The sequence below is a fragment of the Podarcis tiliguerta genome, assembly GCF_965153285.1.
Source record: "Podarcis tiliguerta genome assembly, chromosome: 6".
NCBI classification, from domain to species: Eukaryota; Metazoa; Chordata; class Lepidosauria; order Squamata; family Lacertidae; genus Podarcis; species Podarcis tiliguerta.
Genome location: NC_139539.1, coordinates 22443783 through 22712360, shown reverse-complemented (window position 1 = coordinate 22712360; position 268578 = coordinate 22443783). Strand labels below are relative to the sequence as shown.

Sequence of the window (268578 nt, the reverse complement as noted above, 5' to 3'; positions counted from 1 at the left end):
CATATTTGGTTCCTGCCAGCACCATGAAGACACTGAGTGCTTTATTGCTTGTGGGTCTCCTAGTCCTTTGGTCAGGGATGTCCGTATCGGGTACAATATTCTTCAGAGGTAAGTTCCAAAGGCACCTTCTGGAGCAAGTGGTAGCCAGAGATACAGGTGAGAAAGATGCTTTTGCTTCTGCTAAGGATGGGTATTGTCATAAGTGGGGGACCTGTGGCCCTCCATATACCGTATTTTTCACTCCATAAGACACACTTTTTTCTTCCTAAAAAGTAAGAGGAAATGTCTGTGCGTCTTATGGAGTGAATGCATGGTTCCTGGAGCCGAATTGCCCAGGGGCAAAAAGCAGATCATGCTTTTTTAAAAAAAAGAGGGAAGTGAGTGTTGAAACAAAGCCATCGTTTGCTGATCGGGGAAGAAGAAGAAGAAGAAGAAGAAGAAGAAGAAGAAGAAGAAGAAGAAGAAGAAGAGTTTGGATTTGATATCCCGCCTTTCACTCCCTTTAAGGAGTCTCAAAGCGGCTAACATTCTCCTTTCCCTTCCTCCCCCACAACAAACACTCTGTGAGGTGAGTGGGGCCGAGAGATTTCAGAGAACTGTGACTGGCCCAAGGTCACCCAGCAGCTGCATGTGGAGGAGCGGAAACTCGAACCCGGTTTCCCAGATTACGAGACTACCGCTCTTAACCACTACACCACACTGGCTCTCACACTGGGGCTCTCACACTGGGGAGAGAGCTAAAGGAGGCTGCCTAGGAGGGGGAGGTAAAGACAGCAAACTTGCAAAGGGGGAGAAACAGGAAAATTAAAGCAATAAGGAAATTAGAAGAAAAGGAGAAGCAAAGAAATTAGAAGCAAAAAAACTGCTCCAGCTAATGAAAAGACTCTAGGGCAAACAAAAGGGAAGGGAGTGTTGAAAGGAAGCAGCTGATCGGTGGGATCAGAAGAGAGATAAGGGAGCTAGTGGAGGCTGCCTGGGAGGGGGGAGGTAAAAGCCCATGGATCCTCAGGATTTTTGCACTGGGTCACCCCAAATTCACCATCAGATCACATAGGATGTCCATGGCTACAGCCTGCACCCAAAAAATCACACACCCACTGTTCCGTGGGGCCTCAATGGTGCAAAAACGTGGTTACAAAGCACAGATCCACATGGATCCTCAAAATTTTTGCATTGGGTCACCCAATGAGCTCCATCTTCCCTGACCATGAACCATAAAGACTGTGCCAGATGAACCCCTTTCTGAAGGCTTTTCCATAACTGGGGTGCTACTATTGAAAAGGCCCATTTCCTAGTGGTTATCTGCCTCCTTTCATTTGGTCAGGGTGCCCCGTCTGAAATGATGATTAAGGTTGGGATAGACATAAGGAAGGCACTCTTGCAGGTAACCTGGTTCCAAGACAGAGGGGGCTTTAAAATTGGGCCCAAAAGTGGAGAGCGTGTGACAAGCAAATGCATATGGACAAAATACCCAGTCCAAGCTAATCATTTTGCAACCCTGCTCTGGACCTGCTCCCACTTCTGAACTGTTTGCCACACAATATTTTCTTTATGCGTTTGTTTTTATGTGAAACATTTCTAGCCTGCTGTTCATAAAAACGATTGCCAGGGTGTTAAATCTATAAAAACCACAAAACATAAAAATGCAATAATAAAACTTTTAAGGATGCAGTGAGATCACTAAAACGTATTTAAGAGGACAATCTCTGCATCAGCGGAACAAGCAACAATTTGTTGTTGTTGTTTAGTTGTTTAGTCGTGTCCGACTCTTCTTGACCGCATGGACCAGAGCACGCCAGGCACGCCTGTCTTCCACTAAGTGAATAGAATTAAAGAATTTGAAAGGGCTCAAAAAGAGTGCCAAAAAGAGTCAAGTGTTGGCACCTATCACACACCTGAAGGAAGGGTGCTCTAGAGATGGAGTGTAACCCCAACTCTAGTTGCCATGTAAGATAGCTTTCCACATTGGCCAGCTCAGTTGTGCTTTCTCTTAGTTCTTGCAGGGCTTTTAAAATTCTCACTAATAACTTGAATTTGACTCAGAACCACTCATTATGTTACTGTCTCTGTTTCAGGAAAACCTGGTTTCTGTCCAGTGTTTCTCACAAGATGCTTCATGCTGAATCCTCCTAACAAATGCCTTTATGACAATGACTGCCCTAGCAATTTGAAGTGCTGTGTAGGGCGTTGCGGGAGAGACTGCTTCCAACCACTTTTCGGTACAATAAATAGCAAGTTTTGTATTATGTTGTATTCATTTATTTCATTTGTTATATTTCCTCCAAGGAGGTGAAGGCTGTGCACATTGTTCTCCCATTTGATCCTCATGACAACCCTGTGGGGTAGGTCACGTTGAGAGACAGGGACTGGCCAGGGTGGACCAGTTAAGCTCAGACCACAGAGGGCAAAGCCTTTTACTAAAGCACCTACCCAAGAGGGCAAAGTTCAAGGTGCACCATGCTCTCAACAAACAAGCTAAATACAAAGCATGATCTAGAAACAAGGTCAGGAAGCAATCCAAGGTCCAGAGTAGAAGCACCCAACTGCCATTGCTTTAATACAGCTGAGTTGGTAGAACATGAGATTCTCACTCTCAGGGTAATGGGTTTGAGCCAAAAGATTCCTGCATTGCAGGGGGTGAGCTAGATGACCTTAGTGGTCCCTTTCAGCTCCATGAACTTGGGCCCAAATTTTTAGTTGCTGGTGCTCTGGAGGACTGGAGGATTGCCCAACCTTCTCTTCTGACAGCTCCAGGAGTTAGTCAGCAGGTGTCATCCCAGATGGCTCCTCAATAAGATCTCAGCATTGGATTCAGGGTCCCCTGCCTATTCCACACTGTATGATTGGTACTCAATAATTTGACTACATTTCACACAATGCTGCAATATCTGGGAATATTCTTTAGGGACGTTTTCAGGCTAGAAGAGAATAAAGAACGTGGTGAGCTGCAATCAGAGATGGAAACATTGCTTTTCTGAGTTTATCTTTCATACTACACTTTATTTCTCTGTAGGAGAGAAGCCTGGAAGCTGTCCAGTCGTAACTGCTTCAGGCTGAACCCCCCTAATAAATGTGATGTTGACTATGAGTGCCCTAAAAATAAGAAGTGTTGTGAGGGGATATGTAGCAGAGACTGCTACCCAGCAATTTTTGGTACTGTAAACAACACTGATAGGAGGCGGGTCAGCTGGGAAGTGATAGGGACTATTCCTCCAAGGAAAGTGATTTCAGAAACAGGAAACATTGTTGCTTGTGTTCTGGGATGCCCCCGAAAATTCTGAAGGTTGGGTTAACCTTCCAAGAAGAAGCATAGCATTGTACTTGAAGGACACAACTTAGAGGGCATTTCCAATAGTTGTGTTGCACTCCTGACAAATGACATTAGGTGATGGACAGGTGGACGATGCTTGACCAAAGTAGTCCCTTTTAGCATTGGAGCATGGCCGGTGGAGGGTTTGCCACGTTCTAATCCAGCCCTTTGTTAATGAAGTGGTTCCTTACTGCTGCCCTACCATGATGGGAAATGACCTGGAATGAGAACAATACCAGCAGCTGTGCCCAGGCAATTAACAATGACAATCCAAGCATTTTAGTACTTTAGCATATTGCTAGGTCTCCTTACTTTATGCATATGCAGCTATACTTAGATTTGGAACCTGATCTTATTTTGACATTTCAGTGCTGGTAAAAGCAATCCCATATTAAAGAAAGAACCAGGACAATCCTTGTAGGGACTGGGCCAAAATCTACATGTGAGAGAAAATGGGGTTGGCTAAGCAGAAGAGGCAAATGAAAGCAAGTAAACACATTAGATATGCTAGATATGCAAAGTAAATGCTGATGTTTAGGAGAAGAATCAAGTCTTACTGTAAATAATACCAGACATGATAGGGTCACCTTCTTCTTACAGGCAATCCATTATTATTCATGGTACATAACAAGTTGTATTGCAGTTGTATATTACTGTAAATCCAATCATGAATAACCGCAACCTAGTTCTATATCTGGGACGCGGGTGGCGCTGTGGGTTAAAGCCTCAGTGCCTAGGGCTTGCCGATCAAAAGGTCGGCGGTTCGAATCCCCGCGGCGGGGTGCGCTCCCGCTGTTCGGTCCCAGCGCCTGCCAACCTAGCAGTTCGAAAGCACCCCCGGGTGCAAGTAGATAAATAGGGCCCGCTTACTAGCGGGAAGGTAAACGGTGTTTCCTTGTGCGGCTCTGGCTCGCCAGAGCAGCGATGTCACGCTGGCCACGTGACCCGGAAGTGTCTTCGGACAGCGCTGGCCCTTGGCCTCTTTGAGTGAGATGGGCGCACAACCCTAGAGTCTGTCAAGACTGGCCCGTACGGGCAGGGGTACCTTTACCTTTTTAGTTCTATATCTAGAACCTATTGAATTATTGCCGTGCTTTCAATGTCCTTTAGGTCCTGAGTCTTCCATCAGAGCTATAACATGTCAGAAGAATTAGAGTTATCATGTGCACTAGGGCAGCCAAGGCCAACAATTATTCTTCTATAGCCTTCAGATGTGGCATCAGAATTGTTAATCAACATTGAACCATTCAGAATGTGAATAACATTTATGCTATAGCTATAGTTTGTGATGGGTGTACTTAATTCAGTAGATCTTTCTTTCTCTTTCTCAGAACCCAGCACCAGCGTGAATTAAGCTGCTTCACCCATAGTCATTCCTGAGGTTAAAAGTCAGCAGTCAAGTATAGAAGGAAAATCCAGCTGAACGATTCATCAGTTTTTTCTTTGGAAGTAGTAAATCAGGGAGAAGTGCTCAGTGTTTGAAGACGTGGTCTCTTAAGTATGTGATGGTTGTGATTTGGAAAGGAAAATAATAAATTCTCCATTCATGTCTTCAGCTTCACATCCCCTGTCAAGCTAACTCTTCAGATAAACTGCTGCTGATGTCCCATATAGAACAGCACTTGTCAACTCATTACCAATGATGAGACTAAAGCTTCACCAGAGTCTCAAACATTTGAGGGGAACCAGGTTGGGGGAGGCTGATTTGGATAAGCAACACAAGTCAAATACCCTGGATAGGGCTGAGTGAAAGCTACTGCAGCTTCTATTTTTTTTGCCTTTTGCTAGGGATGCCTTTGAAATGCTTCACCATTTTGGTTTTGGATTGAAATCCAGCAGTTTTGAAATGGCAAAATATTTAATTGAGTAATGTAAGGGAAGCAAATGTGGTATCTTCTAGATCAGGGGTAGGCAACCTAAGGCCTGTGGGCCGGATGCGGCCCAATCGCCTTCTCAATCTGGCCCGCAGACGGTCTGGGAATCAGTGTGTTTTTACATGAGTAGAATGTGTCCTTTTATTTAAAATACATCTCTGGGTTATTTGTGGGGCCTGCCTGTTGTTTTTACATGAGTAGAATGTGTGCTTTTATTTAAAATGCATCTCTGGGTTATTTGCGGGGCATAGGAATTTGTTCATTATTTTTTTCAAAATATAGTCCAGCCCACCACATGGTCTGAGGAACGGTGGACCGGCCCACAGCTGAAAAAGGTTGCTGACCCCTGTTCTAGATGTTGCTGAACCACAACTCCCATCATCCCTGTCCATTAGCTATACTATTAGCTGGGGCCATTGAGAGCTGGAGTCCAGCAACAGATGGAAGGTACCACAACTACTTTTGGTATCATGGGATCTGAATGAGGGGAGCACCTTCAAAGGGCAGGTGCAGCATTCTTTCCTTTCCCCCCAAATCAAACTTTAATTTAATACAATTTCGATAAAAAACAGGTTTCCCACCCCTGTTGCAAACATACGTCAATCATTTCCTCCTGTAGCCACATCATATCTTATTTAATGTCCACTTGATCCTTCACTTGTTGTTAGTCCATTCTTGCAGCTGACCCCCCCCCCCCAGTCCTTACAAACAGCACCTCTGTTACATCTTATAAATATAAAATCCATATACATTGTTGTTTCAGACCTGGTGTGCTGGGAGAATTAATTACTATCTTCCATTGTTCAGTTCTTTGTAGTGTTTATCTGGCTGCCACAAGGTCACATTCCATTCCTTCTGCTGTTCACCAACTAGCATACAGGCTGTGTCCATAAAGAACTCACAGAGCACATGTGCAATCTCTGACATTAAAATTCCACTCTGGAGTTCTTGATCAGCACACAGTTAAAGACAAAATCTTTTTTTCAAATTCGGCCTCTTGCCAGATCTATTCAGCAGCCGTGCATTCTTCTTGCTCTGCATTGCTCCGTCACAGTCCTGGTCCAATCCAAAGATAATTTTAAATAAAGTCCATTCAACCTCAGTCGAGGGGGGAGGGCACAATAAAACCTTGTTAAATTCCTTGTTTACCTGGCGAGACTGGCTGGTTCTGAAAAGCCACCTGAAGGGATGTTACATCAGACATCCCGAGGCATTGTGGGAAATTTGAAATGGTGGGCAGCTTCCCAGACCTAGCTGCAGACACCAAATTAGCCCACAGCTAGGGATCAGGCAAGTGGGAAGGCCAAAGTTTGGACCGTGGCAGGTGCCTGAGAACACCAGGTGCTCCTGTCTGGATGCAGGCTGGATAATAATAATAATAATAATAATAATAATAATAATAATAATAAATAATATATTATTTATACCCCAGCCACTCTGGGCGGCTTCCAACTGAATATTAAAAACAAGACAGCGTCAGACATTAAAAAACTTCCCTAAACAGGGCCGCCTTCAGTTGTCTTGTAAAAGTAAAATAGTTGATTATTGCTGGGAGGGCTTTCCACAGGGCAGGTGCCACTACTGAGAAGGCCCTCTGCCTGGTTCCCTGTAACCTCGCTTCTTGCAGCGAGGGAACCGCCAGAAGGCCCTCAGCACTGGACTGCAGTGTCCGGGCTGAACGATGGGGGTGGAGACGCACCTTCAGGTATACAGGACAGAGGCCATTTAGGGCTTTAAAGGTCAGCACCAACACTTTGAATTGTGATCGGAAACGTACTGGGAGCCAATGAAGATCTTTCAGGACCGGTGTTATATGGTCTTGGTGGTAAAAGTCTTCTTCCTGATACTCTGGAAAATCGTTGTCAGTGAGGTCAGTAATACTAGGTCAGGTGGAGTAATGAGAAGACTAATTATAAGGCAGCTTCTTAATGTTCCTGGATGAATATCCAAAGTAGGGAGGTGTCACCACCTTTCTGCAAGTGCTCTGAGAAACAGTTTTTTGAGTTTTGATAGCAGCAGGTGTTGGGAAGTAGCTCTTCTTTGCAAGAGAATACCAAGGCTATGTCACTCAAGAGTAGACCATATCAAATTTTGAGGCAGTAGTGTGGGCGCCAGTCACAAAATGACTACCATCTGAGGCATGACATAACATAAAATTAAAGAGAACACAGTCCTTGCTGCTCCCCAACCCCCAGACTATCTCATGGTTACCATGGAAAGTCAACTATGTCCTGTTAATTCTAATAGTGGAGGTACAGTTGTTAAAGACACAAGAATCCTGATTTCCCCGGTCCTAATCTCAAAACCAAAGACTAAGCTACTATCCTGTACCCACTTGTTGTGTAGCGTTCATTGCAGAAAATAACTTCTTGAGGGTACCTGATCTCAGGCCAATCCACCACATGAAAGATCCATCCTGGTGCTAGGGGAAAAGGAGTGGAAAACTACACAGATTGCAGGTACTACTATAAAATGAGGTGGAAGCAGGGAAATTGAACTAGTTTGGTTCATAACTTTAAAGGTAAAGGACCCCTGACCATTAGGTCCAGTCATGACTGACTCTGGGGTTGCGGCGCTCATCTCGCTTTATTGACCGAGGGAGCCGGCGTACAGCTTCCGGGTCATGTGGCCAGCATGACTAAGCCTCTTCTGGCGAACCAGAGCAGCGCATGGAAACACTGTTTACCTTCCCGCCGGAGCAGTACCTATTTATCTACTTGCACTTTTACGTGCTTTCGAACTGCTAGGTTGGCAGGAGCTGGGACAGAGCAATGGGAGCTCACCCCGTCGTGGGGATTTGAACAGTCAACCTTCTGATCGGCAAGTCCTAGGCTCTGTGGTGGCAAACTACACAGATTGCAGGTACTACTACAAAATGAGGGGGAAGCAGGGAAAGTGAACTAAAGGGGAAGGGAGAACAGATGCGCTTTAGGACATCCACTTGTCATAGCTCTGCATTCACTCATTGGCTAAAAACATAGGCAGGAGGAAACATCTAGGCTAAGTCACTTCACAGAAAGCTTAGAAGGGTGCCAGGACATTTTGGTTCATAACTTTACTCCCCATTAAAAATGGGAGCTCAGAGTCTGTGAGTGCCAATGAAGGTCTTCATAGGCAGCAGGCTGGCACGCACACACCCACACCCATTTTAAGTGATGACTATACATCCAAAAATATTTCTCAATTAAAAGCTTATAGTTTCTGGCTTAGGGTTGCCTGGTTTCTGTCCCCCAAATTTAGGTAGCCTAATTTGCACGTTATGCAAACCACGCAGAAGGTTGAATGAGGTTTCAGATGACTTCTCAATCCATATTACCCCCCATGAAAACTGTTTACAGGAAGAAAGGCTGTGCTGACATTGGCCTCCATTGCCTGAGTGAATCATTCTGACCATGACCAGGAAGATCTGGAAGGTAGCACACCCAGAAAGCAGCCAATTCCTGCTCCAAGAAGCACGTAGGATTTCCCCTTTCCTGAGCCTGTACTCATTGCACTCAGTAATAACCGCCAAGTTCCAGATTGAACTACTGTAGGTCAGAGGCTCATAGTTACCAAATGCAAGAGTAGACTATAGGTGAAATAAGGATTGGGTAATGGATTGACATCTGCAAGGCATGTTTGGGTGACAAACAAGGGTCAGGGCTCCTCCCACTTGTGATCCAGTGCCACCCTTTTAGCAAGCTTAAATCTCACCAGCCTGACCCAGTGATGAACATTCGGAACCAGATTCTGAAGGCACCATGAAGGCCAGGAGCATCTTAGCCTTGGTGGGACTGCTGGCCCTCTGGACACAGCTCTCACCTGCATCTTGCATGCCACCACTAGGTAGGTTTTGAATGAAGCTGCTTCTCCTTCTGTCTGATACCAGAGTTGTATATAAAATATATTTGGCTGACCAAGCCATCTATGGCCTTTTGTGGGAGGTGGGTTATTGGTTGGTTTGTCTTTGCTATGTATTTATGTGAGCCAGTGTGATGTAGTGGTTAAGAGCGGTAGTCTCGTAATCTGGTGAACCGGATTCGCATCCCCGCTCCTCCACATGCAGCTGCTGGGTGACCTTGGGCCAGTCACACTGCTCTGAAGTCTCTCAGCCCCACTCACCTCACAGAGTGTTTGTTGTGGGGGAGGAAGCGAAAGGAGAATGTTAGCCGCTTTGAGACTCCTTTAGAGTAGTGATAAAGCGGGATATCAAATCCAAACTCTTCTTGTTTTCTCATTTTGTATTTTTATATTGCACACTGCTCTGTGATCTTTGGATGAAGGGAGGTACATAAATTTAATTTTCAAAAAATGAAATGAAATGGTACTGTTTACCAGTTTCTGAGGCCCTTGCTTCAAGTTTCACTGCTCTCAGTGCAAAAGACTTGTGGTAGGACAACATGAACAATTTTCTGGCAAAGGACCTGATGGACCTTTTGGATCGTTTACTGGCAAACAGTACTTAGCTTTGCTAATACTGAGAGTTAAATGGATTCTTTTTTAGTTTCTTATGCAAAAAAATGCAGATTCATTCTAATGCTGTTGAGTAAACAATAGAATGCCATCCTGCCAAAACTGGTTAAAATCAGTATCAGTGCAGTTTTGAAAGGTTCGATCTACAATCTTACTGCAAATGGTGACCAATTGTAATCAAAAATTCTCCTCAATATCAGAAACTGTCATGGAAAATTTGCTTCCTCTTGTGCTTCAGATGAAATCCTGTAGTTCCACTTACAAGGGCTGCATTCAGAGGAAATCACAAACAAGTTAACAGTATTCTCCCTTGTGAGAAAGAATGTCAATATGCTTTTTAAAAATAAATGTTTCTATAAACTAAAACATAAAAATATATTTGCATGTCCTGCAGGTGGCTAAGTTAGAACCTTTCTCTGTTGCATTGAATTTTCAGTGTGTAGCAGCTTCTCTCTCTGTTTTTAATCAAGGAGCAGTGCACTATATACACCTTTAGGCGCCAGGCAAAAATGTTCCTTTTTAATCTGCCCTTTGCCTCACCTGATCTACATCCTATGCCCTTTTTAAAATGCTGGCTCTTTTTAGGGGTTTTTTATTGGGTTGCTGTTTGTATTTTGATTCTATGTATGTGATCCTTTATGTCAGTGATGGCCATACTTGGCCCTCCAGATGTTTGGGGACTACAGTTCCCATCATCCCTGACCACTGGTCCTGTTAGCTAGGGATGATGGGAGTTGTAGTCCAAAAGCAGCTGGAGAGCCAAGTTTGGCCATCACTGCTTTATGTGAACCACTCTGAGACCTTTGGGTATAGGGTGGTATAGAAATTATATAAATAATAATAATAATCCCGTATCACCCTTCCGGCTGTGTGAAGTGGTATACATGTACCACTTCTCAAACAGGTCTTCTTATACTTCCACCAAACCATTTACTGAAGAATTGTATTCTTCCCATACATTCCCATCTTCATTCAACTCCTGCTCATTCAGCTTTCGATTCCCATGGGCTGATTTTGTGATGCAACCCGCAATCACCCAAAGTCTAGTAACCATTAACTCAATGGCTGGTTGTGTATAATTCACATAGGACTTTCCTGTGCACATAATGTTTTGCTATCCTTGTTTCATTTACCTTCACAACAATGCTTTTAGGCATAGTATATTTCGGTATTTGTTAACCCTGCTATTTTCTACTTCCAGAAAAAATTGGAACTTGCCCCCCAAATCCATTCAAATGCAGTGTAAAGAGACAGGATGCTTGCAACCATGACTATGACTGCGAGGGGATTCAAAAGTGCTGCTACTTCAATTGTGGCAAGATTTGCAGAGACCCACAAGGTATGGTGTATGGCTAAACCTGGTTCTTCTGTGTTGGCTTTTTGTGGCTGATTTCCTACGATACGTTGTCATTTAGTGCTTTAGGTTAGCCTGAGGCACAGTAATCTGCTGAAGGCAATCAAATGAACTGTATGTTTAAATAAGGATCTGTAGTTAGGATTCCCCAGACCAAAACCAATACTCTATCCATTCCCCATGAGTAGAAACCGCAGGTAGGAAAAAGCTATGTAAGGATCTGTGAGGCTCTAAAGTATATAAAGAACCATTGCGGATGCTGATTGCAATTACATAGCTGCCAGAATTCATAATAACTGACCCACTCTGGTAGATATATAAGATGAAATAGACAATGGGCTACCTTTTTAATCATTGCTCCATCCCCCAAAATGGGAAGATAAACACAAAATGTCACTTTGTACAAAGCATAGCTTTGATACAAAGTATTATCTTCCATAACTGTAACATAGAAACAAAGTGCTACTCTCAATGGAAGAGCAAAGGCAGCCTCTCTCTATCAACAGCTGGTTCTTTGGAATTCAATTTGGGCGCCACCCACATCCCCAAATTCTCCCTCTCTTAAGCACACAACACCCGTCCTCATTGGAGAAGAGCTTCTTCTATCAGCAATTACTGTGGACACTCGGGTTGCGAACGTGATCCATGTGGGATGCACATTCACAACCCGCAGCGGTGCATCTACACACACGCGGGTTGCGACTCGTCTCTTCTGCGCATGCGCAAAGTGCAATTTGGTGCTTCTGTGCATGCGCAACCGCTGAAACCCGGAAGCAACCCATTCCGGTACTTCCAGGTTTTGGCAGTGGATGGCGCTGTGGGTTAAATCACAGAGCCTAGGACTTGCCGATTAGAAGGTTGGCGGTTTGAATCCCGGCGACTGGGTGAGCTCCTGTTGCTCGGTCCCTGCTCCTGCCAACCTAGCAGTTTGAAAGTATGTCAAAGTGCAAGTAGATAAATAGGTACCGCTCTGGCCGGAAGGTAAACAGCGTTTCCGTGTGCTGCTCTGGTTTCGGTGTTCCGTTGCGCCAGAAGCGGCTTAGTCATGCTGGCCACATGACCCGGAAGCTGTCTGCGGACAAACACCGGCTCCCTCGGCCTATAGAGTGAGATGAACACGCAACCCCAGAGTCGTCTGCAACTGGACCTAATGGTCAGGGGTCCTTTTACCCTTTACCTTTAACGCAAAAAAACGCAACCTGAAGCATCTGTAACCCAAAGTATGACTGTCGTTACATCAGGTTACATGTGAATCTCGAGGTCATTGATGTTACCTTTCTCAAGATTCACATGTAATGTGATGTTACCAAACAGTGGCCACAAGGAAGAAAGACTTGCAATTTAGTAACACAAATTGTTACCTAACAACATAGGTGATGAATAATCGAGCAAGGAGTCTCTGACCCATGCAATTAGTTTCAGGCAAAGATCCGTGAAACTTCGCCAAGGTGTTTGTACCCTGAAACTCTGTTAAATGGGGACTCCTCTTGGAGATTGCGGCCTAAGGTATCATTCACGAACTTGGCTTGAGGGGCTGCCCCTGTCTATGCCCATCTGTGGGGCTGCACTACATGGGTTTTATTTGTTTATTTTTCGTTTTTTGCATTTCTACCCCTCATTTTTTTAAAAATCCCTACAACAACCCGGAGAAGTAGGTTAGGCTAAGAGACAGTGACTGGCCCAAGGCCACCAGTGAGCCCCATAGCCAGTTGGGGATTTGAACCCAGGTCTCCCAAGTCCTAGTCTGACACTCTAACCATAAGGCCACGCTGGATCTTGATGCGCTCTTGATGAAATGTGGGGCTTTGGACATGCATAGGTGAGCTAGTTATCTGAAGCATTTGTCTGGCTCTGGAAACACAAAACGAACAGTCATGTGGTGGGTTTTCTCTGTTACAGAAAAAGCTGGCAGCTGCCCCATCCTTCCATATTTCTGCTCCGTCCCAGAAGGAGATCTTTGCGGCAGTGATTACGATTGTCCAGAAAAGAAAAAGTGCTGTTATTTAAATTGTGGAAGAAGTTGTGTAGACCCATGAGAAAATAAAGGCATTGCCTGTGTCTCTCTTCTTGTCCTTCCCTAGTATCTCACTTAAAATCAGAGGGTTTTCTAATCCAACTCCCTGCAATGTAGAAATCACAACTAAGGAATCCTTTTATTCATTTGATATGAAAATTCTCCTGACAAGGGAACGTTTGTCAGCAACTCCTGACTGGAACAAAGAAAACACAAAAGTGTTTCTAAGTTTTTCTGATGGAACACAGTCTGATGGAATATATGAATAATTTCCAAATCAGGGATGTTCTGCAACAAATATCATTCTTTTGCATATATATATATATATATATATATATATATATATATATATATATTTAAAATCATTTAACTGTTTGGTATCTCTTGCTCTGTGGAGTTAATGTGACAACAGTGACTTAATTCCGCTTTGCTAGGAAGGATAAATTGATAATATTTCCTTCAGAAGAGCATTTTCTGGGCATTGGAAAATTGTATTATTTGCCACAAGCAGAAAGCACTTAAATGCCTTCACATTTAAAGCACAGCACATGGGTTGGTACCTGAATGCAAAATAAATCTCAAAACAAGAGTTTCAGGAAGTTTGACTGAGGAAGGTTCATAAATAAACTGAACCAAATTTCTTCTCCATTCCCAATATCTGCCCCCCAATATCCCAGTATTTGTTATATTTACATTGTAATTCTTGGCCTACTGTATATCCTTCCAGATATAAATTGCCAGCAGCTGTCATTGTCCTGTCATCTTGGGATGAAAGCTGCTTGCAGGGAGCAAATTCTGAATCATCCATCCATTATTCAATTGTCTCTTTGAGCTCAGAGAAACTATGGAATGGGTGGTAATTCTAATTGCCATTCCAAAAATATTGTAGCTGTAGTGTTTGTGGTCTGTCCAGACATGCCCGATCAGTAATTGAAACTCCCTGCCTAGGGGGCAGTTCCTGCCATAGCTTGATGGAGTCTTAGCTTTGTCTGTGCAGCAAGTGGTAGCTGCTATATGGAGTTGTTATCAGAAATCAATACTACTGACACTTTCCTGCTGCTTCCTAGCATTTGGGGAAACCTGCTGGTTTCCTCACACAGTGAGTACCCTTCCCAAGCCCGCAAAAGTGTTTTGAGGGGGGGGAACATAGTTCCTGCAAAATGTGAGTAATGGGGGGGGGAGGGGGTAAAGGTAAAGGACCCATAAGGGATGCAGGTGGCGCTGTGGGTTAAACCACAGAGCCTAGGACTTGCTGATCAGAAGGTCGGTGGTTCGAATCCCCGCGATGGGGTGAGCTCCCATTGCTCGGTCCCTGCTCCTGCCAACCTAGCAGTTCAAAAGCACGTCAAAGTGCAAGTAGATAAATAGGTACCGCTCCAGCGGGAAGGTAAACGGCGTTTCCATGCACTGCTCTGGTTCGCCAGAAGCGGCTTAGTCATGCTGGCCACATGACCTGGAAGCTGTACGCCAGCTCCCTTGGCCAATAAAGCGAGATGAGCGCCAACAACCCCAGAGTCGGTCACGACTGGACCTAACGGTCAGGGATCCCTTTACCTTTACTAAAGGACCCAAGGATGGTTAAGTCCAATCAAAGGCAACTATGGGGTTGCAGCACTCATCTCACTTTCAGGCTGAGGAAGCCATCGTTTGTCCACAGACAGCTTTCTGGGTCATGTGGCCAGCACGACTAAACCGCTTCTGGTGCAACAGAACACCATGACAGAAACCAGAGCACACAGAAACGGCGTTTACCTTCCCGCTGCAGCTGTGCCTATTTATCTACTTGCACTGGTATACTTTCGAACTGCTAGGTTGGCAGGAGCTGGGACAGAGCAACAGGAGCTCACTCTGTTGTAGGGATTCAAACTGCCAACCTTTCAGTCAGCAAGCCCAAGAGGCTCGGTGGTTTAGACCACAGAACCACCCACGCCTCTGAGAATGTGAGTAACTAAGCATTTATTGCATGAAAAAATAATTGCCTAGAAAAGAGCTCATCACTCATGTATTGTGGGGGCTGAAGCCCCCATGGTCCCTAAGGGTTGGGTCCTGTGTTATGGGTGGAATTCAGCACCATGCTCTTCCAATCGTTCCATCTATTGAAGAATTTGAGCTCCGCTTGGACGCTTTTCTGAGGGCTCTCCCCAACTGTCCTCAAAACACTTTGTGGGGATGGCTAGGTCAAGGAAGGGGGAAAGCCCTGTTGTGCAAGCAGAACTCCTTTCACTGGGCTTTCGCTGACAGGACTCAGGATGCCAATCCTGCCCTTAATTTATTCCCACCCCCCAAATGTCAGTGGCAGGTGGGGGGAAATCATGATCAGGGGTGCAGTGAGACAGGACTATTCAAGCCATTCTCCACACACTGAAGTCCAAATGCAAACCATCCCACAAACACAACATTCAGCGCTGGGGAATCGGAGACTGCCTGCCCACCTACAGATTGTTTTTTGGATCACAGACACCTGGAAGCAGAGTTGAAGTTTCCTCTTGAGGTTTGGAATGAAAGGAAAAGCTGATATCAGCACATTTCCTGTGAAATCTCAGGTGTTGGACCACTGCAATTTCCACGCTTCTCCCAGATATCTCATTGTCAGTGTCTGGTTTTTTTTACACTCCATGATGATTGAATTGCTCCATGGAATACACCAGATAAGCTATCCATGTTTGCTGCTCTTTTTGACACTGGGAGGTTTTGTAAGGCTTTCCAGTGTTGCAGGAGAGTGTCCAGAGAGATCTTTTGCAATGCTGATTAAGACAGAAATGACCACATCTTCTGCTGTTTTATAGCAGCCATAAGTCAAGGGGTTCAACAGACAAATATATAAGCCTAGGGGGGAAGTGACGTTTCTGCACTGGAAGAAGACAGCATGGTCTTCAAGGAGAAAAGAACATACCTCCCACTTTGGAGAGCTGACAAGATATTTGGGAAAGTTTAAACCCAGGCTTCAGCCTTAGTCATCTTTTTTTTTTTCATTTAATATTTATTAAGTTTTCCCTCCTTTACTTTCATCTCAATTTTTATCTTAATATTTTGGCTTTACCCTTCCCTCTCTTTTACCACTATTTTTCCATAAACTTCATAGCTTTTTTACTATAAGCCACTTAGCTTAAATCCAGCATCGTTCTAACATTCATTAATTTTACAATATTTCTGTAAATAGTCTTTAAATTTCTTCCAATCTTCTTCCACCTGATCTTCTCCCTGGTCTCAGATTCTGCCGGTCATTTCTGCTAGTTCCATGTAGTCTATCACCTTCATCTGCCATTCTTCCACGGTGGGTAATTCTTGTGTCTTCCAATACTGCGCAATCAGTATTCTTGCTGCTGTTGTGGCATACATAAAAAAAGTTCTATCCTTTCTTGGCACCAATTGGCCGACCATGCCCAGGAGAAAGGCCTCTGGTTTCTTGAGGAAAGTATATTTAAATACCTTTTTCATTTCATTATAGATCATTTCCCAAAAGGTCTTAATCCTTGGGCACGTCCACCAAAGATGAAATAATGTACCTTCAGTTTCTTTACATTTCCAACATTTATTATCGGGCAAATTATAAATTTTTACTAGCTTAACTGGTGTCATGTACCACCTGTATATCATTTTCATAATACAGCCTTAGTCATCTTCAGGGACAATGTCATGAAGACCTTGACCACCTTTCTCATTGCGGAGGTATCAGTCTGGGAGCTACTTCTGTGCGGAGTGTGATCTGACTCTGACTGCAGAGGAATGCGTATGAAATACACAACTGCAAAAAGTATGTTCAGGTAATAAGACCCACACCTAAATAGGAAAGGAATGTAGCTCAGTGGCAGAGCACATGCATTTCAGAAAAAGGTATCGGGTTCAAATCTCAGCAAATCCAGGTGAAGGAGGTAAGGACAGGTGACCCCACCTAGGCCCAAAGTCACCCCCCCCAACCAGGCCTCAAAACTGTCCAAAATTCCCTTTCTCCTAAAAATCCAAAACAGCTTTCTTTGCTCTTCTCTGCTTTTCTCACAAGATGCATAGGAAAAATGTTATTCTTTTATCAGTACGAGAAGGCTTCAAAAGGCTACTGAATAGGCTCTGTTCAAAGCAAGCCTGAGAACTGACTTTTATCTCATTCAGTTGCAACATCTTTGGACATGCTGAACCGTGAGACTCCTCGACCCCCTTGGCTTCTCACCCCCCCCTTCCCAAAGACAGGCGCTTTCTGTACACGCTCAGGAACCTTAACATGGGGCAGGATTCCTGAAGAGGGAGGAGAAAGGGGAGGGAATATATGCTCTGTGCAAATGACTCTGAACTCGTGCTTGTTTGTGAACTATCACACTTGCTCCTTCTACCAGTTCATGGATGGTAGAAACAAAGATTTTCTCCTAAACTATTCCTTGAGTGTCTGTTGACTCCCATCTCCCTTTCCCGGGCGCAATATTTTTCCCAGCCGAGGGCAAAGCCTCATAAGGCTACACAGGTAGAGCTATTATGTTGCACCTCATTTTGGACTTTGGCTGTGGTTCTGGCACTGCCCCTGTTAATTCCTGGCTGCATTGCCTGTGTGCTACCTGAATGAGGACAATGCCGTCTGGTTACCACTGGCTCATGTGAATGAGCCCTGAATCATGCATGCTGATGAAGACTAATACAGAGGGAATGGTAAAGGTAAAGGGACCCCTGACCATTAGGTCCAGTCGTGACCGACTCTGGGGTTGCGGCGCTCATCTCGCTTTACTGGCCGAGGGAGCTGGGGTACAGCTTCCGGGTCATGTGGCCAGCATGACTAAGCCGCTTCTGGCGAACCAGAGCAGTGCACGGAAACACCGTTTACCTTCTCACCGGAGCAGTACCTATTTATCTACTTGCACTTTGACGTGCTTTTGAACTGCTAGGTTGGTAGGAGCAGGGACCGAGCAACGGGAGCTTACCCCATTGCGGGGATTCAAACCGCCGACCTTCTGATCGGCAAGTCCTAGGCTCTGTGGTTTAACCCACAGTGCCACCCGCATCCCCAGAGGGAATGGTACTGCATGAAATTTCTTGCTCTGGAATCGCTCCCAGTTCTTAGAGAACAGTCTGAAACTTATTAGCATGTTCATTAAAGAGGTGGTGAAAGAGAGCAATTGGCCGTTGGCAGAGGCTGGCTTTCAGTAATCAACTTCCCTGTTTCTGCCTTGTGGGGAAACCTCTTTCCCAAGCTTGACAGTTGCGTTTTCCTTGCCAAATCAGCCCAAGAAATGAAGCAAATTCACAGTTGCAGCTAGGACCAGGGACCTATACAAATACAACTAGTCCTTTTTCCAGACCAAAGGTATGAAAATGCTAGCTTCCCATCAAACTTAAAAGCCACATTCTGAGGGTGCCATGAAGACTCTTAGCAGTTTGGGCAGAGAATATGGCAGTATTGGTACATATCTATTCTTTAAATGTGTATTGGCCATTTCATCACACACCTTCAGCTGTCACCATCAATCCCTCTCTTGGGAAATGTTTGCTAAGATTGCTAAGAATTTGAGGTAAGTCTTGTAGACCCCCAGCAAAGTTTCCTCAATTTTCCAGCTATATGAAATGGCAGCTAATGTGCTGTGTGTCCCCTTTTTCCAAAGCTATGCACAAAAAAACATAAATTTCTGCCTGGAACCCTCTGCAAAGTGTGCCAGTTGAGACACAAGTGCTAACCATCCCATGAGGTTGGCTGCCATTTTCTTCTTTGTGTGCAGAGCTGCCTTTGTCCTGTCACACCTTAGAACTGGCAACATTGAGGTGCTGAGAGCAACAGAGTTTTTGTGGCCGAATCCAGATGTAACCAGAAGACCTTCGCTGCTGTCAAACATTGTTGGGTTCAGGCCCAGAAATGAATGTCAAAGGCTCCCTGGGGGGGGGGGGGGGTGTAGAACTGTCTTCTTTTTGTTTCATGCAGTAATATCTCTGCTGAAAGGTAAGTGCTCCAAGCTACAGTTTCTAGCTCAACCCAGACATGATTAGAATACTGTTCCTCGATCTAAAAATAATGGCATGTGGGCACCAAGGGCACAATTACTGGCCTTGAACTGTGCCTGCACTTAATAAAATGAGTCACACCTACACTACTTGGAAAAAGGGACCTCTAAAGTGGCATTTCCCAAACTATAAAACTCTGGAGAATTAAACTTTGTGCAAGATGTTAATAGATTTTAGCACCATACTTCCCTCTGGTGGCAACTTGGTGAGCTGTCCAAACCCTCCTACCTGAAACATTGTACAGTTTTTTGTCAGTGAGTCTTAGAACTTCCTTTTGCTGTATCTATTTGACTTAGCCTTTCAGATGCCCACTTTGAAACAACTGCCTCAGGCAGAGGTAACATATTGTAACATACCACCCCAATCTCCCCAAGTGGTGCAAAGTTTCAGGGGTTGCAGGCATGTTGGCCAGGGTCTGTGCTCCCTTTTGGGACGATGAGGCATAACAGAGACTGTGATGCCCTTATTCCCTTATGGGGGACACAAGAGCCCTTATAGAGTCCTTTGTAGGTTCTCCATCGGTAGGAGAAAATAACAGAGGCCAACCAGAGAATATGGAGCAGCAAAGCAGCTAGTAAGCCTGATCTTTATTGAAACTGCTGCAACAGGGTGCTCCTCTCACATGCAGGAAAGGAGGAGGACCCAGAACAAAAGTGTGCCTGCCCTTATATAGACATTTTAAATTGCCTTCCCTGGAGCTCAAGACCACCCCTCCATACATCATACATACATCACAGAAGGGGTGTAACCCAAGACCACCCCCCACAAACATCAGACCTACATCACAGAAAAGGTTGTCTACAACAGAAAGAAATCTGAGAGCGTTGTTTATCTCCTGTCTGGGAGGTTACCTACTAATGGTCACTTGATTGGATACCCTGGGGAGCCTGGCCAGTCTTTTGTAATGACAAATGCTTAGTTCCTGAGCCAGGTCAGGCTCACACCCTGTTCATATGTTAAATGTGCCGTTAAGACAGGATTTGTGAAGGAAAAGACAATGGGGAGGCTTTTCCCTTCAACCTTGCAGAGTCAATTTGGGAGGGACAAAACGGTTTCAGGACTTTTTCTGTGGGGTTTCAGACATGTGGTTTATATATGCAGTTATGAACACTTATCTTTTATATATATATGTAAGACCTTATTTTTTTTCTTCACCTTTATGATACAGTATATGGTTTATTTGTGCATAAATGCAACCTGTTCATGGATGAAGGGATTGCATAGCCTCTAACATTTCCCCAATATAAATAGGGACATCCTACTCCATAATAATAATTTTACTGTTTACACCCCGCTCATCTTCCAACACATATAAAAACATAATAAAACACTAAACATTATTTTTTTTAAAAAAAAAAAACCTCCCCTATACAGGGCTGCTGTAAGATGGCTTGGGAGTTGCATAACTCCATATCCTCCATTATTTCTCTGATGAAAACAGGGACGTCCTAAGGGAAAGCGGGACATTCAGGGATCAAATCAGAAATGGGGACAGCTTCTGTAAATCCAGGACTGTCCTGGAAAATAGGGACACTTTGAGGGTCTGGGATTGCAGAGGATAAGAAGCAGGAGGCCCAGCCACGAAATTAAAAGATGCCTGCTTCTTGGGAGAAAAGCAATGACAAACCTAGACAGCATCTTAAAAAGCAGAGACATCACCATGCCAACAAAGGTCCGTATAGTTAAAGCTATGGTTTTCCCAGTAGTGATGTATGGAAGTGAGAGCTGGACCATAAAGAAGGCTGATTGCTGAAGAATTGATGCTTTTGAATTATGGTGCTGGAGGAGACTCTTGAGGGTCCCATGGACTGCAAGAAGATCAAACCTATCCATTCTTAAGGAAATCAGCCCTGAGTGCTCACTGGAAGGACAGATCCTGAAGCTGAGACTCCAATACTTTGGTCACCTCATGAGAAGAGAAGACTCCCTGGAAAAGACCCTGATGCTGGGAAAGATGGAGGGCACACGGAGAAGGGGAAGACAGAGGACGAGATGGTTGGGTAGTGTTCTTGAAGCTACCAGCATGAGTTTGACCAAACTGCGGGAGGCAGTGGAAGACAGAAGTGCCTGGCGTGCTCTGGTCCATGGGGTCACGAAGAGTCGGACACGACTAAACAACTAAACAACAACAAGGAACACAAGTGGGCTGCCTGTGACCATCTGCTTATCCACTGTGTGAGCAGAATGCTGAGAAACGTGGACAATGATCCACATTCCTTTGATATGATTTTCACACTCCACCCCCCTGCTATGATCATTGCTAACACTGAACACAGCGATGTCCAACCGGTCGACCATGATCAACAGGTAGATCCCTGGTCGATCATGGCCGATAGTGGGATCCTTATCGATTCGGGATTAAAAGCAATGTACAATGAATGTTTTATAATCTTCTGCCGACGTTAGTTGGCCTTGTTGTTTTTTGCGCTTGTCAGAGTTGTAGTTAATGGATAGCTTTTCCCCCCTACTAAAAGAAGCTCAGTAACTCTGTCCCCCCCCCAAAAAAAAGCTCAACAACTTCTTTTGCCTCTCCCCCCTAAATAAAACTCCTCCTCCTCCAATGACAATGGGTAGATCACTGCCAGTTTTTTTTAATACTGGGAGTAGATCACAGTCTCTTGGGAGTTGGGCATGCCTAATAGAGGCTAACCAACCAAGAACCATGTTGGCCTGTAAACTGGATTGCATAGGTGTTATGTACTGAGTGGAATAGGATCCAAAATGCAGCAGTCTGATCGGTCCACAGGAGCCAACCAATCCAGCTCCAGGTGGAAGTGAATCCGCGACCTGATTGGCCTACAGGAGAATCCCGGAATTAGCCAATCAGGTGGGGCCCATTGTGTAAATAATGTACCGGTATATAAAGCAGACATTCTGGGGGAACTTCCATTCCTCCTCACCATGCTGAATAAAGAGCATGAAATCCATTCTAGACTCCCAGTATATTTCAATAGGCTAAAAGGCCCAACCATTTCTGGGGTGCTCTTCTGCTCCATGCAGCAGACTCAGTTTCTCAGATCATTGCTTAGTATAAATTGCTAAAAAGAAGAAGAATGATGAGATAAAATAATTACAAATGGCAAAGCTCTGATCTAGACAACTTTATTGGAAGATTTGTGTTTCAGCCGGATCACGCCGAGGTTCCATTGGATGACTGTGGGAGCAAGTTGTCTCCTTCTCTGCAGAAGCATCCTGTGTCTCAGGTACTTTATACTGGATCCACACAGCGCAAGGCGCAGTCAGAGAAGCAGCACTTCTTCACCCCTTTGCACTGAGTGTCATGAGTACACTCACCCCTCAATACTTTTGGACATTTGAAAACTTTTTCAGGGCAGTTTTTAGGCTTTTCTGTAGTAAAGATGGGTGACAACACATAAGCATTATACTTTTTCTTTTTAAAAAATGTTCTACCCATAAAATGATCCACCCATAGCCACGTGGCTCATTTTTCAAAGCCCTGAAGATTAGCATTTAGGGATCGACTTGTCTGGGACCTAAGTGAATGAGGGAACTGGAATCGTGCCATTTTTAGGTTCCAAAGGCTCTTAGACATACAAGTTAGTAAGCAGATGTGGAACATCATTTCATGCAATTGGCAAGCCACATGAATAACTATACTAATAATTTATTATTTATACCCCGCCCATCTGGCTAGGTTTCCCCAGCCGCTTTAGGCGGCTCCCAACAGAATATTAAAAACACGATAAAACATCAAACATTAAAAACTTCCCTAAACGGCTGCCTTCAGATGTCTTCCAAAAGTCAGATAGTTGTTTATTTCCTTGACATCTGATGGGAGGGTGTTCCACAGGGCAGGCGCCACTACCGAGAAGGCCCTCTGCCTGGTTCCCTATAACCTCACATCTTGCAGTGAGGGAACCACCAGAAGGCCCTCAGAGATGAACCTCAGTGTCTGGGCCGAATGATGAGGGTGGAGATGCTCCTCCAGGTATATATGAATGCTCTGGACTAGGTTTGCCTGGTAGTTTGCTCTTGCTTTGCCAGCTGTGAAGCACTATCTGACAGCCATGTTTCATGCCCTGAGCTCCGTCTCTGGCTCATGCTGCCTCCTCAAGTTACTGACCTTCTGGACCCCAGACTAGAAAGCATACACTCTTGAAATGGATAGGTTAAGGCTGTCCACAGACCTGGCATGATCCCCAGCCTGCTGGATCATACCGAAGTATGATTGAGTGCAGCCTTCTATCTCTCAGTGGCCAATCAGATGTGCCTATGAGGCCGAGAAGCAGGAAAGCGACACAAAACTCCTTTCCCACTCATGGACTCCAACATCAGCAGCAGAGCAGCCTCCCATGAGACAGTGGTGGACTCTCCTTCCTTGGAGGTTATTAAGAGGGGAAAGGGCGGGGTATAAATATCCTTAGTATTGTTTTATTATTAATCATTAAATTTGCATACCACCCTATAACTGCAGGTTTCAGGGGAGGTTCACAATATAAAAACACAGAATAAAAACAGAAACAACAGAATAACCCCTCCCCCCCAAAAACCCCCCCACCACCACGTTTTAAAACGGCATTGGATGACAATCACCCCAAAGCCTAGTTAAAGAGGAACAATTTTGCCTGGTGCCTAAAGGTGTATAATGAAGGCACCAGACTAACCTCGCTGGGGAGAGCATTCCAGAAATGGGGAACCAATGCAAAAAAGGCCCGTTTTCATGTTGCCACCCTCCGGACCTCTTGTGGATGAGGCACATTAAAAAAGACCTGGCAGAAGATTATAGTATTATTATTATTATTATTATTATTATTGCAGTAATATCATGACCAGTAGCTATCAACCATAGAAAAGCATAGCAAACCTAAGCATTGTACAGTGATACAAAATACCTTACCTTTCTGTGTATCAAGACATTCCGAACCCCAATAAGCAAAGCAGCATTTCTGTTTTCCTTTACAATCAGCATCTTTATTGCATTCATTAAAATTCTTTACATCTTGTTCAGTATCCGGTGGACAGTGATCTGGTTTCACTGCAACAGAGAAAATTCAAGGTATCAGACAAAACAAGGTTGTGCTGCAAAAACGAGACTCCTGCACTGTTGTAAGGATCTGTATTATCCTGGGAGGAATGATCCCTGCTCTCCTCCTCTGATGCTGTCCAGGGGGTTCTCCCGCACCCCAAAAGCCAGTGGGGGAGGGGGAGCTGCATAACCCTGCCTCCTCATCCGCACAAGTTTTCTGAAGCCATTGATTCCCTACACTTGCCACACCCTGTGAAGTACCAGTTGTTGCATCGGGATGGGAAGCTACTCTAATAACAACTTTCAGAGCATCGTAAGCACAGGAAGCTGACAAAAAACTATGCTGGTATAAGTTAAGGGGGCATAAACTACCCCAGTCCTGGAATGCACTCAGGGCACCAGGGAGGGAGTACAGTGGACACTCAGGTTGTGAACGTGATCCATGCGAGAGGCACGTTCACAACCCGCAGCGCCCCATCTGCGCACGTGCAGGTTGCGATTCGGCACTTCTGCACATTTGCAAAGCGCGATTTAACGCTTCTGCGCATGCGTGAGAGTCAAAACCCGGAAGTAACCCGTTTCAGTACTTCCGGGTTTGGCGCAGTGCGCAATCCGAAAACACGCAACCTGAAGCATCTGTAACCCGAGGTATGACTGTAATGCCGACTGAGTCTGCTACTGCCTGGCAAAATGGAAATAGGAACATCATCCCCTTGGGATGATGCCCACCTGTTAACATGCCGGGGATGTTTCCCAAGCACCCTTATTGGGTGTGTATGAACTGCAAGGTTGGACACAGCTCATGAGAAAACAGTGTGTGATCAACTGCACAGGAATGCAATGGACAGGGAATGGTGCACTTAGTGTGGCAGCCAACCAGAATGCCCCAGGCACACCCAGGACGCAGCCCACCAATCATGCAGCTACACGCAGCAACAGGAAGGCCAGATAAACAAAGGCACGCGGAGGATTAGAACACACTCTGCACTCCACATAGCACAACACACAAGCATCCCAGACGTGCACATAGGTTGCCACCCCCCCACCCCCCAACATATGCCCACAATATCCCCCCTAGAGGCAGGAACTGGAACACCATACCATTCACAGGCTGTAGGCAGGTTTTGCCGCAGGGGCCTGGGCAGCATTTCAGTGAACTTGGGCACTGAGTGTCGTTCAAGCACCGGTTCCCAACGGGTTTCCCATGGCAGATGGCATCGTTGTGAGGACAGTCCCCAAGTTTAACTTAAAAATGGGAAAAGGAAGAATTTCAGTGACACCAGTGAGAGTGCAGGAATAGTTATGAGCATTTTTCAGAGAAAACAAAAGAAGGGAGAAGATGCAGAGACAAATGGAGAAAAGACCTTGGCAGTGAAAAGAAAAATAAAATTATATATTTTCCCCATCATGTTTCTGACCTCCTGGTTTTTCTTTGGGGTCAGCTGGTTTCTAGCCAAAGGATAAGAAAGACACACACCTGCAATCTCAAAGTTGCATAGATATTATTTTTGGGGACCCAAATGTACTACTAGGATCCAAATATATTATCAGCAAATACTGTCCATCTTCTCCTCACATTTAATTTGCTAATTTCTTTAAATAGATCCTTCTCCCACTTTTCTGGAGAAAGTCACAAAGCAGTTTGCATAGAAATATTTTTAAAATGGGCATGAATAATGAATAATGTATAATGAAACAGACAAGCACTGCAGGAGAACTGCATTATCTCCAGCTGCTTATGTGTTAGGAAGTAAACCCTCACAAAGCCCATTTGGGAGTCCCAACACAACAAGACCTTTCTGAGCAGTTCCCCTCAAGACTTACTGCCAAAAAAAGGACGTGCCTCGTTTGCGGCACAAGTGGGTGGTGCCACTTGGCACAGGATGAAGAAGCCAAGGAAGATGAAAATGCTGGTCGACATCATGGTGCTGTTAGCAACTGCCCCTCAGTCGGCTGATTAGAGATGGCCAAGGTGGACATTTATATATCCTTTGGCATATAGCTTTGGAATGGAGGGGCTACAAAGCATCCTCTCAGAAACAAGCCAAGACTCTTGTTTTTCTGGCTTTTCATGTTGAGGAACAGGTAGATTGTGTCCAAGGCCCATTTAATTACCAATTTAGCAAACATTCCACCTCCCAGGGGAGTCCGGTAAAGATGAAACAACTGTCTTCAGCAGAGAATTCTTGGCTCATCAGAAAGTTCCCAAGATTCCTCAGGGGAAGCCATGGTGGCAGCTGAACGAATATAAAAGTGGTATCATTTGGCAGTACAGAGATGCTCCAGGTATTCTTCTGATCTGTCTCCTACAGGCTACAAGAGGGGACATTATTCAACTGGACAATGACATCATACAGTGGACACTCGGGTTGCGAACGTGATGCATGCAGGATGCACGTTCGCAACCTGCAGCGTTTGCAACCTGCGTCTGTGCACGCGCAGGTTGCAATTCAGCGCTTCTGCACATGCGCAAAGCACAATTTAGCACTTCTGCGCATGCGCGACTGCCAAAACCCGGAAGTAACCTGTTCTGGTACTTCTGGGTTGCGGCAGTCCGCAACCCGAAAAAACGCAACTTGAAGCTACTGTAACTCGAGGTATGACTGTATATAATCTGTATTTTTTTCTTACGTGACCCTGTTAAAGGTAGAACAGACAGTATTCCCAAATAATTCCACGAAAAGCACAGGATTTTGGACAACGGTAATGTGCTCAATGTGAGTCTTCTCTGTACCTAGACCTGCAAAATTCACCTGTGCGGAGAAATCCACAATGGCTGCCAATCATGTTCTGGACTATGGTCCTGGTCTTGTTATATATAACCTAGAACTTTGGATGCCAATTTTCTGCAAGCTGTGAGGGGAAGAAAAAAGCTGCAAGATAATGAAGCCCCCACAAACAAAAACTACCCTATTTTGCCATTTTGCTAGACGATACTCATCCAGATTCAAGCTGATCATCACCTTGATTGCCAGGAAGGCTTGAAATCTTTTCAGACAGTGAGAAAGATTCTAAAAAGGCTGCATCTTAAAATCAAGGATCCATGGAGGAGGCTCTTACAACCGGTACCAAACAATTGGGTGGCCAATGTGGTGATTTCCAAATGTCATATTATGACTTCCATCATCCCTTGCTGGCTGCCACTGATGACAGCTGTGGTCCAGTGACACCGGGATAAAACCCTACTTTGGCTAATGCTCTCCCTCTAACAGATGTACCAATTGGACTCAGAGGGTGAAGGAAAGGGCAGTAGCAGTACCAGATGTACCTATAAGCTAAACAAGCTATAGCTTAGGGCCGCACACTCTTGGGGCCCCCCAAAAATTTAAAGGAAAAAAACTGGATGTACATTTCCAAAATATACATATTTTGTTATGTGCAAATGGCTTTAGATACCTATGAGGTTCATAAATTACCACATAGCAGATATTCAACAAGAAAAACAGCAACAATTTGTTGTTGACAAAGGACAGCTGGACATTACCTTCAGTAGCTTAGGGTCTCATCAAATCTAAATCCAGCCCTGGGCAGTGGTGCTGGAGGCAAGGGGAAGGTAAAGGGACCCCTGACCATTAGGTCCAGCCGTTACCGACTCTGGGGTTGCGGCACTCATCTCACTTTATTGGCCGAGGGAGCCGGCGTACAGCTTCCGGGTCATGTGGCCAGCATGACTAAGCCGCTTCTGGAGAACCAGAGCAGCGCACGGAAACGCCGTTTACCTTCCCGCCGGAGCAGTACCTATTTATCTACTTGCACTTTGACGTCCTTTCGAACTGCTAGGTTGGCAGGAGCAGGGACCGAGCAACGGGAGCTCACCCAGTCATGGGGATTCGAACCGCCGACCTTCTGATCGGCAAGTCCTAGGCTCTGTGGTTTAACCCGCAGCGCCACCCGCGTCCCAAGGGGAAGGTAGGCTTGCTGAAATACTGGGCCTATGGAGATTGACTTCACCAAGATTATCCCAGCCTCGAGTCTAGAGCTATTACAGGTTGTTCACACATTGGCAAGTTAGAGTTACTCAGAGTGAACTGACTCATTGAGGATCCCTTAAAGGATGTTTAATTGGTGCCTCATCTCTTCACAATGGAGATTTGGGGTATAAACATTTGATCATCTGATTATCCAAAGTTACGAATCATTAATTGAACTAGGGTCCGATAATTGTGTGTGAAAAGAAGAATCCTATGAATTTGTAACGCAATCTGGGATCTTCTCCCCCGTTCCCAGTTTAACAGATTCCATCTCCCTTGTAAAACAATGCAAATGTCACGTTTAATGCTCCATAAAAGAACAGCAAACATTGCTTCCTGAAAGCTATATGTTCTCTTGTGTAATTTTGGCTATATGTTCTCTTGTGTAATTTTGGTGATTTTCTGAGCAAAAATTCCTGATTTGTGGGGGAAGAAAGCAATGCTTCCTCAGCATATTGAAAGAGCCTTTTGCTTGCAATTTGGGCCAACAAAGAAGAAACATTTTTCTGAGAACAACATATTTGTAGACAAATATCAAGAACCATTGTGAGATCATATGGAGCAGACGGAGCAAGAGTTTGCCTTCCAGACCCTCCAAGTGTCCCTATTTTTCAGGGACAGTCTCGGATTTACAGAAGCCGCCCCGGTTTCTGGTTTGATCCCGGAATGTCCTGCTTTTCCTTAGGATGTCCCTATTTTCACTAGAGAAATGTTGGAGGTCTGAAGTCCCTGGGTTTTCTGGAGAAATGTTGGAGGGTATGGAGTTATGGAACCCCGAGACAGGGAGATACAACCTTTCGAAGACGACTGAAGGCAGCCCTATATGGGGAAGGTTTATTGTTTTTAGTTTTAAAAAAGATCAATGTATTATTATGTTTTATATATGTTGGAAGCCACCCAGAGTGGCAACCCAATCAGATGGGTGGGGTATAAAATTTATTAAATAATATTATTAAAATAACAAAACAATAAAAATTATTGTTGTTGTTATCATTATTATGGAATAAAGGTAAAGGTAAAGGGACCCCTGCAGGAATTGTGATGTTCAGTTAGCTATTAGGCTGCTCCGTTTTTATTTCTCAATATTGGACATATTGCTAAGTTATGCAGCTTCCAGTTCTGCCTGGTCTCCTTTTTGGGATTTCAAATAGCTTGAGTCCCTTAAAAATAAAGCTGAACTTTGAAACAATTGCAAAAGAAATTGCTTTTGGTATGTTTGTATGTTCGTTTGTTTTAGCCAACAATCAAACTAGGTAGGAACAAACACTTAAATACCCAACTCTCCCCCTCCACAAACACAGATGAATACCAAGTAAAGGAATACATCAAAAGATTCCCAAGATTCCTCAGGGGAAGCCATTGAATCTAACGCACCCCTCAATTTTCAGAACCTTGAAACCAAACAAAGGATTTGCTGGCGAATGTAAATATGCAATCAAATCTAGTGTGTGCTGTTAATCCTCACAACATTAGTTTGGCCAAAAAAAAGGTGAGCATTAGATTCAAGTACCATATTTTTTGCCCTATAGGATGCACTTTTTCCCCTCCAAAAATGAAGGGGAAATGTGTGTGCGTCCTATGGGGCGAATGCAGGCTTTCGCTGAAGCCTGGAGAGCGAGAGGCGTCGGTGTGCACCAACCCCTCTCGCTCTCCAGGCTTCACGAAGCTATCCGCAAGCCTTGCGAGCCAGGCGGTAGTGCCCGCCAGGCTTGCAAGGCTTGCGGGCAGCAGCCTGCAGCCTGAAGCACGCAGATGTCCGCAAGCGTTGCGAGCTTGGTGGGAGTTCCCGCCAGGCTCGCAAGGCTTGTGGATAGCAGCCTGTTCTGGGGGCTGGGGTCGGGGGAAGCACTGGCTTCCCCCGCCCCAGCCCCACGGCTGGGGGGGGGAATAATTTTTTTTTTATTTCCCCCTCAAAAAAACGAGGTGCGCCCTATGGGCCAGTGCACCCTATAGGGCGAAAAATACGGTAAATACAGTAAATCTGGTCTCATTTGGCAGTACAGATGCTCTGGGTGTTCTTCAAATCCATCTCCTGCAGGCTGCAAGAGGGGACCTTACTCCACTTAAGTGACACAGTTATAGTATTTATAATCTAAAGTCTATCTTATGTGTCTCCAAGTTAAAAATAGAACAGACAGTATTCCCTGATAATTCTATGAAAAGCAAGGAATTTGGGACTACTGTAATATTCTCAGTGTGTGGCTTCCCTGCACCATTCACCTGTGCAATGGCTGCCAATCAAGTTTCTGGACCGCGGTCGTAGTCTTGTTACTGACCTAGAACTTTGCATGCCATTTTTCTGCCAGTTGCAATGGGGAGCAAAAGCCTGCAAGATAATGGAGCCTCCCACGAACATACACTATCGTATTTTGCCATTTTGCTAGATATTGCTCATCCAGAGCCCAGCTGATCCTCACCTTATTGCCATGAAGGCTTAAAATAGTCTTAGAAAGACAGTGACACAAAAAACTCCTGTTTTTCAAAGATTTATGAAAAGGACAGTGGTCTTTCTTCATTCCCCTACTTAAAGAAATGGCCAAAACAGAAAGCAACTTCGTGAATGATAAGTACCCTCCAAGACTGATTTTTGCTTAGAATTTCTCCCTGAGAATATTACTACAAGTGCTGCAAACCTGGGAAGGGATTTGCAAAAGTGGGGCAGTGTTTTGGCTCCGTACAGATCTGCTGCATACCTCAGCCTTCCCCAACCAGGGGATTTTCAGATACTTTGGGTGACCATTCCCACCAGTCCCAGCCAGCATGAAAGGCACAAAGTTGGCAAAGCCTGGTGTCTGATTGATGCTGTGCTTCCAGGTTGCCGCCAGAGGGCAGTATGCTGTTAAGATGGATGCCTAGTTCCAGTTCCCCTTTCAAACTTCAGGTGTTTGTAAGAGCTGGTATCCAATTAAAGATTTTCGGATACCTGGCATTAAACTTACAGCTCCCTCCCTACTTTACTTTTGCCAATCATTCTGGGAGCAGTTCATGGCACCCTTAACAAACCGCAGTTCCCAGGCTTCTTCAGGGAAAGTAAAGGTAAAGGTAAAGGGACCCCTGACCATTAGGTCCAGTCATGGCCGACTCTGGGGTTGCGGCGCTCATCTCACTTTATTGGCTGAGGGAGCCGGCATACAGCTTCCGGGTCATGTGGCCAGCATGACTAAGCCGCTTCTGGCAAACCAGAGCAGCGAACGGAAACGCTGTTTACCTTCCTGCCGGAGTGGTATCTATTTATCTACTTGCTTTGACGTGCTTTCGAACTGCTAGGTGGGAAGGAGCAGGGACCGAGCAACGGGAGCTCACCCCGTTGCGGGGATTCGAATTGCCGACCTTCTGATCGACAAGTCCTAGGCTCTGTGCTTTAACCCACAGCACCAGGGAAAGTAAAATGCTTTACATTTATGATGTGTACACAGCCCATGCAGCTCTCCCTGACCCTGCTAGATTTGAGCACAGCGGTGACTCTCCTCCGGTCTATAGATTTCTACCTTTCTTCTCCATTCTCACAGCACAAAAATAAAATAATAACCATTTCATTTCCCTGTGCGAGGTGTGTGAAATTTCAATTAGAAACGGATCGGATGGGTGAGTGGAAGGTGAATGCAGTCATTCAGGGTCTGGATAGTTCACTTCCTTATCAAGAAGGGTTATTATCAGCAATTAAACTGACATCTTCATATTGCCACTTGATTTGATAATGATGCAATTATCGTGGCTTTTAACAAGATTAAATTGCTAATTGGTTTGATTAAGTGCAAATCTCTGAGCTGAGCGACGCATCTCTTCACCAACAAAGCTTGGCAGCGACTAAAAATGTTCCTGGAGGAGAAGCTTGTCTGGGTGTCAGCCTGTCTAGTGAGCATTTCCTTAGAGAGATCCTGGGGCACAGCGCCATGGTTCAAAATCCCATCTGCCCGCATTCAGCGCCAGTCGTCTTCCTTTCCCTTTATTCCAGATGCTTCTTGCAGCGAATCAGAAGAAGAAGAGGAGGAGGAGGAGGAGGAGGAGGAGGAGGAGGAGGAGGAGGAGTTTGGATTTGTATCCCGCTTTATCACTACCCGAAGGAGTCTCAAAGTGGCTAACATTCTCCTTTCCCTTCCTCCCCCACAACAAACACTCTGTGAGGTGAGTGAGGCTGAGAGACTTCAGAGAAGTGTGACTGGCCCAAGGTCACCCAGCAGCTGCATGTGGAGGAGCAGAGATGCGAACCCGGTTCACCAGATTACGAGTCTACCACTCTTAACCACTACACCACACTGGCTCTCAGAAGCCACACTTTGGTTTCCAAATGTTTTGGAAGTCGAATGGACTTCTGGAACATATTCCGTTCAACTACCAAGTTACTACTGTAAATGCCAGTCATGTAGAACTGCACCCTAAATTAAGGTTACCAGATTTTTTCCAGTGAATCCGGAGACACTTTAAATACATATATACTACACATTCAGGACATTGTTGCTGCAGCGATGGCGGTGGTAGAGGGGTGGCCGCTGCCTTGACCTCAACCACCACATTTCCCCTTCCTCCGAGGCTTATATCTCCTTTCTCCATGAGCCTGGGCAGCTCCTGAGTTGTTGGTTCTTCGGTGGTGGTGGTGGTGGAGGTGGGGAAGTGGCGGGTCAGGCATGGAGGGCGGAGAAGGAGGGCCAAAAGCGGTCGTGGTGGCGAGGCTCGGACTGCGCAATGCCTCCCTTCCCATCGGAGCAGCCCCAATCCCATTCCTACTTGCGTGCAAGCAGGAGGGCGTGGGGATCCCTCAGCTGGGAAGGGAGGCTTCCCATTGCCTAACTGAGAGATCCCTGCCCCCTCCTGCTTGCACCCAAGCTCTGATAGGCAGCATGAAGCCTCCCTTCACAGCTTAGTTGCTGGGTTCAGGGAAGGTGGAGGCAGCCCGGAAGCTGCATCTTAGAACCCCTGCACCACCATCATATGGGGACTTCTGAGCAGCTGCTGAAGCCAGCCAGAGCCAACTGCTCTGGGCTGCTGAGAGACTGCCGCTGCTGCATTTCCCAGGGGCATTAGATGAAATCCAGGGACATTCCGGAGATGGAATTTGTCCGGGGACTTATTCACAAATCCGGGGACTGTCCCCGGAAAACGGGGACATCTGGTAACCCTAGGCCCTAAATGCATATGTTGAAGAACTGTAGTGTAGTGGTGGATCAAATGAGGAGGGGGAGAACCATGGATTCTACCTTGAGCTCCTTGGAAGAAAAGGTGCCATATAAATGCAATAAATAAATAAATTGGGTGGAGTAACACCTGTCAAGCTTCAGGGAATCAGCTTCCTCCCCGCCCCCGCCCCCCGGTTGCAGTAGATAAGCAGAATAAAGGAAAGGGAGTCTGTTCCCCATCTAGTATTTCCCAGCTCCTGCCTTCTGAACTATGCCCCTCTGCAAACCACTGTTCCAAATCTATACTGTCCTCCTGCTCCTGGGAAGATTCAGGATCTGGGTCAGGAGCAGAGGGAGGCTCCCACCATTCCTCCTCAGTGCACCCCTCCTCAGCACGGTCCCTGTAGAGTTGGAAGGGGCTCTGAGGATCACTGCAATGCACTGCAATGCACGAATATGCAGCTGGATTGAACCTGCAACCTTAGCTCTATTTGCACCACGTTCTAACCAAGTGAGCTATCCAAGCCACAGGTGATCTTTCTCATTCGAGCACTGCACACCATTCTGCCTTCCTTTGCTCCAAGCCTCTTCAGGTGTGCTGCTGCCTACATTGCCTGTGTAATTGTGGAGGGTTTCCCCTAGGGCTTGCCCCACCCTGAGCCATGCAAAGCCTGCCATTGAGCTCATCCCCGTCTCCTCTGCTCTGCCTGTGCATGATTCACTCTCGCTCATTGCTATGCATTCCTGGGGCATTGCGAAGGTAGCCGTGCAATCGGCTGGCACAGTGAGACAGAAAGCAGCACAGTCATTGAGAATGGAAATCCCGAGCAGATTCCAAGCTGGCTCCTGAAACTCATTACTTCAGTGGCGCCCACAAATCCGCCTTCAGGTTTCATTATTTTAATGCAAAGTTGCAGAACCCTTTGGAAGAATGGCTTTGATACCGTACAGAAATCTGCCTCGGTTTGCTGCGCGCAGTGGGTCTCTGCTTTCTCTACATTGGCTGCTGCTCGCATGGGATGGGAATGTGCCTGAGTGCAGGGATGTCACATTACACATCTATGCTAACTAAATTTCACAGCTCATGCACCCTCCATCACTTTCGATTTCAGGCGAGGACATTATGAAACAGATGGACGTGCACCAAATCAGACGGAAGGGACAAAAAGGAAATGTTCTTCTCCCTGTTAGCAAGGACTAGCAAATGAGCATCTGTACACATGGTCAGATTGACGGGAAAATAAAAAATGGGTAAAAGGGGGAGGAAAGAGAAGAGGGTGGAAGTTCCTGGGACTGTGAAATGTTCGACCAAGTGGTCACTGGTGGAAAGAAGAGCTGAGGCTGAGCTTCAACAAACCATACATTTACAGCACATGCCACACATGCTTCCAGCACATGACTTCCCTCAAGGAACCCTGGGAGCTGTAGTTTTCCCCTCACAGAGATAAACTTCCCAGCACCCTTCACTGACTACAGTTACCAGGAGCCTGTTTCTGGTCCACAAGTGTCCACCAAACCCCATTTCTCATTCAGCCTGCACAATCTTTAAATGTGTTTTCTCCCAAAATACGCATTTGAACGTGCATTTTGATGCAGTTAAACCATTGAGGAAGGCGGCACTCAGAAAAAAATGTGAAATCAGGCAGAACGTTAAGTTCTGATCCGCACGTTAGTCAGAAAACATAGGAACCCCAGAAGCTGTCTTATACCAAATTAGACAATTGGTCCATCTAGCTCAGCATTGTCTGCACTGATTGGCTCTCCGGGGTTTCAGGCGGGGCCGAGGGAACCTTCCCAGTCCTACCTGAAGATGCCGGGATTTGAACCAGGGATCTTCTCTATGGAAAGTGGTTGCTCTATCACGGAGCTGCAACCTTACCCCAGAGAGGCAAGGATCTGGTCAGATGATATTGGAATTCACAATGATACAATTCATAAAATCACAGAGCTGGAAGGGACCCAAGGGTCATCTAGTCCAACCTAGGGTTACCAGACGTCCCCAGATTTGCAATTCTGTTCCCGGACAAATTCCGTCCCCGGAATGTCCCCAGATTTGCAAATCTGTCCCTGGAAAACATGGCAGTGGCAGCCTCAGCAGCCCGGAGCCAGCCTGGTAGCGCAGTTGGCTCTGGCTGGCTTCAGGAGCTGCTTGCTGCTCGCTGCCATGGCGCCCCCTATTTTTCCTTGCTGGAAGTCCCCATATGATGTGTTGTGCATAATACACATCATATGGGGATTCGTGGGAGGCAAACTGGTGGTCACCACAGCAGCAGGCAGCAAGCAGCTCCTGAAGCCAGCCAGAGCCAACTGCACTACCAGGCTGGCTCCGGGCTGCTGACTGCCGCTGCTGCTGCCACTGCTGAAGGGGAACCAGGGACATCCGGCGGTACAGATCTCCTGCTCCCTTCCCCCTTTGTTTAGACTGATCAGAGGAGGCTCGGGAGTTGTGGGCGTTGCCCAGTTTTTAAAAAACTCTCCGCATTTATGTTTCACAGGGTGCGAAAGAAGAAGAAGAGTTTGGATTTGATATCCCGCTTTATCACTACCTGAAGGAGTCTCAAAGCAGCTAACATTCTCCTTTCCCTTCCTCCCCCACAACAAACACTCTGTGAGGTGAGTGGGGCTGAGAGACTTCAGAGAAGTGTGACTAGCCCAAGGTCACCCAGCAGCTGCATGTGGAGGAGCGGAGACGCAAACCCGGTTCCCCAGATTACGAGTCTACCGCTCTTAACGACTACACCACACTGGCTTTGCACCTTTATACAATATGCATGTGTACTTGGGCCCAGGATCTTTTGCCTCACCATCCCCACTACTGACTCCCTGTTGCTACTCAGCTTCAAAAAAAAAGTGTCCCTGGATTCATTGAAAAAAATCTGGTAACCATAGTCCAACTCTCTGCAATGCAGGAATCTCAGCTAAGGCATCCATAATTCCTCAAAGTTCTCTAGTCCTGTGCCCTTTGGACTATTACCTCTGCCCTTAGTTGTCTTCCCAGCACAGCATCACGCCTGCCTAAAATGTCAGCAAGAACTAGTCTGGTTTGCTTGAATGCCCAAGGTAGGAAACAGATGCTCCTTTTATTGGCAGTGATGTAGGTTAACAACTTTCAGCATAACTCCCCAGGAAACTGGAAGGCACTTTCCATACGGATAGGAGTGGGTTGCTGTTGCCGTTTTAAAGTTACCTTAACGAAAGAGCTGCCAGCCACCTCTATTGAAGGTGCCAAATGCTGCCTGATTTTCTGCTCGTCTCTATGCCCACCCCACCCCCGTGCACAGAGAATAAACCTTAACAACTTACATTTGGAGTTCACATCAGTCAGGAGGAGAGCATCTCAAGCTGCTGCTCCCAGATGCTCATTGTCTGAGACAGTTATCTTAAACAGGAACCTGGGGAATGATACATTAGACTGAATTTAACATCAATTGGCAAAGCTGCAGTCAAAGGCAACCAATGTTGACTATCAGCATGGTATGTGTGAATGAGCATCAGCAAATGGTTTTTTGTTTTTGTTTTTAATACCGTAAATCTTCAGTCAGGCAATCCAATTTCAGCACCAACCCAATACCTGTAGGTTATACAGAAAAACCTGTATAAATTATGCAAATTGGGTAAAATCGAATATTATCCAATCACTCAGCCATGCTCTCCATCAGGATACTCTAAACACGTAACAAAAATAGATGGTATCGGTGATCACTTTTTGATGCTGTGTTGCAAACTGTGTATGGGAAGAAGTCCTTACACTAAAGAGATGGTTTCACTGGATACAACCCCCTGGCTTCCAAGTCTGGATTTGGCCAACTCCATCTGCATCTCTAGACTTGACATGGCAATTACTCTTCAGAAAAAGGAAGGGGGGTGCAGAACAAAAGGACGCCTGAGTGGTGCTTAATCATTTGAAAGCTCCGACCTGCTGAGTGTTAACTATTAAGGGGAGAGGTTAATTGGAGGCGTAATTAGGAGGTTTTTAGTCGTCGTCATCATCATAATTTTTTTTTACATCTCACATTCTTATGAGGAGCTTAAAAGGACACTATTGGTGCAATCCTCACCATCTCTACTCAGGTGTAAATCCTGTTGAATTCCATGGGGCTTATTCCCAGGTGAGAGGCATTAGGATTAAATCTGTAGGAAGGCATACAGATACAGAAAAGCAGCAGTCGGAGCCAGACTGATTCAGCCCTGCATGGGGCATACTCCATCATCCAAATGTCTTTTCAATTTGATAGCACCAGTGACTCAAAGCCATTACCATTAATAAAGAATGGGCAGCTTGTGTCATCCTAATGAATCAACTCGGAGATATATTATTGCTTATCGCACTATCCCTGTAGTCAGGAAGCTCTTTGGATTAATGCAGTGGGGCTAAACCATCTGTTTTGCAAACTTCCGTGTAAGATACAGCTGAAAATCTCTACGCGCACAAGAAAGGAAGGGGCATCTGTGTCTCTGGGGATGAGCCCAGGAAAGTTCATTTTACCTTCAAGGGAGGGAAAGTCAGTGGGGTGTGTGGGTGGGTGTATGGGTGGGTGTGTTAACCAACTGCCCACCATTGTGCCACACAGCTTCACCCTTCCACTGGAGTGGATGGTCATGCAGATCTACTGTCTTTTTTTAAAAAAAAAAAAAATATTGATACAGCAAGAAAAAAGAAAAAACACAAATACCAAATTACACACAGGAACCATAGACACATAATTTTCTTAACAAGCAATAAAACATAAATTGGTCTTGACACTAAAGACCCAACCTCCCGTCTATTCCATATTTCGATTTCATATTACTTATTGCTAATACACTTTTATCATAATTTTCTTAATATATCTAATTTCTTATATCTACCTTGAAACTATTACTGAAGTTCCTTGCACGAGAATTTAAACTACTATATTTATTTTTCAAATATTCTTAGGAAACCTCCCATTTTGAGACAAATTCTTGGTTTGATTTATTCTTTATTTTTTATGATAGAGCGTCTAGTTCGGCATATTCTGTCAGCTTTTGGATCCAATCTTGTATAGAGGGGATTTCATTACTCTTCCACTTTGCCGCAATCAGAACTCTTGATGCAGATCTATTGTCAGTCGCTGGGAGGATGCTGTGATGTCAGGTCTTGGATATGAGCAATGCATTGTGGGTCTGACCTCCCCACAGCTACCAGGGTCTGACTCCCAACCAAACGTTACCTCCATGCCCTTTTCTTTCAGCTGTCAAACTTTATATTGTTATGAAACTGGGATTGGGCCAAGTGATCCCTTGGGTTTTCTCCCACCCCCAACCCTGTGTTTCTGCGTTTGTAAAAAGAAACTGCAAAGATAATTAAATGTCTTGAACAAGTTTAGCCTCTTAGATTCCCTCTTGTAATGGAGATTAGCTGGTGGATGTCCTTAACAGTGACCTGTAACCTGTTCTGAAAGAGGGCATGTGTCTTTCTTCTGAAGTGTGACGCGGTGTGACGCGGCAGCTAAAAAAGCCAATGCAATTCTGTGCTGCATCAATAGGAGTATAGCATCTAGATCAAGGGAAGTAATAGTGCCACTGTATTCTGCTCTGGTCAGACCTCACCTGGAGTACTGTGTCCAGTTCTGGGCACCACAGTTCAAGAAGGACACTGACAAACTGGAGCGTGTCCAGAGGAGGGCAACCAAAATGGTCAAAGGCCTGGAAACGATGCCTTATGAGGAACGGCTAAGGGAGCTGGGCATGTTTAGCCTGGGGAAGAGGAGGTTAAGGGGTGATATGATAGCCATGTTCAAATATATAAAAGGATGTCACATAGAGGAGGGAGAAAGGTTGTTTTCTGCTGCTCCAGAGAAGCGGACCCGGAGCAATGGATCCAAACTACAAGAAAGAAGATTCCACCTAAACATTAGGAAGAACTTCCTGACAGTAAGAGCTGTTCGACAGTGGAATTTGCTGCCAAGGAGTGTGGTGGAGTCTCCTTCTTTGGAGGTCTTTAAGCAGAGGCTTGACAACCATATGTCAGGAGTGCTCTGATGGTGTTTCCTGCTTGGCAGGGGGTTGGACTCGATGGCCCTTGTGGTCTCTTCCAACTCTATGATTCTATGATTCTAAGTGGGTTTTCAAATGCATGTCTGTGCATAGCTGAAAAGGATTATGACTGCCTGCACTGACTATGCAGCATCTCTCCAGGATTTCACAGAATCAGAGTTGGGACCCCAAGAGTCATCTAGTCCAACCCCCTGCAATGCAGGAATCTCAACTAAAGCATCCAAGATAAGATGGCATTCCAACCTCTGCTTAAAAACCTCCAAGGAAGGAGAGTCCACAACCTCCCTAGAGAGTCTTTTCCACTAACTGCTGTTACTATCAGAAAGTTCTTTCTGATGCGTAGGACAAGACCTGCCAAGGAAAATAAAGAATTTATTTATCTATGCAGCAACAGCAGCAAGAGTCTTGATAGCACAAGGATGGAAGAATGAGGAAATCCCGACAAAAGAACAGTGGCAAGAAAAACTGATGTACAATGCAGAACTGGCTAAATTGACATAGAAACAGCAAAGATAGGGACCACTGTGACTTTAAACAAGAATGGGAACTTTTCACAAATTACTTAAAAAGACAACAAAATGAATTGGACTCCTTGGCAGGTTTTGAATAAACATACACAAATTTACTGATTGATAACATGGCAGACAGATAATGTAAGGATTTGTATAATCTTATAACATGCAGAGAATAATATGGGTTAAGAGAGGAGCTGAGGGACGTCCCTGGGGGAGGGTTTATGGGGGGGCGAGGAAAAAAGGGAGGAAATAATGAATATGATATGTTTTGATATGTTGTTAATTGCTAATAATTTTTTTAAAAAAGGAAGTTCTTTCTGATGCATTTCAAATAGGAGTGTTTTCCCTTCCTACCTTGAGATGTCAGGAATTGAACCCGGAAACATCTGCCTTCAAGACATTTGTTCTTCTGCCCCTGAACTATGGCCTTATCTTCAACTATGGAGCAGCCACCAGGACTGCCTAAAGCAAGAATGGCATCTTCCTGCACACCTTCAGCAACGTAGCACCTAGTGGAGCACAAGATCAGGCTGAAAACAAAATTGTCTGACAGTTGGGAAGCTCAGCCTGTTAAATATTATCAATATGCACTAATGAACATGGCGTAAGGCATGCAACATTCAAAAACAACTAGATAACTTGCACAAATTGAAGGTATATACATTCAAAGCAACTCGTTAGCTCACCCAGAGGGAAAAAGGACATGGCTTGAAGCACACAGAGCTGAATGCATGAAAAAACAAAATGCAATTAGTGGTGTTTTCAGGTTAGCTTTCCCCCTCACAAATAAATGCTGTTTGGACTGCATAGCTGACACAATCAATGCAAATATAGTGTTCAGATTTGGAGCTACACTCAGGAGCAAATGTTCCCATTCCCTTCTTGGGCTTTTCCCCTTCTTGCTCGTCTACATTAGACCCTTCTCTCTTAGGCCTTGGGTTCCCAGGTCATAAGCAACCCTGATCCTTAGGTTTCAGGAGCCAAGCTTGAGACCTATCAGTATGCCCTGGTAATGTCTTGGGGGTTCTTCCTATGTGCTCCCTCCCGCCACTGAGCCCTGGAGACGGAGAACAGAGACTTCAGGTCAGCCCTGGCTGTCTGGCAACCCTACTTAGACCTCATCTGCATTATACATTTAAAGCAGTCTGAAGGTCTCCTACCCAACTTGAGAGCATCAGGGCACTCTTCCTCAAGCACCTCCCCGAGCTCATTTCAGTAAGAGTGGGATGACAGCTACATCTCTAAATCTTATCAGCAAGATCAGAAAGAGCAGAAATGTGAAGTTTTTAAATTTCAGGTGTCGGCACAATGAAGGAAGAAGTCTTAGGGTCAACTTTACAGAATTAGACTTTTTGTCCATAAGAACACTACAGTGGTACCTCGGGTTACATACGCTTCAGGTTACATACGCTTCAGGTTACAGACTCTGCTAACCCAGAAATAGTGCTTCAGGTTAAGAACTTTGCTTCAGGATGAGAACAGAAATTGTGCTCCGGCAGCACAGCAGCAGTAGGAAGCCCCATTAGCTAAAGTGGTGCTTCAGGTTAAGAACAGTTTCAGGTTAAGTACAGACCTCCGAAACGAATTAAGTACTTAACCCGAGGTACCACTGTACACCGTACTGCTTATTCACCAGGTTCACCGAGTGGGATGGGAGGAAAGGGGAAGCAGACACATGAACAGGCAGTGCAATTCCTATCACAGCATCAGCCCCCAAAGCAATAGCTCATCCTTGCTGATTCTTCTGCCTTGTACACACACACACACACACACACAGACACAGACACTCTCCATGCTTCTTTCCAGCCAGCTCTAAAAATTCAAATTGTTTCTTTTTCCCCAATTACATTTAAAAATTATGTTTCAGTTTCTGCCCAGGAACCAGTTGCACTAAGTCTACTGCTTGCACTGTGATTGCTGGCTGTGAGTTTCTGGGTGCTGATAAAGACCTTTAAAGCGCTAAGCAGTAAGGGACCCAACTATGCCTTCACCAATATCAGCAGGCCTGTACTCAGAGTTCAGCCTCTGGGCTCTACTTGTGTGCCTGTGAGGTGGGCACAAGGAAAGGGGCCATTTTGGCAGTGGCTTCATGCTGGTGATACTCTTTTCCAACTGAAATATGCAAGGCCCATTCACGTCAATCCTTTAAGAAGGCCCTAAAGCAGAGAGGGGGATGCGGGTGGCACTGTAGGTTAAACCACAGAGCCTAGGACTTGCCAATCAGAAGGTCGGTGGTTCGAATCCCCGCGACGGGGTGAGCTCCCGTTGCTTGGTCCCTGCTCCTGCCAACCTAGCAGTTCGAAAGCACGTCAAAGTGCAAGTAGATAAATAGGTACCGCTCCGGCGGGAAGGTAAACAGCATTTCCGTGTGCTGCTCTGGTTCACCCGAAGTGGCTTAGTCATGCTGGCCACATGACCCAGAAGCTGTACGCCGGCTCCCTCGGCCAATAAAGCGAGATGAGCGCCGCAACCCCAGAGTCGGTCATGACTGGACCTAATGGTCAGGGGTCCCCTTTACCTTTACCTTTAAAGCAGAGAGGAGAGAACTTCAGGCCCTGTGCTTAAATACATTCCCCTCAGGCCTCTCTACCCAGCCCTTGGTGTGCTCCTCAGGCAACACCTTTCAGGGGTCCTGCTCCATGCCCACTTCAAGTGCTTTTGCCTAGCAAAAGTTGTAAATAAATAGGTGCATGTTGCATCCCTGCCTGTCCTTCACTGGTCATTAATTAGCATTCATTATTAGTTGCCACTGGCAAAGTGAAAGCGAGGCACTGAGCAGCAGAGCCATAACAAAATAGGTCTCCTCTTGGGACTTCTTTTCTCCTTTGCAGACCTACTTTGCGGAGGCATAAACACTCAGACCATAATTGATTCAGTATTCGAAACATATAGGCAAGCGCTAAGTTAATTGAAGGCAAACTCGGAAGTCTGGGCTAGAGCTTATTGAAAAATGTAAAAACCACTGAGGCGTTTTACACTCTCCAAATATCAAGATCAGAGAGAGTTAATTAGCAGTTATTCCTTTGGGCTGATCTTTATAGCTTTATACCCTTGGGCTTCTCAGAGGAGTCAACCCCTTGTTAATATTTCCTCTAGTAATATCCCAGAGGGGGCGACAGAAAAATGAGAACCATTTTTTGGGTGTCTGGGTAAGAGCAGACTTTCTTCTGCTGTGCTGATCTAGGAATCTAAGTCGCCAAAACATGAATACATTGTGAGGGGGAAACCCCACCAAAATTGCAAGAAGACAGGCCTACTGGCTCCAGTTTCAAACCCACTGACATGTAAAGAAGCAATAGATTAGTGTAGGCTCAACCTGGGGTACTTGTGACTTGCAAATATCAGCATGGTCCCTCATAAAGATCCCCTGCAGGCATGTCCGCAGTGTCTATACTTTATTTTTATTTATTAATTCCTACGACATGTTCAAGAAATCCAGGGCAATATATATGGTTCTCTCCCCAACCCATTTTGTCTTCCTAACAACCCTGTGTGGTAGGTTAGGTTGAAAGCTGGTGACTGGCTCAAGGTAGCCTGGCAAGCTCCATGGAGGAGCAGGAATATGAACTTGGGTTTCGCCAAGCCCTGTGCTTTCACTACTATACTCTGGTGGGCTCTAATGATGGGGAAACAATTGCTTTGTTCATATTCCAACCTGGGATGTCATGGTCCCAGAACAGGAATACTCAGATATAGAGTCTTCCAACAGCAGGTGCCATGAGGAGAAGACAGATCCATTCCCTTGTCCTGCCTCTGTGGATACGCTGACCCTGAAGACTGTATCTTGTACCCTGAACCTTGTGGAAACACTTCTCCAAGGATTGGACCACATGCTCCTTGGATCAGGGGCGTTAATCTTGATGACCGAGCCTGAATTATAAAGCTCTGTCAACTGCTCCAGGACAGCGCTGTGACAACATGCTCTCTCTGCCTCATCTGCAGAACTGCTAACCATGGTCCTTGTCCAAGGTCCTGACCTTTATCTTTACCTACCATCCTATTCCAGAGTCTGGTGTCTACTGGTCTTTACCTTGCTTAGGCCAGTGCCTTAGCTTGGTGGACATCAAATTGATTAGAACAGAGGACTTACAACTGCGCCTTGCACCTGTCTACTTATATAGTCTGTCGTTTATATGTTCCCTACAGGTCATAGAATGTATGGAGTGTCAATGGCAGAGTAAATCCAGAAGCCCACAAGAACCTAAGCACAACAGTGCTCTCACCACTTGTGATTCCCAGCAAGTGGTATTTAGAAGGATACTGCCTCCAACTTTGGAGGTAGAACATAGCCATGGAGGCAGGTAGCCACTGAGAGCCTTCCCCCTTCATGAATTTATCTAATTCTCTTTCAAAGCCATCCCAATTGGTGGCCATCACTGCATCTTGTGGGAACAAAAATCCCATGCCTTGTGTGAAAAAGTACTTCGTTTTGTCCATCCTGAATCTTGTTTTTAATTTCTCTGTGCTTTTAACTTCTTTTTCACTTTTTTTGGTGACTTTATTGTTGTGAACCTATTTGATATATGTTTATGATGCAGCAGTATATAAACGTTTTTTATAGAGAAAGAAAGAAAATTAAAATAAATCTTCTAGCATTCTGCTTCATTGGTTGCCTTCGAGTTCTGGTGTTAAATAAACGGTTTCCTTTCAACAGTATAAAATCAATATTAATTTATATCGATAATATAGATTTATATCAAGTATTTAAAAGGAGAGTGATAAAATAATAGTTTCCTTTTTGGAAATGTATGGATGACTGCGAGACAAAATGAGAGCCTTTCTCTAACATCATTATCCTTATCATCATCATCACCGTCATCATCATCACCTTGGTGGTTCCTGACAGCTTTTCCTGCAGCCCAAGGGTTTTATCAGCCCAGAAAAGAGCCAGGAAAGGCCCAAGGGTCCTGGTCCTTACTATTAATACCTTCCATTGGTCCATCATTTGTTTCCTGTCTCCTTACACTTGTGGGGCTGTAAAAAATAAATATAAATCATTTTTACAATAATTGCTTGCTGCCAGTTCCAAGTCTCAAAGTCACTTTGGAGTCCTTGCGCTTTTCCAGGTGATTTGCAAAAGTGCCTAATTTCCTTTAATGCTTTTATTCCTGTTTACTTGTTGCAGAGGCCCATTACATGCATGCCTTCAAGGTGAGGGTGAGGAGTCCCCCCCCCCCAATGAAGGACCATTGAGCCATGAATAAAGTCAAGGGCTGCATCTCATAAGAGGTGGAATAGAGCCAGATTCAATGGTGGGGGTTGAGCAGGAGCCAATAAATAGCCTGATTCGGAGCCAAAAGAGGATGGATGTTTGCAACACTGCAGGACTGCAGAATGCTCTCTTGCTTTCTGTCTCACCCCATCCCTCTGTGTGTATCATCCCACCTCTAACTCTATAATTATTATTATCATTTAAACTTATATACAGTGGAAGCTTGGTTCTTGAACACCTTGGTACTCAAACATTTCGGCTCCCGAGTGTCGAAAACCCGGAAAGAAGTGTTCCGGTTTTTGAACGTTTTTTGGAAGCCGAATGTGTCCGATGTGGCTGTTGGCTATTGTTTCTGGGGCGCTTGCACCAATCGGAAGCCATGCCTTGGTTTTCGAACGCTTTGGAAGTCAAACGGACTTCTGGAACAGATTACGTTCGAGAACCAAGGTACCACTGTACTGCCCTTCATCTAAAGATTGCAGGGCAGTTCTCAACATTAGAATACCGAAAAACCCCCACCATGAAATACATAATAAAACAAAAGCCAAACCAAACCAAACCGCTACTTCCCCCTCACCGCATTTTCACTTCCATCTCCATCTCTATGGTTGGCATAATTTTTCTCCCTTGTGTGGAGTATACAGTAACAGTGGCGTAGCGTGGGGGGTGCAGGGGGGCTGGCCGTACTGGGCGCAACATCTGGAGGGCGCTTGCACTCGCAGCTCTCTGCCCCTACTAAAATCCATGGGTTAGGGGGCGCAAATTACTTGCCTTGCCCCGGGTGCTGACAACCCAGGCTACGCCACTGTACAGTAACATGGAATTGGGAGGGGTTTGTGTTCTACAAAAGCATGGACTCCTCTGCTGAGAGCTCTGGCTCCAATCCCCTTTCTCTGCCTTTTGACCTCTCCACCGGTGGAGAGGACAGCCTGCAACTTCCAGTGACCCTCCAGTCACCTTCTCTGGGAGCTTAAAATTTTTTCCCCTAAATGTAATTGATTTAATAATTTTCAATACAGCTTGTGCGTTAGAAACAAAGCAATTGGAACAGTCTTGTGGGGGAAAGGTTTGGCGGAAAGATTCTAATGACTGATAGAAGAGCAACTCAGAATGAGACCGAAATTAAAAATCCGAAAGAGGATATTAAGCAGCATAAGAAGCTATTCAGTAGGAAATGAAGAAAGCAAGAAAAATCTATAGTGACTATAGAAGAATTAATTAAGACTCTGGAAATGAGAATTGGTTTCTTGATGAACGTTGGACAATGAAAGCTAGGTTAAATCGTATAAAAATATTTTGTATGATGGAAAGGATGGAAGGAGACAATTGATTGCTATATTTGCATAAGTCGTTAATAGGAACGGCTGGCACAGATTTTAATAGTTGTATTGAAGTGTATTTAGTATTGCTTTAAAATTCGCAAAAGAACCTTAATTACTTCGAGGTAGTAAGATAAAGTTCTATAGCACGTCAATAAGAGATCAAGTGGTGAACGTTCTCAAGGAAGAAGAGCCAGCAGCAGAGGAGGTCAGATCTGCCGCCTGAGGCAACTGCCTCACCTTGCCTCAGGTGGGGGCCGGCCCTGTCCTTTTGTGACATCAGAGGCGGTCCGTAGCTAATGGCAACAGCTGGGGAGGCATCAGCACAACCCCCCCCCAGGCCTGTGGGGGCACCTCAGCAGTGATGTGTTCATTATTGAAAATATTTACAGCCCATCCTTCATGTGTAGTGAGAGAGAGGAACCATAAAACAAGATATTTTACCTTCCACTATCTGTCTCTGAAGAAAAAGAATGAACATGATAGATAGGTGTATTTAGAAAAAAAGCATTTATTAAGAACAGAAGCTGGCTTGCTCTTCAGCCCTGTAGCAGCCCTGCAGCTGGATGTTGGGAAGGGGTCAGAGGCAGAGCGGAATAGTGGATATGACCCTTATCTGTGTAGGCTCTATCCTGAGTATGTAAAAGCCATAGCTTTCTACACCTTTCCACCTCTGATGAATAAAGATTGGGGATTTTGGAGATATCTGTAATACTCTGAATATTAAAGGACTCGTGTAATCATGTCAGAGCAATTTAAAAATTGACAAGAGAAAATGTTGGGCATATCATTTACGCAAGATGCACAGTGACTTAAAAATATGAGAAGTACCTAATAAATACAAAATCAGGGAAAGACTCCCCACCCCCTCTCAGCAGATGTAAAGTCACGCAGAGTGATGATTTTTACTGAGGGATTAAAAATAATTTTATTCTGCGATAAAAAGATAACGATGGTTGGGTTTTACTTCTGAGTGGGAGCATTTGTGGAAAAATGTATGCCCTTGGAGTCGTGTATATTCTGCAAATAACGGTCAGGTTATTGCCAACAAAAATTTCAATTAGTTAATATAATTTACAGGAGCAGAGTTTAATAGCATCCTTTAATAGGCAGATCTAAAAGAAAGGCCTGGTAAAATTTGTAATAGAGTGCCCATAGAATTTAAAGGGTGATTAAGAGTCTTATAGTTAAAGGATGTTTCACACAGAAAAGGGAGAAATGTTACTTTTTATCGTAATACTTTCAAGCCTTATGTTGCTCATAATTCACTCCAAAAATTGCAATAAAACATCAGAACGCCTTGATAGCCTGAAGAACATCATTTGTTCATTTATCTGGAGAAAACTCCCGAAATTTTAAAACGAGAACAATTTAATACAGCCAGTGTGGTTTAGTGGTTAAGAGCGGTAGTCTCGTAATCTGGGGAACCGGGTTCGCGTCTCCGCTCCTCCACATGCAGCTGCTGGGTGACCTTGGGCCAGTCACACTTCTGTGAAGTCTCTCAGCCTCACTCACCTCACAGAGTATTTGTTGTGGGGGAGGAAGGGAAAGGAGAATGTTAGCCGCTTTGAGACTCCTTAAAGGGAGTGAAAGGCGGGATATCAAATCCAAACTCTTCTTCTTCTTCTTCTTAAAACAATCTAGAAACAGCATCAATGAAGGACCAGCGAACACAAGAAATCTATAAAAGGTTGAGCAGAACAGAAATGTTTTGAAGGTTCATTGGGTGACCTTAAGCCACTCATACTTTCTCAGGCTAATCTTCCTCACAGGGTTGTGAGGAGAATATGGGGTGGCAGGAGAACAACGTATGCTGCCTTGGGCTCTGTGCAATGGCAGACCTTGGGGTCTCAAATTTCAGTGGTGTCCTGAGCAGTGCCAAAATTTGGTCGTCGTCCCCACCTTCCATTCTAGTCCATAGTTGCGTTGCTCCCCTAAATCCGCCTCTGCTCTGTTGAAGAAAAAGGGATACAAATGTAGTAAGCAAAGAAATAAGCAAGGAAAGGCAGGCACACACACACAAGGCCCTACTGTACTTCCTTCCTCAGAGAAGTCTAGAAATTTAATTACTGTATTTTTTGCTCTATAAGACTCACTTTTTCCCTCCTAAAAAGTAAGGGGAAATGTGTGTGTGTGTTGTGGAGCGAATGCAGGCTGCGCAGCTATCCCAGAAGCCAGAACAGCAAGAGGGATTGCTGTTTTCACTGCGCAGCGATCCCTCTTGCTGTTCTGGCTTCTGAGATTCAGAATAATTTTTTTCTTGTTTTCCTCCTCCAAAAACTAGGAGCGTCTTATGGTCTGGTGTGTCTTACAGAGCGAAAAATATGGTACTTCCTCTAAAGTAGGCTTAAGATTATGCACCCTGAGAGCAGCAGCAGAATTCAAAGAAGGCAATTAAGCAACACAGTGGGGACATGGGCAGGTAGTCAGCTAAGATTTACTCAGAGTAAACCCACTGAAGTTAACGAAACTAACTTGGGATGCATATTAATTTCAGTGGGTTTGCTCTCAGCAGAACTTAACTGAATACAACCCTTCCATTAGCACAAGGACTGCACTTTACACAGCATTAGGGCTGCTATACATTTTCCCCAGAAAAGCTGAACAACTTTGCCCAAAAGGCAAAGCATGTAATTCACACTGGTTGCCTGATCACAGCCTTCCCCACTATGGTAAGATGTTTCCTAAAATCATACTTGGAAGGTACCCTGAAGATCATCTAGTCCAACCTCCTACAATGCAGGAAAATGCAGCAGTCCCGTCTAGGGATTGAACCCGCAACCCTGGCATTATCAGCACCATGCTCTAACCTAAGGTTACCAGACGTCCCTGTTTCCCGGGGACAGTCCCTTGATTTACAAATCAGTCCCCTGACAAAATCCATCTATTTAGTAGGAAGTTGAAAAGTGTCCCCGGATTCACTGAAAAATATCTGGCGACCTTACTCTAACCAACTGAGCTAAGTGTGTTGTGTTTGTTCTTGATCTACAGTAATTATTTCCAAAATATCTGTTTATACAAATGCAGATGGTATTAAAATCTGAGTTTCCTTTTTGTCTTCCTGCTTTGGGTTCTATGTAAGTAGCCAGGCTCCCAGAATATGTCAATGCACGTTAAAAGCTTATAAGAGCAAAACTTGAGGCAGATCATTTGGTATGGAAGTTTCTGCTGATGTACATATTACTGGAGAAAAGGCATTAGAATCTTGCCCAGCATAAATTTAGTAAAGAATTATCCATGATAATTTAGATATCAAATGTTGATTTTTCTGGAGCTGACAGCAGAAGCATATGGTGACTCTCTCTGTCTCTCTGTTTCTGTCTCTCTCAACAGGTGGTTCTTTGTGGGGAACTTGTGGTCTTCTACTGCCATCCTCTCTGGCCAACTCTGGCTGGAGTTGATGGGAGGTTCCCTATCCCTGATGTAATTTCAGGGACGGCAAAAATAATTGTGCCCATGAATCCATTAGTCTTACTGTTGAGCTCTGGTGGAAGCCACTGCAAGGAAGAATGAGCACAAGCTGAGGGTTGTTTTTTTTTTTTAATCTACTAATGGAAAAGGGAATTCTAATAGCAATTATAATCTAAAAGACCCGCCTTCAATACATTATTGATTCATAAAGCTTGGGCAATAATAGGCCTTTTTAGAATTAGTGCACAAATGCGATTTTTATCACATTCGGTAGGCTAGTTTCTACACTCACACATCCGTCTTCCATCTTGGCACATTACAGCTAGGCAGAAATTCTCAAGGGGAACAGGGGACAGGGCAGGTGATGGATGTGGCCTAAAGTGAGAGGGGGAAACTCTGGGGCCAAATAAGAGAGACCACATCTGGCTCCTCAGTCTGAGGTTCCGCATCCCAAAAATAGGGTATCAGGATTATTTGGAGCATTCTATATATCGCCACTGATGCAAGTAGTTGCTAATAGTTGCTAACTGGAATAATTACAGCATGAGACCAAAAACAGAAGTAAGGTTTTCAAAAGGAGAGTAAAACAAGTAGCTGTAATTACTAGGAGGGAAATAGGAGGGATAGTAAGACCGATTAAGCCCTGACTCAGAGTTTTATTCTGAGCTGTACACTTCCATCTAGATCTCTCTTTGTGCAGGGTAATTAAATTCTCCGGCTGATGTGTGTTCAACAGCTGAGACTAAGACCTGGGAGAAGAGGGTTTAATTCCCCACTCAGCCATGAAGCTCACTGGGTGACCTTGGGTCAGTGGCCACCTCTCAGCTTAACCTACCTCACGGGGGTGTTGTGGATATTAAAAGAGGAGGGGAAGAAAGATATACATCAGCTTGAGATCATTGGGGGGTGGGAATGGGGTATAAATGCATTAAATCATCATAGAATCATAGCGTTGCAGAGCTGGAAGGGACCACAAGGGTAATAATAATAATAATAATAATAATTTATTTAAACCCCGTCCATCTGGCTGGGTTGCCCCAGCCACTCTGGGCGGCTTCCAACAGAATATTAAAATACAATAATCTATTAAACATTAAAAGCTTCCCTAAACAGGGCTGCCTTCAGATGTCTTCTAAATGTCAGGTAGTTGTTTATCTCTTTGACATCTGGTGGGAGGGCGTTCCACAGGGCGGGTGCCACTACCGAGAAGGCCCTCTGCCTGGTTCCCTGTAACTTGGCTTCTCACAGCAAGGGAACTGCCAGAAGGCCCTTGGCGCTGGATCTCAGTGTCCGGGCAGAATGATGGGGGTGGAGACGCTCCTTCAGACCCACGACCATGAGATTAAGAGTCTCATGCTCTGCCCACTGAGCATCGTCCTCCTCCTCCTCCCTGGATAGCAGCTGCCAATTAGTGTCAACTGTACTGAGCGAGAGGGACAAATGCTCTGACTAGGTGCAAGATCAAAATCCAAAGAGGCAATATGTAGGACAGGAAAAGCAGCAAAAGTCGGGATGCTAACAAGGGCAGGATCTGAGCAATTGGCTGGCCAGTTACCAAGATAATGTGGAGGACAGAGGCTTGACATAACATGAAGAGACTCATTTCATAGCCAATCATGTTCTGGGATGTTTGACCAAAGGTAGTGAAATGCCAGGCACTTCTCACCATGTTTTCCAGCTCAGTGAACAGGGTATAAGGTCTTTGCCTCCAGGATACGAAAGGCCTTCCTTCTATGTATTCCTGTAGGATTCAGACCTTGGCAACGAACAGTGATTTAAGCAATTGCTCTTTTATTGGAAGGAGATACTTCAGGACCTAGGCATTAAACCTAGTAGCCTAGTTATAAACCCACTTTTACAACGTCTCCTGCCTCTTGTAAATAAAAGCCATTTATTCGTTTCTCTCCCCAGAGCTGCAAGTTCATTGATAGCTGTGTGCTGTTAAAATAACCGTCGCTTCTCCAGACAAAGGTGACTGTTCCTGTGTTTATCTTTATATTCCTGCTGCTCTTCCTCCTGGGACTGTTCTGTATGTATGAACATATAAAGATAGGTTTCGGTTTAACGTTTCCAACCAGAGTGTTTTGTAATGCAAAATGTTTTGCAGGCGCAATAAATTGACTAGGGCTGCTTCCATATACCAGGTCACCAAATGCCATCTCACTGCTGCCTGTGAAGGGGCAATGGAGCGGGCAAAAAGTGAAGGTGCGCCATGGGGATGACTCATTCCCTGCTTTGCAATGGCTGCTGGCTTTTGCCTCCACAGCTGGAGCAGAGAGAAAACTGCAGGAGTTTCCATCTCTCCTCCGGATGCAGGGAATTTGCACTGAATGTGGACCGTCCAAAGAATTCCCCCTGAGCAGTGCAAGGGGGAGGGAGGTGGGGAGAGGGGGGAAAGAGTGCAAGACCGGAGGGGAGGGAGACTGAGAAAGGAGAAATGTCAAGACTTTTTCAGCTGACCTGCTTTCGTACTTGTTTATAGTTCTACGACATTGTGAGTTAGTTCAGAAGTCATGTTCAATACACATAGCCACTGCTCCTTTCTGGTATGCAAAGTGGCATCAGAGGTAATCGAAGGAGAAGAAGGCAAAGAGTCTTGAAGTAACAGAAAACCTGACGCATTTGCATGCATATTCTCCCCCCCCCTTTTTTTTTCTGTAGCCTCAATAATTTTTGTTAAGGGGTGGTCCAAGCCTTTTGTACTGGGCACCAGACCACCTGTCTCCCCTCCTTTTGCAGGGGGCGGGAATGTAAATATTATTTTTAAAAATTTGCACACTGGGCATGCTGCAAGCCCATCATCTTAATTTGCTCAGACTCAAATTTGTATCTATATGTACATATCAGCATAGTCAAATGATATGCAATTTTGTGGCCTGGGTCTGTTACATGTCTAGCATCACCTCTGGTTTAGGGTTTTTTCCTGTGAGATTTTTGGGCCCATAAGTGTTGCCTCTCATCCCTAATATCTTTAGTCTCCTTATTCACTATCTTGGCTCCTTCTTTCACAGCGATTGCACACTCGTGCCAAAACTAGTTTCTTTTGCTAAATTGCTACATTAAGCTGATATGTATAAAAAGGGGGGTGAGTGTGTCTAAAATTGCATTTTATTACAGTGTGCCCTTGTTAAATATTCCCTAGATCTAAATCAGCCCTTGACAACAATAATAACACCCAATTTATTTATGTTACAGGTAGGTAGCAGTGTTGGTATGCCATAGTCGAAAAAAATAAAAAATAAAAAAATTCCATCCAGCACTAATGACTAACTTAGTTGGTCTCTAAGGTGCTAATGGAAGGAATTTATTTTTTTATTTTGTTTTGACTTTATGTGCTTGAGTTGTTTAAACTGTTTTTAACACTGTGTTTTAATGGCTGTAACTCTCCCCTGGGACCACAGGGTGAGGGAGGGTAATTAATAATAATTTCTAAACATGTAGCAATTTTTTTACCACACTCGAGAAAGAAGTTTAATGGCATTTGGGACCATTTTCTAAAACTTAATGAAAACTAGCAAGAAGCTGTTTACTGTTTATCAGCTCATTAACCAGCCCAGGTAGCTGTGCACTTAATGTGCAATCAATAGCAGGTAATGATTATGTCCAGGCTGTCGAATTCCAGAGCAGTTGTGTTAAATCTGGTAAGCAAACACACAAGAAAATAGTTAAATACGGTACGCAAACACTCAAGAAAATAGTCCTGTGGAAATGCACATAGAAGATAAACTTTTGCATTTACAGAACATCCATTGCACATTTAAAGCACCTGATTTCCCCCATGGAAACCTATGATATGCAGTTTCCCACTCACAGAACAACAAACTCCCAGCACCCTGAACAAACTTTAGTCCCCATGCTTCTTTGGGAGAAATCCTGTGCTTTAACTCTGCAAAGGATGTGCTCTAAACTCATGCCTAAATATGGTAACCATACTGTGCACTTTAGCTGTGCAGGACTATGGTCACAACATAGAATTGACATTAACAGCATTATTAATGCTTTCCTAATTATAGAATTGACATTAAAACTAATCATAAACGATGCACATCTTTCGCCTGCCCTATGGATAGAACTCACTGCATATGTGACTCTGTGCACCCAGAGAGGATCTGCCCTGGGTTTTGCCGAATTTTCTCAGGCATTCCTGACACACACTCTGTGCTCATTTACTCATGTTCGATTCTCTCCAGGACTCTGGTGTGTTGGCTGCTCCCACAAGGACAGTGGTATGGATCCAGAGGGCTCTGTGGGAGAGGGAGGTGTCAGATCATGCTGATTGTCAATACAAGTCAATACCACTCATCAACCTTAAGGGCCAAATGATGTAGATCCAATTGTCTTCTGCCCTTCATACTAAGGTAGTACAGCAATTGGTACCCTCCTTCCCCCAAACCATGGTGCATAATACGGGGAGCTGGTTGAGTTATGAGGCAGAAAATCCCTTTTCGGGGAATATAAATACAACAATAGTAAAGTAAGGGAGCAACACTGACTATGGGAAGCCAGAGTAATTTATGTCAGTTTAAGACAGCGTCAAGTATGACAGATCCAAACCCTGCTCAGGAGCAGAGCTACTTCCAGCTAAGGTGACAGAAGGAAAATGAGCCCTTAAAACAGTGTTGACTTACACCACTCTTTTCATAGAATCATAAATGGAAGGGGTCCCTAGGGGCATCTAGTCTGACCCTGTGCAATGCAGGAATCTCCGCTAAAGCATCCATGACAGATGACCACCCAACCTCTGCTTAAAAGCCTCCAAGGAAGGAGAGTCCACCACCTCCCAAGGAAGACCGTCCATTGTCGAACAGCTCTTACCCTCAGAAAGTTTTTCCTGATGTTTAGTTGGAATCTCCTTTCTTGTAACTTGAAGCCATTGGTTCGAGTTCTACCTCCCAGAGCAGGAGAAAACAAACTGGCTCCATCTTCCATGTGACAGCCCTTGAGGTATTTGAAGATGACTGCCATATCTCTTCTCAGTCTCCTCTTTTCCAGGCTTCTTCGCTGGTTTAAGCTTCCCCAGGTTGACAGGTCATGTGCCTGAGCTAAACAGAACTAGGATCCAGCATAAGTCCCCCTTGCCCAGTCCCCCACACCCCTGAAATGTATTTTCTTAGGATTTACACTGGCCTTGGCTGCAGTGAACCAGGATGAAGGACTTACACCGGTGTATCCCTTCATTTCTCTAGGGCTTGCACAGGGGAACTTCTCACTGTGCCTTACATCCCCATCGTCTCCACCCCCATTGTTCTGCCCGGACACTGAGGCCCAGCTCTGAGGGCCTTCTGGCAGTTCCCTCCCTGTGAGGAGCCAGGCAGAGGGCCTTCTCGGTAGTGGCACCCGCCCTGTGGAACGCCCTCCCACCAGATGTCAAAGAGAACAACAACTACCAGACTTTTAGAAGACATCTGAAGGCAGCCCTGTTTAGGGAAGCTTTTAATGTTTAACAGACCACTGTATTTTAATATATTGTTGGAAGCCGCCCAGAGTGGCTGGGGAAACCCAGCCAGATGGGCGGGGTATAAATAATAAATTATTATTATTATATTGTTACAAGTCTAGTATGAGGCGGAGAACTTTTTCCAAACCAAGGACCACATTTTCTTCCAGGCAAACTTCCGAGGGCCACATGCCAGAGGCAAAACTAATAGAACAATAAATATGAACTCTCTTCCTTTCCTTTGTTTATATTTTTACATTTTTACAGCAGGCTAGTTTCTTCATTGGTACATCCCTCTCTAGAATCATAGAATCATAGAGTTGGAAGAGACCACAAGGGCCATCGAGTCCAACCCCCTGCCAAGCAGGAAACACCATCAGAGTACTCCTGACATATGGTTGTCAAGCCTCTGCTTAAAGACCTCCAAAGAAGGAGACTCCACCACACTCCTTGGCAGCAAATTCCACTGTCGAACAGCTCTTACTGTCAGGAAGTTCTTCCTAATGTTTAGGTGGAATCTTCTTTCTTGTAGTTTGGATCCATTGCTCCGTGTCCGCTTCTCTGGAGCAGCAGAAAACAACCTTTCTCCCTCCTCTATGTGACATCCTTTTATATTCTTCACCCAGGCAAGCAAGACACATTATCAGTGCTCGAAGAAAATATTGAAGGAAAATGTAAAGCAGGGGTGCTGTGCGGTGTTGCCCAGGGTGTGTGAGGGCCAGTTAAAAATGCCTCAAGGACCACATGTGCCCCCTAGGGCTGAGATGCCTCATCCCTGACATTGTAATTAACATAGTGAATGTTTTCACTTGGCCAAAAGGTTGAGAAAACAGATATTCTCCAGACTGATGGGAGGGGGGAGCATTGATTTCAGCACCACATTACAGTCACACATATCTTTCATTGATCTCACCTTGATGTAATAGCGAAACCCAATTTGACAGGAGGGCAATTTCTATTCTCTCTCTGTCTCTCTCTACGGGCACACACTTAACTCATCAAAGTGGAGTCTCCTGTGAATTAAAGTAACACCTAATCTGGGATGCTTCCTTTAAACACCATTCAGCAGTTCCCATTAGGACAAATCTTCTCCCCTGTAACAAGATTGCCTGGAAAAGATAGATCAGGAAATGAAACCAATCCCACACAAACCTTTTAGAAAAGGACGCTGACTTAAATGCACTTAAAATGCAGCCCGTTCTTCTCACGTCTCCTAGGGCAGAGAAATCTTGAAATCTGTGCCCATAATTAGTTCCACATAACACAACCACTCAGGTGAATTCACTTGCATTTACTTCTTGGCTTCCAGGCTGCCGATCCATCCATTCCTGATTACCATTAAAAAATAAAAAATAAACAGCTTTTTGCTTCATGTCACAGCAGAAAGGAATCTCTTCCTTCCACTTCTGAGGTCTAAAAAGCTCTTCGCTGTCCTTGATGGGCCCAATATGCAAACACATCTCAACTGGTTTCCAAATAGATTTTGGGGCAGGGAAATAATTTGGGGGGGGGGGGTGGCATTAAGTGATATGAGTTAAGGAAAATGCATTATTAAATCACATGATCTTTTTTTAAAAAAAAGTGATAAATGTGGAACAGACTCCTCTGGGAGGTTGTGGACTCTCCTTTGGAGATTTTTAAGCAGAGGTTGGATGGCCATCTGTCATGGATGCTTCAGGTGAGATTCCTGCATTGCAGGGGGTTGGACTAGATGACCCTGGGGGTCCCTTCCAAGTCTATGATTCTATCATTCTATGATTCCCTGCATCTGAGCAATGTGCCCCAAGGAAAGCTTTGCTGGATCAGGTTGTTGTAGAAAGATTGGGGGTTGGTTTTTGCTGCCCAGCTGCTCAAGGGACTCCGAGTCTTCTAAGTCCATGATCGGTCAGAAAAGAATACACAAATGGGATTTGTATTGGAAGAGGTGTCCAAGTATTACTTTCTGCTGGGGAAATATTTAGAGTAATTAGGAGAGCAAAGGTGGCTTTTGAAGGATTGTTGTGTGTGCTAAAATAATGTGTAATCTTCTCAAGAAATATTTCCTAAATTTCGAAGGGTGAAGGGTTGGTTTTCTGTGGAGTGTGTGTCTTCTGTGCATGTGTAAACTTTTATAACAAGATCAAAGGTCTGTCTAATCCCACATCCTGTCTCTCAGTCTTCTGACAGATGCTTCTGGGTCACCATCAAGGAGTCATGGAGGCAACAGGCCTCTCCTGCTGCTGGCTTGTAGCAACTCGTATTTGGTGGCATTCTGCTTCCAAACATGGCTGCAGAACTGCCTTGGCTAATAGCCATCAATGAAGCTTATTCCCCATGAATCTTCCAGATGCCCTTTTACAGCTAGCTGCCTAAGCTAGTAGCTTCTTGTGGCAGCAAGCGCATGAATTAATGATGCGCTCTGTGAAGAAGTGCTTCCGCTTGTCTCTTCTGAATCTACTGCCAACCCGTTTCACAAGATGATCCAGAGCGCTACTGTTACAGGAGGCGCAGGAAAAGCTTCTATCCACTTTCTCTACTGTGTATACCATGTCCCAGCTCAGCTGTATCGCCCCTTCCTAAACTAAGAAGTCCCAAACACCCATTTCCCCAAAGTAAAGCTGATCCAGCCCCCCCCCATGTGCATTCAGCAAAACAGCATAGGATGACTTGCAGCACCTTAAAGGGTAAAAAAAATATGGTGGCATAAGGTTTAGTGATCTCAAGCCCACTTTGTCAGGTGCATGAAATGAAATTCTAGCTGGATATAAAGGAGAAAATAGTAAGGTGGGAGTTGAATGGCAATGAGATGCAAAAATTACTGCCAGTGATAATTACAGTTTAAATGTCTGTTATGTAGTCACACCCTTTACAGTAGCAGGTTTGCCAAGAACATATTCAGCTTTGCTGAGATGATAGGCTGAACATCTGTAGTGGAGCAGGAAATGATTCACTAGTCATTTGCATTACCCTTTTCTGCACATTTTCCAGCCCTATGGTGGGGCCACCAAAACTACCACCTTTGCAACTTATGTTGATATTTTCATTCAGCTATTCACCATGACCTTACAATCACTTTCCTACTTAGTTACCACCTATTCAGCCCCTACCTTAGATTCTTTCAGCTCCCAATGTACATCATTTCACATTCACAAGACCACCTTTTACAATCTTAAAACGACACTGGTTTATGTAATCTGTTCTGTTGGATCTGGAGTAAGCAGACACGTTTTCAAGATAGCTCCTGAAACTCCCAAATCACCATTTGCACAGAGGCTTGGTGAGGGCAGCAGGCACGGCACTGTCACCTACTCTTTTGGTGGAACTGGGTTAGGCCTGCCGGTTTGTGTGTGCGGTGGAGGAGTCTGCATGTGTGAGGAGTCTGTGTTATGTGCAGGGCTGTTGTGCATGCAATCCTGTGTGCAAGAAAGTGTGTGTGTGTGTGTGTGTGTGTGTTCAGTGGCATTTGGCCCTCACAGGACTGGCCAAACTTAAATGTGGCATGAAAAGCCGGCCATCTTAGTGTATTTTTGGTCTTTGTGGAAGCCGCTCAGAGTGGCTGGGGAAACCCAGCCAGATGGGTGGGGTACAGATAATTATTATTATTATTAATAATAATAGCATTATTTTTTTAAAAAAAACCGTTCCACAAAGTGCTGGGTTCCACAACGATGCCGATGTTTGGGAAACCACCCCAGCCACAAAAATGCCTGGTCAGGACAGTGATTTCAGGATTTAAAAGAACAAGTAGCTCAGGTGGTAGAGGCGTAGAGCATGAGACTCCTAATGGGTTTGAGACGCACAAGGGGCAAAAGAGTCCAGCACTGTAGGGGGCTGGACTACAGGGTCATCGTGGGCCCTTACAATTCTATGATGCCTCTTTTTCTGCACCAAACCCCCGTGAAGCCAAGGCCAGGGTCGCGGGGCCTGTTGTCCGATTTCATCTCCCAGGTCTCCCTTCCCTCTCCTCCCCTAGAGGTTCCCTTCCCTTCTTCCAGCTTTTGCCAAATCCCTTTTGTCTTAAGAGGGAGAACAAAGGGAAGGGGGGGCTTCCTCCCTCACCCCCCCCCGCAGCTCCCCCTCGTCCTCCTCTCTCGTTCCTGCAGCCGACCTCCCCCTCCCTTGCAATTATCTGCGCCGGCTGCCTTCCCAATTCCCCTAACCGCTCTCTTCTCCGCTTCCTCTGATTTACGCTTAGGCGCACAAATCCCATCCCGGTTTGCCCAGAGGCTTCCCCAGCCACGCATCTCTCCTAATTAACTGCCTTCCCAATGGTCCCGGCGCTAGACGGCGGAGGCAGGGCTCCAAGGAGCACGGAGAAGGCTTCTCCCTCCTGAGTCTGCCTGCCTGCCTGCCTCTTTCGGTTGCAGGCCTCTCCAGTCGGGAGAAGACGAGGAGGAGCCTCCAAGACCAGGCTCGGCGCGATCCCTTATCCCTGCGCTTGTTTGCCTCTTTCTCCCTCTGAGAAACAGAGCGCGAATTTGTGGACGGTGCCTAGCAGGCGGGCTGTCTCGCCTGGCGGCCGTCGGCGGCGTGGCGAACTGAGCTTCAAAAAGGCGCAGAATGGCAACTTTCGGCGTACAGCCGCCGGGGAGGTGTCCCTTTTGGATCGCCTGGCGCTGCGCAGCGCGCAGCGACTGGAGGCGCCCCGGGCGCCGAGAAGAGGAGGGCGCGGGGCAGCAGCAGCAGCGGCGGCGCTAAAGGGCTGGCTCTCTCCGCTCTGGATCCGGGAGGAGGGAAGGAGAGGAGATCGGGCGCCTCCCGCCCAGCCGCACATGGCTCAGCCGGAGCGCGGGGCCAGATCGCGGGCGGCGCCTCCCCCTCCAGGCATGTGCGCGCCCAACTCTGCCCGGAGCCCCTGGCCAGGGCGCAGCGGCTGAACGGCTGTGCCCGGGAGAGGCACGCACCCGCGGCTCCCTGCGGGCACCTGTGCGGAGAGGTAGGTGGGACGTTGGCTGGGATCTTCGGGGGGAGGGCGGTGTAGAAATTTAATTAATAATAATAATAGCTGCCGTTAAGGGCGGAGGGTGGAAGGATCGGTCTTGCAATGGCGCGGTACTGGGCATGGTTGCTCGGAAGAAAGTGCTATTGGTCAGTGATGTTTACTCCCATGTAATTGGGTCTGAGGTTGAAGGCTGGGTCTTTCTCGTGCTGGGCGTGGTGCCCCCGAGGCTGAGTCTCTGCCCCATGCCCAAGTGAAGCTTGTTCGCCCAGAGGGAACTCGAAGATGTTCTATCTAGCCCAGACCCTTTTTCGCCCCCTTCCCGAGATTGATTTGAGCCAAGGCTCAGTAGCACGCCCCCACCCCAATAACCCAATTTTAACTCCAGGGCTCAATGTGTCTGGTACAAGTCGTTATGAAGAGAGTGTTGTTGAGCATGTGCAGAGTGTTTGTTCCTCCTTAGCGAGGGCGGGGAGAAGCATCTCTCACATCTAGGTGGATTTAGAGTCCCGAGGTGGGATTTGCAGGCTAGTGTGTGCTTTCATTGGGGTCTGATCTTGCTGGAGCTTTCCTAGTGGCAAATAGTGCGGTAGTAAGGTGAGATGAAACTGACAAAAGTGCGTGTCCCTGAGCACACACAAAGTGATTTTTTTACTGCAGTTAAACCTGGTATTAGGGAGACGAAACTTCCAAGTCAGACAGCTTTGCGTCCAAGTAGGTAGATCTGTAGATCTCATTTTGGGACTGACCACTGGAGATGATTTGCTTAATCTCTCTCTCCCATCTGATCCCAGGATCACCTGCTTTTTCTCCAGGGGCCTTCGGCAAACTTTTAAGGTTGTGGAGGGAGAGAATGGCCTGCCACAAAGTGAGAGGCTCCATGCAACTAGTTGGCAGAAGCTTATTCCCTGTAGGGAATCCGCAAGCAGGCAAAGGTCAAGCCTCCTGTGCCCTTCCTTGGCATTCAGCTTGGCACTGCCCCTTCCTCTCCTAAATGTAGTGGCCAACTCAGGGCCTTTATTGGCTATTCGAAGGCATTGGTGCAGGACCAGCTGGGAAAAACTAGATTCCCAGTGGACGACAAATATGATGTGATTGCTGGTACAGGAATCTGGGAGGTCTGCGTTCAAGTCCATGCCTGTCCATGAAGCTCATTGGGCAACCCTGGGCCAGTTGCCAGCCTTGCCCCTTAACAGACCTCACAGGACTGTTGTGAGGGTTAAATGTAGAGAACCTTGAGTTCCTTAAGATGAAAAGTGGGATGAGCATCTAATAAGGCCCGTTTGTTGCCTGGCTTCAGGTGGTCCCGTTCACATGCTCCACAAAGCATCCTCACGTTTTGTACACATAATTCTCTCATCCCCTTGTTGGTATCTATCAAAGTGGAAGTCCGGGAGGATTTGGCAGTGGCTGGTTAGAAGATGCTCTCTGCAACAGCATTCTGCGTGAGGCTGCTGCTGAGAAGCAATCCAAGCGATGGGACATTGGGCTTGGCTGTGGGGAGTGAATGCTGAAATCCTTCCTCAGCCATGACCTTCACTGATGAGGGTTTGGGACAAGTAGTGATATTGGAGCACGTGTGGCTTTTGCGGTATCTTACATATTGATTTTCAGTGCATCCTCATCTCCAACGTCACTGGTGCCCTTGAACAACCCACATAGATTCCCCATGGCCCGGGCCACCTTTCTGCAACCTGGAGCCCTCCAGATGTTTGCGGCGACAGCTCCCATCAGTCCCAGCAAGCTCCAGATTGGCAAAAGATGGCCTGCGTTTTTGCACTGTGGTGTTTGTAGCATTGGCACATGAGACCGTGCAGGGAAAACCTCATGCATGTGTTTCCAGGTCCTATTTCCCTGGTTCTCTTTTGTGCCAATGGACTGAAATAGATGTGCTCAAAGAACGTCCTGCGCAGGCAGCCTCTCACTACAAAAAGGGTTTTTCTATAAGTCTTCCCTGAGATAATGGTTTCAGAATGCTTATGGCAATTACATAGACATGGTCTTGCAAATTTCTTCGTACCTGCGTCCAAGTATCACACGGTTGCCCGAGTGGTGAGAAGGGGGAAAGATTCAGATGGCTCATCTGTGGTGTAGAGAAGGACGAAGCTGTAGGTGTACTGAGTGCATTTTAATCTATATGCATGACTCAGTTGCTTGTTGTTGCGGCGAAGCGTGCAGAAGGAACACCTTGTTGCTTCTGTCTCATCTGCACCCTGCTGTGAGGGAGGGGTGGTATGTGGTAAAAGGGGATTGCAGCAGGAAAATAGTATGCAAGGATTAAGAAGACCCATCTTGGCCCAATCCCTGCGCTGATCTTCCAGCAGCTGTGTGTTTTTGTGTGTGTACCTTTAATGTTCTTTTTTCCCTCCCCCAAAAGAACTGCGTAACGGCGTGTCCGCCCGAAACACCTGGGAGCCAGCTGTGTCTGGAGTGGTGTTTGACGTAAAGAACTCTGGTTCATCAGATGCTGTCTGGTAGCAGCTTTACCTGTCCTTGGGAGTGACATTAAAATGCAATAAACGTGTTTCCTGGTCTCTCGTTCCTCCTGGTCTCCTCTAATCTGCTTCATGAAGTGGTCTGATTGCTCTAGCTTGGGGCTGTTGGCTGCTGGGCTGTTGGCTGCTGGGCTTGGGGTCTTCATGAGGCCCTTGGGGTGAGATCTCCAATGTGGCCCAAGGCAATTGTGCAAACCACTTATTGAGACAGGAGTGCAAACATTTGGGCTGGGCTTGGTGGCCAGTCACTGTTTCTAGTGATGGCTTCCTGACCCCCAGAGGCAAGTTACACTGCATCCCTCATGTAAAGTGAAAAGTGGGGGGCTTAAAGGGGAACTGGTGGGTGACTGGCATGTGTACCCCATTCTAGTCAGCCCTTGAGACCGATACACTCTCACACTCACCGTATTTTTCGTTCTATAAGATGCACCTGACCATAAGACGCACCTAGTTTTAGAGGAGAACAAGAAAAAATTATTCTTGCCCTCTCTGCTCAGCGTCTCTCCAGCAAAGCGAGAGGAGAAACGGAAGGGGCTCCATTTCTCCTGCCACTTCGCTGAAGGGGTGCTGCGCAGCTTTCCCTCTCTGCGCAGCGCCCCTTCAGCGAAGCGGCAGGAGAAGCGGAGCCCCTTCCATTTCTCCTCCCGCTTCGTTGAAGGGGCGCTGAGCAGAGAGAGAAAGCTGCGCAGCGGCTCTCCAGCGAAGCGAAGCCAGGAGAGGAAGAGGGATTGGTGCACACTGATCGTTCTTGCTCTCCTGGCTTCAGCGAAAGCTGCGCGGCCTGCATTCGCTCCATAAGACGCACACACATTTTCCTTAACTTTTTAGGAGGGGAAAAGTGCCTCTTATAGAGCGAAAAATACGGTATCTTCCCCTTGCTGTTAGTGACTTTTTGAAAACCAGTTCATTCTTTAGCGGAATAACACTAGATCTTTGCCTGTTGGTCTCTAGAATTAAGCTTGCGATTGCTACTAATGAACATATTTAAGATCTCTGAATTGCACCAGCCTCAGAACTAGGAAATGAGGCTTTTACTAAAGCAGAAAGGGTGTTCTATTAATCCTCTCCTGCACCTCACTTGAAACAGCAATTCAAGTGCTCAGGATTGAGAAGAGGATGTAGTTGGCAATTTACCATTGTTTGCAAGCCACAAAGGGATGTGGAATACCATTTGCCAGAGAACAACAACACGCCCCTCTTAGGGTTTCCAGGAGGCATATGCCTGGTCTCTGTGGAACAAAATGCTTAACTGGATGGGCTTTTAGGGTTCTTCTTATGAATATGTGGTGTCCTTTGATCAGTGGGAAAGGAGAGATGTGCAGCAGAAGGAGAGATGTGCAGCAGTTTAGTCTGGCAGGACTGGGAGCCACACTTTCTAGCATTTAAAAGGTTTTTGGAGGCAAAGCAGCAGCATGTGGCTTAGATGATGGGGGCCTGGAGCTCCGGTTTGATGTTCTCAAAGGGAGGAGGAACTGGTATTGTTGGTGGCAGTGCTAGTGAAGAACTTCGGCATGCATGTAGAAAGGTGGTGTGTTAAAGGGATTTTAAAAAAGATTAAGCAGACCACATTACTTACTGCTGTTCCCCTCCCCATCAAAAGAATATTTTATGAACATGAAGAAGTGGAAACCCACAAAATTGGCCAGAAATATAAGGATGAAGGTAACCTCCCAAGCACAGGATTTCCCTACTGGTTCACTAAGGGAAAACATCAGTCATGGTCCTCCTTTGACCGAATTCCCTTGATCTCATGGCTAGAGAGATGTTGCTGAAACTCATAATTACCTGGCTTAGAAAACAGGTTGCCCTGCTTGTAATGAATGAATGCACTGCAAATCACAATTGCTGATTCATTTCAGCAGAGGTGAGCTTCCCATAACTAGCTGAGCTGTGGCGTTTCTGGCTTCCGTGGAGCCTCCTGAGTCTTTGCCTCCTCCTGCTGCAAAACATGAGGAAGTATGTGTGCGCTTCAAAAGTACACTTCAAAAATGTCTTTCCATAGCAAGTCATTTATCATATTTCTTCCGTAGGTTCTTCCCAGGAGGATGTGGACAGCTTATTCCCATCCTTCATTAGTTAGCCAGGCTGAGGCTGGGCAGCTGTGTTATAAAACGGGTACATGTCTCACTGTCGGAAGGGGAGATCATGGCAACACTTCAAGTCAGGCTTTGGTAACCTGGTGTCTTCAGGAAGCTTTGGAAAAAACATCTGGAGGGCACCAGGTTGGCGACAGCTGGTGGAAGGGTTGAGTGTATTAGGGGGAAAACAACAAGCTCACAACTTTATCGTGCCAGTTTGAACAGCTTCCACCCTGTATGAGATCTATTGTGCTTCATCGGGCAAAGTGCTTGAGTGTGTGAAGCAGTTTCAAGGTTTCTTGAATCAGAATATTCTTTTCCAATCAAGTTCCAAGCCTTCTTTTGGAACTGAAAGTGCTGGTGGGAGCCCATCAACAAAGGTCCACCTCTCTGTGGCTTATGATACCATCAACTATTGTACCCTTCTGAATCACCTTGGTGGGATGTAGGGGCTCCATCCTCTCTTGATGAGTCAGTCCCAGAAAGTGGTGGTGGGAGACAGCATTTAGGATATGTGGTACTACATGTTGCATCTTGTTTCCTGTTCCCTTAACATACGTGGATCTGCTGGGAGAGGCCGTTCAGGGATTTGGACCAGGATAGGACATCATCTGCTTGCAGATGACACTGAGCAACATCTCTTGTTTGCATCTTCTGATCCTAGGGAGGCAAGATTAGAAGCCCTGAACTGGTGTCATCTTTGGATTGGATGAGGTCAAACTGAAGCTTAACCACGCAAGACGGAGGTACTGTTGGTTGGGGGGTTCTAGTGGTCAATATGTTTCAGACAAGATTGCACCCTCCTCTCTCTGCCCTTTCCTACACAAAATGCAGCAGGTTTGCAGTTTGGGGAGTATCCCTGGACCAGGATCTGCTCCTTAAGCAGAATTGATAGTTGTGGCCAGTAGCGTGTTTTACCAACTTGATATTTTATGCCAGCTATACTGGCAAAAGCACATCTGGCCTGTGTGTTCATCTGGCCTGTGTGTTCAGGCTAGCTTCCTGCAGTGTGCTGTATGTGGAACTGTCCTTGAAGACTCTGGAAACTTCCATTGACTCAATGCAGCTGGCAGGATTCTGACTGGAGCTATTCTACTGGATCATATTTTATCAATCTTTCGCCAGGTGTGCTGGATACCATTCTGCTTCCAGACTCAGTTCAAGGGGCTGGTATTGACCTTTACAGCTCTAAATGGCCTGGCACTAGAATCTCAATTGCCTCCCACTGTTTGAATCTACCTTATTCTGCATCAAGAGGCCCTCAGTTAAACTCCCTGGTGTCAAAGGTACAGCAGGTGGAGACATGGATGATAACTTTGTAGTGGTGGTACCCAATATCTAGAACAGCTTCCTAAAAGAGGTCAGTACACATAGTCTCCTCGGTGCCTACTTTTACATGTGAATCAAAGACTATTTTTTTTTATCTCAATGAACTTCTTTAGATCTCTCCGGCTGGTCATTTTAAAACCCTAGAGCTAGGCCAAAACATTCTGCCCTCCAGCTTTCGGACTCCAGCCAAACGTGAATTTGAAAATGGCCCATGACACACTGGATGCTCTAGACCTGGGATGGAGAACGTGCAGTTTTCCAGATGTTGATGGACTACAACTCCCATAATTCCTGACCATTAGCCATACTGGCTGGGGCTGTTGGGAGTCCAGCAGGGTCTCCATCCATCTAATAGACAGATCACCAGTGAGAACCACCTTCAAAGGTCACCCAAGAGACCTATGCTGAAATTCCTCCAACCCACTTGAACTTTGGCCCTTTTAAAATACTCCGTCTTTTTGCCCTTGCTCCCTTTTATGCTTAGGTCTCCCTCTTACATTGCATCACTTCCTCTGCAAAGCTTTGGCTCAACTACAACTTCACAACAGAAACATAGCCTAAGTCCTAGCCTGTTGGTCACTATTCAGGAATGATGGTTGTTGTAGTAGTCAAGCAACATCTGAAGGTTAGCTAAGTGGATACAGCTACGTTTAATCACTTTCATTCCTTGTCTGTCTTCTCTGCTCTCTTCCTTTCCCTTCCCGTGACTAAATTAAGACTCCCATCTCTCTTGGGGGAAGGGTTGGATATGGATATGCTTGGATATGCTTCTCTGTAAAGTTAGTTCCATGATGATACTATTTAAATATCGTCTGATGCATTGAAAATCAGGAGAAATTGTCAATTTGACAATTATGGCTTTGGCACACAGGTTTGGTTCTTTGTTGTCCCACCAGCAAATTCCTGTGCCTGTAAGATTGAAATTACCATTCTTTAAGGGGAGGGGAAAGAAATCCAATTATTAATGTTTGCTTCAATGAGAACATGGTCCATGCAAAAGTTAATCAAATAGCAATATTGCTGCTTTGTTTGTTCTTGCAGAAACGATCGTCTTGCTTTGCTCCTACAGAAGGAGTCTGTGTAGAAAAATGAATAGTGCAATTAAGCTCAGAGGCTGCTCACATACATCAGCCGTGTTGCTAGACCAGCACAGAATTTGGAAGTCTGCCCTTTATATGTTGGTAACCACTTTTAAACATATAAACAAGTGAAGTTCAAGGATGTAATTGCCGGTGATTTGTCCATTGCAATTGTGATTCCAGGACCTCTGCTTCAAGCAAAGTCTGCAGTTCTGTCACTGTAACTGATCTGTTTGAACAAAGAAAGGATTGCCTCTGCAAATGTACTGTATCCTCAATCTTCTCCATTCCTCCTAATTTCAATCTTGAATGGTTTGGGTGCTGGGAGTATACTCCTCACAGGGCTGCGGTTCCCAAAGTGGCTGAACATTCAATCGATGCCTCTTCCCAAGGAACTTTGGGAATTTTAACCATGAGGTGGGAGTTTCAGTTTCTTTTGGGGAAGCCCGATTGTTTAAATTGGTATGATACTGCTTTAAATGTACAGTGCAGATGGGGCCTAAGACAAAAATGACAAGAAGGCACATGCAACATCTTGGGCTTAAGACTCATTTTTGGATATGTTCTTGGTTTGTTTTAATGGTTTTGCTGTCCATATCAAGCCATGTTTATGGACTACATGCCGATATTCAATCCTAAATTTCACATGTGGGGAACTCTGGCCCACATGCAGCCTCATTTTTTGTGGCTCTTGGTGTCTCCTGAAGCTGCCCCATCAATCTGTCTAATCAGGATTTCTTCCTCCTTATTAATCATCTCCTTACAGTTCCTGGTTTTTCAAAACTGGTTCTACCCCTCTCTATTTTCTGAATAATTAAAAGGGGCAATATTTTATTTGATAAACGTAAGTGGGTGGTTTTCTTTTCTTTCTTTTTCTGCAGGTTGTATGGCCTCCCCCCCCCGCCCCGCCCCGCCATCTGAAGACAAAATAGTAGGCTTCTGCTCTGTATATGTGTGGCAAGATAACATCGTTTATAGGGATGTTTTTATTTGCTTCCCAGAACAGTGGCTGTGTTGGGGCTGCCATACTAGGAATGAATCCCCTCTATTAGGTTATTTGAGTGTAATCCCATCAGAACCAGCTGGGGTTTCTTCTTGGAATTCTAATCACAGGTAACTATGATGGAAATACTTCTGCTAATCTGTTAATCCAGAATGCACTTTGCTCAATCTAGCAGTGTAGACCCCAGCACCTTACCTGGGAGCAAGCCCCCACTGAACTCAATTGGACTTACTTTTAACTAGACAGCCATGGCATTGTGCTCCTGAGTACAGCAGTGGGCTTCAAGAGTGCCACTTCCAAGGAGAACAGCGAAGGACCTTTTCACCAGCCAGAATAAGCTCCGTGGCATTCTATAGCTTCAAGAAGCGATGGAAGGAAACCTCTTTAGCTACAACTAAAGAAGCCTTCAATTGGGCTCTGCCCGGTGATGGATGTTGCTTATTTGTTCGGGAGCCAGACATCCTTTTTCTAAAGCAGAAATCTTCCGGATGGAGAGCATGATTTCCCGGCACTCTTGAAACTGTTAAGACATTGTGTTTTTTTGGGAAACTGCAGCTCTTTCTCGGAGCCCTTGTTGTTGCTGTTGTGCTGCTGCAAGACCTCTTATGGACAGTCCCTGCTATGTTCCTCACATCCATCAACAAGTTTCTCTGCTGCCTCTGTGACAGCCTGTGATGATTTAATCTAATTGTTTTAATATGTCGCAGATTCTGCTCTCCCTTAAGAGGATAGTTCCAGCAGCAAATGTTCCTTTAGATTATTATTTTTTTAAAGCAAGGCTACCTGCCCCCAAGGGACATGGGTGGCGCTGTGGGTTAAACCACAGAACCTAGGACTTGCCAATCAGAAGGTTGGCGGTTCAAATCCCCGCGACGGGGTGAGCTCCTGTTGCTCGGTCTCTGCTCCTGCCAACCTAGCAGTTCAAAAGCACGTCAAAGTGCAAGTAGATAAATAGATACTGCTCCAGCGGGAAGGTAAACAGCGTTTCCGTGTGCTGCTCTGGTTCGCCAGAAACGGCTTAGTCATGCTGGCCACATGACCTGGAAGCTGTATGCCAGCTCCCTCGTCCAGTAAAGCAAGATGAGCGCCGCAACCCCAGAGTTGGCCATGACTGGACCTAATGGTCAATGGTCCCTTTACCTTTTTTACCTGCCCCCAACATAAAGTGTATTTTTATTTATTTATTTATTTATTTATTTATTAATTATTTTGGATTTGGGAGGATGTTGTTTTGAGATTGTAACCCAGCTGCCTCTCTGAATGCTTTCAAGCATCCTTGCAAAGGCTTTGTATGAACCAAGGCTTCTTTCCCCAGAACTTGGCCAAGCCACATGAATGGGAATGTAGTAATTTCTCAGCAGCAATGGAGGGGGGGGGGCAATTTCCACTTAGTTCAATGTCTTTTGGGGAGAGAGTGCTTTAATCCTTTACCCTATGCCATTTTATTAGGCAACTCCCTTCCTTGGCAAGATCATAGTGGGGTCTTGGAGCTTTTTGTCCTCCTTCTCTTTAGTAAAGGTAAAGATACCCCTGACCATTAGGTCCAGTCACGGACAACTCTGGGGTTGCGGCGCTCATCTCGCTCTATAGGCTGAGGGAGCCGGTGTTTGTCCGCAGACAGCTTCCGGGTCATGTGGCCAGCATGACTAAGCCACTTCTGGCGAACCAGAGCAGAGCTTGGAAACGCCGTTTACCTTCCTGCCAGAGCGGTACCTATTTATCTACTTGCACTTTGGCATGCTTTCGAACTGCTAGGTGGGCAGGAACAGAGACCGAGCAATGGGAGCTCGTGGGGATTCGAACCACCGACCTTCTGATCGGCAAGCCCTAGGCTCTGTGGTTTAAACCACAGCACCACCCGCATCTCTTCTCTTTAGTAAGAAAGGTGCTAATAATGGATTAACCCCTTTGCTGGCCACTTTTTTTTCTAATTCAGAAGCCCTTGGTGACACTGTTGTCTAACTTGGTGGGGAGCAGTACCAGCGAAGGTGCATAAGTCACAGCAAGAATGTATCTTTTGGAAAATTCAGTTGCGCAGCCATGATAATGCCACCGCTCTCTTCCCAGTTGAAGGAGAGGGGCTCCCTTCTCAGATGCTTAATAATTAACAGATATTGCTTGATCTCAGCCGATGCCCTTCACACAGAGTTGGTGGGTTGCTGTGGCAGAAGCGCTGCATCGCAAAAGTATCAGCAGCGTTGCTTTGAAGCCACTGAGCTGAACAATATTAAACTGGATGTCTGAAGGAATTTTTGAGCAGGGAGAGTCTTCCCATACTAAACAAACTCGTGGATCTCCTCATAGGAAGCCACCTTTGTCAGACATCTGATCCATCTAGCTCAGGATAATCCAGGGTTTCAGACCTAGTGAAAACTAGATGCTCTCTACCACTGAACTTTGACCCTTCCTAGGCTCCTACCACTGCTGCATATTTTTAAAAGGGTACCATTGGGTTTTGAGGAAATCAACAGTGGAAACCTCCCGTTTTGGGCCACACAAGAAGACATTTGTTAGGAAGAAGGAAGATTTCCTTGTGTATACACACACTTCATGATCTTAACTGGGCTTCAGTCCTGTGGATGCTTTCTTGGGAGTAAGGGCCATTGAATAAAGAGTAAAACAAATGCAGGTGCTTTGGCTGTGGGTGCTTGCAAAAATGAGCACATACATACCGGAGCAGCCTTGCAAATATATATATATATATATATATATATATATATATATTTGCTTTCGTAGATTTTCACGGGTACAGGAATGCAGGTTTTGGTGTCCTCGGGTGTCTTCCCGTGTAAAAGTTGGGGTGTCTAGGCGACGTTTCGACGAGGTCTCACTCGTCATCTTCAGGCTGGTGCTTTCGGCTTCTTGTTACTGGAACAGAGCAGGATCTCAGTGTTTGAGTTCCTATAAATACTGTTGAGGAGGTGTGGTGTATAGCCTCCAATGTTCTGGGCAGAGAGGAGGTTGGGAACTAGCCTGGGAACCTCCTCTCTGCCCAGAACATTGGAGGCTATACACCACACCTCCTCAACAGTATTTATAGGAACTCAAACACTGAGATCCTGCTCTGTTCCAGTAACAAGAAGCCGAAAGCACCAGCCTGAAGATGACGAGTGAGACCTCGTCGAAACGTCGCCTAGACACCCCAACTTTTACACGGGAAGACACCCGAGGACACCAAAACCTGCATATATATATATATATATACACACACACATATATATATACATATATATATATTTGGAGGTGAGCCCCCTTGCTCCCCTACTGCACCCCTTGCTCCCCTACTGAACTATGACCCCTTTCCAACAACATAACAGTTGTTGAAAAGGCAGCATTTTCATGAGTTTGGGCAGGTCTGCTGTAGGAGTTGGAACTTCCATCCTCTGAGCTTAATCCTGAAGCAAGCAGAGAAACCTGGAAGAAGCAGAGGCTTGTGGGTTTTTTGTAGAACTGGGAACAACCCCAACAAATCTAGTGCAAGTTCTTTTCTGTAATGAATTCAGGACATTAACGGTGGATACTGGTTTTCTCTGTTGTATTTTGGTTTTTACCTTTAGTTCTTTCAGGGGTACTCTTCTGTCCAAGGAGTTGAAAGAAGAGTTTGGAACAGCTTCTAATACAGTAACTTTATTGCAGGTGACAGCCCAGAATTTAAGAATATTTGAAAGACCACTTTCTTCCCAGAAACCCTCTTGGGTCTTTAACAGAGGGGGGGGGGCTCTCTAGGTAATTCTACCACCCTTGGAAGTTTGGGGAGGCAGAAAAGCCTATGGAATTCCGTCTCCACAGAGGTGTATCTGACACCCTAATTGTGTAGCCTTTGTTGTATGCCAAAATCGCACCTCTTCACAATAGCCTTTTCACATATCTCATATATGTATGTATGGGTATTTGTATAAGTGTGTATATATGTATCCTGCCCTGTGCTTCTGATTGTGAACTGGTTTAACTGATTTTGATATTGAATTTTGATATTGTTGTGATCTGCGCTAGTAACTTAGACTTTGCCTGCTCAATCTACTTCTGTATTGGCTGCAGGGAAAGTTTGTGTGTTTGTGTTTCAATGGGTTTTGTGCATGGATGGAATTGAACGGGATATGTGTACATTTACTTTGACTCTGCTCACCACTGTTGTTGTTGTTGTTGTTGTTGTTGCTGTTATTTCTAATTTATTACCTGCTTTTTGCCCTAGGGTCCCAAGGCAGGCTATCACATTAAAACACAGTATTAAAAACAGTTTAAAACAACTTACGGACCATTCTGCCCTGTATCTGTCACAATATTGTTACTTGCTAATGCTACATGCTTTGAGAATTCTACATGCTGTGAGAAGCAAGCTAGAATGTGCATATTGGGGAATTTGGGGAACCAGGTTTCCTTGCATTGTCTGGTCTCTGGATGAGTCAGGTTGTCATTAGGATGAAGGTGAGCAATGGTGTAAATGATTCTCCTTGTTATGTAGGCAGACGCCTGTTTTCTTCACATAAAAGCTGAGTAACTGGTGGTGGAGAGGGGGAGAAATGGCTGTCCCAGTCAACGCTCATCTTGTGCTGAGCCTGTTTGATTCCATAGATGTTCTCCAAAAGATGGGTGGCATCACAGAAGGAATGTTTTCTTCTCTGCTCCCCTTGACTGTGCAAAATACCATCTGGAGGGGTGGCTCAGCGCAGCTTACGGTGAGGTGATTCTGGGTTGCCGCTTACTTTGCGGGTGAGTCATCCTTTGCCTGCTGTGTAGAGTTTTGCCACCTCCTTTACAGACAAAATTGCTTGTACTTTGCTCAGTTTAGGAGCTGCTATTTTGAATACGGAGCTGGAGTTTGACGGATGAGAAGGCTCAGTTTTGACTTGCTTATCGGAACCCGTTTGAGTTAGTGCTGCCTGATGACAAAGACAATGTGTTGGATGATGTGAGCCACAGACTGTTTCCATCCACGAGAAATTCAGTACATGTTCAAAGCTATAGTTGTTGGCACGTTACACAGCCTCCCCTCTCTTGGGCGAGGTCATCTGGTTTGGGCATACAGATGAATGGCGCATGTACCATAGAAACGGATTATTCATCTTGGTTTGAATAGTTGAGATGCTTCCAGACTGCCACACTTTTGCACATTTCTCTCATTGGTCTTAGTGCAACAAGAGGGCATCTTAGAACTTATCATAGTGCAGGAGGGTGCATCACAATAAATAAGGTAAAGGTAAAGGGACCCCTGACCATTAGGTCCAGTCGTGACCGACTCTGGGGTTGCACGCTCATCTTGCTCTATAGGCCGAGGGAGCCGGCGTTTGTCCACAGACAGCTTCTGGGTCATGTGGCCAGCATGACTAAGCTGCTTCTGGTGAACCAGAGCAGCACACGGAAACGCCGTTTACCTTCCTGCCAGAGCGGTCCCTATTTATCTACTTGCACTTTGATGTGCTTTCGAACTGCTAGGTTGGCAGGAGCAGGGACCGAGCAACGGGAGCCCACCCCGTCACGGGGATTCGAACTGCCGATCTTCTGATCGGCAAGTCCTAGGTTCTGTGGTTTAACCCACAGCGCCATCCGCGTCCCACATCGCAATAAATAGCAATGACTAAATAGCACTCTGGGGCCAGAAGTCTGCTCTCCCCAACAACAACAACCCCGACTTTTCACAGTAAGAAGAGTGACATGGGAGGGAGCTGTCAGACCATTGGTCCATCTTGGTTTGCATTATCTACACTGATTGGAAGAGGCTCTCCAGAATTTCAGATGGGGCATTCCCGGAGATACCAGAGACTGATCCTGGGACCTTCTCCATGAAAAGTAGATGCTCTACCACTGACCTGCAGCCCTTTCCCCTGGTGAACAGAAAACCACAGTGGACAATGCAGGATAACAACCACTCGACCGTGTCATTCTGTTATCTCAATGCCGTTTGTTAAAAACGGTATGCACTGAGTGAATTAGTTTCCCTTAGACCTATATTGAAATGGATCCCAGTTGCAGGAATGTACTGATTTTTGGAAGAGGGAAAAAAGCCATCAGATTGAAAATGCAACACACATTCTGTCAAAGATTTATAAAATCATCTTAGGTGTTTTTGTGTGTGTGAGGAAGAACAAGTTAAGCAATAGATGATGGAATGGGAACATGACTTAGGCATTTCCTTACTGTTCGATACCTGCTGTGAGTACCTGGTGCCTGAGAGCAATTTATTTCTCTCCGTAAATGAATTAGCAAGAGAATGGTATTGAAATGATGACATGTTGCCAAATAATGTGGTACATTTACCAAGGTACGCTGGAAATATCGAAAGGACGGCAGAAACTATATCTGTGTGTGGAGAAATTGTCCAAAGCAAGAGACTATTGGTTAAAGATAAGGGGTAAGATAAAGCAAATAGGACACAATAAGCTGGAGTTGGACGTGATACTCTTCTTCTTATGGTTTGCAAGGTGTCTGCCAATGAATTGGAAGGCATTATTTATATGTTTGTAATAGCTCGACTATTGTCTTATTCATGCATTCATAAGAATGTATGTGGACCTAAAGCTCTGTCAATGGAAGCCCTACTCAAGAACTTCTGGTTGCACAACAGGGCTCCCTCTCCTCTCCTCTCCTCTCCTCTCTCCTCTCCTTTCCTCCCACTGCCCCCCCCCCTCAAGATTGGTTTGGGGAAGTCAGGAGAACTCACAGAACAGTGTGCAGGGGATGTGGGTGGGATCGTTCCGTCTGGCAAGCTGCAAGGCATGGGCAGATGGAATAATTGGAAGAGTGGACCATTGACTTCCACCCAAGGTGTTTAAGGTGAGGAGACCCTGCTGTCAACTTTCCTGTCTCTGTCCGCTGCACCCTCAACCTTCTGGCATTGGCCAGGAAGGTGTGAAGGAGGCTTCTAAGCACATCTCGTTCGATATGGAAAGATAGGGGTGGAGTGGGTGCCTAGCACATGCATGACCACTCTGGGGGCAGGGACAGTGGGCATGTGCCAGCACCCCCAATACGCACTGCATATCCATGAAGACGGCCTCGGTCCAGTATACCTGAAGGAGCGTCTCCACCCCCATCGCTCTACCCGGACACTGAGGTCCAGCACCGAGAGCCTTCTGGCGGTTCCCTCACTGCGAGAAGCCAAGTTACAGGGAACCAGGCAGAGGGCCTTCTCGGTAGTGGCGCCCTCCCTGTGGAACGCCCTCCCACCAGATGTCAAAGAGAACAACAACTACCAGACTTTTAGAAGACATCTGAAGGCAGCCCTGTTTAGGGAAGCTTTTAATGTTTGATGTATCACAGTATTTTAATATTCTTTTGGAAGCCGCCCAGAGTGGCTGGGGAAACCCAGCCAGATGGGCGGAGTATAAATAATAAATTATTATTATTATTATTATTATTATTATTATTATTATTATTATTGAGAGGGCTCATGTTTTATGTGAACAATGTGGAGAACATCAATCATTCCTATCCCCAAGAAATGGGACAGTAAAGTCTGAAGTTATGTTTAAGCTAACTAATAAGAATGAGAATCAAGGAGGGAAGACAAAGGCGAAACAGGTTTTTAATGAATTTCACAAACTGACTTGCCTAAAGTCAGTGGCCGTCAGAGTGCAACAGGTTCTCCTCCGTTGACCTAGGGCAAATTGCTAAAACAAACAAGGCATGGGGTATTCTAACTCACTACAAAATATGCTTTAGATTGCTGCTGTACTCGAGCAGAAACTCAGTGTCTTATATAAAATCTCTCTCTCTCTGACTGTCTTGTATATAGGCCAAATTAGCCCCAGCTCTGCTGATCATGGTCAACAAGACCTTAAACTATTGGGATCCCAATTTTGAGGATGAGGTCATAAACATCAATGTTGGGGGCCTGAGAAGAAGGCTGAGCTCGAGCGCCCTCTCCAAGTTCCCCGACACTCGCCTTGGGCGCTTGCTCTCCTGCGACTCGGAAGAGTCCATCTTGCAGCTGTGCGACGACTATGACGTGAGTGCCCGGGAATTCTACTTTGACCGCAACCCTGGCTTCTTCCTTTATGTGCTCCACTTCTACCAGACGGGCAAGCTGCATGTGATGGACGAGCTGTGCGTCTTCTCCTTTTGCCAAGAGATTGAGTACTGGGGCATCAACGAGTTCTTCCTGGACTCCTGCTGCAGCTACCGCTACCATGAGCGGAAGCTGGAGAGCCGCCACCACAACTGGGATGAAGAAAGCGAAGTCAGCAGTGTGGACATGTCTCCGGACGAGATCTCGGATTTCAACCACGACCTGCTTCGCTACAGCACCCTGCGCTGCGGTAATGTGCGCAAGCGCCTCTGGCTCACCATGGAGAACCCGGGCTACTCCATCCCAAGCAAGCTCTTCAGCTTTGTCTCCATCAGCGTTGTGTTGGCCTCCATCGCGAGCATGTGCATCCACAGCATGCCGGAGTACCAGGAGCCCGACGAGGAAGGCATCCTGAAGGACGACACGGTGCTGGAGAACCTGGAGTACTTTTGCATCTCCTGGTTCACCTTTGAAGTGACGGCCCGTTTGCTGCTGGCGCCAAACTTGAGGAAGTTCTTCAAGCACCCCTTGAACCTGATTGACATAGTCTCGGTGCTGCCTTTCTACTTCAGCCTTCTGGTGGAAGTGACCGCGGGGAGCGACTCGGAGCTGGGCAATGTGAGCAAGGTGGTGCAGGTGTTTCGCCTCATGAGGATATTCCGGGTGCTGAAGCTGGCCAGGCATTCGACGGGCCTGAGGTCCTTAGGAGCCACCTTGAAGGTAAGCTTGTCATGGGGGTTGCTTTGGCTTCCTGGGATGTTGAAGGTTCTCGGGGCCCAAACTGGACATTGGTTTCAGTTCATAGTATGCAGATGCATATCTTGTTCTGTGTTTTCCTTGAAGAATTAATGGGCTCAATGAGATTCTTACTGGGAAAGTGGTGGGGGGGGGAGGGTTTTCTTTCTCTCCATGGTCATAATGGATAAACTGCTCCTTTCTCTGCCCATGCGCTGTTCTGAAATTCTTTGGACCCCACCCCTAGCATGGCAGATGGAGAAGGAGCGAGGGGAAAGCTGCAATGAACAGGTGGAAGTCCTTTTTTCAGGGCTTCTGTTGACGGGCCTGGTTAGTCAAATCCCATCCCAAGTGTTGGTCCTGACCTTTAAAACTCTAAACAGGTAAAAAGTAAAGATAAGGTAAAGGACCCCTGGATGGTTAAGTCCAGTCAAAGCCAGCTATGGGGTGCAGCACTCATCTCGCTTCAGGCTGAGGGTGCTGCCGTTTGTCTACAGACAGCTTTCCGGGTCACGTGGCCAGCATGACTAAGCCACTTCTTGTGCAACAGAACACTGTGACAGAAACCAGAGCAGCGCATGGAAACACCATTTACCTTCCCGCTACAGCGGTACCTATTTATCTACTTGCACTGGTATGCTTTAAAACTGCTAGGTTGGCAGGAGCTGGGACAGAGAAACGGGAACTCACCCTGTTGCGTGGATTTGAACCGCTGACCTTCTGATTGGCAAGCCCAAGAGGCTCAGTGGTTTAGACCACAGCATCACCCGCATCCCACTTTGAACAATTGGAGGCCCAGTTGCTTTAAAGGCTTCCAATGCCTATATGAACCTGCCAGAGCACTAAAAGCATCTGGCGAGACCTTGCTTGTATGTCAGTCAGTCAGGAAAGCTAGGCTAGGAGTCAGAAACTTTTCAGTGGCAGCCCCACACTTATGAAATTCCACCCCATAAGAAATCCCCACATCTTTCAGTTGGGAATAGATTGTGTGCTTCCTGTGTGCTGCTGATCTGTCGCTTTTACTGTTTTAATGCTCTACATGTGTTTTATAACTGTTTTTATCAGACACCATATGCTGCCTTAGCAAAATACTGCATTTCAAAATGTGGCTAGTAAGTCTGTTAGATAAATAAGTGTAAATAGACAAGGCTGGGCTTCTGTGTCCTGCAAAGCCTCCTGATGTTTCGCAGAGGTGGTTTCAAAGCCTTTGAACTAACTAACACATGTTGTTTAGTCGTTTAGTCGTGTCCAACTCTTTGTGACCCCATGAACCAGAGCACGCCAGGCCCTCCTGTCTTCCACTGCCTCCCGCAGTTTGGTCAGACTCATGCTGGTAGCTTCGAGAACACTGTCCAACCATCTCGTCCTCTATCGTCCCCTTCTCCTTGTGCCCTCAATCTTTCCCAACATCAGGGTCTTTTCCAGGGAGTCTTCTCTTCTCATGAGGTGGCCAAAGTATTGGAGCCTCAGCTTCACGATCTGTCCTTCCAGTGAGCACTCAGGGCTGATTTCCTTCAGAATGGATACGTTTGATCTTTTTGCAGTCCATGGGACTCTCAAGAGTCTCCTCCAGCACCATAATTCAAAAGCATCAATTCTTCAGCGATCAGCCTTCTTTATGGTCCAGCTCTCACTTCCATACATCACTACTGGAAAAACCATGGCTTTAACTATACGGACCTTTGTTGGCAAGGTAATGTCTCTGCTTTTTAAGATACTGCCTAAGTTTGCCATCGCCTTTCTCCCAAGGAGCAGGCGTCTTTTGATTTCGTGACTGCTGTCACCATCTGCAGTAATCATGGAGCCCAAGAAAGTAAAATCTCTCACTACCTCCATTTCTTCCCCTTCTATTTGCCAGGAGGTGATGGGACCAGTGGCCATGAGCTTCATTTTTTTGATGTTGAGCTTCAGACCATATTTTGCGCTCTCCTCTTTCACCCTCAATAAAAGGTTTTTTAATTCCTCCTCACTTTCTGCCATCTAGGTTGTGTCATCTGCATATCTGAGGTTGTTGATATTTCTTCTGGCGATCTTAATTCCGGCTTGGGATTCATCCAGCCCAGCCTTTCACATGATGAATTCTGCATATAAGTTAAATAAGCAGGGAGACAATACACAGCCTTGTCGTACTTCTTTCCCAATTTTGAACCAATCAGTTGTTCCATATCCAGTTCTAACTGTAGCTTCTTGTCCCACATAGAGATTTCTCAGGAGGCAGATGAGGTGATCAGGCACTCCCATTTCTAACTAACACATATCCAAGTACTATTATTTTTTCTTGATCCTATTCCTTACGTTCAGACATTTACTTCTGTGGTGCAAAATTTGGATTTTGGAAAGGAGGAAAAATACCATGTTTGCTGTCCTAAACCATCTGGCCTAATTGCGAACTCCTTGAAATTTCCAGGCGATACCCTAGGATGTTTTCCTTGCTCAGTGGAGCATAGCTCTTTATAATTTGTGATCCTCCTGCCAGCCAGCCTTAGGCTGACCTGCAAGAGCTGGCATTTGTCTGACACCAGAAGGAGTTTTCAGGCTGGCTGGCTGGCTGCATCTGCATGACTGGCTGTCTGAGCAGAGATGGGATCTCCTGTAGTGCAGCGGGTGTTTATCTGTGGGTTCTGCTGGGGTTTTCTACTCTTGTTCTCAAAGGGTCTCCCATATTGTAATGAGAACAGGCAAGACTCTCCATCTGCAAGAAGATGAATCGTTCAGTTTCAGCCTTGCAGGGAGCGGCCCAAAAGTGACCTCACCAAACATAGGACCAAGGGATATGTATGTATTTATTCAGCAGGCTTTATCTATACCACTTAATCATCGAAACCTCTAAACTGCTTGCATAAAATATCCATTAAAATGACCAGTACAATCATATGCTAAAAACAAGTTTACTTATTCCTCCCCCACAAAATGTATGAAGTCAGCTCTTTTAGAAACATGCATTGTAAAATAGGATTGCATATAAAAATATATGTCAAATGAATATCTGGGTATGTTTGCTTACACCAAAAAGTTTTTAGCAGGTGCTGAAAGCAGTACAGTGAAGGTGCCCGGTTAATATAAATGGGCAGGGAGTTCCATAGCTTAGGTGCTGCCACACTGAAGGATCAGGAAGGAACATTATGTGGCACTTGTAAAAGTGCCAATTCGCAGACTGAAGTGGTTGAGTTGGCCAATATATATGGGGTAAGGCAACTCTCCTCCTAAGATATTATGTAGTGAAGAGCACGCTTTTATGTAGTGAATTTGCTGCAGAATTTTACACAGCTGAAGGGTCCTGATGGGTTTGCCAGGATCCAGACCTTTGATCATCTTGGTTGCCCTCCTCTGCACACATTCCAGCTTGTCAATGTCCTTATTAAATTGTAATCTCTCCCCAGAATTGGACAAAGTATTCCAGGTGTGGTCTGACCAAGGCAGAATAGAGTGGTACTGTTACTTCCCTTGATCCAGACACTATTTCTGTTGATGCAGCATAGAATAGCATTAGCTGCTAAGGTCATTTTGAATCCTGATTCTGTCTTCTGCAGCATTAGCTACCCCTCCCAGTTTGGTGTCATCTGCAGATTTGATGAGCACCCCCTCAATTCCTTCATCCAAGTTGTTTATAAAGACGTTGAACAACAATGGGCCCAGGGCAGAACCCTGTGGCCACCCCACTTGTCATTTTTTCCCAGGGTGATGAGGAACTGTTAATGAGTACTCATTGGGTTCAGTCAGTCAACCAGCTACAAATATACCTAACAGTTACTTCATTCAACCCACATTTTACCAGCTTCCTTGCAAGAATATCATGGGGGACTTTGTCAAGAGACACTGTGTTCACAGAGTTCCCCCGATCCACCAAGCTGTCAAAAAAAGAAATGAGATTTGTCTGGCATAAGTTGTTTTTGAGAAATCCAGGCTGGGTCTTAGTAATCACAGCATTCTTTTTTAAGTGCTTGCAGACCCGACGGTTGAATTATCTGTTCCAGGACCTTTCCTGGTATTGATGTCAAACTTATCTAGTTTGACCCTGTACAATGCAGAACTCTCAGCTAAAGCATCCATGACAGATGGCCATCCAACCTCTGCTTAAAAACCTCCAAGGAAGGAGAGTCCACAACCTCCAGACGGAGACTGTTCCACTGCCGAATAGCTGTTAGAAGGTTCTTCCTGATGTTTAGTCGGAATCTCCTTTCTTGTAACTTGAATCCATTAGTTTGGGACCTACCTCGCAGAGCAGGAGAAAACAAGTTTGCTCCATCTTCCATGTGATGCCCTTGAGATATTTGAAGATGGCTATCAAATCTCCTCTCAGTCTCCTCTAATCCAGGCTTTTTAAAAAAATCATTTTTATTGGTTTTACAAATACAAAGTACAAATAAACACAAATCAGTAAAAACATATCTGTATAGAGAGATTCTCCAAATCGCGAGACTTCCCCCCATTCCCTCTATGGGGCCTCATTTTAAGGATCTGCAACTTCATATTCGTGCGTACTTCAATTTTTATATCAAACAATATTGTCCATAGTATTTTTTTACACCACAAGTTAGTCAAAATCCTGCTCTTGTTTCCATCTGCTTACAGTGGTCTCCTAGGTAACTTATAAATTTCCCCATTCTTTTGTAAAGTTTTTATCTTCTTGGTTTCTGAGTTTTCCAGTCAGCTTTGCCATCTCAGCATAGTCCATTAGCTTGGTTTTCCATTCTTCTCTGGTAGGGACCTCTAAAGGGACGCGGGTGGCGCTGTGGATAAAAGCCTCAGCGCCTAGGGCTTGCCGATCGAAAGGTCGGCGGTTCGAATCCCCGCGGCGGGGTGCGCTCCCGTTGTTCGGTCCCAGCGCCTGCCCACCTAGCAGTTTGAAAGCACCCCCGGGTGCAAGTAGATAAATAGGGACCGCTTACTAGCGGGAAGGTAAACAGCGTTTCCGTGTGCGGCTCTGGCTCGCCAGAGCAGCGATGTCACGCTGGCCACGTGACCCGGAAGTGTCTCCGGACAGCGCTGGCCCCCGGCCTCTTGAGTGAGATGGGCGCACAACCCTAGAGTCTGTCAAGACTGGCCCGTACGGGCAGGGGTACCTTTACCTTTAGGGACCTCTAATCCAGGCTTAACATACCCATCTCCCTCAATCGTGTCTCATAAGGCTTGGTTTCAGATTATCCCTTCTTGGTTGCAGAAACCTGGTTATGAAGTTTTCTCCCCAAGGAGGAGGATGCTTATATTGCTGTCATTTAGGCATGAAATGAACACTGCTGTTTCTGAAAGGTTTAACTGCTTCCAGTTTTATTCAGTGTTTTATCTTGAAGTTTACTTCATTGTTGTATACCAGGGTCATCCACCCTGGGGGTGTTTTATATTTAGTGGTCAAATGTAACATACCTGACCAAGTTGGACCCTAGTTCTTAAAGAAGGCGGGGAGCCTTGATGCAAATCAAGCATGGAAGCAGGAAACCGCCTATTTTGGGACATTGGGACCAAGGAACAGGAGGGTAGTGATGGTGCAACAAGGAGGAGACACAGCGTAAGTGGAGCTCCTGTTTGGAAGTATATTTCTCATCACTGCTTTGTGCTGTAAGCGTAGTTTGTTTTATTGCTTCTCCCCGCTGCCTCCCCTGCTCACGCAGCCAGCAAAGTGAGAGGCCAGAAGTAAAAATAATGGCTGCTATAAGAAGATGAAAATGTGTTATTGATCCAGAAACCTGGGACCCATTATCTCCAAGTGTAAATTTCACCCAGATATCTTTGTCTAGTTTTTCCTTTTTATGAGCTACCACCTTCCTTGTTGGTAGGATGAAGTTCTTATTCCCTAACTTAGTTTTCTCCCCCAGCATTTTCACGCTCTCTGCTCCCCCCCCCCTCATTCACACACACAGAGCATCTTTGGTTGCTCCACATTTCTAGCTGGGTTGCACTTGGATCAGCTGCCCCCCCCTCTCTATTTTGACAGTTTCGTTTTGAGTCTGACTGTCACTATGCTGTTGTCCCAGCCTGTCTGTCAATTGTGTCCCTGCCTATAAATAACCGGCTCTGACATATCTTGTTCTGCTCATGTCACATGACTCTGGGTTAGTCCTCCTCACTGCTTCTTCTGCTTGGCGATGGCAAGAGGGACTTCCATTCCCCCACCTGACACGCCTGAGCGAAAAACATGCGTCCCTGACGTTGACGGATGGACTCGTCATCTTTTGACAGCGACACATGGGTCATTCTGTGTAAGCAGCAGTTCCAGCTGTAGTCAGCTGGTCGGTTGTGATCCTTCCCTGTGCCGTAGAGCAAATACTGAGCAGCATAATCCATTTCTTCGGCTCCATTTTGAAGACATAAGAGGGGTGTGCTGGAGGAGAATTGCCAGCATATAAAGACTGATGCAAAGGCCTTTGACGAGCGGATTTGAGTTCTCAAAGATCCTGCCTGAGGATTGAGAGGGGAGGACTCTTGCCCTTCACAAGAGATGCCCACAGGAAACATTTTAAGGCTGCCCACCCTGTGGCCACCCTTCAACCTTGACCACATGTGTACCATATTTTTAAAGCACTATGATGCCACTTTAAACGGTCATGGCTCTCCCTAAAGAATTCTGGGAGCTGTAGTTTAAGGGAGCTGCCTCCCCCCCCCAACTCCCCAGAGCTGATGGGGGGGGGAGAGCAGGGGGGAAGCCCTGCTATGCTAGAGGGAGCCTTTGTGTTGGCTTCCACCAGTGGAACTGCTTAGTTGAATGAGCAGCCCCCCCCCCCCCCCGTCCATCCCTGAACATCTTTTGCTATCCAAGAGGGTAGGTTTGCTAGCTGACAAGGCTTCAGTCATGCCTATAATCATGTCTCTAAAAAGGAGAACTTCATCTGATACATTTCTGCAAGTTAAAGACTGTTGACATTTCTGGTGTTTTATTATTATTAGGTGGGATCAATGAGATACATCCTGGCAGCACAATGATTTACACTTGCACAATGGAGCTTCCATGCCCTCTTCAAGTTTGGGAAACCAATTGTGGTGGGAGGAGTGGGGTAATTTCTGTTGCGCAAGTGTCAATCCTTGCACTGTTAGGGTGCATTACCTGGATATAGATATTCTTTATTAATTCATGTACCGCTTAATTGCCAAGGTGGCTTCTAAGCAGTTTACAAGTATAAAAAACCCATTATAAAAATGTTAACACACATAATTGAAAGGGGTGTGTGTGTGTGTGTGTGAGAGAGAGAGAGAGAGAGAGAGAGAGAGAGAGAGAGATAAGTATGGCAGTCCCAGCTTGACTCAGAAACTGGAAATGCTCCATTTTGACCTCCATTTGGCACTGGATATTGCCCCTCTCTGTTATGCCAACATCCACTAGGATTGCCAAAACCAATTTGGAAAAAGGAGGAGCTTTGGTAAAATGCAGCTTCTACTGTCACAAGCCTTTCAGCAACTGGGGATTTATTATTATTATTATTTGCCCATCTACCCTTCTGTAGAATTGCATAGACCCAATCCTGCTTGAAGCCCCTCGCACCAGCAACCTCCTTGATCTTCCCTGTGGCTGAGTTGGCACCACAATCAGACACGTCTTCTGGCATCGCGTGAGCCTCCCCCTCCCCTTTTCAAGTCCCTGCTCTGCACTTTGCGAAAGGGAGGAGAGTGACAGATATTTATTTGCCATCAGGAAATCAATCTCCTCCCTGCCAAACATTGCAGACACCAGATGGGCGTTTGTCTCGGGTGAATGCAAACCAGGGACTTGCCCAACATACGGCTGGCAGTGGTGCCAATCTGGAGTCCAGCACCGTCTACATCCTGAGAGGCAGGCCGGCAGCACCAGGCAGATTCTTGATGGCTCCATGTTTTGCCCTTCAGAGAAGCTGCGCTGGGAGCTGGAGAAACACCAAGGGCAGTGAAGGCTGCCTGACCCTTGAGGCTTGATTTGCATTAGTCACAGGAGGGGTGGTGGTCAGCAAAGCATCTTGATTCTTATTCTCAGAGCTGTTAAGAAGCATATTGATCCAGGAAGGCGCCTGGACCCTAGATAAACAGATATTAAGCTGGTGACACTGGGGAGCAAGGGTGTTTATGTGTTTTTAGCACCTCCTTCCAAGGCTTCAATCCTTCATAAAGTAAGAGAGCCATGAATCTCACCAGTCAGTAACAGGTTCAGCACACTCCTGGGAGTGACTCTCAGACGTAAGGCATACTGAGTTCAGTAGGGTTTAAGGTAAAGGGTAAAGGGACCCCTAACCATTAGGTCCAGTCGCGGACGGCTCTGGGGTTGCGGCGCTCAGCTCGCTTTATTGGCCGAGGGAGCCGGCGTACAGCTTCTGGGTCATGTGGCCAGCATGACTAAGCCGCTTCTGGCGAACCAGGGCAGCGCACGGAAATGCCATTTACCTTCCCGCCGGAGTGGTACCTATTTATCTACTTCCACTTTGACGTGCTTTCGAACTGCTAGGTGGGCAGGAGCAGGGACTCACCCCATCGCGGGGATTTGAACCACCAACCTTCTGATCGGCAAGCCCTAGGCTCTGTGGTTTAGACCACAGTGCCACCCGTGTTTACTCCCAGGTAAATGGGTGTAGGATTATCCTGCAAAATGAGGCGTTCTACAAACAGTTTGAATGGCAGCAAAAGTCACCTGCTTGCAATTTAGTTGGTCTCTCTGCAGTACAAATGGCTCTCCCACCCTACCCCATTATGAATTGAGAGGGTGGGAGAAATGAGAACATATTATTTTAATATAATGATTCTGAGCTGCACAAGTGTACAAGAAAAAACAAACCTGTAACAAGCTATTTCAAATGTTGCAGCTGTGAAATGTTAAGAGGTTGCAAATTGGATACAGTGCGAGCACACCTAACCGTGTCTGCATTGCAAGCTCTTTAAGTCTCATATTATTAGTATTTTAACGAGTATTTATTAAAGTTATTGGTTGCTTTTTTTGCCATAGCAGCTTAAAGCACCTTGCAATGTTTTAAGCCAACAACCACATATGTACGTTAAAGCCAGCTTTAAAATGCAATCTTAAAGATAATTCTGGGGTTTTTTTTAAAGCAAGATTAAAACATCTCACCCATGCAAAAAGACCATAGATCATTAAAAGCCAAAAAAAGTTGTGGCTTGGCACACAAAGATATTTAATGATGGCACCAGGCGAGCTTCTCCGGGGTGAGTATTCTGCAAGCAGGAAGTCACAACTGCAAAGGCCGGTTCTCATGGAAGGGGCACAAAAAAGGAGGGCCTCAGATGATGATTGCAGAGGTATTGGCTGTGGCATAGGCATCAATATAATGTCGCTGTGTTGCACACTGCTCTGAAAATCATCCAAGAAAGATGTGGGTTGGTTGGTTTAATGGTACTGGAGATAGCCCAAGCTCCGCATTCCCAGGGTCTGTGTTTCACTCAACATTAATGCAGGGCAGGTGCGTAGAGACAAAACAGTGGGAGGGGTACTAAACCCTTCTTAGTTTGCATTTCTTGGTACAGAAAGTATTGATCTGATGTGTAGAGATCTTTCCTATTCTAATTAATTCAAGAGGGTTCTGGAAGCTTCTCTGTGTGAAAGAAACAAGCAGAAGGTTCGTGGTGTTTGGGTTATTCCTTCAGAGAAGATGAGTACAGCTGGTTTAAACTGGTTCTCTTATCTCTTCTGTCAAGGTCATGCTGACTATAATAATAGGCCAGAAGGAGCCTGAGTTTTCCTTCCCTTCCCTTCCCTCCCCTCCCCTCCCCTCCCTCCCTCCTTCCTTCCTTAATTGATATTTTATTGTATTTTAAATTGGTTATTCATATACACATTCCATTCACTCTTTAACATATATCGTACACATATAAAAACCAAACAATAACAACATTTCTACACGTGATTTCCCACCACCTCAGTGCGGCTTCTTCTGTTTTCTTTCTCTCTTCAACTGTGTTGTTTTTCCTTATTGTCTTTCTAATACATAATATATCTTATCTATCTGATCTTTACTTTGCAAAATTTAGTTGAAACATATCAAGGGTTTTATTTGAGAACAATGTTTTCCTAGATGATCTTTTACACATTCTCTTTTCCCAGATAATCTTTTACACATTACTTTCTCTTTCTATCTCTTTTCCTTCTGGTGTGGTGTTCTGTATATAGTGTTAAGGTTTAGTTTTATTATAAGTTATTGTAATATTAAGTTAAGTCTGCTGCAACTGGATTTCTTACGGACAGTGCCAATCCTGAATGTATTAGATTTGTGACCATTATGCTCATTTGCCTTCAGTAGCAGTAAAGCTCTGCCGGATGAAATACAATTGCCTCTGGTCTATTTTTTGAGAATCCTGCAACGTGTTTAGGTTTTAATTCAGCTAACTATACGTTGGAATCTACTCTGGATCAATATTGAGTAGAATTCCATGACAACCCTTCCCGTCCACTGATTCTTCTGCTCCAATGCCCTCCCAGGCAGATGCTGGACTGCAGCTGTCTCCCATTATCGCTGAGCACTGGGTGTGCTGCCTGGGGCTAATGGTGGGTGGAGTCCACAGTTCCGCCACCCCTCCCTTAGCAAGTGCAAAATTAGAAGACTATTGATTGAGGCAACTTGTAGTTCCACCCTAAGTAGGTTTGTGACACTTGCTATCTGAGTTCCCACATGATACAAAGAGGGATATCCCTGTCTTAAGAGGGGGGAAGGAGCCAACCAGCTCCTCAGGGAGCAGAAAAGCCAAGAAGGTCCCCATGACCTTCCTTCCCTCTAAGAATCTCTTTATTCTCAGTTGTACGCTGTTGCTGCCCATTCCCACAATCTTTTCTATTCTCCTTTTCAGCACAGCTACAGAGAAGTGGGAATCCTACTCCTGTACTTGGCCGTTGGGGTGTCCGTGTTCTCCGGAGTGGCCTACACAGCTGAAAAGGAAGAAGATGTTGGCTTTGATACCATCCCCGCCTGCTGGTGGTGGGGGACAGTGAGCATGACCACCGTCGGCTACGGAGATGTTGTGCCAGTGACGGTGGCCGGCAAGCTGGCGGCTTCCGGCTGCATTCTGGGCGGGATTTTGGTGGTGGCGTTGCCCATCACCATCATCTTCAACAAGTTCTCCCACTTCTACCGCCAGCAGAAGGCCCTCGAGGCCGCTGTGCGGAACAGTGATAAGAAGGAACCAGAGGACTCTGAGAATTACCCGAGCCAAGAGTCAGAGTTTTGCAGCGAGGCCTACCAGAGAGACGATGACTTTACCAGAAACATACTTCCAGTCCATTGAGATGGACAGAGAATCAGGGACTTCAATTCTGGCATCAGGCTTCCAGGCAAGGAGCTCGTGCGATGGCCGCAGGAGCAAATATCTCTGCCATCTTGGGCCTATTAGTTATCAGTGACCTGTTGCAGAATCACTTGCCTGCTGAGCCAGTGCAGGTACCAACTCACCTTATGCATCTGGATTTCCAGTATTTTGCCCAAGACGCTATACACTGTGACTGACTCGATCCTCTACCCACCAAGGGACCCTTGGAGCCAAATGGCCAAACTGCTATGCTTCTTGATGCAGTCCATATCTCATCCCTCCAGAGCAGCAAAAGAGGGTAGCTTTACCATTATCAGCACTTTTTAAGGTCCTTGCAGGGGTGTGTGAGTGGGGAAAATGCTATTAGCAACCCTCAGGTATAACCGACAGGCAGGGGAGCAAGGTATCCTGGCTGGATTGGAAATGCAAGACTAGAATCCTAGCAGATAATAGGCAAATGGCACAACCATTTTTTAAAGGCTCTTTTTCTCATTTTAGGCATTCAGCAGCCATCCAAGTAACAACCACCATGTCCTTAGTTCAGATACAACCAAATGCTCTCCACTGTCCGTCAAGTTGTCAATACACAACATTATTCCCCCCCACCCCCCATTTCTGTGCTCTGAAGACCGGATTATGATTCTGCTTCAGCTGTTGCCAAAGAGACCAGATAACGGTTGCAAAGTTTATCCTGAGTTTCTGTGACAAAGTGTTGTTTGTGGCTTATGAGATTTATAGAAGAAAGAACCTCCTGGCTCCCTTGATAAATGTCTGTCCAACAGAGACAGTGGAGACTTATCAGTGGATGCAGAAGAATTAAATAGATTTGAAGCTGATGAAGGAAAACAGGGCAGGGTGGTGTGGGAGAATTGTGATACCTTGATGTGCTGAATAAGGGTTGGAGTACATCACGGGGCGGGTGGGGCTGCTACTTAGTGCTTCATGGCCAATTCTCCACCCCAACCCTTAATGTTTTCGAATGAAATGGATGCTTTTTCTACAACTATGCATGGTATACTGTTGAGAAATTGGAGAGGGAATTGCCCACTCCCCTTGCCTTCTAAACATTGGTGCCCAAAGCCCAATGAAATTGAAAGATTAGATTAAAAAAAAAAAGATACTAAAGCAAATGTCTGATACAATTCAACTGTCACAAAATAATAGTGTCAGCCATTGGAGTAGTAGATGGCTTAAAATTAGGCTTCATCTGCACTGTACACTTAAAGCAGCCCTGGGTCCCCCAAGGAATTCTGGGAGCTGTAGTTCGTTAAGGGTGCTGAGAACTATTAGGAGGCTCATGTTCCCCTTAAAGAAAAGGAAAAGGGACCCCTGACCATTAGGTCCAGTCGTGGCCGACTCTGGGATTGTGGCGCTCATCTCGCTTTATTGGCTGAGGGAGCCGGCGTACAGCTTCCGGGTCATGTGGCCAGCATGACTAAGCCGCTTCTGGAGAACCAGAGCAGCGCACGGAAACGCCGTTTACCTTCCCGTCAGAGTGGTACCTATTTATCTATTTGCACTTTGATGTGCTTTCGAACTGCTAGGTTGGCAGGAGCAGGGACCGAGCAACAGGAGCTCACCCCGTCGCGGGGATTCGAACCACCGACCTTCTGATCGGCAAGTCCTAGGCTCTGTGGTTTAACCCACAGCGCCACCCGCGTCCCTCATGTTCCCCTTAGAGAGCTGCAATTCCCATAGTGCTTTACCAATCAATCCCTCTTCACATGGAACTCTTGAGAATTGTAGCTTAGTGAAAGGCATAGGGGGCCTTCTTACAACTCTCAGCACGCTTAATAAACTACGGCTCCCAGAATTCCCTGGGGGGAAGCCATGACAGTTCGCAGGGGTATCATAGCCCTCTGAATGTATGGTGTAAATGTGGCCACTGATACTGCTATGTAGACATGGCTGGAATAAGCACAGGTTATCTTAAAGGGGTTTTTGTTTTTGCAGATGTGTTTACCTCATTTCTGATGGTGGTTCCTCTCCCAGTACTTTGCTCATATTGGGAATGCCTTGCCTCAGTGATCAGTTGTAGAGGAGGAGGTGGAAGAAAGCTTTCAGCTAGGCTCCACACACTCATGACAGGACAGCCATAGCACCCATGCAAATATAGCTGCAGAAAATATGGCCCAAAGCAAGGGGATAGCAGTAGGTTTACTTCTCATTGGTCACAAGGTGTTATATAACTTCACCTGACACATGATTATAAGGCTCGGACAGCAGCAGTAACATAATGCTGTCATTGGGGCCAACGAAAATGTCACAAGATAATGAGCAAGCTTCCAAGAACGCAGAACTCTCCTTTGAGGCGAAGGTTAAGCAAGAAAGCACAGGGTGGGAAGATGCCACACTTTACCATTTGTAACAATCTGAAAATGGACTAGAGGAGGTATTGGGCAGGTTTAATTAGCCTGGCCTAAGCTAGTTGCAAACAACAAATGAATCTCTGGGTTCACCAAAGGTTACAAGAAGGAAGAAGCAATGACTAGGCTGTCGCTTTTGAAAATATCAATGGCAGCAGTTATTCTGGTCTGTTTCTGAAGCTAATCAGAACAGAAACATCTCTTATAAGGCAGACTTAACACTTATAAGAGCTCTGCCAATGATAACTCTGGCATGGCAGCCCCCAAATTGTTTTAGCATCCCATTGTGGACACAGACCTTTGTTTTGTTTTTGTCTTTAGTAGTTGTGTGTCTGAGAGACGTTAAACAAGATCTTCAGGGAGGAGGACCCTTTTCCAGGATGGAATCCAGCAGGGGAACCTGAGGAAAACTGGGGGGGGTTCTGATTAGCACTGCAAACCTTGAACCACTAAAGAATTCCTGTTGGTTTCAATTGGGGTTAATTCACAGTGGGCGGTGTGAGGATTGTGGTCCAATAACCTGATCCTTTACACTTGCTGCACCCGGAATGCACTGCAGCAGCCAACACGATTTTTCCTCTGGACGCTACAGGGCCAGTGATAGATTACACAGGTACCAATGCCTGGGCAAATTAGCAAGCCAGTTCCGTTTTGCAAGCCAGCCTTTTGGCACATAAGTTCCATTTTGTTCCAATTGCTTTGTACCTTGTACGTCTCAAGCTTGCTGTGGGGTCTCTCGTTCTCTGTGCTCTACTGCTCAATGCGCTATCATCGGTCTCTGTTCAAAGAAAAATGGAGAATTATTAGGGGCCTGCAAGTGCTTTTCCTAGTGGATTCAAATTAATTTAGCGGAGTTTCCCTTCAGCAGTGAGCTTTGCGCCGAGCATGTGGGAATTCTTTTGCTGGCATGGGCATGTGATGATAATGAAATGTCACTATTATGGGATGAGCAGGCTGCAGAGCTCAGGGCCTACTCCAGGCGGCAAAAACCACAGCCTTCCACGAACACCCCAGGGGATGCTGACGCAACGCAACCGGGAAGCCTGTGAATGGCAAATAGCACGGCTCCCTGTGTGCTAGGCAGCTGGAGGAACTTTCTTCCAGTGTTCCTGCCTGCCTGCCAGCTGCTCTCTTAATCCCTGAGGTCTCTTTCTGAAGTAGGCAAATGGAACAGGAAGCTTCCTGACAACAGAGTCGAGCCATTGTTCCATCTAGCTCAGTATTGTTCACATTGACTAGCAAGCAGAGCCTCAGGATTTCAGGCTTTCTGCCAGCCCTATGTGGAGATGGCTGGGGATAGAACCTGGACCTTCTGCATGCCAAGCAGGTGTTCTGCCCAAGAGCGACAGTGCTTCCCTAAAGGGTTGCAGCCAGGAAATAAATATGCTGATGGCCCCAGAAGAAGAAGAAACTGCATCTGCCAAAATATATCCCCCCTGAAAAATGAAGGGGCACTGTTATTCCTTCTCAGTCCTATTATGCCCCCCGGGGCTATTTGGGGAACATGGGGCGGGGAGAGAATATAAATTGAATTATAAATAACAATAAACCCAAAACTCCCTTCTGGGTTTTTCTGAATGACTCCCGAGGGGAATACACATGCAATGCGTTTATAAATATGTAAGCGAGTCTTTGCACACGCTTTTTCGAAACGCCAGAATTACGGCTCTTTCTGATAAATAAAGAATGCTTAACGAACATGCCAGAATTCCCTGGCTCAGTGGAACAGGCCGTGTTTTTTTGTGGGCAAATTGCCCTGGCACCTCCTTTTTGGACTGGGACAGAGTCCTTTCTGAAACCTCGCATAGCTGCTGCCGGTCAGTGAGAGCATACTGAGATAGGTGGAACAATGATCTGGTGAGGAATGTGTTTAAAAGTAACATTAAGTAAAGCATGCAGTGTATAACATGCACATTCAGAGACATACCACACATGGCATAGACCTTTAACCCCTCCTATGCATATAAAACCTACTCATTAAGCTGGCAACACTTCATAAAACATGTATAAGTACATTCATTCTTAGATGCTTCTCATTTGAATAAAGCTATTTTTCCCTGTCTTCCAAAACAAAAATCAGCTTAGCACTACCAGATCTCATTTTAATTAAAGCAGTTAATTTGTTCGTTTTCTGACACAGAGGGGTGTGCATTACATTGGGTTCTCCCCCCCCCCCCACAGTTATTTGCTAATATCATTTTAGCACCCTCTAGAAGATTACAAGCCAAATTCCTATTTACTTTCCTGACACAGTCTCTCGGGCTGTTTAAGATGCCACTTTGTGAAGCGTAAGACAAAGAATGCCTGCTGTGTTGCCTTCCATTATTTATAATCTCTCTCTACCCCACACAACCTCTGGTTGTTACATCACCACAAAATGTGGCGAGAGGAAAAAACCTACCGACCTAACACACCCTTCCTGAGCATTTTTCTTACTGGTAGTCACATGTTACATAGGTCTAGTCCTTAAAATATAAGTATTTGGAAATATGCAATACAATACAGCTGGAATTAGGTGCTGATTCCTGTCGACTGTAGACTTGCTGAGAAAGCTAGGTTCCCTGCCACGTATGTGAAATGGCTCTTATGCTAAGGTTACCAGATTTCAATGAATCTGGGGACACTTTCCAACTTCAGTGGATTTTGTATGGGGACTGATGTGTAAATCCGGGGACTGTCCCCGAGAAACAGGGACGTCTAGTAACCTTACCTTATGAAAATTGCAAGAAGAATGGAAAATGGAGAAACTAGTTCTCAAAAGTGCCAATGCTTAATATATATATATAAATTTGTTTTTTATTGAAATATTTTCATGGATAACAAAGGTACATACAATATCTCTGTTTTCAATTCATAGAGTCCTTTCTACAGGACGATTACGTTCGATGTGAGAGACTGCTGTCATAGGCATTATGAGGGGGCAGGGGCGGGAGAGAGAGAAAGATAGTGTTTTTTATTGCATTTCCCTAAAAATTCATTCAGGACAACTCGCAAGAACAATACATATACAATAGCAAGAGCAACAACATCATCTTCACACAAAAACTGCAAGACAAATATTGATACCAAAATCAGCATTGGACAAATCTTAACTTAAAAGCATAAAAATGTGAACCCAGGGAAGGTCTGTTTCATTAAAACAGCATTTGGCGTCTATTGAAAGCCAATTTTCTTAGGTGCCTGTTTTAAATTATGGGCACCACCACCAGAAAGACCCTGTCTCTTACACCAGAGATAGGCAATATGCTGCTCTTCAGATGCTGTGGACTACAGCAAGATCGCTCGAACTATCCCAAACTAACACAGTGTTCTTCAACCTTGGGTCCCTGGATGTTGCTGAACTACAGCCCCCATCATCCTCAGCCAGTTTAGTCAATAGTCAAGGATGATGGGGGTTGTAGTCCATCAACATCCGGGAACCCAAGGTCAAAGGTCATTTCTTATGTCAGCATATGAGTTTTTTTGAAGTTATGCTTTATATATAATGGTATTAGTAGATAATTCATGGCTAAACTGTAGATATGTCCTCCTGTTATTAAACAAAGCAGTAGTTTGATCAGGGTTCTGTAGTGTAGTCCAATCATGGTGGTTGTGAGGAAGGAGTGGGGAAAAACCTCTTCATTTTTTCTCTCTGGAGAAGTCCGTAGTGTTTTGTTTGCCTCAGGCTTCTGCCTTTCATTTGCTCAGGCTCAGTAAGGAAGACAGCCAACTTCTTAAAGCACCTTCGGCTGAGAGATAAAAGCCCCACCCACCCCGCCGTTTATTACATCTGGCTTGAGCACCTCCATGAGCCTGGCTGAATAATATCCATATTAACACAACTCGCCAGAGCCTTGGGCTGTATTTGTCTGGAATGGCTCGGGAATGGCTTTCAGTGCCCATTTGTAATGCTGGCTCATTTGGTACGTTCTTCTTAGAAATCCCTTCCTCTATCGGGGCCAATTCAGACATCCTCCAAATGGCTTCAGAGAAGCAATTGCTGTGAGCGTGCTATGTATCCCCCCCCCCCAAGTGCATTTCTGGTGTACAGCATCTTGAGAGAAAGCAGGCACCAAAAGTAGTTAGAAGGCTTGCGTAGTCCCTGCTCAGTGATACCGAAGCAGGCAATTTAGTGGACGCCTTTTGTAATTGCTCAATTAACACAGTCGTAATGCATCTAATAACAAAGCTTGTCCACCCTCGGTTCACTATTAACTTGGGTAGCACTTCGTACTTGTATATCTTCCCTCCAAGGACCCGTAATAACTTTGGGAAATGGCTGGTTTGACTTCACGTTTAAGAGGCCCTGGAGCCACTATTAACTTTAAAAATGGAAGATCCATCATCACTGATTTCCCACTTCATGTCTAGTTACGTGCTCAGTGCCCTGGCTTGGAGAGCTATGCTGCTTGACCTCAATATAACTAGAACTCTCTCCAGTGCCGATTGCTTTGTAATCAAACTTCTTCTGCCACAATCACTTGCCTTTCAGCATCAAAAAGTAAATGGCCATGAACTCAACTTACGATAACTAAGGAAGTTTCTGTTGTCCCGATTCAGCAGCAGAGCTCCGTCGTAGTAGAAGTGATTCTGCTTATCTGTCTCCCCCTCCACCAGCACAAAAGCAGTCCTTTGAAACAGGCACTTGCCTCGTTGACTATAGCAATTAAAAATGGTCTCCAGGCAACCAGCCAAGAGATGCTTTGGTAAATGGGAAAGGGCTGGTTTATTGTCTTTTTCTCTACTGCTGCTGAAGTGCTACAAATGAAACTAGGCAGCAACACTTTTTTATGGGGTAGTAACTGTTGTGAAATCACTTGCAAGGCTGCACAAAGGAAGAAAAGGTTGGATGTGGAAAGACAATGCAGGGGACTGTGACAATATTGATCATTGTAAAGGAGGAGGAAGCCTGTCCCTTCCAAGCGAAGGTACACCACTTCTTGCTTTTCCTTTTAGCTCCCGAAGCAAATGCGTATATATGCATTGGGGTAAAGTAGGTTGCCTCTGGACAGCAAAGATGGCACGTTCTTTGTCATTACTTTGCACCTGTAGGCAATCCTGGAAATGGGAAGGAAGCTTTCCTTCCCTAAACCAGGGATGAGGAATTTTTGGCCCTCCACATGTTGATGGACTACAACTCCCATCATCTCTGACTGACCATGGCCATGCTGGCTGCGGCTGATGGGAGCTGTAGTCCTGCAACATCTGAGGTGGCCACAGGTTTCTCACCCCTGCCCTAAACAAATGAATGCCTTAAACCCTTAGGCCTTTGTTCCTCAAAATTGTTGTTTAGTCATGTCCGACTCTTCGTGACCCCATGGACCAGAGCACGCCAGGCACTTCTGTCTTCCACTTCCTCCCGCAGCTTGGTCAAACTCATGTTAGTAGCTTCGAGAACACTATCCAACCATCTGGTCCTCTGTCGTCCCCTTCTCCTTGTGCCCTCCATCTTTCCCAACATCTGGGTCTTTTCCAGGGAGTCTTCTCTTCTCATGAGGTTCCTCAAAATACCTACACATATTTCCCAGTCTCTCACAAATAAGTGTTACTTTCCCCTTATGGTGACAGGTATGCCTTTGGGTGCCAGGTGGTGGCAAGCAACTGTGAAGCAACATAGTAATAGTAATAGTAATAGTAATAAAATTTATTGTTTGTATCCTGCCCACCCGACTGGGTTGCCCCAGCCACTATGGGTGGCTTCCAGCATATACAGAAACATAATAAATCATCAGACATTAAAAACTTTCCTCAGTAGCAGGACATCTGCTTTGCATGGCAGAAGGTCCTAGGTTCAATTTCCAGTATTTCCAGGTCAGGCTGGGAAAGAAGCCTTCTAGAAGAGCTGCTGCCAGTCAGGGTAGACAATACTGAGGTCAATGAACTTGATGCTCTATTAAAGCATGATTATTGCCTGCCACCAACTAGAAAATCTGCTGTTTGTGGGCTTCCCAGAGGCGCCTGACTAGTTACAGTGGGAAATAGGACCCTGTTTTAGTTGGACCTCTTGGTCTAATCCGGCAGATCTCTTCTTATGCTCAGGGTTCCATCAAGTGACAGGAATTGGCAATTCCTGTGATGGGGCTGTGATGCAGTCAAATGCACACATTCAAAGAGGTGACTTTCTGTCTACCCCTTCCTTCCCTAAGTTGATGCATCCCAGATGTTTGTCTCTAGAATTCCCATCAGCCACAGACAACATACTGCACAGCTGTGTTGGCTAGAGCTGATGGGAGTCGTACTCCAAAACATCTGGACTGCACCAGGTTGGGAAAGGTTGGTGTTTGTTGTTGTTTAGTCGTTTAGTCGTGTCCGACTCTTCGTGACCCCATGGACCAGAGCACGCCAGGCACTCCTGTCTTCCACTGCCTCCCGCAGTTTGGTCAAACTTATGCTGGTAGCTTTGATAACACTATCCAACCATCTCATCCTGTCTTCCCCTTCTCCTTGTGCCCTCCATCTTTCCCAACACCAGGGTCTTTCCAGGGAGTCTTCTCTTCTCATGAGGTGGCCAAAGTACTGCAGTCTCAGCTTCAGGATCTGTCCTGGTCTACCCTTTAACAAAACAAAGGTGGGGAGGAAATCTCAGTGGTTTTCAATGAGTGGCCTCCCCAGATCAGCAGGCATCATGAGCAGGCAAGCTAATGTCTCTGCCTCCCAGAGCTGTGAGTGCTAAGAAGAGGGAAGAGGTGAGAAAGTCAAGAGGAATTCAAGCTTCTGTGTTGCCTGAGTTCTGTGTTGCCTGAGTTGCCAAAAACTGCATTAAGCTGCAATATTGATAACTGAGGGCTGATCTAATGATCTCGGAGCCTTCCTCTTCCAAGATTAGAACCGATCAGGGCAAGCGCTGGAGTTCAGAATGCCATTGCCATTCTTCTTTATAATGATGAAAATTGCTTTAGTTCCTCTCCTTCCATCAGCATAAGAGCTTTGAGCGCCAAGGCTGCGTTTTCATGAACAAATGCAAGCAGTTCACCTTTGGCGTAATTGAACAAAGAGGACCACATACGTCCTTTATCTAGGTTTGCTGGGTAATCAGAAGTGGGAGAGAGAGAACTGATAATATTTGCAGAATGGCAAATATTCAGTTCTGTGCACATGATTATGATTAAGGCTTAAACACAGGTGTGCTTAAGCCAACTGAGTTAGTGAGCTGTCCCTTATCAGTGACTGGGTTGCTACAATGGCACAGGTTCTTAAAACATTAGAGACCAAAACACTGCCCAACTGAGCTTATGTGATGCTATGGAATGTTTACAGATACTCTTACTGCTGAGATGGAAAATTCAACCTGAAAGGGCCACATGGGGAGAATGGACTGAATTGGAGTGATTCAGAGCCAAACATCCATTGGTCTGAGCACAATCATTAGAGACCTGAAAGAATCTTACTTAATTCGGCGTTTGTCTGGTCCAATTTGCAGCTAGCTAGCAAACTGGCCATTATATCTCATCTGACAGTCAGACAAATCTGTCCCCTGCTCTGATTTTAATTTGCTTATTTTCAGAATTTATACGACGGCCTTCAATAAATCTTTCTGAGGTGGTTTATGAGGGAGAAAGCATTACATTGTAAAACCACAAAAGGCAAGTTATAAAACAGAAACGATAATAAGATTAAAACTTGCAGATGTTAGAAGGGGAACTAGAAAGGTTTTCGCCTGGTGCAGAAAATTTGTTAATATCGGCAACAGGTGAGCTTCTTTCTGTACTCTCCTCCCAGTCCTTTTATTTAAAACCAGAATTTAGGTTCAACAGCATGCTTTTCCAAAACAGAAATGATTTACAACCCAGCCATGATGCATGTTTGTGTGGAGTAAGCCTCAGTGAATTCAAAGGGACGTACCCTAGCAAATGCATAGTATTACAACCCCATTGAATCCATTTTAGCTGTGTACATGGCACTATAGTAGCTAGAATGGCAGGGGAAGTTGGACCCAGACTTAAATTCCTTTCAGATATGAAGCTTGGCGGGTGTTTTTGGTAAGTCACCAGCTCTCGCTGTAACCTAAGGGAGAGTTTGTGAAGCTAATTCAGCTCTGAGTAAGAAAGCAAGGCAAGATTTAAATGTAAGTAAAAAACAAGTTGATGTTTCCTGTGTGGCTTTTCGTCATTCTTTATATGGAGGTTTCTGCTAATAATTTTTGTCGGGTGCCCCCCCCCCCCATAACAGAAACGAGTGCTATCTTTTGCAATGACTAAAGAACCAGGGTCCTGTAATTGTGTTGTTGCCTCTGATGTTTTTTTTTTGCTGCTTGTTTCTGTCCCCACACCCCATTTTCACTTTGATAAAAATGACAGCATGCCAACAGCACAATCCTAACCATTGGGCTACTAGAAGTATGGTAAGTCTGAATTGAATTCAGTGGGGCTTGCTCATTTGGTAAGTAGGTTTAAGACTGCAGCCTCTGTTTATTTTTTGTTTTTCTCTCTGTGTGTAACCAAGAAAGTGAAATTGAATCACTCCTGAGTGTGCATCAACTAAACACGTGAACTGTCCCCTTAGAAAAGCATTGTGATCTGAGCATCTGGGAGGAAATGAAATGGATAGTAAATAAGCAGACATGCTTTTTAACTTTTCTTCAGTTTCTTCCAGTGGTGGTGCAGCGCTGAACAACGCTCCCTGTGTAGCATTTGATCAGTGATGGCTGTTGGAAATACACAAGTCCTGTTTGATATTGTGGCCATATATGTATGTGTGTGTGTGTAGGTGTGAGTGAGTGAGTGAGTGAAATCTCCTCAAAGGATGCCTTAGGTCCAAACTAGATTCAGTATCAAACGTTTCTTTGCAGCATGCATGTTAAAATCGCTCCCCTGAAGCTGCTGTTTGTATTGGGAAGAAAGCTCCCATGGGCACCAATTTGGTGTTTTTATATTGTCAGTCACCCTGTGACCCTCAGATGGAAGGTAGTATAGAAAACAGAATTAATAATAATAATAATAGAACTTTCCTTCCAAAGCAATTCGCAGCTTTGAAGGAGCCATTTTGAACTTTCCAAAGAAAGTGTTAAACTCCTGTTTCCCAACCTCACAGCGGCTTTTTGCATTTTCTAGAATCTGCTGTTCAAATGTAAATACACATTTGATACTGTGTCTACTTTGATCCTGAAGGCCCAGATTGTCCAAAGCAGCCACAAAAGATTTCAGAGCATAGAGATGAGCCAATAACATAGGCCCCTGGTCATCATACATGTTCGTAAGATGGTGTGTAAAGTTTCTGAATTCATGTTTTGCTTAATGTACGTGCTAATGCCTATTCCTACATGTAGAAACACCAACCCTACTGACCTAAATAGGGAACTGGGCACTTTAAAAAATGTCTGTATGTGTAAAGTGTTTGACCACCTTTCGTGTAACTCGGTTTTGAAGAAAGACTTGAAACCAGTTGTTTTGCCCCATTCCTTTCAAGCCAAGAGACTACAGCGCAATACATCAGATCACACCTCATGCTGGCTCCAAGAGAAACACAATGATGGACATGAATACATTAGCCATGAACATCAGAGCCATCGTCTTCCATTCTTAAGAAGCAAATGGGGTCATTCATGGTCCAGACTTTGCTCATTGTTGTGAGATGAAATTGCTGAAGAAGGATGCTACAGATACTTGAATACAGGAGTACCCATTTGCTCCTCAATATCGCCGGGTAGCAAAATGTACTTGATATTAGATGCCAGTTAAATATGCTAAGGAAAACTGTTATGCAACAAGATCATCAAAAAGCATGTACAATAGTAATTTTATATGTATGCATGGGATGCATATGGTATATTTTATTAAAGATCTTAGTGACCCATCATCGGATATCATTTTCTTGTTCGTCTCCACTTTTACACTGGGAAAGCTTAGGAAGTTCTGTTGGTTGGCATGTTGGAAGCATTTCAAAATCCCGTTGCGCAGTTCTTTCGTTCAGACCACCCAAAATATCACAAAACTATGAGCAAGATTTTGAGTTCTCCAAAACCCTCCATCAAGCCGAATGTTGAGGGGGAAACGGTGTGGATGAGGGAAGGAAATGGAGAAAAACCTGGGCTGATGTCCACAGTGGAGGAGAGAACAGACTTACAGAGCAATCATATGCATATTTAGGCAGAAGAAATCCTGTTGAGTTTAGGAAGGCATAGTCACAAATAAGTGTGATTAGGATTGCTGCCGTATTTGGATGGTGGTCTATTATGGGGATCTTCTGGCCTCAGACCCAGCCAGCAAGATGTCAGGTATAATGAGAGCTGTAATTAAACATCTGGAGGGCCCCATCCCTGCTGTAAGCACTCTGGTCTTATTTCCTTTTTAGGTCAAGGTTTATGAAAGTGAGCCTGCCATTATAATATGGACAACAGTGCCTCTTGCCCTAAGGAAGCATTATCCCTCTCCAAGCCTACTTAGGTCAAAAGTGGTCCTCCACATGTTGCAGAACTACAGCTCTCATCAGTCGATGGGAGTTCTGTCCTCCACTGCACTGGGACACCCTTAAAAATAGAATAAAATAGTGATTTGAACTGTCAGAACAAGGAGTGGAAGGAAATACCCAGTCGTTTGTGACCCTCACTTCCATACTTTTAAAGAAATCCAACTGCATTTAGTTCCAGCCTGTGGGAACCAGCTATCTCAACCTAAAATTAGAAGAACTATATTTAAATGCAAAATGCTGAAACAGCTGGCTGTGGCGTAATTCTAGCCAGTTAAATAACCAGTTCACTTTATTTTAAATCCTAATAATAGAATTAGTGGAGAAGTGTAAATTCCAAAGGGTAGCTACATTTGAGTCCATGTATTGTTTTAGAAACTGCAAACTGAGTCGGTTCGCAATGTGATACAATTTTAAAGCTGCAATGCCAGATCTACATGGCCATCGGCCAACAGTTCCAAGGGTTACCCTTGAACTTGCTGAACTTGGCTTTACCATTTACCGTATTTTTCGCTCCATAGGACACACCTTGTTTTAGAGGGGGAGAACAAGGGGGAAAATTCTCCCCCTCTCTGTGCAGCGCCCCTTCAGTGAAGCGGCAGGAGAAACGGAGCTGCTTCCATTTCTCCTGCCGCTTTGCTGAAGGGGCGCTGCGCAGAGAGGGTAAGATTTTTTTTTTCTTGTTCTCCCCCTCTAAAACAAGGTGCGTTCAGTGCGTTGTCGCCTTCAGTGAAGGCAACCTGAAGCCTCTGGAGCGCAGTGGGAGTTCCTGCTGTGCTCTGGAGGCTTCAGGCGGCTACCTTGGAAGCCTGGAGAGTGAGAGGGGTCAGTGTGCACCAACCCCTCTCGCTCTCCAGGCTTCAGTGAAGGCAACCCGAAGCCTCCGGAGCTCCTTTCGACCCGCTCCCCACGGCTGGCGGTGGGGGAAGCCCGGCTTTCCCCCACTGCCAGCCCCAAAGAGCAGGTTGGGGAGCAGCGGAAAGGCTGTGCACAGCCTTCCCGCTGATCCCCGAGCTTGTGGGGCAGGCAGGGGAAGCCCGGGTCCCCCCCCCCAGCCCCAGGGACCACACATTCGCTCCATAAGACGCACAGACATTTCCCCTTAGATTTTAAGAGGGGAAAAGTGTCTTATGGAGCGAAAAATACGGTAAATGGAGGAGGTTTCTTCTTCTTTTAACCAGGGCTGGGGAACTGGATCCAGTCAGTGGCTCGGATCCTGACCTCCCCCTGCCCACAAAGGCCACTTCGACAGGTTGGTGGGGCCAGACCCCCTGACAGCCTCTAGCAGTTCTTTGATCTGTAGAAATTAACAAATGAAGGGGTTTTTTTAAGCAGCATCAAGATAAGATTTAACCCTCTTCTAGTTTTTTTAAAAATGTATTTTTATTAAAGATTTTCTTGATTTACAAAGGTGCGTGCAATATATTTTTTTATGTAACTTTTTTTATAAATCGGTTTCATTTGTTGAGACATTAGGAAGAAAAGGGGAAGGAGGGGGGAAAGATGAGTGGGGGTGGGGTCGGGTGGCAATGTTTCTATTTTACTTAATATATGTGGGGTTTTGTGTCAGTGTTGCTTGTGCAGGTTCTCTCCTGTTCACTTGTGTTCCTTTGGTGGTGAGAGAGGTTGGGGTTTGCCTAGGGTGTGGCTGTTCCAATTGTGATTGGCTGTGGTGGTCTTTGTTTCCATGTGTGAATGGGGTGTGTGTGTGTGTTTTGGATCAGGTTAGCCCTATGGATTTGTATGCTGTTGGTGGATTTTTGTCATTGTCTTGTTGGGTTGTGTATGTGATAAAGGGGAGCCATACTGGGGTGAAGGCGTCTTCTTCTATTTGTCCCCGTGTCAGTTTCAGTTTATTGGTTAATTTTTCTAGTAGGGCTGTTTCCCATATTATTTGGTACCATTGGTCCATGCTTACTCCTGACAGGTCTCTCCAGTGTCTGGTTATGATGTTTTTGGCTGCTGAGAATAGGTGGGTTATGAGTTCTTTGTGGAGTAAGTGGGCATTGTTGTATTGGAAGATGTTTAGTAGGACCAATTCTGGGGTGATTTCTAATACTTGCCGCAGATCAAACGACCTCCAAAAGCATAGCTGCAGGGGCAGTTTGAAAAGTTGGCAACCCAGTGTTGGTATGACTTTTGTAGGCATGAGGAAGAGAACAGAAGCTGCCTACCCTCAGTGAAACTCATAGAGTATTTGGTAGATGAATGAGCTCACTTTCTGCTGATCACCTCAAAGGAAGGTGCTCTCTTTTAAGTTACAGAACATTCCTCCTCTAGATATTAAATGGGATGCAATTTCAGCATCTGTCATGAAAGTCTCAATACTAATAAACAGAAGTAAGAAATATATCCCTTCTGGCACCGGTTTCTTTGCCGTTATTAAAAATGGATGCCTTTTAGGCATTGTGGGAATTAAAATCCATAGGTCCAGGAGATTCTAACTTGACAGCGGAGATTCAATCATCAATGCCAGTCTATCCTTTATCCCCTACAGGGGCTCTGCAAAGCACGATACAAGTAACTTCCTACCAAGAAACTGTCAAAGGAACAGAAAATGCCTCTGGTTAGAGGAACTGATTTCTTGAAAGTGAAATTCCCCCCACCCCACCCCCTGTGCTTATTAAACGTGGAAGCGGGCATATCTCCTGCAATACTGACTTTTCTCCATTAAAACTCACACTTTTTGTCAATAAGGCATCTTCATATATCCATGAGAGAGAGAGGACTGGGGTGGAGGAGATTTGATTCAGTTTGCATTTAAAGGAAAATCTATCAAATGTGTACTTTCTGGAACAATAGAAGAATAGAAACACAACCATCCTTCAAAATTGGAATTTTGCAATTAAGTTCTCCAAGCAATCAGTATGTGTGTGTGTGTGGGAGAGAAACGAACATAGAAATGGCATATAATTAATTAAATTTGCAGACCACCCTTCATCCAAAGTTCACAGGGCTTCCCAAACTTAGGTCTCCAGCTGTTTTTCAGACTACAGTTCCCATCATTCCTGATCACTGGTCCTGATAGCTAGGGATGATGGGAGTTGTAGTCCTAAAACAGCTGGAGACCCAAGTTTGGGAAACCTTCTGCTGAAAGATGCAAACTGAATCCTGGAGACAACAGCTGGATGAGCCTGATTCTGAAATGTTTTCTGTCTAGAAGCTCTAGATCAGCCTCTACTCACTCCTGGCTTAAGGTCAACTCTTAAGGGAGACACGCTTTAAAGCCAGGGATGGTTCCTCCAGGAGCTGTTAAGCCTGCTCCCATCACACCCATGTAGCATGGCCATCGATCAGGAATGATGGGAACTACAGTCCAGCTGCATCTGTAGAGCTTCTGCATCCCTACTTTAAGGATTCCCTGCCTGCCATCTTGTGTTTTTATTTAGAACCTTGTCAAGTTTAATTCCATGCTCTTTTAAGTGCCCTGGGTCCCTCTTGCCACAAGGAGAATATATGCTTCACTCCAAAGCCTTGATGCCACTGCGCGGGCAGGTGTTTCATACATTTTACATTATTGTCTTTCTAAAGATCCATTAGCACGCTGTCTGCCAGTCACAGAAGCTGCAATTCTGGCTGCTGCACTTTAATACATGGCACTGCGTTAAGGCTTTGCACTGTGAAACCAAACGGAGTTCAAGAAAGGCAGAGCTCTTTTCAGACACCCTTAAAAGACTCCTCTGCTCCAGTAAGAACCACTGGGTTGATAAGACACAGGGCTTCTTGTCCCTCGCAGTCATTTCTTTTGCTGTCCCTTCCCCCTACCATGCACTCGTACAGAAGCCAGAGATGTATAGGAGAATGAATTGCAGTCTGGTCAAGCCAAATGGTAGTTGGCTGGCTCCATTTTCAATAACGTATTAAGCATTGATCTGCACAATTGCTGTGGGCTTTAAAAAAGCAAATCTAGCCCAGGAAGAGAGGGTATTTTTCAATTCTCATTCCCTCACGGGGAAACCTTCCATGCATGCCAGTGGTAGGTGGGGTCAGAGGCAAAAAGGGTTTGCAGCAACAGATGTGACTCTTAACTTTGTATAGTAAGCTACAATGTTGTTGTTGTTTAGTCGTTTAGTCATGTCCGACTCTTCGTGACCCCATGGACCAGAGCACGCCAGGCACTCCTGTCTTCCGCTGCCTCCCACAGTTTGATCAAACTCATGCTGGTAGCTACGAGAACACTGTCCAACCATCTCGTTCTCTGTCGTCCCCTTCTCCTTGTGCCCTCCATCTTTCCCAACATCAGAGTCTTTTCCAGGGAGTCTTCTCTTCTCATGAGGTGGCCAGAGTATTGGAGCCTCAGCTTCAGGATCTGTCCTTCCAGTGAGCACTCAGGGCTGATTTCCTTAAGAATGGATAGGTTTGATCTTCTTGTAGTCCATGGGACTCTCAAGAGTCTCCCTCCAGCCCCATAATTCAAAAGCATCAATTCTTTGGCGATCAGCTCTCACTTCCATACATCACTACTGGGAAAAACATAGCTTTAGCTATACGGACCTTTGTTGGCAAGTAAGCTACAATACTGCCACACAAAAGACAGAGGAGCGTGCATGTCTCCTCCAGCCAGGCAAAAGCATTCAAGGTGGTCACAGGACTGGTGAGAGGTGCGACTTGGGGAAATGAAAACAAAACACCCTGCTTTCCTTAGCCTTCCATCCCCAGTGGTTACTGGTCTAAGACAGCTCCTTAGGAATCAATCCTCTGTACACACTACTTTGGCAGCAAGCACCATCAAACAATAGGAGGATTTATGCATCTAGAATGTGCAATAATCAGGCCAGATTAAGATTGGTTGAAGCCAATTAGCTGTGCTAATTTGGGCAGGAGGGAACAGAAAAACATGGCGTTAATAGTACAAAAATGCAACACTCTGGTTCAAGGAACAAAAAGTTGACGCCTACAAGCACAAATTGCTCCCTTTGCAGAAATTTTATACTTTCTTATATATCTCGGCTCAGTATACCTGAAGGAGCGTCTCCACCTCCATCGTTCTGCCCGGACGCTGAGGTCCAGCGCTGAGGGCCTTCTGGCGGTTCCCTCATTGCGAGAAGCAAAGCTACAGGGAACCAGGCAGAGGGTCTTCTCGGTAGTGGCGCCCGCCTTGTGGAACGCCCTCCCATCAGATGTCAAAGCGATAAATAACTACCTGACATTCAGAAGACATCTTAAGGTAGCCCTGTTCAGGGAAGTTTTTAATCTGTGATATTTTACTGTATTTTTTGTTTCTATGGAAGCTGCCCAGAGTGGCTGGGGAAACCCAGCCAGATGGGCGGGGTACAAATAAATTATTATTATTATTATTATTATTATTATTATTATTATTATTATTATCTCCACAACAGCTATGTGCAGTAGGCCAGGCTGAGAGTTAGTGACTGGCCCAAGGGATGAAGTGAGTAAAAACAATGGCTTAAGTGAAAGTGATTTAAAAATGTGAAACTACACATGCTCAAGAGGTTTTTTAAATCAAGTTTGGCAAAAAGCTTTTTGAGCCTCTACAGCAGGCATGGCCAAACTTGGCCTTCCACCTGTTTTGGGACTACAACTCCCATAATCTGTGACCACAGGTCCTGTTAGCTAGGAATGATGGGAGCTGTAGTTCCAAAACAGCTGGAAGGCCATGTTTGGCCATGCCTGCTCTACAGGCTCAATAATTTTTTTGTTGGTCCACAAAAGCTTATGCCGTAACTTTTTTTTTTTTAAATACCACATTACTTATTTTGTGATACCTTATTCCATGTGTTCCGTTTCTGGGAGAAGGGGACCCTATTTGGGGAATTGCACCACAACTCCCAAACACCTCAATCCTGCCTAGCCTGCTGCTCTTTCTTCTTAAAGTTATCTTTGAACCAGCCTTGAAATGGGCAACATTTCAACCATAAGATGTCTTCAAGGAGATGTCTTTCCTCTGAAGGCCCTTCACATAGAAGACTGCCCTCTGTATGCATGGTCTCCCTATTCATATGGCTAATGCCTGCCAATTTTGCGGATTGCTACAACCCAATCCAATTCAGTTCATAGTTTGCACAGAGCAATCTTCAAATGCCTGGAGGTCTTTTTGTTCAGCAAAGCACAGTTGAAGCTGGAGGCTGTTTCGGAGATATGTTTGGTCTAGAAATGCTTTGCTCTCATTCACATCCTGACACACCAGAGCATGCAAGCCTGCCTCTCTCTCTTCCCAGTTTTTCTTTGGAGGTATTTAGTTGCTGGCTGGCTGCTCACGATGCTGACTGACAGCGTCCTTGAATTGCTCCTTGCAAACCTGCTACAATAAAGTCAAATGGGAAAGAGCTGGAATGCCTTCTTGAAGTCTTTGAATCCATCCTCCCAGAACAAAAATGAGCCTTCCATCAAGAAGTTAAGGTAATGCACATGGACCAAGATACAGCGGTACCTCAGAACTCGAACAGAATCGGTTCTGGAAGTCCATTTGACTTCCAAAACATTCAGAAACCAAGGCACGGCTTCAGATTGGCTGCAGGAAGTTCCTGCAGCCAATTGGAAGCTGAAGAAGCCACATCAGACATTCGGGTTTCAAAGAACGTTTGCAAACTGGAACACTCACGTCCGGGTTTGTGGTGTTCGAGATCCAAGGTACGACTGTATAGATTTCAATACACACTTACCTGCAAGTAGGCCTCACTGAACTTAGTGAGACTTACTTCTGAGTAGACATATTGTATGGCTAGTGTCACTGCACATTTTAGTCACTAGGTGGTACTGTACAGTGGCACCTCGGGTTAAGTACTTCATTCGTTCCGGAGGTCCGTACTTAACCTGAAACTGTTCTTAACCTGAAGCACCACTTCAGTTAATGGGGTCTCCTGCTGCTGCCGCGCCGCCAGAGCACTATTTCTGTTCTCATCCTGAAGCAAAGTTCTTAACCTGAAGCACTATTTCTGGGTTAGCGGAGTATGTAACCTGAACCTTATGTAACCCGAGGTACCACTGCATTAGACTTAAGGCTTGCAAGATCTCCTTTGTTAAAAAAAATAGAACTAGAAACTAGTGCAAAAAACACACCTTTAGCCTTAAACTATCTTGAACTGAGGAATTTTGTTTTCAGTACTAGAACTAATTGTAACTCACAATCCTTTCGCAAAAACATTCACCCCTGGTCATTCCAAGCTTTCCTCATTTCAGTAGATCAATTTTGTTGCTCTTGCTCCTATTATTAAACAACTGAGAATCAACAAACTCTGCAAATGTACTGCAAATCATCCCAATAACGTCCAGTAGATCCTGTTCCAAAGAAACATCAGTTAACATATACTTAGGTCACATGAGTATCTTTTAAACCATAAAAAACCAAACTTTTTTTTATTGGAACAGTTTATTTTGTCCTATTAAACAAATAAGGCAAGGTGTTTAAAACTCAAAACAAAGAACTGTATCAAACTCAAAAGGAACATGTAATAAAAAGTTGATTTCATACATATACAAACTAAGGATTCCAATCCATTCTAATATGTACAAACCAGACAAATCTCTACAAAAGAGAAATTTCAAGTTACATTGGGTATGATGTGCTAACTTCATTACAAAACATTAAAGCGACTAACTTCACATTTAAGTCTTTCACAGAACCAACAACCAAACACTTGATTTAGGGAGGTGGGAAGAAAAGATGGCAGCTTATCCGGAATGCTTCAAGCTGTGTTTATGGACCCATCAACCATGAGAATGAGATTTCATAAGTATAGGAATACCTTGCTTTAAACACTGTTTGCTCTGGACAACATTCTTTCAGAAGAAGTCCCTAAAATTACAATCTGGGTGATAGATGAAGTGGTATATTCTTGCAGAAGAATTCAAAATGAGAGCCGGAGTCTTTGATTAGGCTGAATTTACTGAAGATGGCTTCCTGATGCTGAACTACAATAGCAGGAATCCAGCAATTCATTCTCATATCTTTTAGAATGGGAGTGGGGGGGAATGGGACTACGTTACTGAGACTGCTGTGCTTTTTCATTCACTTGCTTCCACAACAAAAATAGTAATATTTCATTAGGAGACTCATTAAGAGTCTGGCTGGTTGCAGACAAGACATCCCAAACACACGTATTTCCCTGCTACCATGGCACATATTGTAAAGGCAAAGATTCCCAGCTAAAGGACCATCTCCTTTATGTGAGAGCAAGTTACTCACCTAAATACCTGAATGTGAAATACTGTGGGGTAGGCATCATAGCCAGAGGCAAAAGGCACCCACTTTAGCAGCCATCTGGCTTCACGGGTTACTGAGAAAGGTCCTCCCACCTGATTCACATACTTGAAAATTGCATTTAAAGCAAGGAAACAGTAGATGGAGGGGGTGCAAAATAAATTTACTTGCGCAGTAAATAAAGTACATTTCTGCTGCAGGTAGCATCCCCTAACTTTACCCCTTTGCTTGCACCTCCATAGTTAAATTGCAAATGACTGGCTTTCTAGCCTTTCATGGCAGATTTCTATTTGCTAGAACCATTAACAAAAAACAAGTATTTCAAAAGGTTAGCTTGCGTTGCAAACTGTACATACTTGAACAGCAGCCGATCAGCATGGCTTTACAGGGAACATAATTACTTTGGTTTATTTTAATACTTCTCTTTCCGTCACTGAACTTGTACAACCAGATTGCTAATTTCTGCTCAGCTTTTTTAGGGCTTCTCCATCCAGGGCAGTGATGGGGAACCTGGGGTCCTCCAGCTGCTACTGGACTACAACTCCCATCAACCCTGGGCATTGGCTCCCGGCGTCTCCTTGCGTGTTAGGAGTCACAACAACATGTGGAGGGCCAGAGGTTCCCCAGCCCTGATCTGGGCTAAGCCAAATATATCCTTGGCCAGGTTGTTAGAAAGAGAAACACTGGCAATTAAACCACTGCTCTTCAGCAGGTGGTCTTAACAGCAATGCTTCCCTATATTTTTGAAAAGAGCTTGAGCTCTGCTTACAATGAGACAAACTTCCTTCAGCAGCAGAAAGGGTTTGGATGACTTCACCATTCCCCACTAGCACATGAAACGTAAACTTGGTTCAGGTCACACTCACCACATGCAAAAGAATGCATGGCCTACGGTGCAACTGGGATGAGAGTACACATTGCAGCTGGGATAAGTGAAGAGGAGAGATTGGAGGCTAGGTCATGATCTCTCCTCTACACCCACCCTAAAAGGTTAGTACCAGAGTGTTTAATCCTCTGCTGCAACCAGAGTAAAACAGAAGTTACACATGGGCTGTTCACAAATAATTTTCAGGCCTTGAGCAGCAAGAATGGAAGTGTATCTGCACATTTCTTCCTTTATTCCAGTTTATCACGCTGCAACATCAAGAACTGTAGAGACTGGCTAGGATGCAACAGGCATGCCGCCTTCCAGCCACAAATGTGACATTTTAGCTACCCACTTCCTATGCACCCTCTGAAGGTCATGGGACCCTCTGAGGAGCAATTTATGAGGCACAGGGGCACTGCTGCTGAACTGGAAGACTGTTGTGTTCCTTTCATTCACATGCTGAAACAACAGGCCTTTCTACAGAGCTTGGTCATTGTGTTCTGATACTTGTGAAACCTGGGGAGGCCAATAACCACAGGCACATTCCATCATAAATTTCTCTTGTGCAAATCCAACAGCAATGAGTGAGAATTGCACAGAGCATCAGACACACTCTCACACACTTTATTTTAGCAGGAGTCCTGCTGCTTAGAAATGAATGAAATTGCTTTATTAAGCTTGACACATCAAGCTTTTCCTAAAAGGGCATTTTGAAATTATTCTTTTGAGCCAACAGATTGTTATTTTAATCTTAACTGACGTCCTTAACCTTTCCAAATAAACAGAAAAACACATTCTAGTTTAAAATTTAAAACTAATATTGCAAGCCTCAAACAAATTAAGCTCAAAATAGCAAAGCCCATAAACATTCACAATTCCTTAAATATTTCAAACCTCTCATTATCTCAAGAGAGTTCCTAATTTCCTGAGTTGCAAGTACTTTGACATTCCTCTGCTGCAAGGAATTCTGAAGAAATACAAAGTAGGATTCACGTTTTCTTGAGTGATGGGTTGGTTTCACATTAATATATTTTAAAAATACCAAGAAATCACTCAAATGTTATCAGCATTCACTCATAAAGTACACAGTGGAAAGGATATAAATATAAGCCTGAAATTCAATGCTTTAAAAGGGGGAATGTAAGGCATGGGACTTTTAGAGGCTTTTGGAAGGGACAAAAAGAGTTTATATTCCTTTTAAAATGTTGCAGCAGGTTGCATATTTTTGCCAGTGAATCACTTTTCTTTTAAAAACCTATTTCCAGAGTACCATTAAACAGTAACAGGGGGAAGTTTAAAGAGGGAGCAGTTTAATACAAAGTGGTTGCTGCATAAAGGAGATACGGAAGTTAAGCTATGCATCTTTTATTGGGCCAAATTAGGAGAACAGACAAGTGTGCAAGGTTTCTGGTTTCACAAGCACTTAAGAGTTTCACAAAAAGAAGCATACGTTTGCATCCTTGCAGTCCAACCTAAGTGCATCCAACAAGAGACAGCATTTTACCTACTTTGTTTTCTTCATGAACCAATGAGGCAGCCTTACACCACAGGATGGGATAAACCCACAAGGCAGAAAACAGGCCTGTGAGACTGACTGGCCATCTGAGCACCAACATTCTTTTAATCTGTTTCCAACTGTTCCTCCAAAATATATAGACAGGCTCCAAAAGTAACAGGACTTCTCTGAAGCAACATGCGATCTATTCAGAACACATCTAACACTGAAACACAAGCATAATCTGTTCATGAGGACTCCACATAATGGCATTCCTGAGTTTGAAAAGGTGCTACAGCAAATGGAGGAAGCAGCCACTGGCTTGCTTTGCTTTGCTAACACATTGCCATTGTTTGCACACAACGCTAGGCCAGGCCATGGCTTAACACAAAGCAGGGATTTTGCTCCTCCCTGGTCCTGTTGCTGTTGCACTGCATTGAGTTAAGCTGCGATTTGATTTAGTGTGTCTTCTGAACCTGGGCTCATGGCTTAGCTCTTTCCAAATCATAAACGCTAGGACAATCCTTGGTTACAGCATGTGGTTTGTCTGTAAGAGCTAAATCACAAGACTGGGTTCAGAGGACACACTAAGCCAAATCATGGCTTTGCTCAGTGCAGCCCAGCAGATTGACCAGAGTAAGAACAAATCCACCATCTCCTCTCTGGGAATTTGTTCATGCTAAGCTATGGTTTGGCTTAGTGTCACGTGAAAACCGGACCATTTAAAACAGAAATCCACCTACACAGTAGTCATAGAAACGCAGTTTATTGTTAGGGATGATGGATATCTATTCTACTGGCAGGCTTTCCTCAGAAGTTCTGCTGGCGTCTCTTCTTTGCTTCAATGGCATCAAGAATTGGCTGCCGTTTCGACTGATACCTTTGGCGAACTTCTTCTATCTCCTGCTCCATCATGGGGTCAAGCGCCCCGAGTCTTCTTTGAAGTTCTTCAACAGTCCAGTTTCTCAGCTGAAGAAAAACACAAAAGCAGTGAGCTTGCAACAGCAGAAAACCTGGAGCTTAACAAAGGGCCTGTGCTGGGAAATTATTGCTCAGAAAAAGCAGAGTAAATTTACTCTTAAAGTAATTTACTCTTAAAGTAAATTGTTACTTTAAGAGTAACAATTCTGAATCCCATTAAATTTACTGAGAAAGGCTACAAACAAACTTTGGCTTAGATCCTGAGTTGCCTTTCCATTTCTGGTGAAAGGTAATTATAATTAATCCTTTCTCCTTGCAGTTGTTCCCTGCACCAACTTCCATGCTGTTCTGGAGTGTTGCCCCAGCCCTCCTGAACTAGAAATAGCGTATCTTGAGAAGGATTCCTCTTAAGGGATGTCCCAAGCCTCGGACTCCAGAAACTCAAAGCTTTTTATGTAACGAAACAGATTCACAATCCTTTAAATACACAAAATACAGGTAACACTGTGCTTCTACCTGACTTCAATGGACTGAGAAAAAGGAGTTTAAACCTTTTAAAAAAATTAATGAATAAAGTATTTGAAGTAGGAAGGAAACCATTTGCAATATTATGTACAGTTACACATTTCCTGTAGAAGGGTGAACATTCTCAATTCAGCCACTGTAAGCCTGTTCCTTGAATATGGCTCCACCGCTCTCAGATGTTTGGTGTGTGTAGCCTGTGAAACAGCATCCTTTGCGGCAGCCCCATAAACTGTGGGACTCCCTCCCCAGAGGTGCATCTGACAGCTTTACTGTACAGTTTTCGGCAAATGCTGAAGACACAGCTCTTTACCTTGGGTTTTGACACGTGAGGTGTATATTTTTAAGAGTTTTATACCCCACCTCTCCTCCAAAGAGCTCAAGCCAGCACACATGGTTCCCACCCACCCATTTATCCCCACAATCCTGCGAGGCACATGGAAGTGAGAGCGAATGGCCCCAAGTGAGCTCCACGCTTGAGTGGGGATTTAAATCCATTCTCCCTCACTCTAGTCTGAATCACCAGCAGCAATTTTTCATTAGCATTTTGTCAACAATAACTCTATGTTGAGCACTATCTTTGTATATATGGAGATTCACAGAATTGTAGAGTTGGAAAAGATCACATGGGTCATCTAGTCCAACCCCCTGCAATGCAGGAATCTTTTGCCCAATATGGGTTGAGTCTCATGCTCAACCCACTTCCCACCACAAGTAATAATCAGCTGTGCCTTTTGCTACCAAGTAGTGGACATCCACATAATTTGTTTGCCCAATTCGGTGTTCCCAATCTTCTGCTTGAATCAAAACCCCAGGGATTACTAGATTAGACGGCAGGGAATGAATACAATCTTTCAGCACCAAACAAGCTGGTGGCTGAAACTATTAGACTCCAATGAGAGAGGTGGTGTTTCCTTTTAAGCAGTGCCTGGCCTTGTTCCAGTTCTTTCAGACTAGAAATAAAATAGTACCAGTGCATGGTTTCAGCTTTCAAGCTTCAGCCTTGTCTGAAGCTTGCCTTAGTTAACGCAGAGATGCGATGAGTTTCATCACATCAGCATTGCAAAGTAGTATTGTGGATCATGCTCTAAATCCTCCTGGTTCTACTCCTGGTGCTCTCATACAGAAGACACCCCAAAGTTGTAAACAGTAATGAAGCATGACTTTGTGGAATTTCATTATCGTCATTATTTGCAACGTAAGGTCTTCTCCCCCCCTCCACCACTAGCAACTGCTTTAAAACTTTTCAATAATGCATAGAGTATTACTGCACAAGGGAAATAAGTACTTTAGCAAGAGGGCACAGATTTTTGCCTATCTTGTAAGGAAGTTGTTCATTAGAAGAAAAAAAAGCACTTCCCCCATCAGATGCATTATGCATGCACATTAACACAGCTTTAGCTGACAGCCCTTTAAGTTGATGTATGGGACCTGCTACAATTCTATGCTAATTGTATAACATCTGTTTTAAAGAAGGTGATTGTTCAATGTTCAGCCCTCAGGTGCTGAAAGAATATAATAAAGTATAACAGTAAAGACAGAAAAAATTAATTCAGTGCTGAGGGTATATATAAAGAGATCAGTCAGCCCTAACCATTAAATGACTACCAGATGTTTAACAGAATTTTCTTCAAGCCTTAGAGTTCTTCTGAATCTTTAAGAGGATGTCCTGAGTGTTTCAGGACATAGGACAAAGATTTCCAGTTTTTGTTTATTTTGCCAGGGGACTATTTTAAAGGAATCCTGCCTTGAGAGTTTTTACTGGTGGTATATGCATGGGAAGAAGCCTTTTTGAATGTGTAAGGGCTCACATTTTGTAGAAGGTGCACATTCTGGTTCCACCCCCAGGTCTCCCATTTCTGCCAGTCCCACCCTCCTTCCTGGCCTTTGCACATTCAGTGTACAGGTTTGGAGGATTCCAGTCATGTTGAGCTGAACATGCAGAGCTTTGCACTCAACATGTGACAGGTCAGGGGAGGAAGGGGCAGGCCGTGGAGACCTAGTGTGCTTTGCAGTTGAGTAGAATTTGATCCCATGTCCTCCTGTTCCAAGTTCAACACTCTAGCCAGTACAGCACTCTGGCTCTCAGTGGCAGGTAAGAGGAGAAGGGAGACTATTTAACTGATTGCGCTGAACACGGACGTGTGTCAAAGGTTCCAAGTACAAGGGGGGGGGGTGAGATCTCACTCTCCACATTTTCAATGCACAACCAGCCCTTCTCTGTTTCAAGTATACCTTTTGTACCACTCCATACACCAAGAGTCACATTATTTAGGTTCTCAATGGTGTATATACCTTGAATACCTGATAAAATCAATGTCCTTCCCCAAACAATTCTGGATAGCTGCGAAGTTATCAGGTAGCTTTGTCACTACCCATGTTATTTCTGCACCAATACATAATCCATGCTATGCAGTAACTTTCCCACTGCCAACAAAGAAGCCAGCTCTACACGGACAACAAGTGTGATTGTTCTTCCAACAGTTACATGGCTTCTACTAGTGTTGGTTCTGCAGCAGGGGATACTGAACACACCGTCCTCCAGATGTTGCTGAACTACAACTCCCATCATCTCGGGCCAATGGTCATGCTAACTGGGGCTCATGGGAGTTATAGTTTAGCAACATCTGGAAGGCCATGGATTCCCCACCCAGCATTTATGCACACACAGAAATTTAATAAAATAACAACCAACCCATTTAGTGTAACAAAAATTATTATTGTTTAGTCTATAATACAATGGTCATGAGAACTAGTGATATTACAATTGCCTGAGGAAAAAAAATCTATGCATGTTTTATTGCCAAATCAGCAGTTTTATAGTATACAAAATCATTTTTAAAGGATGCAATTTTATTATTCCAACTACATTGCACTTTGGAGCGAGATTTTAAATCCCATGTTAAAGAATGATAAAATATGGATTTGATACTTGGTTATATCATTTCAGAAGACAAGACAGACTCTTACAGCACTCCAACTGACATTAAACACAAAAAGTGAAATAATTCAGTATACAAATCCTCAAAATTAATACTTTATATAAATGCTCACACTGCTGCTTAAGTGGAGACAGACTGTCTACAGGCTCAGAAACGAGAGTGTGGCTATTGCAGTTAGCACCGTTCATGAATAAAGTTTAGATCAATTGAGTACGCCCTTGAAGCTTTTGGCAGTGATTGTGTGTCAAAAGTATCCAAAAATACACCGCAAGCTAAAGGGCAGGAGGTCCAATATCCTCTCCCTGTGTGTATTAAGGAACGTCTGCCAATTAGTACTTTTTAATAGATATGGAAAGACAAAATAAAAATAGGTTGGGAGGGCACAACCCTTCCTTATGTTAGCTATAGTGCCTGCACGAGAAGAGGGAATCTTATGCCTTTAGGATCTAAAGAATTACAATCTATCATTAGCTTTGCTAATGGTCAGGGATGATTCAGGTTGTAGTATATCATCATCTTCGGACCAAAGGCTGAAGAACACAGGCTTTGGTGAAGTGCCATCTTGAATCCCCTTGGCCCAGAAGGGGAGTTCTATAGCATGTATTTTTATTTTTATTTGCACCAAACACATAAGAAACATCTTTGAAACCTTGAGATTTTGACCCAGGTAGTCTATGTCAATTTTCTTTTTTGATTTCCGCATTTAAAATAGTCTTTCATCTGTCACAATAACATGCCAGTAGAACACTGAGCTTTACTGAATCTAAATGAAACTGGAACAGTGAAGGGGAATACATAACACAGCAAAGCAGACACATTAGTCACAGTTCATACTCTCAAGGGCACATTGCTCAACGACTTTATAGCACTATGCCCCTCTTTTGACCTCTGGAGACCATTTTATAACAGCTACATGGTTGTTGCCGTGAGATGGAATGGGCAGATTTCAATTTCCAGGAAGAGACTTGCTATAATATAAGCCAAAGATAGGAAATAATTTCCCATTTCAGGGCCCTTAACTGCTCAGAAAAGGTTAACACATGCACAAAGTAATCCAATGCCTATGCATTTGTGGGGCTTTGGTAAAGTAGCAGAGCAATGACCTGTGGCCAAGACAAGTATAGCTGGAAAGAGAACATTTGCAGGCCTCTCCAGAACCATGCTGAATGGCTCTGACATTTGCAAACATATCATTTAAAATAAAGTTCTAAATCCTAGACTAAACATTGGCAAAGTCATTTGTTTACAACTTCATAGATAAGTCCATGGAGTGACCCAATAAGTCCAGAATGAAAAACTCTGGAATTCCTGGTTTATGTAAATAAAGACTGCACACCCCAACCCATATGCACATTGGTCTATCAGAAGCTAGAAAAGCTTCTTATTTTTATGTGTCTGTCTGGTACTGCAAAAACAGAGTCAAGTGCCTTATGGGCAGAGAGAGATTAACCTAGCAGGTTAAGTTATTTCAGCTGGGTGTGCAATGTGGCTGTTGTCTCAGGATAACAGGTCTGGGACAGGAGCATCCAAAGTGGAACAGACTCCCCCGGAAGGTTGGCTCCCCTTCACTTTCTAAGCAGATGTTGGATGGCCACTTGTCATGGATGCTTTTTAGTCAAACGTATGTTAGACTAGACAACCCTCTATGACTCTTGACTTGCAAACAAACCACACTTTGCCTGGTGGTGCCATTTAAAAGTGAAGCACTTGCTCTGTGCTCTTCTGAAGATAATATTTGGGCAGTTTTGTCTTCCACCATTACTTTTAATTATATTGCCACGTGGGAAGTGACTGCACAAGGATCGCTACAGAGATGAAACTCCACAACAGTCCCCATTATTCAGCACAGTGCATTTGTTTTGTTTTTTTGCTGGATGGGCATTTTTCTGCTTGTTGCAGTGTGGAAATGCTGCTGTGCCCCTTTTTCAAAATGAAGGGACTAATTCATTCCCTACTTTTCACCAGTAATACTTCCATCACTTCACAGCACACATGCCCTTTTAAAATGGAGCAAATTATAGCAGTGAATCCTCCTTTTCCATGAAGCAGGCAGCACATAGTGCAGCAAGCACCGGATGGGCCTTGCAGGACAACATGATGTGGGAAAGCAGAAAAAGACTCATCTCAGACTGAAAGTGTTTGGAGCCACTGCAAGTCAGTTGCCAACTTTGGGCAAAGGCGGACCAGTAGCATGGAACAGTGCAAAGCAGTGTCATATGCTCAGCAAATGCAGAACTATTTTTAATCATACAGTCCCAGACTTCTATTAAGTGAATGGTACACTTCGCATCATTTGGAATCTGGGATGACTAATTGTCCATCATCCAGTCCAGAATGATTAATACTGAAGTGCTTTATCTCTAACAGAAAGAGGGTACTTTGATTCTCTTCAAAATTTAATAGAAGACTCCTCATCTAATTCAAAACCTTTGTGCATGATGTCTGCTGAGTAAGAAATGAGATTTTCGGATTCATGATATTATTCATATTTTACATGTAGGTTACATGATTCAAGGACAACAAAACAGATGTACGTGCAACAGAGTAAGAGCACATAGACACAAATGTTTTACTTTCTATAGTCAAATATATGAGAGCAGAAAATCACAAAAGTGACTTGCAAGGTTGCCAATTCCACAGGGCTCTTACCTGTGGAATATATATTTTTAAAGGCTTCCTGCAAAAAATGAATACACATATCACACCTTTCCTGCAGGGAGTTCAAGGCAGCATACATAACTCTCCCTGCTTCCCTTTAACTGCTCAGTTGACAGGGGAACAGCTTAGAGTGAAGAAATGGAGGTTGGACTGCCGACAAAAGTTATTTTTTATGAAGCCTCACTCAGTTGATCACTGGGCCACATAAGCTTAAGCAGTGGGAGAGAATCTGCACAAACTGCAGTCATAATATGCACATTCCCAAAAGCCTATTGGGGATTATGCATATTGGCTGGGAAACACACACAATTCCCTCTTAACAGTTGGATTATGAGCACATTCTCCATGAGGTCTGGTGAAGGTGCACAATGTGCTGTTATGCATATTAACCACTCAATTTACATTCCACCTAACAGAATGATATAGACAGATTACAAAATCTCTGCAGGTAGGAGGAAAAAGCAGTAGCCAATCCACCTGACATCAAAGTTGGCAATGGTAGGGAAATGCAACTGTTAACAGGAAATATGTTGCACTTATTATAAAACACTGTATTTCTTCTTTTATGCTTAATTTGCTGCAATCATTGGCAAGAGCTTTTTAATGCTTATGTACCCATCTAAATTCTGTAGGGAACCTCAAGTCAGCTTTGATTTGTGTATCAGTGGGAAAACTGATTATTTGCTTGCGTCACAGGAGCAGCAAAGATATGGATCAGGAAGGAGTCTTTCAAATTACCTAACTCTCTTCTTTCATCAAATGCCAGCAGCATAGCCTCTCGACGTATCTGATAATACAGTTTACACATTGTGTACCAAAACTAGGAGTTGCGGAACTAAACAGTTCTTTTTTGTCTGCCTTTTTTAGAGTGGTATACTGAGGAAAATCAGTACCACTTTGAGAACGCTCATACAACTCATTTATTGAAGCTGTGTCACCCAGAAATAAAAGAAGCTTAAATCAAAATGGCTCTGTTGAGAACCCAGGCATAAGCATCTAAAGCAGCATTGTTTACAATGGTACTTTGGGAGGTTCCCTAGGGGATGGGCAATGAGGTGGGAGCAGGTGGTGCTGTTAAGACAAAATGAAGTATAAGTGGCAGCTAAAGGAAATGTAAGAGTGATGGAAGGAATCAGGCATAAAATAAAGTCCAAGTATAAGAATCACAAAAACATTAAAGAAAAAAGGAGTGTTTAAAGTATCACCAATTTGTCAAGCAGAATCAGAGAGATGTCTTGTTCTCATTTCCCCTTTGAAGCCTTAAGAATGCCCCCAGCGTAACATCTCCGACTCAAAGCAAGTTCACAGCAAAGCAATTTTAGACAAGGATAACACTTCTTTCTCCAGGTCTGTGTGTCTGTCCCATTGTTTCTACCGAAGAACGTGCAGCAGAGTTCTCCAGGCACCAGTCTTCTCTGATGCTTTGCATTTGAAGGGTAAATGCAGAAGACGTGTACTCTCACTTTTGCTGCTCCCTCTGAACAAGAGGTGATGGGAAGTAGGCAAGCCATGACTTCACCACAGATCTGACACTGTGCATGGTGACTGATGCATCAGGCAAGGTGCACACAGTTAAGTTACAGTGAGAAGGAAGCTTGCCCACATCAGAATGCACACTACTTGGTTGGATAAGGCAGTGACCTGGGACTCAGCAACAGGGACTGGCCTTCAGGGTCCACACCTTCAGCAAGCAGTTTTGAAAGTATGCAGCATTATATAAAAATCAACACCCCAGTATGTCCAAGTCTCCTCTCCAGAACAATCAATACAGAGCAAGTAGCAATAAGATGCCAGATTTGACCCTGGAAGTGGTTATATTTCAGGTTCTGGCAGTATTGACCCTGGAAGTGGTTGTATTTCAGTTTCTGGCAGTATAAATAGTATGCTAAGTGCTTGGGCATCCCCATGGGGTGGAAGGTATTCTGGTTACAAGATTACGAACACCTCTGCTTCAATAACCTTAGCTAAGAGAGAGCTCTGTAATCAATACATTTAAGTTCTCTTTCAAATAAAAGATGCATGAACTTCCACTTTCCACTAGCTATGCTGGCCGAGAACAGGCATGCCTCTCCCAGGCTCCTCACTACAGTTCACCTCCTTCCTCTTGTCCCCTTTCATAGCAACCCCAGTCTTGTTCTAGCCCTTGACGTTTCATAGCAATTGGATTTTGGAATCATAGCACTGTAGAGCTGGAAGGGGCGACAAGGATTATCTAGCCTAACCTCCTACAACGCAGGAATCTTTCGCTTAAACCCATGACCCTGAGATTAAGTCTCCTATTCTACCAGCTGAGCTATCCCGTTCTCATCCCAGTCCCTCTTCCCACAGTCACCGTCACCTATAAGAAAAAAAATATTTAAGATGGCATTGATTTTCTTAGCATCCAAGTTGTTTCTATATCACCATGTTGACACTTATTCTGTAGGACTTAGCAACCATTCTAGAACAATGGTTTTCAAATAACTTTCCATGGAACAAAAGTTCATCTGGTGTTAAGCTAAGTTTGGTAACAGAAGGAAAGATGACTGAGAAGCAGCTTTGCCTGCTATAATGATGGTCCTCCGCCATCTTTCCTGCATGACCAGGTAAGAGTCACAGGTTCTTCATCCCGTTCTCAATTCTGACTCCCATCTATGGAATGCTCACCTGGGATCATTTGCACAACAAGTGATATATGTCATGTAAGCAGGCTGAATTGTGTTTTGTTGAACTTTATTGTTTAATTGTTATTTTATATATTTATATAATCTTATTGTTTACACTGCCTTGAGCCCCCCCCCCCCCCGAGGGGCAACATAAAAATGTTCTCACTTTCTAACTTTCAGAGGCAGACAAAGAAGTCAACACTTTTTCAAGATAAGCAAAGCTATTAAAAGATACTGAAACAGCAAACACCAGGTCTCAGAAGTTTGATATATACTTTTGTGTATAATTTTTCATGGGTTGTGGGGAGAGAAGTATAAAGCTATGCGAATGGCTGTGAGGAAATTCCTGTAAATTTACAACACAGATTTTATTAATCTTTCAGAGGAAGCGAAAAATAAAAACCCTAGAACAAGCTTCTGCTTTTAATGCAACTTAATTATTTAGGTTCACTGTGGGCTACAGCATGCAACACAATTCTTAACAGCTTGCATGTTGGATTTTGGTTCGAGATGTTCAAAAGTGGTGGAGGGGAACCATTTTGCTCTAAACCACAGCTCCCTTAACAAGGAATAAGAGACACACTTAAGAAGACCCAGGGGACTTTTACACATTAGCAAAACAGGATGGGAACAGGTTTAGGATCTGTTCAGCTGAACTCATAATATGCATTACCTAATATGGTTGAGAGTGGGTGGCAGTTCTCATAGAAAACAAAAAGTCTACCAAACCAGGAATGTGCATATGGTACCCTAGAGGCAGCTCAACTGTTCTGATGTCTTCCTGCTACTTAAATAAAGGGAGGGATCTCAAGTATGTGATGTATATACTGGGGCCTCAGAGGGGAGGACTCTGAGTACTCCCTACAAAGGCCTTTTCCTGGTGGGCAACAAGGGAGAGCCCTCCTTGCACACAGCATATTTCTTACTGGGTGTCAGGGGAGGGGGACAGATACACACAGCACAAGTATGCAATCTGCTATTGCAAATGCATTTTCTCTTACTGGTCAATTTCTCTCCCTCTCTCCAACAGAGAAGGTCATTTAGCACAGATATTAAGGCTGTGCTCAGAAAAGCTGAGAGTTGTTCGGAGACCCCTAGTCCCCTCACAGTTACAATACTCAGAGAGGTTGAGCAACCAATCCCTCTTCCCAGGCAATTCTGGGAATTGTAGCTCTGTGAGGGTAATAGGGGTCTATAGGGGTCTCCTAACACCTCAGCACCCGTAACAAGCCACAGTCCCCAGGGTTCTTTAGGGGAAGCCATGACTGTTTGAAGTGATGTGATGCTGCCTTAAAAGGGGAGCTGGCTTCTGGCACCAGGCCAATTGGCAGGCCAGCTCTGTGTTATGAAGATGTCTGCAAATGGGACATGAAAGCTGGCAACATCAACCCCACCTGGTGGGAATCTCTTGCAGATAATCACAGTGCCTGGAGACAGACAGTCAAATCATGTACCCACAGCAGTGACCAGAAGAGAAATGACCATTAGGAAGGAGCACAGGGAGAAGAAACGTCCCGGTGCATCTGTAGCAGAGCAGCTGGATGTCTTCATCTGCCCCAGCAACAACAAAGCATGTCTCTCCCGCATTGGTCTCTACAGCCACAGTAGTTGCTGCAACCTGCCAATAGTCTGGCCTCACCCCCAAGGGCGCACTCCTCCATTGTCTTCCGAGACAGACAGATGCCAACCAGATGGGGCCCCAACATTAAACTGAAATCAGCAATGTGCCTAAACTCTCTTTTAGAACCCAGTTTTTAATCCAGATTGCTGATGGTTTATGTAAAAACAATCAGCCAACAGAAGTGGGTAGAACGGGATAGAAAGAATTCACACATAAGGAAAGGACTTGCATAGTCCCACAACACAAACACACTCCTGAACCCTAGCTTCAGTTGCAAGTCTCAGATGGGTTCAAATAGGGTTGGCACACGACTGGCATTTCCCAGACATATCCGGTATACTGCCGGTAGCAGTGTCAGGGCAGAAATTGGCAAAATGTCCTGGATTTTCACTGTTTCAAATATGGCAACTCTAGTAAGCAAAACCAACATTTTATAAACAGTATATAAAATAAGTATAATGCCAGCTATTATGTAGTTACCATGAAGTAGCTTTTAACAATACAAATGCTTGTTTTGGGCTCTTTACTTTGTTTTAATTTTAGAGTTTTTCTCAATACTTCCTGAGAAGCATTGTAAATAAGCACTAGTGTATGTTTGGAGCAACTAACTAAAGTGATACAGGTTTTCTGGCAACCATGGTTGACAGTATTCATTAGGTACTTATAAGCACTTTAAATTTTTCATGCAGAGGAGCAATCAACCTTTATCTTTTTATGCTGGCCATTTTAAAGGTGCGCTTTGGAAGCCAATAAAGATTCCTCAATTAGAAAACTAACTTAAAAGCTATAAACATAATCAACCATGCCGAGCATATCCGGCAATTCTGTACAAATGTGACATAATTCAGCATGTGAATTGAAACAATTCAACAGCCTGAGAACCCCCATATTGCATGTTTCTAGCCCTTGCAGCTGCAGTAGTTCATTTGAATCTGTGTGATTCCTAGTGGAATCCCAGGTTATGTCTAGCAAGTTACACTGCCATGTGCCAAGCAATTCAGAATGCAAAACAAACAACTATATGCAAGTCTAATTTATGCAAGGATGGGGAGGCAGAATTGCCTCGTGCCTGTTATTTAACCCTCCCCACCTATTTTAACCTCACTGGAGGGTTCCTGAAGCTGAGGAAGATCCTGAAGCTGAGGCTCCAATACTTTGGCCACCTCATGAGAAGAGAAGACTCCCTGGAAAAGACCCTGATGTTGGGAAAGATGGAGGGCAGATGGAGAAGGGGACGACAGAGGACGAGATGGCTGGACAGTGTTCTCGAAGCTACCAGCATGAGTTTGACCAAACTGCGGGAGGCAGTGAAAGACGGGAGTGCCTGGTGTGCTCTAGTCCATGGGGTCACGAAGAGTCGGACACGACTAAACGACTAAACAACAACAAACAACCTATTTTAACAGAATTGAGCTTATGATTCCTATGGATAAGTCAATGAAAGTGATGTAACCCATTGCACATCCATCAGACAAAGTGGTCCATAAATATTTTAAAAAACTTACTTCAAGTTGACAATAGTTTATCTGGCAAAAAATAGAGTGCCCCCCCGCAATGAACTTGCTCCAATTGTTGAGAGAGTTTCAGGCTCCCTAGAGAAAATTTGAAGAATCCTTTCCGTCATCCCAAATTTCTTCACCAATGAATAGACTGGATCATTTTCAACACAACTGTGGATCTAGTTTTAAGCACTGTTAAAGGAATCAATGAGCTTGGCTGCTATTCCTTCCAGTCCTACTCTTAAGCCCACTGCTTCATTCATTCAGCATGAACGAACAGTATAAAGGTAAAAGTAAAGGACTTCTGGAACAATTAAGTTCAGTCGAAGGCAACTATGGGGTGCGGCGCTCACCTTGCTTTCAGGCTGAGGGACCCAGTGTTTGTCCACAGCTTTCTGGATCATGTGGCCAGCATGACTAAACCGCTTCTGGAGCAATGGAACATCGTGATGTAAGCCAGAATGCATGGAAACGCCGTTTACCTTCCCGCTACAGCGGTACCTATTCAACTACTTGCACTGGTATGCTTTCAAACTGCTAGGTTGGCAGGAGCTGGGACAGAGCAACGGGAGCTCACTCCGTCACAGGGATTTGAATCGCTGACCTTCTGATCGGCAAGCCCAAGAGGCTCAGTGGTTTAGACCACAGCGCCACCCTTGTGTCTCTTTTTACTAACAGTATGGGCTCCAATCAGAGCTGAAGTTTCTCAGGTTATTTGTTTTCCGGCTCCCCTGAAAAGCTGGAAAAGATTTGGCTACCCATGATAACAGTAGAAAATGTAGGCCATTAACACGTTAAGTAGGCCCTGCTCCATCACTAAGAAGTTACACTCTTATCTAAGGGCTTTTTGAGGTATGTTGGGTTCTCAGGTGGCCAACCTATGACACATCTGAACAGGAGCAGGAAGGGCTTGAGCTATGGGATAAAACCAGATCTACATCCCTGCCTCCTCCAGTGCTGCCTGTGCCACAGCTTAGTAAGTTAGAAGAAAATCTACCAAGATCATTTGGGGAGCTGGGGAAGAACTGCCCATGTACTGTACTTTGCACTATTTGCCAAAAGGAACAGCCACCAATGTTTTAAGTAAGGATGTCCAAACAGTCTAATACCATCCTGTATCGTTTTCGTTGACACTCAGTTATAGGTTTGTTCCTCCTGTTCTATGGGGATTTGTTTTTTAAGAACGCATGAGAATTTCTTATGTCAATTGTATAGATTATATGCATCCCCCAATACATATTTTTCAATGTGCATTTATATTTTTGTACATACTTTTTGCACACTAAAACTAAATTGCAAAACCTAGAAAAGAGCACAATCCAATTGAGAACTGTGTACCAATCTGCAAGCATTTTCAGGACCATCAAATTAGGTCAATCAGCTGAAAAAAAGATGGGAATGAACGAATCCTTCCTCCATTTCTAGTCCTGTGTGTGCATAATAAATTCACACAGGCTGCTGCTACTAACATGCATTTTCACCTTGAATGTAAGCCTGAATGGAAATGCCCTCAACTACACACCTCTGGCAAGAACAGCCATTTCCCACATCCGCACTTAAGCTACCAGCACTATCCCTCAACCTCTGGGCCAAGGAAGTTAACTCTTCACAGGCTGATCCAGCAGCAGCAATGAGCCACGGAAATGAGGTTAAATGGAAGTGGGGAGTGTTTGCATTCAACCTGTTAGCAGAGCTGGGATTTGCTTGGCACCCACTGCATTTTCAGAAGGAGACATGTTGCTTAGAAAAAAGGGAGAGCAAAATTAAATACAATGGAAATGAAAAATATTTTGATGCCTCATCGTAGTTTTATGCTTTCATCCTCTTTGATTTTTGCAGAGGAACACGGTGGGCATTATTAGGCTTGTGACAGACTCCTGAAAGAGGGTAACACCACAGGAATTGTGGTACCTGGATTAAAGAGATTTGTATATTTATCCGTGTGGTTTAGAGAACACTGTCTAGATGATTATGCAAATAGGACACCCACACTGAGAGCGTAGGTAGGAGCTATATAATGGGAGAAAGGCTTGCTGTTCTCCATCAGCGACAGCAGCATCCCTGACTACTTCTGAAGAATTCTACTTCAATAGCGCTTAAATCCCTTAGGAGTTCTTCAATGCATTCCCATATAAGAGTTGGCAGCAATGAATAGACATTTACACGTAAAATGTGAGTTAAATTCAACCCAGAGTGAATGATTAAAAATTGCAGTACATTTTGAAATAGCTTCAGATCAGAACACAGTTGTCCAGGACTTTACAACTTCTGCATGAAAAATGTTAAGCCTGCAATCCAGGCAATCAAATTCTGCACCAAGGAAAGGGGGATTCTGCACCCTGCCATTAAAAACAAATACTATTAAAACAAATTTAATTAAAAAATAATTAGTAAACACATCAGCAGTAATTGGCAGATAAAACTACACTGAGAGAAAGAGAGCTTAAAACACTTTCCCCTGCATTCAAAACATCAGCTCACAGCACTGCCGATGAATATAGCCAATTCACGCAAATCCTGGCTTAATAAGCCTTTGGTCCAGGGATTTGGTCCAAGCATGGCCTTAATACCCACCCACAGTCATACGGGCATTTTAACAACAATGTTTTTACCTGACAACTATAGGCAGCCTGGTGCTCTCCAGACATTTTAGTCTATGACTTCTCTCGGTCCCGTGCTGATTTTTATTCAGCTCTATTTTTAGCATATTCTAATCGAGATAATGGCCAATTTGTTGGGAGAATTGTAAAATGGTGTTTGTACACTGAATTGTACAAACAACATTTAATAAAATTAACATGGTGCTCTTCAAACATTCCAGCTCCCCTCATTCCTGACAGCTGAGCACAGTGGCTAGGGCTGATGGGAGTTGGACTGCAACAAGATCTGGAGCAGACTACAACTCCCATTATCCCTGACCCGACCACTGGTCCTGGTAGCTAGGGATGGTGGGATTTGTAGTCCCAACAGCAGTTGGAGATCCAAGTTTGGGAAACCCTGATCAGGAAGGTACCATATTGCCTACCACTGAAATAAATGGGATTGTGTGTCTGAACCAAGCCACTTAATTCTGGGCTAGCCACATTTTAATGCAATTCATATTAAGTTTATCCTGGTTAGTCATTACACCACTGACCCATTTTTGGATGTAACTGGGAACTCCGGCTTAAAAACAAATCAGGGTCATCACAACAAAGCTGGCATGCATGGGAAGGGAAAAGAATGCAGCCACAACACTCACTCCTGGCTTCATAACTCATGGTTTATGAAGCAGGGGATATACATCCAAACCAGTCAAATAAAGGGCTAATGTGCCAGGCACCTCTGACAACTTAAATTCTACACACCTCTGACAACTTAAATTCTATGCAGACTTGATTGAAAGGAAGGAAATGTCAAGGTGTCTCAACTGTCTTCCTCCACACAGCCGTCAGTTACAAACATTTCATCTCCTAAATCTTTAAAGGACATCAAAAGGCTCTGATGTCTTAATCCAATAATACACAAAGGACAAGGCATCTCCCCCCCCCCCCCACTTCCCTATAACTGAATTACAAGACAAGTGAAGGTCAATTTCTCTGAACCAACACAAAGAAACAGAAACACACACACACACCTTTCTGCAGGCAGATATTTATTTGCTGGAGATGATGCTGAAAAGTGCTTACACCATGGCAGACCTCTGCAGTTTTATGACAATATATTTTCTCCTTAAAAATTATTACTCTTTCCCCTATTTTAGCAAGCAGGACACTTAAAAGCCCGACAGAGCAATAAATCAACTTTCTATGCTTGAAGGTCACACATGTATGAAACGCACAAAGCAAGAGTTTTAGGCATATTTTTCTTTCAAAGCACAGCATTTGAGCATAGCACTCTGCTTATTTAGTTCAAAAGAAAAAGCATCAAAAGCAGTCCATGCAGCATATTTGCATCAGAGAAAGGAGACCAGCATGTAAAATAATGCAAAAATACAAATAAAAATTTATAGGGCTGGTCCAAAATACAGCAGGGTCCTCTTAGTAGTTCCAGGGCCTTCAGAAACTCAGGACCAGCCAGAGAGGTTTCTGTAGCACCTTCATTACACAATTTTTATTGTAAGCTGAAGATGCAGCTCTTTACCCTTTGACATTTGAGATGTGTATTTTTAGGACTAGACCTACTCTTGTGATTCCCATTTGTTTTAAACTGGCTTTTTATGTTTTATTTTAGATTGTTGTGACCCACCTTGGGGTGAAAGGCGAGTAATAATCATCATCATCAAGTGATGTTGAAACATACATTTTTAACAGAGAAGTCGACAAAGTGCTATTCACAAACCACTTAACTGATATAATGCTGAAAACATTGTATTTCTTCTAAAGCAGAGATGGGGAACCCATTGCCCCCCCCCCAGGTGTTTTTGAACTACAACTCCCATTATCCTGTTAGCATAGCCAATGGTGTCAGGGACAATGGGATTTGTAGCTGAGCAAGGAACTGGAGGGTAATGGCTTGTCCATCCCTGTTCTACAGGACTCACAACTGATGAGAAACCATGTAATACTGATTTACTGACTCATCAACTATGTTGAGCTTTTGAGAGCCTATGAATCAATCCTCTTCAGGAGGGGGGAAAAAGAAAAGAAAAGCACCAGACTCATGGGATGACTTTACTGAATTTGATTACATTAATTTGTTCAAAGATCTGGCACTCATTAACAATTGTGTGCAAGGCAGACAACAAAAGAGAAGCCAGACCCTTTTGAACAAATAAGAACTAAGAAAGGATTAATGAAGCCTTAGATTAGACTGAACACATTTGTTCGGAGTATGTCCAAAATGATAATGTCTTCATTTGCTCCTTGTCTTGGCACTTTTCGCTCTAACATTCAGCCCTCATTACAGTGTTCTGTCTCTTAACTTATGGTTTCTCTTCTATGAAATTTCAGTTTGAGCATTTTCCTACAACATGCCACCAGCTCTACAAGCACAAACAAGCATAATCTTTTGCACCCGCATCGTGACGGCTGCAGCTCCTCATAGTGCTGACAGGCTCTGCATGAGACAAAGCACATGCTCTGACTGCACAATGTCTCAGGTTTAACCCATGACATCTCCAGTCAACATGGAATCAGGTAGAAGATGATGGGAAAGATCCCTGCCTGAGCCCTTGGAAAGCTTCTACATGTAAGAGTAGAGAATTCTGGGATAGGTGGACAAATAGTCTGAAGTGGTATCAGGCAGCTTCCTGGGTACCTAAGGAAAGTACATAGGTCTACTCGCCCGAACATTTAAAGTTATGGCTTACTGGTATTGCATATTATTGCATTCTGGGAATGCCCAGCTGGCTTTTATCCTGACAGTGGTTCCAGAAATAGGTCTAACTCACAATCATGGTCCAGAACACAAGATGAAGTGATGCTCTTCTAGGCCTCTTATGAGATCAACTTATTTTTAATGGAGAGCCAATGCAGGAACGGTCAAGTGTTGTCTCTCACTCCAACTGGCCTCGCAAGTTGTTGTGACGAACAATATACTATAATGTACACTACCGAGGTTCCTTAGAAGAAAAAGCGGCATTCAAATATGGTTAGTTTGAATCCCCCCAAAATGAGTTTTTACATTCAATTTTTGTTTAGCAAAACCAATGATTGATTGGGAAGGAAAACAAAAAGCAAACTCAGTGGTTCATTGCTTTGTGCTTGGAATCTTCGCTGTTGTATCCCCTCAGAACAAAACCCCAAAGTTCCATCTTGCTTCAATGACACTGCTACTCAATAACAGCATTTAATTGGAAGCCAGGCTCACCAAGGTCAAGTCGGAGCCCTGAACTGCTGTCAGGCCTTGCATCCATATCCCCCAACACTACCCAGGCCTATTTCTCTATCTCACAAGCAGCAAGTGATTCTTTGACCCCTCCATCCAATTCACTCTCATTTCCATCAAACCTGCAGGAGAATATATTGGACTGATGATCCCACTGAGCTAAAGGATGTGCTGTGTAAGCTTGGGGTTACCGAATTCAGCTTATCAGTCTACACAGAGAGAACAGAATGTTCATAATATAACCGTCTCTCAGTTTATTCTTTTAGAATCCTGCACGCAACTTTGTTTTAAAGAGTCTTCATAATCCTAAAACTGCTGAACACTACAAAAATATACCATCAGTAGCAACAATAAAGGCACAGAACTTTTACAAATCTGATCAGTGTCACTTTTATGAAGAGAAAAACGTTTGACTGATGAGCCTGTCTTATGAACTGGGATTTTTATGCCCAGTTAAGGGAGGGGATGGAAGGGGGAAATAATCATGCTTGGCAGCAGGTACTGAAAACAATTCAAGCCCTAAGCTACCTGACTTTTTCCAATTTCAAACACTGGCAGAAAGCATTTTCTAAATCTAAAAGTGATGTGCCCCCATTGTGGGTTGCAATGGAGCCCGGCGTTTCTGTGGTACATACATATATGAGGAACCTGATGTATATCAGAGATGCAGTTTGAAGCAGTTGTGTGTCTGCAGCTGGGATTCAGCAACAAGCAAAACAACATCTTCTCTCAAAAGAAGAACTAGAGTTGGCGTGGAGGACAATATTACCTTATGAAGAACTAATCATGCCAAAGCAGCGTTTGTAATCTTAATTCATTACTTTCCAATCCTATACAAGACGCTTGAGTTTAATGGAAGTGCATACAGGATTGACAGCTTGGATAAACCACGTTTCCAAGCCCTATATTTTTTTAGCTCTGGTGTAATCTCAAAAACTGAAAGTTGTATTTCAGTGCCAAAAATTCCTTATCCCCTGTTATGATCAGCAGATGCAGAAAAATGGAAAGGTCAAAGCAAAGATATACAAATTGCATAATTTAAAGGGATAGCAGAAATCTGCTTTTCTTGGCATACAGTTAGAACTGCCTTGGTGCGGAATTTTGATCTTTTTATTCCTGTTAGCACAGCCTTGAATCCGCATAGATGGGACTGCAACAATCTAGCTGAAGTGAAGAGCTGTCAATAGCTGTGTTCACATGTCACAGTAAACCAATGATGTAACATCCGTATGAGCACCAAACCACAATCCTGGCTTAGAATTATGTTCAAATTGAAGACGATGGATTTCTTTTGCTCCAAACCACCATTTGAAGCAAAAGGTTGTTCTTGGTTTATCAATCATGGCTCATTCCATTGGTGAAAAACCACCATTATCTCCTGTTTGGATTTAATGCTAAGCCAGGAGTCCTAGTTTGTTGCTTCTGCTCATGCAAAGGAAGCAGCAAACTGTTCACCAACAGAACAAGTACATTACTAAGTGACTTTAAAATAGCACTACACTGGATACAATCCTATTTCAGCACAATGCATTTTCATCTATGCAGTTTTGATTTAGAACTACCTTCACGAGGAGGACTAATATTAGTTAAAGGATCCATCCTATCTCAAGCTTCCTGTTTCTCAAATTTCAGTATTATGCAGGAAGACAAAACTCCTCAGTTATGGATGCATCATAGCGTACTCATTTTTAAAAGATGTCCCACTGATAAACAGGATAATCTAACACAAACTATACTCCAGACACATCTATTTATTCACCTCTAGTTTAAAATACGAAGCCACCATGCAAAGTTATTCATAAAAATGCACACGATAGTGAAGCTTTTATATAGTGTCTAAACAGAGATAACCAAATGCAAATATAGCAGGTGTCTAAACTATGTTTTTTCTCCCTATAATCTGCCAGTGAGAAATGTTGGGACAGAAATTCATTTAGATATTGTACAGTGAAAGCGCTGGTTTTTTTTAGTTATAAAACACCTAGTATACTAAAAGGAATGCTTCACTTTTGTGCATGCATCTATCTGCTAGCAGAATTCTTTACATGTGAATCTCTCAATAGTAAACCCTCCAGTGTGAGCTGCTATTTAGCTTATGGCAAGAGTTGAATGCCTCTTCAAACAGGCTTCTGGGGTGGGGTGATGTTATGAGGCCAGTCACTAATGGGGTCTTGCTTGCCGTATTATTAGAACTGTGGCCAATGCACTTCTATTTGATATATTGAAAGGTTTCGTACAGTAATGGTTTTATGAACCCCATCTATTGTGTGTTTTAAATTGCAAGCTGTCATGGTTAATGAAGAGCACGCTACAAACAGAAGGAAATTTAGTTCCGGAGTCACAACATGAGAAGCGCCATGGTGAGTTCGGCCAAACTCTGTGTTAATATAAAACTCATCGTTTATAAAGCATAAACTGAGCCACTATGTGAATACCGCTGCCCATCAGGCAATGGCTTTTTCCACCTGCCTCCACCCACCCTGCAGCCTTAGGAGCCTTTCCCAAACTATGATTTTAGGAACATCAGAAGCAGCTGGGAAGAGAGGAGTTCAGGGACATTTTTAAAAATAGTAATTTGACAAGTTGTACCGGTATGTCTTCAACTTCAATTTGACAAGTTGTACCGGTATGCTTCTCAAGTTGTATTGTGTTATTTTTCTGCCATGTGACTTGCTATTTTTATTGATTATACTTTAGAAATTATTTATTGCAGTTGTTAAGAGTGAATTTCTGTTTAGTTATCATTTGCTTATTTTTAATTTTATTGTGTACTATTATATTCTAATGGATTGCTGAATATTACTTTATTTTATGTACCGTAAGTTGTTTCTTTTAAAGTTATGTTACCATTATGACATTTTTGGTTTGGATCATATTGATCTTTCTCGTTTTTTCAGCTTGTAAACCACCTTGTGTGTAGTAATATAAAAAGGTAGTATATAAATTAAACGTGGAATGAAATAAATGCTACTGATTTGGCCGTGAAGACCCTTTGCCTGTGGAAAAGTCTTGTTTCTATGTTGCCCGAACTTTAGATGGAGCTAATCACCAAACAAGTATTGACAAGAGTTAGAGAAGGAATACGTTATCAACTCTAAGCTACCGACATGCCGTCCAACATTAGAGTTCGGAAGAGAAAAAATACAACTATTTGAGGAAAGGGAGAGATGATACTGACTTGTTCAGAAGACAAATGACGCCAGCACAAAGGCCTGTAACACAGCAGACATACCGGTCATTGTAAACCAGAGCATGTTTTCATTGATCAATAAGCAATAAATCACTCGGCCTCTTGCAGTTGCTCACTATAAATCATTTCCAGAAAGGATAATAGATGTTTCCTCTGTACAACTGGCAAAACCATTAACATTCTTCAGAGCATGTTATGAAGCAGCCAAGGTATCTTAGAATGTGCGGAAAGTCCTTACCATTTGACCTTTGCCATGGCACTGCTTGCATACCAGAAGCAAATATCAAATGTTTGTGATGAAAGGGTTCCAGTTATACAGGAGGTTAACTGAAAAAAGGAAAACTTTTAAGTGGGAGAGAATGTCAGAGAAAGCACAGTTTTGCATACAAAAGGTTTAGAGAGCAAACAAAATGCTGCAAGCCTATGGTTATTAATGCCACCCTTTTCCCCCAAAACCTACTGAACACCACTAGGTCACAGATGGAGCTAAGCATGAAACAATGTGAAAACCTCAGATTACAGGACTCAAAAGTCCATAGCTCTCCAGCTTGGAAACATTCTCCACCCCCCAGTTCCAGATGTGTGGAGAATGGATAGGATTATTTAGGGCAAACTGGATGTGACATGACTCATATTTTTAAAAAAGAAGTTTAAATAGCATCTGTGCGGGTAGGACCTGGATCCTGGTGAAAGGGGTTTTTAACACTTTACTTCCACTGTGGTCCAAAATCCAGCTCACACACTACCACCCCATGCCTACTATTTGCATTAGTAGAAATGCTTCCACTGGTACCAATGGAAGGTTTCCTACCAATGCAAATGGAAGGAATGGGAAGCCCAATATCAACAGCCCCATCCCCACCCACTCTTTACTTTTCTAAAACTTGTGCAACTGCCAACTATGTAAAATATGCCACATATAGTTTGGTGATTAGCCCTCAGTGGGTAGGGAGAGTGAGGGGTACACGCACTGAAGCTGAGCCCGAAACAGCTTCAAAGACTGCATTAAGCAATTTTAAGTCTCTTCACAGCTGATGTGCACAACCATATGGGCTAAATGAGTAATGTGTGTTCTCTCAAAACATTACATTCTATACTTATGCTATGAACTGGAGGTGCACAGTATCAATACACCTCCAAATGAGTGACAGCAGCCAAATCTGCACCAGATTGCACCCAGGGTGCATAATACACACCAAATCTGAGCTCCTTTGAATGGCAGAGTGAATCACTGTGGTAGGCTGTCATTTCCACAGTGATAGGACCAATGCCAGTATGAGGTTTCTCCCCATGCTTGAAAGATAATGCCCTCTTCTGCCACTATGATATATTGAAATTTAGGCAGAAGCACAACATTGATCAGGACAGATACACCCTAAATGGGGAATACTTGAATAACACATATCAAGGAAGAAATACACTTTGGGGAAAGCCCCTAGCAAACTCTCTGGACTGTTTCCAACATGGTTGACAATGCAAAATATTCATGAAACTGTGGTGATGGGAAGGGCTCCCCACTTCAGCCTCCAAGTATATTATACTTTAGAACAGATTTATCCTCAGCGATCTCATTTATATAGAAAGGGAATTCAGTTAAAGGATGACATACTGAAAGGTCACTCAATCTGTGGCAGAGAAAACAGCCGCCTTAGATCCACATCCCAGACCAGCAATACTGGAATGGTGCCTCCACTTTGACGGAGATGAAGATGCAATAAAAGAACAACAAGCACATCTTGTATTATGGTTTAAGGTTTGCAAATAATTAGGAATGAAGTCAGCCATTATTACCTTCTTTCTCCCAGCCAAGACAGAGTTTGTCATGCTGAAGGGAAGTTAAGGGGCAAATTTAGCTACATTTTGAAAAAGCCATTCAATTAAGCCTAACTGCCTCAAACTCGGTAAACATAAAGAGGCATCATTTATGTTTCTCTCTACACAAGCAGGCTCTCGGAGAACTGCAATACAACTCTTCACAGTGAACACTCAATTTCCATGACAATCTTGGGTAAATATGCACTGAGTGACATTTTAACCTCCTGCGTTTTTTCAGACATCTCCCAACTGACAAATAAACAAAACTTAAAAAAAGAGACCCAATTAAGCTTAAGGATGTTTTAAGAAGATTAAAAATGTAAGGAACAATGCTTCAAGTAATAAAATCTAAACTATAGTAAATGTAAGCTCGAAGATGGGGAGGGAACACCATATGAGCAAACCCTTCAGGATAAAAAGGGCAGCATAATTTATTTAAATCTGCTACAGTACGTGACTAATTACATGCACTGGTGCAATGGTATTTAAGCCTCTGCTATTGAATTACTGCAACTGCTTTTGATTACTGTAATTGAAAATTCTAAGCACAACTCTCACACAGGAACAGCCATCACCTGCAGAGATCCGTGCAAATATTTTGCTTTATCCTTTCAGATACTACGCCATACTGCACGACAAGGCTGCATCTTAAATAAGCAATGTGGTGCTTGCAACAATTGTTCACAGTAAGCTGAGTTGACTTCCGTCTTTAAAGGTTTCCACTGTATGGGCATAGCTGCCAACCTTCCCTTTTTTTGTAGGAAATCCCCTTATTCCAGCGCCGTTTCCCGCTGCTATCCCAGACTGTTAGATATCCCGTAGACTGTCCCTGGGACTGTTGAGGCTGCTGATCCCTTATTTTCGAGGCTGCTGATCCCTTATTTTCAAATCTGAAAGTTGACAGCTATGTGTATGGTGCAGGAATGGGGGGGGGGGGCGGGCAGTGCCAGGTGAAAACTATGAGAAGGAACCACAGTTCAATGGTAGAATACATGGAGAGGAGTATCTGAGCACCAATCCTTGGCATTTCCAGTTAATGAGATCAGGCACCAAGTTATGGCGAAGATCTCGGTCTGAGATCCCAGTCAATGAAGGCAATTCTCAGCTCAATGGACTGGGCAGCTACCTATATGCCTCTGCAACGTGGCAAATGGCTTATGGAGGCAAGGTGACTTTTTTTTTAAAAAAAAAAGTAATAAGAAATGTGATAAGCAGTTAGTGACAGGGGTTGGAGATGGTGTCTTAACACTGGAAGAAACATTTTGCCAATATGACACACTACGCATGCACACATACTTTGGCTGGGAATTACATTGCTCCTTCAGCAGTATTACAGCCTATAATGGCAGTACTAAATCTCAAGTACGTAACTGCTGGTTAGATACTAACAGGGCACGATCCTTGCCCATGTATGGCGGTATCCTCATTAAGGTGGCTTTCATCAGCCCCAACCAGCAAGATAAGGAATAATGGGTCTCTCAGTCCAAAACATCTGGGGTGCACCAGACTGGGGGAGGGCTGACATACAGAATTAATACTGCCATTTTCCTGCCTACTCCACCAACTGCTCCCAGCATACACACATGGTGCCAGGCTGTTAGGAGGAATGAGTAGTCTGGGCACGTATTATCTCCCACCTTCCAACTCTGCTTTCTCCCTCCACATAATCAAGGAGTATAGGAGGGGTTCTCATATTGAAAGTGGTTAGGTAACAGTAGTGATCAGCAAGCAGAGCCATGAGTAACTAAGAGACGGCCATGTACACAAAGTTTTTCAGCGTTTTTCTTTTGCCAAGTGCCTTCTACATTAGAAATCCCCATCACCATGAACACATTTCCTAGCTGACAACCGTTAGTAACAGGAAAATTACTGTAGCTTCTCAAGCTCCTTAGCCAGAAGCACGGCATAAGAAAAAAGGAAAAGAGTTCCCTTTACCATTATGCTATTTGAGATTGGCGGGGTGTGAAAAAGGTATGGGTAATTGTCACAAAGGAGATAAATTACACTTCTCAACAGCCCAAATCAACTAGCATTTAGGTTCTCATATACTTACCAAGACAAAATGTACAATAAAAAAAGGATTTAACTAAACTGTGATGCAGCTTTAAACCCACGCCACTGAACAAAACCATATGATTGAAATATGATTAGAAATCAGAACACCATTTTCATTTCACAGGCAATTTGAACTATTATTATGTATTGCTCACAATACATTCAGGATACCAAGTTAAATCATTTGTTGTTCTTACTTGTCTACATCTTAAGCAACTCAGTATTGTCTGTTTTAAGGAAGCATTTCTTTGTAATAATAAAGTAGTATGCATTTTTTCTTTCACCTTTATATTGTTTCAATTATTTACTAGGATTAAGGATTATTTCTCCTTTTCTCCAAAAAATAAAAAATAGAAAAGCAAACTATGATTCTAGAACATGCCGAAAGTACTTTACTTACGAATTCATAATCACCATCCTGAGGAACTCTCCAATCGGAGGAATATCTTTCTGGTACATTCCTTCCATAGTTGTTTCTCCGATTCTCTTTTTCTTTTTGCTCAAAATAATCAAGGAAAGATGGTCTGACAGACTCCATTGTTTCATCCCTTCCTACAAATATATTTAATATACAAAATAGTATTAACTCAAAAGGAAAATGTTTAGCATTCCACTAAAATAACTGTTTAGCACATTGCTTACAACAATACCAACACATGATGGAGTTGCTAATTTTAAAAAGCTTCAGAAGAGAAGAAAATGTTCAGAGCTTCTCAGTAGAGCAAGTAATAGATAAGTTATCAGCACATCTCTTGAAATCTAGAAACAGGAAGATCAGGTAGATAATAGGGAATATTACATCTCCTTTAGCCAGAGGTCCAAAACTGAGGCCTAGTCTTCCCCAACCTATGGCTGTGATGGCTGGGGCTGATGGGAAATGTAGTCAAAAGCATATGGAAGACACCTGGTTGTGAAAGGCTGCCTTATAGTCTTCTTACATAAATGTCTGTACGTCAAAACCCAGATAATAGCATTCAACTTTTTCTGCCCTCCACCCCAATTTCACTTGATGAGAAGACTGGGTGTTTATTTCACATGGCAGAAGGGCAGTCATTCATGCCTTTGTACCTCTTGAGACTAGACCACAATCATGCAACATGGTTCATCTTTCTTCCTGATAGGAATGGGCCATCAGGAGATTGAAATACAAGCACAGCATTGACTATAAAGTGGTACAAAAATAGAAGGCATCAAGAATACACCCACCCACCCACTTGCATAGGCTTAACAATTTGTTGCATATAAACATATAACTTATAACAATAACATAATTATGTTAATGATACTGTCCATGTACTGAGTAGTTCACGTCACATTCAGAAGCACTCAGTAACTGTCCTGAACTTCCATTCCTGGAAAAGTCTAAACCTGAGGATTTTCTGCAAACATACAACTTCAGCCATTAAAAAGCATAGCAGCAATCCTATGCATACATACTTTGGGAACCAGCCCTTCTGAATGCAGCTGGACTTACACATATAGGATTACGCTGCTAAGCAGGTATGAGGAACTGTAGAGCACAGTATTTTGTATCTAAGTTACTATTCTCTCACACTGGTTTATTATGTTTTAATATTTTACTGACATCGTTCATAAGGGGTAGGCTAGAAATAAAATTTCTGCAACACTGATTGTGTATGTTATGCCCGACTATTTGCAATCTGGCAGTGGAATGGGAGGAGGGAAAGGCAAGGGAGAGCTGCCACCCACCCAATATATTTTAAGTTTGGGGTATATTAAAAATGTATAAAATGCTTTCCTACAGCATGGCTCTCAAAAGTAGTCATAAAAAAAACCCTCAGTTGTAAAACACACAGGAATGACAGCTTACATGAAACCTCCATCTCAGACCATGACCGATACAAATGTCTGCTGGAAAAAGCAGCCAGATTTTTTACTATCTGCCAAAAGGTAAGAGTGATGGCCAGGTGGCTCTCTCTAAGTGGGAATTTAGCACAACCACTGGGAAACTCTCTACCTGGGCACCACTTAACTCATCTATAAGAAAATAACCAAAACGTCTGCAGCACTCACCTCAGGAATACTGCAGGTATGCTAATCACAAATACAAATGTGTTAATGAACAAGCACATAGAATGTACATAGAATGATAAATGCAGTTTGAAGGTGCCAAAGTTTTACATTCTCAGAAAATGCACCTTCTCAATACTGCCATATTTTTCTGTTGTACCCTTATCTACCCAAGTCTCCAAATAAGAGACTGAACCAGGGTTTCCCAAACTTGAGTCTCCAGCTATTTTTGGACTTCAACTCCCATCATCCCAAACTAGCAGGACCAGTGGTCAGAGAGGACTGTAGTCTAAAAACAGCTGGAGACTCAAGTTTGGGAAACACTGGACTGAACCCTGGAATTCTAGAAGCATGCTGGCAAGTTCTCAGTTCTGTGCAGAAGCAAATTGATGCACTCATTTTCCTCATGAGACATCTCCATATGTATGGAATTCACTTAAGTGACCATCAGTGTGTCTGCAAAACAATTAATGAGGAGAGGACTCGAGATGAGTCCTAGGTCCATATATGCTCCAAGCATATTTACCAAGATGACTCATGGATATTTCCCCCCCAGTGTGATGAATTGCTGTATGCATTATCCCCCTACACGTACATTATGAGTTCACTCTGCAAGATCAAACAATGTACTCAAAATTGTTAAGACAAAAAGAGAGAGACCTACTTCTTTTTGAAGTTATAGCTCTTTACACACTGCAGTAAATCTTTGAACATATTAAAATGCCTAAAAAGGCAAAAACAATGATCCGTCAAGACTTATGTAGAGTTAACTTGTTCCAAGCATCTTCATTATAAATGAAGAAACAGATGCTGCAATTATATTTCGGCAAGGATTCCTGACCGACTGACAGCCACCAGTACTAGCCACTGCATGGAGAAGAGCCAAAATTCAATGGCTGGATACTAGTTTTGTATGCAGGTGGCAAGAGCTCAAATCCTGACATCTATTCTGTACATTAAGCAGACTTAACTTCTGGGATCTTAGGTGGCTGGAATGGCAAATACATTTACTCAAGAGAGACACTGCCAGTTGATATGGTACTTGGTTAGATGGATCAGTGGTGGATAGCTCAGTTGGTAGAGCGTGGTGCACATTCGATCCCCCTAGGCGAGAACTGCATATTCCTGGCATTGCAAGAGGTTGGACTAGATGATCCTCAGGGTTCCTTCCAACTCTATGATTCTATGACCCTTACGTAAGGCAACTGCATGTTTGTCTGCTGCCCCTACGTTGATGCCTTATGGCAGGATGCAATATATCCTAACTTCATTTTAGCGTAACAACCATGCAAGGATGCATTAGGCCATGGACCAAATATGGTTCTACAAGCCTGGCCCCATGCCGCCCCACTCCAGCCCTGAACTCTGATAATGCCTCTCTGCTTGCAGTCCTTGAATGGCCTTTGCTTGAATAATGCCTATGGCTTTTCTGGATGGAAGACAGAAAGGAGTGTGGAATGGATGCAGAAAGTAGCCTAATGTACAAAACTAAAATACACATTCATTGTTTCGGCCACGTTTGCTTCTGACCCTGCCTATTACTGGTACAGAGAATGCATATATTAGGCTTTAAAAGGAGGATATTCTGTGCATAACAGAAGCAAACATAAAAGCAAATCCCCTTAACAATAAGAAATTATCACTTCATAAAACATTCCTGTCTAAGATATCAAGAGAAAGCTTTAAATATAATAATAGAAAACCAATGGTCATTCTGGGTTAAAAGAAAGTTCAAGTATAAAAATAAATGTGGAAATTTCTGAGCTATTGAAGATAAGCAATTCTACTGCCGACTGTAGTTTTCCCCTTCAACAGACTTCATTGTACACAATCAGATCAAGAAAAGCTACGCAGGAAGTCAGAACACAGAAGAGTGCAAAAATGCTAACATACCACTGGATGATTTGGTACATCAGAACTTTAACCACAGGGGGTGTGTGTGTGTGTGTGTGTGTTTAGCAAATGGAAATATATGTGTTATACTTATACCCCTTGGAGATCTTCTCATAAAAAGGGGGTGGAGGAATCTTTTTGGCCCCATGGGCCAGATGCTTATGAGGTGGTTAGAGTAGAAACTTTGGTTAGCTGTCCTCCTGTTCATAAGCAGCACCTTAGTAATGTAATGGTTACATCTCAGCTAGTAATGGTTGTTCACATGTGATTGATGGCAGAAGTCCATTAGCAACTGGCCCAATCTATACCAATTTGTCCTTTTTTTCAGAATACCTTGTTGTCCAAACACAATGATGCAATTAATGCAATGATATTAAAGTGAACAAACAAAATCCTGATGTGGTGCTGGAATTTACTCCAGAAATAAAAGACTAAATACTGCAGGTGTATTTGATATTATAGGGGCCAATATTTTTAAAAAAGCTTAATGTTAACAACTCAGTCTTGTGGGTTGCAGGGTGGGAAGGTGGAGAGAGGAAATTAATTCAAGGGAAGACAGAATAGTGACTGTACATTGCACAAGATTTAAGGTGCAGCTTATACTCTTTATGACAGTGAGTTCTTATTTCTATTTTTCTGTATTTCAAGAAAGCCACTTTCCCTTAGACCCAACTCTTCCAAGCTGCATTGTGGGAGCAAACTGGGAGAGGAAGATTGTAACGTGGTATGAGTATCGGGCACTTCAAACTGCTAGTCTGACGTAGCATCACAGTGTCTCTGCTAATCTTATATTTCTACATGAAAGACCCTTGATGCTCAACTCAGAAGTGCAAGCCATTCTTGCTTCTATAAGCTTCACATCTGAACTGTGCTTTCAGTTTTAATACACTTAACAGAAGTTAATTTAAATGGCCAAAACATGAAGCCACTTATTCAAGGCAACCCAAATTGGAACTTGAGAGTTATTAAGCTATCAAAACACTAGACACCCACATACTCTACCTAATTGAGAATTATGCATAATTCCAGTGCCTGACTACACTTATCTTAACATATGTAGCTTCAACAAAATTCTGGCTTGGTTCTAGAAACTGCCACCTACACCAGATTACTAACGTGTGACTGCTGTTAAGAGCTGCTGATTGCATGGTTTCCCTTACATTCAATATTTTGGAACCAAGTGTGCCAAGTGTGAATTATTAATATCAAATAATTCAGCTTTTCTTCCTCTTGTTTGCTGAAGCTGCTAAAAGGTAAAGGTAAAGGGACCCCGGAACATTAGGCCCAGTGCGGACGACTCTGGGGTTGCGGCGCTCATCTCACTTTACTGGCCAAGGGAGCCGGCGTCATGTGGCCATCATGACTAAGCCGCTTCTGGCAAACCAGAGCAGCGCACAGAAACGCCATTTACCTTCCTGCCGGAGCGGTACCTATTTATCTACTTGCACTGCGTACTTTCAAACTGCTAGGTTGGCAGGAGCAGGGACCAAGCAATGGGAGCTCAACCCGTTGCAGGGATTCGAACCGCCGACCTTCTGATTGGCAAGCCCTAGGCTCTGTGGTTTAACCCTCAGCACTAATGAATAATAAATTTGGAAAACTTTTGATTTTATTGCTGGTAACCAATTAAGCTTTAAAAGTTTTAAAATGATCTGAAGAATGCAAAAGCCATTTTAAAAGGTTATACATTCTGTATTCAATGAGTTAGAATGACAACCATTTTCATCTGTTCATTTACTATATTTCTACCCTACCAAAAAGGTTTGTGATGGTGGCCCACAAATAAATTCAACCACAAATAAATTCAACCAAAAAAATAAATTCAACCAACCACTGAAGCTCCAATAAATAGAGCAATGATGCAAAGTCAAATACAGTGATACCTCGGTTGAAGAACAGTCCTGTTTAAGAATGATTTGGTTTACAAACTCCGAAAAACCGGAAATAGTGTCTTGGTTTGAGAACTTTACCTCGGTCTAAGAACAGAATCCAAATGGTGGAAGGGCACCGGCAGCAGGAGGCCTCATTAGGGAAAGCGCGCCTCAGTTTAAGAACGGCTTTGGTTTAAAAACGGACTTCCAGAGTGGATTAAGTTCATAAACCGAGGTACCGCTGTACTGGTTCGCTTCTGGGCACAATTTAAAGTGCTGGTTATGGCCTATAAAGCACTACACAGCTTACATGCAAGCCAACCGAAAGACAGTGCTTGACTATTAAACAAAATTGGGGAAAGGAGCTAAGAACAGAAATTGAAGAAGTAGTTTGGAACAAGCTATAGACAAAAAAACCTTCCTAAAATCAACATCATACAATGGAAACAGAATGGATGGACAATTGCTTTCCTTGAGAAACTAAGCGATGTATCCGATATGGATGTTTTTGTCGAAATATGGCACCCCTTTATAAAATGTTTAAATGACTGGCAGCCACCAATTACATATATAGATTAATGGGGGAAATTGGCACATTTGTCTTCTGTTCTGGGGGAGTAGGTGGGAGAGGAGAAATCCTTTGGAAACATAATGCGTTAGTTATCATTAAGCCAGACTGTAAGCGTATGACAAACGAAAAGCTTTAAAGGGATGCTTTACTAGAACAGCATGAAAAGCAGTTAACAACTAGTTCCCAAGGGCCATAATTCAGAGGTAGAGCACCTGCTTTGCAAGCAGAATGTCCCAGGATCAATCCTCAGTACCTCCAGATAGGGCTGGGAATGTCCCCTGTCTGAATAGTCAAGTGAAGACACTATTGATCTAGGTGAACCAATGGTCTGTTTTGGTATGAGGAAGATTCCTATGCTCCTGGCTGGTAGATACATAGCTGTCAACTGTCCCTTATTTGGCGGGAAACTCCCTTATCTCAGCGCCTTGTTCCACTGCTGTCCCTTACTGATGATGTCCCTTAAATTTCCCAGGTTTCAAAGGAAGCAGCTCCTCTCCCTCCCTCCCTGCTGGCCAGGGAGGAGGGAGGCTCCAACTGTGTTGCTTGGCTGCGTTGCTCACCCAATAAGGAGTCTAAGAACGATTGGGGGGTGGAACTTGCATGCCTTGTGCCGATCAAATCGACCACGTTGTCTGGGGACTCGCCTTTGCTCAGCACTTCCCAGCGGATAGGTGACGGTGGTTTTCCTTGCTGCATCCCCTTTGCCGGGTTGCTGCACTGTGGGAACCACTGCTTGAGGCTTCGTTTGGCTGCTGGCTGGGCTTTCTGCCTTTGGCTCGGAGGGGCTCAGAAGCTGAACATACCTGTGCCTGAAAAATCCCTTATTTTGGCTGCTGATCGTTTATTTTCGAGGCTGCTGGTCTCTTATTTTCAAATCTGTAAGTTGACAACTATGGGTAGATGTGGCTGTGCTAATAAAGGAGGATGCTTGCAGTGCAATGCTCACAGAAGATGATAGATAAGCCATCCCTTGCACAGAGCAAAATCATTACATAATCAGTACAAGGAGGCATGCCCCTACAAGGCAGCAAAGTCTCATTTATACCCAATTATTTATGTTCTCCATCAATGGAAGTGAAGCAGCAATGAAGTGCTGAATGGTTGGACAGATTAATGCTCATCTTCTTGAGTCAAATGCCTAACATCAATAGTGCTTTATACTCTAATTATTCTCAAATGGTGCAACTTTTTTCTAGGTAAGAATATTCTTCCAAGTGAATCGTCTTAGCTCTAACATCAAATAAGGCTATTTTCTAAAATGGCTTACCTTGTTTAATGATGTACAGTACTAAGGGCCAATGCAATGACAAACAAAGACTTCTGCTATCAAACAACCTTCAGCTCTCCCTTATATAAAATACCAGGTCGATAATACTTTGCCTGTGACTGTAACCCAACTACACATTTAACGGATGTCTTCTGAGGCTCCTATATTTAATTACGCTCCGTTTCAGATCTCTGATTTTACAGGGAAAATAGAGCCATTGCTCTAAATGAAAAATGACCAGCAAAAGGTTTACCGAACTGAAGCATTTTAGCTTCAGTTAAGTTTTCTACTGAAACTTTGGATAAAACAGCAGCAAAACATCCAACATAAGGCTTCCAAGATCATATCAAGTTCACAACACATACATAGTTTTACATTCACTAGCAATCTGTTACCACTACTAAAGATGCAGTCCAGTGATAGTTAAAGCAATCTGTTTCCAAATAAAATTTGTGGTCATTCAATAAGTCAGGCTCCCATCAGTAGCTTCTGTAATGAAATGTAGAGCAAAAGTACAGATAGGGAAAAGGTTGGAAAGAAGCAAAGGGTTAGGTCCCACAGAGAGACTTCAAAATATATCTGTAAGCCACTGGGTGTACAAGTTCTGCTGAATCCAGACGAAGTTGTTTCAGAAATTACAGGAGCAAAAGATTAAAAACCCACCCACCTAGATTTATCTTCAGAGAGAATACAGGGCACATTACAGAGATATAGTAAATTTATCTACAGCTGAAATTATGAAATCGGAAGTGAAAGATTCACTGGTCTGTCAAACAAAACCCATCTTATCTGGAAATCAAAGTTCATGGTGCTCAAGGCTACTGCTAATGCAGAAGTATTTATTTCTATGTCAATAGTTCAGGAGGAAATGCTGCAAAGAGCCTCAGGTCCAGAATTTAGCATGGAAATTATTTTTAGCCCCTGGACCAACCGGTTCCTCTTAGGATAATGACAGGCAGGTGTGGGGAACCTATGACCTTTCAAATGTTGCTGGACTACAACTTCAGTCATCCATGGTTATTGGAGATGTTGGCTGGAGCAGAGGTTCAACAAAGTCTGCAGCTTCACAGGTTCCTCACTTGCCTTAGGATGTGTCTTTCTTTCAACACTGAGTAAACAAAACCAGCCCCAGCTTAAACATAATTAAGAGATATGGTTTCTAGGCAAAAGGGTATGATCTATAATCTCACACATCCTTGATGCTGGATGGCAAAAGTGTTTCTACAAGGTTCAGGGGACAAGGTGAAGAATCCAGTATCAGTATATTCACATAACAAGGGCTGGGGTGTGTGTGTGGAGCATATCTCCTACTATATCTGAATAGATTAAGAAAATTTGGGCCATAGTAGCTATGATTAGATGGGGAAGAAATGGAGGCAGTGAGAGGTTTTACTTTCTTGGGCTCCATGATCACTGCAGATGGTGACAGCAGCCACAAAATTAAAAGACGCCTGCTTCTTGGCAGAAAAGCAATGACAAACCTAGATAGCATCTTAAAAAGCAGAGACATCACCTTGCCAACAAAGGTCCATATAGTAAAAGCTATGGTTTTCCCGTAGTGATGTATAGAAGTGAGAACTGGACCATAAAGAAGGCTGATCACCAAAGAATTGATGCTTTTGAATTATGGGGCTGGAGGAGACTCTTGAGAGTCTCATGGACTGCAAGAAGATCAAACCTATCCACTCTTAAGGAAATCAGCCCCGAGTGCTCACTGGAAGGACAGATTGTGAAGCTGAGGCTCCAATACTTTGGCCACCTCATGAGAAGAGAAGACTCCCTGGAAAAGACCCTGATGTTGGGAAAGATGGAGGGCACAAGGAAAAGGGGACGACAGAGGATGAGATGGTTGGACAGTGTTCTCGAAGCTACCAGCATGAGTTTGACTAAACTGTGGGAGGCAGTGGAAGACAGAAGTGCCTGGCGTGCTCCGGTCCATGGGGTCACGAAGAGTCAGACACGACTAAACGACTAAACAACAGCAACAACAGCTATGATTAAGCTAACTTCTTACAAAAGAATAAACACAAACCAGCCTGGCTAGTTTATGGAAAAATATGTATTTTGGGTAATGTTTCGGAACAAGTTCAATGATAATGTCTACTCCTATGCTGCTTTCAACATGCTGTAACAGTAGTTCTTTATGCTCTCTCTTTGGTTCATTCTTAATAATAATAATAATATGATATGCAACCAGACTGGATTGCCAGCTCTTATCTTTTAAAAATGAGGCACAATTAATCTGTAGCATATTTTACACCCTCACAATGAAACAGAAACGTTAACACAGATTTGTTCTGAATTACATTCTACTCTTCTGAAGACAGACTTTCAAAAAAGTGGGTGAACGTGGCACATGTATTATATTTAGACAGCTAGATTTGTATCCAAGATTCTTTTGAAGGCTCGGGGGAGCTTACAAAGACATCTATCTAAAATATGCCAAAATATTTTCTAAATATAGCACAGGAAGCTGCTCTACACCAAATCAGATCACCGGTCCATTCTAGGTCAACAATGTCTGAACTGACTGGCAGCAGTCAGTCTCTCTCTCTCTCTCTCTCTCTCTCTCTCTCTCTCTCTCTCTCAAATACAATAGCCTAGGGTTATCCCAATGAAATTGGTTAGCAGCAGATTCAAGACAGACAAAATTACTTCCCTGCAGTCATTAGGTGCCCCAAGTCTTGGTGATGGCTGTCAGATTAGAAAGGGATTAAAGACAATTACAAAAAAATGGGCTATCTATGAGCAATAGACATAATGGCTACAGGGATCCTCCGTGTTCAGAGGTAATGTGCCAATGGGTATCAGATGCTGGGGAACAATGATTGGGGGGCAGGGGTTTCTGGCTTCATGCCTCAATTGGATCCAGCTGGCCACTGTAGGGAACAGGATGCTGAACAAGATAAAGTAGACATTTGATGTAATCTAGAAGGCTTACTGATAAAGCCCTGAAAAGCCAATATAACCTAGATCTTTACTCTGCCCCCTCCCGCACACTAAAATCCATTGATTGATAAAAATTATGTTTTTGCTTGGTACCCAACAGATTGCAGTGTTGGTGCTTCTGCAGAGGGCATTTCATAAACAGATGCAACCGCCTAGAATTACCTCTCCCTTATAGAGGCTGTTCGTACTTTGATGGAAAAAGTACATAGAGATAAGCCTCAGCAGATGATTTTACAAAACGGGCAGGCTGATTTGGGAGGAGGCACTCCTTCAGGTATGGGGTGCTATCGGCTTTCTGAATTGTAGCTCTAGGATACTCCTATTCATGCAGGCAGAAATAAAAAGGTTTCCAAGAGCGCTTCTGCATCATTTTATCAGAACACAAAAGGCCAATCCAATCTCTTGACTACACAACAGACATGCCAAATTCCCTACCGTGAGCAGATGCCACAGTATGCCAACAAATGATGCAATGTTGCTGCAGGAAAATCCTTGCCACAGTACACCGAAGTATGAACTGGAGCAATAGGACACAGAGGAATCATTTTTGAATGCAGAATGCAAAAACTTACACTCCAGTGTTTCACACAGCATTCCAAGGGGAAAAAATGTTGCAGAAAATTCTGCTCTATGGTACTTGAATATTATTTTTTTAAAAAAAAATATTGTTAAGATCCAGCCAATTCCTTCCTACCAGTTGTTAACGCCAGTCATGAAATACGAACCACTTTGATGATATTAATGACCTCAATTCCATTGCATTTAAAATACCATTTAGTTATACTGATTATTAAAAACTATTTCCCCAAAAGACTGTTACACAAGGCTGATGAATTTTTACAGCTAAATCAATTTAACTGAATGTGAAAGGAACATTACTGTAGGAGTGATAAGGTGAAAAACAGAGCACTTGAAGCAATTTAGTGGGGCACAGCACATACAGACTCCGCAGACTGAATATGGCACAGGTCACCTTGCCAAGAAACAATTATACCAAGAAAAATTAATACGGCAAAGGTAACAAGCTGTGCGAGGCTTGAGTACGAGCCCAAAGCTGTTTTAAAGCAATTTTAATAAGGAACGTTCACCAGACTGTTTTGTTGGAACAGTTGTGATGGAAAGGGCTACAACCAACTCAGTGGCAAAGCACACTTTACATACAAGAGGTTCAGGTTTCCACCCAAAGCATTTCCAGCTTAAAGAATTCACAGCAATGCTTCTCAGAGAGGACGGTGCCCTCTTTAAGTTGCTTTGTTAAACCATTCCCTTTGCACACCAGAGCAGTAACATCTCTGCTTCTCTGCACATAAACACAGGTGCCCCTACAACTCCCATCTGTTACTCCCTCAGTTCCATATTTCCCTAGCCTATAGGTCCCTCTGCACTCTGTGTGGGTCGATGAGTGGGCTCTTTGTCTCCCATTCTTACTACTACACCTTGCTGGGGTAGTAACAGCTCACAAGGCTTTTATTCTCCCAGCATTTCACATACTGAGGGAGACTCAGGTGTGCACAGGTAAGCATTATAGTTCTAACAGCCTGTGTAAATGGAGCCAGCTCCACTCTGCGCCTCTGAATCCAGGAAGAATGTAATGTCTGCATTACAGCAGACATAGCAACACAGGTATTCTTACCACTTCTGGTTGGCTTTGATGGGCCTTGCATGAGTCCTGAAAAAACAGAGCTGACGTCACTTCTGGGTTCGGCACTGTGAGCGTGTGAGCGATTGTGCACATATCCATCGTGCCTAAAACAGGGCTTGCCTATAGAAGAAAACTTAAGAAACAAACCCTAAAGAGGCCTGGAAGACTGACTGACTGCCTGACCCAAGAGCGGATTACCTATCCTAGAAGATAGCACCTCTAGCGCACTAGCCAGAACCCTGAACAAGATCTACCTGCATGGCAATGTTTTTGTTTCTGCATGTTTGGTAAAGCTGGGCAATGACTTGTAACATCTCCACTTGGTGTTGTTTTAAAGTGACAGGAGGCAGACTACAAAATATCAAGCAGTGCCATCATTTCATATAGGCTAGCTAGGTGAACCCATGTACAGTGACTGAATAGTGAACATTTACCTGCCTGGTGAATTACCTGCCTGTTGAATTTCTTAGAGCCAATCCACACACTACATGACAGCTAATCCAGGTTAGCCAACAAGTGGGTGCTCAACAGGAACCCACAGAATAAGTTACCTGATGGGTGGCTGTAGGATACAGTGGTGCCTCGCAAGACGAAAAGAATCCGTTCCGCGAGTCTCTGCGTCTAGCGGTTTTTTCGTCTTGCGAAGCGACCCCATTAGCGGATTAGCGCTATTAGCGGTTTAGCGGCTATTAAAGGCTTAAGGGATTAGCGGATTAGCTGCTAAAAGGCTATTAGCAGCTTAGTGCCTTAGAAAAAGGGGGTGGGGAGCGGAAAAAAATCGCAGCAACTCGCAAGACATTTTCGTCTTGCGAAGCAAGCCCATAGGAAATTCGTTTTGCGAAGCACCTCCAAAACGGAAAACCCTTTCGTCTAGCGGGTTTTCCATCTTGCGAGGCATTCGTCTTGCGGGGCACCACTGTACACCCATTTCCAGAGGAGTCCAATTCACACATATTTTATGGGCACTCTCAGATGTGTGAAGTGGCCCTCATGAGAAGATACTGTACTGTAGTAATAAATAATAATAATAATAATAATAATAATAATAATAATAATAATAATATATTATATTTATACCCTGCCCATCTGGCTGGGTTTCCCCAGCCACTGGCTGGATTCCAACAAAAGATTAAAAAACAGTAATTCATAAAATATTAAAAACTTCCCTAAACAGATGTCTTCTAAAAGTCAGTTAGTTGTTTATTTCTTTGACATCTGATGGGATGGCGTTCCACAGGGCAGGTGCCTAGTTCCCTGCAACTTCGCTTCTCGCAATTAGGGAACCACCAGATGACCCTCTGCGCTGGACCTCAGTGTCTTTAATATCTGTCTTTAATGTTCCTTATCAACATTGCTAAGGGAGAAAACAAGTGTTCAGGTGTAAGAAGAACACTCTACCCTTTCACAACTCAAGTTTTCCATTAAAAGCTGTGAAAGAGCACCCTCTTTTGGTTAAATGTTGTCAATGTCATGGACTTTAGAAATATGTTCCATCAAGAACGTTTTTTCACAGGTTATTTTTCTTTTTGCAAAGTTTTCAATCTCAGCTATTTAAACACAAACTTAAAACTGCTGCAGTAAAATTCACAACCCAATACAATTGGCTCACATGCAGCTTAAAACAGCAAATCAGACTAAGAGGCAGCATTTTAATCTCCATACTAAACCCCACACCAACCTACCTGCAGCATTTAGAAGTGAGAGAGGATAGACATCCTATATGTCTAGGGTCACCAAAATGGCATTCATGGATGTAATGGGTGTCCCTGAGGCTTCCCCTGGCACCCATGAATCCTCTGAGCCTCCCCGCAACACTTAACTGCCCCCTTTGCTCTGTAGTATGTACTTTAAATGTTCAGATTCAGGTAGGTGTTGGTCTGACGAAGTCAAAATAAAAAATTAAAAAATAGTCCTGTAGCACCTTAAAGACCAACTAAGTTTGTTCTAGGTATAAGCTTTCGTGTGCATGCACACTTCTTCAGATACAGTGGTACCTCGGGTTAAGAACTTAATTCATTCTGGAGGTCTGTTCTTAACCTGAAACTGTTCTTAGCCTGAAGCACCACTTTAGCTAATGGGGCCTCCCGCTGCCGTTGCGCCGTCTGTACACTGAAACAGAAGTCACCAGACTCATATATGTAGTGCGAGGGTGGGGTGGGGTGTTTCTGAGAATGTCTGCTTTTGGCAAACATTATATAAAATAAGACTGTGGGAAAGAAATGATCGGATCACAAAGTAGTAGAAGGGACTAATGGCAAGTGGGGAAAGGGAAATACATTTTAAATGTACCTTTATGCTTAAAAATAAATCCTGCAAGTAGGTAGGCTAGAACCTTTCTTATCTGCTTTTTGGGGGGTGGGGGTGGGGGGTTGCTTGCTTGCTTAATTTTGCTGGGCATTTGTGAAGGACGCGGGTGGCGCTGTGGGTTAAAGCCTCAGTGCCTAGGACTTGCCGATCAAAAGGTCGGCGGTTCGAATCCCTGCGGCGGGGTGCGCTCCCGCTGTTCGGTCCCAGCGCCTGCCAACCTAGCAGTTCGAAAGCACTCCCAGGTGCAAGTAGATAAATAGGGACCGCTTACTAGCGGGAAGGTAAACGGCGTTTCCGTGTGCGGCTCTGGCTCGCCAGAGCAGCGATGTCACGCTGGCCACGTGACCCGGAAGTGTCTTCGGACAGCGCTGGCCCCCGGCCTCTTTGAGTGAGATGGGCGCACAACCCTAGAGTCTGTCAAGACTGGCCCGTACGGGCAGGGGTACCTTTACCTTTACCTTTTAACACTAAAAACACAGTACCCACCATTTGAAGCCTGAAGTAGCGAAGAGCATTCTAGCACCTCATGTGTGGTCTAAGCTTAAGTATAGGCTATAAAACAGCATGCTTAGTTTATTAATATTGTTAGTATAAAGCTATTTAAGAAACACAAGTTGGTGATATCAACTGCTCCACTTTGCTCCATAGCCCCAGCATAACTGCACTTATTTGTGTGCTTTAACATAGGTTTTAGAAACTACAGCTAAATGGAAACATCTGCTTTCTACTTCCAGGACCTGACTACCACAGAAGGTAGAGAGACACTGCAATGTATACTGCATGTACTCAATAAAATGGTTTTTGCAAAACACTGTTCAGTTGAATAACCTCGTGGTCCCTTCCAACTGTACAAAAATTCTATGAAAGTTTCATTTCTCATGTTATGCTCCCTCCAGTGGTGGAAAGGAGCATTTTTCAGGAGAATGAAGAACCACAATGAGACAAAAATAGACAGCTGAACTTTCATTTTCTATGACCTACACCTGGATGTAGACCATCCTGTAATATCACAGCCTAACAGTGAAGCAGACTCAGCCCAAATTCAAAGAACACAAATGAAAAATACATTTTTGAAACATTATTTTCTTAGATTCATAGAGGTCAGTTTTCACTGGTCACATCATAGTAAGCAGGTATCACAGCTAGCTTGCTTTATGTTACAAACAAGGGTTTGTAACATAAACTTGTTTTTGATTGAAACTTGTTTTTGATTGAAAGAACAATCCTTGATTATAAGGATGCCATGCCAAAGTAGCAATTACTAGTAATTCAAGTATATGAGTGAATACAATCTAGGAAAACCAACAGTATGTCAGAACAGCAGCTGCCTGCATTCTCGTTACAGTGGTGCCTCGCAAGACGAAAAGAATCCGTTCCGCGAGTCTCTTCGTCTAGCGGTTTTTTCGTCTTGCGAAGCAACCCTATTAGCGGTTTAGCGGATTAGCGCTATTAGCGGTTTAGTGACTATTAGCGGCTATTAAAGGCTTAAGGGATTAGCGGATTAGCTGCTAAAAGGCTATTAGCAGCTTAGTGCCTTAGAAAAAGGGGGTGGGGAGCGAAAAAAAATCTCAGGAATCGCAAGACATTTTCGTCTTGCGAAGCAAGCCCATAGAGAAATTCGTCCTGCGAAGCGCATTGAAAAACGGAAAACCCTTTCATCTAGCAGGTTTTCCATCTTGCGAGGCATTCGTCTTGCGGGGCACCACTGTATTACTCTAACATGCAACCAACTGGCATATCATAATCACAAACGCCTGTATGGCCCATATAGATTCAACAATCATTCCGGCCAGCTGCACAGGGGGCAAGAGGACCATCCTCTGAATTCCATCAGACACCAGGCACTTGCTGACTCAAGATTAGCTAGGCCACATAGACATTATATCCTAAGCAATTCGTGTTCTTGCATCGTTTCATGCGACTGATTCTATTAATGCAAATCACTTCCCTTTTCCATTTACAGGAAGAGGCTTCTTCTTAGTACATAGCTGAACAAAGTTCATTTTCTCTTTTCCATCCTGTCCAGCCTCCTGCCACTCACAATGCACCAGAACAGTGGATCACAATTTAAGCTTTTTATCCTGCATGGAAGAATATTTATCACCTGAGACTTAAGACATGGTTAGGCAACCCAAGGGCTTGGACACGTCACTTTCTCCTCTAACGCCACGTCACAAATGGCTTTGCAAAGTCCCCTTAGTTTCAATAGAACATTTTCCCCCCTGTGGCAAATGTAATGGGCAAGCTCCCCGCTTTTCAACTCTGAGAAGAGTTTGCCAAGCAGTTTCCCCAAGAATTAGGAAATGGTTTCCAAGAAAATTAGTCTCTAGGAAATACTGGGGTTAAATTCCCCCATGCCTAGGGTAGCCTAGGCAGCCAGTCAAGAATCCGGACTCCAGTGTCAGTCAAGCAGGATGGCTCCACCATGGAAGTGGGCAAATGATGTGCCAACATTTGAACCGTGCACCTATTTCTACCAGTACACAAATCATGATCTCATCCATATTTGGGAAAACCTCTGACTTCTGCTGCTTAAGCACATGTCATGACTTCAAGGTTTTCAGCCTTCCCTCTCCCTCCTTCCACTAGTTTCTTGCGACAAGCACTTTGTGATAAGCACCTGGACCTATGTCATTCCACAAGAATGTTTATGGTTTCTCTGCTCAGTCCTTCACCTACATTCTATTTACATTCCATTTCTCATTAACATCAGCTCAGAAACCCTATGATGCTCCCAATGATGTCATCGGGAGCACAATAGGGTCTGAACACTCCTCTTACCAACTCCCTTCCCCAATTGTACCTGAAGAAACTTCTTGAAACCTTGGATGGTGCCATGTGCCAGAGACCGCCCCACACTTTGCCACTGCCTTGTACGTTCTGGAGGAAGAGTGTGTGTGCCAACAACAACCCCCCAATATGAGTAAAATCTAAATGTGAAAGAGCCTGAACTCAGCTAAAGGTTTCCAAACTGAGAAAAATTCTCCAAAATTTGTTCCCTGTCACTGCTGGTCTGAGAAGGGTATCACATTGCTTTAAAGCTTAAAAGACTGCACTTTATTATAATGAAAAATGCACTTACTCTTCATTGTACCCTCATCTTCTTCATCTTCAGCATTTATGACCATTGTTCCCAGTTGTGACTCTAACGTGTCATTGTATTCTATCATGGTATTGATGCCATCACTCATTCCACAAGCAGCTCTGATTGTACCAGTCTCTTGTCCCTGTGCCCGCACCATGGTCCTAGCGTCAGTTTCATCTTCTTCCTGAATAGAGATGCAAGAGATAAAAATTTGAATCAGGCTAAGCAAGGTATCAGTATTTCTCCAAGACAATGCAATTAGAATTGAAAGGAGTGTGTAATGTTAGTTTACATATCTGATTCTAGTTCGTTATCAGTTAGTAACAGTTTCTTTTCAATGGACAGCAAATATTGGACAGACAGCTTTAAGATCGAAATCTGCTATTTAATCAAGTTATACATTACCAGCAGCAACAGAGGAATGTTAAAAAGCTTTGCAAAAAAAAAGTTAACTGCAGAAATTTTAGAAGTTGAAGTAAAATTATTAGTGCAAACAAATGTTACATAATTTAGCAACAGATCGTAATGCTGAGATTCCACTTTCCTGTAACAAATATTTTAAGTTTTCCTTCAAAATACTGATTATGATAGCAGATAGCATTTTGACAGAGGAAGCACCACACAAAACTGTGAAATTACTTGATGAAGTCCTGAACTTATGCAATCCTTCCACAAAGTGGGCTTGTATGCTGTGCCAGGTTCCTTGGAGGAAGGACAGGGTCGAAGTGTTAATAATAATTATGCAAAATATTACACTTCTTTTTGTTCAAAACTGCCTCTTAACTTTGATGTCGGGGATTCTAAACAGATGCATGTTTTTAATTTGCCAACACGTATCATCTAGAACAGTGGCTCCCAAACATCCAGGAAAAAAGACTTTGGCAATCCAACCCAGCATTGAACCCAATGTGTTTTGACTACAAGTGATTTTGGCTTTAGGCGCAATCCCCAGAATGTAGCCCCACATAATTTGAGGCCTAACTGTATTTCACTACACTTTTAGCTGTATATAACAGCCTTGGTGGCTGTTTTCTACTTCCTTTGTTTTTAGAGTCTTGCTGTTTTTTCTATATTGCAAGAAAATTGCATTTTATTGTTGCGAACCACCTTAGAGGCGCCGAAAGGGGATACATAAACCACTTCCATAATAAAAAAATAGTCTAATGCGAAGTGAACAAGCCCGAATAAGCTACAGCAAGCTGCTTGTTCCTCACTTTCCTCTCTTCCTCCTCCATAGTCAAGAGAGAAATTCAGAAGGTCTCTCCTCTGCTTTTGCAGAACATGCATTTCCAGTTTATGCATTTTTATAGAGCTATATCCCAAAGTATCTGGAAACCACCAGGTAAAGGGTGGCTTATTTGGAAAATAATTTCACTGATTTTCTGCTGATGCATTCTGATATCTGTTTGAAAAAGCTGTTTATTTCTCTAGTCACATCTGGCCCCAACTCTGACCCACTTGGGCAATTTAAGGTCATTTCTGTAGCTCTCCCCAGTCTTAGGCAGAAGGGTTTTCCCAGCCCTGCCACCCAGGATCCATATATTTCAAGGATAGAAAATGTCCCACATACCAAATGTGATCCAGAAGGTTTCCCCCATTTGGCCCATGAGGCAATTTCCCCCAAACCACACCGACCTGCCCCACTCCAACTGTCATGTGTGATGTCAGGTATGGGGTTGGTAAAGTTGTGACTGGATCAGCTGATCGTGCAGCTGAACTCTGACAGGCAGGAGAGGCAACCACCTGACCTCTCTGACATCAGATGACAGACCTGACCCTGCCCACCTGCCAAAGTTGAGCCCCAACTCTGCTACACTTCAACATAACAGGTATTGAACCTGGGACCTTTCTGCATGCATGACATGTACTCTGCTATTGATGTAGAGCCTTTCCTTTCCATTTAAGCAAGAAGATTTCAAGTCGACTTGCTTGCTCACTATATTTCACCAGCTGCGATTAGTTCCAAGGCCACTGACCTACTGATGGACTTGGGGGTAATTTTTTCAGAAAGCAGACTTTAAAAAACTGACACAGAAATTATGAACTGCCAACACAGCTAATAGAGGGGTACAGAGCAATGCTACTACAGGAAGGACAATGGTTAAGTAGTTTTAGCACTCACTGAATTTTCTTCATCATCATGATACATCTCACGCTGTTGAGCTTCCTGAATTTTCAGTTTAATATCCATTGCCTCATTAATCAGGTCTCGTAGGATGAAAACTCCTTTGGCATTTTTTACAAATGGATGCTAAAGAAGACACATTAAGAACGATGAACTTTGAACAACATGTAGCAGCAAAAGATCTTAACCCCGAGCTATGTTAATCCTTCTAATTCTGTTGATTTTGTAATGCAAGTTTATTCAAGCATGGCAGCCCTACCCAAACAATGCAATCTACAAGGCAAATGCATTTCTACTAAGTTATGTGTAAACACTTCAATAGATTAGGACACAAAAAGGACTATTAATGCCAAATGATCTGCCTAATTTTGCAAAATGGGTGGAAAGTAGTAATTAATATGAATATGAAAGTATGCATGTTAGTTCTGATCTATACACATTTTTTATTAGCAACAGTACATATTGTTCAGACAGCTACGATATAGAAGATTCCACAAAGCCTGCCCTGACTATGGAAATAGGAATTTCCTGAATGTTAATTTGGGAGCAAGCCTCAATGAACTGAGTTGCTTCTGAGTAAATATGCACAGGACCTGATATTTACAAAGCAGCAGCACAATCACCAAGCACAGAGGAATAAGGAAACAAATACAACCCAATCCCCTGCCCAAGAAACAGTATCCTATACCCAAAGCATTCCTGGATCAGTGTTCACTTTGCCTACTGATAACCCCCACCAGGCAGCAAAGTACTTTATTTTTTTAAGCACTACAATGCAACTCTACTATCTAAAACTTAGAAGCACAAGATGATCAGCAACAAAACTGCTACAATGGAGGGGAGACGAGGGACAGACAGGAAAACTGCCTGTCTATTTCTCCAACAGACAAATAATTTTATTTATTGCTTTACATTCCAACAGTATTACTGACCTGAAGCAGCTGCGTGGCAGTGGCTCTTTTTTCTGGACACTTCACAAGACACTGCTTTACAAAGTCTGTGAATTCATCTGACCAGAGTTCCGGCTTCCGGAATGTTGGAGGTGGATTTGTTGGAATCATGAAAATTGCCTGCAAACAAAGTATATATATTTTTTCTACCTGCTGTTGACCTTATATATTTTTTTAAAGTATAAATCAAACAATGACCACACTGAGAAAGATTTTGCAAGGGTGGACCAAAGTTCTTGACAGTGTTGCACAGGGGATGGCTAATGATGACCCCAAGCCACTAACTGGAACCCTGAGAAGTACCCACCTCCATCATAATTCTCCACCATAATTCCACCAGTGGAATTGGTAGCAGCCACCAATACATTGTACTGTTTCTTATGTGCTGCTTTTTATATTCAGTGGATAAGAGCATATCTTTCAAGCCTGCTAACTGCAATTGTATTCAAACTGTACTCTGCATAAGCTAGCTTCAGAATCAAAATGCTGCTGTACTCATGGAACAACCGGACTACATACAGCCTTTGGCAGCTTTCCTCGCAGTCCCCAAAACCCCAGGAAGCCCTGCCCACTTTCCTCAACTGCTCAGCCGTCAGTTGGGTGGCAAGGAAAAGACTTATCAGCTTAGTGACTTTGGTTGTATTGGGATGGGGGGCAGTTAAAAGCCTCCATTCTCCAGCAATCCCAGTGTATAAAAGATGAATGTACCCATGCTGTCTCAGAAGGCATGAAGTGTGTGTGAGTGTCTCTATGTGAAGCTTACTGAACACTGTTGTATAGAGCTGCAGTGGGAAGGAGGGATCAGCTGAAATCAAGCAGAAGATCTTGCATTGGTGGAGCTCCACTCTTGCAAGGTTCTTCCATCCAATTTCAGGCAACCCCCTCACCCCCCAACTGCAGGCTCCTGTATGACAAAACCTGCAATGTTCAGAAGTTCCTCCCAGACTCCAAGGAGAGGCTTTTTTGGGGAGGGGGGGATTTGAAGGAAATACAGGTTTGTGCAAGCTGGCATCTGCTTAGGCAATCTGTTGATACAAGATCACTATACTATCCTTTCCTTTGGAGTGTTTCCCTTCACCCATTGTGAAACTGATGTTAAGAGAACAGGCTAGTTTGGTGCTGCAAGGTCAAACGATTGATGCGTTGAGACAACCTTCTCTACACATTAAAATAATGTGTGACATGGTTACAGGGCCACATGGGCTAGGCCCTCCCCCACTGATGTTCACACCCTCCATGTAAGGCCCCTCACAAGACCTGTCGAACGCAAAAGCAGCAATGTGCAACCCTGCTGCCCCACTCCCTCAACACAGGACAGGGCACCCATAAGATCATGCAATGGCGTATTTAAGAATCTGGATTCTCACATGTCCATTGAATTAAAACAGGACTTGTGGGTAGACATGGTTGAGATTGCACAGTTAAGTCTGGTTACCCAACACTTACCCTCATCGGGTGAATATCGGCATATGGTGGTTTTCCTTCCGCCATTTCAATGGCAGTAATGCCCAAAGACCAGATGTCTGCTAGACAATTGTATCCGATTTCTTGAATCACTTCAGGTGCCATCCAAAAAGGAGTTCCTATCACAGTGTTCCTTTTTGCCATGGTGTCCTAACAAAAGAAAGGGAACCCAGTCATAAAATGAAGTGCAGCAATTAAAAAAAACCAAACTTAGCCTTTACTAATCTGATGCCCTTCAGACCTTTTGTATAACAACTCCCATCAGTCTGTGTTAGCTAAGGCTGAGGGGAGTTTGTAGTCCACAATATCTGGCGGGCATCAGATTGGAAACAACTGTCCGAGAGGTTATCCAGAGCACATGCTCTACGTATCTAAAATGTGTTAGAACAGTAACAATCAAATGAAATCTAATCCCCAACATAGTTAAGCCAACAGAGACAGATTATGTTTCATGAAATAGACGTTATTTCTACATTACAGAATGTAAGTTTCACCATGGCTACACCATATTAGCTGACGGCCCCCATGCAAGTCCCTCAGGATCACAGAGCAAAACATGCAGACTGAAGAAGGACCAGCATCTTGTGAGGGCTGAATAAGTCACAGCATCTGTGTAAACAATAGTAGCAGCAGCTTCAAAACAGACCATTCAAGTAGTAGCTCTGCCTACTCCTCCCAAGGCATATTGGGGGGGGGGGGGGCTGCCAGCTAATGTGCACCAGCTCCAGGAAACTAAATACTGAATGAAACACAAGCAGAAAAATGTATATAGACAATATTTACTCACTGTGAGTTGGCCTGCTACCCCAAAATCCGCAAGTTTAGCATGCCCTTCTGTATTGAGTAGTATATTGCCAGCTTTGATGTCACGGTGTATTTTCCTCATGAAATGGAGGTATTCCAGCCCTTTGAGTGTTGATTGTATTATTGTAGCGATTTCATCTTCCATCAACTGAAGGAAGAAATTAACTACATTAACCGATACCAGCAACTAACTGTTGCTAAGAGAGACTGCCAGTGTCCAGTATAAATATACAAATGTCCCATCCATCTTACTACTATTATTTATGCAGAATAATTGGGACTCAATATGAGAACTGGTATCTAAAACTTGTCCCTTTCCTTGTCAAACTGGCTCCCAGTTTCCCTGTACACTATGATGATTCCATCAAAACTCCATCACCCTAAATTATTGTTTGCTACACAAAATGGACAGTGAGAAAGTGAGAGTTGAGAGTCTGACAACATCTGGAGGGTCACAGATTCCTCTTTCCTGCTCTAAAGTACCGTATTTTTCGCTCTATAACACGCACCAGACCATAACACGCACGTAGTTTTTAGAGGAGGAAAACAAGAAAAAAATTATTCTAAACGAAACAGTGGATGTATGATTTTTGTGGTTTATGCTGTGGCCACAGACATGTGATCTGACAGTGAGTTTGGAGTAGCCCAATGCAAAAATCCTGAGGATCCATGTGGATCCATGCTTTGTAACCACATTTTAAGTGGGGAGGGAAGGAAAAGCACTCAAGGGACAAGGAGCACGCATGGGGTGTGTGGAGAAGGATGCTGCTAATAATGCTATTTAGCGAGCTGAGTGGGGAGGAGAGAGGGACAGAGAGCCTGCTTGCTTTAAAGGAACCAACCGGACAGGAGCCGCTTACACTCGTGTAAGCGGCTCCTCTCCTCTCCCGCTTTGCTCCTTTAAAGAAGCAGACTCTCTGTCCCTCTCTCCTCCCCACTCAGCGGCTCCTCTCCCGCTTTGCTGTTTCAAAACGAGCCACGGAGGAGGGAAGGAAGGGGAACCATGGATCCTCTGCTCACGACTACAGCAGATCCCCCCCCCCCCCCGGCCACCGTAGGCATTCCCTCCATAACACGCACAGACATTTCCCCTTACTTTCTAGGAGGGAAAAAGTGAGTGTTATGGTGCAAAAAATATGGTAACTAAGAACTGACATATCCTGCTGCCTCCTAATACAATCAAGAGCCACCATGCATACACACAGCCAAATAAAACTGCAAATGCAGTGCTTTCTTGAGAAGGTGTATACACCCTGGGGGCATGAAAGAGGCAGTAGAGAGGCTATGGACTCAGGCTGCTGTTACCATCTCAATAGAAACAATGAGAAGGAATACACTAAGTACTTTAACATCTTATGTCAGTCAAAGAAAACATCAAGCTAATTACCAAAAGGATTTAAACACAATGCTATTTACTTAATTTCCTTTCCTTTATCGAGAGCATTCCTGATGCACCTCATCCCGAAGCGATTTACAACACAGCAAGAACTATACACAAATGTGTATATAAAAACAGCTAAATCATTTGTGCACACACACACACCAACCATCACCATATATAAAATCAATTCAAATCCAACAGATACCAGCTGAGATAAAAAAACCTCTACTTAGAAAGCTTGCTAAAAGAGGAACATCCTGAATAGGCACCAAAAGTATAACAGAAAAAATGCCAAGTTCAACACTAGACATTAAAATGCCCTATAAAGGTAAAGGTACCCCTGCCCGTACGGGCCAGTCTTGACAGACTCTAGGGTTGTGCGCCCATCTCACTCAAAGAGGCCAAGGGCCAGCGTGTCCGAAGACACTTCCGTGTCACGTGGCCAGCGTGACATCGCTGCTCTGGCGAGCCAGAGCCGCACACAGAAACGCCGTTTACCTTCCCGCTAGTAAGCAGTCCCTATTTATCTACTTGCACCCAGGGGTGCTTTCGAACTGCTAGGTTGGCAGGCGCTGGGACCGAACAGCGGGAGCGCACCCCGCCGCGGGGATTCGAACCACCGACCTTTCAATCAGCAAGCCCTAGGTGCTGAGGCTTTAACCCACAGCACCACCCGCGTCCCATAAAATGCCCTATACTTGATGCTTTTGTCTGCAGAACATCACACATTTATGAAGATGCTGAAGGAACACCTACCGTTTTATTTCGCAGTCGAATAATATCAGACACAGATCCGGCACCGCAATATTCCATGACAATCCAGAGGTCCGTGTTCTTAAAATAGCTGCCATAGTATTTGACTACATGAGGACTAATAAAAATTAAGATGTGTCACTGAAGTACACATTTGGCATTTACAAAAATGAAAATCAGACTTAGTACAACATTGTGGGGTCCTATTAAAAGCACAAACTTGGAAGAAGGAAATCCCCTTCCATAGCTCTGCTATTTCATTCATCTGTCGGAAGTGTGCATAGTGCTATTTCACTGGATAGAGTGAAAGAGCTTGATTTATTTGGTCTGCAGTGGCTGCCCAATAGCTTAATGGGCAATACTCTGCTAAAAAGGAAATAAAACCATGCAAGAAGAGCTATATCCTTTGAAGCGGTACCCAACATTGCCAGAGCTAAGGATTATATGAGAGACGTTACCATAATAATGGTAACAGCCATTAGTTAGAGTAACAGCCGAACTCTGCAATGTTCTACTGTACCAGCATGAAATGTAAGGAAATCCCTATGGCATCAAGCCACTGGCCCATCTAGTCCAGCATCCTACTCTCACAGCAACTAACCAGATACGTATGAGAAGCTCACAAGCAGAAACTGAGTGAAATAGCAATCTTCCCACTTGTGATTCCCAGCAACTGGTTTTCAGAACCATATGTCTCTTACAGTGGAGTGACATTTTACTTAATATGCAGCACATTTTATCATTTATATTTATATTACTTTCTATATAGCACATACTACTTTATAGTCATATGGCACATTTCAAGAGCACGCTCCATATATTCTCAGTAATCCTTAAAAATGACCCTAGAGGCACTGACGTGAGGGTGGAACTTTTCAATAGCAAAGAATCAGTATGATAATAGTTTTCAGGGCCATTAGTTTTAAATTTAATGCAAGAGGCATCTGCTCTTGAGCTGTCATGTCTTAAAAATACAAGTATTTCAATAGAAACACTTTCCAAGTAAAGCTTTTGATAGATTTATTTAAACCACATTAAGGCTGCACTGCACTCCTCTTTTCTCACTCTACCATGTAAAATGTATTTCCTGCATGCTGCTTTTGCTGGAAGTTTGGGGGCACTCATGATGGATGGGAGGGGCTCTCACCACCGGTGAGTGAAAATACGGACCAGTTGCACTTACCTATCACATTGTTGCATTATGGATATCTCTTTAATGATCTCCTGCAAGTCAGATTCAACAGGAACTTGCTTAATTGCAACAACCTGGCCCGTTTCTTTATGGATAGCTTTGAAAACGCTGCCATAGGACCTGTAACAAGAAATACAAGCTTTGAACACTGTAAGAGGTGATACAGAAAGGAAAGACACTGAACCGTATGCTAAAGTGCCCCCCACACTCAAGCACTCAACACTGCATGGAGAACTTGCATAAAGATTAATATGGTACCAGCCTTGCTAAGTTGTTCAACAATCAAGGGTTGTGATGGGTACATAACCACTGGCAATCACTTGCAGGATTTACATGATGCAGGTGAATATACAATGTATAAAGCATTCTGGCAAGAGACAGGTGGGCTTTTTAATCCCAATTTAAAAATTAATAAACATTACACATAGTAACCGCTGAATAAGCCATCTACAGAACACTGCCACTTCTTGATTTGTATAAGCAGTACAATGAACAACAAGCTGTTTTGAAGCTTGTGGCACACATAAGAACCAGCACCTGTATGTCTCAGCACATTACTTGCACTTTTTGTTACCTGTACTTACCCTTCTCCGAGTTTTTCTAGCACATCGAATACTTCTTCGGGTTGTTTTGTCAGACTATCTTCATCTAACTTCCTTAGCTGCCTGTGGCAAAGGAAAGAAAATTTCAGTTATGCTATGCAAATATCAGAGGAGGCTTTCATACATATATTTTAAAACTCATTGTCAGATATAGGAGACAGTGTTCAATCAGCCTTATCAGTCATCATAATTCTTTAACAGAGCAAATAGCACTCTTCTACCCATACTGAGGGAAAGCCCCTATATCTTTTTCTTTTAAATTTTTAAAATTATTTTATTTTCAATGCAAAATCGTAACAAAAATTACAAACATTGAATCCAAAATAATACTATACAAACAAGAAAGAAAAACAGAACACACAAAAAAAGATGTAGATGTATGCTTTTTTGGAAAAGCCCCTATATCAAGAGTAGCCAATGCAATGCCCTCCAGATGTTATTGGACTCCGAATGCCATCAACCCAGCCAGCATAGCCAATGGACAGGATCAAGCTGGGAGTCCAACAACATCTGGAAGGCACTACATTGGTCTACATGGTACAAAAAAACAATGCAAAGTTTAAGAGCAAGGAGAGGAGAGGCATTCAAAGCTTTGAGCCAGGAAGGCTTTGGAAGTGATACCAGCCTTATAGCAACACTGAATCAGTGTTGTTGCAGTGGCTTTTTAAGGAACCTATAGAAGCACAAGGGGTAATGCACACACAATCCATTTTCTCTCATAATCGCCCATATTTTCTGTTGCACTGCACCTTTCAGAGAACAATGCATTTTTTAAATTTTTCTTTTTAAATTTTTAAAAAATGGGAACATGCTGAAATGTTCATTGTTCACTTTCAGAAGATGTTCTACGTTTATTAATAAAAGTTGTTGTTGTTGTTTAGTTGTTTAGTCGTTTAGTCATGTCCGACTCTTCGTGACCCCATGGACCAGAGCACGCCAGGCGCTCCGTTCTTCCACTGCCTCACGCAGTTTGGTCAGAAGTAAAATAAGTAAAAAATGGAGCTATATATTAGAATTGCTAAACACACATGGGGACCAACAATAGATACATTTTTTAACCAAACAGAAAGAAAATGTGATATATACTTTTCACATTTCTGAGGCGGCCTTTTACCAAAAGTGCAAAATTAGTAGTAGCGAGTCCTGAGAAGTCCACATGTTTCTGAAAACCCAAAACATATGGCTTTCTGTATTATGTTCTGAATACATAAATAGAAAAGCACATATGTGAAATACACAACGACTTTCTAAAATGAAGAAACATGACTAAGATTTCAACCCAGGAAATGGTGAAATACCAGAACTAGCTTCAGCGATAAGCATTAAGACCACAGAACCTGCTCTTGTTTGAAACAGATGTCAACAAATATGCCTAGGTCATGATTTCTAGTTAATACTGATGAAAAATGTATTACTATATTGTGTACTAATATTCCAGGCAAGTACTAATGCAAGTTTAGAAGCCAGTTTCATGTTAAGGCACAATCTTAGAAGTAGGGTTGGTTATTTACATGGTTAAAATGCTGGTGGAATACTGAGACATAAGTAAGAAGAGAGAGGGAAGTGACATACTAACTTCGAAATGCAACTATTTAAGCAAAAATCCATATTAGCAACTTTAATAGACAGACACCGTTTTTAAGTTTTTTAATACTGCACGCGAGTAAGCCACTTTCTCCCATTCATACGCACCACCTTCATGGAACAACCAACTTTGCTGTAAAAAACTGAACCCTACTTAAAGTGGTTGCACTTCCATTTAATCATTATAACCCGTTAGCAACATCTGAACTTGGAAACGCACATATAAAAATGAAGCCAGAAGCAGCAAGTTGATTAACTGTGCCAACGATACTCACTATTTCAGTTATGTTATTAGCAACCTATATTGGTACAAGAATAAATTTTCAGTGTGGATTTCTTTAATTTGGTCACCACAAAAAAGTTCTAGTTAAGAATAAAGGAAACCTACATATTACCATCAGCAGAAGCCCAACGTGTAGGAAGTGGAAATTAGAAAGGGGTAAAAGTGCTCTCTACACCACAAAACAAAGGAAACAGCCTCTCTTGCTCATCATGTAAATGGGCCATCCAAAAAAGAAAAAAGCAATTGCATGCCTGCATGAACCAGATACTTCTGTAAGCTGCTCTGTGGGGTTTTCTTAACCTGAGACAGTTCACTTACAGCCTGTGCTGAAACGACAAGACAAAAATCCCAAATTGGAACTGGCCTCTTAGCCAAAATGTTAGTATCTCCTTTATTATCATACTTGTGTCCAAAGGAGAAGCATAGAGCTGGCCCAGATGCAACCATAAACCATAGTTTATGAGAATGTGCCTTGTTTTCCCTGGAGTTGCATGGTCCCCTTTCTGGTGGAGCTACGAGGACAACTTCAGAGGCTTTCCCTCTTGTTTTAGATTAATCACAGCTTGCTGTTTTGTCTTGTGCCATCTTTTAGCTACATTCTGAGGACTGCTTCTCAAACTTCTGGCTAAACCAATGTGCAATACAGTGGTACCTCGGTTTACGAACTTAATCCATTCCATTCCTGAAGTCTGTTCTTAAACCGAGGCGCACTTTCCCTAATGAGACCTCCCGCCACCAGTGCCCTTCCACAGTTCGGCTTTCGTCTGTAGACCAAGATAAAGTTCGCAAACCGGAATAGTTCGTAAACAGGACTGTTCATAAACCGAGGTACCACTGTAATGATTAGTGGGAACAAGCAAACTTCAAACCACAGTTCAATAATATGGCTTGTTTTCACAAACCATAGTTAAAATTAGCCAAAGTTTAGGGTTCAGACATAACACTGAATGGCAGTTAAAAAATGGAAACAGGAGTTTCTAATCTCTTTGGGACTATGTTGGAGAGGGAAGAAGGCAACATTTGGGTGAGGGGGGAGAGAGACTCTTTTCCTAATGCTAAATGATTACAGCCCAACACATACAACCGAAAAGCAACCACAAAGCATGTTATCAGGCATTACTGTTTGAATAAGCATGAGCCTGGGGAGAGTGGGGGAAGTTTGATAAGGCCACTGACATTATCACATTGAATACACATGTGGACCCAGCCTAGGAGACATCACAATTAAATGAAGTAAAATGTACTTCTTTAACAACAATCCATTTCTACCAGCAACATAACTGTGAGAAAAGATAAAAGTGCACACGTTATGTTATAAATAACAGGAGTTTTACTTTTAAAAACTGACAGGCAACACGCATGCCTTTCTAGGCCTGTGGGGTGTGAGGAGTCATTTGTTCTCTGAATGATCTGGTCCAACTTCCTCAAATTCCTCAACCCAGAAAGACATTTAAAAACCAAATATTGTATTAAGACATCATTCCGGAATGTACTGCTTATGAACCCTGTGATGAAATTCACAGAACTCTGTTTAATCCAAAACAGCCTTAGGAAGTGAGAGAATATTTGTCTATCTTTCTTTAATTTTATTTCCACAGATCAACATGCTATTCTGCTTTCTGTGGTGACAGCTTTCTGCCAGCTGATAGAACATAAAAGATAGAGCTGTATTTTCAGTCAGTACTGCGACCAAAGCCTAACAACACTTTGGGAGCATTATGTTAACAGCTCAGCCATCTTTAACTAATAAATGACAGGTTATTCTTGAAGTATTAGTCTCTAACCATATTCATCCTTGTTTCAATTCTGCTCTATGGTCATGGTTAATCAAGAATCTTAAGAGTTTTGTCATCTAGAACTTCTCATTATGCACCAGACTTCCTTGTTCACTTCTGTTCGCCATGCTCATCAAATGAGCAATAAGCATTTGAAAAAAGAGGCCAGCACTTCCTATTTGGGGCTGTTGAACACACACTTCCTACGTGCAGTCAGATGTTTGCATGTTTGAGTTGGCTTACACCTCATTTTCATGTAGGTTGTATGTAACATGAAATAATTCAGTAAAAATAATGCAAAGCTCCGCTACTCAAGGATGGTCTTTAGGTTCGTGGAAGACTGCAGGCTCTGCATGCAGCACAAGGTCCCAGGATGAATCCCTGGCATCTCAGACAGCTGGGAACACCCTCCCACACACAAGAGCTTTGAAAGCTGCTACCAGAGTACAAAATACTTGGAAAAGACATATCAGCATCTAACTCAGGATGACATCTTCACATGTTTACCTGCCCAGATCTAAGGCTTGTCACACTGTTAATAATATCCACTGTTTTATGCTTGGGCTTTAAGAGAAAGAAACAGAGCACAATTACAGAAGAAAAGGGAAGCAGTCATCCATATAGCAGCATAAATAAATGAGATTATAAACATGGTTGCATTTTGAAGGTTGGGGTTAGAGGCGAGTCCTGGTCTTAAGTCAACAGCTGAAGACCTCAAACCAAAACATTCATTTCCAAACTCTTCATTTCTTCAGGGGCCACATTTCCAGTTGCTACAGCAGGCGAGCAATTGCAAAAGAAATGTAAAAGCATCCTTAAAAAAGGAAGCGGAGTGAGTCTCAACCACCTACATCACTATGGAATCCCAGTTTAAGCAGAGAACTTTACGACACAGGCAGTTCCCCAAAAAGGCTTTGGGCGGCTATTTATTTCATTGCTTTTTGCACAACTCCCGTTGCATTTAGCCAACTCCGGGTCATGCGCGCGAACTCCGACGGAAGATGCGAGGAGGGCAGTTTAAGACGAAGAAGGAGCGCGTTTCCCGGGAGGAAGCGGAGGAGGAAAAGGGTGGGTGGGAAAGGGCCTAAGAGGAAGAGAAGTGCACCGACCCGCCTCCGTAACCTACATGCACCCAGGTCGCCTCCTCCCACCCCCTCGGACAGCGCAAGAGCTCTTTCGCCACCCTGACTATCACCACGCATCTCTTCCCCTCTGGCTTCTCACCGGCGCGGGTGGCGCAGCTGCACAGTCTCCATGGCCGCCTGACCGGGGTGGGCGAGGGTGGGCGCGCGCGCGCTTTCCCCCTCCTCACGGCCGCTCCATCTCCGCCGCCTTCCTTCTGCTCTGCCTGCTCGCGCTGAGTCCCCTCGGCCCCGCCTCCCCAGCGCCAAAGGCACTTCCGCCTCGCAGCTGCCGCCGCCGCCGCCTCCTCCTCTCAGAACCCCGCCCTCCCCGCAGGCAAGCACCAGCCGGAAACCAGCAGGGGGCGGGGCAGGGAGAAAGGGGGCCGCGCGACACCAGGCCACGTGGTTTCGCAGGTCTTGGCAGCAGTTGCCCCCAGGGGTTTCTTTAAAAAAAACAAAACACGGTGGGCGTGGCTATGTCGCTCCTCGCTGCGCTGCTGTTCCCCGACCCCCCCCCCCACCATCCCGCGCTTCCTCAGAAGCCGCAAAAGAATCACTATGCGTTTCTCTTTATGCCTCTGAAGGAAGGGTTAGGCCACAATAAATAAAACGTTGAGGTGCTTTCTGAGGTTAAATCTAGCTAAGGAGTAAGCAAGCCCCGTTGAACAAAGCGGGGCTTCTGTAAATAAGCTGATGCTGCAAAATGGCTGCCCAAAATGAGAGAAAATTAGCAGCGTTTCAGGCCCAACATCATCATGTTGTAATTTCTTTCCTTACCTGCCACTAGCCTTGAGGTGTGGGGGAGGTCAAAAGCCAATTTAAATATACAACCATTGAAAACAGTTAAAACATTACATTCAGGGGGAAAGGGCGTGTTGTCCCGTACCTCAGGTGCTAAAGGGTACATCTTCAGCACCTGCCTAAAATAGTCCTGTAATGCTGTAAAGGCAGGATACAATGCTTTGCACCCTTACCTGGGGGTAAGGCTGTTCGAGCTCCACTCACTCAATTTATATATATATATATTTCAAAAGTTTACAAAGTAATACTTATTTTCCAGATACACATTAATTTCACATTTGACTTCGCCTCCATGATTTCCCCTGTAATTTCTAAATGTGCTTCATATTAAAGATATTCTATACTTTTATCTTTTCCACACTGCGATCCACAGCAATCCAATCTGTGCTCACTTTTGAGTAGATGCTTGTATACTTTTTTTTAAAGGACTGTGTCTTAATACACTTATCCTATCTTCACCTGGGTGCAGGTCATATTTATGATCATTACACTTGCTCCTTGCATTTACTCAAAGGAGCCACCAGGTCAGTATCTGGTTCCATTGTATTTTTGCAACAATATAGGTTGAACTAGAGAAATGGGGACAGGCACAGCATCGCCCATATGTCAGGCAAAAAACATTCCTCTTCTCCCAGGCTATTTGAGCAACCTATGGCCTTTTAAACTGGTGTTTGTGTTTGTGCTTTTGTTTTTGTTTGTTACTGTTACACATTTTTGTGTTTTTATATTTTAAACTGTCCAGTGATCCTCAGATGAAGGGCAGTAAAGAAATGCAATAAAATGAACTTAAGGGCTGGAGGAATTTGCAGTCTCCCAGGTCCTGCTCTCAAATCACTACACAGTAGGACTTAACTTTAAGATTGTACAGTACGACTGCCATCCTAAAGCCACTTTCTAGGAAGGCCCGTTGACTTTGGGATTGATTCCTCAGTAAACATGCGAAGGACTGGGGCTGCCTTTACTCAGCGAACAAGATTGATCGCGGCATAAAATTCTATTAACTAGCAGCCATCATCTCGTGTGAAAATAAAAAGCCCCCCTGCGTTAAATAGAATTCGCTCACAAACGCGGACGGGACTGCAAGGCTTTGCCTCGTACGAATCTCCTGCCCAAGCACTTTTAGGGACTTGCTCCCAACTAGTGAACGTGCGCAACTGGGCTTGTTGGATCAAGCCCTTTGCCGCTTCCAGACTGAAAAGTCATTTGACCGATCTTCATCTTGGAAGGTTGGGCGGGGGACGCAGGGAACGAAAGCAGACCAGTCCTATGCCATTACCGGGGGAAGAAAGGCGCTTGCAGCCGGAGCCTCCGAGGCGCGCTTACTCTGAAGTAAGTCCCACTGAGTTCGACGCAGCTTCCTCCCACGCAAACTTAGAAGCAATTCGCAGCGAACTCAGTCGGGGCTTCCTCCCGAGAAAGCGAACATGTGCTAAAGGGGGCTGCGTCCCGCCCCCTCGCCTAAGTTTCGCGCACGGAGAGGCTTCTCGCCCTGCCCAGGCGCCCCTGGAGGGAAAAGGAGGAGCCTCTGGCGGACGGCGCCCGCCCCCTTGCTTAATCGAGCGCAGAGGGAGGAGGAGGAGGAAGCTGCAGCCCCGGCTGCTTTCCTTTACGAGAGCCGGCGCCGGCTTCCTCGCACCCCGCGGCCGGCTTCATGGCTCCTGCGTCGCGGATCGCTGACCTGCGGCAGGCGGGCAACGAGCAGTTCCGCAACGGGCAATACAGCCAGGCGGCCGCCCTCTACGGCCGGGCGCTGGAGTTACTGGAAGCAGCAGGTACTGGCGGCGGGCGGCGAAAGCCCTGGCAAGGCCTCAGTTTCCAGGGAAGGCAGTCAGAGAGGGCTGGGGATCCTGGGCTGGGGATCTACAGGGCTATAGTGCCCTCCTGCCTTGCCCCATAAAGGGGTGCCCCCCCCCCCGGTTTGTCTTTAGGCAAGTTGTGTGTCTTCCCACCCAACCACCCTCGCCAGGATTCAAAGCCATATTTCATCGGCGAATGTTTAACTTGCAAAAAAATGTTCCTCCCCCCCCCCCATGCACTGATGACAACAACCCTGTGCTTTTCTCCTGCTCATGTGTGAATCACTTCCTGATTTGCAGAGTCATTAAGGGCCTTTATGGGGCTTGCCCTTAAAACATCCCTGCGAAATAGGACTGCACCCATTTTACAGTGGGTTAAATGGAGGCCCGGAGGAAGCCGCCACTAGGAGAGATGGGACCTAAATGGCTCTGTATGGTTGTGTGTGAGAGATAAGTCTTAGGTTTATTTCTCAGTGTCTAAAGCTAAAGGGATTTTACTAGGGCTGGATAAAACCCTGAGAGATTTTACTCAATTGTAGTATCTAGTTCTAGATGGTGGGGTGGCCTGACTAATAGGTAACTTTGTATATTCCAACCCAGGTGAAGTCTTGTATATACAGAAATTAATAGTAATGGTGGTTTGGATTTTTCCCATAAAACCATCCCGTGCTGAGGAACATTTTGTGTTGTGTCGCCAGGTCCCAGATTGATAACCCTGAAGCGTTTGATGCAAAAGTAAGGATACCACTATGTACGTTTGGAGAATAGTTTTCAAACCATACCTGATGGCAGAATATAAAAACTCCATCCCATTAGCTGGCTTTGGGAGCTCTGGGCTTCTTTTTCTTAAACCAGCTCTTTAGGTAGAGTAGCGGTGCTTTATGGTCCTCTGGATTAATATGGAACAGCATTCTTTGTCACGCTACATATTCCTGGAATTGGCAGCCCATGGAGTACAAGGCACCCAACGTTGTAGGTTGCAGCGGGCAGATGAGTGGAAGATGTTTAAGTCTTCATAATTGCCCGGTCTTTTTGTTACTGGTAGCCTCTGAAGCTCCTCCACAGCCTTAGACTTATTAGGTCAGCAGGCTGTCTGCTGCAGTAATTGTGTCACAATGAGTAAGTTTGGTTACTAACATAAAAACAGAGCCAGCAGTTGGACAGCTCGTGGGATACACTTTCTGTTTCCTTTCTCTCTCTAGGCTCTCTCTCTCCTAGCCTCTGAGCTATAGACTTTACTTTCTGTTTCCTTTCTTTCCCTTGCATTCCTAATGGAGTTAAGGTGAGGGACAGAAGTTGATTTAACTGAGCTCTGGCTTTGGCCTTGTCTGCCCCCCCCCCCCCCCCCGCATACGGTATATAGTTTTTAACAGTCTCTGTCAGGGCTTTCTTGAACATGAGAAAGGAAGGACTTCTAGACGGAGGGCAAAAGCATCCTGAAATGGGGACACCCTGAAGAGCCGTACCCTTGCTGAAGAAATGAAAGGAAGTGGGGCTCTCTGGATTGTTGGGGGTCACAGAGAATGAAATAGGAATGGTGTTTTGTTTTTTAATCTCACTATACTTTCTATAGTCTTTTCTCCATTAGTGTGGACATCACATGGCCTCTGAGAGCTGTATCTGACAGGCTTTTATCCCCTACGGAGGTACCAATAATAGTTAGACATACATGTGATGTCTATCAAGAATACAAAGCACATGTGTGCTTTTTTATTTTTTTGGCAGCTTTCCACTTCAAAAAATCTATATGATATATATATATATATAGGCAGCAATTGGATCCCTACTCTCTTGTATTTCAAAGTAACTTTAAAGCTGCATATGCATCTATCCTTATTCTAGTTATAGACAGCATACATTGTGTTATTCCACTTCCATACCCAATTACAAAGAAATCTGCATTGGAAATGCCTACAGGAACACCCAGAAAGAGGTTTGTGGGCCTAGGTTTGACACTAGTAAGCAGTGTAAGATTATAGGGAGCTAACCTTGGTTAGAATGGCTATCTGTCCTACTTTTAGTGCTTCAGCTCCAGCTCTCAGGAGTCAGATTCCAGTTGAAATCAGATGGGTGCCTAGCATGATGGTGTTTAGACATCATCTGCTGAAGACATTCCTGTTTAATAGGTTTTCCCTGGGGTTTTCTCAGCCATTTATGAAAGATCAATTTTATATCTGATAAACAGTTTAATTGTGTTCAGAGTTTTTAGGATGGTGTTGTTGTTTTACAGTTTGTTGAATTGATTGATTGTTAGAACTTGTGTTTCTGTGTTCTGGTCTCATTATGTAAGCCACTGTGAAGTGGTTTATAAACTTGTATAATGATAGCAATACTTTTAAAAAGTACAGTCCTCTGTATGGTGTCCTCTGTTTAAAGGGCTATGCAATCTTAGTCCAGTTTAAAGAATCCTATGAATATTAGCACGTGCTTTAGTTGTACTGTTCATAACACCTAAACTTTTTTAATTAGACATTATTTTCATTTATGTCTCCTTGTTCTTAAAAGTGTGTATATACTGATAATATATTTACTGTTTTTGAAGTGTTTTATGGCTACCTAATGACTGTTTTATACCATTTTGTGTAAACCAATTTGATATGCTGCTTAACAAATAAGTAAAAATCTTGCTAAATAATGATTGGAGAGCAGGAGCCTTGAAGTTGTCCATCAGCATCTAGACAGCAGACTGAACAAGACACACAGGTTGCCTGTCAGTTTTTCAACAATAAGTTAGATGTATTATATTTGGATTTAAATTACAGTAATTATTTTTCTAAATTTGCACCGGTAGCTGTGAATTAAGCTTATGCCACCTCCTACCCTCTCTTTTGGCAATGCAACTCCTTTCTTTGGCAGTGCCATTGGTTCATCTAGCTTAGTATTCTTTGTGCTGACTGGCTCCAGGGTTTTAGACAAGAGCCTTCCCAGCCCTACCTTGAGATGCCAGGACCTTCTGGAGCCGAAGCATGTGTGTCACTGAGTTACGCTCATCCCCAAGTTCAAACCCACCAAGAGCATTGGGTAAATTTGCATCGGTCACACATTGTCAGCCAAACATGCCTCATAGGTCTCCTGTGAGGATAAAATATGCGATTGGAGTGTGAGACTATATGCATAGGGAATGGGAGACCATATATACTGCTTTGAGCTCTTTGAAGGTGAGCTTAGAAATGTAGTAAACGAGGATAGGGAGGGGACAGTGCAAAGACCATGTTCAAACAAGGGACACGGCAGACAATCAGGAATTCTTGTGATCAATATTCTATTTATGGTGCAATAAAAAATGGTAAGAGTGCTGGTTAATGATGGTTTGGTGATGTTACTAAGAAGCCGCCCCATTCATTAACATTTTTTTCCAGTTGTGACCTCTGCCCTCACCTCCATCATAGTTACTGGTCTTGAAGCTTTACACAAGGTAACAAGAAGCATCTTGCAGAGGAGGGGGTCCTCCAGATGTTGTACTACATCTTCCATCACCTGTGACCATTGGCTAAGTTGATACAAGTTGTATTCCAATACGTTCTGGAGGACCACATGTTCCCCATCTCTGTTGCAGAAGATGAGGCATCTCCAAATCCCACTATACCCTGCTTAGCACCAGAGGTACTTATGCTTAGAAATCTGACTTAATGTTCCTTTTTATATCTAGGGGATGCAAATGCAGAAGAGAGGAGTGTTCTTTTGTCCAATCGTGCTGCCTGCTATTTGAAAGATGGAAACTGTAGTCTCTGCATTAAGGATTGTTCTGAGTAAGTAGTTTCTGTCCTGAGGACAAGAGAATGGAAGTCTAGTTTACATATTCCTATACATTGCTTCCTCTTACCGCTAGATGCCTTTCAGACCCTGGTTACAGAAAGGGCCAACTCAACCTATTCAGAACCCACTCTCTACAGGTAGGGAATATTAGACGGGGTTGGAGCACAACACACTTTGCCCACAGAGTTGCTGGGGAGAAGAGGGGGATTTGTTCTGTTGTCCCTGCTGGCTGGAAGTAGGATTATCTTCCAGTGTTCATTCCTAAACTTCCCAAAATATAGGTGGAGGACAGAAGACTGTTAATGTGACTCTTTCAAACCAGCAGCAGTAACCAGGCATTTCAAATCATTTTATTTTAAGCGGGTTAAATAGTTTTACTCATTTCAATTTAGTTGTGTTCCCCATGTTGTAGGTTTTGAATTTCAAATTTATTTTTGGATAAATAAATTGTTAAGATAAATGAATCAAATAAACAAATGCCCTCCCCCTACTGCTTTCAGCAAAAAGTTGCTGCTGGGGGGGGGGGTCACATTCTGCAATCTTTGGATGCAGTAACTGGCCTATAATTCATTTCTTGTGGTATTTATCTTGCTGTGTTTTCATTTTCTTTCATCTGCTCCTTGCAAACCATTGTCAAGCAAGTAGCAGCATATGGATACTTTTCAATATATATTTTAAAACAGTGTAGTAGCATCACATGCACATTTAACTTGCACAAATTCAATGACACACAGCTGTGACCGCTAGAAAGGAAATGGTGGCAAGGGCATTGCCTCAAGCAATGACAGTAGCCTTCCAGGGATGGCTGCAAGTGGAGGGGGAAGGGATGAAGGATGAAGGCAGACTGACAGAGGCTCGGGCAGAAGAAAAAGGCTGGAATGGAGCTGCAGCTTCTGCCTACATGTCTCTGTCTGCCTTCCTTCCACCTTCATCTCTCCACCTTCCCCTCTGGTAAGCACAGCCGAGGGAACCGGGTTGCTGCTACCACCATCTCAATGCTCCTCTGCAGCTGCAGATGTGAGGGAAGGCAGTGGAGACACAGAAAGACTACATGCACCCTCTCAGTGCTGCCACCACATGTGCAAGATTGAGGCAAGACCACAGAGACATGGGGTAGACCTCTGCATGGGGCTCCCCCACCCCCAAGCTTGCCAGACAGCAGCCACGAAATTTTGGTGGGACAGAATTTTGCACTTACTGTACAAGCTACTTCTGGAATGGAACCCCCATGTGTGATGCTGCTGCTATAGACAGCTAGACATAGATAAAGAAGGGGGGAGTCTGTCCAAGATAACATTAATCTTGTTGGGTATTCTCTGTGTGTGAGAATCATTTGTTCCAGAAACAGAGAAGAAGCAGAAGGCTAAGATTGTTTTGTCTATGCAAGGAAGTTTTCTGTGGGAACTGTTCTTTGGTTCTATGTAACTTGTTGTGAGTCTCTTGCTTGCGCCTTGTGGTGAGAGAAGCTGAGAGTTAGTCTTGGACTCTAAGCATGCCTTGACCTCGGCAGTGGTGAAATGTCTGTATATACAGTGGTGCCCCGCAAGACGAATGCCTCGCAAGACGGAAAACCCGCTAGACAAAAGGGTTTTCCGTTTTGGAGGTGCTTCGCAGGACGAATTTCTCTATGGGCTTGCTTCGCAAGACGAAAATGTCTTGCGATTCCTGGGGGTTTTTTCCCCGCTCCCCACCCCCTTTTTCTAAGGCACTAAGCTGCTAATAGCCTTTTAGCAGCTAATCCGCTAATCCCTTAAGCCTTTAATAGCCGCTAATAGCTGCTAATAGCGCTAATCCGCTAATGGGCTTGCTTCACAAGACGAAAAAACCGCTAGACGAAGAGACTCACGGAACGGATTCTTTTCATCTTGCGAGGCACCACTGTATTTGCTACCAATATGCATTTATGCCTGTCAAGTAAACTTCTACACTTCGCTGAATCTTTATGGCGTCCCCAAGTGTTTATTGCCTGTGTGTACCTTCAACCCTGAAGACATTTGTAAGGAAGGAGCTGCGTTGAGATGTAACTCTGCTGAGTATTGATACTGGTGCGCGCGCACACACACACACACAGAGTGAAAGTGATAGCCAGACCCAATTGTTCTAAACCATCCATCAAAGGTTGATGGATTGATTGAACAATTCTTGCATATGGAAATTTTCATTGTGAAATGGTGTGGCTTGCTCAAAGAACTTTTATATGATGGAGAACCTGTGGCCTACAAATGTTGCTTCACTACAACTCCCATTGGCCAGGTTTCCTGGGACAGATTAGAGCTGAATTCCAGCAACAGCCAGTGAGCCAAGAGTTTCCCATCCCTGCTTCTATAGTACTGTACATTTTATCTGCAGAGTCCAAGAGACACCCAAACTCGCCAGATACTTCAAATTTTGATAAATATTTGCTGTGCATGTGAACCCTCTTCCGCCAACTGAGTTTGAACATTGTAAATTCTGCTGTTTAACTTTTGTTTATCCAGTAATCTTTTGCTGCCTTTCCTGCTGGTTTTAGGGCCCTGGATCTGGTCCCTTTTGGAATCAAGCCCCTGTTGAGGCGCGCAGCAGCCTATGAAGCTCTTGAGAGATATCATTTAGCCTACGTGGACTACAAAACTGTGTTACAGGTTGATATCACTGTACAAGCTGCACATGATGGAGTCAATCGGTAATCCCCTGTTCTGTGTTCAAAATGAATGTACAAAAAAATTTCTAATGTGTATTTTAGATCATTCTTGCTCCTTTCAAATTAGGTTCTGTGTTGTTCCAGAACAGTTTGATATTGTTTAAGATGCAGCCCACCTTTGTTAAAATAAGCATAGATCCTTGTCTATATTCCAGGCAACCAGATCTAGGAATGGAACTTCTGTGCTTTAGAGGTGTATAAATCCTAATAGGAAGCTATCTGTTTATGGGAAGGTGACTGTGTCAAACAATGGCTAAACTAATAACTGTCCTCTTCCAGAATGACCAAAGCCTTACTGGAAAAAGATGGTCTTCAGTGGCGGCAGAAGCTCCCACCCATCCCATCTGTTCCAGTTTCTGCTCAGAGACGGTGGGAGCCCCCACCTGGAAGCCAAGAAGCTACTACAAGAAGCAATGAAAACACTACTGCAGGAACAAAGCAAGGTGAGTAGTTCTTTTGCTTTAGGGATGAGAATGAGGGACAGAGCCTCAACTAACTCATCTAAATTCGAACTGACATTATCTTTCTGATAACTCTAGGCAGTTTAGAGAAACCACCTGGAATCTGAGGTGGGAATAGGGGCTTAGGGACACTTTAACAACTTCATCTGCAGAACTTGGGACCACCAAACTGAACACAGCCCATCAGTCAAGCATTGTGGCTTGCCATGTGCTTCATACCCACCCAGCCACCCTTTCTAGTTCTCTTGCCTCAGCAATAAAACTTATCAGATGCTCTCCATAACTTCGCTGCTGTGCTACATTTAGCTTGCTGCATCACAAGCAGCCCAGACCTGATCAAAATACAGTTTCATTTGTGTATATATCTCAATTTCCATGTATTCGAGAAGAATATGCTTCTATTATATGTTTCCTGTTCCCATTGTCAGCTCCGTAGAGCTGGTACTGCAGCACAGTCTTTTTCTCCAGCACTTTTTTTTCGCGGACCCACTGAGATTTGCTGGAACTACTACCTAACACAAAAGGCTAGCTGTTTGTGTTGGCATTGAGTAGCTATTAAATTTGTGTCCTTGATGAGCCGTCTTCAAAAGGAGCTTTTAACAAGTATATCCTAACATAATAATTTGACTTCCAGTTGTTATAGTTCCACCCTCTGAAACATCAAGGACTGAATTTTTATTTGTGGTATGGCCCTCTGTCATAGCTGCTTTCAGGGTTACATTGTGGTTTTTCTTGAAATGAATTTCAGTGCCTACTGCTGCCACAATGGATCGAGCAAATGTGTTGAAACTGGAAGGAAATGAGCTTGTAAAGAAGGGAAACTATAAAAAAGCTGTTGAGAAGTACACAGAAAGCTTAAAACTCCATAAGCTGGAAGGTGCAACGTACACTAACAGGTAAAGCTAATGTAACCATCTGACAGGTCCAGGTATACACCCTCAAATTACGCTGTAGCACATTGTATCAGAAACTATTTTGACTGCCAATCCTAAAACTGTAATGTGGGTGGAAGATAATGGCTGCATTTGCCCATAAAATGCCAAAAATGCACAATTTAAAGTTGGCTTCATATTCTGGCTTGTTTTGGAGCCGTTAACAATAGTTTCTGGGTTGCAAGAAACAGGGAGCTATAGCTTGGTGCTGAATCCTGACTTCTGCTGCGTTTCATGCAAAGGGAAGGGGAAAAAGTGGCAGAAAAGGGACTGCCTGCAGGTGCTCATCACTCTCATATATCTTAGGTTATTAAGCCAGGATTTTGGTTTACGGTTGTATGGAAATATGGTCAATAGGGATGCTTTGGGGTTGTGACATTTTTACTCAAGTGTAACATACACTTGCATGCCCTGCTTCCCTCCTATACTCCCATACTGCCCTATACCCGTAGATCTCAGGGCAGTTCACAACATAACCTGCTTTGAAGGGGCCAGTCAGAGTCTCCGAGAACAGAAACAGGAAGAGCTCCCCCTTACTACTAATTCTGGAATTATCAGTCTCTCTGTGCTCCTAAAGAGGCCGATACCTGATTCATGCAGCTCATGGAGGCTAGGTTTCAATAAGCCAACAGTAGGTTGGGAGTCATACTTGTAGGGGCCATGAGAGAGTTTGCAAAGGGGCCATTGGGGGAGACAATAGATACAGTGGTGCCTCGCAAGACGAAAAGAATCCGTTCCGCGAGTCTCTTCGTCTAGCGGTTTTTTCGTCTTGCGAAGCAACTCTATTAGCGGATTAGCGCTATTAGCGGTTTAGCGGCTATTAAAGGCTTAAGGGATTAGCTGCTAAAAGGCTATTAGCAGCTTAGTGCCTTAGAAAAAGGGGGTGGGGAGCGGAAAAAAATTGCAAGAATCGCAAGACATTTTCGTCTTGCGAAGCAAGCCCATATAGAAATTCGTCCTGCGAAGCGCATTGAAAAACAGAAAACCCTTTCGTCTAGCGGGTTTTCTGTCTTCCGAGGCATTCGTCTTGCGGGGCACCACTGTAGATGGAAAGGTATTGGACACTCCAGGACCCAGTGTTTGCTAACAGCCTGGATGCACAAGTACAGGTCCTCCTCATGAAGCCTAGTTCTTTTGGCTGATATGTTCCTGTGGGCTCTGTTTTCATTAAAGGAGTTAAGGGTACCTGGGTAGAGTCCTTTCCTCCCAAATGGTTTAGTTATGTTCTGTAATGATAGTATATGCAAATTATGCTCTGTATATACTGCTACATATTGTTTTACTATGTGCAGCATTCAGCTTCCTGAAAATACCAGCTTCCACATCTTTTTAGCTCCAGCCTCTTTAAAGGTCTACTTGAAAGGGTTTTTTTTTTGGGGGGGGGACCTGTTGACAGAAGCTAAAAATGTGGATATGCAAGATGATGATCCTAATTGATCAAGGTGCAAATGGCTGCAGTCACATTGGTTTATTACAGATGAGCAGAAAGCAGCTGCATTTAGAAGCAGGAGAAGATGATGATGATGTTGATGCTGATGATGTTGGCAGTCTAGCTCATTCAGGAAAACTGCAGTCATGACAGTTTTTGGGTGGAGTGTGAAAAGCTAGCTTTTTAGAAGTGCATTGTTACAACTTAATCATGGTTGAGTTGATGATGTTGGACTTGACCATTGTATTGGCAATATTCATTCATTCTACTTATCAGTTGCCAAGAGCAATCATTCTATGAGAGAAGCCAATGGGTCTCAAAATAAAAATTGAGCATTTGAACACCTACCCCCAGCACCCTTTATTAGGTGTATGAGATCATTCCAAATGCAGGATTTCCATAGCAGTTGTTTCCAAAGACTGTTATATTTCCTTGCATACATTGTAGGGCTCTTTGCTACCTGAATATGAAGCAGTACAAGGAAGCAATTCAGGATTGCTCAGAAGCACTTAAGATGGACCCAAAGAATGTCAAAGCATTTTACAGACGAGCACAAGCATATAAAGAGCTCAAGGTAAGGAACTTCCTATAATTTTGGGTCACTGAGTTACAGTATGGAAAGTGCTTATTTTCAAGCAGATATGTAGCTTTTTCTCCAGTTCCACCCCATTTGCTCCAGAGCAGGACTAGGGAACCTTTCTGGCTCCAGTGGCTAGACCTTCATCAATCACACCATGTCATTGTGACATCACATGATAGGTGGGTAGCTCCACCTACCTCTCAAAATCCCTTGCATCTGGTTTCCAAGTGCTTTACAAGCCAGCTGGATGTTGGCTGCTTGGGAACCCACATTGGTTTAAAGCCCTTTGCAAACTTTCCTTTAAGCAAATGGGTGGCGGGACAGGCTCCTTCCTCCCATTTGCTTAGAGAAGCAGCACAGAGCTGCTTCAGATACTGTTTTGCAAATTCGTCTCTTGATGAACAGGGATTAAATCCTGCTGCCTTGGCTTTGTGATCCTCTTCACTGCCAAGAACAGGGTTTGCAGCCAGTGCAGGATTAAACTTTTCCCATCAGCTGACGTCACCCATGAAAATGGCCTTGTGAGCTAAAGTGGACCCCCAGGTGGGCCAAATTTGCTGGCAGGTTAGAAGTTTCTGTCTTCCCATTCCAGAGGATTGTAAAAGAGTTGACATCTGGAAGGTGGCTGCTTTGGGGCAACAGCTGAAGGCAGGCTCCTCATGATATTGGGATCATCAAGGGGGGGGTGGAATTGAGAGCATCCCAAAAAGTAATCAAAAGCATTTGTTTACTAAAGTCAACACTTAATTCAGGGAGTTGTTGGTGCCTATATGCTGCAAAGGATACCAGGTAATGTTATAAACCATTAGATAGAGGATGGGGCTGTAGAAGTGGCAGTGCTCCTGAATGCACTAAATTCCAAAGATTTTTATTAAATGTAGAGGTGCCACTTTTTGCTTTCTCCAAGTTTTCCTGAGCTGGTTTTTCAGGAGCACCTTTATTTGTCTCCTGCCAAATATCTGCATGTTTTCTTTACTTCCAGGACTACAGATCTAGTAAAGCGGATATCAACAGCCTCTTGAAAATTGAACCAAAGAACAGTGCTGCTCAGAAACTACTGCAAGAATTAAAATAACTCTTAAAATAAGAGAGGCTAAAGGCAACACCATACTCTTCTGAAGATACGTTTCCTGTTTCGTTTTGTTTTTTAAAAAAATGATCACAGGGACCAGCCTGAATGCAGAGCCAGATGCAAAATTCACCTTTCAGACCTGTTTGGCATCTTTCTGGTTCCTTGCTTTATCAGAGTTATTTGTTCTTCCTATAAAGGCTTCCAAAAGTTCAGTGTGACCTTCTGAGAGTCGCAACTTCCTAATAGAATTTCCAGAGTGGTAGGTGTACTGCAAGCCCCTTATTCTAGCAAAATTTACTTTAACTCACTGAGAAAGAGATTATAGCAGACAGGGCGGCACTTAACTGATATTTTTTGGTAGGTAGGTGTGTTTTGCAGAGCGAAGAACTGCAAGCCTCTGGTTGTAGCTGCTTATCCATGTAGGTAGCAGCACAATTGCAAGCTAAAGGCTTGGACTGACAAAGTGGCTGATGGATGTATGTTTTTCAAAAGTAGTCTCTGCTTTGCCTTAACTTTTGTGCACTAGGCTCCAGTTGAGCGTTCTGGTCTTCGAAATGTTCTTTAGAAATCTAATGCTGCTTTTATCCTTTACCAAAGAGTCTGGTACGTTGTGCTGCTCTTATGCTGTGTGTACCTTTTGCAGACTTGCGTTCTTTGTTAGATTAGGCTGTTTCGTTTATGCTTAGCTTGATTGCCTGTTATGTTTATTACACGTCTATTACTTTATGATGACACTCCCGCCTCTGATATATGTTTGAAAGTAGTTATAGGCTAAACTTTCAGCTGGGGGTGAGGGCAGTAAGCCCAGAAAGTAGACCGGCATAGCCAATTTTCCTGCTTCATATAGAAAGAACATGCCCTCAAGATTAGAGCGATCTGCATGTACAAAAACTTTTTGCCTACCTTCCTGCTCCTAGACCTCCTTATGAATAGCGGCTGATAAAATTAATGTTGCTTCTAGCACTCCAGACTACAGGTAAGGTACCCATCTGGTAGAATGTTTCTTACTACGAAGAATCCCCCTGTGCCCCCCTGTTATCCCTGACCAGGGCAGACGGGAGTTGAGAGTGCAACATTTGAGTGCCACCACTTTCCCAGCTCTGTAGCAGATAATGAAATGGCAGGTGCTTTCTCCATCACCTGCTTTTTTTTAAAATAGAAGGGCATTTATTGCAAGAGGCTTCACCTGCATTCTGATAGTGTCCAGGCAGCGCTTTACTTGCTCTTCTGCTCTTTGTGAAAACTAGGCTCAAAATTCCATAGCCAAGAAATGTCTGTAGCCTCTTTTGAGCCTGCCCTCCAGAGCAAGCTTTGCAGTTAGTTCCTCAGCCTTGTATTAGTGAGAAGATCCAAGACAATCCCCATTTTCTTTTGCCCTAGAGCTCATGCCTTTTTTAAGTTGGAGGGGGCAGAGTTTTGCATATAGTCTCTTTAACACAGCCATGCACAGAGCAGTCTGGGAACCATTACTGTTAATGTTGCACTGTTCAGCAGAGTCTAGTAACAGCCGCCTCTGGCATCCATCTGGAAATATTGAGGGAAGAAAACTAAAAAAAAAAGCCTATGCTTCTGGTGTTTTGAACTTTTAAATAAATGTTTGGTTGCGCAACTTGTAGTTGTCAAAGGGAAATTAATCGTGTCCACTTTGCAGCACAGGGCCAACTGCAAGTGCCTGCTTGTGACCCCCTCTCTGGGCTCCTGGGACAATTTAACTACATCCAAGTTATAAAGGAGAACAGTCATATATTAATGTGCTACCAGGATATGAAGTTTATAAGGCATGTGTTGAACAAGTCAAAGTTTCTTTCCCAGCTCAAAGGTAACAGTACATATAAATATTTCAATTTCTACAGAATGCACACGTGGCTGTTGAAAAAAGGATATGCGCATGACACAGTGCAGAAGAAAAGTGATTTTAAGGAGAGCAGGAATTCATTTCTCGCATCTCTATAAGAGTTATTTAAAAATGCAATTCAAAAACCCCTCCTACATGTGTCAAGTATGAGAACCAGTTGGTTTTCTTTAAAACAAACGAGCTCACAATGGTTTGTCCCAGTAATTTTGGCAGCCCATGGATCTATGCAACTGAGCAGAGTAGTTGTTAGTGTCGCGTTAGACAGTGAACACTGACAGAAGACTTGGTGATAAAGGAAGTGACGCTTCATTTCCTTTATCATGTCAACAGCAGCACGAACAAATAAAATAGTGCCACAGGCCCCAGTGGTGGTTGAAGCTTAAGGCTACTTAAAAATGACCAGCTTCGATAAATTAACACAATGTGGGAACCAATTTCTTCCACATCATTCTCACAACATATCCTTCCCATACAAGCAGTTACTAGAAAAGCACCTGTGAAAATACTCTTTAAAGTGTGAATACAATGTTAGTGGGAAAAGAAGCTGCAACGACTCTTAAGTGCACAAAAGAAAGTGATTCAAAAAAGGCTAGATTTTTGCACGAATATTTATATACATATACCCCCTCCCCAAGTACCAGTAAATAGTTGGACAGAATATATATTAACCACCTGTGCCTTGGGACTGCAAACACATATGTTAAATGGAGAAACTCTAAATTAGAATGCACAGAGAAGTTTCATGCAGCCATCCTGACTGTAATGGGAAGAGGAGCTCAATTTGCCCATTGATAATCCACTAGTTGTGCCTACAGTAGTTCAGGACCACGGCTGGGCACTGAGTCTGAGTGAGATCCAGACCACATGCAGCAAATTTATGGTAACAATGAAGCTGCTGCACAAGCAGTGTAGACATGACGGTTGCAGCAACAGGCCAAGTCGAAGCAGTCATTTGATCAGTACCCATCGGATCCTAAAAAGGAGTGAAGCAGAAAGTGTCAGCTTCACACATGCAGCTGCAACACTTTCCTACTTGTCCCTCACCTTGCCAAGCAGATGACCTTGTATGAATAGGTCCTTCTGTGTTAGCAGTTCTCAACATGGAACCATGTCTTTGCATCAGGTCCCCAATGAAATGCTTGGGCCTGCTCTTCTTCCCTCCCTCTTACATATTTTGGCCAAAACCAAGTTTCTCACTTGATCGCTGTGCACTCCTTACCAACCCACCTTGGTCACTGAAGAAATGCTGCCGAGTTGCTCTTGTGGGATGCTTCAGAGATTTGGTGCACTTGCAGTACAGCAACAGCTTCCTCAATCTAACAAAAGCAAAGCCCAGTATCAGACAGACATTTATTACAGCCAGTTGTACTGAGATGGACTCGGCAAATCAACATGGAGGCTCTTTAACAATCCTAGGTGCTTTACTCTTCCCTGAAAAGCAGAAGTGGAATGCCTGTGGCCTGCCAGATGTTGCAGGACTACAACTCCCAACATCCTTTGCCCCTGGCCATGCTGGCTGAGTCAGCTGGAGAATTGGAGTTCAGCAAAATCTGGACTGCCATAGGCTCTTTAGGATCTAAAGAATTGCACACACTGAGGTCCAAGCCCCTGAAGGAAACTTCACTCATTTTTTCCTCCGTAGGTACATTCAGACAATTAAGACTGCCATTTTGGAGTGCCAAAGTCTTTCTGGGCTTTGTCATAACAGATCAAGGGAGATTCGTGCAGCAAGACTTGTATTCTTTACATTTCTGATTCTTCATTGCCCACTGGCTCCATCTTCGTGTGGTTCCAAGGCTGACTTTGCAAGCTCATTTTTCTCAACAATCTTGCTGTAGAAGTTCCTTGAGTCAAGGAATAGTAACAAATTCCATGCAGAGCCACTGAAAATGCCCTCTTTCATTGGAACTAGTTGGCACCCAAAATTGCAGTATGCACCAATGTGGAAGGTAGGGGAGAGAAGAGAAATGGATATCTCTGAGCCAGGGCTGGCCAAAGTTGTTTTGCAGCCTGAAACAGAAAAGCAAGTGGCGTCCTGCCCACCCCAACTTCAGACGCATAATACCATGGCCTGTCACGGGATTTTCAGCGCCAGAAGCACCTCCTGATAGTAAAAAATACAAAATAACAAATTTGGCAATTAGCAATTTGCTGCCTTTTCATGACATCCCCAAAACCAGTCTAAGGTAGCCATCTGAGGACTAAGAAGGTTAGTTTCTTTTCCCGAGTGTGAAAAATTGCACAGAAGGGAAAGTGTTCTTGCAAACAATTATGCTAAGGCCAACCTGTGAGCTACAGTAGTTCTTATTCTTAAACTTTTTTGCCACCCTTCACCTGTAGATCTCAGGGCAGTTCACAAAATAAAAATACAAGAGAGAGAAAAATATACATAATAAAAACAAACCAATAACCCACCCTCCCCCTCAAGCAAGTAGGTTGCCAAACCCACTCTCTGACACAGATACATTAATGCAGTTAGGCTTTTTTAAAAAAACAAAACAAAAAAAACAAACAACTTTCTCAACTGCCTTAATGTGCATTAAATGATTTTTTGAAAACTTCCTACCGATTCTGAAAGCAGTTAATAACACCCTCCCAACCCTCCAGTTATACACGCTCTCAAAGGGTGATTTAATTTTTCATCTCAGCCTTCACTCCCCCCCCCCATTCTGTTTTTAATGCCAACATCATCCAAGCATACTCTCCAGTCTTCAGTTTGTTGTAACCCATAATGTTCTTATCAAAAGGGCATTAGACATATGCATGGAGGACTTACTAGCAGTTGTTGGCATCAGGTCTGTCTCAAGAGCCAATGGAGTGTGCCTTTGGGGTGAAGTCACACTGCTGTGTTAGCAGCACAGAAGTGACCTCGCAGGGGCGCTAAACCTGGGTGGTGCGTATGGAAGTCCTGGGCTGCCCAGATGACAAGACCCCCCTCTTGACTCACTGATGTGGTCCAAAGTAATGCAGAGAAGGCACCATCCAACAGTCTTAGTTTATTCCTTAGACTTTTCTTCTCCTGAAGATACCCCACATGGCAATGAAGGTTAAGGATTAAGAGTTTTGCTTCTCCTAGATGGGCTACCTTCCCAGGTTGACGAGCCCCATCTGCCACTGGATTTACTAGTAGGAAGGCTACATTCATTTTCGTCTCCATATTTCAGAGGCCATATGAGTATCAGCTGCTGAGGAACAGCATGCCTGGCTTCTGGGTGGCCATCACTATGGGAAAACAGTATTTTGGACCAGATGGGTCATTTGCCTGATCCAGGAAGGATCTCCTTAAGTTATTATTCATGCATCGAAAGCCTATGCAGCTGAAACACTAACTGCTTAAAAATAGCTCCTCTCGCATTGAGAATGGAATGGCTCATAACATGGTGGTCATTCAAAGGGCTGCACATGCAGTCTTTGCAAACCAGCCAAAACTAGGAGAAACCGCTGCATACACAGAGAGAGAGAGCGCGCATTATGTCAAAAGAGACATTAAGGATGTGTCATGTGATCTTTTCTGTTTTGTCCTCTAACTAGTCAGGACATACCACTACAGTGAATTGCCACTTTATATGTAAAAAAGTAAAAGGGACATGGGTGATGCTGTGGGCTAAACCACAGAGCCTAGGACTTGCCGATCAGAAGGTCGGCGGTTCGAATCCCCGCAACAGGGTGAGCTCCCGCTGTTTGGTCCCAGCTCCTGCCAACCTAGCAGTTCAAAAGCATGTCAAAGTGCAAGTAGATAAATAGGTACCGCTCCGGCGGGAAGGAAAACGGCGTTTCCGTGCTCTGCTCTGGTTTGCCAGAAGCGGCTTACTCATGCTGGCCACATGACCCGGTAACTGTACGCCGGCTCCCTCGGCCAATAAAGCGAGATGAGCGCCGCAACCCCAGAGTCATCCGCGACTGGACCTAATGGTCAGGGGTCCTTTTACCTTTACCTTATGTAAAAAAGTAGTTTTTAATCTCAGCTAGAAAATGTGCTTCCGTGTGGGATACATACACAAACATACACCACATTTGCCCAAGGCACGAATGCACCAAGAATAATTAGAACACACACACATGTACAAACCAGGTGAGAAATGGACTTAGCTGGGGATGGCAGAATGGGAAAAAGCAACAGTGGAAAGGCTTGTAGTCAGAGATGGAGTCTTTTTACTATCAGTTATCCCACCAGGGTTTCAAAATCTCCCGGCCCTTAGGGATCATTTCAGTTCCCCAATAGTCTCCTGCTCCATCACCTACTTCTGGGGGGAAAAACAGCCCCACTCCAAGCTCTGTAAAAGAGAAACCCTTCATATTCTGAAGGTATGCATATCATAAACTTTACAGATAAACAAAACTCAAATCAGCACAATATATTTTAATTGTAAAATTTGGGGATTTGAAATGGCAGAGTTAGCGGTTTTTATTTTATAGCATGAAATTCCAGTACCTTAGAGTGGAGGGATTCAGGTGACTCCAGCATCAGCAGCAACTCAGAGTTATCTATCTCCAGCAGCATACCTGTGATCTTCCCAGCCATGGAGGGGTGTAATGAGTGGATCAGAGGGTAGAGGCGTTCACCTGTGCACAGGCAAAAGGGACAGAAGCATGCATCATTCAGAGTAGGAAAACCCCATGGAGCCGGCCCCATTCCATTATTTAAGCTTAGGGGTAATAGTGGCCCAGGAGGAACACTGGGGAGTGGGGATGCTTCAGTTCTCACATGAAAAACCATTTTAAAAAGTTCTGGTGAGGCCCAGAGTTGCAAGAGAGAGCAGGCAGAAGAGGTAAACAAATTGTACATGGATATCCAAAGAATAAAGCACTTGAAAAGATCACAGGAATTTAACTGGATGTACCATATAAGGATACTGGGACGCAGTTGGTGATGTGGGTTAAACCACAGAGCCTAGGGCTTGCCGATCAGAAGGTCGGCGGTTCGAATCCCCGCGACAGGGTGAGCTCCCGTTGCTCGGTCCCTGCTCCTGCCAACCTAGCAGTTTGAAAGCAAGTGCAAGTAGATAAATAGGTGCCACTCTGGCGGGAAGATAAAAGGCGTTTCTGTGCGCTGCTCAGGTTCGCCAGAAGCAGCTTAGTCAAGCTGGCCACATGACCCAGAAGCTGTACACCGGTTCCCTCAGCCAATAAAGCGAGATGAGCACCGCAACCCCAGAGTCGGCCATGACTGGACCTAAATGGTCAGGGGTCCCTTTCCCTTTACCTTATCCAAAGTATAAGGATACTAACATCCATTGCCATCTGACGGGTACCCCCCCAGCCCCCCAGCCCAAAAGGAAATGTCTACCAGGAAGGACTGTCTTAAGGGAAAGCAAATTCAGATACACCTCTTTATTATCCTCCCTGTTTTCAAGCTGCTGCCACTGCAGGCATTGTAAAAGACTTTCTCCTTAAATGACTGCATGCAGGCCTGGCCCTACCATTAAGCAGTGTGCGGCATCTGCCTCAGGCAGCAAACACTGGAGGGACATGGAGTAGCAACAAGGTAGTGAAAGACAGAGCTCTGTGGGGCACATAGCCTGCTCTTCACCCCCTAAGCTAATCTGCCCTCAGGTGCGGTGGACGATGCAGCCATTGTTGACGCTGAGTTTTGACTGCCCGTTCAAGTCAGACTTCATACATTATTTTTCTGTTAAGCGCTACACATTTGCATAGGCAACTCCACAGCCCTATACACATGTCAATAATTTGGCTGTGCAAACAAAAAGGAGAGAGGAGGGCATCTTCATGCGACAGTGAATGCTCAGCTTGTGTAAGGTCACTACACAAACCGCCGCTTGGAGAAACAGCAATGCGTCATTGTGGAGAAATAGCAGCTTGGCGCCAATGGGAGTCGTCCCCCCCCCCCCCCCAAAATCTCTAATTGTATTGCAAGGGGTATGATTTTTGCAGAGCTGGATAAATTATTTGCCCATGTAATGTGGACCTGTTGAGAACCAGGATTTCTCCTGCTTATTATTTAAATGAAACAGAACAAATGCCGAATAAGATTGGCAGTGATGCATTTAATTATAATAATAATATAATAATTTATTATTTATACCCCGCCCATCTGGCTGAGTTTTCCCAGCCACTCTGGGCGGCTTCCAATCGAGTGTTAAAAACAATGCAGCATTAAATATTAAAAACTTCCCTAAACAGGGAACTGCATACAGTTAATTTCCCAGTCCACAGCATTGCTTTTTAAAACTGCAGATTGAAATGGGAAATGATGGATTTTGTGAACACGGGAGAAAGTGAGAGAGACCAGAAACAGAATGATCCATCCCTAATTCCAGCACTCTTGACTCACGCCATGCTTCACACTGGCCAGTTTGGCCTTTTTTGTTGCAACTGAGCAAGGAGTAAAATTTACCTTTCAGGAACGAAAGAGACAGAGAGAGAGGGAGGGAGGGAGGGAGGGAGGGAGGGAGGGAGAGAGAGAGAGAGAGAGAACATGGAAATAAACTCCTTCAACCCATCACCACTGTAACCATTCTTTGTGAGGAAAGTACAGTGGTGCCTCGCAAGACGAAATTAATCCATTCCGTGAGTCTCTTCATCTTGCGGTTTTTTCGTCTTGCGAAGCATGGCTATTAGCGGCTTAGCGGCTATTAACGGCTTAGCGGTTATTAACGGCTTAGCGGCTATTAACGGCTTAGTGGCTTAGCGGCTTTAAGAAAAAGGAAACAAACACGCAAGAACTCGCAAGACGTTCCGTCTTGCGAAGCAAGCTCATAGGGAAATTCGTCTTGCGGAACGACTCAAAAAACGGAAAACTCTTTCGTCTAGCAAGTTTTTCGTCTTGCGAGGCATTCGTCTTGTGGGGCACCACTGTATATATTTTCTGCTTGCACAGTGAGGTGCTGTGTGCTTGAAAAGGAAAATCCCTCCAGGAAAAGTAGCGTCATTTTCCTTAAGTACACTTATGGGGTCAGGAAAGGAAGAGTATGCCCAAAGCATACCCAAAGCAGGTGGCAGCACAGGAAGAGCCTGTGCAGTCCGGCTGTTAGTAATCTAAGAAACTCTCGGTTCAAATGCAGTTGGCACGCAGCTCAGCCTCATCAGATCATGTGGAGGAGAGCAGCAGCTGCTCTGTCAGCAGGAAAAAAGCTGCTGCTCATGATACCTGATCATGTCCGGAGATCCCTGCTGCCAGACCCACAACTGTTGCTAGGGAGAAAAGCTGTGATTGACAGGGCTCGGGCTGGGTAGCCAGTCCCTTAAAGCAGGGCTCCAGCTGAAGTGTCGTCATGGTTGCTAGAACCATGCAACCAGCCAAGGTTGCTTTCATACTACAGTCTGCTAGCACTGCTGAGGTAATTGCTTTTCAGAAGCAGAATGGAAAGGATACTGAATATACAGTGGTACCTCGGGTTAAGTACTTAATTCGTTCCGTAGGTCCATTCTTAACCTGAAACTGTTCTTAACCTGAAGCACCACTTTAGCTAATGGGGCCTCCTGCTGCCGCCACGCCGCCAGAGCATGATTTCTGTTCTCATCCTGAAGCAAAGTTCTTAACCTGAGGTACTATTTCTGGGTTAACGGAGTCTGTAACCTGAAGCGTATGTAACCTGAAGCGTATGTAACCTGAGGTACCACTGTACTATCCTGCAGCATCCCCTCCCCTAGCCAAGACCCTTCTGCAATGTTAGGTTGTAATTATACCAATCAGCAAACGTCATTTCTAGTACAGTGGTACCTCGGGTTACATACGCTTCAGGTTACATACGCTTCAGGTTACAGACTCTGCTAACCCAGAAATAGTGCTTCGGGTTAAGAACTTTGCTTCAGGATAAGAACAGAAATCGTGCTCCAGCGGCACAGCAGCAGTGGGAGGCCCCATTAGCTAAAGTGGTGCTTCAGGTTAAGAACAGTTTCAGGTTAAGTACGGACCTCCGGAACGAATTAAGTACTTAACCCGAGGTACCACTGTATTCGTTCTAGTCTCCCATTTGAAGGTTTTGCATGTTTCTTTATTTAAAGCAAAGGTCTCAGGGCAGAAATACAGAAACAAAATCAAATCAAACTATACAGACTAATAGAACTACTGTTTCCAGAGCTACAATTCACAGCACCCTTAAACTACAGCTCCCAGGAATCTTTGGGGGAGGGAAATCATCTGCTTTAAATGTGCATTTAATGTGCTTTAAATATATGGTGTTGATGTGTGCTAAAAGCCTATGAAACTAAGCAAGGCCCACAATGAAATCTCAAGCCAACAGAACCACAAAAGGCACTGAAAAGAAAACCGTCTCTCATTTTGTTCACCACAGTTTTGGGTAGTGTTTTCCTAATGTGGGACTCCTACCCACAACCCTGAAATTAAGAGTCTCGTGCTCTACCAGCTGAGCAGAATGCATTGCCAGCAGCACTGAATAACTACGGCCGGATCCTGCATATTCGGGGGAAGCCAAAAACAGTTTCCAAGCTACAGAGCGGCACCTTTAAGTTTAAGGTTAAAACTCTTGCCTAGAGACATAGCTAGCTAGCTGAACAGGGCACCTGAGTAGGGCAAGCTGCCGATGAAGGAGGACGACGCACCACAACTCACCAAGCATTTGCTTCTGCTCCTGAGGAGGGGCTGCAGCCAACATGGATGCTGTCAGGGGCTCCTGTCCGTGGACACGGACAGCTGGTTCTACAACCTGCAGGCCAATAAACAGAAGACAACAATAATAGCATGGTCCTCGTGTGAATTCCTGAATGACACTCGGGGGGGGGGGGGAGGATTCTAATGGCAGCAACTCCTTTTCCTGCACCATCTGAAGCTCCCTAAAGTAGGGAAGAGGAACCAGCTGCTGTTGGGGCTGCAACTGCCATCTTCCCTAACTGCTAGTCAACAGTGTCTGGAGACAGTGCATAAGAAGGATAGGACATTTTTTATGTATGCTACAACAGCAGCAAGAATACTCATCGCACAGTTTTGGAAGACACAGGAACTACCCACGCTGGAAGAATGGCAGATGAAAGTCATGGACTATATGGAATTGGCAGAGATGACTGGTAGAATCAGAGACCAGGGAGAAGAGACGGTGAAGGAAGATTGGAGGAAGTTCAAAGACTATCTACAGAAACACTATAAGATAATGAATGTTTGATGACACCAGATTGAATGTAAAAGGTTATTAGCAAAAAGTTTAAGATTGAAAAAGATCCAATATCTTAAGATATAAGGAAATTCAGCTATATTAAGATATTAAAATTATGATAAAATTATTTCAAGACAGAGGGAAGGAATTTGCTGACAGAATATATGATCTGGAATACAGGGAAGGGAGGTCTGGGGAGGTCGCAGAAATAAGTTAATGCCAAGATTATAATGAGGATAAAAATTGTTTTTATTATTTGTTTTTGTTCTTTCATATTTATTGCTGTTTTGTGTTTGTGTGTTATTGTATTTTTTCATTTCTGCTGTGCTGTGGTCTATTTTTTCTTATTTTTGTCACTTTATATTTGTTGTAAAACTTAATAAAAATGATTTTTTTAAAAAAAACAACAGTGTCTGGAGACAGGTCACGTATCCACAGCTGTGACCAGAGGAGGAATGACTGCTGGGAGGAGCTCAGAGAGAAGAAACAGCACAGTGCATCGGCTGCAGCACACCAGGGTGCCTTCATCTGCCCTAGCTGCAACAAAACATGTCTCTCCCGCATCAGTCTCTATAGCTACAGCAGGCGCTGCAACTCCCCAGTGATTTGACCTCACCCCCAAAGGAGCACTTTCATCAGGAGAAGCTGGAGAAATGAGAAGAGGGTGGCGTGCAGCTAAATTTTACCCACTGAAATTAACGCACGTGACTAAGTTAGGTCCATTAATTCCAATGGGTCGACTGTGAGCAGAACTGGATTGAACCCTCCCCCCAAGTGTCTTAGCAGAGAGTTCTGTTTCGTTCTTTTTACTGAGAGTAGACCCACAAACTTAGGCCACCACACATTCCTCTGAATCAAAGACAGGGACCTGTGTTGGTCAATTCCACTTTTGGAATCACTAATCCAGACCAATCAAACGCCAAAAACTAGAACACGCTAGAAGCCCAAACTCTAAAGGCTGCGTGCACAACATACATTAAAAGCACACTTAAAAAAAACACATGATGCACACACAGAGAATCGAGGGAACTACAGCTTATCCCTTTACAGAGCTACAGTTCCCAACACCCTTATTCTACAGTTCCCAGGATTTCTGCGGGAGGGGGAAGCTTTAAATGTATGGTGTGTACGCAGCCGATGTTAATGGCATGATCAGAAAAATCTTCCATATTAAGGAGTGGAGGGAGGAAAACATGGTCCATACAATATCCTTTGTTCCACAACTGAAGGCGAGTTACCTGGTGCATTGGCAGAGGAGCCATGGTGCCCAGTGGCTGGGCATTCCTCACGGCTGAAGAGTACTTGTACTGGGAAACGCCACGTGGTACGGCTGTTGAGGAGCATGCCCGAGTGCTGATAGTCTGGGTTCCTATGTTGGCTGAAATGAGAACAGGAACAATTTGGAAGGGTACAGAGAGAGGAGAGATGACGTGTCCCATCATTGATGCCACACACCCTTTGCAGAAGCCTTTTTAAAAGCAGGCTTCCCAAAATGGTGCAGAAGGGGGAGAGAGGAAGATGGCAGTTCTCAGCTGCAATCCACAGCCTGCAACAAATAAATCTGAGAAGTCCTCTCAAAATCTCCACTGCAATGTCAGCACAATTGGGTGGTCCAATTCTTACGATAATAAAACACTCCATTCATGTATACAAAGCAAGCAAAAGGATGAACCCACAGATGCCATTGAGGCAAAGGCTAAACCCCACACCAGCTCCTGATAATCCTTTTATTTAATAATAATTATTATTTATTATTTATTATTTATACCCCGCCCATCTGGCTGGGCTTCCCCAGCCACTCTGGGCGGCTTCCCAAAAAACATTAAAATACTGTAATACATCAAACATTAAAAGCTACCCTAAACAGGGCTGCCTTCAGATGTCTTCTAAAAGTCTGGTAGTTGTTGTTCTCTTTGACATCTGGTGGGAGGGCTTTCCACAAGGAGGGCGCCACTACCGAGAAGGCCCTCTGCCTGGTTCCTGTAACTTGGCTTCTCACAGTGAGGGAACCGCCAGAAGGCCCTCGGTGCTGGACCTCAGCACCGAGGTCTGGAGGAGGCATGGTAAGAGCAACTTGTGTACCCAATCTCTCAATTGCTATGGGAGCCCATAGAACTGAATGGCTCCCACTCAGCCTACCCTTATTGCCATCACCCTGCCACAGGTTCCATTTGCTGGTAATGCTACACTGTGACAGATTTCCCCCCCCCAACCAGATTGTGCATAAAATAATTGCCACCTGCATCTAAGCACACAGGCACGCACCATTCCGTTTGATGATGAACTATCAGCATTTCCTAACTTACCCACTCTCTGGGCATTGGGAGATACCCTGGGAGCTTGAGTGGACGCTTGTCTCATGGTGCTGATGTTGGACAGCGGGCGCCTCGGAGGTGCACCAGTCCTCAGGACCGGGCTGGCTGGGTGATAGGATGCTAAAAACATTGAATACTTTCATCAGAATTTGGAGGCATAAGAAGCGGGTGGCATTCAGAGACGTTTTATCCACATAAATTAGTGAACATGGAAGAATAAGAAATCAAGATAACCAACTTTTTATTAAAGAATGGAAATGGTTTATTGAATATTTACAGATAAATTGTAAACAGATACGAACATTGGCAGGATTACTGTAATAAGGTGCAGTTTTATAAGAGTATATATTTAAAGTAGATGAATAAATGAGCAAATTTAAGTTAATTTGGATATGCAGAAGATATTAAAAATAAATTTAAGGAACCGCAGAAAGAAGGGGAAGGAAGTCAAGTTTTGAAATGTTAAAATGATTGTAAAATTAGTGAAATGTATAAACCTGAAATATTTTTTTTAAATAAATAATATAAATAAATTTGTGAACATGGCTAAGTTAGGTCCATTAATTCCAATGGGTCTATTCTGAGCAGAACTTAATTGAAGACCACCCCTAGTGTCTTAGCAGAGAGTTATGCCTAGTCTGTGGTTCTACTTTCAGTAATGAGAACTAAGACCACCACACATTCCTCTAACCCAGAGATGGGGACCTGCGACCTATTGTTGGACTCCAACTTTCATGATCCCTGACCATGAGCTGGAGTCCAGCATCATCAGGTCCCCAACCCCGTGCTCTACTGAATTTGCATGCTGACTTCATGAAAATACTGAGGTCCCAACACCAACCAATAGCATGGTAGGAGTTCCATACCAAGTGCAACCTTCACCCACATGCTCTGCAGATGACCACGTCCTTTTTGAAAAAAACAAACAAGCAAACTCACAGGGAGGCCTGGAGGGCTGCATATTCCAACGGGAGACAGGGCGGACTTGGGCAACAGGGCTAGGACTGTAGAAAGTAGTTCTGGTTTGAGGCTAGAAAAAAGACCACGAAACAAAGGAAGAAGATACATTACTGTCCTCACATCAGCCCTGGGGCAGCTTGGACTACCAAAAGCACCAAGCCTGGAATTTGAAAAGGTATGTGGCAGTTCTTTTTGTGTAGCTTTGAAGGAACCATCACCTGAGAATGACTTGAGGCAGATTAGGAGAACAGCTAGGTAATGGTAAAGACACCTGACCATTAGGTCCAGTCGTGACTGACTGGGGATGTGGCGCTCATCTCGCTTTATTGGCCAAGGGAGCCGGCGTACAGCTTGCGGGTCATGTGGCCAGCATGACTAAGCCGCTTTTGGCGAACCAGAGCAGTGCATGGAAACGCCGTTTACCTTCCCTCTGGAGCGGTACCTATTTATCTACTTGCACTTTGACGTGCTTTCAGACTGCTAGGTTGGTAGGAGCAGGGACCGGGGAGCAACAGGAGCGGGGATTCAAACCACCGACCTTCTGATCGGCAAGTCCTAGGCTGTGTGGTTTAACCCACAGCACCACACTAAACCATAGTTTGGCACTATATGTAATAAACTCACAGGAAGCCTCAGGCTCATGTTCTCCTTCAATGCCTGAGGGAGGAAATGACAAGGAAAACACCTCTTGAACATATGTCTGAGAAGAAAGAAGGCCCAGACTTTGCTGGGCTAAAACCTACAAGGTCTTCCAGGTTGACCTTTCCTCCAGGCCACCCAAGGGAAACTTGAGCTACAGACTCTGTTTGTCCTTTGCACATCCTTTCCCCCTAAGGATTCTGGGACCTGCAGAGTTCCCCATGAAGAGGGATTGGTTGCTAAACCACTCTTGGAATTGTAGCTCTGGGAGAGGAATAAGGCTCTTCTAACAACTCTACGCATCCTTAACAAACTGCGGCTCTCAGGATTCTGTGGGACCATGACCGCTTTTGCTTGGACAACTCGCAGCTGAACAGGTGGGCTCTACTGCAAGATTTATTTATTTTTTTGTGGTGATGTAGGCAGAGATATAAAAAGTTCTTCTTATGGTGTTTGATCTGTGAAAGCCATTTTTATACATGCATCCTCCTGTCATCCCTTCACAGCCTAGGACCCTCGTACCTACAGGACCGCCTCTCCCGGTATGCCCCACGGAGAGCCTCAAGGTCCATAAATAGCAACACTCTAGTGGTCCCGGGCCCTAAGGAAGTTTTCAACACCAGCTCTGGCCTGGTGGAACACTCTGCCTCATGAGACCAGGGCCCTGCAGGGTCTGATTTCTTTCCGCAGGGCCTGTAAGACAGAGTTGTTCCACCTGGCTTTTGGCTTGGAGTCAATTTGATTCCCTTCCCCTCTTTCTTTTTCTTTTTCCTTTCCTCCTCCTATGATGAGGCTGCATTTTAATATTTTAATGTTTCAATATTTTAATTGTTGTATTTTAATCTTGTTTTTAAGTTGTATCCATTCAACTTGTTTTTATTATTGCTTGTTAGCTACCCTTGGCTGGGGAGGGCGGGGTATAAATAAAAATTATTATTATTATTATTATTTATTATTTCCCAATATGGCAGTTAGATTGGAATGCAATGGATTTGCAAAGTGCATTAAGTTGCAGTGCAATAGCATCTTGTCTGCCATTGGTGCTAGTCAATGGGTTTCATAGAAGTAAGCTGTAATAGCAGCCTCTTTACAAATCTCACCTGTGGAAGGGAAGGCAGGAAATAACCTGCCGGAGGGAAGGAGCAGAGGATTGGACCAGGCAAGGCCCTCATGGTAGCTAGTCTCTGCATGTATTGGTTGGTGAGAATGGCTTTCCTCTCCTCTTTCCTTTGAGCAAGGGCAACATACAAAGGCTTGGCACTGACAATCCTCCCGTTCATTTCAGTCACAGCCTTTGTGGCCTCTTCTGGGGATGAAAAACATACAAACCCAAAACCTTTGCTGTGTCCACCCTCTGTCATCACCTAAAATTGAAAATTAAAACACTGAGTCCACTGAGTGGATGGCAAACGGCAGTCTGAAGAGCACAGGCAGAGAGACACGAACATCGAGATGAGCGGAATAATTGGCAACTTTTCCTAGCACACACAAATATACTCATTGGGGTGAACTGATCTTGAGTCCCACCAAGCTCAATAGGAACAAAGGTCAACTCAAAGTCCTTGTTTTCACTAAATGGGGAGGCATTGAGCCATTATTACAATAAACATTCATTGTACCCTGCCATAGCAGCAGGGGGAGAGATAGCAGCACACACCTTCAAGCAAACCATCATAACTAAATGTAGTGGTAGTTTCAAAACTTCATGGATGGCCTCCTAACTAAATAGGCTTGTAGATGCACCCGCACCAAATCTGCTCTAGAGAGTTTGGGGATCCCCATCCCCGGAAATAGACTTAGGGAGAAGAAAGGGAGGAGAAGTACCTTTGGGCAGCTAAACATCAATGTGCTGGTGGATCTAGTTGGATGTCACACACGGTGGCCTCCACACCTCCCAGACTGGGGGCTTGCAGAGTTCCTAATAACTCTGTCAGCAGTCCCACAGCCATAGCTGTCAACTTTCAGATTTGAAAATAAGGGATCAGCAGCCTCACCTGTCCCGGGGACAGTCTACGGGATATCTAACAATCTGGGATAGCAGTGGGAAGCAGCGGGAAATGGCGCTAGAATAAAGGAATTTCCCACAAAAAAGGGAAGGTTGACAGCTATGCCCACAGCCATGCCTCACTGCCTTGGTTGCCTTGCTTCTGTGAGCGCCATAGTTTTTTGAAGGACTAGATGAAAGTAGTCCAGTAGCCAGAATTCCAGATGGAATCATTGCAGAGAAGGCAAGGAGTGGATAGGGGGAGATCACTGGATTATCCCAGTGGCAATTTCAGCCTCAAAACAACAGACGAGGCAGCAAAACTGGACTGCTTTCTGGACTGCCTTGTTTTCAGACTATAGGTGGGAGGCTCATGCAATTTCTCCTTCCATATCCCCACCCCCAAATCCCTGCATGTTAAAAAACAACAACAGGACTCAATCACATGAATCCTAATCCTTGCCTATGGTCCGAATGAAAGTTTCACAGACAAAAGATGCTTGTTTACAAACATAAGGGGCAGGATTCACCTAATGAGTCCCATCAGTGACAGACTTGCACAAGGTCTTCCACTTGTGCCGTGGGGCTTTTCCCTTTCCCCTGTGCCCCCTGAAATTGGCTTGGGGCAGGGAGAACGCCCTAAAACATGGGGGGGGGGGGTTTGTTCCATCTGAGAAGCTGACATGTTTGAGTGGATGGAACGTTCAACATAGGTCAACATTGAATACCCACCATAGATCTTACCTTGGCACTAGTGATAGTTCCATAAGGAGAAAATTCGTTCCTCAGCCGATCATCATCAATCCCATCATCCAGATTCTTTACATACAAGTTTACACCCTAGGAACAAAAAGCACAGACACTTTCCCATGTGTTCATAATATTTTTTATGTAACATTTATGCCGCAGCTTTCCGTTTTTAAATATGCACAAAAAATAATGTTTCCAACAATCCTAAGGCTGGAAGGGAACCAAATGCCATCCACACCAACACCCAGCATTCAAAACTCCCATTGTTCTGGGTGCATTTTGTGACAGGGAATTTAATTAGCGTGAGCAGTTTCTGAGTTCTGGGTGCTGTACTGCACCTAAGATTTCAGATTAAAACTGCAGAGTAGGAGGAAAGGAGGACCTTTTTCTGCCTCCCCACTTCCAGCCACTTTCTGAAGACTGCAGAAGAGACCCTCTTAAGATTAGGGGGGTGGGCAGGGGAAGGACTATACCATGTGAAAAATGGACATAATATTTTAGCTGCAGTTCATTCATTCTTAGCTTTGTATTCTTGTTATTAAAACACATGCCCAGACATTCCGTTGTTGCACCCATAACCTAGGTTTAAGGTGCCATTTAGCTCCTAGCTTTCATATCTCAGTTTCTAACACTACCAACACCTCAATACAACATACACTACAGCTTATGTAAAGGTCAGATTCCTGTAAGAGGCAATAGCGCTAAATTGTTACTACCCATCACCTGTGTAGTGTTTTATAGCGTTATTGCGCTTTCTCTCAATGAACTTCATCTGAATTTGCTGTGCTCAGGCGACAGAGCCCTTTAATCTGCTTTAATTGCACAATCCTAAATTCCCATTACAGTGGTACCTCGGGTTAAGTACTTATTTTGTTCTGGAGGTCCGTTCTTAACCTGAAACTGTTCTTAACCTGAAGCACCACTTTAGCTAATGGGGCCTCCCGCTGCCACTGCACCGCCGGAGCATGATTTCTGTTCTCATCCTGAAGCAAAGTTCTTAACCTGAGGCAATATTTCTGGGTTAGTGGAGTCTGTAATCTGAAGCGTATGTAACCTGAAGTGTATGTAACCCGAGGTATCACTGTATGTGCTTGAATCCCACAAACAAAATAGAGATTGTCTGGAGGCACCCTTCAAAGTTTTTACCTCAAGGATGCATCAGTGTTACCAAAACTCTCAGGATAAGCAAACCAGCCTTATTTTCATTGATTTTTTTTTTAAAAGGCATCGAGATAAAACCCAACAAATTTCATCCCTTGCCACAAACAGGAACCATTACCATGTGCTGTCATTGCAGGTGACCTGTGCCTCAAGAAAGGACCACAACTCATCAACACAGCACATGCTTTCCGTGAAGGGGCCTTCAGGTTCAATTCCTAGCATCTGCCATTAGAGGAATCAGGGAGTAGCAGGCGATGGCAAAAGCCCGAGACCCTTGAAACCGTAGAGAACCATTGCCAGTCAAGAGTAGACATGAAATGGCCTAACAAATGACCTGAACTGGTAAGCTGCTTATCCTTCACTAGCTCTCAGTGAAGCAGGACTGAGAAATGTGGATTTCCTCTACATGGCCCAGTTACTTTACAGAATATTAATGGCTCAATCCAGAAATTGTTTTACCGCTTTTAGTTTACTGAATTTGGGATCTTTCCTATTTTAACCTTACATAATTTTATTGTAGACCAAGGGGGACATACAATTACAGCCTGAAATTTGTTTCCACTGTTTTGGGTACTGGATTTTAAATTGCTGTAATCCTTCTGCTGGTGAATGGTGGGTAATAAATTTATTAGTAGCAGTAATAGAAACGATGCCTGCAAATAAATAAATAAATAAATATTTATAAATGACTATTTTTGGTATGGCATAACTGAGTATTGGATATCTACCGCAGCATTTGAGATTTTGAAAGTCAGCAGGTGTGCTGCTTTTTTTAAAAAAAAGTGTACCTTGCCACACTTGATGACCTTGTTGTCACTTAGCATTACCTGGTATCTGTTTACTCTCTCCTGCTTGATCTGCTCAAATTTGCGCTTCAGTTCACTCTGGCGTTCCATCCTCTTCTGAGCTCGGCCAACATACACCATTCGCCCATTGATCTCCGTCCCATTCATGTCTTCAACAGCCTGCCAGGAGACCAGGTGTCAACAAAGAGGGTTGTGCATAGGAAGAAATCTCACGACTAACTCCACCCCTCAAAGGACCACAAATCCGTCTTGCAGAATGATGCCCTTTGCTCTGTTTCAATTTTGTAATGAACTTTGCAAAGCCTTCGCTTCTGAGCTATCCTAGGCAATGAAATCCCCCTACCCGCAACCAAGAGCAATTTAGTTGGTATTGTAGCCATCATGCATTCATAGCAAACACGAGAGAGATTCATATGCAAAAAGGACATAGACGAACTAGAACTGCTTCGGAGGATGGAAACAAAGATGGTCAGGAGTGTAGAAATGATGTTTTATTCTGTTTTTAATATTTTGTTGGGAGCTGCCCAGAGTGGCTGGGGAAACCTAGCCAGATGGGTGGGGTATAAATAATAAACCATTATTGTTATTATTATTATTACATCTTATAATGAGAGGTTGAATCAACTGGGGTGTGTTTGGTCCAGGGAAGACTGAGAGAACACACAACAGCAGCACTCATCAAATACCTGAAGAGCTGTCACCCCAAAGAGGACAGATTCAGCAGTCCCCACCATATATTTAAAGCACAATTACACCACTTTAACAGGCATGGCTTCCCTAAAGAATCTTGGAAACTGTAGTTTATCCATCACAGAGCTACAATTCCCAGCACCCTTAACAAATTACAGTTCCCAATATTCTTTGCGGGAAAGCCTTTAAACGTACGATATGAATGTGACAAGATTTCATTTCCTCTGCTGCACCAGCGGCTGCATCTCACTTGAATGTTAGGAGTCAGTTCTTGCTGGTAAAATCAGTTTGGCAATGGAACCAATGATCAAAGCAACTGGAGAGACTCTCCCTTGTGAGAGGTCTTTAAGCAGAAGCTATATGCAGCCATCTGTTGGGGTTGCTCTAGCTCTGGGACTTCCCACACTAGACGGCCTCCTCCAACTTTATGATCACAAAACAGGGAGGTCCCTGGTGGAGAAAGCCCATTTACTCCTTTAGGTGCACACACATCCAAGTCAGGTCTTTCTCCCACCAACAAGTCTTCAGCTCCATCTTGACAGCTACATTCCCTGGAACAGGAACAAGCAAGCATTGGGCACAGACAAATAGATCAAAGACCATCTTGCCTTCTGAGCATCTTCATGCTTCTCAAAGTTGACAAACCCAAACCCTTTTGAATGGCCTGCATTATCCATCATCACCTTGACGCTCAACGTCTTTCCTGGAAAGTAGAACAAGAAACTATAAGACGGTGTGACATTGCTGGAGCCACAAGTTACAATAGACTCACGTTGGTGCCATGCAATTGGGGCTATTGGGCGAAATCCAATGGTGCCTGTCCACCAGCGCAACAGAACAGTTTTGCCTGTCTGCCAGCAGAACAGATCCAGTTGACGGAATGGATTCCCCCTCATCCATGCCTCCAAAATCTGTCCTGGGGAGCTGAGGGATTCTCGGGAGCAGATTTGGGAGGATGCAGGAAATGTAGTGGGAAGATGAAGGAGACGTCCACTCTCAAAAACACTGGATCTTATTACATATGGGTAGAATCCGACATAAAGGCGAACGTTCCTTCAGGGCAAGGATTTCTTCTTGTGCATCAGAACATTCTCTCCCTCTCTCTCTCCTCTCCCCTGTTGGTGGAACACTGTTCAAAGCATTCCCCTGATCCTCTGGAGCAGATTTGCAAAAGGTGCACCTCGCATCGTATATGACACCAGGCTCAGGAAACAGGGGTGTTGTTCACCCAAAATAGCCTGGCAGCCCAATCTCCGAGGTCTGGCAGGCCTAATTAGGCCCACAGGCTGAAACTTCCCTGCCAATCACTATACTTCAAAGTGCCGCATTTACCAAATTTTGAGAATATTTCCTGTAGTCGCTCATCATGCATGTCATCCCCAAAGTTCTTGATGTAGACATTGGTGAATTCCATTGCCTTGGCGCCATATTCTGCTTCCCGCTCTCGCCGAGATTTAAAATGGCCAACGAACCTGTAAACAGGGCGAATGGTGAAGCCACTTTTAAAAATGCATTGTGTGTACCATAAGACGAGGTCAGGAAAACCTCCCAAGCTATATTAAGTAGGCAAGAACTGAGACAGCTTTATCGATCACCATGCTCTAATAAAGCCACAAGTGCCCAGTTTTGCCTTGCCAGTGCTCAGGAGACGCCGTCATGAGGGGAGAGGCAGGATTATCTCTGTTTGGTGCAGCTCTAGAGACCTTTAAGCTAGGAGAGCCTGATGCTTGAGCAGTGATAACATTGCTCATGCCTGTATTTTGCATCAACCTTGCAGGGTGGATTTCAGCTGTAACCACTGGTCTTCTTAAGGCAGTGTAGAGAAAACTGTGAATTGGCAAGGCATCTTCTAGACAAAGGATTTATACAGCACATGAAACAGTGAGGGCTCGCCCCCCCTTCACTCGTCCCATGCCTAGAAAGCATGGTTCCAAGTGGTTTCCTACTTGTCCTTTCCGAATACAGGTCTGAGTGGTTTTCTGTTTGCCTCACAACTTGCCCCAGGAAAACCAGCTCTTTAGTGCTGAATTGGAGCAAACATCAATCCAAGGAAAACCCAGTTGACGTATGCTCCAATTCAATGTGAAAGAGCGGGTTTTCTTGGGAGGAGAAGCGGTGGAACAAGTGGAAGTCTGGATGAGCTGTTGCTCTTCCGGCCAACTGTGTTGCTGCTGGAAATGCACATTTTCTATACTCACAGGGGAAACGAATTAGTGACCTTATGGACTGTTTTGCATGCTAAACTTGCCCTAAAATACTGGATACTTGCATTTACTTACAAATATTCTTGTTATTCTATCATTTGATACATGTTTCCAAGGAAATTTGTTGCACCTTTTACTAACCTTGGTTTTCCTTTGTGCTTAAACCCTTATTCTAAATTGTGTTCTGCATAGGAGGGGCTCTGTTATTTATTTATGTGTGCAATGCATCTAACATATTAAGAGAGTCAACAACATTTGATCTCGCAGTCACCCACTTCACCCATACCTGCACCCTAGCTCCCAACCCCAGCTTCCACTTACACCTTACGGTCATTGAGAAGCATTCCATTCATCGTGTCAATTGCTCTGTTTGCTGCCTCGTGGGTCTCAAAATGGACAAAGCCGTAACCTCGGGATCCATTCTCATCACAAACAACCTGTTAAGACATGGGTGGGTATGAGGGAAGAGAAAAAAAGGAAGTCATACAACTGAAAATGAAAAAGATGGGCCCTTGATTTCCCCCCAGTTTGCATGTATATCTGCTCAGTGGTTACAAAGCCCCCCTAAACAGTGACCCTGAGTCACAGACACATTTCGGTGTAACCCTAATCAATGGGGCCCATCAGCAATGAGTAAAAACCTTGGTTTCAAATAGAGAGAGAAAATAACTTGAAGAAAATCGGAATGGGGTTGGTGTCTAATTCAATGAGGTCTCTCTCAGTACTGAAGTGCTGTTTCTTTGGATCAGCAGAGAAGTTCTGAGATTCAAGGAACCATTGTGATGCTAGAGGGGGTGGGAAATTGCCCAAAGTGTTTTGCCTAGAGGCTACCTCAAGATTGTTTTGAATTTTAAATTACCACCCACCAAATGTTATTACACAAAAGTGAAGCCAGACTGCTTAGAAACCACTGGTCAAAAATTGAATAGATCAGGATAAAAGGAATGATAGACAACACATATACTAGAATGCTCAAAGCAGATCAGGTGATGTTATTTCTGCCAGTGACATAGCTACCTTGCAAGAAAGGATATTTCCAAAGGCTGAGAATGTATCATACAAAGCTTTGTTATCAATGGAATCGTCCAGGTTCTTGATGAAGATGTTCCCAACGCCTGATTTCCTGAGTCCTGGGTCCCGTTGGGACCACATGATGCGAATGGGTCGGCCTTTTATCACTTCAAAATTCATGGTATCCAAGGCCCGCTCAGCTAGCAGGGGAGGGAAAGCTCATTTGTTTACACAGAAACAAAAACCAAAAGCTGGAAGCAAAGAAGCCCAGTCTCTCACCTTGCAAACACCTGTGTGTGAGCACATTCATTTTACTACCAACAGGGAAGATCGCAAAGTCTTTCGACAGGAGTGGGGCTTAAGAAATTGGTGTTAAGAAGAGAAGCTCTGGCTTCTGGAAAACATGACTGGAAGCTGTAGGTACAAATAACTTGCCATGGTTTCTAAGTCAACCATCTGGAAACAAGACCATAGCTGCATCATGGGTCAAGTGGTAAAGGCCATTAGATGCAGGACTGGGGAAGATACGACCCTTCAGGTATTGTTGTGCTGCAACTCCCACTGACCACCAGCCCCACTTGCTGGGGCTGATGGGAAATAAATCCACAGATGTTTTATTCCTCCTGTGGGACATTTGCAATGGCTAATCTTAATCACTGTGGCCTAGTGAACAGGGCAAGGCTGAAGCTTCCTTTCACTTCGGTTTAGCTCAACACTTATCTTACAGCTACCAGAAATTATTTGGAACACAAAAGGTTACTTGCCAGCTAATTTCTCAATGTTCAGATCCCCTAAATGGGGATCAAAATGAGTACTGTAGAGCCCCAAACTCTGCTTGAAAGCAGAGCTTGAGTTGCCCTTTTGCCTGGCCAAACTTGCTTCGTTTTCCAGAGGAAGACTTAGTAGTCATGGGCACATCATACAATAATAATAATAATTTATTATTTGTACCCCCATCCATCTGGCTGGGTTTCCCCAGCCACTCTGGATGGCTTCCACAGAGACCAAAAATACACTAAAATGTCACACATTAAAAATTTCCCTGAACAGGGCTGCCTTAAGATATCTTCTGAATGTCAGGTAGTTGTTTATCTCTTTGACATCTGATGGGAGGGCGTTCCACAGGGCGGGCGCCACTACCGAGAAGGCCCTCCATACAACATGGATTTATCAGGCTGCAGCTGAGGGAGAGATGGGAAACAGGGCCACTTCATGGGCTCAGCTGAAACCAAAAACATTTGGATCCCCCTCTCTCTCCAGACCAGCAACGGGGCACCTGAGGACCTCCAGATGACGGTGAACTACAGTTCCCAGCAACCCCTGGCCATGCTGGCCAGGGCTGATGGGAGTTGGAGTCCAACAACATCCAGAGGATAGCAGTCTCCCCACCTGTGCACCAAACCCTTTCCCTCTCCACTATTATAAGAACTTTATTAACTAGCGCCAGAGTTTCCTCCCTTTTCTTTCTCTGCTCCTTTTCCTTTCGTGTCCTGCCTTTGAGATAGCCTCTGACCTCAGGCAACACAGTATTACTTTTTATTGATCTGTAATCTACCCTGGGAGTCTTTCCAGCTGAAGAATGGAGCAAAGATAATTGATGCAAACAAAATACAACATTTGAGAGTTTAGAAGAAGTTCTCACTCACTTACCATCAGCAGGCTGTTGAAAATTTATGTAGGCATAACCTAGCGATCGGCGTGTGGAGACATCTCGGCAAACTCTGATGGACAGAATTGGTCCAGCAGGCGAGAATTTCTCGTACAACATGGCTTCGGTTACATCCGGGTGCAAGTCGCCCACATAGAGGGAGGCTAGCGGATATCCTGGGCCACTAGCATTCATGGTCAATCATGCAGTTTAACTTGGGAAGTGAAGCAAAACCTAGTTACTCCCAGGCAGCATAACAGGGATCTTTAGAGATGCAAAAATAGCAGGACTCTATAGGGTAGATTCCATGTAAACCTCTGACTGAGCTCTTGAAGTTGCCTGCAAATGAAACCCACTATATCCAGAGTCATTTTCACCAAGTTCCTCCCCTCCCTGCCCATGCAATGTAAATAGGAGTAACACATAGAATCATAGAGTTGGAAGAGACTACAAGGGCCATTGAGTCCAACCCCCTGCCAAGCAGGAAACACCATCAGAGCACTCCTGACATATGGTTGTCAAGCCTCTGCTTAAAGACCTCCAAAGAAGGAGACTCCACCACACTCCTTGGCAGCAAATTCCACTGTTGAACAGCTCTTACTGTCAGGAAGTTCTTCCTAATGTTTAGGTGGAATCTTCTTTCTTGTAGTTCGGATCCATTGCTCTGTGTCCGCTTCTCTGGAGCAGCAGAAAACAACCTTTCTCCCTCCTCTATGTGACATCCTTTTATATATTTGAACATGGCTATCATATCACCCCTTAACCTCCTCTTCTCCAGGCTAAACATGCCCAGCTCCCTTAGCCGTTCCTCATAAGGCATCGTTTCCAGGCCTTTGACCATTTTGGTTGCCCTCCTCTGGACACGTTCCAGTTTGTCAGTGTCCTTCTTGAACTGTGGTACATGTATTTACTAATGTATATTAGTACGTCTGCATAGATTTTATACAAGGTATAAAGGTAAAGGTAAAGGGACCCCTGACCATTAGGTCCAGTCGTGGACGACTCTGGGGTTGCGGCGCTCATCTCGCTTTATTGGCCGAGGGAGCCGCTGTACAGCTTCTGGGTCATGTGGCCAGCATGACTAAGCCGTTTCTGGTGAACCAGAGCAGTGCACGGAAACGCTGTTTACCTTCCCACCGAAGCGGTACTTATTTATCTATTTGCACTTTGACGTGCTTTCGAACTGCTAGGTTGGCAGGAGAAGGTATTGAGCAACGGGAGCTCAACCTGTCGCGGGGATTCGAACCGCCGACCTTCTGATTGTCAAGTCCTAGGCTCTGTGGTTTAACCCACAGCGGCACCCGCGTCCCCTATACAAGGTATCTGACATGCAAAGCTGCACCCGACAAGTTTCATGCTTAGCAGAACAGAATTCCGCTCATGCAGAGGCACTTGCACCCCTTGCTTCTATAATATTGTCTGGAGGGTTGGGATTCTGGAGACTCTCTGGAGAAGGAAGGGGGAAGTCCGCTCATGCAACAATTCAACCCATACTCCACTATGCAGGCACTATTACAACCTCTTTGCCCCCTTGGATAGCACCTCCACACCATAATGCACCATAGGTAATAATAAACAGAAGAGGGTGTGTGTGTATATATATATATAGAGAGAGAGAGAACATGAGAAATTATGGTGCATTAGAGATCCATAACCCATGTGCTGAGACTTCTGCATTGCAGGGGGTTGAGCTAGATGACCCTCAGGGTCCCTTCTAACTCTATGATTTTATGGTCCCAACATCCTCAAGTTGTTTTGACCTGCAACTCCCATCAGCCCCACCCAGTGGGGCCACTAGTCCGAGATGATGGGAACTGCAAGCCAACAAATTCTGGAACACAACAGGTTGAGTGGAAGGGTGTAATACAGAGGTTCCCCAAACTTTTTCATGCCGCCTTGGTTCCATAAATTCATCTCCAGTTCCCCCTACCCTATAAAAATTATTATTCAGAACAGTGGTTGGCACAATCTACTTAAGGAAGATAAGGACACAATACAATTCAAAACGGTAACAACTGAACATTTATTCACACACCAATTAGAACGATTTAGTTTTAATTAACCAATTCAACCAAACTGATGAACTTGATCCAGTGATGCCAGATTTTCAAAGTTCCCCTGTCGCTCCCTTAACTCTCAGAGGGGCCCCTCTAGGTAACCCACCCACCCCCACCCACAATAGGGGGTATCTCCCACTTTGGGACCCAATGGTGCCATATAGGGTCCAATGCTCACCAGCAGATTACAGGAGCCAAGTGGGGTAAGACTCAACAGAGGATCTGGGCACAGCACTGCATAAATTTAAGGATGACTCCCAAAAGATGTGCTGTGTCATATTCCTATAGCCAGCCTTCCTTGTTAGATGGGGCAGCCACATTTCTAGGTGGGGGCATTTTTTGGGTGGAGAGGGGTGTCAGTCAATTCAATGCCAACTCATTGGTAGAGGATTTGAGGGCCAGGGAAAGGCAGCAACCTTCCCCCCTCGCTCCTCCGCGCAGGAAGTGTGTGTTAATTTGATGTTCACATAGCCCATTAGGTAAGTTAAGAGAAAATTTACACCAGGAATTAAATGACTGGCATATTTTTTGTTTCATAGGGGGGAAAGGATGACAAGGATACAGTGAACAGGGGGATACCAACAAGTGTAAAAGAAAGGAAGCAGTTTAAGTTATAACTAAAAAGTTGAAAACTGGTGTGGAGCTTGTTTTCCTGCTCAAAAAAACAACAAAAAACAACAACCCAGTTTTAATCTTGTATCACGATACCATAAAACAAGTTTACAAACGAAGAACCACTTAGATTGCAACCATAGTCAAGCATTTGGGGAGAGTGCTGCTGAGAAAAATATGCATGACAAAACAAACTTAGGGGCAGAGAGAAAAGTTTAGGGTGTGTTTGTTAACTCCCCCTTGAGGGTCCCTCCTCCCTTGTCTCGTTCCTGACCTTTAGATTTTCCTTCCTCCTGGACAATTAAGGGGAAACCTTTTAACTGGTTGCTGTATAAAGAACTAACTAAGCAATTGGAAACTAATTGTGGAATGTAACTAGACTTGTTTTTAACTGGTTGCTTAGTTGATTTTTCTGTCTAGAAATGGTCTCACACTGAACGGCACACATTGGGGAAACCAGAAATTAGGCCTGAGTCACAGCCTAGGTTACAACCAGCAAACTGCAGGGTTACGTTGTGTGACTTGGAAACTATGGTTCTACTCATGAAGCCTAATAACCACATTAGCCTTTTCTGCAGCCCCATCACCCTGCTGACTCATGCTTGAGATCCTTCTCACAAACTGCCAAGGCAGGTATTTCCTGTGCTTTTAGTGTGTCTGCTTAAATCCACAACTTCACTTGTGTCTCGGCTGAAAGGTGGGGGAGATGAGGTAGGAAAGAAATCCAGAAAGCCAACTCCAAATTCAGTATGTCTCTTAATTAAAGCACTAGTGGAGCATTAAACCGGCTCAACTTCAAGCTGCAGTTCTTTGCACACTTAATTTGGGAACATGTTCATCTGAAATCTTGACTAAGAGTAAACATGCATAGAACCTGGCTATACATGTAACAATATACTGCCTTTTCCTGATTTCCCAACCCCTCCCACCAGCCAGCTTTCCCCTCCAACCCATAAAGCACTCACATGTGACGCTACGCAAGGCCGCCAGCAAACATTCACCTTCAGTGCTGGTCCTCCCTCATGTGGGAGCAGCTCTCAGAAATACATTGCCCCGCCCCCTTCACTCATAGGTGTGGCCAGCCACTTCCTGTAGCACCACCACCTGCTCTAACCATTCCAGCCATTGTTGGGGGTCCGCTAATCGGGTCCAAGCTGCCTTGGTCACTGAAAAGCCAATAAATGCCATAGACAGAGGAGATTCCCATAATCACTCGTTTATTCAGCTGCTCCCACTGACTGAAACAGGACACCCTGCCTGGAGACCTTGAAGGGGAGAGTTGCCTGGCAGAGGGAGGATTTTCTGAAAATCACATAGCAACGTTATCTGGTCTTCACATATTTGTGGCTCACCCTCCTAAATTCTAAAGCAGGTAGTTTTTTACAGAGGCAAAATGGCATCAGTTAGGCTAACCAAAAAACAGGAGAAGAACAGGCGTCTGTGGCTTTTCCTGAGACCCTACACCATGCTGACAGTCCCTCCCGAGTTAAAAGTACAGGGCAAGGCAATAAAACCAGCTCTTTTGTTAAGTGTTCAGGGTGGGAAGCTGGGTTTTGTGCTCCTGTGAACTTTGATGCCAACACGAGCAGTTAAGGTTGTCATCCACTCATTTGTAAGACACTTCATGGATTCAAAATACTACAAAACAGAGTCCACCGCCTTGCCTACTCTGCAGGTTTGTTTTCAAAGAAAGAGGTACTGGAATTCAACTCTGGGGTGAAAGCTATGCACTTCCCTTCTAAAAACTAGGGGTGGGTGAGGAGAGGGGTCGGCTGTAGATTTTTTTTGGGGGGGGGTTTAAAAATATAAACATAGTCTGTATAGACTTTTGTTTAATACTAATCTGGGCTTACCTAGTTCTACTCACGAGCAGAGCCAATGAAATTAATGGACCCAAGTTAGTTTTGTTTAGTTATTTGGACCATTTATGTACTGTTTAAACAAAATGGAGGGGGTGGGATTCAACTATAACAAGCCCCACTAGTAGAAACTTGTACAAAGACCATCACTAGCACAACAGAGCTCCCCCACCCCAGAACAGCATGCAGGGGGAGAAGAGGGCAGACGGTTGAATCAGGCAAGCAGAAATGCTTACACCGACAGAGCAATCTTCTTGGCCCTATGCTGAATTCCTCCTTCTGTGTGGTTTAAGGACCTAATAAGAGCTTGCTGGATCAGGCCCATCTCACAGTGGCCAACAGGTGCCTATGGGAAGACCAAAAGCAGGATCCAGTGGCATAGTATGGGTTGCCAATGCACGGCGCCACACAAAGAGAACAGGAGGGAAATGGGCAGAGTACATATGTACATTCAAGTTATTCTGTGTTATGGGATAGGCCACTTCCTGGTTCACATGGAGAAGCGAACACAGCCCAACAATAGAAGTGCACAGATGTATTTGGGCAGCACAGGGTGTTGAAATTTTGCACCCCTAACAATTTTGCACCTGGGGCAACCACCGTGCCCCCCCCCCCGATACTACGCCACTGGTAGGATCTGGGACATTCCCACCTGTGATTTCCAGGAATGGTCACTAGGGGCACATTGCCTCCAGTGTTAGATGTGGTACATAGGTTACAAGAGAAAGTTGTAGCCGATCAAGTTCTACTCAAGAGTACACCCATTGAAATTAAGTGATCCATGCCCATTCACTTCAATGGGTCAACTATGAGTAGAACTAGCATTGGCTCCATCCATAGGTTAAAACATCCTTAATAAGCCACAAATATGAAAGAATCAATACATTCTGTAAAGCACAGTTAACAACTAAAGAGAGCATCCTCTTAAGTATCAAAATAAACTTTCTGCGTATAAACCAGCTGCATAAATATAAGGAAAGTTCATGGCAAAACTGTCCTCTAAGCATAAGGAAGTAAAATATTAAAAATGAAAAGAAACTAAATAATATAATCCTGCTTTTCTCAAAAGCTCTACTCTGGAGTATGACTGTTCATTACAGCCCATTGGAAACAGTCACTTGACCTGCTTCCTAACAAACAATTAAACTATGTTGAATCCTATGTACTAAAAGTGAATTTGTTTTTTTAAATGCCTGTTCTTATGTAGCCAGAATAACACTTTCTATGAACAAGAGGGAGGTAGCAACAAGCTTAGAGGAAAGACAATATGATTCAGGAATGCAAAAAAATGATTCAGGAAAAGTAACACACTCACCCAAGTCAAAGACAACTCAAAAAAGACTGAGCTTGCTGAAATAGTGGGGTGCAGGAAGGGTGGGGGGGAGACAAAACAGAAGGGAAGGAATGGAGTTTCTTGAAAGGGGTGTGGCTGGCCAGCCAGATGATAGGAGTTGTAGTCCAAAACAACAGGAAGGCACCTGGATGGGAGTAAGAGCTCCATTGAAAGCCTTGGGACTTACTTCTGAGCAACATGCGTAACAATGCACTATGTGTTCTGTATGTTGCTGCACTGACATTTACAATATGTTCTTTAGTTGCCACAATAGCAAACAAATACGGCATATTGTTCTCCAGGAGTTATGGACACGCACAAAACGAGTATTAAAAGATGGGAAGACACAGATTTCAGTCTCTCTCTTTTTCATTTGACCAAAATTATATTCAACTCGATTGTAAGTAGAACCTTTAAGCAATTTACATATGCAAGGAAAGTTTAAGTAAGCGTAACCCTTGGGACTTCCCTAGGAAGAGTGAAGAGGTAAATCAGACACTGAAAATTTTTGTATGTTTATTTATTTCACAAAATTTACATACTATTTGATTGTAAAACCAAACCAAACAGCAAAGTGGTTTACAAAAACAAAGCAATAAACTAAAAAACAGATTAAAACACACGTCAGTGTTCTACGTATCTTGCCTAAACAAAAATGTTTTGAAGCAGGCACTGAAAACAGTACAGTGAAGGCACCTGCCTGAAGTCAATAGGCAGGGAGTTTCAAAGTGTAGGGGCTGCCACACTAAAATAATGACTTCTTACAGATGCAGCACGTTCTAAATTTAATGTATTACTGATAACATGTCATTCCCACTACTCAGACGAGACTGTGCTTCTAAGAAGCTGTTGGGGAACTTCTCTCCCCATAACTGTTGTCCAATCTGCATCAACTGGCTGCGGTTAAGTCTCAGGCTCAGTTACCCAGATTCAGTGCCTGAATGCCACTAGACACAGAGCCAATGAAAAATTGCTATCAATTTGCCTGCCATGCTGCTCTCACTAAGCCTCTGAAACTGACATTTTTTAAATCTACCATCTAAATAACTTTTAAGGGACGCGGGTGGCGCTGTGGTCCAAACCACAGAGTCTAGGGCTTGCCGATCGAAAGGTCGGCGGTTCGAACACAATGGCAAAAGATGCTGTGTGGGACAAAAACAAGTGTCAACAGCAAAGAGGGCTCGCCATGTCACTGTGGATGGGTGAGAAAGAACTTGAGCAACCATTGCAGGGGAAATAAAAAGGACCAGTCCTTTGGTCCCTGCTTGCATCCATCATCTCCATAGCTCCTGCATCTGATGAAAAAGGCTCATGCCACAATAACTTTGTTACACCACAAATCTTGTTGCTGGAGCTGTAACACCAAGCACACTTTAAAGCATTGTCTCCAAGCATCTCTTCTTTCAGCATATTTCCATCGCTATATCAAGTCATAGTACTTCATAGCTACTCAAGATACCTTTCCATTTTCCTCTCTGCACACGGGCTGTTCAGATAGCCATAGGCTACCAAAGGCAGTTTAAGTTGTGGCTTTTCTGTAACAGCAAAAGCAGCTCGGGAACTAGAACAAGTCTTTCAAAGTCTGGCCATACCATCGCTCTCATTTTCCTATGAAGGGTAAAGTCCTCAAACGGAAAAAACACAGCTGACTGGCAGCTGTTTGGTATCGCAGCAAGTTGCTTTTCCACATTGTCTAGACGAAAAGCTGTTTTAGGCAGTTATCACGTTCTTCCCTTTCTGCTCTAAGACAAGTACTCTACACTTGGGCATGAGCCAACAACATAGAGAGACAAGCAAACGAATTGTGGAACGTATCTGGAAGGCTAGCTTACATTCTGCAGAAATTGAAAGCACACTTTTTGTAAGCGGTGCAATTTCAGGCTGCAAGTTGGGAGGGCTGCATCTTTGAATGCTCAATTAAAAACAACCCTTTATGCATGCAAAACAAGTACATTAGAGTGAAGGATTCAGCCTGGCCTTTTAAACCAAACAGATGGAGTCTCCTTCATGAGGAAGTACTGAAACACACAGCTCATTCTCTGCACTCTGAAATGGTGGCGCAGGAAGTGTGTTACTGTTTGGTGCCAATTTCATGCACTCAACACATTGGGAGAGTACAAAAGTAACCTACCCCTTCTGAAATCATCAGTAAGTGTAGATTCAACATTAAGGGCCCATCCAGACTTCATTCTGTACTGTGCTTCCCAGGCACAGGTTCATGCTTTAAAGCACCGTATCTGAGTTTTGATTTTGGCATTTTGCCCAGGAACACCTGTGTTTTTCCACTGAATAAAGTGAACAGCAATCTGCAGAAAACCTGTTTGCTCCAATTCAGCGGTATAACACAGGTTTTCCCAGGGAAAGGGTGGGGACAAAAAAAAAGTCTGCTTGGACAGAGCTTTAAAGCCTGAATCTGTGCCTAGAAACATGACACAAAAGGAAGCCTAGATGAGCCCTTCTGAGTCTTTGTAGGAACAGGGTTCCTTGCTTTTGGCTACATTTCTTACCATTTGAAAGAACCTGTGCACTTTTTCTGCAAGGGGAGTTCAAGCATCATTTCATAAGAGAGATTGGAAAGATCCCTTTAAAGATATTACTAAGGGGGGCCACCAGGGGGCGCATTGGAAGATGGCAGACAATAACATCTCTCCGACCCACACGAGGTAATTAAGAGGCTGCTATGGGAAGTATGCAGCCTTCCTTGCCCCCCCCCCCAGGGGATGGTGGGGGATTGCCTTGCCAGCGGTGTCCATAATTCACCCCCGGATTCGAAAGAAGGGGGTGTGGACACTTGGCACAAGCCCTCGAGTGAAGTTGGCTCTTCCTGATGCTATCTCCAATCAGTGCACTGGTTCGCATTAGCTCGAAATATATAACTGGAAATTTATAATTGGAAAGAAGCTAATGCACATACATCAAGTGAAGATTGGGAGTAAAGACTGCTGAATAATGTGATCTCTGTGAGCGGAGCAACGGGCGGGACAATAAATCAAGTGAAGAATCATCATCAAAAGACTGGTATGTTGGAGTTAAACGGAACGAGGGGGGAGGAAAAACTTTCCTTTTTTTTGCCTTATGTGAGTACCGATAATCCTCCCCTCTAGAGAGAAGAAACGTTGTCATTACTAATCACAAGCAGGAGACTAAGAACTGTGTGGGAAATAATTATTGACTAAAGAAAGGACTGGTGGATGGAAGGAAAACTTTATGACGCAGTTATAAATCGAGTCTTGAGAAGACAGGCTTGCCTAAGGAGGACGAGAGCACGAGAGGGAGGAGGTCCAGGGTCATTGGAATGCGAATGTATGGTTATCGGAACGTTATCTTGACCTGGCAGAACCCTCTGAATTATAGATTGGCAAGCCTGTGAATCAGCGGACAGACTGTGGGAATGTTTCTAACGGAGGTGTGGAAATGGCGTCTGTCCTTTATGTGATATGACTTTTGGAGAGTGTAAAACCCACGCAGGAGATGTTTGTCTTTCACCCGCTTGTGAAGATTATCAGACATCATAAAGGAATATATGATAACAAGAAGAAGATGAAGAAAATAATAAAAAGACTATCTGGACAGAACTGGATAGAACTGTTTAATCTAAGCAGCAGCAGGAGTGGTGTTTGGTCCCCTTTCGGAGCTTGGAGTATGGGTACCCCCAACAAAAATTTAAAAAATCTGGCTGTATAATTTGGAATTGATGTGATTTGGAATTGATGTGATTTGATTGGCCTGTTAATAAAAATTATATTAAAAAAAATAAAATAAAGATATTACGAAGTGCATCAGAGAACTAGAACCTCACACTGTATGTCTAATAGGAACCTCGGAGCTGGTGGTATGAATAATACCTGACAGAATAAGATATTATTCTAATAATGGAAGAGAATCAAAAGTCTAAAGGACATACAATTTAGAGTTCTGCAGCAGAACTATTCTTAATACAATTACAACCCACATAGTGCCATTTAGACGCTTCGATCACTTGCACCTACAAGCTGAATGAATGAAGCTTTATTTGCACCAGCCGTTGGTCATAGCTACTTTGTACTTATAGGACAAACCTTTTTCCTAAAGGATTTCATAACGAAGGTAGCTTTTGAATAATATGAATTCATGCTTCATGTCAGAAAGCTAAGAAATCAAGGGCCACTTGAAGCCATTTCTGTTCAATGTTACGGCAAAACCTTTCTAGAAGCTAAACTATTTCTAGAACCCAATGTTGCTTTAATACCTGAAGGAATAATGCAGCATGTTTTACAATATTCAAAATCATTCCCTACTGTCTATAAGAAGGCAGATGTCCAGTAGATAGGCAGTTTAGCTTGGATGCTGTAAAGCCTTGCACAAGGTGTCTTCTTTCACTCTTCCTGTGAAACAGAAGTGACCAACTCTATACAGTTGTGACAAGGTGGTGGGTTTTTTTTGTTGGGGTGGTGCAGACCTTACTGGCTGCTTTAGCACAGTTAAGCAAGCTACGAGACATAAAACAGCACAGTCATTCTACCGCCACAGTATTCAGCCATGGCAGTAACAAACAAAAGTGTAAAAAAAACAACAAACCACAACTGATAAAACTTTTTATTGTCTTTGAATTCTTTTACACTTTCCCGATTGTGTAAGGTGAAACTAGAACTGTTTTAAAAGACATACACAAATCTAGTACATCAATAACCAGGTATTTCTTTTTGCTATACTATTCTCACAACCACGTGTGTGTGTGCTAGGCAATACAACCGTCACAGAAGCAAACTTTAGGCAAAATACTGGTCAGTAGAAACAACGCAAAAAGAGCTACCAGATATACAGACAGGCTCGGTTCCACATTCACTACCGCATTTATCAAGCGCCAAGTATAACTGCACAATTTGTTCAGCTAGTAAGAGGGGAATTTTGAAGTCAGTGCATGAATTTCTCTCTTCAGCGACAGATGAAAAGACGAACAAATGGATTCTATGATCTAAGCGGAATGCTATAGGCAGAGGAACGATACTAAAAAGATTGAAAAGGGTGAGTATTCAAATCTTTCCTCTGCATTATTCATGCAACTCCTATTGAATTCTGGTATTTGACTGGACAGGTTTATAAACAATCGAACATTTGGAATTTCAGTATCTCAAGCTAACAATTAATATGCATGTTTATGGTCTGTATTCCTAAGGCAGCTATGGGAAAACTTTTAACAGGATCTTGATTGTGACCCAGGAGTGGGTAGATGCCAAGAGCTGAGAACTACAGCAGCACTGGCAAGCCTTCAGCATCTAAGTGAGACCTGTATTCCAACATATTTAAGCCGCTCCCATCATCAAGGACTTAACAGTATACACAAAGGACCTCAGGCTTTAAACTGAAGCCGGAGTGGGACTGGGTGGGAGAACACAACCCATGCAAAGAAGAGCTCTTTCGGATTTTTCAAAGGGGCAGGCCTCCTCCCTGAAGTGAGGAGGGAGATTAAGAGTTTAGCATTTTAAAGTGGGAAAACAGTTCTATTTAGCATGCCTACCCAGCAACTAATAAGGCCATAAAAACAGAAACATCCTGTTGAAATTCCATGGTAGTGCTCTAAAAATTCACTACCAAGAATAGTCCATATTGTAAATATGTTAACTTATTGCTGTGGGAAGGGGCTTGACAATGTCCACAGAAAGAGGACTGGGCTGTTTCTCCATAGACAAAGCCCCAGTATTCTGCCACTGTTAAGGAGTCTGGAACTTAGGCTGCCGTTTTTCTCTGCTTTAAATTGAGGCCTCAGAAAATGTTTACATTTGACATGAGCGTTTGGCTGAAAAGCAGCGTGTCCAGCATTATTATTTCAAAAACAAAAATGTCTGAATGAATGTGCCTATTAAATTCACAGAAGTGAACTACTGAACTGGAATGCCACACAATAGATTGTTTCCCTTCCATGTTGCAGTGTCACAATATAATCTCTATAATTTTCTGTACAACTTTACAACAGAATTGTACTTCGACTACTTTGATCCCAGATTATAATCTTTCCAATGAATTACATGATTCTTATCTACTCTTCCATCATTTAGAGTTTTGTAAAGTCAACTGCAATCGCAAAACCCATAATCACAGTGTTCAGTTAAAAAAAATATAAACACAGTAATCATAATTGTAAGTGTTCATAATAGGAAAGGTTCAAAATGCCATTGCTCAATTGATCTCCATTTTATGTACACAGAACACCAACCAATTGTTTTTACCCCACAGACAGTTTGCTACGTTGAGGTTGTGAAGTCGATGTACTATTCTTTTTGCTTGTCGCACAAAGGGAAATAACGTGTAGGATACAGAGTGACATTGAACATATAGTGAAGCGTGACAGCCATTAGTTCTCGCCCTCCCCAGCTTCCCCTTCATCTCCCTGGTTTTCCGATGTCCATAGCTGTAAGAAAATACAAACATGTTTATGCTGAAAGCATGCAGTTAATTACATTGGTCTGGAAAGAGGTAGTGGGGCAATTTGTTTCAGTAGAGCAGTATTATTTGAGTGGAAGAGTTAATGAATGATGAACTAAAGACTAGAGATTAGATGAAGTTAAACAATCAGTACATGAAGCCTGCAGGTAACACACAAATTTGTTAGCTGCCTGATAAGGGCATTTGGCAAGTTTTCCATTACAGGTATGACTGCTCCACACACACAAGGCTGACAGCAGTCATTCTTTCACATAGAACTAACTTTGTGCTACACCCAAAATAGTTTGTAAGGGTGCAATTATCAACCATTTGTGGGATGGCAAGACTTAAAATTATAAAACATTGCATCATATAAAGTGTAGCCAGTTTTTCGAAGGAATACTTACAGTAAGGTTATCTCTAAGTAGCTGCATAATCAGAGTACTATCTTTGTAAGATTCTTCATTCAGTGTGTCCAGTTCAGCTATTGCTTCATCAAATGCCTAAACCAAATTCAAATAATTAATTCGCTTTATTGTGCTTCTGATCCTTCCTGCCTTAAGAATGTTTAACCCATTCAATTTCCAAGCACAGATAGGGCTGGCTAAGTGACAAAAAACGCATAACATTACACTTGTGTTCATCCAGGTTAAGACCCAAGACAGACTTCCTTAGATTATAAAAGTGCCACCTCTAATTTCAAGTGTGTTATTTTAACTTAATAATTAATCTTTCTTCTGAATAATATAAAAGATCTCCTAGAGCTCTCCGACATGATTTATTAAGCCATACCTTTCTAGTTGCATTCACAACTGCTTAACGTGTATCTCAAATTTGTTTCCCCATAACCATTCTTGATAATATTAAGTCTATTTACCGTCTTTGCCAGACTGCAGGCTTTCTCTGGTGAGTTTAGTATCTCATAGTAGAACACAGAGAAATTAAGTGCCAGACCAAGTCGAATAGGATGTGTTGGCTGCATCTCTTTCTTGCTGATTTCAAATGCTTCCTGATATGCTTGCTGAGAATTTGCTACAGTTGCTGCAAGAAAAGATGGTGATAATTTTAATATTTCCTGACACGGCCAACTCAAAGTCAGAAACATTTACACAGGTGCCTGCATAGAATAGGGCTGAACAGTGATCTGTACTGTTTTGTTACACACAAAAACAGTATTTTTAGGAGCCTGAAATGTTTCCCAAAAGACTGCTGAAATGTTACCTTTTTTGTACTTGTTCACAGCTAAAATCAGCTGCTGCTTCAGCACCAGTTTGCTTTAAGACTAGTCATCTTCTACCTAGTAGCAGAGACACTGTGTGGCAAGATTTGGTTATGCATAGTCACTGACAACAACCAAAACTCAGAGTGAGAGCAACTCCAACTCAGGAAATATTGTCTCTCCTTAGAATTAACTAGTTTGTCCTCAGGGTCATTATATTGACTGGCTATGTCAGTGTTGATATGATGGGAAAATACATGAAGAAAAAATGTTGTCAAAGTAGCAGCCTGTCAAGGCCATGAAGGCGGGGGCGTGGAACTACCAGAGTCTTCTTTGTAGTAGAGGAATAAATTTTACAAGTATCACTTCATTTCAGTCAATCCTAAACAATAAAACCTTAGATTAAATACACAAACATTTAATATTGGGGGGGGGAGAATTACAAATATGACATTCTACAAAGAGTACGGCCTAACTTATATGTGAATATCACATGAACCTAGCTGTAAAACATTTCCTATTCTATCTTAGCTATTTGATACAGAACCAAATTCTATTGTGTCTAGAAATTCTATCGTAGCTATAAGTTGTGTCACATATTAGTTAACACCGTATAGTAACATTTGAACACAATCCCTATATCTAAAAACTTCTATATTTGGTGATCTTCCAAGAACACTACAAAGATTATTGGGGGGAAGCAAAAACAAAAAATCTATAGCAAGAGTAGGCTAAACGGTGAAATATCACTAGCCTGGTATCAGGTACAGACATATTTGTTTAACAACCAATTCATAGACCATCTAAGGTTTTAAGGCACACAGATCCAGCATCTGTGACTACAGATTAATTAAATAAGATGCAGGTACAAACTGTGACTTTATAGTCAAGATAAGTACAAGCAACTTATACTTTCTGCTTCCCATACTTCTAAGTTCTGAAAGGGAACTTCCCACATCTTTCCTTGTTGTCAGCGGTTCCATTAGGAGCCTTTGCATTCAGTTGCAGCAGAGATGTAAAGGCCTGGAAAAAAGTAAATGGAAAAAAGAGGACCCCCCCCCCAAGATTTCTTTTCAATGGGAAATTTAGGGAACATTGGGAGGGGGGAATATTTTCTTTCTTGGAATGAGTGAAATGCTTTTTAAAAAGCTTTACTTACTAAAATGTGTAGTAGGAAGATTTTCATGAAATAATTTACAACATTAGAAAAATTTAATTTCTGTGTATATTGTAGACATATTCAGCTCCTAAATCCAATATATGTATCTTCACCTAGAGTGAACTGCTGTCTTAATGGAAGAATGCAGAACATCCATTCATTGTGATTTGCTGTTACCTCCTTTCAGTAACCTCTAGTCAAGTTGGAGATACTAAAAACAAGTATTCTGCAGCAGCAATCCTTTCAACCTGGCCCTTCCACAGTAGTCAACCACCTTATGGTTGAATACAACAGGAAGCCACTGGTTCTTTTCCCTATTCCTTTGCATTCAGAACTTCTGATAGTCTCAGAATACTGAGATAAATTTATTGTGAGATCAAGAGACAGTTTAATAATACCACACACAGCTCTTGTAGGGAATCATTAAGAAAGGCTTCTGATTTTAAGGTAACCACCTACTTTGCTTGCTTTCTCCTGATGCCACTTCTGAAAGGTATCTATAGTAATCTCCTTTCATTTTCAAATAGAAGACTTTGCTTTCTGGCTGTGTGGCATTAGCAATAAGGTACTTATCCAGCAGTTCCTGAAAGACATATAATCGCAAGGTTACACACATTTTCCTCAACTGATCCACTTTATGTGTACATCTACAATATGTAGGCCTAACCTAAAGCCTTCCAGTTGTTGCTGAACTACATCCTCTAGCATAGCCCCACCCAGCATGGCCAATGACCAGGAATGATGAAAGTTGTGGTTGAGCAACATTTAGAAGACCAGGAGGCACCAAGCTCTTTTTAAAAAAACTTTGGAGATGAGACTATGGTGGCTTTATACAAGGTCACATTTCTTTAATTCATTGGCTAGATTATAGGTTTATATATGTTTTGTGTTGTTTATAGGTTTGGGCCATACAAGTGTACACATCGTCTATCAAGTATCAAATAAAAATAATTTTCTACACCTAGCATATAAACAACTAATTACAAAGCAAGGATCTTTGGCTGTTGGACCAAAGTAGATCCTTAAGCGATGAAACTGCTCCTGCCTTGAGCTCACAAGCTTCCCAGCAGATGGAGCCCCTTAACATATGCTGCTGTATCCATTCCTACTAGACTATTACCAGAACATCATTGCAGATGTCCTTCAGTTCAGCCTCAATCTTCTCACGATATTCTCTTCCCATCTGCTGTTTCTTCTCATTTCTTTCCGTCTTCTGTTCAATGCTGGAGATGACACGCCACGAAGAGCGACGGGCACCAACCACGTTCTTGTAGGCAACAGAGAGTAGATTCCTTTCTTCATTGGACAGCTCATGTCCCTGCTCAGTGACAGCCTTCATGGCAGCAGCCATATCATCATAGCGCTCTGCCTGCTCAGCAAGTTTGGCCTTCTGTACCAACTCACTTTTATCCATGTTTGTTCCTAAAAAGGGGGGGGGGGGGAGAGTAAAAAAGGAGTGTTTATTTCCTGCAGCAGACTATGATTTGATAGGCATAAAATACAGTAAATCTGAAAGTAAACTATCAGGATATGGGTTATTCCAAAGTGACGACAAGGGAAGACTCCAGTATTCTTGACATAGGAGTAAGTTTAAAAATCCACCAATATAACAGGGTAGTAGAGTGTGGCCCTTTCAAAGCAACAAAAGGAAGTCTTGTGCTGGGATGTAGCATCTATGAGTGGTTTGTTATGAACTGTTCTCCTGCCTGTCACTGATCCTCTGTGAAATTTGACCTGTTCAACAGCAACTTTGGGAATGATTGTATAGATACCATATTATTCTGGGATAGCCATCTCTGATTACATCTAATAGTGCAAAGTACACAACTATTTCTATTTTAATCTCTACAGAAGATTGTGCCACAATATAATTAGATGTATCCTTCTTGAGGCAAATGATACTGAGCTCGGATAGCTTTACCCAACTGCCACTAAACAGAACAGATTAATCTCCTTGCTAACCAATGGCTACATTTGTATGAGAATAAACTAACAAGGCAGCCCTTCAAATGGGATACAAGTAACTGTGAGCAGGCTCACTTCCCCCTTCAACCTAAAGGCAACCTCTGCAGGGAACACCTGTCTCTCAGTTCTAAAGACAGTGCTCCTTGCTCCTTTGCAGCAAGCAACAAGGTCATTTTCCAGCACTAGAGCAATGAAATGGAATGACGATCAACTGGTTCTCAGGAGCTCCACGCTGGACCAAATTTGGAAGGTTTAGAAGTTGTCATAGTCGAAGACCATTTCACACACCACCACTGCAGAGTTTTATCCAAGACCATTACAAAGTACAATACTGCACTTCTTATAAATCATTATCTAACACTTTACAAGTCTCTGCCCTTCTCAGCAATTTCCCGCTTACAGGATTCCCTGCTGAATTTGCAACACCAGCATTGTTATTAGGTTTCTTTTCATTAGAAACAAGAACTGTTTCCTTAGGAGTATGCATTACCTCTTCCCCACAAAACAAAACAAAACAAAACAAAAACCCTTCAGAAGGTAAATCAATTTATTGAAAGGAATATGTGCAAGTATAATGGCACTTCAGAATTAAAGAGAAATAACATGCCCTAGGAGAAAAGTACAGGATTATGCGGAATGGAAATATCACTGTAGTGCAATATTATTATTATTATTATTATTATTATTATTATTATTATTATTTGTACCCCGCCCATCTGGCTGGGTTTCCCCAGCCACTCTGGGCGGCTTCCATAGAAACAAAAAATACACTAAAATATCAGAGATTAAAAACTTCCCTGAACAGGGCTGCCTTAAGATGTCTTCTGAATGTCAGGTAGTTATTTATCGCTTTGACATCTGATGGATGTCAGATGTGCAAGACAAGAGTGATGGGCTGAATGAACTAACGCTGTACTACATGCAGCATCAATTTCATGTAAGCAATTAATGCAACCTTTTTAAACATTTAAACCAGCCTTTCTCAACCTTGGGTCCCTGAATGTTGATGGGCTACAGCTCCAATGATCCCTAGCTAGCAGGACCAGTCGTCAAGGAAGAGGGGAGTTGTAGTCCAACAACATCTATGGACCCAAGGTTAAGAAAGACTGATTTAAACAGTTACTGGAGCGTTTGATGAGCAGGATTGAAACAAAAATGAATAGGGATTAACCCTTTTTGGACACAACCCCAACACTTCCCCCCAAACACAAAACATACATTGTTGTTAGCTCCCAGAGGAAAGCTCCCATTGACACCAATGGTGTCAATAGCAGGGCTAATAGCAGCTTGGATGAGGATAGATTTATAGTGGGATCACAACAGTGAGGAAGGATTAAACACACACAGTCCTGATCCTTACTCAAAAGGCCCTGCTGCAGCTATTTATTTTTTTAAAATCTGCATGTTAATTGCTTACAAGCAATTAACGTTATTTCTAGTTTTTGAACTTAGTCATGTGGTAAAAACCCTCACTCTTGCCTGACAGGTACAGCATGTCTTTTTATCTGGAGGGAACTGAATACCTGGATACTCATTTTCAAAGCTGGTGACTGGGGCACAAAGAACTTACACCTGTTTAAGACTCCTGAGAGTCAAACTCTCAATTACGGATAGCCACCAGTTTAACAAAATATGCAATAAGATGACTACTGCTCTTATACACTATCTTCACAAGTGCAATAAATACCTGGACTCTGATGTGTCAGCTCAAGCAGATTTCATTCTTAAGACTATAAAAACATTCCAACTTTTAAAAAATTCAACATAAAGCTTTAAAACTTTTACTCACACTTGCTAACTTGCCTTGATGGAAAATTTGCTACCATACGGTTGCATCAAGCATTTCTGTGCACAAACAGAAATGCAACAATACTTAACTTTCATCCACCACCTCATGCAGCACCTACACACCTTCCAAGCTCCAGGGGGTGGGGGATCTTCCGGAGCAGGTTTTGGGGGTATGCAAAGGAAAATGAAGTCCCATTGCATGAAGAAGTTATCTTGCTCAAAGTATTTAGAACTGTCTAATAGGGCATGTTAAAGTTCTTTATGTTTGAATTCATTCCTTTTTCAGGAGACATGTTCTCTCAAGTATGTGAGCAATCTGTCTGGGTCTACATGAACAAAGGAACAGTTTGAATTTTCTTCATTGCTTACCTTGTTCAGACAAGAGATGAATGCTCTGTGGTCACTATGAGGGAGCTTGGAAAAGGGGGAAGTTATAGAGGGATCTCTGAACAAAAGATTCAGTGCCATGAAAGAAGCAGTATCTCATAGGAAAATCTACCCAATTTGGCATGATTCTCCAGACAATCCTGGGTACTGATTATGTATGGAGAACACAGAATACATGTAACATTTTAGCACTCTGAAGGAGACTTCTGATTCTCAGATGTTTCCATCTGAGAAAAATCAGTGAAAACCACTGGAAAGTGCAAGTAACAACAGAAGATGTTCCAAGGTTACTCAATTGGTACTGAAGGATCTTTGAGGTAAGTCACAGTTTGGAATTGCAATTATAAAGACACCACTCACGGCTGCTTGTTGTCTGTTGCTTCTAATTTCTATGAGCTACACAAGACATCAAAACAGATGCAAAATAATGACAGTTAAATACTGTAGAAAAAGGGAAGTTGGCAGAGAAGTATCTGACTAGCTTAATATATAGTAAAATGGAAACACACTAACATGAAGTGTTTCAAATGACCTGGGTATTGTTTTTAATGCAGAAAAATGCAATTTTTGGGTTAATTTTTAACTAGCTCTAATTAAACCACTTAAGAGACATTCATAAAATGAAGTTCTCATTACTAGCTTTCCACACCACCAAAGGAGGGGGGGATGCTTCAAATTCTCTTGTCTTAAAAAAGCCATCTTCAATCCATCTTAAATAATAAGGGTGGCAATCTCTCTCCACCATATTTACACTTTAAACAAGAGCTGCAGATGACAAAAATGGGTGTTAAACTAACATTGGAATAGATTTGTTTTGAGAAAATTGTTATCTGCCACAACCAAAGAAGGAAAAAGAGAGAGAAAGCTTCCACAGCAACACTCCAGTTCTAAAACTTTCATCTTAAAATTCAGGAAACCAGTAGCTTTCTGAAGGCAGTTTGGGTGGGGGGAACTTCCTTTATAATTCAGTCACAGACATGCTGACGCAACAGCAACTACAGTATTGACAGATATTGTGGATTATGTGAATGCTCTCCCAGCAGGCAGCACAGCTGGTGGTTACTTTTCAGAGGGTACAGAACACTATGTCCCTGAAGCCCCTTCCAATATGAAAGCAAAAACTCAGCTTATCTATTTGCAATAGGTTTCTTGCACATAGCTGATGTGTGGTCTTTTATGTTGACTACAGCCTGGTGAAGAACACTGGCCACTATTATACTGATTACTCAATGACATTTGCCAATATGGACTGTAAGACTATGTTGTACTGGACATTAGGAACAATTGATCACCTTCTTTCCATGCATGCAAAACCATCTTAATGAAAAGAATGTTCAGGTCATTGTGACCATTATTTGGATACATGTCCATTAAAGCTGAAAGTTACCACCCAATGAAATCAATTATCTTAAGTTAGGCATGAGTAATTTAAATACATTTATTTCAATAGATCTACTACTCTGAGTATGACTTAGTTGGATTACTACCCTAAGACCATAAATTAAATGTCATATTTTTATAATAATAAAAAATGCAATGTAATAATCTTCATATTGGGAGATTTTACTATGTAATTTTTAACTTCCCAATATTTCATTTCCCGTTCATTTTTTAAAGAGCTCCCAACCATGCTGATATTAATACATCTTTACCACAAGCAGCTACAGCAAGGTCACTCACAACAGTAAGCTGACTTATAGGCTTTATCAAGCATACTAAAAAATGTCAGTATACTTCTATCAATGCAATCTGAAGTGGCCTAGGACTATGGCATCTACAGAATCACCTGCTCCCATTCAAATTTCTGATAAATCTGTTTAACTTTGGTGGCCTCCTCTGTGTCACCTTGCTGTACTGATGTGTGATGTATGTGCACAAGAGAGAGCCTTTTCACTAGTGGCACCAAGATTGTGAAAAAGCCCTTCCAGAGAGGCACACCTGGGTCAATCAATGCCTGTCCTTTAGGAGGCATGGAACACTACTTTTAATTAAATATTGCATCTTTTCTATTGTTTTAAGCATCAATCATTTTATTTGTCGTTTAGAATGTTTTTAAAAATGAGCTGCCTTAACTAATTTTAGAACGTGCTTCTTGTTGTTGTTTAATAATTTCCAGCTCTTCATGACCCCATGGACCAGAGCATGCCAGGCACTCCTGTCTTCCACTGCCTCCCACAGTTTGGTCAAACTCATGTTGGTAGCTTCGAGAACAGTCCAACCATCTTGTCGTCCCCTTCTCCTTGTGCCCTCAATCTTTCCCAGCATCAGGGTCTTTTCCAGGGAGTCTTCTCTTCTCATGAGGTGGCCAAAGTATTGGAACCTCAGCTTCACAATCTGTCCTTCCAGTGAGCACTCAGGGCTGATTTCCTTCAGAATTGATAGGTTGGATCTTCTTGCATTCCATGAGACTCTCAAGAGTCTCCTCCAGCACCATAATTCAAAAGCATCAATCCTTCAGCGATCAACCTTCTTTATGGTCCAGCTCTCATACTATTAATTGTGCAGAATGACTATTTTGTAATGGACTTTATAATCTTCACTATATTCACCCTAGTAACTCCAAGGGACTCTCACAGCAGAGGCACCCTAGGTAACACTGGCTTTCCGTTTAGGTTAAATAAGTTATTATCAAATTCTAGGCTCCTTGTGCAGGGAGTAGGGGCACACAGAAACCCTGGAAAGGTGTGTGAAGTTCAAGGGAGGAACTGAATTCTGAAGAAGTTAAAAGCCTACTTCCTCTCACTAGTCAAGACACTGAGGAGAGAGAATTGAACACCCTCTAAGGGTAGTTCCCCATTGGATTTGTGATGGTGACTGCTCTTCCTCATGCTCTATCATCACAGATTGTGTTGGAAAGAGCTGCTGATAATATGTGTGTCCAGTTCTAGGAGTCAATAGATTCAAGTACGTTTATATCCTGCCTTTCGTCCATGTTCTCAGATTCTGTTGTGTTCTCTACATCTTCCTGAAAGGAAGTCTTGGATTAATAACCAAGCTGCATGTAAGCAACTGCATTCAAGGATCTCTACTATGGAATTGATGGGTTGGTGAAAGCTAGCAGGGAGCAGGGTTTTTGTTTTTTGTTTTTAATGGATTAGTGATGTGTCTCTAGGCAGTTAAGTTCAAACTAGAATGCAATTCAAGTGATATAAAGAATTATAGTAGCACCTTGGGATACGTTACGCTCGCGTAACGTAAACTTCAGGATGTGAAAGCGGGAACCCCAGAAGTGTTTTGCCACACGTGCATGTGCAAAAGAGGTGTACCGCTCCGCGCGTATGTGCAGAAGTGGTCTACCGCTTCTCGGGTTGCAAAAACCTTGGGATCTGGCCAGACCTTCGGAACGGATCCTGTTCGCAACCGGAGGTACCATTGTATGTGCAAGACCCACCCACACATTCATTATATTCAAAGTATGATACACAATTTTTTTAAATAAGATTTTTATGTTGGTCACACACATATTATCTAAATTACAAACATAACTAATTTTTTGACATAAAGGGTTTGAGATCAGATTCAAATTTGGTGCATCAGGTAAGTTGGGCAGCAGCAAAAGAGGGAGTAACAGGGATTTTTGTAAGCCACTCTTAAAAGCTTTCTTCAATACGGTAAGTGGCAGGGTAAAGATGCTGCAACCAAACAATGGTCAGTTACCATTTCCCCAACAGAGCTGCCATTGAAGTTTCGGTATAGCTAACCAGTAAGAACTACTATTCCCTAAAAGCGCCATCAAACTACTAGTGTTAGCCAGCCGGCCATTTGGCACCTCACCACTTGAACAGGTATTCTGAAAATGCAAATGCTATTGATCTCACGCCTTTTAAAAATAAAATACAAGGAATGAAAGGAAGAAATCAAGACTATTTTAGCAAGGAGAAATCGTGTGTAGTTGGAAGGGGTGGACGAACATTCATGTAGAAAAGGGACCAAGCCTGTAGTCATAAGCCGTGGAAGCCCATGAGGTTTGCTTCCAGGTGAGCTTACTTAAAGCTGCTTTGGCACTAAAAATCCTGTCTTTTCAGGTGGGCAAAGCCCCAGAGGCTGGATTGTGCAAGTGTGTGGTTTGGTTTTTTTAAAAAAAGGGGAGGGGGCACCCCGCCCACTCCCCTGGCCGCAAGGGCGACCTGAACCCTGCGGGAGCCGGGGTGGTGGTGGAGGCCCTTTCGCCAGAAGCGCGGCTAAAAAAGCGAGCAGCCCCACCTCTGGCTCGTTCCGGACAGGTGAGCCCGCCCAGCCCCGGGCAGAAGGTGGTGACTCAGCCAGGGCGGGGCCGCTGGCAGGCGAGGTGACGCCACCGGGCGGAGACCCTGGAGCGGAAAAGGGGGCGAGGTGGGGGGGGGGGGAGAGGCGAGAGCCCCGCTGTCAAGGAGGGGCTGCTGCCCGTGCCCTCAGTCCGCCGCGTAGGTGGGGTGTTGCCTCAGGACCGAAAGGCGGTGGCGGTTCCGCGGCCTTCCTCAGGCCTCTCTCCGGAAGAGCCGAGCCGGAGGCAGCCCCGTCCTCGCTTCCGAAAGCAGCCGGGGAAGGGAAGGAAGAGGGGACGGAGGGAGGGGCGGGGGAGACCTCGGCTCTGCCCTCTTTCTCCTCCCCCCCGCTCCGCTGCGCGTGGGGGCGGGGAAGGGCAGCTGCACGCGCGACTCGGGCCCGGGTGGGGGAGGGGATTCCGGCGGGAAAACCCGCTCACCTGACGGCTAAGGCGGAGGAGAAGGCGGCTCACAGGCCTCCGAAAAGAGTCGTCGTCCCCCGGGAGGAATGAGGCGTCTCTCGGCGCGCGGCAGCCCGCTCCGCTCTTTTCACCACAGAGATACACACCCTGCGGCTCCTGCAGGCACTTCCGGCGCCGGGGCCACGCCCTTTCCGCCACGGACACGCCTTCCTCCTTCCCTCCCCCCCCTCTGTCTTCTCTCTCTCTCTCTCCCCCGCCCAACTCCCCGCGGCGTCTCCCGCTTCCCCTATTGGACTGCCAGGACCGCGGAGGGGAGTGGGTTGGGAGGATGCCGCTCCGTAGCCATGGCAACAGGCCAACGGCTTCCAGGCCCAGTTTGGGGAGGCAGAGAGGGAAGGGACGCTCCCCGCCACCCATACACGCACGCGCACACACACTCCGCTTCCTCCTACGGCGATGCTTCCCCTCCCCTCCAGAGTCCCCCCCCCCCCGTTCTGCCCTGTCTTCCTGGTGCCGTGTCAGCCAGGTGCGGGGTCCGCTTAGAGGCAGGAGGTGGGCAAGGAAAGGGATCATTGCATAGGGAACAAAGGGAGAGGTGTATTCACTCCCTCTTCTCCGCACATGGCGCTCATCCAACCTACCTCACCCCCGCCTCCTCTTCTAATGGTAGCTTCCGCTTTGGCGTGTTCTGTTCTGAACCTCGCAGCGGCTTCCGTGGGGCGGACAGAAGGTCGTGTGCGCGTCCCTTCAGCGATCGCCCTCAGGGGAAGAGCTGCAGCTCGGTGGTAGGGAGCAGAAGTGTTGCAGGTTCAATCCTGGCACCGCTGGGAGGTAGGGCTGGGAGCCTCCCTTGCGTGATGCCCTGGAGAGCTGCTGACAACCAGAGGAGACAACAGAGAGCTCGATGGACCGACTCATTTCCAAAGCAGAGTGTGTGTCTTGCATGCAGAAGGCTTCTGCTTCAATCCCTGGCATCTCCAACTACAGTGGTACCTCGGGTTACATACACTTCAGGTTACAGACTCTGCTAACCCAGAAATAGTACCTCAGGTTAAGAACTTTGCTTCAGGATGAGAACTGAAATCGTGTTCCAGCGGCACGGCAGCAGCAGGAGGCCCCATTAGCTAAAGTGGTGCTTCAGGTTAAGAACAGTTTCAGGTTAAGAACGGACCTCCGGAACGAATTAAGTACTTAACCCGAGGTACCACTGTAAATGCATTTGGGGCAGCGGTGGCCAAGAGTGCCCTGCTTGCCTGACCCCTTGAAGAGTCTCTGCCAGCCTGGACGAAGCCTGATCGCTATGGCAGCTTCCTATGTTCCCATTTGTTTTACTTACTACTCAGGGAGTAAGTGGCAGGTGACTTGCTGTCTCTTTCCATGTACCTGAACAGCTTATAAATATAAAACAATAAAAAAAAGTCTTGCGGCACCTTGAAGACCAATGTATTTTATTATGGCATCAGCTTTTGTTGACTAGAGTGCACTTTCATCAGATACACGGAAGCTTATGCCGCAATGTGAGTCTTTTTTTTTATTGTTTCTGCTGCAACAGGCTAACATGGCTTAGCCTTCTGGGAATAATGCATCAGCTACACCAGTCACTGCTCTTAGATGGTAGCAGGACCCCTGTTACCAAGTGCATGACAAATAGAAATTCAAATGATGAAGCCTTTTTTTTGGTATGGGGTATGCTGTACTAGAAATAGTGGCAGCATTGTATTTTCTGTATTTTTGTTAAAAATACAGAGCTGCTGCTAGGACAGGAGCGGGGGCAGGGGGAGATGGCAATGCTGCCTCCAGCTGTATTCATTTCTTCAGTGTGTGTACCTCAGTCAATGGAGTGGATTTGTACCAATTAGGACGTAACATCCTCCAAACGTATCTTCACTGTAGCAAGGAATGCCTCTTTCACTTCCTCCAGTAGGACAGCATTTTAACTACCATGCCTCTGTGGCTAGAGGATGAGAGATAAGTCTGGTTCGGCTCACCCAGCAGAGGCTTTAGTAGGTGACCTAACTCCCTTCCCTGGACATGCTAGCTAGAATAATGGGTTGTTGTTTTCTTATAATTTGAGCAGGCGTGAGGACCTTCTGGCTCGCCTGATGTTGTTGGACTTAAGCTCCCATCAGCCCCAGTTAGCAACCTCCACTTGTAAACACACTGTTCAGACTCTGCACTCGATTATTGCCAAAGGGTTTTCTTCCAAAAACCATTGCACAGCTTAAACATCAATCAGGTTACTGGTTACACAGTTCAGAAGTTCAAAGTGGAGCTCTAAGGTACCTGCCAGGAGCTAAGACATTGCCTCAACACTTGACACGCCTCCTTGGCTCTCCTTTCGAAGAGCGAGGAGGACACAATCACACAGGTCCCAAGCTGGAGTGAGAAAGCAAGTGAGCACTCTTGTAAGTAGCTGATAACTGCTCAGCTGGTGCTCTTGACTACATGTTCTTGGAAACAGGGAGCAAACTGTCTCACCCAAGCTCAGGTCAGGCCTCCCTGGGTTAGGCAGGAGCAGGCCTGAGTAAGTAAACCGCTTGACCTGCAAGAGGTCAGGAGGGTGGTATCACAACAATGGACCTTTTCTGCCGCAGTTTCTCATTTATGGGATGCTCTCCCTAGGTAGGTTTGGCTGCCTGTTCATTATACACCTTTATGTATAATGAGATCTACTGGTATAGGGCCGTATACAAATTTAATTAATAATAATAATCAAGGTATGCACTTCCCAGACCACTTGGCCCTTCCTCAGCATCGAGCATCACAGCCCCATCCCATTCTACCTATCATCTGACCAGTCCTGCCAGAAAGTCTATGGGATTCATGCCATTAGCCAGTGCTCAGGGGTAATGGGAGGTAGTCAACAACATCCGGATGGCCACAGGTTCTGCATCCCTGGACTAGAGGATGGAGAGAAAAGCAACTAGGTTATTTCCATCTCAATGAGGGCTTCTGCTGGGGGTGGGGTGGGGCTCATTGGTGTTTTCTTTAGAGACAGACTTTTAGTTTATATGGAAAGCTTATATATTGCTGTTCCTTTGATTACTGGAACTGTTTGAAATAAAAATAACATCTTTGGTAGCACATTCATTTTGATCGTTGCAATTCTTCCCCAAAATGACAACTTCATTCTTCCCCACACCTCTAAATCCCTTTTATTCTTATTCCATGCTGGAATGTAATTATTCTGAAACAAATCAATACTCCTGGGCATTAACCATACTCCTAAATATTTGACTTTCTTAACCACTTCAATCTCTGTTTGTTGCTGTAATCTATTAACTGTCTCCTGATCTATATTTTTGGTAATTGCTTTAGTTTTTTTCTTGTTCAAAATAAATCCTGCCAACTGACCAAACTGATCAATTTCTTTCAACATTTCTGTTGCCCCATTCGTAGGATCTTCCAAAGTTAGTACTATATCATCCGCAAAAGCCTTAACCTTGTATTCTTTCCCACCCACCGTTACCCCTTTTATCTGATCATTACTTCTAATTGCCCTTAGGAACACTTCAAGGACCACGATAAATAACAATGGTGATAAAGGACATCCTTGTCTTGTACCCTTAGTTATTTTTATGTTTTCCGTTGTCACATTATTAACTATTAATTTAGCTCTTTGATCCATATATATTGCCTTAATACCATTTAAAAACATTTGTCCCACCTCCATCATTTCAAAGTTTTTTAACATAAAGTCCCAAGAAATATTATCAAAGGCCTTCTCCGCATCCACAAAAATTAACATAGCTTGTTTCTCATTCCTGGCAGTCAGATATTCCATAACATTAATTATATTTCTGATATTATCTTTCATTTGTCTGCCTGGAAGAAAACCCGCCTGATCGTTGTGTATTAGCTCCTTCAAAACTTTTTTCAACCTGTTTGCTAATATATTTGCAAATAATTTATAATCATTGTTCAAAAGCGAGATCGGCCTAAAATTTTTAACTTGAGTTAAGTCAGAATCCTGCTTGGGTATCAAAGTAATATACGCTTCTTTCCAAGTTTCTGGTATTTCTCTCTTTGTTAAAATGTTATTCATAACTTCTTTCAATGGTACAAGTAGGATGTCCTTCAATTCTTTATAAAATCTTGCACTGAATCCGTCCGGTCCAGGTGTTTTCCCACTTTTTAGTTCTTTAAGTGCATTTCTTATCTCCTCTAATTCTATCTTCTCATTTAATTTACATTTTTCTTTTGTCGGAATCTTCTGCACCCCTTTCTCTTTTAAGTATTCTTCTATTTTTTTAATATTCCCTTTTTCTTTTCTCTTATATAATTGTCTATAAAAGTCCACAAATCCTTTTCTTATCCCTTTCGGATCTTCAATCTCTCTATCTTCCACAATTATTTTATGTATAGTACTTTGCTCTTTCCTTTTTTTAATCTGCCAAGCAAGCAGTTTTCCAGATTTGTCTGCAAATTCAGAATTCCTTTGTCTCATTCTTTTAATGTTCCATTCTACTTCTCTGTTTATTATCATTGCGAATTGTGCTTGTAACGCTTTGATGTTCAATTTGAGTTTTTTATCTTCAGGTCTAGTAACCAATCTCTTCTCATTCTCCATTATTTGCTTTAGGATCCCCCCCCCCTTTTCTCTAAGTTTATTTTTAATTGAGTTCTGTTGGATGAAAAAGCCTCTCATTACCGCTTTACCAGCGTCCCACACTGTACTTATTTTTGTTCCTTGATTCATATTATTTAGAAAATAGTCCTTCAGACACTTTTGTGCCTCTTCTGTAACTTTTTGATCATCGAAGAGAGTTTCATTTAATCTCCACCGGTAAGATTTTTCTTCATATCCTTTTAAGATATATATGGAAAGCTTCTTGATTTGATGTTATGATGATTTTTTAATGACTTTTTAATATATAAATTGTTAAAAATTGTACATTTGTTTTGTTCAGTGTATACAACTTTGAATGCTGCTTTGGTGTTTAAGAAGCAGGAAATAAAAGCTAAATAAAATAAAATATACTGCCCTTTACTCTTCTAATAAAAAAGGATGACAGGCACTTTAGCTTCAGGCTAGTTAACACGAAATACTTGTCTGACAGCTGATAAGATTTTGTTGAAGTCTCTTTTAACACAGTTGATTTTTCTGTGATTTCAAGTCACCTTTAGAGATTTAGCTGTCAGCAGTAGCTTTGACATAACTGGATTGTGGGTCAAGGTGTGAAATTTAAACCTGAAAAATACTTTATTCTAGTATAATCCCATTGAAGCAAGTGAGTTTATATGCAGTGGGAGAGGGGGACTTTTTTTTTTTTTAAGCTGGAGGCTGCAGAAATCTGTTGAGGGGCTCATTCAAACAATGGATCTGTCAAATCCAAAGGTCTGCAGGGCTGGAGAGTGTACAACCACAACCACAGAAATTCTTTGAAGTATAGGATAGGCACTCCTGGTGAAGTTTTTGTTGTATGTGTCCATGTATGTATTGTTAGTGCAATGATCTTGGAAATGATCGCTGTTAGTTTTTCTGTTCTTCTCTCATAGTATTGTTGCTCACTTTGTGAACAACACTTTTGACATCTCTTCCCCCTGCAGTAGCAGGAAACGTAGATGTGGAGGCATGATATTTTCAGTGGGTTCTTTCAGGCATGATCTTTATCCAGCTATAAACACGTCTGTGTCTCCTTGACTTAACTTATATAACAATCATACTCTGAAGGGCTATCCTTGGACAAAAGAGTTTTATCGACTCCCCATCCTGTTTTCCATGGTGTTTTGTCCCCACCCCCATATAATTGCGGCACTCTATTTTCACTCTTTTATATCATAACCATAAAACAATAATCTCTAATAATTTCTCTTGCTCATTGTTCAAATCCTTATCGTGAATTCATCCTATTATAATATTTCTTTAAATAGTCCAAAAAGGACTCCCAATCTTCCATAAACAGTCATCATTAAGTCCTCTTATTTTATCTGTTTGCTGATTCAGCATAGTCCATTTCAGTGGGGTTTACTTCTGAGTAATGTACAGTTTCTTTGGCATGAATGCACACTAGAAAATGTGACCCGCAGGGATCCATTTTGAACGTAAGTTAGACAGACTTCAGTTTATTTGTGTGCAAATGATTTTGTAAACCTGCAGTGCTTAAAAGTCTGCAGTCTGTTTACAAGGGAGGAGGTTGGGGGAAAAACCAGACCAATGTGGCCACACCTTGTGATCTCCTAGCAGCTTTACCAAGCGCAGTGGTCACCAGCTGCCACTGGCTAGGGGTCTCAAAAACTGGAAGTAGCCCAGGGCTGCTCTTGTCAATCAGTAGGAATGGGCAAGGCCCATACATTAGTAAACAGGATTCACTTCTGCCATTAGTGTAAATCAGAGCTGTAGGGCCTTGAGCCAGCCAGATGTTGTTATAATGCAATTTCCATCACCCCTGCTTATTGGTCATGCCTGCTGAGACTGCTTGGAATTGGAGTCCAACAGCATCTGGAAAGCTACAGGCTCCTCACTCCAGTCTAAATTTTATACAACCCAATGAGTAGGTGTGCCCACCTGACAGTTGACTGCTGGGCCTTTGTATTCACACAGAACTGTAGTAAAGGGGTCCCAAATGACAACCGTGTACCTGTGCCTGGGCAATAATGATTTGATGGAGGTAATCCACAGTTCAGAGTCTCCAGACTCCATTACAGTAGTAATATTGTGGTGATCATTAACTGCAAATAATATGCATACGAAACTTCCCTGCATGCAGTTGTTTTTTCTCCCAGATCTAAGAAGAGGAGACTGCAATTGGCTGTGGAATTTGCATCTTTATGACCCCAAAGTCTTCACAACAGAAGAGGAGCAGGATAACTCGATTCAGAAACTTATACTGTACTACATTGAGCAGTTTTACAGCACAGAGAAAGATTTCTCTCTCTGCCCCCGCAGCCCAGGTTCAGAAGCTGAAGATTATAATGGATTGATATACTTGTCCAGCAACTGGCATCAGGCCTCCATTTGTGTACACTTCTCATTTAGTTTTGTGGCATCTTATTGAACAGTTTGTTGCAATAAAACAATGGTTCTATAACTAGGTGGCAACTTTCTGATTGTGAGTTCTCATTGCATAAGCACGGCATATGCTACAGCGAACCGAGAGATGGCCCGTCTTTGCTTCTAGGGAAATTTGTTCTTCCTTGATCAAGGATCACATCCCAAAACAGTGTGAATGTTGCAAGGGCTATGCAGACCACAGTCACATTTCAATGCTACTTCTCCAGGTATAATATGCTCTCAGACAATCAGTGGCCCACAGAAAATGCCTTCTGCAGAGACAGCTGGTGCCTTAAATTGAGCAGAAGGAAACATGGATCAACGTATTTTCAGGGCTAATACCTTCAGCTATGTAAGATATTTCAGGTCCACTCATATAAAATGGTTAGAAAGCAGTGCCTTGCGGTCCATGGAGTTTCAAAGGTGACTCATATTTAATGTAATTGATAGCATCATATGAGAAACATGCCATCTGAAGACATTCTTAAATATAGATTTGCACAGGATGCTCCCTTTCGGTTAATGTGTATTTAAAACAGGTGTAATGCACATTCTGCCTGCTTAAGTCTGCACCATAACATCAACATCTGATTAGTGTGAAATTACTATGCAATTAGTTGCAAAAGACTGGAATGGAGCAAATGTACATTTTTAATTTTTTTTTGCTTGTGAAAAAGGACTACATATCTAAGTGGTTAAGAGTGGTAGACTTGTACTCTGGTGAACCGGGTTCCTGTTCCCGTTCCTCCACATGCAGCTGCTGGGTGACCTTGGGCTAGTCACACTTCTCTGAAGTCTCTCAGCCCCACTCACCTCACAGTGTTTGTTGTGGGGGAGGAAGGGAAAGGAGAATGTTAGCCGCTTTGAGACTCCTTCGGGTAGTGATAAAGCGGGATATCAAATCCAAACTCTTCTTCTCTTCATCTTCTACTGAAAATAAATGGGAAGTATATACGGTGTTTGCTCATGGTAGAATCACTGCAGCTCTAGGTTTCTTCCAGCAGATGGCACAGAAGCCTAGTTGGCTAGATAATTCTGTGCGCCCTTTCGTCAACAACTTAACAAGGGTATTTGCATTCTGAAGCTGCCCAATCCTTGCAAAAGCTTCTCTACATATTTGAATTTACTGCTGCTATTAATCCCACTGGATTCTGCACATAGGAAGCCACCACGCAAATTTGTGCATGTGTGGAAATCAGGGGCCAAGAACAGCAAACCAGCAGTGTTCCTGAGATGTACCCCATAGTGATCAAGTCCAATGCCACTTTTTTTCACAGATGCTATCGTTGAAAGCTAGGCAAGCAGAGACAGACTTATTTGGTCTCTTCCTAGAGATGCAGGGTTCAGCTGAAATCTACAGCAGCCTACTCAACAGGAGGAGGCACCAGTGTTGTTGTTTTTTTATAATCCACATGATAAGGAAGGAAAGGAAGGATTATGTCTGGGTGTACTAGCATAAAACCTCTCAGTCAATGCCTGACATAGGAGCCAATTCCTAGGGCTGAGGTCCCTTTGCCCCCTCTAAAATATTTGAGGGGGCTGCTCCTCCCAAAGCTGATGGGCATTGTAATAAAAATAGTGTGTGAGAGCCATGTCAGGTGATCAATTATGCAACACGGGGCTTACCTGGGGCCCCCAATATTTTATTCAAGTTGGCACCCCTGATGCCTGACCTTTGCTGTTAAAATAGTTTCTTGGGCAGCTCTGTTTCTAATGCCATAAATCCATTGTCCGGTCTTGATCCTGACTGGACCTACTTCAGTTGTGAGGTTGATTTCACAACAAGGCAAGAGGCCATAGTTGTATCTGTTATACAGATACACCCTTGCCTCGGTCTCACGTGGTTCAGGCTCTGGTATGTGGATCTGACTGTGGATACTACATGGGGATTTATGCTTCGGACTCCTCAGTCCTAGTCTGACATTCTAACCACTGCATCATGCTGCCTGTTCCTATGTTCTTTAATTACAGGTGACCTGTGAGCTGGGTCCCTAGTGACAAAAAGCAATTTTGCAGTCTCCTCCCCTTTTGCTATGGGACGTGGGTGGCGCTGTGGGTTAAACCACAGAGCCCAGGACTTGCCGATTAGAAAGTCGGCAGTTTGAATCCCCGCAACGGGGTGAGCTCCCATTGCTCGGTCCCTGCTCCTGCCCACCTAGCAGTTTGAAAGCATGTCAAAGTGCAAGTAGATAAATAGGTACCGCTCCGGCGGGAAGGTAAACTGTTTTTCCGTGCGCTGCTCTGGATCGCCAGAAGCGGCTTAGTCATGCTGGCCACATGACTGTATGCCAACTCCCTTGGCCAATAAAGCGAAATGAGTGCCGCAACCCTAGAGTTAGTCACGAGTGGACCTAATGGTCAGGGGTCCCTTTACCTTTACCCTTTACCCCCTTTGCCAGCTTTTGAAAGGATGTATTCATTCATCATTCACAATGAACCAGTCTGGGTTCCAAACTGAGACCATATTGTCTCTTTTATTCTAGGGCTGGGTGATATGCTGCATGCAAATGATTAGGAAAGCAAACTATGTGCTTTGCAAAGTTTGCTTGTGGTCTGATACCCTCCCCACCATGATGCCTTATCATGTTAACCAACAGCCTGCATGGGTAACTTATTGAAGGAAGGGAATGTGTGAGCATTTCCTACTGACAAGGGCCCTGAAGACTCAGCTCTGCTATCTGCTCAATATTATATGATCTGTCAAACTAAATTATTCAGAGCAGAGCCTGTAGACCCAAGCTGCATCTTAAAGCTATTAAGACGTAATGAGATTTGGAGGACAGGTGCTCAATTTGGTCCCCAATAAGAGCCACTCAGCCTTTCAGAGTCAAGTATAGTGAATTGCATAGAAGCCAGGAGAGAAGAGCTTTATCTTGGCTCCTCTGACAGCCTGGGTTCCTCAGCAAGGAGGACTGCCAAGTGAAGATGGAGAGGGGAAAAGATTTAATTCATTTCCAAATAAGTCTTCACAAGCTGCTTGGGGGGGGGGGGGGCTTCCTCTGGTCCAACAGATGCTGCAAGACCCAAAAAAGGAAAAAAGGAACATGATCAATTATGCTTGCCACAGTTATTAATGCGGCCCCAAACCACTCCGAAACAGCTTGCAGCCTGACACTGATATAATTACACATGAAAGTCTTCACTTTCCCCCTTGCACAAATACCAGCCTATTATCAGGTGCCCGCCAAAATCCAGGCAAAACAAGTCTATTGTGGTCGCCAGAAGCTCCAATTGGTACAGATGGAAATGAGATAAAAAGAAGAGAAAGAAAGCAGCTAATGATCTCCGATTGGAAATTAGTTTCAAGGTGCCAGGAGCCACATAAAAAGGATAGCTCAGAACATAATAGGAGAATGGGTCTGTCCGAAAAGGATGGGTGAATGGGTGTGTTTGAACTTTGGCTAGACAGGAACAGTCAGTAGCAGCTGATCCCATCTTGCCGGTTATTGCACAGGGCAAACTCATTTATCCAGGCTGCAGGCAGAAGTTAGGCTAACATTTAGGAAGGTTGTGCTGGCACTGGTTTACAGAAACATGCAGGAATTGTCTCACCAGGCATAAGAATACAGGCGTACCTTGGAAGTCGAACGGAATCTGTTCAGGAAGTCCGTTCAACTTCCAAAACCAAACCGCAGCTTCTCATTGGCTGCAGGAAGCTCCTGTAGCCAATCAGAAGCCCTGGAAGCCCCGTTGGACATTCAGGTTCGAAAAGAACTTTCACAAACCGGAACAATCACTTCCGGGTTTGCGAAGTTTGGGAGCCAAAATGTCTGAGTTCCAGGGCGTTCGACAACCAAGGTATGACTGTACAAGAACCCAGATGGATCAGATCAAAACCCATCCTTTTAGCCCAGTATCCTGTTTCCACAGTAAGTGACCAAGATGCCTGTTGTAAATCCGCTTCCAGGTGGAAAAATCAAAATAGGAAACAGAATTGTTAGAATCCAAAACTAAGACTTTGTCAAAAATGTATAATCTGCTGTTGAAATGGAATACTCAGGACGAAATGGTTAAATCTGCTATGATTAAATGGGCACAAGATGTTGGTCATAATATTATGATGGCTGACTGGGAACAGTTATGGACCACAGGTATGAAGTTTACGGCATGTAATGCCTTAAGAGAGAATATTATGAAAATGATATACAGGTGGTACATGACACCAGTCAAGCTAGCAAAAATCTATTATTTGCCCGATAATAAATGCTGGAAATGTAAAGAATCTGAAAGTACTTTTTTTCACCTTTGGTGGACGTGCCCAAGGATTAAGGCTTTCTGGGAGATGATTTACAATGAAATGAAAAAGGTATTTAAATATACCTTCCAGAAGAAACCAGAGGCCTTTCTCCTGGGCATGGTTGGCCAACTGGTGTTAAAGAAAGACAGAACTTTTTTTATGTATGCTACAACAGCAGCAAGAATACTCATCGCGAAGTATTGGAAGACACAGGAACTACCCACTCTGGAAGAATGGCAGATGAAGGTGATGGACTATATGGAATTAGCAGAAATGACTGGCAGAATCCGAGACCAGGGAGAAGAGTTGGTGGAAGAAGATTGGAAGAAATTTAAAGATTATTTACAGAAACACTGTAAAATTAATGAATGATGGAATGATGTTGGATTGAGGCTAAGGGGTTTTTAGCAATAATGTTCGAAAGATTAGGAAAAAATGGAATGTCAATAGAGGGAAAGGTAAAGTTAAAAATATTAAGACCAAAATTAAGATAAAGGTAAAGAGGGAAAGGATTTGCTGAACAAACAATGAAACTGGAATACAAAGGGGGGAGGTGTGGGGAAGTCCGAGAAACAAGCTAATGTAAGATATGTTCTGAAAGATGGAATTGTTTTTAATAGTTATTATTTTTTGTATTTTTTTGGTACTTTTTCTTTTTCTTTTTTGTGTTTGTTTTCTTTGTTACTTCGTGAAAATCTTAATAAAATATTATAAAAAAAACAAAAACAAGATGCCTGTTGTAAATCCAAAGGCAAAACATGAGCATGCTAGCATTCTCCCATCTGCTATGCTTTGAACAATTCTGCTTACATAAGGCAAAATGAATCAGAACGATGTGCAGTGGTACCTCGGGTTAAGTACTTAATTCATTCCGGAGGTCTGTTCTTAACCTGAAACTGTTCTTAACCTGAAGCACCACTTTAGCTAATGGGGCCTCCTGCTGCCGCCGCGCCGCTGAAGCAGGATGTTCTCATCCTGAAGCAAAGTTCTTAACCTGAAGCACTATTTCTGGGTTAGTGGAGTCTGTAACCTGAAGCGTATGTAACCTGAGGTACCACTGTATTCCTATGATCACGGCATTCTTGGAATAGTAAAATTCAATTTAGCATTAAGTGGGGTATACACACAAGCAGAATGAAGCCCACTTGCCAACAGGACTGTTCCCCCTCTCCTGCTCCTGTGCAGCTCCATAATATGTTCTGGGGGTTCCCCAACCCTTCAGAGTATATTTAGGGGGTAAGTGCAGGGGGAGGAGTTAAGGGGAAAGTCCCGTTTTGCAAATGGACCTCATTCCTTAACATTGCAAATGGACCTCATTGCACAATAACTTAGTTGCATCCCATCCTTCGTCTTTTCCTTGGGCGAAGCCACCAGCATTCTTGGAATACAGTGGTACCTCGGGTTACATATGCTTCAGGTTACATACGCTTCAGGTTACAGACTCTGCTAACCCAGAAATATTACCTCAGGTTAAGCACTTTGCTTCAGGATGAGAACAGAAATCGTGCTCCGGCGGCGCGGCAGCAGCAGGAGGCCCCATTAGCTAAAATGGTGCTTCAGGTTAAGAACAATTTCAGATTAAGAACGGACCTTTGGAACGAATTAAGTGCTTAACCCAAGGTACCACTGTATTTTAATCCTTTCAGTATGAATCAGCCTGCGCAGTTGTGATTTGCCTGTGATTTGCATGCATCCACAAACAAGAAGCACACAATAGTTCACATGTTTGCCCTTGTACATAACGCTAGTCCTACTCAGAGCAGACCCACTGAAGTTAATGGACATGACTAACTTTAGCTACTCTGAGCAGGACTGCCATTGAATATAACCCTATGTCTGTACTGCTCCAGGAGCTATCCCAAGTGCTGAATTCTCACACTGTCTTAACTCCGGTATAAATTCATCTCAGAACTAAAGCATGAAGTGCAGGCTGTGTCAGCTGCCCATGGTACGTCCCATGACAGACATCATGCAAAATGAATTGGTGATACAAATACACACTTAATTTTATTCAGCTAGAATGTGGAGTATTTAAATGCTGATCACTTAAAAGAAAAGGCCAGGCTGAGCCTCTGTATTCTAACTGGGTCAGTAAAGCTCTGCACTAGAAACAGTTTCAGGCAGAAGACCAGAAATAAAAATAATTGCAGGAAAATGCTGGCTATCTTTGGCAGCACAGACCCAGGACCCTTTAATGCTATTTTTACTTGTGCAATAAATTGGCTTCGGTTTCTTTTTGTTTTGCACACTCGGCATATCCTTTCTTTTGTCTTGGGGCACTGTATTTTCCTAGCACTCCAAAGCGTGATGTTTTGCCCCAAAGGTAGATATACTTTTTCATCTAGCTAGCACATTAATTTCTGTCCTGCTTGCCAGGTAGAATGTGATTGTGCAAGGGATATTTCTATTTAATTTATTTAAGGTTGTTGTTTTTTTAAATATCACCCTTTAGGGCAATCACAAAGCAATGCACAATTAATGAAATACATCAAGAGGCATTACATTTAAACAATGAAATATGACAAAAACCAGCACTGGAAAATAGCTTCGATGTCCAGCAGCATACTTTAAACTCCAAAAGTCTTTTTAAAAGATGAAGAAGGGCATCCAAAGCTCATTTAAAATAGGCTAGAGATGGTACCTGCCTATCTTCCCCTGGGACTGAGTACCACATGTGAGGACCCAGCACACAGAAGGCTATCTTTTAGCCTAACCTTCCTTACAGGGCTATCGTCAAGCTAAAATGAGATAACACTGTGTTTAATCTGCACTAAACCTTGGTGATAAAGCGGACAGGGAACATAAATAATAATTAAAACGTAAGTGCATGCAGTGCTTGCAACCTCCACCAGATGTCCCCAAACTGTATTTAAACTTCAAAACTATCAGCAATACTAGAAAGAGATTTGCAGCAGAAATGAATCAACACGTGTAAAATCTTTTGGAAGGTAATATATGCTATGGAAAATATGAATGTTGCTAATAAACTCATACGGATAACCTGAGCACCGTTCTCATCTGAGTCTCTTTCTTTCTACCTGTCAAACCACCCATTCAACATTTTCAAAGGAGGAGGCTCTTCCTCTCCTTTCTGCAATTTTTTTTCTTTCTTTCATTTCATAATGTATATGAAGCAGAGAGAACAATTATAACAACAGACAAAAATTAAGAGACGGAAACAAAACTATAAGCTAGGCACGTAGATTGAGTTAAAACAACCTTCCACTTACCCTCTGATGGGATCTGTTCCTGCTTTTCTAATATTCTCCCTGCTATTCTGCTCTTGGCTGACCTTGTCCAATCCCATGACTTTCAGTACCAACTATACGCTTATGACACCAGCTAGACCTGTGCATCCAGACCATTCCCACTTCATCCCTTTTTGCACTGATGTTCCATTGATTCACAAACTCTGTCCAAGTCTGACATTATCAACTTTTCCTCTTCTTGAAGGTCCTCCACCCCTATCGACAATGTCACCAACTACAATTCCCATCATCTCTTACCATTGCCCATGCCTGGCTGGGGCTGATGGGAGCTGTAGTCCAACAACTTTTGGAGGCCATCACATCTTCTACCTCTGATCTGTTGACCAAGCACAGAGTTTGGGCCTTAACTCAGACTGGGTACAATCTATGGCCATAGAAATCTGCAATAATGCCAGCCCAAAATCTGAATCTGGAAAATGCAGATCTCCTGGCAGAAATAGATCAGGCAACTTCAGAAGAATAAATGGTGAAAATTAGGGACTGCGCATGAGTGGTGTGATGCACTTTTAATAATTAGTTACATTCAAAGGAGAGCGGTTCCAATCATTGGGAATATGTGAGGGGGTAATGTGGAGAACACTGTAGCATTCAAAACCATGCATGCTGTTGCAGAAGAGGAACACTTTAAGCATCCTTTAAGCAGAGCATGACCTGAATATGAGCGATTAGAACAGCAGTAAGCCCATCAGTGAGGAACCATTTATTACTGCTTTCCTTGGCAGGAACATAGATCACTCCTTCAAATCTGTGTTGTTTCCACCTTATCTACCGTTCAATCACACTTAGCAACAATTTTCTAGCTTAATCTTTTCTTTCATTTTTTTTTTGCTAGGCCCGAGAAATAAATCCGCGCCCCCAGGATGCGGGTGAGCAAAGCAACATTAATAACAGCTTCAGGGCTAATTAAATATTAATTGCACGGCCCTTTAATAGGAATAGACAGAACTGTATGCCTACTGGCGGGAGCTAATACATCCAGCCCAAGCAGACGGACGCAGATCTCACACATTTGGAGACGATTCCATTTCTAATTTCTCTGATCCCAGAAGACAAGGGTGTCGAATTCATTTGGAGAAAGGGGCTTGGCTGAGACTTAATTAGAGTCCATATGCCACACTGCATCAGTTCAAGGCTTTCTGCTTTTCGCAGTGGGCAGCAAGATGTTGACCGATGTCACACGCAGATCAATGCAAAACGTGACCTTTATGCAACAACTTGACAATCCCCAAAGCTGGCTGCCAGAGCATCTTTTGAAAGGAAGAGAGTTTTGCAGACATAGTTGAAATTAGGAGTCATAGTAAATCCCTCCTCTGAAAAAGGGAGGGATTTTTGAGGCTAGATCTGTATAAGGTAGCAAAAGATCACACTTCCATAACAGTTGTTTGCTTTCCCCCCAAATAATTCTGAGAGCCATGGGCATAGCCAATGGGGGGCAGGGGGAAAGCTGCCCCCCCAATCAAGTAAAACAATAGAAATACTTAGCAAACTGCCCAATCACATTGGGTCTACCCTCCTCTAACTAAAACCCTGCCCTCTTCAACAGAAATCCTGTTCCCCCTAACAAAAATCCTGGTTACACCCATGCTGAGAGCTGTAGTTTTTTAAAGGTGATGAGAGTTGTTAGGAGACCCATATTCCCCTCACAGAGCTACAATTCCCAGAGTGGTTTATCAATCAGCTCATCTTCCCAGGGGACTCTGAGAATTGTAGCCCTGTGTGGGATTTTGGGATCTCTTAGCAACTTTCAGCAGCCTTCACAAACCACAGCTCCCAGAAGTCTTTCAGAGGAAGCCATGGCTGTATAATGTGGTATTATAGCACTTTAAAAGTGCTGTATTTTTCGCTCCATAAGACGCGCCTCTTTCCTCCTAAAAAGTAAGGGGAAATGTCTGTGCGTCTTATGGAGCGAATGCGTGGTTCCTGGAGCCAAATTGCCCAGAGGCAAAAAGCAGATCGTGCTCTTTTTTTTAGAAAGAGGGAAGGAGGTGTTGACACAAAGCCCCTGAGCAGCTGATCAGCAAGTGATCGGGAGGGAGATAAGGGACTCTAGAGATAAATGAGGCTGCCTGGGAGGGGGGGAGGTAAAAGCACATGGATCCTCAAGATTTTTGCACTGTGTCACCCCAAATTCACCATCAGAGCACATAGCATGTCCATGGCTATAGCCTGCACCAAAAAATCACACCTCCATTGTTTCGTGGGGCTGCAATGGTGCAAAAACGTGGTTACAAACCACAGATCCACATGGATTCTCAGGATTTTTGCATTGGGCTACCTCAAACTCACTGTCAAATTGTATATCATGTCTGTGGCCACAGCATGAACCACAAAAATCACACACCCACTGTTTTGTTCATAATATATATTTTTCCTGGTTTTCTTCCTCTAAAAACTAGGTGCGTCTTATGGTGCGAAAAATACAGTATATTGTGAATGTGCCCAAGAAGAGCCCTGCAGGATTAAGCCAAAAGCCCATCTAGTGTAGCATTCTGTTCTCCCAGTGCCCAGCCAGATGCCTATGAGAAGCTTGTAAGAATTGCGTTTCTTGTAAACCACTTAGAGGTTTTATTACAATTAAGTGGTATATAAATTTTGTTGAGTAAATAAAACAAATAAGCTTGCAATCAGGACTTGAGTGCAACAGCACTCTCACCACTTGCAATTCAACTGGTGTTCACACAGGTTGTAAATAATGTATTTTTGGTTTTAGTTTTAAGTGCAGCATGAACATTCATTCACATAATCTTATTTAACTCACACACAGAGAGAGACTTTTAAAGCATTGAAACACTTCGCTGGGAATTAGAGTGGAGTGACCTCAAAACAGCAAATGGACCAACCAGTGAACACACTTCAGAGGTGACTGCTGAGGGCAAGAGGAAGAATGGATTTCTACCAAGCTAGATCCTGGAGGGGAAAAATAGCTTGTGCATCTGTTCAAAGCAGTAGAGTGAGTGTTTTCCCCATGGACTTGCTTCTTCCAACATGTACAGCTTCTGTATACACTCAAAGCCAGGGATAACCAATAGGATGTCTCCCAGGACTACAATTCCCATCAGCCTCAGTCAGCACGTCCAATGGTCCAGCATGGAGTTTACATCCAAAACATCTGGAGGGCAACACATTGGTTTCGCCTAGCAGCTTGGGCTGGCTTTCTTGAATATCAGTAGTACTCAAGAAAAACTTGAAAGCACAACTTTGAGATTCAAGCGGAGATTCAAGTTCTTTCAAGGACATTTTAATGTTCAGTATACAGTGGTACCTTGGGTTAAGTACTTAATTTGTTCCGGAGGTCCATTCCTAACCTGAAACTGTTCTTAACCTGAAGCACCACTTTAGCTATTGGGGCCTCCTGCTGCTGCCACCGCACGATTTCTGTTCTCATCCTGAAGCAAAGTTCTTAACCCGAGGTAATATTTCTGGGTTAGCGGAGTCTGTAACCTGAAGCGTATGGAACCTGAAGATTATGTAACCCAAGGTACCACTGTACTGACATTCTTTTCTGCTTTAAAGGGAAGTTTATCGTTTAAAATTGTCCAGACAACCACATTTAAAGATATACGGAAGCTGTGACAGGATGTCAGAAATGTGGGTTTTCCACTTGGCCTTCCAAGTAGGCAATCCGTTTGCCATTTCATGTGTAGAACATTGCCAAGCTGGACTAGGGCATTAAAATCGTAACTTGGACACATGCTGAAGGTTGCTATGGGAAAGGGAGAATCATATGCACTGCCTTGAGCTTCTTAGAGGAAAATATGGTATATAAATGTAATAGACTAAGCTGAAATCCACTGGGGTAAGACAAACCAGATGGTGCTGAAACCGCAAATGGTTGTATGAGTTGTGTCCCTCCCACTTCTATCATTAGTCTTTTTCTGAAATGTTGTTTTTTGGGTTGACTCACAGATCTCAACTTGACAGTCTCCAAATTGGTCCTCTGCTTAACTCTTTCAAAACAACAACACTTACATCCCACTTGGGTTCGTGCCATGGAACCCAAAGCAGTTTACACGTGGTCTCCTATTGATGCACTGACCAGCCCTAGACCTGCATAGCTCCAGGAAGGTGACAGCAATATGTTCCTCTAGAATACCCATCCATTCCTTGAGATGTTCTGTAGGTTGCATTTCCACTTTTAGGTGCCACCCATGGGTTTGAAAGGTAGCATTCTAGTCACTGTAACAGTAGAGAGGTTTTACTCTTCCAAATTACAGTACCTAGACCTAAACGAGTGGTACTTGGCTGTTTCTGTCTCATACATTACCTCTTTTGTCTCATACATTACCTCTTTTGTCTATTATGTAACGGTAGGTGGCAATGCTCCTCATAGATTTGGCCCCTCACTGTGACAGCTCACCTTCCACCCCGTCATACTTTGATTACCCTACATTATTGCAAAGTGTGCACCATACAGAACCATCTGGAGGTCTATTTTTTGCCCAGGTGAATGTACCCATTGTTTCTGTCTGTTTGAATTCCTGAGCTAATGACTGAGCTGGTGGGCACCTCTTTCGATATTCAGAAGTAAAAAACTACTTCAAAAACAAAAGGGCCTAAAACAATCAGAACCGATAGCATGTTCCAAGATTGCTTGCTCTCATTTGGCTAGATCCCTTCAAGTGTTATGGAGAAAATTATGGGCTTTTTAGAGTGAAGAGCACTTTGCCACTGCTGAATGAGGGTGTTGCAATGTGAGAAATGTTCCCCATTATCACAGCAATTTCCATTTCATTACTGAATTCTACATTTCCAGGAGGTAATTTACATCCAAGTGAAACATCAGGCCTTCAGATCAGTATGTCAAACGTTAAACTGTTGTCTGTTTGCTCCATTTCATGGCCAGATGGATTTTGAGCATGCAGCGAGATGAGCAGAAGCCTACCCAATGCTGTCATGCGCACTGCACATCAGAACGGCATTTGTTTCCTTTGTGCGCAAGTCCTTCACAGCATGATAGCCACAGTCGCTGCAGAATAGGAGAATGGAGATGGACAGAAATAGGAGTGCCCTATTATGGGATTCTTAAAATTTCTAAAAAATCATTGGTGAGGTCTAAAGCAGGAAGTGAAATGGATGGCCAACGGACATGTGACTTTAAAGCTCCCGTAACACATTATTCATGCAAGGGGGGCAGAATGGGAGCACTGGGGAGTGTGTTGCCAACAGCAACAGTTCTTTCACTGGATCCACATACAATGACCAAATCAATGAGTGAAGAATAACAATTAAGATCACAATAATAGCCTGCTGGCTCAGGTTAATGGCTCATCTAGTCCAGAATCCTGCTCTCACAGTGGCCACCCAGATGCCTGCAGGAAACTTGCAAGCAGAACCCAAGCACAAGAACGCTTTCCGCTCTTGTAGTTTACAACAACTGGTCTTCAGAAGCATCACTGTCTCCAACCACAGAGTCAGAGCACAGCCACCATGTTTTCTATGGCTTGAGAGCAGACAGAACAAGCAATTCTTACGCTCCTTCAGCCACTGGGAACCACTCAGTGCAGAAACCTATAGTGCTCAATACAGTATGTTGCTCTTCTCTGGTCTTGGTTTATGCTGAAGTTTGTGGAGGAGAGATTCCAAGCCCCTTTTATCTCTTACAAATATAAACCTATCTTGGAGACTATGTGACACGGTGCTCCTCTTACGGGTGGCTGAGCTTGAAGCCCTGCCAAGAGCTGCCCATGACCATACAATAGATAAGAAAGTAGGCACCTTATCAGCAGGTGTCCAAACACAAGGTAAGAAATGTGGAGGGCTAATTAAAGGGTCTCAGACCCGCTCGTCCCAACCCTATTGCATATATACCAGTCCACATCCAACAAGTCTTGGAAATACCTTGAAAGTTACAGCATGCTAAGGAATGGAAAATGGGGTCTCCCTACTGAGCCATATATTTCACCCCATGCTACGTTTGTGGAGACATACAACTTTCTCACCTTTCTACTGCTGTGCATTTCCCAAACAGGATCCAGCTTTTTGTGGTGTATGTGTGCGTGTGCAAACCATTCAAACTTCCCATGGGCTGCACTTTATTGCTTTTTAAACAGCCACAGGGGGTTCTGCACTTCAACTTGCCCTTTGTTAAAGAGAGCACACGCTAGGCTGGTAAATAATTAGCAACTTTGCCATGCTCAATGTCATGCAGTTACGTCTATAAATGTCGTCCACCAGATCCCTGCCATTCTAAGCCTGGGAGCCAGACGTACATTGACACTGAAGAAGCCAGGACTGTTTAGTGACACACAAAAATCAACACACAGCCAAAACCAGCATTGGCTTTCAGCTTTTCCTTTTTGGAGAAGCACAGGTTTTATTTTACTCCAGTAACAAATCATACCGCAGCTAAAAGCATTCAAACACATCCATAATTCTTAATTCACAGAGTTTTATTGGAAGAAGCGCCTGCTAACTCAAACACGTGTTATTGCATATGGTGGGTGGGCGGGTGGGTGAAGACAGGGGCCTTTTGCTTACATTATTTACTGCACTACTCAAAACATGTCTATGCAATAGAAAGTCCTATTGTTTCAGTGCAACATACTCCCAGATAAAGGAGTATAGCAGGGATGGGCAAACTTCAGGCTGACTTAGAGACCCCTTAGCTCCTGCCTCAGAGTCCTCTCCTTTCGCTGAAATACATCAATGACATCTTCATCATTTGGACTCAAGGAGGAGGAAAGGACCACTGAGAAATTCCACTAGGTATTATTTCTATCTCACTGTCAGTCTGAGACTTGGACCAGTCCATGCAACAGGTTAAGTTTCTGGACACCACAGTGTGCCTATAGGATGGCCATATAAAGTCCACCTTAGCCTAACAGCTTCATGGACAATGGCCTATATCTACCTATTTCCAGCTACAGCACACAACAGACTCTATCATCTACAGCCAGGACCTGCAATACAATCACATTCATTCCATTTCATTTGATAGTGTCAGGCTTCAAAGAATCAGCTTCCCCCCACTTGGCAGTAGATAAGCAGAACAAAGTGAAAGGAGCCTTCTTACCAGTTAGAAGTCTTTAATAATCACAGCGAGGGATAATGACGGTGCTTCCAATTAAGGCTACACCCCCACATCCCTCTCAATCCACGTCACCCCTACCTCTGGTAACCTGAGCTTGTAGTCACTGTGCCTTCTGTTCTGCAACTTTTTCAGCTCTCCTAGAATGGGGGGGGGGGGGAGGGAAGGAGGATCCTTCCAATGACTGTGAATCTGTTAACCGTCTCTCTTCCAGTGTTCCTTCTCCTAGCTGCTCTTCAGCCAGTATTTCCCAGCTTTTCCCTTCTGAACTATGCCCCTCTGCATACCACTGTTCTAAATCTATACTGTCATCCTGCTCCTGGGGAGATTCAAGATCAGGGGGAGGAGGGGTCTCCCACCATGCCTCCTCATTATAGCCCTCCTTAGCACGGTCCCTGACAGATAGGGACACACACATGAAGAATTTATCAGGCATTTAAGAACACAACCCACCCAAAGAAGAGAGAAAGCTTGACACTGACAAGGCCAGACTAGGTGCCTGCTACAGGACAAGCTCCAAAGAAAAACAACATCAGTTGTCTTCACTGAGAGCTTCCAGCTGAAACTGTATCATCATTTCATCTGTACTGCTCATCTTGGGCAACAGTTAGTCCCTTTCACAGATCTTGGATGATATATCTGCTTTCACTTACAGACAGTTCCCTAAAGATTGACCACCTAAAACTAAAACTGGCCATCTAACACAGAGATATAAATCCATGAATTAAGCCAGTGTTTCTCCAAGTGTGTGGTGTGCAACACTGGTGTGGCAGGGGAGGGTGACAAGTGTGGCAGGGAGATTCAAGGACAATCAGGATTATATTCTGAGAATGATTCCTGCTCTTATGTAGCTGCATTGGTTTTTTTCTGGATGTCCCACGAACATATTATAAAGTAGCTGTGTTCTATATTATAAATCAAACACTGCTAGGAGTTGTTTCTTTTTGTTTTCCAAAGGTTTCCTTATCAACAAAATGTTTTGGTGTGGTGAGAGCAAATGTTTATTCTGAAAGTGTGGCCTAGAGAAAACAGTGCAAGAACCACAGGATTAAACCCTGCAATAAACCCAGATGGCAACTCTTGTTTCCTGATCTGTTCAGGAAGCACTATTATAGGATCTAATTATATCAGCAATGCCATCAGGGACTCATTTACCTGTTCATCCTCTAATGTGATACATATGTATTACCTGCTAACAATGCCCTCCTGCTATCTACATAAGAACAGACCTATCTCGATGCAAGGGAACACGAATCTGGTATAAAAATAACAACATTCAGAAGCCAATGAGAGAACACTGCGGTCTCCCAGGACACACTGCAGTTCTCCAAAACTTCAAAAGAGAAGATGGAGGATGTGGAAATCGCTGAACCTTGATTCATCAGCAAATTCAATTGTGCTCAGCTTGGACTTAATTGGGGACGCTGAAATCGCTGAACTAAAATTCACCAGCAAATTAAATTGTGGTCCGTTTGGACTTAATTGGAGGCACAGGGCGTCTTTCCAACCACATGTGCAAAATTATCACAGAATGTCTAGAGAGAGTTTTATCTGAGTGAGTGCTGCACACAATTCATGCGTCTGATAAAGTGGCTTCTCTAGCTTATGAAACAAAATAACATCGCAATAACCCTGCTTCATCTCTAAGGTATAGCAGGATGCTTTGTTGTTTTTGCTGCAACCAACATCCCTGGGATTTGTATTTATTAACATACAGGAATACACATCACATCAGAGAATAGTTCTTCTAAGATGCCATACTTAAAAGTACACCAACTTTCAATAAATATAATATAATATAATATAAAGGTAAAGGTAAAGGGCCCATTAGGTCCAGTCATGACCGACTCTGGGGTTGCAATGCTCATCTCGCTTTATTGGCTGAGGGAGCCGGCGTACAGCTTCCGGGTCATGTGGCCAGCATGATTAAGCTGCTTCTGGCGAACCAGAGCAGCGCATGGAAACGCCGTTTACCTTCCCGCCGGAGCGGTTACTATTTATCTACTTGCACTTTGATGTGCTTTCGAACTGCTAGGTTGGCAGGAGCAGGGACTGAGCAACGGGAGCTCACCCCATCGCGGGGATTCGAACCGCCGACCTTCTGATCGGCAAGTCCTCTGTGGTTTAACCCACAGCGCCACCCGAGTCCCATAATAATAATATAATATAATATAATGTAATATAATATAATATAAACCAGAGCCTCCATTTGCTACCTCATACCATATATTCCAAGGTCCTAACATTTTCCTGCAGAGTAAAATAAGAGTCTGCTGATCCAGTAACATTTTTACATTTGCTGAGAGAGAGGAACACAGTGCAAAGTAATGGAAAAATCAAACCCATTGGGTGAGGGTCACAGAAGCAGAACAGCTGCTGTTCTATAAAGATGTTAATATAAATCTTATAAATATAAGCACCCTGGAGAGAGCACCAGGATCATTTAACTTAAGCCCATGCCTGCTTGACCTTATCATTTGCCTTGTCCCCTGGGGCTGCTTCTAATATCAAGTGTTCTAAGCTGAATTCATCATAGGAACTGCTCTCTTATCCATGCAGTCAAGGAACATCAATACTTTCATGCCGCACTTGGCAAGTAATGGTGTGGGAAGAGCCATAGCTCAGTGGCAGAACATCTGCTTTGCATAGAGAAGGTCCTAGGTTCAATCCCAGGCATCTCCATGTGGTTGTGATGGTGGTGGGGGAATGTCTCTCAGTCTGAAACCTTGCAGAACAGCTGCTGGTCAGTGTTGACACTAGTTTGACTTGAAATAAGGCAGCTTCCTATGTTCCTTAAGTGGAGGTGATCTCCATATATTAGGGTGGGAAACATGTGTGAAATAGCCTTCTGAAACTATGTGGTTCATGTACTCTACATTTTCTGATTATTAACGGGGGTGCTGGTGGTGCCAGCAAATCCCACAGCCTTGAGGACCCACTTGCAAAACCAACTTGTTTTTAATATAATTTTTATTAAATTTTCTGTTTTACAATTTCAAATATTCATTTCACATCCTTAAGATATCAGTGACTTCTCTTCTTCTTTTTCCATGGTTCATTTTAAATACAGTGGTACCTCGGGTTAAGTACTTAATTTGTTCCGGAGGTCCGTACTTAACCTGAAACTGTTCTTAACCTGAAGCACCACATTAGCTAATGGGGCCTCCTGCTGCCGCCGTGCCGCTGAAGCACAATTTCTGTTCTCACCCTGAAGCAAAGTTCTTAACCTGAAGCACTATTTCTGGGTTAGTGGAGTCTGTAACCTGAAGCGTATGTAACCTGAGGTACCACTGTATTCCTATGATCACTGCATTCTTGGAATAGTAAAATTCAATTTAGCATTAAGTGGGGTATACACACAAGCAGAATGAAGCCCACTTGCAAAGTTCTTAACCTGAAGCATTATTTCTGGGTTAGCGGCGTATGTAACCTGAAGCGTATGTAACCCGAGGTACCACTATATCTTAAATCCCTGCATATTTTACAAAAACTATACCAATTGCTTTTCCATTATTGTATCCATCAAAACTTGTTTATCCTGTTGAATTTATTTTAATGCTGCCAGCGTTTTCAGCTGCACACAATTATTTTCCATATATTCAATAAACGTTTTCCAATCTTCTTTAGACGGATATTCTTCTTGTTCTCTTGTTATATGTTTAGTCACTTGCAGAACCAACTTTTCAAGTCATAGGATTGCTGGAGGTAGAGACAGGGCCTTGTCAGTGCTGGTTCCATATCTGAGATGCACATTGCCCCTTCGGCACTGGCTTTTAAACATTCCCCCAAACCCCATTTGATTAAGAAGCTGAACCTATCAGTATATTATATTGCTGCTGTTTTTAAGTTGCTCTTGTTTAGCTGTATAAGTTAATATGAGTACGTTGCTGGTTTTTGAAACATTTTAACAGACAGCTGCTTCAGCTTTCATTGTGTTCCACTGGAATTAGGTTTTCTTCTTTTAAGGTAAATTGCCCTGAGAGATGGTTGCCCTAAAGGCAACCTAGAAATCTGCAATCAATAAATACCTAGGGCAGGTTTACCTGGTCAGTTATTGCCCCAGCAATATGGAACTCTTTGGTTTGGAATTTCCTATCTTCCTGTGAAAGTTGGGGAGCTGTCCAGTAGATGCATAGCAAAGTTTATGAAGAGGCAAGGGAGCTGTCCAACCTAAGAATTAATTGCAAGAGCAGAGAAACTGGGTAGAAGGAGGTGTTGGACCAGCAACACTAGACAAGTGGAAAGGGATATAGCTGGTTCTGCTGTTCCACTCCTTTCTGGAGCTTTATTGGGGCTCCAAGGCAGAATATTCTTAAATGTCTGATTCATTCTCTCAAGTATTTGCTCAAGGATTAGAACCACTGTGATGTTTTTTGCATTGCATCCTCTGGTCTGGGGTTTGGCTAGGATTTAATTTTATTGTTGCTATTGTTGCACCTCAGGTCTCAAAATGATTGTGGAAGAGACTAGAATGAGAGGGTTGAACCAGCCAGGATGCATTGGATTGAGTTAGCATGTCTTGTCCTGCCGCCGGATGTTCTGAGATAAGAGTGTCAGGTGCACTGGGTTACCATAGCAACACCAGTGAGTATGATTTGCTGAGTCCTTCAGTCTCCCATTGATTCAGGAATGTAGAGATGGGTACAGTAGACTCCAGGACATTGCTTTCATCAAGTCCTGCTGCATGTTGTGTCCTGTCCTGCTTGGTGTATCAGGGTCTGACTCTGAATCTGTGAGAGTCAGAGGGAAGAGGCTGTGGATTTTACATGGCAGCATTAGCTAGCGTGGTGATAGTGCTGGTGGACCTCTGTATATATAGAATCATAGAATCATAGAGTTGGAAGAGACCACAAAGGCCATCGAGTCCAACCCCCTGCCAAGCAGGAAACACCATCAGAGCACTCCTGACATATGGTTGTCAAGCCTCTGCTTAAAGACCTCCAAAGAAGGAGACTCCACCACACTCCTTGGCAGCAAATTCCACTGTCGAACAGCTCTTACTGTCAGGAAGTTCTTCCTAATGTTTAGGTGGAATCTTCTTTCTTGTAGTTTGGATCCATTGCTCCGTGTCCGCTTCTCTGGAGCAGCAGAAAACAACCTTTCTCCCTCCTCTATGTGACATCCTTTTATATATTTGAACATGGCTATCATATCACCCCTTAACCTCCTCTTCTCCAGGCTAAACATGCCCAGCTCCCTTAGCCGTTCCTCATAAGGCATCGTTTCCAGGCCTTTGACCATTTTGGTTGCCCTCCTCTGGACATGTTCCAGTTTGTCAGTGTCCTTCTTGAACTGTGGTGCCCAGAACTGGATATGTATCTTTACTCCAAAGATCAGAAGAACTGTATATAGTAGATAGTACTGTTTAACTTTGTCTTGTGTCTGGAGACAATGGACAGTTTTCAAACTTTGTGGGAGAGGAATTTATCCCTTAAGCAGGGATTCTGGAAGAAGCTGTTCTGCTGGAAGCAGGAAATCTCTGAAGACTCTGCTGGGGCTCCACGTACTCTGCTAATACAACACATTGGTTGAGGTGTGGTGATCTAACAACAGACTTCCACAAGTCACCAACAATTGATTTAGGTGAAGCAAAGCTCCACTCATCCCTTAGCTACTTCCCTGCTGCCCTCTACCTCATGGGCTGCTGTGGTTTGACCACAGCAGTTTTTGTAAGGTCACAAATTTAAGCTGCAATTTAACTTTTTACAGTCAATTTTTTTTTGGGGGGGGGAGTGTGGCTTATATTCGGGCCAATACAGTATATAGTCCAAATTTGGACTCCCCTACAACACTCTGTTTATATCTGAGTCATTTGGCTGATACGGCTTGTGATCATCTGGTAACTTGAGGAGATTCTAATAAGAATCTGAATCCTATTTTGGATAGGTACACTGCTCCCCAAAAAATTAGTCTTCAGTGAGGTCAGTGCTAAAGGCATATATGGTTCCGTTTAGATTGAACAATGTTTGAGACATACAACATCCCAAAGAGTGTGAGAATGCATTTTTCTCATCAGTACCCCAAAATTGCTTTTGGCAAGATTATTATTATTTGTTTCTTCACCCTTACATATTTATAATTGCTCTTTCTGATCATGCTGTGGTATCTTAGGTATGGGGGATAAATATTTTGCTTGTGAATTATGAAAATTTTAAAAGGCAGATGGTGGCTGAACTTTGGGAATATTTTGAAGATAACGAGGGTACAACTTCTTCATGTGACATTGAATGGGAAGCATGTGATGCCTGTATTCAAGGTAGGATCAAAGTGTTATGTCTCCTGTAAGAAACGGATTCAAACATTGCAGGAAGAGAAACTGAAGCAAACGGTGAAGCCTCTACTACATCAAACCGCAGCATCCCCTTCCCCGGATCTATATATCTGAAATGTACAAAATATGAATTGAATGATTTATTCTCTGCTATAGGGCAGAGCTGACACTTGAACATACATTTATAAACTCCAGTTTTGTGTAGACACCTATTTGGGTATCTGGAGGGCTCTTATCAACTTATTTAATTTTTCAGAGAAGCACTGGTGTCAATCACATTCTGAATGTCAGCCGACAGTGTCCATTGCTATTGTGCATTTTTCTATCTTTTTAAAAAGATATATTTGTTTTGTTTTTTCTTTATTAAATCTGACACTTAAAAATAAATAGAATAAGAATAAAAATAAGAACAAGAACAAGGATTTTATATATATATATATATATATATATATATGCTTTCGTAGATTTTCACGGGTACAGGAATGCAGGTTTTGGTGTCCTCGGGTGTCTTCCCGTGTAAAAGTTGGGGTGTCTAGGCGACGTTTCGACGAGGTCTCACTCGTCATCTTCAGGCTGGTGCTTTCGGCTTCTTGTTACTGGAACAGAGCAGGATCTCAGTGTTTGAGTTCCTATAAATACTGTTGAGGAGGTGTGGTGTATAGCCTCCAATGTTCTGGGCAGAGAGGAGGTTCCCAGGCTAGTGTGCCTTTTCTTCTTTTGTTCCTTAATTACTTGAGGGATATCTTGAGTGATTTCTTGAGTGATTTCCTGAATCCCACTTAGGTGGGTCATTAGGTGTGGATTAGTTGCTAAAGCCTTCGTGTCTTGAACTCTTGAACTTTGTGAAGAGTTTTTCTGAGAAGATGGCTGTACTGCACTTGGTTGTGCTCTGGCTTGGCTTCGTGTATAGGGGCGAGCTGTGGTTTTGTGGCCTGTGCCAGCCAGATCTGTGTAGGGATTGCAGGGGGGTGCAGCATCCGGAGGTGCCACCCTGGTTTGGCTACTGGATGGTGTCTGTAATTTATCTGTGGAGAGGGTCTGGGTTTGGGTCTGGTGTGGTTGATTGGTGATGGCGTTCTGTGTGCCTCTGGATCTGGTGTCAGATTTTGTGGGGAGGGCTAATTTCCAGATGTCTGGCAAGCGGGATGTGTCGTCACGCTTGTTCATGTTGTGAGGGTGTTTCTCTATCTCGATGGCTTCCATGATTATTCTCTTGTGGTGATGTTCCATGTTAAAGAGCAATTTGGAATCTGCAAAATTAATTTCGTGTCCTGTTTCTTTCATGTGTTGGAAAAGAGAGGAAGTTTTTTCTTCTTTTTTGACGGCATTCTTGTGTTCTGCGATCCGTGCATTTATTCGTCTGTTTGTTTGTCCAATGTACGTGGCTGGGCAGACTTTGCAGGGTATTTCATAGACCCCTTGGTTTTCCAACTGAATTTTATCCTTGGGGTTTCTGAGGATATTGGCTATTTTTTGGTTGGTGCAAAAGGCTGTTTTGATATTGTGTTTATGGAGGATTTTGCTAATTTTATCTGTAGTGCCCTTGATATAAGGAAGGAGGGCTATGCCATTGTTTTCTTCTGTGTCTTGGTTTTTGGGGGGTGTTTCTTTTTGGATTAGCTTCGTAACCCTGTTTTGCTGGTATCCATTGGCAATTAACACATTTGAGAGATTCTGTAACTCAGTTGTCAAGTGGTCTTCGTCAGCCAGGCGTTTGGTTCTGGAGATGAGAGTCTTGGCTACGGAGTTTATTTGTGCAGGGTGGTGGTGTGATTGTGCATGTAAGTAGCGGTTGGTGTGTGTTTTTTTCCGGTAGATAGTGTGTCCTAGGGAGCCATCAGGTTTTTTGTAGATTAGGACGTCAAGGAAGGGAAGTTGGTTGTTGGCTTCTATTTCCATAGTGAATTGTATTTTGGGGTGTAGGCTGTTGAGATGTGTGAGGAAGCTATCCAGTTTTTCCTTCCCGTGTGGCCAAATTACAAAGGTGTCGTCAACATATCTGAGCCAAAGTTTGGGTTTGTGTTCTGACTTGTCTAAAGCATTGGTTTCAAAGTGTTCCATGTACAGGTTAGCGATGACCGGTGAGAGGGGTGATCCCATAGGTGCTCCTTCTATCTGTTTGTATCTTTGTCCATTGTGGATGAAGTACGTGTTGGTTAGGCAGTGGTTGGTCAGGTCCAAGATGTATTCGGGGGGATTGTATTTGTTTTGAATGGCTGTCAAGGCTTCATTAATGGGCACTTGTGTGAAGAGAGATACAACATCGAAGCTCACAAGTAGGTCATTGGGTTGTAGGTTTTGCTTCTTTATTGTTTCTATGAACTGGAAGGAGTTTGGAACGTGTGAAGAGATGGATTCTGCATAGGGCTGAAGTTGCTTGGCGAGAACCTACTTGTGAGCTTCGATGTTGTATCTCTCTTCACACAAGTGCCCATTAATGAAGCCTTGACAGCCATTCAAAACAAATACAATCCCCCCGAATACATCTTGGACCTGACCAACCACTGCCTAACCAACACGTACTTCATCCACAATGGACAAAGATACAAACAGATAGAAGGAGCACCTATGGGATCACCCCTCTCACCGGTCATCGCTAACCTGTACATGGAACACTTTGAAACCAATGCTTTAGACAAGTCAGAACACAAACCCAAACTTTGGCTCAGATATGTTGACGACACCTTTGTAATTTGGCCACACGGGAAGGAAAAACTGGATAGCTTCCTCACACATCTCAACAGCCTACACCCCAAAATACAATTCACTATGGAAATAGAAGCCAACAACCAACTTCCCTTCCTTGACGTCCTAATCTACAAAAAACCTGATGGCTCCCTAGGACACACTATCTACCGGAAAAAAACACACACCAACCGCTACTTACATGCACAATCACACCACCACCCTGCACAAATAAACTCCGTAGCCAAGACTCTCATCTCCAGAACCAAACGCCTGGCTGACGAAGACCACTTGACAACTGAGTTACAGAATCTCTCAAATGTGTTAATTGCCAATGGATACCAGCAAAACAGGGTTACGAAGCTAATCCAAAAAGAAACACCCCCCAAAAACCAAGACACAGAAGAAAACAATGGCATAGCCCTCCTTCCTTATATCAAGGGCACTACAGATAAAATTAGCAAAATCCTCCATAAACACAATATCAAAACAGCCTTTTGCACCAACCAAAAAATAGCCAATATCCTCAGAAACCCCAAGGATAAAATTCAGTTGGAAAACCAAGGGGTCTATGAAATACCCTGCAAAGTCTGCCCAGCCACGTACATTGGACAAACAAACAGACGAATAAATGCACGGATCGCAGAACACAAGAATGCCGTCAAAAAAGAAGAAAAAACTTCCTCTCTTTTCCAACACATGAAAGAAACAGGACACGAAATTAATTTTGCAGATTCCAAATTGCTCTTTAACATGGAACATCACCACAAGAGAATAATCATGGAAGCCATCGAGATAGAGAAACACCCTCACAACATGAACAAGCGTGACGACACATCCCGCTTGCCAGACATCTGGAAATTAGCCCTCCCCACAAAATCTGACACCAGATCCAGAGGCACACAGAACGCCATCACCAATCAACCACACCAGACCCAAACCCAGACCCTCTCCACAGATAAATTACAGACACCATCCAGTAGCCAAACCAGGGTGGCACCTCCGGATGCTGCACCCCCCTGCAATCCCTACACAGATCTGGCTGGCACAGGCCACAAAACCACAGCTCGCCCCTATACACGAAGCCAAGCCAGAGCACAACCAAGTGCAGTACAGCCATCTTCTCAGAAAAACTCTTCACAAAGTTCAAGAGTTCAAGACACGAAGGCTTTAGCAACTAATCCACACCTAATGACCCACCTAAGTGGGATTCAGGAAATCACTCAAGAAATCACTCAAGATATCCCTCAAGTAATTAAGGAACAAAAGAAGAAAAGGCACACTAGCCTGGGAACCTCCTCTCTGCCCAGAACATTGGAGGCTATACACCACACCTCCTCAACAGTATTTATAGGAACTCAAACACTGAGATCCTGCTCTGTTCCAGTAACAAGAAGCCGAAAGCACCAGCCTGAAGATGACGAGTGAGACCTCGTCGAAACGTCGCCTAGACACCCCAACTTTTACACGGGAAGACACCCGAGGACACCAAAACCTGCATATATATATATATATATATTCAATTACATCTTGGGAATTAATTTTACATGCTGAATTAATTTTGTCTTGCCAGACTCTTAAATAGTTCAGAATCCAATTTAAAAATAATCCACCTATTGCCAGACCGAACCATTTCTATATTAAGCTGTGCCTTGTGAGGTTCATGCCTGTGATTGAGAGAGGGAACAAGACAGTACAAATAGAGTGCTAAAGTATTTTAGAACTTTTTGATTCATTAGACCCAATCTATCATAAGAGGAAGAATTTCCTTTTCAATGTTGGATGACTACTTAAATGAAAGAGTACTGGTTTATATCCAAGAACTCCGGCTTAAGTAATTTTGTTTAATCTTAAAATTTTTGAATCTTAATTTTGAATGTGTGTGACTTATGCAAACTTTCAGGAAATGTTGTTGTTGTTGTTGTTGTTGTTGTTGTTGTTGTTGTTGTTGTTGCTGCTGCTGCTGCTGCTGCTGCTGCTGCTGCTGTTATTTTATTGAATTTATATATATGGCCCTATACCCACGGGTCTCAGGGCGGTTCACAGAATAAAATCAGAATATAAATCCACAAAATACATAATCAAAATAAAAACAACAAAAACTCAATAATCCCCCCAACACATTTTAAATGGATGTCAATCCAATCAATTTTTGCCTGGTGCCTAAAGGTGTATAATAAAGGCACCAGGCGAACTTTCCTGGGGACAGCATTCCACAGATGGGGAGCCACCACAGAGAAGGCCCGTTCTCGTGTTGCCACCCTCCTGACCTCTCGAGGAGGAGGCACACGAAGAAGGGCCTCAGAAGATTATTTCATGGTCTGGACAAGTTCATATGGAAAGAGGCGGTCCTTGAGGTACTGCGGTCCTGAGTCGTTTAAGGCTTTATATATTGAGAGTTTAAAACAATATTAGGGAAAAGGCAGGAGATCAGGGCTCAGCCCCAAAGACTCAAGATCTCCTGGGTCACACCCAGTTTCTGTAGTGGAAATTGTAACTCCAAAACATCTAGAGGGCACCAGATTGACAATAGCAGCCCTAACACACCTCTTGTTGTAATGGGACTTTCCCCCCCAGAAGGGCAGTGATGATATCTGCTTGTGGAGTGCCAGGGTAATTGATTGAGCCTCTGTGATCTGGCAAGCGAAGGAGGTAATGATGCCATTTCCATGTTTGTTTCAGACAAATTAGTATAACCAAAAATGGGCCAGATACTTCTTTCCTTTGATTTGATGGTTTCCATACTTCAGGCTAGCAGTTTAAATGAACAAACCTCTTTGCAAGATTGATTGCATTTCTAATTAAGAGCAAAAAACGAGGTTGTGTTTCAGCTGCCTAAAGATCTTTTCTTAAAACTCAGTGGGTAATACAAGTCAAACCTCTGGAGTCAGGTGTAAGCACTACAGAGTTCAGTAGACCTTAACTCCAGGTAACTATGCATAGGGCTGCAGTCATGCTGATCATAATCAATTGGGTATTATGCTCTGTACCATTGCTCTTTTCCATATATGTGGGTAGAATACTCTCCTTAGGGGTGTGGCTGCGGGGTGGCAGTTGTCATAACAAGCTCCTGTGCTTCAAAGTTTCCTGCTTTCCTCTTTGCTGAAAAACACCAAGCTTGTGCCTGCTTCCATGCTTTTGGGATGGAATATGTCTTTATCTCTTTTAAACTGGACACACACTCCTAAGGGCGGTGGAGAATCAGACTTACCACCAATCCCTGCTTTTCAAAGTTAATTGGGGCTGCTGTGATATAAATAGACTTTGGTCCAGATGGAAACTTTGCTGAGATTTATAACTGGCTGAGCTATCACATGTTCCATTTGTGCGCTGAGCAAGGGCACCATTCATTATTACTCGGTGCAGGCAGATAGCACTGGAAGTTATAATGGCGCTGGAGGTGAAGAAGGCTTAAATATAGCTGGGTTGCGAAACATTTTGCTGAAGATGCTAAAACCACGTAAAAAGGTCGCCAGCTGCTTAAGGCCAACATGTAGTTCAACTTTGTCTCTTGGCTCGTTGAGGCTGTGCCTTGAAGCCTTAGGGTGGGAGATGGGGAGGTTCTAGGTTACTCTATGAATTCCATATCAGTTTGCACCTGATGGTTGTTTGGTGTGGCATCTTGATGAGATCAGTGTCCTGCTGGCCAGAAAAATAGAAAGTGAGAATCCCCACCCCCCAGAACATGGCAGACATCTTTTGTTTTGATTCCACCATCTTCTCTCTTTATGGAATCATATAAATCTTCCCCTTCTTCCAATGACTTGGAGTAAAATCATTTCATTTCAAAATGTGTGTATAAGTAGATGTACAACCTAATTCTTCCAGAGTCTGCAGCCCTCCAGATGTTGTTGAACTACAGCTCCCGACACATTCCTTTTATAAAAAAAATATTTTTAAAATTTTTTGAATTCATTGAAGAAAGAAAAAGAAAAAGTTACAGAACAATTTGGGAAATGTATAATAAGGCAACTGCACATGTTCTTAGGCTGCTGGGAGTGGTAGAAGCAAGACTAGACTAAGCAGCATATTCATCTGCATTTCAAAATTTCAGAGACTGGAAGGATCTAATTGGAACTTAAGTAATACCTCCGCAAATGTCCGCCTTGTCTAGCGTCCATTCTGGCGAACGTCCGCGGCAAACCCAGAAGTACCAGAATGGGTTACTTCTGGGTTTGCCGCTTGCACTCGCGCATGCGCATAAGCACTAAATCACACTCTGTGCATGCACAGAAGCAGAAACTGCTCCATGTGTGTGCAAGTGCAGACACGGTGCTTTGCCCTGCATCCTTTTCGGCTGGCGGCCGGGGCTCTGGAACAGGATAATTGTACCATTTGTATTCCTGTTTTCTAAAGCACTCACTGTCTAACTTGGCATCTTGAAAATGAAAGGCTGAAGAAGAAAATCTCCATTCTCCCCTCCTTGGGAGAAGAAAACAGACATCACATAAAGCGAGAGGTCATAGTGGGGGTTTTCATTTGTGGAGTGTTTCTGGCTTCATAATTTGCATGACAAGTGCTAGCAAATATTGGTTCCACTGGCAATGACTTAGCACCCAGACCAAAGACTGAGCAGGGACTCAAGTCACCTGGTCAGTCTTCTCCATTATGCTGAGATGTTTCTGTTTAAAATCATAGTAATTTTTTCTAGATTTGCATATATACCCTATAAATTAGCAAATGCCCTGCAGATTTGTGGCCTCCAGTCTTCTCTTTTTAGTAAAAAATGATAAGTGGCTTTCCTAGCCACCATGACGGTCTCCAGCATTTCACAATGCATTACTATACCACTATGCATAATATTAGTGTGTTTAGTGAAATGAACAGGGGATTTCCAGTTTGCACTCTTTATTGTGGGAGGGTGGGCAGGTAGGGGCAGCAGACCACACATACAAATTTCTAAAAGGTTTTAAATAGATGAATCCACACTTTGTTTCTTGTGCTGCTCAGACAAAGAGCTAGGAATTAGTAACTGATTACTGAAGCATGAAGCAAAGTCTGACTCCAAGGCTATCAAGACCAGATGTCAGAGACCAGGTGGCTAGGAAGGGAGAAGATATGAGCATCCCCAGCCCCTGGATTCATCCAGTTGGCTAGCAGGAGATTTTAGGAGGCATTTCAAGCCAATTTACAAATATACCTTTAACTGACAAGTGGTTAGCTATCGCAATGGGCAGATCTTTTCATTTCATTTTCTCTCAGTTTCCAATTTCCCCCTTTGAAATTCGGTTCTCTACATTTTCACAGAAATTCACTCTAACACAAAATCCCCATGAGAATCTGTCAGCATTTTAGTGTGGATTAAATGCACATTTTTGTATGCAGTTTGACTCATATACACCTTTGCGGCAAGCAATTCTCACTGAACTAATCCGTTCTTTTCTACTTTAGGTCCATTAATATATGCATCTTTATGGACACTTCCATTGTATGCATTTTCACTTGGAGAACAGCATCGCAAAATTTGGAGGAGTGTCAGTTTCAAAGGATAACCATGGTTTGATCTGTGTGTTGATTTGAGAAGCACAAATTAGGTGGTTTCTCATTAGAAAGCAAACCAAATCCAATTCCTCCCCCATCCCTAGATCTCTGGAGTACTAAGCAATACTCAAGTATTCAAGCAGTATTCAAGCTGAAGAACAGAGAACAGAACGGAGCAGAGGGAAGGATCCTAAAATGCGAATTTCCGGAATAGCATCAAGCAGAAGGCAAGCAGCTGGAGAGATTCAGTTTCTGCAATTAATGTCTCTTTTACTGACTTCCTATCTCTAGCAACGGTACAGTCTTCAATTATCACAGCGTCCAATTATGTCAAGCCACCTAATAGAGTTGTCCCGCGAATGCCAATGCAAAGCAGGACAAAGATGCAATCCTTATTTTATAGCCCTCTCTCGGCTCCAAGTTGTCAGATATCCAAGAGGTGCCTGGATAGTACAGGAGCAGATTGCACTCCCCTTACTATCAGGGCTGAGCAATAGGCAGCAGTCAAAGAGAGCCAGGAACCAGGATTTGTGCCAGGACTGAGGATGGAGCAAACCATATAAATAATAAAAAATATTATTATTAATAATAATAATAATTCAGAGTTAGATCCACATAATGTATACCGAAGCAAGAAGCACAGGGCCTCTCCAGACGCTCATGATTTTGCAGAAGAGATTCAAGTGCATACTATAAATTGAGGCTTTCACATTAAAAGCTTGCATTACCTCATATATGCCCACTTGACCGCTTCGACATGTGCAACTTGCACTACAGCAGATACCATATTTGTCAGGCTTTGGGGAATTGGCTTCCTCCCCCCCCCCCCCCCGCCCCCTGTGGAAGTAGATAAGAAGATCAAATGGAAGGAATGTCTTACCAGTTAGAATCTTTAATAATCACAGTGAGAGAACAAAGAACACGTCTCCTAGAAATGGCGGTGTTCCCAATTAAGGGCCACTCCCCCTGTCAGGTGTGCATGCAGGAGCCAAGCCCTGTGACCAATAGGACTCTGCAGGACTGGGACCTTCTGAAGTTTGTTCTGAAGAGGCAAGGCCCCACAGGTGAGGCTGATTGGTAACTCACAGCACCTGGTGGCAAGAGCTGGGAAGGGATATAAGGTCAACTTTTCCCTTCAGCTCTTTGCCACAGCAACATGCTTCCTGCTCCTTGAACCTCGGCTTCTTGACTCCTGGCTCTCTGACCCTCGGACTCTTGGCTTCCTGACTCCTGGCTTCTGGACCCCCTTTCCTGCTCCCACCCCGCCATCTTGCCCCCGGTCCTGACATCCCCTGCTCGGACTTCGATCGCCTGTGATCCGGACCGTGACACCCCCCTCCGTCCTTATTAATCTACATCACTCCTACGTCTTGTACCCTCTGTGCTTTCTGTTCTGAGACTTTCTGAGCTCTTCTCGACTTTGGGGAGGGCGGTGGAGGAATGCTGTCCAGAGACTGTGAATCTGTTAACTCTCTCTCTCCCAGTGTTTCTTCTTTTTCTAGCTGTTCCCCAGAGAACCTTTCCCAGCTTCTGCCTTCTGAACTATGCCCCTCTGCAAACCACTGTTCCGAATCTATGCTGTCCTCCGGTTCCTGGGAAGATTCAAGATTGGGGGAGGGGGTGGCTCCCACCATTCCTCCTCAGGGCAGCCCTCAGCACGGTTCCTGACATATCAATCAATCCACATTTGTAAAAACAACAACAATGACAAACCAAGCATTTAGTGTGGCATTGCCCACACTTTGGTTGCCTATTGACTCTATGTCTATGGACTTCAGACAGGTGCCTTCACTGTATGAATCTGAATACCAGTTGCTACAAACTGCAGGAGGGGAGAACGTAGTTACCCCCAAGTTCTGCTTGTGCGTTTCCAATGGGCACCACATGGGCCACTGTGAGAACAGGATGCTGGACTAGATGGGTCATTGGCCTGAGCCAACAGGGCTCTTCTTATGTTCTTATGTCTAATAATGGCCAAATGCACCTTCCTCAGAAAGGCCAAACATTTCCAAGAATACATTGGCTTTCACTTGAGTTTCAAATGAAAGTGGCAGAAACTGGAACCCACAGGACAGGGCACCAAACAGTAGCAGATGGCAGGAGAGAGAGGAGCACCCACCTGACCTCTGTTTAGTCACATTGCTGCTACT

The 268578-nt window shown here is 43.8% G+C and overlaps 6 protein-coding genes and 1 long non-coding RNA gene across 15 annotated transcripts; 3 read left to right on the top strand and 4 right to left on the bottom strand.

The window, feature by feature from the left end:
• Positions 1-8871: 8871 nt before the first annotated feature.
• Positions 8872-13048, top strand: LOC310680430. Its single transcript, XR_014512744.1, has 3 exons — positions 8872-9009; positions 10838-10975; positions 12890-13048. It is a non-coding gene; the product is annotated as an uncharacterized lncRNA (long non-coding RNA).
• Positions 13049-22066: 9018 nt separating this feature from the next.
• Positions 22067-25929, bottom strand: LOC310679149 (uncharacterized protein). The gene is made up of 4 exons (XM_083443925.1): positions 25792-25929; positions 25069-25212; positions 23839-23976; positions 22067-22328 (listed from the first exon to the last, which is right to left on the bottom strand). Exons 1-4 carry the CDS (start codon positions 25889-25891, stop codon positions 22189-22191), a joined length of 522 nt encoding a protein of 173 aa, XP_083300051.1. The 5' UTR covers positions 25892-25929; the 3' UTR covers positions 22067-22188.
• A 25452-nt stretch (positions 25930-51381) lies between these two features.
• Positions 51382-120480, top strand: KCNS1 (potassium voltage-gated channel modifier subfamily S member 1). 5 transcript variants are annotated; one of them, XR_014512729.1, is made up of 5 exons: positions 59779-59879; positions 65120-65201; positions 75599-76591; positions 87359-88112; positions 118998-120480. XR_014512729.1 is itself a non-coding variant. In XM_083446993.1 (4 exons), exons 3-4 carry the CDS (start codon positions 75626-75628, stop codon positions 87791-87793), a joined length of 1401 nt encoding a protein of 466 aa, XP_083303119.1. In that variant the 5' UTR covers positions 51382-51732; positions 65120-65201; positions 75599-75625; the 3' UTR covers positions 87794-88939. The 5 variants fall into 5 exon arrangements, 3 of the variants coding, with proteins under 3 accessions (XP_083303119.1, XP_083303117.1, XP_083303118.1); XR_014512730.1 differs by lacking the exon at positions 118998-120480 and adding an exon at positions 97664-97853; XM_083446993.1 differs by lacking the exons at positions 59779-59879; positions 118998-120480 and adding an exon at positions 51382-51732 and having other exon boundaries at positions 87359-88939.
• STK4 (serine/threonine kinase 4) lies at positions 107875-172089 on the bottom strand. 3 transcript variants are annotated; one of them, XM_083446981.1, is made up of 11 exons: positions 171796-172089; positions 163633-163713; positions 163040-163168; positions 161860-161974; positions 159706-159870; positions 158901-159068; positions 157437-157574; positions 156502-156630; positions 154377-154563; positions 137164-137315; positions 107875-112056 (listed from the first exon to the last, which is right to left on the bottom strand). In XM_083446981.1, the coding sequence occupies exons 1-11, from the start codon at positions 171819-171821 to the stop codon at positions 111898-111900; spliced, it is 1449 nt and encodes a 482-aa protein (XP_083303107.1). In that variant the 5' UTR covers positions 171822-172089; the 3' UTR covers positions 107875-111897. The 3 variants fall into 3 exon arrangements, 2 of the variants coding, with proteins under 2 accessions (XP_083303107.1, XP_083303106.1); XM_083446980.1 differs by lacking the exon at positions 171796-172089 and adding an exon at positions 168517-168755; XR_014512728.1 differs by lacking the exons at positions 107875-112056; positions 137164-137315; positions 171796-172089 and adding exons at positions 152587-152629; positions 168517-168752 and having other exon boundaries at positions 152998-154563.
• On the top strand, positions 168793-183532 carry TOMM34 (translocase of outer mitochondrial membrane 34). Of its 2 annotated transcripts, none has more exons than XM_083447098.1 (7): positions 168793-170989; positions 174663-174762; positions 177279-177431; positions 177729-177892; positions 178659-178806; positions 180719-180845; positions 181834-183532. In XM_083447098.1, exons 1-7 carry the CDS (start codon positions 170869-170871, stop codon positions 181924-181926), a joined length of 906 nt encoding a protein of 301 aa, XP_083303224.1. In that variant the 5' UTR covers positions 168793-170868; the 3' UTR covers positions 181927-183532. The 2 variants fall into 2 exon arrangements, with proteins under 2 accessions (XP_083303224.1, XP_083303225.1); XM_083447099.1 differs by having other exon boundaries at positions 169681-169741.
• Positions 181985-213103, bottom strand: PABPC1L (poly(A) binding protein cytoplasmic 1 like). Of its 2 annotated transcripts, XM_083446901.1 has the most exons (17): positions 212861-213023; positions 211782-211891; positions 207020-207231; positions 205376-205569; positions 204680-204795; positions 203487-203626; positions 202763-202857; positions 201486-201623; positions 199492-199587; positions 197864-198127; positions 196104-196194; positions 195156-195284; positions 194088-194227; positions 192312-192405; positions 188211-188341; positions 185006-185094; positions 181985-184751 (listed from the first exon to the last, which is right to left on the bottom strand). In XM_083446901.1, the coding sequence occupies exons 3-16, from the start codon at positions 207210-207212 to the stop codon at positions 185011-185013; spliced, it is 1905 nt and encodes a 634-aa protein (XP_083303027.1). In that variant the 5' UTR covers positions 207213-207231; positions 211782-211891; positions 212861-213023; the 3' UTR covers positions 181985-184751; positions 185006-185010. The 2 variants fall into 2 exon arrangements, with proteins under 2 accessions (XP_083303027.1, XP_083303026.1); XM_083446900.1 differs by lacking the exons at positions 181985-184751; positions 185006-185094; positions 211782-211891 and adding an exon at positions 187764-188077 and having other exon boundaries at positions 212861-213103.
• Positions 213104-217438: 4335 nt separating this feature from the next.
• On the bottom strand, positions 217439-231017 carry YWHAB (tyrosine 3-monooxygenase/tryptophan 5-monooxygenase activation protein beta). The gene is made up of 6 exons (XM_083447113.1): positions 230483-231017; positions 222779-223080; positions 222118-222241; positions 220158-220321; positions 219688-219783; positions 217439-219266 (listed from the first exon to the last, which is right to left on the bottom strand). The coding sequence occupies exons 2-6, from the start codon at positions 223070-223072 to the stop codon at positions 219210-219212; spliced, it is 735 nt and encodes a 244-aa protein (XP_083303239.1). The 5' UTR covers positions 223073-223080; positions 230483-231017; the 3' UTR covers positions 217439-219209.
• Between the last annotated feature and the right edge of the window lie 37561 nt (positions 231018-268578).

Excerpts from the sequence above, each read along its gene's own strand:
- LOC310679149 (XM_083443925.1), bottom strand. The coding sequence starts at position 25,891 with ATGATGTCGACCAGCATTTTCATCTTCCTTGGCTTCTTCATCCTGTGC. Across the intron at positions 25,213-25,791 it reads GGCACGTCCTTTTTTTGGCA|TTAAACTTGGGGACTGTCCT; the intron begins GTAAGTCTTGAG and ends CCCATTTTTAAG. Across the intron at positions 23,977-25,068 it reads CTGCCTACAGCCTGTGAATG|TGAAACCAGATCACTGTCCA; the intron begins GTATGGTGTTCC and ends TCTCTGTTGCAG.
- KCNS1 (XM_083446993.1), top strand. The coding sequence starts at position 75,626 with ATGGTCAACAAGACCTTAAACTATTGGGATCCCAATTTTGAGGATGAG. Across the intron at positions 76,592-87,358 it reads CCTTAGGAGCCACCTTGAAG|CACAGCTACAGAGAAGTGGG; the intron begins GTAAGCTTGTCA and ends TCTCCTTTTCAG.
- STK4 (XM_083446980.1), bottom strand. The coding sequence starts at position 168,548 with ATGGAGACTGTGCAGCTGCGCCACCCGCGCCG. Across the intron at positions 159,871-161,859 it reads TTCGACTGCGAAATAAAACG|TTGATGGAAGATGAAATCGC; the intron begins GTAGGTGTTCCT and ends TTCTTCCTTCAG. Across the intron at positions 157,575-158,900 it reads CCGATATTCACCCGATGAGG|GCAATTTTCATGATTCCAAC; the intron begins GTAAGTGTTGGG and ends CTTTGTTTGCAG.
- TOMM34 (XM_083447098.1), top strand. The coding sequence starts at position 170,869 with ATGGCTCCTGCGTCGCGGATCGCTGACCTGCGGCAGGCGGGCAACGAG. Across the intron at positions 170,990-174,662 it reads GGAGTTACTGGAAGCAGCAG|GGGATGCAAATGCAGAAGAG; the intron begins GTACTGGCGGCG and ends TTTTATATCTAG. Across the intron at positions 178,807-180,718 it reads GGTGCAACGTACACTAACAG|GGCTCTTTGCTACCTGAATA; the intron begins GTAAAGCTAATG and ends CATACATTGTAG.
- PABPC1L (XM_083446900.1), bottom strand. The coding sequence starts at position 207,212 with ATGAATGCTAGTGGCCCAGGATATCCGCTAGCCTCCCTCTATGTGGGC. Across the intron at positions 201,624-202,762 it reads AGCATGAAGATGCTCAGAAG|GCTGTTGAAGACATGAATGG; the intron begins GCAAGATGGTCT and ends GTCTCCTGGCAG. Across the intron at positions 188,078-188,210 it reads CTGAATCCCTCCACTCTAAG|AATATGAAGGGTTTCTCTTT; the intron begins GTACTGGAATTT and ends GCATACCTTCAG.
- YWHAB (XM_083447113.1), bottom strand. The coding sequence starts at position 223,072 with ATGGATAAAAGTGAGTTGGTACAGAAGGCCAAACTTGCTGAGCAGGCA. Across the intron at positions 222,242-222,778 it reads ACATCTGCAATGATGTTCTG|GAACTGCTGGATAAGTACCT; the intron begins GTAATAGTCTAG and ends TATGTCTTTCAG. Across the intron at positions 220,322-222,117 it reads ATCAGGAGAAAGCAAGCAAA|CAACTGTAGCAAATTCTCAG; the intron begins GTAGGTGGTTAC and ends CTTTTCTTGCAG.